The following is a 288,358-nucleotide window of genomic DNA, read 5'->3' as shown; positions in this document are numbered from 1 at the left end:
CACCACCCTCTGGAGAGCCCTGCGGTTGTTGGCGGTGCAGATGCCGTAGCAGGTGGTGATACAGTGCGACAGAATGCTCTCAATTGTGCATCTGTAAAAGTTTGTGAGGGTTTTAGGTGACAAGCCACATTTCTTCAGCCTGCTGAGGTTGAAGAGGCGGTGTCCTGGATGGCAGGTAGTGATGCGCCTTCTTCACCACACTGTGGTTGGACCATTTCAGTTTGTCCATGATGTGTATGCCGAGGAACTTAAAACTGTTCACCTTCTCCACTGCTGTCCCGTCGATGTGGATAGGGAGGTGCTCCCTCTGCAGTTTCTTGAAGTCCACGATCATCTCCTTTGTTTTGTTGATATTGAGTGAGAGGTTGTTTTCCTGACACCACACTCTGAGTGCCCTCACCTCCTTCCTATAGGCTGTATCGTTGTTGTTGGTGACCAAGCTGGTGTTGGTGATCAAGCTGGTGTTGGTGTTCAAGCTATTGTGTCATCTGAAAACTTGATGATTGAGTTGGAGGTGTGCATGGCCACACAGTCATGGGTGAACAGGGAGTACAGGAGGGGGCTGAGCACGCACCCTTGGGGGGCCCCAGTGTTGAGATTCAGCAAAGTGGAGATGTTGTTTCCTACCTTCACCACCTGGGGGCGGCCCGTTAGGATGTCCAGGACCCAATTGCACAGGGCGGGGTTGAAACCCAGGGCCTCAAGCTTAATGATGAGCTTGGAGGGTACTATGGTGTTGGTAAAGTAGTTTGCATTGCCCAGGCTAGTTTTGTTTAGTTTATGTGAGCCTGGAGCTGTTTTATTTATTTATTTAACTAGGCAAGTCAGTTAAGAACAAATTCTTATTTTCAATGACAGCCTAGGAACAGTGGGTTAACTGCCTTGTTCAGGGGCAGAAAGACAGATATGCACCTTCTCAGCTCTGGGATTTGAACTTGCAACCTTTTGGTTACTACTGTCGTGTCTTTGGCTATGCCGGATTAAGTGATATGACATGCTATTTTATAAAATAATTTACATGTAATTAATATCATCTGATTGAGCTAATCATGTAAATGTAATTAATTAGAGAGTCGGGCACCACAAAATAGTATTTATTGAGCTGTTATCTTCCGAATAAACTCTTAAAGACCGAGTAATATTTTACATCAATAGCAGTCAATATTAATCTTCATCTTAATTCAGTCTCATCTGAAAGTTGTAAATTCTTGGTTATCTGCACGAACCCTGGCTAACAAGTTGAACCAGCAATACAAAATTGGGTTTAATTATTTATTTACTAAATACCTAACTAATCACACAGAATTACACATACACATAATTAAATCATAACTTGATTACAAATTACGTCATAAAGGAAAACGTCCCTAGCGGGCGGAACAGATATGACAGCTTGTTACACAAAAGCAAAGGGTCTGGGTTTGAGTGAAAGAGCGTGAAGACTGAGGAACAAAGGGCGAAGCTGTGCTATCGTAAATACAGTATCTTATGCATTCTAAATTACCGCCCATTTGGAAAAGAAAAATCCAATAAATATTTACTCTGAGCTGCGCTTCGGTAGGTTGGTGGTAGATGGAAGGCCGTGTTGACCAACCGAGTCCTTCGTCCTTTGAAGAATGACTCTGCTGGTAAATTGAATACGTTGTAGTAACGTTGTTGTGTGGTAGACGGGATACTCTGTCTGTTCCTTCCTAACCCTCGTTTGCAGCGGCTGGTGCTAACTCAACGGCTAGGAGGTATCACTTCTGTAGTGAATAAGAGTTCAAAGTTCATACCATTCGCAACCAAAGCTCACGCTGATGTTGGCTTCGTTCTGTAGTTATTATCTGAACCATTCTGACATCGGCCAGTCGTCCTCACGTCCTCGGAACAGGAGGTTACATTGCCGTCAAGGGCTTATATAGGAAGGGAGAGGAGGGCGTGTTTGAAAAGTTTTATAGCCCATGTCCCTTTACAGGGGCGGGCCACTGATTAAGCAGAGCCCTATGAGTCTTATGAAAACCCAAATCTCACATTTTAGAAGCAAAAATCACATTTCATCCCATCATGAATAATTTCATATTCAAACATTTAAATTGAACAACAATTGCATGTGAATCCGATAACTCTGATGTGTAGACTTTCCACTGTAGAGTTTATGTCATCTTATCATTGATGAGAATGTCTCAGATGACAACCGAACTGACATCATATTCATTAAGTACCACCGCATTGGTCGGATTACCAGAATATAGTTAATTTCCCCCCACCTTCTGATGTTCCCAGAATCTCTATGTTAACCAAGTGTTTTGCAAATGTAACATCAGTAGGGTAGAGAGAGGAAAAAGGGGGAAAGAGGTATTTATGACTGTCATAAACCTACCCCCAGGCCAACGTCATGACACTAGCCCAACGCTCTAACCGCTAGGCTACCCTGCCACACCGCACTGTAGTTGTGTAAAGTCCCTTGAATTGCCCAGGCTAGTTTATTGTTCAGTTAATGTGAGCCTAGTGCTGTAGTGAAGCATTTTGGCAAAGTTGTATTTTCTTATTCCTGTAAGAGATTAAAGCTAAGAGCTACAGTATATTAATGTTTATCTGAAAGGTATTTGTGGTACATATTTTATGTGACCCTGTTTGTGAAACAGGTCAGGTTTTTTGAGTAAGGATTCAGTTCCACCATGGATGATGAGCCGCCCGAACCCAGGACATCCATAAGAAGGCAGGATGATCAGGCAGGCTCGAGGTCAGGGCAGGATGATCAGGCAGGCTCGAGGTCAGGGCAGGCAGGATGATCAGGCAGGCGGGAGAGTAGTCCAGAGAAAGGCAGGGGTCAGAACCGGGAAGACTAGAAAAGAGACTAGAAAAAGGAGTATGGGACAAAAACACGCTGGTTGACTTGACTAACATACAAGACAAAATGGTACAGAGAGACAGGAAACACAGGGATAAATACACTGGGGAAAATAAGCAACACCTGGAGGGGGTGGAGGCAATCACAAGGACAGGTAAAACAGATCAGGGCGTGACACTCACATCACATTTGAATCCATCTCATAGTGGTTTATAAGTCAGTATTTGTGAATCGGGTTGTGTTTTTCTGTGGATTCATATTTATTGTATTTCTATTGAACTTTGAAAATTGATATCTGAGAGACCCGAGGATTAAAATAGAGCTGGATGAACACTAGTAAACTATAGGGGAGATATATAGTCGATATCTAAGTCTATTGTACTGTTGATGTAATAGAGCTGGTTGAACCCTAGTAAACTATAGGGGAGATATATAGTCGATATCTAAGTCTATTGTACTGTTGATGTAATAGAGCTGGTTGAACCCTAGTAAACTATAGGGGAGATATATAGTCGATATCTAAGTCTATTGTACTGTTGATGTAATAGAGCTGGTTGAACCCTAGTAAACTATAGGGGAGATATATAGTCGATATCTAAGTCTATTGTACTGTTGATGTAATAGAGCTGGTTGAACCCTAGTAAACTATAGGGGAGATATATAGTCGATATCTAAGTCTATTGTACTGTTGATGTATTTCATTCATATTGAGCTCATTGTACAAATTTCACATGTATCAATATTTACTGAAAGTCATTCTTTTTTTGGTACAAATTTTTATTGAAATGATTCAGGTGTGTGGTTTTCATTTCTCCCTACTGCTCCAGTAGCGAACCTAACTGGTCCAATAGAGTTTAAGCTTAAACATACAGTAAGTAGCCCATAGTGTTAAGCAACTGTTACATACCCTTAGCTACTAACCCTAACCCTAAAACTAACCCTAGCTCCTCACCCTAACCCTAAAACTAACCCTAGCTCCTCACCCTAACCCTAAAACTAACCCTAGCTCCTCACCCTAACCCTAAAACTAACCCTAACTCCCTACCCCAACCCTAAAACTAACCCTAGCTCCTTACCCTCACCCTAACACTAAAACTAAACCTAGCTCCTCACCCTAAACCTAAAACTAACCCTAGCTCATCACCCTAACCCTAAAACTAACCCTAGCTCCTCACCCTAACCCTAAAACTAAGCCTAGCTCCTCACCCTAACCCTAAAACTAACCCTAGTTCCTCACCCTAACCCTAAAAATAACCCTAGCTCCTCACCCTAACCCTAAAACTAACCCTAGCTCCTCACCCTAACCCTAAAACTAACCCTAGCTCCTCACCCTAACCCTAAAACTATCCCTAGCTCCTCACCCTAACCCTAAAACTAACCCTAGTTCCTCACCCTAACACTAAAACTAACCCTAGCTCCTCACCCTAACCCTAAAACTAACCCTAGCTCCTCACCCTAACCCTAAAACTAACTCTAGCTCCTCACCCTAACCCTAAAACTAAGCCTAGCTCCTCACCCTAACCCTAAAACTATCCCTAGCTCCTCACCCTAACACTAAAACTAACCCTAGCTCCTCACCCTAACCCTAAAACTAACCCTAGCTCCTAGCCCTAACCTTAAAACTAACCCTAGCTCCTCACCCTAACCCTAAAACTAACACTAGCTCCTCACCCTAACCCTAAAACTATCCCTAGCTCCTCACCCTAACTCTAAAACTAACCCTAGCTCCTCACCCTAACCCTAAAACTAAGCCTAGCTCCTCACCCTAACCCTAAAACTATCCCTAGCTCCTCACCCTAACCCTAAAACTAACCCTAGCTCCTCACCCTAACCCTAAAACTAACCCTAGCTCCTCACCCTAACCCTAAAACTATCCCTAGCTCCTCACCCTAACGCTTAACGTAATTCTAACCTTAACACTAATTCTAACCATAATCCTAAACCCCATAGAAATAGCATTTGACCTCGTGAGAATGAACAAAATGTCCCCAGTTGGTCAAGTTTTTGTTAGTACACACACACACACACACACACACACACACACACACACACACACACACACACACACACACACACACACACACACACACACACACACACACACACACACACACACACACACACACACACACACACACACACACACACACACACACACACACACGCACACGCACACACACTTGAAATAACCCCAGAGTAAAACCAATAAAGGTGTATCTAAGTTGTGTTAACAGAGCCCCTAACCTGGGCTCTCCTTCAGACGTAGCCTTCAGCCTGGATGAGCTATGGTTCTGTGAGAGGAGCCCATCCACTGGCCCACAGCATTAATACACCACTATACACCACTATGTGTCTGTCCAGACTAGTAAAAAGAGCAGTGAAACTACCCAGTGACTGCTGGTTTATAATCAGTCAAACAGGGCCATGTCATTGTACGACGCTGCTGCACTATGCTGCAGACTACTGAGGGTCTGGGCTGGCCCTGAGACACTGGCTAAATCCCAAATGGCACCCTATTCACTATATAGTGCACTACTTTGACCAGGGCCCCTATAGGGGATAGGGTTCCATTTGGGACGCAACCACTAAGACATCCCTATAAGACATCCCTTTAAGAGGGCCCTATAAGACGGCCCTATAAGACGGGCCACTAAGACTGGCCTATAAGACGGCCCAATAAGACGGCCCTATAAGACGGCCCTATAAGACGGCCCTATAAGACGGCCCTATAAGACTGGCCTATAAGACAGCCCTATAAGACAGGCCTGTTTAGCAGTGACACTCCTGCTAAATCCACTCTTTTCAGTCTCATGACCCATGGCAAATCAACGTGACCCATTTACTGGGCTCTCTCTCAGCCCAGAATCCACCGATCCATCAACACAGATACAAGAGTACCAAATGACAGTGGGGAATTTAAACATTTCAGAGTCAGACCATGGAAAGAAGTGTTAATTTTTCCTTATAACTCGGCCATATGGGCTCTGGCACATTTCTGTGACAGTGGCTGGGGTCTGGTACAGCTGTGTTATAGTGTATATTAGAGCAGAACGATCCCATGACCCACAGGAGAATACACCTTGGGCCCTAAGTCCCCTGGCACACTGTAACTCCCCTGCTCTAGGTCTAAGAGTAGGCACATATTTAGGATCAGGTTACCTAATGTCTAACCATAACCATAACTGGGAAAACAGTAAACTGACCTTATATCAGTGCCTACAGGCAACTTTACCATATTCCGATTCTGCCAGTAGGCCCACCTGCAAGGAGAGGAGGCCAAAAGGTGAGAGAGTGATGGTTAGAGAGAGACGGAAAGAGAGAAGGGATAGGAAAGAGAGCGACAGAGGACAGGGGCCAGAGAGGCAGTAATTTACCATGGAAAAATCCCTTTCCATCTCCCAGGTTCATTCCCTGATGCAGCTCTTGTCATGGGGGGAGTTCCTCAGACTTTTTCATGTTATATCCAGGGGCAGCTTCACTGTTGGCAGATAAAATAGTGAGTGTGTGTTATCTACCTGGATGAAAGACTGCTCTCTGTCAATTAATAGACATCTAGGAGGGAAGGAGAGTAGGACAGGACAGTCTGTTGGCTCTGTGTGTGTTTGGGTGCAGGTCCACACATGGTGTTGAGCAAGACGGCTTGTTTGGATGAGGCTGATATCAAGAGGCCATGGAGAAGGAGTGTGTGTGTGTGTGTGTGTGTGTGTGTGTGTGTGTGTGTGTGTGTGTGTGTGTGTGTGTGTGTGTGTGTGTGTGTGTGTGTGTGTGTGTGTGTGTGTGTGTGTGTGTGTGTGCGTGCGTGCGTGCGTGCGGGGGGGCGTGCGTGTGTGTGTGTGTATACATGTTTATGTGTGTCTGTCTGTCTGTGCGTGTGTAAAAGGGGAGTTATGCAGGTGGCTTTCTCCTGTGTCCTGCCAAGAAAGCACAATACCCTGGGGTGGGGTAGAATAATGAGAGTGGGAGAGGTGAAAGAGTGGAGGAGAGGAGAGAAGTGGAGAGGCGAGGTGAGGAATGGAGAAGGAGAGGAGAGGCAAGGGGAGTTGGTGTTTATCGTAATCAATTTGAATTTGTTTTCTCTTTAGTCCCAGCAGCCCCTGTGTATCTTTAGAACTGTGGTGTAGTTAGCTTACTGAGGAAGGCCACATGACTTCATAAACATATGATATCTTCTGTAACCTACCTGTCACACTCATCCACTACAGTACATGCCCATTTCCCAAATGCACTTTCTGCAATGTAGCACTGAGCCTTTCTGATAACATCCCATGCCCACACAGCCATAACTCCAGACACTAACCAGACAACGTTCATCCTCTAACCACAACCAGTGAGCTCCTTGAACAGGAAGGATTACTGCTCATTCTAGGAACAGAGTTCTTCTAATGATTTCACAGTCACTATACGGAACAACAGCAATAGTCGAGGCGTAAACACAATCTCAACGACCGTGTTTGCTCTTATCTGATTGAAGAGGTATTGTGGATTGTATAAAAAGTTCCCTTGATTAGTCCATATTTTACCACTTTAATAATGTAATAATTCTGTCTTCCTTCTGCTCTGGCATCCATTTGACCTGCTGGTATGGCCGTGCAATCAGACGCTGGTTCCTTCTGCTCTGGCTTCCATTTGACCTGCTGGTATGGCCGTGCAATCAGACGCTGGTTCCTTCTGCTCTGGCTTCCATTTGACCTGCTGGTATGGCCGTGCAATCAGACGCTGGTTCCTTCTGCTCTGGCTTCCATTTGACCTGCTGGTATGGCCGTGCAATCAGACGCTGGTTCCTTCTGCTCTGGCTTCCATTTGACCTGCTGGTATGGCCGTGCAATCAGACGCTGGTTCCTTCTGCTCTGGCTTCCATTTGACCTGCTGGTATGGCCGTGCAATCAGACGCTGGTTGGCATCTTGTCAAAAGCCAAAATGTAACTCGATGAAAATACACAACTGTTACAAGCAAAACACATGGCTCCATAATTATCCAGTAGACTACCTGAACAACTCTGGCCTTGTCTTGTACACAAACATTTCCCCACCCCAAATACCAGTCGTGGCCCTTAACCTTAAACCAAACAAAAGAACTCAATGTAATTGAGTGTGTGCTAACCTACCAGTTACACAGCACATACTTGTATAATTACTGTGTGTTTTAAGGAGAATGCAGCCTCGGTGAAAGTCTATGGGAGGCTGGGGTTTAGGCTCTATGCATTCACCAACCTACAGAATGACAGAGGAGAAGAAGAGGGGGAAAACCCCACCTTTCCATGGAGAGCAAGCAGGCGAACGTCTGTGACAGCCCAAAATGTGGAACGCATTACGGAAGTGACAGAGTCGGGGAGAGAGATACAAACAAACACATAAATCTCCCAAAGACTGACACACAGACGATAGCATAGACAGACAGGCACCCTCTGCCACAGCTCTCTCTCTCCATCTGCTACCCTGTCTCTCCTTTTCTCTCTCTCTCCCTGTTACTCCATTTCATCCCTCGTGCCCCTATCTCTTTCTCCCCACATCCCTCATCTATCAGACCAGTCTCTCTTTTTTCTCCATGCCCAGACTGTTTAATAGATCCCAGTCCCTCCATCTCTCCCTCCAACTCTCTCTCGCCATCTTGTTTTTCAGGCGGAGGCCCACAGAGAGGCAGAGAAAGTATTTACCCCTGCCTCTCTCGCTTCTTCTCTGCCTCGGTCTCTCCCTCACTCTCGCTGTGTCTTGGCTGCAATATAAAGGTTAGTGAGAGCATGGTGTGGGTGTTGCGTCCCAGGGTGAATTATGGGTACTACAACCAGGGGACCCCAGAAAGAATGAAATGGGTGTACTGCTGGGAGAGGGATGAAAGAGAAGGAGAGAGGGAGAGAGAGATGGAAGGAGGGAGAGAGAGATGGAAGGAGGGAGAGAGAGAAGGAGAGAGGGATGAAAGAGAAGGAGAGAGGGAGAGAGAGATGGAAGGAGGGAGGGCAATTCAAGCTTCAGAATGTCAAGTGCTGATATGTTTGTTTTCCATCACTGCTGTTCTGGCCAATGACAAAGGAGAAAAAAACAAACAGAAGATTTGATATATTATATACATACACTCAACCCGTTCGAGAGCAATCATTTTACAGTGAAAATGTTTAACTTATTGGCAAACAACTGTGAAGATACAACAGCTACTTTGCGGGTGTGAATTCCTATCTCTTCCTACATGAACATTTCCAGTCAAAAAAACAAAATGGATCCAACTTCTGCATTATCTCAAAACTGTTAGTTCACCTTCATGCTGTGCAGTATATTCTGCAAGTGTGAATACCTGTCTTTATAAGGTGTTAGTGCTGTGTAAATGCAGAGTTAAATCCAGGAATGCTTTACTGTCTACTACTGGCTGTAATGTATAGGCTGGAGTACAGTAGACAGACAGTGTGAGTTAAAGTGTCCTAACTGCGCAGTACTCTATCAGACCCAGACAGGGAGATGGATGGAGGGATACAACCACTGCAGCTGGATGAAGGGGAAGGAGGGTGCTATAGAAGAGGGGGACAGGGAGAGGAGAGGACAGAGGGGAAGGAGGATGCTATAGAAGAGGGGGACAGGGAGAGGAGAGGACAGAGGGGAAGGAGGATGCTATAGAAGAAGGGGGACAATGAGAGGAGAGGACAGAGGGGAAGGAGGATGCTATAGAAGAGGGGGACAGGGAGAGGAGAGGACAGAGGGGAAGGAGGGTGCTATAGAAGAGGGAGACAGGGAGAGGAGAGGACAGAGGTGAAGGAGGATGCTATAGAAGAGGGGGACAGGGAGAGGAGAGGACAGAGGGGAAGGAGGGTGCTATAGAAGAGGGGGACAGGGAGAGGAGAGGACAGAGGGGAAGGAGGGAGTGTCAAGAGAGAGGGAGACAGGGAGAGGAGAGGACAGAGGGGAAGGAGGGAGGGAGTGTTAAGAGAGAGGGAGACAGGGAGAGAGGAAGACAGAAGGGAAGGAGGGAGTGTTAAAAGAGAGGGAGACAGGGAGAGGGGAAGACAGAGGGGAAGGAGGGAGTGTTAAAAGAGAGGGAGACCGGGAGAGGGGAAGACCCCCATCTGCCAAGCCCCACTCAGACACACACCAACCCAACCTAGGCTTGACCTGCAGCAGCGTCTTATGAATGGAAGGAAATTGTCTCCCAAATAAGCCCCATTTAAAAGCATGAGTAACAACAATAATAGAATCTAGCCAGCTTCTAAGCATAGGACAACAAAAGAGGGGACAAGGTATGAGTGCAAATAAAGGTGAGTAAAAACTGGACAAGAGAAAGAAAGAAAGGTTTATTTTTATTAGCCCTTAATAAATATCTGACACATTTCCTCAGGAAATATCGCAGATCACATGTAAAATAGTTTAAGACTGATGTCAACTGCTGCAACATATGAAATCTATTAGAGAGAAGCCACAGCAGACACAGGGAGAGAGGGAGCGAGAAAGCAAGAGCGAGAAAGTGAGAGAGAGATAGAAGGGAGAGAGAGAGCAATGTTGAAAGTCATGCAGTAAAAAAGAAATCTCACGGCCTTTCCAAATTCTTAGAGAGGTAAAAAAGTCAGCCAAGACACAAAATCTGAAAAAAGGAGAAGGAAAAAAGAACAGAAACACACACACACACACACACACACACGCATTACTGAGCTCCACATCCTGCTGGGGTCAAGGCCAACAGTGGAGCGAGTGCCCAGACACCGCTGCCAGCCTCAGGGATGGATGGAGAGAGAAAAGAAAGAGAGGGAGAGAGGGAGAGAAGGAGAAAGGGAGAGAGGGAGAGAGATGGAGGGAGGTAGGGGGCCATGTGCCCAGAGACTGCTACCAGCTGGACATTCATCTCTGAACTGAGCATAACCCCTGCTATCCACTAGCTGATTGGACAACCAGCGTTACCCATAATGCACTGTTGTACACCTTGGTGCTCCTACATGTACCAGGGATGATATGTAGCAGTACGAACATTAGAGGACAAAATCCCAATCAGAACCTTCATCTTGGTAAACTGCCACAAGGTTTACATTGCAGCAAGTGTAAAGTTGATAATAAACCTCCCAGAGTGACAAGTCTGAAAGCAAACGTATCCACTTAGTCACACGATCGCTAGATGTAATCAGCCTGATAAACGGCACACACACATCTGTGTGAACATTCACTGGTCAAAGACATATACTTAGCCTCATAAAGTCACACAGGCAAGCACAAAATCACATTAACACACACATACACACGTCGGCGCGCACGTACACACACACAGGCATTGAACACAGACACATTACACACACAGTATGACCCTGTGTGTTGAGTTACACACAAATACACACACACCCTGTGGTGGTTCCGTATTTTGGAGAGAGGAACCAGCACTGCCCGGGTGGTGCCAGTATGTCTCAGTGTGGCAGCTATGAAGCTCATAACCACCCTCACCCTCTCTCCCTGCCCAGACCCAGACCACAAGCCAATACCCACAAGCCAGAAAAGCCTGGACTGATACCCATCACACAGACTGCTGGCACACACACACACACACACACACACACACACACACACACACACACACACACACACACACACACACACACACACACACACACACACACACACACACACACACACACACACACACACACACTGACCACACATACCAAAGAAAGAGGTAGAGTTATGGAAAATGAGTATGGTTTCTGCTTTTCTCTCTCTTCTTTCCCCTTTTTAATCATCCACCCCTGAGAGGGCACTGAGAGTTCAGCTGGGTCACAGCAGGCTGCTGGGAGGTGCTGCTGCTTCACTACAGATATGAGACAACAGGCGTACACACTGACAGTTTGTATTTTGTTCAGTGACGGCACAACACGGCCTAGGGCTGGGAACTGGAGGTGATGCCTGGCCTAAACTGTCTTCTGTCACAGGGTGAAGTGTCGTATGCCTGTGTGTGTACACAGTGTACTAACTCAACACATAGGGTCATAATGTGTGTCTATGTTCAGGACCTGTGTGTGTGTGTGTGTGTGTGTGTGTGTGTGTGTGTGTGTGTGTGTGTGTGTGCGTGCGTGCGTGCGTGCGTGTGCGTGTGTGTGTGTGTGTGTGTGTGTGTGTGTGTGTGTGTGTGTGTGTGTAATGGCCCAGTGGAGTAGAAAGTGATGAGAAGCTGCCGTTTGAGCCCAAAGCAGGCCCTTATATGGAGCGCTGAAGCTGTTTTCTCTCCCTCACTGTCTCCCCAGCATTCGCTCCAAAACCGCTGCAAGGTCGGAAGGGAAGAGACCATCCTTCCAAGTCAATATATTTACATATTTGTAGCGATGCAGGATATTTTGCCAGGCTGTGACCAGTGAGGGGCTGTTGAGACTGGACATCTGTGTCCATGCCTCAGCTCCACTGTGCTATCTCACCTTTACCACCTACCAGACCACTGCTCTTCTCTTCTCACTCAGCCCTACAGAGGTGCTGAACAATTAGACGCACAAATAAGCAATGGTAACCTCACTTCTTCTGCTGATGTAGGATCTCTCTCTACTCATCACCACCATCATCATCATCACCATTCTCATTGTCATGATTACCATCATCATAATCATCATGAAAAACAAAAATGCAATTAATTCACTGACAGGATGCCTGTCACTGTACATGGACTGAAGGCCTACATCAAATTATTTAAAAAAAACATGCCATGAGTCCAGTGGAGGCTGCTGAGGCGAGGACGGCTCATAATAATGTCTGGAACGGAGTAGATGGAATAGCATCAAACCTAATGGAAACCACTTGTTTGATGCATTTGATACCATTCCAATATTCCGCTCCAGCCATTACCACGAGCCCATCCTCCCCAATTAACGTGGCACCAACCTCCTGTGCATAAATCTATGGAGCCGATTCAGACTTAGGAGAGCTCCATAAGTACAATTTCCTTAAGAGTGAGCAGCCCTTGTTGCAATGGTAACTGATGAGGTGGAATCCACCTTTGTACAGTCATTTTCTTAGCAGCTGTGGTTTCTGTCAACCACACTCTCCGTTGGCGTTCTGACAAGTGAAAATCAGAGTCATCACAAAGCAACATCCTTATTGGATCTAATGGCATTGTTTTATCTATAAGTACAGAGATGACATCGTTGACTTTCCCCCAGAATTCAACCACTCCCGGGCATGTCCACAGCACATGCTGAAAAGTAACAAGGTCCACTGTGGTGCAGAACACATATAATGGCAATGGACTGATACCCATGTGATGTCTTTCTTGAGGTGTTAGATAGGTTCTATGGAAAATGTTAAAATTAATTAACTGGTGATTGGGGTTTCTAGATGATCCAAATGTATTTTTGCACACTGTCTCCCAGGTTATTTGTCTGTCAGCAAGTGTAAAATATTTTTCCCATACAGTGGACAGAGTTAATGGTTTTTGTTCTGCTACAATTAATTTACTATACTGTAGATATAATTCCTTTTGAGGGGTGTCTGTCCGTTAGAAGTTTGACCAATGGGTGTACTGCTAGTTCTGCTCCCCAGGGGAACCCATAGGCTCGCATTGATAAGCAGAGTTGAAGGTAAAGACGAAATGTTGAACCTGGGACATTAAAACACTGTCGGATTTCCTGGAAACGGAGGAGTCCATTTAAATTGAAAATGTCTTTGCAAGTATAAATACCCTTCTTAGACCAAGAATCTTATATAAATGGTTTCTTCTTCTTTATTAAACCAAATTGGAGAGTATGAATTCCATTTAACATTGGATTGCACATGCTTCTCTGTAGCTCTGAACACTTTTACTGAGCGTGCTATAATGGGTCCAAACAATAAGGCACATCTTGTTAGGAGTCAATCCAGAAAATAATACATCTTGTAATCTAATTGGTTAAACTATTGTCTCTTCTATAACACGTCGTGGAACAGAAGCCTCTGGGTTCAACCAGGTCATTGGAATGATAGGTGATAAAATGTTCGATTTGGAACTGCAACTCCACCTGCTTTTGTTCTCAGTAGTGTTGCATGTTTAATCTATGGCCTGTTTCTCCCCCCAAATGAAGTTATTTACGACGAGTCAAGTTTGGACCAATAGTCTATAGGAGGAGGCAGTGGTAACATGGAACTCATCAAATGAATACGAGGGAGGACATTCACTTAAATAATTGAGATTCTAGCATGCAAATAAGTGGCCATAGCAGACCGTCTTTTATGTATTTGTTCTAAAGTAGTTCTTCCTGCAAGTAGTGTGAATAGAGGGGGTTATGGTAATCAAATCAAATCTCAAATTGTATTTGCCACATGTGCCGAATACAACAGGTACAGTGTAAGGTACCTTACAGTGAAATGACTTACAAGTCCTTAACAAACAATGCAGTTATAAGATTTTAAAAAATTGAAATCTAACAAATTATTAAGGAGCAACAACATAATAACAGTAGCGAGGCTATATACATGGGGTTCCGGGGGCACCGGTTAGTCGAGGTAATTGAGGTAATATGCACATGTAGGTAGACCTAAGTGACAATGCATGGATAATAAACAGAGAGTAGCAGCAGCGTAAAAATGGGGAATGGGGTGGGGACAACGCAAATAGTCCAGGTAGCCATTTGATTAACTGTTCAGGAGTCTTATGGGTTGGGGGTAGAAGCTGTTAAGAAGCCTTTTTGACCTAGACTTGGCGCTCCGGTAACGCTTGCCATGTGGTAGCAGAGAGAACAGTCTGTGACTAGGGTGGCTGGAGTCCTTGGCAATGTTTTGGGCCTTCCTCTAACACCACCTGGTACAGAGCTACTGGATGGCAGGAAGCTTAGTCACAGTGATGTACTGGGCCGCACTAACTATCCTATGTAGTGCATTGCGGTCGAAAGCTGAGCAGTTTCCATACCAGGCGGTGATGCAACCAGTCAGGATGCTCTCGATCGTGCAGCTGTAGAACTTTTTGAGGATCTGAGAACCCATGCCAAATCTTTTCAGTCTCCTGAGGAGGAATAGGCGTTGTCGTGCCCTGTCTTAGTGTGTTTGGACCATGATACTTTGTTGGTGATGTGGACACCAATGAAGGTCTCAACCTGCTCCACTACAGCCCCATCGATGAGAATGTGGGCGTGCTCGTTCCACCTTTTCCTGTAGTCCACAATCATCTCCTTTGTCTTGATCACATTGAGGGAGAGGTTGTTATCCTGGCACCACACTGCCAGGTCTCTGACCTCCTCCCTATAGGCTGGTTCTATCTTTGATAGTGATCAGGTCTAGCGCTCTTGTGTCGTTGGAAAACTTAATGATGGTGTTGGAGTCATGCTTGGCCATAAAGTCATGAATGAACAGTGAGTACTAGAGGGGACTGAGCACACACCCCTGAGGGGCCCCTGTGTTGAGGATCAGCGTGGCAGATGTGTTGTTACCTACCCTCACCACCTGGGAGCGGTCCGTCAGGAAGTCCAGGATCCATTTGCAGAGGGAGGTGTTTAGTCCCAGGGTCCTTAGCTTAGTGATGAGCTATGAGGGCACTATGGTGTTGAACGCTGAGCTGTAGTCAATGAATAGCATTCTCACATAGGTGTTCCTTTTGTCCAGGTGTGAAAGAGCAGTATTGAGTGCAATATAGATTGCGTTATCTGTGGATCTGTTGGGGCTGTATGCAAATTGGATGGGTCTAGGTTTTCTGGGATGATGGTGTTGATGTGAACCATGACCAGCCTTTCAAAGCACGTCATGGCTACAGACGAGATTGCTACGGCACGGTAGTAATTTAGGCAGGTTACCTTGGTGTTCTTGGGCACAGAGACTATGGTGGTCTGCTTGAAACATGTTGGTATTACAGACTCGGTCAGGGACAGATTGAAAATGTCAGTGACACATGCCAGGTGGTTAGCCCATGATCAGAGTACACCTCCCGGTAATCCATCTGGCCCTGAGGCCTTGTGAAAGTTGACCTGTTTTAAGGTCTTACTCACATTTTCTATAGAGAGCATGATCACACAGTCATCTGGAACAGCTGATGCTCTCATACATGCTTCAGTGTTGTTTGCCTCGAAGCTAGCATAGAAGTTATTTAGATCGTCTGGTAGGCTCGTGTCACTGGGCAGCTTGTGGCTGTGCTTCCCTTTGTAGTCTGTAATAGTTTTCAAGCCTTGCCACACCCGACGAGCGTCGGAGCCGGTGTAGTATGATTCAATCTTAGTCCTGTATTGACGCTTTGCCTGTTTGATGGCTCGTCGGAGGGCATAGCGGGATTTCTTATAAGCATCTGAGTTAGAGTCCCGCTCCTTGAAAGCTGCAGCTCTAGCCTTTAGCTCAGTGTGGATATTGCCTGTAATCCATGGCTTCTGGTTGGGGTATGTACAAATGGTCACTGTGGGGACGACGTCGTCAATGCACTTATTGATGAAGCCAGTGACTGATGTGGAGTACTCCTCAATGCCATTGGAAGAATCCCAGAACATATTCCAGTCTGTGCTAGCAAAACAGTCTTGCAGCTTAGCATCTGCGTCCTCTGACCACATGCTTATTGAGCGAGTCACTAGTACTTCCTGCTTTAGTTTTTGCTTGTAAGCAGGAATCAGGAGGATAGATTTATGGTCAGATTTGCCAAATGGAGGTTGAGGGAGAGCTTTGTACGCGTCTCTGTGTGTGGAGTAAAGGTGGTCTAGAGTTTTTTTTCCTCTGGATGCACATTTAACATGCTGGTAGAAATGAAGTAAACAGATTTAAGTTTCCCTGCATTAAAGTCTCCGGCCATTAGGAATGCCGCCTCTGGATGCGCCATTTCCTCTGTGCTTATGGCCCTATACAGCTCGTTGAGTGCCGTCTTAGCACCAGCATCGGTTTGTGGTGGTAAATAGACAGCTAGGAAAAATATAGATGGTAACTCTTGGTAAATAGTGTGGTCTACAGCTATCATGAGATACCCTACCTCAGGTGAGCAGAACTTGAGACTTCCTTAATATTATATTTTGTGATCCAGCTGTTATTTACAAATAGACACAAACCGCCACCCCTTGTCTTACCGGAGGCAGCTGTTCTATTTTGCAGATGGACCGAAACTCCCGACAGCTGTATGTTATCCATGTTGTCGTTCAGCCATGACTCTGTGAAACGTAAGATATTACAGTTTTTAATGTCCCGTTGGTAGGATAGTCTTGATCGGAGCTCATCCATTTTGTTATCCAATGATTGCACATTGGCTAATAGGACTGATGGTAGAGGGGGTTTACTCACTCGAATGCCTACGAATGCCTACAGTGCCTTGCGAAAGTATTCGGCCCCCTTGAACTTTGCGACCTTTTTCCACATTTCAGGCTTCAAACATAAAGATATAAAACTGTATTTTTTTGTGAAGAATCAACAACAAGTGGGACACAATCATGAAGTGGAACGACATTTATTGGATATTTCAAACTTTTTTAACAAATCAAAAACTGAAAAATTGGGCGTGCAAAATTATTCAGCCCCTTTACTTTCAGTGCAGCAAACTCTCTCCAGAAGTTCAGTGAGGATCTCTGAATGATCCAATGTTGACCTAAATGACTAATGATGATAAATACAATCCACCTGTGTGTAATCAAGTCTCCGTATAAATGCACCTGCACTGTGATAGTCTCAGAGGTCCGTTAAAAGCGCAGAGAGCATCATGAAGAACAAGGAACACACCAGGCAGGTCCGAGATACTGTTGTGAAGAAGTTTAAAGCCGGATTTGGATACAAAAAGATTTCCCAAGCTTTAAACATCCCAATGAGCACTGTGCAAGCGATAATATTGAAATGGAAGGAGTATCAGACCACTGCAAATCTACCAAGACCTGGCCGTCCTTCTAAACTTTCAGCTCATACAAGGAGAAGACTGATCAGAGATGCAGCCAAGAGGCCCATGATCACTCTGGATGAACTGCAGAGATCTACAGCTGAGGTGGGAGACTCTGTCCATAGGACAACAATCAGTCGTATATTGCACAAATCTGGCCTTTATGGAAGAGTGGCAAGAAGAAAGCCATTTCTTAAAGATATCCATAAAAAGTGTTGTTTAAAGTTTGCCACAAGCCACCTGGGAGACACACCAAACATGTGGAAGAAGGTGCTCTGGTCAGATGAAACCAAAATGAAACCAAACTTTTTGGCAACAATGCAAAACGTTATGTTTGGCGTAAAAGCAACACAGCTGAACACACCATCCCCACTGTCAAACATGGTGGTGGCAGCATCATGGTTTGGGCCTGCTTTTCTTCAGCAGGGACAGGGAAGATGGTTCAAATTGATGGGAAGATGGATGGAGCCAAATACAGGACCATTCTGGAAGAAAACCTGATGGAGTCTGCAAAAGACCTGAGACTGGGACGGAGATTTGTCGTCCAACAAGACAATGATCCAAAACATAAAGCAAAATCTACAATGGAATGGTTCAAAAATAAACATATCCAGGTGTTAGAATGGCCAAGTCAAAGTCCAGACCTGAATCCAATCGAGAACCTGTGGAAATAACTGAAAACTGCTGTTCACAAATGCTCTCCATCCAACTTCACTGAGCTCGAGCTGTTTTGCAAGGAGGAATGGGAAAAAATTTCAGTCTCTCGATGTGCAAAACTGATAGAGACATACCCCAAGCGACTTACAGCTGTAATCGCAGCAAAAGGTGGCGCTACAAAGTATTAACTTAAGGGGGCTGAATAATTTTGCATGCCCAATTTTTCAGTTTTTGATTTGTTAAAAAAGTTTGAAATATCCAACAAATGTCGTTCCACTTCCTGATTGTGTCCCACTTGTTGTTGATTCTTCACAAAAAAATACAGTTTTATATCTTTATGTTTGAAGCCTGAAATGTGGCAAAAGGTCGCAAAGTTCAAGGGGGGCGAATACTTTCGCAAGGCACTGTACGTAGGTGATTTGTTTCTTCACTGGGATCATGGGTGGTAGTTGCACGCTTCTCATAGCTGAGTTTTGAGGTAGTAGAGCTGATTTAAACCAGTTTATCTTCTAACCAGAGCATGAGCTGAATGCTGTAAAAATAGACATTATTGGATTTCTGAACATTTGCGACGTAGAGCAGTATGTCATCTGCATACAGAGAAATTGCTTGTTCAGTTTGTTTGAGTTTGATATGTGAGGAAGCCGAATTTTGCCATGTGCTTTGTGCCAGCGGTTCAAGAGAGAGAGCAAATAGCATAGGGGTGGCGGGATAAGCTTGTTTACATCCTCGTTGTATGATACATGGATTAGAATGGGTAGTGCCTGTAGATATAAAAGACGAAGGATTCACATCACGAATCATATGTATAAACCAACATTTTTAAGAAGGACAAGCGATAAATATTCCCAATCAAAGTGGTCAAAGGCTTTCTCTGCATCTACTGATAACACAGGACAAGGGAAATTCCGATTGGGAGCCTCAGCAACCACATCAAACAGGCGGCACATGTTAATGTTAAATATGTTGTTCTGCCCCTGAACAAAGCAGTTAACCCACTGTTCCTAGGCCGTCATTGAAAATAAGAATTTGTTCTTAACTGACTTGCCTAGTTAAATAAAGGTAAAAAAAAAGTGAATCAGGTGTGCTAGATTGGGGTTGGAGCAAAAACCTACAGGATGATAGCTCTCTTGGAACAGGGTTGGAGCAAAACCTACAGGATGATGGCTCTCTTGGAACAGGGTTGGAGCAAAAACCTACAGGATGATAGCTCTCTTGGAACAGGGTTGGAGCAAAACCTACAGGATGATAGCTCTCTTGGAACAGGGTTGGAGCAAAACCTACAGGATGATAGCTCTCTTGGAACAGGGTTGGAGCAAAAACCTACAGGATGATAGCTCTCTTGGAACAGGGTTGGAGCAAAAACCTACAGGATGATAGCTCTCTTGGAACAGGGTTGGAGACCCCTGCACAATAATATATGGAAAGAACGGTTTCAAATATTATCAATGAAAGAAAGTAAATACATGCATATTTTTTGCTTTTTCAGCATCAATTGTTAGATAAAAAAATATTGTTATCTTGTTTATTACTTAGGGTTAGGGAAGTATTTATGAATAATAAAACAAATTATTTGAAGAGCCTTTATACACAAAATAGATTGGTGAATCAAAAATACTGTGGTTTGATTCATCCTGAAAGTTGCCATATTCAATTGTTCAGTCCATGAAATATTGGAAGGTGAGAAAGTGTACAATAGGAGTTGAACAGTATTTCTTTCAATCTACTTCAATCTACAATCCTCACTAACCATGACTTTAATCATAGTTTCATGGCGCTTAAAGGTTGTGGAATTATGAGGAAGTTAAGTCAAGGTCAGAATTTTTTTAATCAATATTTAACTAGGCAAGTCAGTTAAGAACAAATTCTTATTTTCAATGACGGCCTAGGAACAGTAGGTTAACTGCTTTGTTCAAGGGCAGGATGACAGATTTTTACCTTGTCAGCTCGGGGATTCGATCTTGCAACCTTTCAGTTTCTAGTCCAGCGCTCTAACCACTAGGCTACCTGCATCCCAGAATAAGGTGTAGACACACCTCAGCCATCCCTTTATTTCTTTGATCTCCACCCCCAACAAATAGGGTGAATAGCATGTGATTTCCATGCTTAAGTTCAACGTCAGAATATTCGAACAGAGGAAAGTGCATAAAGAGGGAATTTCATTTAATTTACGCACACTTAACTCGGGTCGAAATTGGCCCCCATATAACCTTCTTAGTTTGTAATATTCAATGGAGATATAAAACATAATGGAGTGATGGAGTGACACAACATGTCATATTCTGCCATATCACCTAGTAGAACTTTGGAGCGGGCCCAAGCAGGTGCCCTGGGGAACCCCTCTCAGCCTCGCCTGGCCCCCCTCCCACGCTCCCCTCCTTCCTCACCCCCATAGCTCTCCCTAAGAACACAGCTCCATGTTGCTCTTGGCAGAACTCTGCAGGCTGTCCCTGCATGCCTGAAAACCAACGCTCTCCTCTCCCCCTGGCTCGGTCCTGCAGCCAACAGGCACACATTTCTCACATTTATGCTTTCTGTGAACAGACACACAGGCTCCCAGTCACTCAGTCAGTCCGTCAGTCAAAGGACAAGGTGGGACAGATACAATGGAAGTCGGAAGTTTACATACACTTAGGATGGAGTCATTAAAACTAGTTTTTCAACCACTCCACATATTTCTTGTTAGCAAACTGTAGTGTTGGCAAGTCAGTTAGGACATCTACATTGTGCATGACAGAAGTCCTTTTTCCAACAATTGTTAACAGACAGATTATTTCACTTATAATTCACTGTATCACAATTACAGTGGGTCAGAAGTTTACATACACTAGGTTGACTGGAAAATTATGTAATGGCTTTAGAAGCTTCTGAGGCTAATTGACATAATTTGAATCAATTGGAGGTGTACCTGTGGATGTATTTCAAGGCCTACCTTCAAACTCAGTGCCTCTTTGTTTGACATCATGGGAAAATCAAAAGAAACCAGCCGAGACTTCAGAAAAATCATTGTAGACCTTCACAAGTCTGGTTCATCCTTGGGAGCAATTTCCAAACGCCTGAAGGTACCACGTTCATCTGTACAAACAATAGTACGCAAGTATAAACACCATGGGACCACGCAGCCGTCAAACCGCTCAGGAAGGAGATGTGTTCTGTCTCCAGAGATGAACGTACTTTGGTGTGAAAAGTGCAAATCAATCCCATAACAACAGCAAAGGACCCTGTGAAGATCCTGGAAGAACCAGGTACAAAAGTATCTATATCCACAGTAAAACGAGTCCTATATCGACATAACCTGAAAGGCCGCTCAGCAAGGAAGAAGCCACTGCTCCAAAACCGGCATAAAAAAGCCATACTACTGTTTGCAAATGCACATGGGGACAAAGATCATACTTTTTGGAGAAATGTCCTCTGGTCTGATGAAACAAAAATAGAACTGTTTGGCCATAATGACCTTTGTTATGTTTGGAGGGAAATTTGGGAGGCTTGCAAGCCAAAGAACACCATCCCAACCGTAAAGAACGGGGGTGGCAGCATCATGTTGTGGGGCTGCTTTGCTGCAGGAGGGACTGGTGCACTTCACAAAATAGATGGCATCATGAGGTAGGAAAATTATGTGGATATATTGAAGCAACAGCTCCAGACATCAGTCAGGAAGTCGCAAATGGGTCTTCCAAATGGACAATGATCCCAAGCATACTTCCAAAGTTGTGGCAAAATGGCTTAAGGACAACAAAGTCAAGGTATTGGAGTGGCCATCACAAAGCCCTGACCTTAATCCTATAGAACATTTATGGGCAGAACTGAAAAAGCGTGTGCGAGCAAGGAGACCTACAAACCTGACTCTGTTACACCAGCTCTGTCAGGAGGAATGGGCCAAAATTAACCCAATTTATTGTGGGGAGCTTATTGTGGGAAGCTTGTGGAAGGCTACCCGAAACGTTGGACCCAAGTTAGCAATTTAAAGGCAATGCTACCAAATACTAATTGAGTGCATGTAAACTTCTGACCCACTGGGAAAGTGATGAAAGAAATAAAAGCTGAAATAAATCATTCTCTCTACTATTCTTCTGACATTTCAAATTCTTAAAATAAAGTGGTGATCCTACCTTACCTAAGACAGGGAATTTTTTACAATGATTAAATGTCAGGAATTGTGAAAAACTGAGTTTAAATGTATTTGGCTAAGGTGTATGTAAACTTCTGACTTGAACTGCTCACTTACAATACACTCACAACCTCTCTCTCTCTCTCTCTCTCTCTCCCTCCTCTGTCTAAAAATCTCTTTCTCTCTTTTATTCTGTCTCAGTCTCTATCCACACCCCTCTTTCTGTGTGAGAGTCAGCCAGCTGCGAGGGGTGCAGGTGTGTGTCACTGTGGCCTGATCAGGGGGAACTGGAGGCTAATCTGAGAGTGTCTGAACGAATGGAGAGGAAACTGGGTGTCTGGCAGGGAAACACTGTCTCACTGCACAGTGTCAGTTAGAGGGCAAAGAGATGATGCAGTCAACAGGGCAGACAAATACACAGTATCTTTCAGAAAGAAAGCTGTTTCAGTACAAGTGTAAGTTATGGACAATGAAAGTGGGCCGTCGTCACTCACTGACAGTGCAAGCATAGGGAATTGCCATTGAAGACAGGGAGAGAGTAGAACAGGTTGGTATGAGAGAGAAAGGGAGAGAGAAAAAGAGAAAGATTGAATGCACACATGTAAGCGTGTTGAGTGTTTATGAGACGAACTGGGTTCAATTCAACCAGCTGGACTTGAACCCATTTGCCTTCAACAACAGAGGATGGACGTGTAACCTCTATCCCACACACCGGGATATTTGGCAGGAGAAGGACCGTTTATATTTATTCTTTCATTAATTTTTTCTAAACGTTAATTTAAACTTTATTTCCTCTGTGAGTCCTGGGTCTGGGCATTTCAACATAAATGAAAGTTCTCAGAAAATAGAGGGAACAAGGGAGAAAAAAGAAACGAGGGAAAAAAAAGAAAAAACAGCCTGTCTCTTGGGTGCCCTTCTTGCCATCCCATTTCCTATGCATCTGGTCTGTGTTTGTGAGGAGAGCGAGAGGGGGAGAGGAGGGAGGGCCGTCTGGGGCCGATTAATAACCAGTGATTTATAGCAACTTTTATAGAATAATACAATAAAAATGTGTGAGCACGTGTGTGTGAGCTTGTGTGTGAGTATGTGTGTTTGCATGTATGTGAGCATGTGTGCTTGCATGTATGTGAGCATGTGTGCTTGTATGTGTGTGAGCATGTGTGTTTGAATGTGTGTGAGCATGTGTGTTTGTATGTGTGTGCATGTGCGTTTGTATGTGTGTGTGCTCACCCAAGCGAGAGTGCACACAATGCTTTCCTAATTCTGGGGAATCAAAAACAAATTATCCACGAAAAAAACAGGCATGCTCGGGGTAAATTGGGCACAGATGGAGGCAGGAAATAAAAGGAGAGAAACAGGAGAGTAGCAGAGGAGAGGAGAGGGGACCGTGAGGGAAGAGGGGTACTAGAGAGTGAGGAGGGCAGGGCAGGGTGAAGATGTGTTGGAGGGAGGGAAAGAGGGAGGGAGGGCAGAGAAGAGGGGGTGAGTGAGGGGACAGGGGAGCAGTGGGGAGAGGAGAGAAGGAAGAGAGGAGAGTGGGAGGAGAGACATCAGGGGAGTTCTCATGCCCTGTGCAGAGGAAATGGGCTGAAAAGGGGGGTGAGTGTGTGTGCGTACAGTATGTGTGTGTTTGTGTGCCTTTCTAAGGGTGACCGTGTCTGCATGTATGCGTGTGTCCGTGTGTGTAGGGTAGCATGGTGGGCCATGAGCTGAACAGGCCTTTTGGCAGAGTGCTGTCAGGGCCCCTGCCACAACACAGTTCCATAACACACACACACACACAGCTGCCCTGGCAATGCAGTTCTAGTGATGGGCCACTCTCACATCCATCTATCCATTCATCCATCAAAAGACGTGGCTTTTACAGTTAGCTCATTAGGGTTAATGTTGTAGCATCAGCTCTCCTCTCCCATCCACATGTGTGTTTTTAGTGTCTGTGTGTGTCATATTGTACTCTGATACTCCCCCAAACCCTCTGAGTTGAACTGCAGGCTGAACTCTGAACAGTAAGACTGAGGCAACGCTGAGGCACTATGGGCTACATGGGGTGCATTTACAAGCAATTATCACTGGGTGGTTCGAGCCCTGAATGCTGATTGGCTGACAGCCATGGTATATCAGACCGTATACCACGGGTATGACAAAATATTTATTTTTACTGCTCTAATTATGTTGGTAACCAGTTTATAATAGTAATAAGGTACCTTGCGGGTTTGTGCTATATTGCCAATATACCATGGCTAAGGGCTGTATCCAGGCACTTAGCGTTGTGCTGTGCTTAAGAACAGCCCTTAGCCGTGGTATATTGGCCATATACCACACCCCCCCGGGCCTTATTGCTTAATTAGACCACCCAGCAAACAGGGGACGTATTAAGGACATCTCTGGGACCATGACACAACTTCCTGACGTTCCGGTGACGTCCTAACGACTCATTTTTGTCTACAAGGCAGTGACCTTCCAGAAATACTGGCAGTGAGTGTGCATAATACTGTAGACCTGTACTATATGAACAAAAGTCATGACATCTCTGGCCAATGCAGGGCAGGGCAGGGCAGGGCAGGGCAGGGCCGGGCCGGGCGGGCGGACGGACGGACGGACGGACAGACAGACGCACACACAAACACTGTGAAACATTCATTATAACACTAGCACACACACATACATGCAAATGCCTATACCCCCGTAAAGAGCCATACAGTACAATCGACAGACAGACAGACAGACAGACAGACAGACAGACAGACAGACAGATCCCCTCTGACTGTGGGCTGACTAACACAGTGTCTCACACAGTATACTAGCAGATACACCCATTCCCTAGGTCCCAAGAGCACCCTCCCTCTCCCTCCATCCCTCCCTCTATCCCCCCTATCCCTAGGCACTGCCACCCACACACCAGTTCCCGTTGTTGTCCATGCCCCCTGTCCTGGCCTTCCCCGTGGCCTCCTAGGAGGGTAGTAGGGGTGATGAGAGGAGGAGTGGAGGTGGTGGTTAGTTATTGGCAGAGAAGACCCTTCCTTCACTGGAAACTCCATCAGTGGGTGAATCACTTTCAGCTGAACCCTCTACTGAACCAGAGTGAATGATAGCAGAGCTCTTCCTCTGTTTAGCTCGCATTCTCTCTCTCTCGCTCTTATTGTCTCTCATTCCCTCTCTTTCTTTCTCTCACACACGCACACACAAACACTGTGAAACATTCATTATAACACTAGCACACACACATACATGCAAATGCCTATACCCCCGTAAAGAGCCATACAGTACAATCCCCAATATTACACCCAGTTTCACAATGACAATATTTTCTTTTTCACTCTCTGTGACGCATAGAAAACTGACAAACAGTTGTGCTTGAAGTTCTCTTAGCTCTCTGTCACACACTGAGAGAGGGGCCCATGACCATCTTATGTTCCAACACACAGACCTCAGCTAGACATTCACACTGAATAGACCATCACACATAGTACAGGTACTGTCACTGAAAAGGCACCAACCTTCACATGGGCATACAGCAGTGGAGGAGGAGGACGGCTCATAATAATGGCTGGAACGGAGTAAATGGAAACACATGTGATGTATCTGATGCCATTCTATCTATTCCTCTCCAGCCATTACCACGAGCCCGTCCTCCCCAATTAAGGTGCCACCAACCTCCTGTGGCATACAGTATAATGATCATTCAACAAAAGCAGGTGTGTGTGCATGCACATGTGTGTGTAGTGTGTGAAACGGAACTCACATTTATTCTCAGGCTCAGGTGGCCCTAATGGTTGTGTGAGTTACACGGGGCGAGTACGTGACGATCTGCCCGTGTGTGTGTCTCAGAACCCTGAGTGTGGCTGCAGACGGCTGTGTACGTGTGACCACACCAAGGCGGATGTGCTGCCATGAAGAGAGACAGAGAGAAAGAACGAGAGAGAGAAACGGAGAGAGGCAGACGTCAGAGGCGCCAATGTGGCGCTCCCAGGGACATGGGTACACACACACACAGCAGGCCAACACAAAGCCACACACCCACAGGTTTCACTTCTGCCTGGTGTGGCAGCACACTCTCAAAACACTTTGCACTCGGGTTAAAGGTTCACTCACAGGTCAGGGCACACACACACACACACACACATACAAAATGATGCACAAATATACCCACTCAGGCTTAGAAAAACATAAACACATCTGATAACATGCAGTGCACAGTATACTGTACACACACAGTACACACACACACACAGTGTACGCACAGTACACACGCAGTATACATACAGTACACACATAGTATACATACAGTATACAAACCTGCTCTTATAGAATCAAACCAAACCTATATGCATATGTTACTTTAATAGTTATTACCATCAAGGTCGGGAACTGCTCTGGGATTAGTAAAACTCAGTTGAAGAGTGGCGAGAAGGCCTGTAGGGCACTGAGGGTGGCACACACAGCTCTGGGTAGCAGCAGAAGGAAGGTGTGACTGTGCCAGTGTCTACACGCTTGTCGCTCATTATGCAGTGGGAGAACCAAATCTGTCACATTCGGACAGAGTTGGGGGGAGTGCTAAGACTAACACACTCTCTGTGAGTTTAAAAAACACACATGAGAAAGAAGTGTTAATGGTGGTGATACAGCACATCCACAGAAGGGGAACTAGACCCTGGGAATTGTGCAGGGTTGTTAAGGAGGAGGGGCGAGGGGGGGCTGTGTGTGAGTTCAGTGCCTGATTACCATGAGTTAACAGTTTGAGGTGATTTTATTTCAGTCCACTTCCTTACTGTTTGAGGGTATTTTATTTCACTCTATTTCCTGATTGTTTGAGGTGATTTTATTTCACTCTATTTCCTGACTGTTTGAGGTGATTTTATTTCACTCCACTTCCTGACTGTTTGAGGTGATTTTATTTCACTCCACTTCCTGACTGTTTGAGGTGTGTTGAAATGCTGTGAGAACCTGTCTGCCTTGGTAACTATGAAACAAGTCAGGTGTATAGAAGAACACTGTCTGCCTTGGTAACTATGAAACAAGTCAGGTGTATAGAAGAACACTGTCTGCCTTGGTAACTATGAAACAAGTCAGGTGGATAGAAGAACACTGTCTGCCTTGGTAACTATGAAACAAGTCAGGTGTATAGAAGAACACTGTCTGCCTTGGTAACTATGAAACAAGTCAGGTGGATAGAAGAACACTGTCTGCCTTGGTAACTATGAAACAAGTCAGGTGGATAGAAGAACACTGTCTGCCTTGGTAACTATGAAACAAGTCAGGTGGAAAGAAGAACACTGTCTGCCTTGGTAACTATGAAACAAGTCAGGTGGATAGAAGAACACTGTATGTGTCATATGTTGCTATTTGTGTCTCTGGGAAAGGGTTTGTTTTCTCTGTGAATATGGCTGAATTTGTCTGTGTGTGTATATGTGTGTGTTTTTGTTTAACTATCTGTGTGGGTTCCAGAAGACCTCACAAGGATAGAGAAAACAAGGAACATTCAGACAAGTGGGGACATTTTGCCTGTCCCCACGAGGAAAAATGCTATTTTAGGCTTAGGGCAAGGGTTAAGGTTCATTTTAGGGAAAATAGGATTTTGAATGGGAATACATGTGTTGGTCCCCAAAAAGTCCTCACAAGTATAGAAACATATAGTTGTGTGTGTATAAAATTTGTAGGATGTATGTATTAAAACGGACCCTGTGTGTGTATGCTGTGACAGAGTGTGTGCAGTGTGTGTGTGTGCAGTACATGTGGCAGAGTCTGTGAGTGTGTGTGTCTGAGCGTTGGCCAGGGTGAGAGCAGTGGTGGTCGTGGAGGGGTGAGGGTGAGGGAGGCTATCCCTTTCTCATGGCCTCTTAGCCCCCTCTGGCCCCCGTTCCAGCTCTGCTATTGGTCAACACTCAGACACTGTCACTGAAACCAGCTGCACACTGCACACTGCATACTGCACACACTAATCCACTCTGGAGAGGGAGGGAGGAAGGGAGGGATGACAGAGAGACAAAAATAGTGTGCGAGATGAAATAAGGAAGGAAGGTGAGCTGCATGTCAATGTGTCAGTCAGTGTAGAGGTGGTTGGTGTATATGCCGTGTGTCTATGTCATAGAGTCACTGTGGCAGTCAGTGTGGCAGTCGGTGTGGCAGTCAGAGGAGCCTGAGAGCCGCTACCAGACCCTCTGTGTCTCAGACAAAGGAAGACTATGCCCTCTGCTGGTAAAAGAGAAAAACTACACCATCATCATTCTCAGCCTACCCCAAAGCACAGAGAGACTAAACTCACTGACTAAGCTCTAGGGATGGGTGTCTTATGTGACTCACATTAGTCATTAGAATCCACTTGTAAATGAAAATCACTAAGCCTTCAGCACATTAGAGGCAATAAATTGAAGCGTCTCTCAGGCAGTATGGGCACAGCCATTAGTCAACGCTAACACTTAACACAATCTTTAATATGCACAGTCATATCCCTAGACATTACCACAACACTGACTCAGACCAGAGAGGATTAAAACAATAGTTTACACAGTAGCCTCTCCTGAGCCACCATAAATCACCTACAGTATCAACACAAGATAAGAGGGTTTCCATATATTATACACATACTAGTAGGGTGTATAGAGAAGCACCCAGACAAAAGTATTATAAGAGTGTTATGCAGTGTTAGTACAAGGGGCCCAGGTTGTATATCCCTATAGTCACCTGTTAAATCCCAGGGCTGAAGTGTAAAACTAACTAAGACTCAATAATCCACGCCTTCTGGGAATGCTATAAAATCCTAAAGTTATGGGCAGATTTTCTAAAGTTTTCTGTCAGAAGTAGCCAATTGACAATCTTCATTTATTTTATTTTTATTGAACCTTTATTGAACTTTATTTCATCTCTTAGAAAAAAGCTATTGAAAGCAAGACTTAAAAATAATTGATGGAGGGAAAGTAACTAACAAAATTACAGTTAATGAAAATGTTTGCTTAATCCAGTATATACTAATGTATAGAATTTATTATGCAAGAGACAAAATTCACAACTTCTACAGCACAATGGCAGGGTCATGTCTTAAGTGTAAAATGAACAATGAACTCAAATATCCAGGCCTTCTGGGAATGCTATGAAGTCCAAAAGTTATGGGCGGAGATACCACGTTGGCTGTCAGAAGTATTACAATGTTAATTTACTTTGAATCCGTCTGTCTGCATATTTCAAGACATCTCATATGAAGGTGCAGTGAGAGACCCAATGATTTGGACGAATCACTTATCTTGAAAAAAAAGATATACTAAAAACTTGGAAATCAATCAATCCGTTCTTCGTTCTTCTTCGTTCTTCTTCATTCTTCTTTGACGCAATGAAAAATCTAATTGTTAATAGTTTACATTTTGAAATAGCATGGGCGACCAAGAAGTCATTGTTTGTGTGCGTTGTTAAGTTGTTGTTCGTATGTATGCACTTGTATATGTTGTAATATATATATATATATTTACATATACAGTATACAGTACCAGTCAAAAGTATGGACACACCTACTCATTTTTCTTTATTTTTACTATTTTCTACATTATACAATAATAGTGAAGACATCAAAACTATGAAATAACCCATATGGAGTCATGTAGTAACCACAAAAAGTGTTAACAAATCAAAATATATTTTATATTTGAGATTCTTCAAAGCATCCACCCTTAGCCTTGATGACAGCTTTGCACATTCTTGGCATTCAGCATCATGTTGTGGGGCTGCTTTGCTGCAGGAGGGACTGGTGCACTTCACAAAATAGATGGCATCATGAGGTAGGAAAATTATGTGGATATATTGAAGCAACATCTCAAGACATCAGTCAGGAAGTTAAAGCTTGGTCGCAAATGGGTCTTCCAAATGAACAATGATCAAGCATACTTCCAAAGTTGTGGCAAAATGGCTTAAGGTATTGGAGTGGCCATCACAAAGCCCTGACCTCAATCCTATAGAATATTTCTGGGCAGAACTGAAAAAGCGTGTGCGAGCAAGGAGGCCTACAAACCTGACTCTGTTACACCAGCTCTGTAGGAGGAATGGGCCAAAATTCACTCAACTTATTGTGGGAAGCTTGTGGAAGGCTACCCGAAACGTTTGACCCAAGTTAAACAATTTAAAGGCAATGCTACCAAATACTAATGGAGTGTATGTAAACTTCTGACCCACTGGAAATGTGATGAAAGAAATAAAAGTTGAAAGAAATCATTCTCTCTACTATTCTGACATTTCACATTCTTAAAATAAAGTGGTGATCCTACCTTACCTAAGACGGGGAATTTTTAATAGGATTAAATGTCAGGACTAAAATCGAATTATGACAAGTGTGCCATATTAAACATTGGATCGTTAAAAGACACAATGCTTACCTTGTAGTTTGCCAATCAAATGGGCGAATGGTGAAGTAGACATACTTGGTATTCATATCTCAAAAAATATAAATTAATTTACCACAACCAATTTCAATAGAAAGTTTGCAAAAAAAAAGGGAGATACTTTAAACAAAGTTTAATTTTCAATTAGTTGCAAATAAGAAAGCTGTAAAAACAAAAATATATATGTGTCCTCTGAAGATGGTGGAGGGTTAATAATTATTGTATTTTTTATTTTCATTGAAAGACAATGGGCAACAGAGAGGAACAAAATGGTGCAATTTGAGGACATGTGGCAGAGAGTAGTGCAGGAACTGGAGATAGAAGTGAGAACAAGTGGGTTTAGGCAGGTGTGATGTTGTCTTTTATATGTGTATGTCTTGTATTGTATATTCTATTAAATAATCTTACAAGGCAAAAAAATCCCAGGGCTGAGTTAAACACTGGCCCAAGACACACATCACACACACGCGGACGGATGGAGGCACGCATCACACGCACGCACACACATACACACTCACTCACACTCGTACCCACAACAACGCACACACATACACATACACATACACACTCACTCACACTCATACCCACAACAACGCACACACATACACATACACATACACACTCACTCACACTCACACTCATACCCACAACAACGCACACACATACACATACACACTCACTCACACCCACAACAACGCACACACATACACATACACACACACACACACAAACATGAGTAGAGGATTGGCATGAGGACTGGTCATTAGAACCCAGTGAGAAAACCCTGGAGGAAGAGAAATCACGCAAAACACGCAGGCAGGCATGCACACACACGCACACACACACACACCCCTATTGAGTATACTGAGAATAAATCAAGGACCCATCAATGTATTCCTCACACATTCTGAGAAGTGCAGTGGCCTTGCCTTTGTGCGAGCATGTGTGTGCGTGTGTTTTGCGAGTGCTGACGAGAGGTGGTAACCATGGCAATGGCTGTCGTCGAGCTGCTGCTGCTATCTCTTCTACCCATCTCTCTCTCACCATCTCTCTCTCACTCTCCCTCTCTCTCCCCCTCTGTCTCTATCTCTCCTCTGTTTCCAACTATCTCTCTCTCCACCCCCACCAGCTAGGGAGAGTGTGAGTCATGATGCTCATCAGCTTCCTGCGGACACCAACAACTCACACTGACCCCCCCACATCTCATCAAGTGTTGTTTGTGTGTGTGTGTGTGTGTGTGTTAAAAACATGTGGAACCATCTATGTGATAAACAATATTATAATAATCTGAATAACAAACAACACAGCTTTTATCCTAGCTGAAATTACACTGTATAGTTTGTGTTTTGATTATAATTAAACAACAATTATACTTTTTGAGTGGAAGGTGAAAATTGGCAGTGTGCTGACAGATGGTTTACTCAGAGCTGATAGCATGATTTTTAGGCAGTGAAAGCCATGTCCTCTTTCAGTTTGAGAGTCTGTTCACATAAGATTGACCAGACGTGGGGAACCTTCGCGATGCTCAGAGATAACCTAACCTCAAACATCTAATGAGTGTGTGAAATGACACCCGTTTCCCACGAAACTGTCTGACGCTGCCCTGTATAAGTGGTGGAACAAGTCTAAAAGTGCTCGTGTGTGTATTTCCAGCCACCCACACATCAACACACACACCAGACCAGGTTGTGGCTAGAGGTTAAGAGGTTCAAATAGACCACGAGAGCATCTCCCAGACATGAGACTGTCGGACTAATACAGCCACCACAACTCACCCTTACAGACAAACGTGATCACACACCCGTACACCTCCCATAGTATCCTATATGTCTCTCCCTATGCCTCCAAGTTCTCTCCTGTCTGTCTTTCAGTGTGTGTGTGTGTCTCTTTTTACAAGTGGAGGATCATCTCTCAGTGTGTCTCTGTTTACAGGTGGAGGATCATCTCTCAGTGTGTCTCTGTTTACAAGTGGAGGATCATCTCTCAGTGTGTCTCTGTTTACAGGTGGAGGATCATCTCTCAGTGTGTCTCTGTTTACAGGTGGAGGATCATCTCTCAGTGTGTCTCTGTTTACAAGTGGAGGATCATCTCTCAGTGTGTCTCTGTTTACAGGTGGAGGATCATCTCTCAGTGTGTCTCTGTTTACAGGTGAAGGATCATCTCTCAGTGTGTCTCTGTTTACAGGTGGAGGATCGTCTCTCAGTGTGTCTCTGTTTACAGGTGGAGGATCATCTCTCAGTGTGTCTCTGTTTACAGGTGGAGGATCATCTCTCAGTGTGTCTCTGTTTACAGGTGGAGGATCATCTCTCAGTGTGTCTCTGTTTACAGGTGGAGGATCATCTCTCAGTGTGTCTCTGTTTACAAGTGGAGGATCATCTCTCAGTGTGTCTCTGTTTACAGGTGGAGGATCATCTCTCAGTGTGTCTCTGTTTACAGGTGGAGGATCATCTCTCAGTGTGTCTCTGTTTACAAGTGGAGGATCATCTCTCAGTGTGTCTCTGTTTAAAGGTGAAGGATCATCTCTCAGTGTGTTTCTGTTTACAGGTGGAGGATCATCTCTCAGTGTGTCTCTGTTTACAGGTGGAGGATCATCTCTGAATGTGTTTCTGTTTACAAGTGGAGGATCATCTCTCAGTGTGTCTCTGTTTACAGGTGAAGGATCATCTCTCAGTGTGTCTCTGTTTACAAGTGGAGGATCATCTCTCAGTGTGTCTCTGTTTACAAGTGGAGGATCATCTCTCAGTGTGTCTCTGTTTACAGGTGGAGGATCATCTCTCAGTGTGTCTCTGTTTACAGGTGAAGGATCATCTCTCAGTGGGTCTCTGTTTACAGGTGAAGGATCATCTCTCAGTGTGTCTCTGTTTACAGGTGAAGGATCATCTCTCAGTGTGTCTCTGTTTACAGGTGAAGGATCATCTCTCAGTGTGTCTCTGTTTACAGGTGGAGGATCATCTCTCAGTGTGTCTCTGTTTACAGGTGGAGGATCATCTCTCAGTGTGTCTCTGTTTACAGTTGGAGGATCATCTCTCAGTGTGTCTCTGTTTACAGGTGGAGGATCATCTCTCAGTGTGTCTCTGTTTACAAGTGGAGGATCATCTCTCAGTGTGTCTCTGTTTACAGGTGGAGGATCATCTCTCAGTGTGTCTCTGTTTAAAGGTGAAGGATCATCTCTCAGTGTGTTTCTGTTTACAGGTGGAGGATCATCTCTCAGTGTGTCTCTGTTTACAGGTGGAGGATCATCTCTCAGTGTGTCTCTGTTTACAAGTGGAGGATCATCTCTCAGTGTGTCTCTGTTTACAGGTGGAGGATCATCTCTCAGTGTGTCTCTGTTTACAAGTGGAGGATCATCTCTCAGTGTGTCTCTGTTTACAGGTGAAGGATCATCTCTCAGTGTGTCTCTGTTTACAGGTGGAGGATCATCTCTCAGTGTGTCTCTGTTTACAAGTGGAGGATCATCTCTCAGTGTGTCTCTGTGTACAGGTGGAGGATCATCTCTCAGTGTGTCTCTGTTTACAGGTGGAGGATCATCTCTCAGTGTGTCTCTGTTTACAGGTGGAGGATCATCTCTCAGTGTGTCTCTGTTTACAGGTGGAGGATCATCTCTCAGTGTGTCTCTGTTTACAGGTGGAGGATCATCTCTCAGTGTGTCTCTGTTTACAGGTGGAGGATCATCTCTCAGTGTGTCTCTGTTTACAGGTGGAGGATCATCTCTGTGTGTTTCTGTTTACAGGTGGAGGATCATCTCTCAGTGTGTCTCTGTTTACAGGTGGAGGATCATCTCTCAGTGTGTCTCTGTTTACAGGTGGAGGATCATCTCTCAGTGTGTCTCTGTTTACAGGTGGAGGATCATCTCTGAATGTGTTTCTGTGTACAGGTGGAGGATCATCTCTCAGTGTGTCTCTGTTTACAGGTGGAGGATCATCTCTCAGTGTGTCTCTGTTTACAGGTGGAGGATCATCTCTGAATGTGTTTCTGTGTACAGGTGGAGGATCATCTCTCAGTGTGTCTCTGTTTACAGGTGGAGGATCATCTCTCAGTGTGTCTCTGTTTACAGGTGGAGGATCATCTCTCAGTGTGTCTCTGTTTACAGGTGGAGGATCATCTCTCAGTGTGTCTCTGTTTACAGGTGGAGGATCATCTCTGAATGTGTTTCTGTGTACAGGTGGAGGATCATCTCTCAGTGTGTCTCTGTTTACAGGTGGAGGATCATCTCTCAGTGTGTCTCTGTTTACAAGTGGAGGATCATCTCTCAGTGTGTCTCTGTTTACAGGTGGACGACTGTAAAGACCCAGCGGTGTGATCCAGGATCTTCCAGCATTAGATATGAGCAGCAGATAAAGGCAGTATGAAAGACTAGCTGCTCCAGCCAGCCAAACCTCATCCACACCTCAGCTACAGTACAGCTGGTTTGGTAACCACACATCCATCCCTCAGATCTAACTCCATACCATGGCAGCACACGAATGAAGAGTAGTGAAAAAAAATCAATATTCATTTGATGCCTGTTTGAAACTTGTATGATTAGACTGCTTTTCGTATGTATGGGTATTGGGTATTATGTGTTCTGAATAACTGCTCAGAGGTGTGTGTGTGTGTGTGTGTGTGTGTGTGTGTGTGTGTGTGTGTATGTGTGTGTGTGTGTGTGTGTGTGTGTGTGTGTGTGTGTGTGTGTGTGTGTGTGTGTGTGTTTGTGTGTGTGTATTTGTGGGGACAAGAAGTTCCCACAAGAATAGTAAACAAACCAAAATTGGACCAACTGGGGACATTTTGTTGGTCCCCACAAGGTCAAATGCTACTCCTAGGAGGTTTATGGTTAAGGTTAGAATCAGGTTTAGGGTTAGGAGCTAGGGTTAGTTTCTAGATTTAAAGTTAGGTTTTTGGGTTAAGGTTAGGGTTAAGGTTAAGGTTAGGGTTACGGTAAGAGGTTAGGGTAAGAGCACGGGTTAGGATTAAGGTTATGTTTAGGGGTTAGGGAACATAGGATTTTGAATGGGACTGAATGGTGTGTCCCCACAAGGTTAGTTGCACAAGACTGTGTGTGTGTGTGTGTGTGTGTGTGTGTGTGTGTGTGTGTGTGTGTGTGTGTGTGTGGGTGTGCACATGTGTGTGAAATGGTACCACGAAGTCTCAGCACACTCAGAGGAACAGCTAACCACAGAGAGTTAAAATAGATCACCCTGATAAGAGCACAACCAGTGGACCAGATAAGGATGCCAAAACACAGCTCCACTTCTCTCTGCTCTGATACAACAGAATGATAACAGACCACAAGCCTACTGCTGCTCAGCAGACGACTCCACATACAAGCCATATCCTCACTAAAGATACCTGCCAGCCACCATTATGTATACATCTGGCCCTTCTTTGGATACTGCGTTAACTAACCTCCAAACAAGCTTTAATGCCATACAACTCTCCTTCCGTGGCCTCCAACTGCTCTTAGACGCTAGTAAAACCAAATGCATGCTTTTCAACCGTTCGCTGCCCGCACCCGCCCGCCTGACTAGCATCACTACTCTGGACGGTTCTGACCTAGAATACGTGGACAACTACAAATACCTAGGTGTCTGGCTAGACTGTAAACTCTCCTTCCAGACTCATATCAAACATTTCCAATCCAAAATCAAATCTAGAATCGGCTTTCTATTTCGCATCAAAGCCTACTTCACTCACGTCGCCAAACTTACCCTAGTAAAACTGACTATCCTACCGATCCTCGACTGCGGCGATGTCATCTACAAAATAGCTTCCAATACTCTACTCAGCAAATTGGATGTAGTCTATCACAGTGCCATCCGTTTTGTTACCAAAGCGCCTTATACCACCCACCACTGCGACCTGTATGCTCTAGTCGGCTGGCCCTCGCTACATATTCGTCGCCAGACCCACTGGCTCCAGGTCATCTATAAGTCTATGCTAGGTAAAGCCCTGCCTTATCTCAGCTCACTGGTCACGATAACAACACCCACCAGTAGCACGCGCTCCAGCAGGTATAACTCACTGGTCATCCCCAAAGCCAACACCCCTTTGGCCGCCTTTCCTTCCAGTTCTCTGCTGCCAGTGACTGGAACGAATTGCAAAAATCGCTGAAGCTGGAGACTTACATTTCCCTCACTAACTTTAAACATCAGCTATCTGAGCAGCTAACCGATCGCTGCAGCTGTACATAGCCCATCTGTAAATAGCCCACCCAATCTACCTACTTCATTCCCATATTGTTTTTATTTACTTTGCTGCTCTTTTGCACACCAGTATCACTACTTACACACCATAATCTATCACTCCAGTGTTAATCTGCTAAATTGAAATTACAGTGCCTTGCGAAAGTATTCGGCCCCCTTGAACTTTGCGACCTTTTGCCACATTTCAGGCTTCAAACATAAAGATATAAAACTGTATTTTTTTTGTGAAGAATCAACAACAAGTGGGACACAATCATGAAGTGGAACGACATTTATTGGATATTTCAAACTTTTTTAACAAATCAAAAACTGAAAAATTGGGCGTGCAAAATTATTCAGCCCCCTTAAGTTAATATTTTGTAGCGCCACCTTTTGCTGCGATTACAGCTGTAAGTCGCTTGGGGTATGTCTCTATCAGTTTTGCACATCGAGAGACTGACATTTTTTCCCATTCCTCCTTGCAAAACAGCTCGAGCTCAGTGAGGTTGGATGGAGAGCATTTGTGAACAGCAGTTTTCAGTTCTTTCCACAGATTCTCGATTGGATTCAGGTCTGGACTTTGACTTGGCCATTTTAACACCTGGATATGTTTATTTTTGAACCATTCCATTGTAGATTTTGCTTTATGTTTTGGATCATTGTCTTGTTGGAAGACAAATCTCCGTCCCAGTCTCAGGTCTTTTGCAGACTCCATCAGGTTTTCTTCCAGAATGGTCCTGTATTTGGCTCCATCCATCTTCCCATCAATTTTAACCACCTTCCCTGTCCCTGCTGAAGAAAAGCAGGCCCAAACCATGATGCTGCCACCACCATGTTTGACAGTGGGGATGTTGTGTTGCTTTTACGCCAAACATAACGTCTTGGTAGATTTGCAGTTGTCTGATACTCCTTCCATTTCAATATTATCGCTTGCACAGTGCTCCTTGGGATGTTTAAAGCTTGGGAAATCTTTTTGTATCCAAATCCGGCTTTAAACTTCTTCACAACAGTATCTCGGACCTGCCTGGTGTGTTCCTTGTTCTTCATGATGCTCTCTGCGCTTTTAACGGACCTCTGAGACTATCACAGTGCAGGTGCATTTATACGGAGACTTGATTACACACAGGTGGATTGTATTTATCATCATTAGTCATTTAGGTCAACATTGGATCATTCAGAGATCCTCACTGATCTTCTGGAGAGAGTTTGCTGCACTGAAAGTAAAGGGGCTGAATAATTTTGCACGCCCAATTTTTCCGTTTTTGATTTGTTAAAAAAGTTTGAAATATCCAATAAATGTCGTTCCACTTCATGATTGTGTCCCACTTGTTGTTGATTCTTCACAAAAAAATACAGTTTTATATCTTTATGTTTGAAGCCTGAAATGTGGCAAAAGGTCGCAAAGTTCAAGGGGGCCGAATACTTTCGCAAGGCACTGTACTTTGCTACTATGGCCTATTTGTTGCCTTACCTCCTCACGCCATTTGCACACATTGTAAATATACTTTATTTTTTCTATTGTATTATTGACTGTACGCTTGTTTATTCCATGTGTAACTCTGTGTTGTTGTTTCTGTCGCACTGCTTTGCTTTATCTTGGCCAGGTCACAGTTGTAAATGAGAACTTGTTCTCAACTACCTTAAAATTTTAAATAAAGGTGAAATAAAAAATATAAATTTAAAAAACCTCTCTATAGGCCCAGCAGCACTAGCTTAGCTTCACATGGGAGTCAATGGCAGATCTATGTAGTACAGATTGAAGATGTCCATGTCAACAATGGTTGTTAGGCCAGCAGTAGTATTCGAGTCTGCACAGCAGGACCAACTGCGGTAGAAGAGGAGGAAATGGTATCATAGTCAGTCTAACAACAAGGCATTTGGGATTCATATAGCTTTATCATACAGATGTTGACACTTTGATTTGTCAATTAGGGGGTTTCGTTGGGATGTGATGAAACAACATAGAACATACAGATGTGGCTATGAAAACCCCCAGGATGAATAGATAACATCCTGATAACGAGATACACACACACACACACTGTGTAAGTCTGTGTGTGTGTGTGTGTGTGTGTGTGTGTGTGTGTGTGTGTGTGTGTGTGTGTGTGTGTGTGTGTGTGTGTGTGTGTGTGTGTGTGTGTGTGTGTGTGTGTGTGTGTGTGTGTGTGTGTGTGTGTGTGTGTACCATGAGAGTAGGGTCTACAGGTTGGGTGTGAATGTGTCACAGTAACACCAGGATATGTTGTACTGGATGACATGAGGGGATGTGCCTAACAGCTAGTCACACACATACAGTGCCTTCGGAAAGTATTCAGACCACTTGACTTTTTCCACATTTTGTTACGTTTCTGCCTTATTCTAAAATGGATGAAATAAAAACAATTCCTCAGCAAACTACACACAATACCCCATTATGAAAAGTGAAAACTGTTTTTTTGAAATGTTAGCAAATGTATTAAAAGCAATAAACAGAAATAACTTATTTACATACGTATTCAGACCCTTTGCTATGAGACTCGAAATTGAGCTCATGTGCATCCTGTTTCCAGTGATCATCCTTGATATATTTCTACAACTTGATTGGAGTCCACCTGTAGTAAATTCAAATGATTGGGCATTATTTGAAAATGCACACACCTGTCTATATAAGGTCCCACAGTTGACAGTGCATGTCAGAGCAAAATCCAAGCCATGAGGTCGAAGGAATTGTCCGTAGAGCTCGAGACAGGATTGTGTCGAGGCACAGATCTTGGGAAGGGTACCAAAAAATGTCTGCAGCATTGAAGGGCTCCATTATTCTTAAATGGAAGACGTTTGGAACCACCAAGACTCTTCCTAGAGCTGGCTGCCTGGCCAAACTGAGCTCTAGAGTTCCTCTGTGGAGATGGGAGAAACTTCCAGAAGAACAAGACAACCATCTCTGCAACACTCCACCAATCAGGCCTTTATGGTAGAGTGGCCAGATGGATGCCACTCCTCAGTAAAAGGCACATGACAACCTGTTTGTAGTTTGGCACCTAAAGACTCTCAGACCATGAGAAACAAGATTCTCTGGTCTAAGATTGAACTCTTTGGCCTGAATGCCAAGCGTCACGTCTGGAGAAAACCTGGCACCATCCCTACGGTGAAGCATGGTGGTGTCAGCATCATGCTGTGGGGTTGTTTTTCAGCGGCAGGGACTGGGAGACTAGTCAGGATCGAGGCAAAGATGAATGAACTAAAGTACAGAGAGATCCTTGATGAAAACCTGCTCCAGAGCGCTCAGGACCTCAGAATGGGGCAAAGGTTCACCTTCCAACAGGACAACGACCCTAAGCACACAGCCAAGACAACACAGGAGGGGCTTAGGGACAAGTCTCTGAATGTCCTTGAGCGGCCCTGCCAGAGCCCGGACTTGAACCAGATCGAACATCTCTGGAGAGACCTGAAAATAGCTGTGCAGCGACGCTCCACATCCAACCTGACAGAGCTTGAGAGAATCTGCAGAGAAGAATGGGAGGAACTCCCCAAATACAGGTGTGCCAAGCTTTTAGCATCATACCCAAGAAGACTCGATGCTGTAATCGCTGCCGAAGGTGTTTCAACAAAGTACTGAGTAAAGGGTCTGAATACTTATGTAAATGGGATATTTAAAAATTGTAATACATTTGCTAAAATGTCTAAAAACCTATTTTTTCTTTGTCATTATTGGGAATTGTGTGTACATTGATGAGGGAAAAAACTATTTAATACATTTTAGAATAAGGTTGTAACATAACAAAATGTGGAAAAAGTCCAATATACTTTCAGAAGGCACTGTACACACACACACACACACGGTCATGAGGCAATGCACATGTAGGCAGTCATGCACTTTCAATGTGTCTTAGATAATCTCACGCCCAGTAATCTAACACCTTATGTAACAGTATAGTTTCCGTCCCTCTCCTCGCCCCTACCTGGGCTCGAACCAGGGACCCTCTGCACACATCGACGACAGCCACCCTCGAAGCATCGTTACCCATCGCTCCACGAAACCCGCAGCCCTTGCAGAGCAAGGGGAACAACTATCTCAAGGTCTCAGAGTGAGTGACGTCACTGATTGAAACGCTATTAGTGCGCACCCCGCTAACTAGCTAGCCATTTTACATCAGTTACACTTACATTGTATGTAACAATTAACAAACAACATCCAAGCTGGTATTTTTCAACAATGACAAACCACACAAGAATCCTTTCAGAAATTCACAAGATCCCTTGACAAGCTATGATACAGTAGCATCAAGTAGCAGATTTGTCACGGTGTGCGCTACTGGTTGAAGGTAAGTCAGGTCAGGAGAGCAGAGATGGGTGATAATAGGCGCACTTTATTCATAACCAATGAAAATAGCAATATACGCCCAAAGTACACGAAATGGTACAAAATAACCAAGACAACACATGCCAAACACAGACCCGGTGCTAACCAGCCTAATACGGGCTACACGTAACAAATAAACAATTTCACACAAAGACATGAGGGAGAACAGAGAAAGAAATACATGATGTGGGATTGGGAATGAAAACCAGGTATGCAGGGAACAAGACAAAACAAATGGAAAAATGAAAAATGGAGCGGCGATGGCTAGAAAGCCGATGACGTCGACCGCCGAACGCCGCCTGAACAAGGAGAGGAGACAACTTCAGCGGAAGTTGTGACAAGATTAAATAGAAAATAACCACACTCATCTGCATATCAACACATCTCTCAGTGATACGACTTACACTGAACCACTCAAATGTCCAACACACAATGATAATTTAGACACACACACAGGGAAAAACCGGGCTAAGGTTTCTAGCCAGAGAAACATTGACTCCGATGACTCAGGTATAGAACATAAATATTTTATGACTGCAAGCCTTACAATCACAACTGTTTTCCATGTGGATTTCAGGGGGCAAAAAAACGCATTACTCATTTGTGTCATCTATATAATGTTCTAGTGGATGTATATAATGATAATGGAATTCACATAGACTATGATAAAGAAGGCAGAATAACATAGGTCTTCATCTCTGTCTAAAAATGGTCAAGGTTTCCCAAGCTCTTTTTTAAAACACAGAAAGAATGCCCCAAAAATGTGAAAAATATATGACATAGGTAAAGATATGACAACAATCTCCCATTCCCCCTATGGAACGCAACGGTAAACGGAGAGATACAACGTATGAACCAACGCTGGCTGCTGCTTTTAGATCCCATCATTTGGCTCCATTCATTCATATTTCTTCTTAAGGAGGCCCGTGACATTTATGGCAGGAAGAGGGCCTTCCAAGGGTTTGAGGGCATGGCAGCAGTGCTGGGGCTGAGGCTGGGGCCAGGACAGGGACTGGAACTGGGCCCCTGGGAATTGTTATGACGCGCTGAAGCCAGGAGCCTCTTTCCTGACACTCAGACACACACACACACACTCAGACAGCGATACACACACACATACAAACAGACACAAGCGCGAAGGAGCGCATAGATGCACGCACGCATGCACAAAATACACACACACAAACACACGCACCACCCACACCGTCTCCCTGCCAATCACAGTGGGTTTCCTCCAGACCATGAGGACCCGCCGTCATTCCAGACAAACAAAACAAGTCACAGCTAAACTATAGTGGGGTTAAACACATCCTCAACATACAACATGGCGTTTGGCAAACACTGTCACACTATACAATATCTCCCTCTGTGAATATATATATGCTAAATCCTAAAGCCTACTTTTAGCTTCCATTTGATAGAAAATGGGACATGTCATAGATGACTTACACTTGTGGTACAGTAGTGTTCCATAGACTATAATGACGCAGAGAACATCCAATCATCCCACCACTGATTTGGGTTCTCTTTTAATGACGGTTGGCTGTCGCTGCAACCAACCGCGTGACCCCCACAGAGAGTGCACTGACAGGGCAGAGGTCAGAGGTACTTCCACATTGACAATAGCACAGCAGAGCTAGCTAACCACACACCAGACAACCCCACTTCTGCTACCTCTTCCAGGACAAAAGGTCTCCTTCACAGTCACGCTCTCATACCTACTTTCACTTCTATCAATTTTACTCTGCACAACGTTTTTACATTAGCAGATGTAGACACTTTTTGTTTTAGTGTTCTCTTTGCAAAAATAAAGTATGACCTTTGGTTGACATTACTGCAGTCTTTAATGGAACCCATGTTGTCCACTGGTCTCATAATCAGTGACAATTGTTAACTGTACTACTTCATGACCAAGAACCAATCCACATCCTCACAAAATGTTATCTTTTAAAAAAGGGTATAGTAGTGAGTCATATCTTGGCTTTCCATCAGACAAACAGACTATGAATACAACCTTGGGGTTCAGAAGAGGCTGAGATCACTGATGGAAAACTGATGATGGAGCAAAATGACTAGCGTTTGATCCTCGTTATTAAACCTTTATCACAGGATACATTAATGCACTCACACCCAAATAAAATCACAGCACTTAACAAATGTGCTTTCATGAGAGAAAGCATCATTTTTTCTGTGTGTGTGTGTCAGGTGAAGTGAAACTGGTCACAGAGACGACTACACTGCACCACAAAAGCCAACAGCTAAAGGTCTTGACCCTTGGGTCAGCTGAGAAGCCTTGTGTGTGGGACTGAAACAGCAACAGCATGCGAGAAGAAAAAAGCCCCTGGCCTCTCCGCTGGTCGCTGGCTGCCTGTGTGGCTTCCCCCTCGGTCTCTGCTTCCTTTTCAGCAGGGGAAGTGTGATGGTGCCAGGGTGGAGTAGTTTATGAGCTGGTCTCAACCAAACTCACCACATTCCCAGCGACTGAAGGCATGAGGACGTGACTCTGGCCATGCTGCAAGAACAGCCAGACCACAGGTCACGCGCAGTCGCTCGCACACACACACGAACACACACACACCCAAACAAACCCACACAGCCATTTCCTTATAAATTTGGCACACTGGGTGTATATACATACATACATTAACTAATACCTTCAATTATTCTCTACATACCTCATATCAAACATGAACAATCCTTTATTTCAACATATTCAAAGCCAATGAGTGGAGCCATTAGATCACTCAACAACTACCTATCTCTTTGCCTCTCCCCACCAAACCCATTCCAACTGGTCTGGCTCAGTATCGGACACTGGCTCAGTAGAGGACACCGGCTCAGTATCGGACGCCGGCTCAATAGAGGACACCAACTCAGTAAGAGGACACCGGCTCAGTAGAGGACACCGGCTCAGTAGAGGACACCGGCTCAGTATCGGACACCGACTCAGTAAGAGGACACTGACTCAGTAAGAGGACACCGACTCAGTAAGAGGACACCGGTTCAATAGAGGACACCGACTCAGTAAGAGGACACCGACTCAGTAAGAGGACACCGGCTCAGTAGAGGACACCGGCTCAGTAGAGGACACCGGCTCAGTAGAGGACACCGGCTCAGTAGAGGACACTGGGTATGTATCCCAAATGACACACTATGACTTATGTAGTGCATTTCTTTCAACCAGAGCCCTATGGGTCTTGGGCAAAAGTAGTGCACTATAAATGTAATGGCCGATCATACATGGCTCACAGACAAGAGGTGCTTGTTTGAAAGCATAGTATTTGGAAGAAGGAGACACATTTTTTAAGAAAATTGCTTTTCCAATGTGACCACACTGATCATCAATGACTGTACATGATGCCAAAAGTAACTGGTGATTCAAATAATTTCATGGTTTCCTAATTTCAATACTAGAGAAAATAGCAGAGCTTGAGAGACACCATAAAGAGATGCACTCCTATAAAGGGTGTGTTGGCATATCCTTCCAGTGAGGTTGTGAGGTTGACCAGAGGGTGATTACACACCCAGGACTGGTGGTGTGGTGAGAGCTGTGCGGCAGCAGCCAACCAGCCGGCCAGCGGTGGTTTGGATCATAACACTAAATTATCTCCTATCACAGCCATATCTGATGTTCCCATAGCAATTATGCTATCTATCCACTATCTTAAAGAGAACTGTCACTAAAGGAATGTGCTACAAATATGGATTCCATTTCAACAAGTGGGCAAATACAGTACAATGATTCACAGACAAAATGGGGATGTTTTTAACCCCCACAGAACATTTAGGACCTGTTACATTTCATATTTGTCGCCAGTGTTAGAGCCAAATCATAAAACAGTGGTTAGTTGGTGTTGTGGGTGTTTGTTTTTAGTCCCTTGAGTGAAGATAGAACATTAGCTTTTGAAACTGTAGAGCCCACATTATCAGGAAAGGTGTTATGTTGTGTAGCAACCGCAGTCAGTCAATAGTGAAGTGTAAGGACAAATCCTGCCCTCCTCTCCATGTAGATCCAAGTTCCTGGCCTTAAGCTATCTAAGTCAAGCTAGAGATGACTCCTGGCTAGAGATGACTCCTGGCTAGAGATGACTCCTGGCTAGAGATGACTCCTGGTTGGAGATGACTCCTGGTTGGAGATGACTCCTGGTTGGAGATGACTCCTGGTTGGAGATGACTCCTGGCTAGAGATGACTCCTGGTTGGAGATGACTCCTGGTTGGAGATGACTCCTGGCTAGAGATGACTCCTGGCTAGAGATGACTCCTGGTTGGATGCTTCTAGAGGTGAGGAAGAAGAAATCATATTAATAATTAAAGCAAGCCAAGGTCAAGGAATCTTTTTGAATTAGTTTGCTTTGCAAGAATGTCAAAGTATATGTTCCTACAGTGTAAACATTTCCTTCAGGCCTAGACTGACATCTAATGGTGAAATCAGTAAACCCCTCTTCAAAAAGAGGAATATGAGCCAAGGCATACACAAAGTACTGTTAAAAATAGTAAACCTCTCTTCAAAAAGAGGAATATGAGCCAAGGCATACACAAAGTACTGTTAAAAATAGTAAACCTCTCTTCAAAAAGAGGAATATGAGCCAAGGCATACACAAAGTACTGTTAAAAATAGTAAACCCCTCTTCAAAAAGAGGAATATGAGCCAAGGCATACACAAAGTACTGTTAAAAATAGTAAACCCCTCTTCAAAAAGAGGAATATGAGCCAAGGCATACACAAAGTACTGTTAAAAATAGTAAACCTCTCTTCAAAAAGAGGAATATGAGCAAAGGCATACACAAAGTACTGTTAAAAATAGTAAACCCCTCTTCAAGAAGAGGAATATGAGCCAAGGCATACACAAAGTACTGTTAAAAATAGTAAACCCCTCTTCAAAAAGAGGAATATGAGCCAAGGCATACACAAAGTACTGTTAAAAATAGTAAACCCCTCTTCAAGAAGAGGAATATGAGCCAAGGCATACACAAAGTACTGTTAAAAATAGTAAACCCCTCTTCAAGAAGAGGAATATGAGCCAAGGCATACACAAAGTACTGTTAAAAATAGTAAACCTCTCTTCAAGAAGAGGAATATGAGCCAAGGCATACACAAAGTACTGTTAAAAATAGTAAACCTCTCTTCAAAAAGAGGAATATGAGCCAAGGCATACACAAAGTACTGTTAAAAATAGTAAACCTCTCTTCAAAAAGAGGAATATGAGCCAAGGCATACACAAAGTACTGTTAAAAATAGTAAACCTCTCTTCAAAAAGAGGAATATGAGCCAAGGCATACACAAAGTACTGTTAAAAATAGTAAACCCCTCTTCAAAAAGAGGAATATGAGCCAAGGCATACACAAAGTACTGTTAAAAATAGTAAACCCCTCTTCAAAAAGAGGAATATGAGCCAAGGCATACACAAAGTACTGTTAAAAATAGTAAACCCCTCTTCAAAAAGAGGAATATGAGCCAAGGCATACACAAAGTACTGTTAAAAATAGTAAACCCCTCTTCAAGAAGAGGAATATGAGCCAAGGCATACACAAAGTACTGTTAAAAATAGTAAACCTCTCTTCAAGAAGAGGAATATGAGCCAAGGCATACACAAAGTACTGTTAAAAATAGTAAACCCCTCTTCAAGAAGAGGAATATGAGCCAAGGCATACACAAAGTACTGTTAAAAATAGTAAACCTCTCTTCAAAAAGAGGAATATGAGCCAAGGCATACACAAAGTACTGTTAAAAATAGTAAACCTCTCTTCAAAAAGAGGAATATGAGCCAAGGCATACACAAAGTACTGTTAAAAATAGTAAACCTCTCTTCAAGAAGAGGAATATGAGCCAAGGCATACACAAAGTACTGTTAAAAATAGTAAACCTCTCTTCAAGAAGAGGAATATGAGCCAAGGCATACACAAAGTACTGTTAAAAATAGTAAACCCCTCTTCAAAAAGAGGAATATGAGCCAAGGCATACACAAAGTACTGTTAAAAATAGTAAACCTCTCTTCAAAAAGAGGAATATGAGCCAAGGCATACACAAAGTACTGTTAAAAATAGTAAACCCCTCTTCAAAAAGAGGAATATGAGCCAAGGCATACACAAAGTACTGTTAAAAATAGTAAACCTCTCTTCAAGAAGAGGAATATGAGCCAAGGCATACACAAAGTACTGTTAAAAATAGTAAACCTCTCTTCAAGAAGAGGAATATGAGCCAAGGCATACACAAAGTACTGTTAAAAATAGTAAACCCCTCTTCAAAAAGAGGAATATGAGCCAAGGCATACACAAAGTACTGTTAAAAATAGTAAACCTCTCTTCAAAAAGAGGAATATGAGCCAAGGCATACACAAAGTACTGTTAAAAATAGTAAACCCCTCTTCAAAAAGAGGAATATGAGCCAAGGCATACACAAAGTACTGTTAAAAATAGTAAACCTCTCTTCAAAAAGAGGAATATGAGCCAAGGCATACACAAAGTACTGTTAAAAATAGTAAACCCCTCTTCAAGAAGAGGAATATGAGCCAAGGCATACACAAAGTACTGTTAAAAATAGTAAACCTCTCTTCAAGAAGAGGAATATGAGCCAAGGCATACACAAAGTACTGTTAAAAATAGTAAACCTCTCTTCAAGAAGAGGAATATGAGCCAAGGCATACACAAAGTACTGTTAAAAATAGTAAACCTCTCTTCAAGAAGAGGAATATGAGCCAAGGCATACACAAAGTACTGTTAAAAATAGTAAACCTCTCTTCAAAAAGAGGAATATGAGCCAAGGCATACACAAAGTACTGTTAAAAATAGTAAACCCCTCTTCAAAAAGAGGAATATGAGCCAAGGCATACACAAAGTACTGTTAAAAATAGTAAACCCCTCTTCAAAAAGAGGAATATGAGCCAAGGCATACACAAAGTACTGTTAAAAATAGTAAACCTCTCTTCAAAAAGAGGAATATGAGCCAAGGCATACACAAAGTACTGTTAAAAATAGTAAACCCCTCTTCAAAAAGAGGAATATGAGCCAAGGCATACACAAAGTACTGTTAAAAATAGTAAACCCCTCTTCAAAAAGAGGAATATGAGCCAAGGCATACACAAAGTACTGTTAAAAATAGTAAACCCCTCTTCAAAAAGAGGAATATGAGCCAAGGCATACACAAAGTACTGTTAAAAATAGTAAACCCCTCTTCAAAAAGAGGAATATGAGCCAAGGCATACACAAAGTAATGTTAAAAATAGTAAACCTCTCTTCAAAAAGAGGAATATGAGCCAAGGCATACACAAAGTACTGTTAAAAATAGTAAACCCCTCTTCAAAAAGAGGAATATGAGCCAAGGCATACACAAAGTACTGTTAAAAATAGTAAACCTCTCTTCAAAAAGAGGAATATGAGCCAAGGCATACACAAAGTACTGTTAAAAATAGTAAACCCCTCTTCAAAAAGAGGAATATGAGCCAAGGCATACACAAAGTACTGTTAAAAATAGTAAACCTCTCTTCAAAAAGAGGAATATGAGCCAAGGCATACACAAAGTACTGTTAAAAATAGTAAACCTCTCTTCAAAAAGAGGAATATGAGCCAAGGCATACACAAAGTACTGTTAAAAATAGTAAACCCCTCTTCAAAAAGAGGAATATGAGCCAAGGCATACACAAAGTACTGTTAAAAATAGTAAACCCCTCTTCAAGAAGAGGAATATGAGCCAAGGCATACACAAAGTACTGTTAAAAATAGTAAACCCCTCTTCAAAAAGAGGAATATGAGCCAAGGCATACACAAAGTACTGTTAAAAATAGTAAACCCCTCTTCAAAAAGAGGAATATGAGCCAAGGCATACACAAAGTACTGTTAAAAATAGTAAACCTCTCTTCAAAAAGAGGAATATGAGCCAAGGCATACACAAAGTACTGTTAAAAATAGTAAACCCCTCTTCAAGAAGAGGAATATGAGCCAAGGCATACACAAAGTACTGTTAAAAATAGTAAACCTCTCTTCAAGAAGAGGAATATGAGCCAAGGCATACACAAAGTACTGTTAAAAATAGTAAACCCCTCTTCAAGAAGAGGAATATGAGCCAAGGCATACACAAAGTACTGTTAAAAATAGTAAACCTCTCTTCAAAAAGAGGAATATGAGCCAAGGCATACACAAAGTACTGTTAAAAATAGTAAACCTCTCTTCAAAAAGAGGAATATGAGCCAAGGCATACACAAAGTACTGTTAAAAATAGTAAACCCCTCTTCAAGAAGAGGAATATGAGCCAAGGCATACACAAAGTACTGTTAAAAATAGTAAACCTCTCTTCAAAAAGAGGAATATGAGCCAAGGCATACACAAAGTACTGTTAAAAATAGTAAACCTCTCTTCAAAAAGAGGAATATGAGCCAAGGCATACACAAAGTACTGTTAAAAATAGTAAACCCCTCTTCAAAAAGAGGAATATGAGCCAAGGCATACACAAAGTACTGTTAAAAATAGTAAACCCCTCTTCAAGAAGAGGAATATGAGCCAAGGCATACACAAAGTACTGTTAAAAATAGTAAACCTCTCTTCAAGAAGAGGAATATGAGCCAAGGCATACACAAAGTACTGTTAAAAATAGTAAACCTCTCTTCAAGAAGAGGAATATGAGCCAAGGCATACACAAAGTACTGTTAAAAATAGTAAACCTCTCTTCAAGAAGAGGAATATGAGCCAAGGCATACACAAAGTACTGTTAAAAATAGTAAACCTCTCTTCAAAAAGAGGAATATGAGCCAAGGCATACACAAAGTACTGTTAAAAATAGTAAACCTCTCTTCAAGAAGAGGAATATGAGCCAAGGCATACACAAAGTACTGTTAAAAATAGTAAACCCCTCTTCAAGAAGAGGAATATGAGCCAAGGCATACACAAAGTACTGTTAAAAATAGTAAACCCCTCTTCAAAAAGAGGAATATGAGCCAAGGCATACACAAAGTACTGTTAAAAATAGTAAACCCCTCTTCAAAAAGAGGAATATGAGCCAAGGCATACACAAAGTACTGTTAAAAATAGTAAACCCCTCTTCAAAAAGAGGAATATGAGCCAAGGCATACACAAAGTACTGTTAAAAATAGTAAACCCCTCTTCAAAAAGAGGAATATGAGCCAAGGCATACACAAAGTACTGTTAAAAATAGTAAACCCCTCTTCAAAAAGAGGAATATGAGCCAAGGCATACACAAAGTACTGTTAAAAATAGTAAACCTCTCTTCAAGAAGAGGAATATGAGCCAAGGCATACACAAAGTACTGTTAAAAATAGTAAACCTCTCTTCAAGAAGAGGAATATGAGCCAAGGCATACACAAAGTACTGTTAAAAATAGTAAACCCCTCTTCAAGAAGAGGAATATGAGCCAAGGCATACACAAAGTACTGTTAAAAATAGTAAACCTCTCTTCAAAAAGAGGAATATGAGCCAAGGCATACACAAAGTACTGTTAAAAATAGTAAACCCCTCTTCAAAAAGAGGAATATGAGCCAAGGCATACACAAAGTACTGTTAAAAATAGTAAACCTCTCTTCAAGAAGAGGAATATGAGCCAAGGCATACACAAAGTACTGTTAAAAATAGTAAACCTCTCTTCAAGAAGAGGAATATGAGCCAAGGCATACACAAAGTACTGTTAAAAATAGTAAACCTCTCTTCAAAAAGAGGAATATGAGCCAAGGCATACACAAAGTACTGTTAAAAATAGTAAACCTCTCTTCAAAAAGAGGAATATGAGCCAAGGCATACACAAAGTACTGTTAAAAATAGTAAACCTCTCTTCAAGAAGAGGAATATGAGCCAAGGCATACACAAAGTACTGTTAAAAATAGTAAACCTCTCTTCAAAAAGAGGAATATGAGCCAAGGCATACACAAAGTACTGTTAAAAATAGTAAACCTCTCTTCAAGAAGAGGAATATGAGCCAAGGCATACACAAAGTACTGTTAAAAATAGTAAACCTCTCTTCAAAAAGAGGAATATGAGCCAAGGCATACACAAAGTACTGTTAAAAATAGTAAACCCCTCTTCAAGAAGAGGAATATGAGCCAAGGCATACACAAAGTACTGTTAAAAATAGTAAACCCCTCTTCAAAAAGAGGAATATGAGCCAAGGCATACACAAAGTACTGTTAAAAATAGTAAACCTCTCTTCAAAAAGAGGAATATGAGCCAAGGCATACACAAAGTACTGTTAAAAATAGTAAACCTCTCTTCAAGAAGAGGAATATGAGCCAAGGCATACACAAAGTACTGTTAAAAATAGTAAACCTCTCTTCAAGAAGAGGAATATGAGCCAAGGCATACACAAAGTACTGTTAAAAATAGTAAACCCCTCTTCAAGAAGAGGAATATGAGCCAAGGCATACACAAAGTACTGTTAAAAATAGTAAACCTCTCTTCAAAAAGAGGAATATGAGCCAAGGCATACACAAAGTACTGTTAAAAATAGTAAACCCCTCTTCAAGAAGAGCAATATGAGCCAAGGCATACACAAAGTACTGTTAAAAATAGTAAACCCCTCTTCAAAAAGAGGAATATGAGCCAAGGCATACACAAAGTACTGTTAAAAATAGTAAACCCCTCTTCAAAAAGAGGAATATGAGCCAAGGCATACACAAAGTACTGTTAAAAATAGTAAACCCCTCTTCAAAAAGAGGAATATGAGCCAAGGCATACACAAAGTACTGTTAAAAATAGTAAACCCCTCTTCAAAAAGAGGAATATGAGCCAAGGCATACACAAAGTACTGTTAAAAATAGTAAACCTCTCTTCAAAAAGAGGAATATGAGCCAAGGCATACACAAAGTACTGTTAAAAATAGTAAACCTCTCTTCAAAAAGAGGAATATGAGCCAAGGCATACACAAAGTACTGTTAAAAATAGTAAACCCCTCTTCAAGAAGAGGAATATGAGCCAAGGCATACACAAAGTACTGTTAAAAATAGTAAACCTCTCTTCAAAAAGAGGAATATGAGCCAAGGCATACACAAAGTACTGTTAAAAATAGTAAACCCCTCTTCAAAAAGAGGAATATGAGCCAAGGCATACACAAAGTACTGTTAAAAATAGTAAACCCCTCTTCAAAAAGAGGAATATGAGCCAAGGCATACACAAAGTACTGTTAAAAATAGTAAACCCCTCTTCAAAAAGAGGAATATGAGCCAAGGCATACACAAAGTACTGTTAAAAATAGTAAACCTCTCTTCAAGAAGAGGAATATGAGCCAAGGCATACACAAAGTACTGTTAAAAATAGTAAACCTCTCTTCAAGAAGAGGAATATGAGCCAAGGCATACACAAAGTACTGTTAAAAATAGTAAACCTCTCTTCAAGAAGAGGAATATGAGCCAAGGCATACACAAAGTACTGTTAAAAATAGTAAACCTCTCTTCAAAAAGAGGAATATGAGCCAAGGCATACACAAAGTACTGTTAAAAATAGTAAACCCCTCTTCAAGAAGAGGAATATGAGCCAAGGCATACACAAAGTACTGTTAAAAATAGTAAAACCCTCTTCAAAAAGAGGAATATGAGCCAAGGCATACACAAAGTACTGTTAAAAATAGTAAACCTCTCTTCAAAAAGAGGAATATGAGCCAAGGCATACACAAAGTACTGTTAAAAATAGTAAACCTCTCTTCAAGAAGAGGAATATGAGCCAAGGCATACACAAAGTACTGTTAAAAATAGTAAACCTCTCTTCAAAAAGAGGAATATGAGCCAAGGCATACACAAAGTACTGTTAAAAATAGTAAACCCCTCTTCAAGAAGAGGAATATGAGCCAAGGCATACACAAAGTACTGTTAAAAATAGTAAACCCCTCTTCAAAAAGAGGAATATGAGCCAAGGCATACACAAAGTACTGTTAAAAATAGTAAACCTCTCTTCAAAAAGAGGAATATGAGCCAAGGCATACACAAAGTACTGTTAAAAATAGTAAACCCCTCTTCAAAAAGAGGAATATGAGCCAAGGCATACACAAAGTACTGTTAAAAATAGTAAACCCCTCTTCAAAAAGAGGAATATGAGCCAAGGCATACACAAAGTACTGTTAAAAATAGTAAACCCCTCTTCAAAAAGAGGAATATGAGCCAAGGCATACACAAAGTACTGTTAAAAATAGTAAACCCCTCTTCAAAAAGAGGAATATGAGCCAAGGCATACACAAAGTACTGTTAAAAATAGTAAACCTCTCTTCAAGAAGAGGAATATGAGCCAAGGCATACACAAAGTACTGTTAAAAATAGTAAACCTCTCTTCAAGAAGAGGAATATGAGCCAAGGCATACACAAAGTACTGTTAAAAATAGTAAACCCCTCTTCAAGAAGAGGAATATGAGCCAAGGCATACACAAAGTACTGTTAAAAATAGTAAACCTCTCTTCAAAAAGAGGAATATGAGCCAAGGCATACACAAAGTACTGTTAAAAATAGTAAACCCCTCTTCAAAAAGAGGAATATGAGCCAAGGCATACACAAAGTACTGTTAAAAATAGTAAACCTCTCTTCAAGAAGAGGAATATGAGCCAAGGCATACACAAAGTACTGTTAAAAATAGTAAACCTCTCTTCAAGAAGAGGAATATGAGCCAAGGCATACACAAAGTACTGTTAAAAATAGTAAACCCCTCTTCAAAAAGAGGAATATGAGCCAAGGCATACACAAAGTACTGTTAAAAATAGTAAACCTCTCTTCAAAAAGAGGAATATGAGCCAAGGCATACACAAAGTACTGTTAAAAATAGTAAACCTCTCTTCAAAAAGAGGAATATGAGCCAAGGCATACACAAAGTACTGTTAAAAATAGTAAACCTCTCTTCAAGAAGAGGAATATGAGCCAAGGCATACACAAAGTACTGTTAAAAATAGTAAACCTCTCTTCAAAAAGAGGAATATGAGCCAAGGCATACACAAAGTACTGTTAAAAATAGTAAACCTCTCTTCAAGAAGAGGAATATGAGCCAAGGCATACACAAAGTACTGTTAAAAATAGTAAACCTCTCTTCAAAAAGAGGAATATGAGCCAAGGCATACACAAAGTACTGTTAAAAATAGTAAACCCCTCTTCAAGAAGAGGAATATGAGCCAAGGCATACACAAAGTACTGTTAAAAATAGTAAACCCCTCTTCAAAAAGAGGAATATGAGCCAAGGCATACACAAAGTACTGTTAAAAATAGTAAACCTCTCTTCAAAAAGAGGAATATGAGCCAAGGCATACACAAAGTACTGTTAAAAATAGTAAACCTCTCTTCAAGAAGAGGAATATGAGCCAAGGCATACACAAAGTACTGTTAAAAATAGTAAACCTCTCTTCAAGAAGAGGAATATGAGCCAAGGCATACACAAAGTACTGTTAAAAATAGTAAACCCCTCTTCAAGAAGAGGAATATGAGCCAAGGCATACACAAAGTACTGTTAAAAATAGTAAACCTCTCTTCAAAAAGAGGAATATGAGCCAAGGCATACACAAAGTACTGTTAAAAATAGTAAACCCCTCTTCAAGAAGAGCAATATGAGCCAAGGCATACACAAAGTACTGTTAAAAATAGTAAACCCCTCTTCAAAAAGAGGAATATGAGCCAAGGCATACACAAAGTACTGTTAAAAATAGTAAACCCCTCTTCAAAAAGAGGAATATGAGCCAAGGCATACACAAAGTACTGTTAAAAATAGTAAACCCCTCTTCAAAAAGAGGAATATGAGCCAAGGCATACACAAAGTACTGTTAAAAATAGTAAACCCCTCTTCAAAAAGAGGAATATGAGCCAAGGCATACACAAAGTACTGTTAAAAATAGTAAACCTCTCTTCAAAAAGAGGAATATGAGCCAAGGCATACACAAAGTACTGTTAAAAATAGTAAACCTCTCTTCAAAAAGAGGAATATGAGCCAAGGCATACACAAAGTACTGTTAAAAATAGTAAACCCCTCTTCAAGAAGAGGAATATGAGCCAAGGCATACACAAAGTACTGTTAAAAATAGTAAACCTCTCTTCAAAAAGAGGAATATGAGCCAAGGCATACACAAAGTACTGTTAAAAATAGTAAACCCCTCTTCAAAAAGAGGAATATGAGCCAAGGCATACACAAAGTACTGTTAAAAATAGTAAACCCCTCTTCAAAAAGAGGAATATGAGCCAAGGCATACACAAAGTACTGTTAAAAATAGTAAACCCCTCTTCAAAAAGAGGAATATGAGCCAAGGCATACACAAAGTACTGTTAAAAATAGTAAACCTCTCTTCAAGAAGAGGAATATGAGCCAAGGCATACACAAAGTACTGTTAAAAATAGTAAACCTCTCTTCAAGAAGAGGAATATGAGCCAAGGCATACACAAAGTACTGTTAAAAATAGTAAACCTCTCTTCAAGAAGAGGAATATGAGCCAAAGCATACACAAAGTACTGTTAAAAATAGTAAACCTCTCTTCAAAAAGAGGAATATGAGCCAAGGCATACACAAAGTACTGTTAAAAATAGTAAACCCCTCTTCAAGAAGAGGAATATGAGCCAAGGCATACACAAAGTACTGTTAAAAATAGTAAACCCCTCTTCAAAAAGAGGAATATGAGCCAAGGCATACACAAAGTACTGTTAAAAATAGTAAACCTCTCTTCAAAAAGAGGAATATGAGCCAAGGCATACACAAAGTACTGTTAAAAATAGTAAACCTCTCTTCAAGAAGAGGAATATGAGCCAAGGCATACACAAAGTACTGTTAAAAATAGTAAACCTCTCTTCAAGAAGAGGAATATGAGCCAAGGCATACACAAAGTACTGTTAAAAATAGTAAACCCCTCTTCAAGAAGAGGAATATGAGCCAAGGCATACACAAAGTACTGTTAAAAATAGTAAACCTCTCTTCAAAAAGAGGAATATGAGCCAAGGCATACACAAAGTACTGTTAAAAATAGTAAACCCCTCTTCAAGAAGAGGAATATGAGCCAAGGCATACACAAAGTACTGTTAAAAATAGTAAACCCCTCTTCAAAAAGAGGAATATGAGCCAAGGCATACACAAAGTACTGTTAAAAATAGTAAACCCCTCTTCAAAAAGAGGAATATGAGCCAAGGCATACACAAAGTACTGTTAAAAATAGTAAACCCCTCTTCAAAAAGAGGAATATGAGCCAAGGCATACACAAAGTACTGTTAAAAATAGTAAACCCCTCTTCAAAAAGAGGAATATGAGCCAAGGCATACACAAAGTACTGTTAAAAATAGTAAACCTCTCTTCAAAAAGAGGAATATGAGCCAAGGCATACACAAAGTACTGTTAAAAATAGTAAACCTCTCTTCAAAAAGAGGAATATGAGCCAAGGCATACACAAAGTACTGTTAAAAATAGTAAACCCCTCTTCAAGAAGAGGAATATGAGCCAAGGCATACACAAAGTACTGTTAAAAATAGTAAACCTCTCTTCAAAAAGAGGAATATGAGCCAAGGCATACACAAAGTACTGTTAAAAATAGTAAACCCCTCTTCAAAAAGAGGAATATGAGCCAAGGCATACACAAAGTACTGTTAAAAATAGTAAACCCCTCTTCAAAAAGAGGAATATGAGCCAAGGCATACACAAAGTACTGTTAAAAATAGTAAACCCCTCTTCAAAAAGAGGAATATGAGCCAAGGCATACACAAAGTACTGTTAAAAATAGTAAACCTCTCTTCAAGAAGAGGAATATGAGCCAAGGCATACACAAAGTACTGTTAAAAATAGTAAACCCCTCTTCAAAAAGAGGAATATGAGCCAAGGCATACACAAAGTACTGTTAAAAATAGTAAACCCCTCTTCAAAAAGAGGAATATGAGCCAAGGCATACACAAAGTACTGTTAAAAATAGTAAACCCCTCTTCAAAAAGAGGAATATGAGCCAAGGCATACACAAAGTACTGTTAAAAATAGTAAACCTCTCTTCAAGAAGAGGAATATGAGCCAAGGCATACACAAAGTACTGTTAAAAATAGTAAACCTCTCTTCAAGAAGAGGAATATGAGCCAAGGCATACACAAAGTACTGTTAAAAATAGTAAACCTCTCTTCAAGAAGAGGAATATGAGCCAAAGCATACACAAAGTACTGTTAAAAATAGTAAACCTCTCTTCAAAAAGAGGAATATGAGCCAAGGCATACACAAAGTACTGTTAAAAATAGTAAACCCCTCTTCAAGAAGAGGAATATGAGCCAAGGCATACACAAAGTACTGTTAAAAATAGTAAACCCCTCTTCAAAAAGAGGAATATGAGCCAAGGCATACACAAAGTACTGTTAAAAATAGTAAACCTCTCTTCAAAAAGAGGAATATGAGCCAAGGCATACACAAAGTACTGTTAAAAATAGTAAACCTCTCTTCAAGAAGAGGAATATGAGCCAAGGCATACACAAAGTACTGTTAAGTACTGTCAAAGTACTGTTTTCTCATTTTGTCTTTCACTTTTTTGCCCCGCTGTAGCTGTGATGTTTTACATACATTTTTACATGTCTAATCGTAGAGTATCCACAGATTATGAGCTAAAAGATGAAAACCTTTCCTACCAGTATTATTATATTATTTATTGACTAACTATGGCTTTCCAAATCACCCAACACTGCTATTTTTAAGGTACATTTTAAGTGAATATTGTGATTTTTTAACCATTCCTTTTACCTGTGACCAGCAACAAGCTACGTTGGGGCAATACTAGAATAAATGATGTAGTAATTCTGTCTCTACAAAGCTGAGATTGTTGCATGCCCCATCAGATCAATCTGCAGTTAATAGTAATCATAAGAACCCATCTATCCCAAAGATCAGGCCATTTAGACACACATACAGTACATACAGCCAACAGTACATACAGCCAACAATTGTGCAAGTTCTCCCACTTAAAAAGATGAGAGAGGCCTGTAATTTTAATCATAGGTACACTTAAACTATGAGAGACAAAATGAGAAAAAGAAATCCAGAAAATCACATTGTAGGATTTTTAATGAGTTTATTTGCAAATTATGGTAGAAAATAAGTATTTGGTCAATAACAAAAGTTTATCTCAATACTTTGTTATATACCCTTTGTTGGCAATGACAGAGGTCAAACGTTTTCTGTAAGTCTTCACAAGGTTTTCACACACTGTTGCTGGTATTTTGGCCCATTCCTCCATGCATATCTCCTCTAGAGCAGTGATGTTTTGGGGCTGTTGCTGGGCAACATGGACTTTCAACTCCCTCCAAAGATTTTCTCTGGGGTTGAGATATGGAGACTGGCTAGGCCACTCCAGGACCTTGACATGCTTCATACAAAGCCACTCCTTCGTTGCCCGGGCGGTGTGTTTGGGATGCTAAAAGACTCAGCCACGTTTCATCTTCAATGCCCTTGCTGATGGAAGGAGGTTTTCACTCAAAATCTCACGATACATGGCCCCATTCATTCTTTCCTTTACACGGATCAGTCGTCCTGGTCCCTTTGCAGAAAAACAGCCCCAAAGCATGTTTTCACCCCCATGCTTCACAGTAGGTATGGTGTTCTTTGGATGCAACTCAGCATTCTTTGTCCTCCAAACACGACGAGTTGAGTTTTTACCAAAAAAGTTATATTTTGGTTTCATCTGACCATATGACATTCTCCCAATCTTCTTCGGGATCATCCAAATGCTCTCTAGCAAACTTCAGACGGGCCTGGACATGTACTGGCTTAAGCAGGGGGACACGTCTGGCACTGCAGGATTTGAGTCCCTGGCGGCATAGTGTGTTACTGATGGTAGGCTTTGTTACTTTGGTCCTAGCTCTCTGCAGGTCATTCTCTAGGTCTGTTCTTGTGATCATTTTGACCCACGGGGTGAGATCTTGCGTGAAGCCCCAGATCGACGGAGATTATCAGTGGTCTTGTATGTCTTCCATTTCCTAATAATTGCTCCCACAGTTGATTTCTTCAAACTAAGCTGCTTACCTATTGCAGATTCAGTCTTCCCAGCCTGGTGCAGGTCTACAATTTTGTTTCTGGTGTCCTTTGACAGCTCTTTGGTCTTGGCCATAGTGGAGTTTGGAGTGTGACTGTTTGAGGTTTGTGGACAGGTGTCTTTTGTACTGATAACAAGTTCAAACAGGTGCCATTAATACAGGTAACGAGTGGAGGACAGAGGAGCCTCGTAAAGAAGAAGTTACAGGTCTGTGAGAGCCAGAAATCTTACTTGTTTGTAGGTGACCAAATACTTATTTTCCACCATAATTTGCAAATAAATTCATTAAAAATCCTACAATGTGATTTTCTGGATTCTCATTTTGTCTGTCATAGTTGAAGTGTACCTATGATGAAAATTACAGGCCTCTCTCATCTTTTTAAGTGGGAGAACTTGCTCAATTGGTGGCTGACTAAATACTTTTTTGCCCCACTGTACATACCTACCTACATATCGACATGCATACATACCTACATACACACACACATACAGTACATACATACATACATACCTACCTACATACACACATACAGTACATACCTACATACAGTGCATACATACCTACATACACACATACAGTACACACACACATACATATATACCTACCTACATACTGACATGCACATATACCTACATACACACATACAGTACATACATAAATACCTACATACAGTACACACACACATACATACCTACCTACATATTGACATGCATACATACCTACATACATACCTAACTACATACACACGTACATACACACACATGTACAGTACAGTCATACATACATACATACATACATACATACATACATACATACATACACCTACCTACCTACCTACCTACCTACTTACCTACCTACCTACCTACCTACCTACATTCCTACCTACATATCGACATGCATACATACATACCTACATACACACCTACCTACCTACCTACCTACCTACCTACCTACCTACCTACCTACCTACCTACCTACCTACCTACCTACCTACCTACTTACCTACCTACCTACCTACCTACCTACCTACCTACCTACCTACCTACACACACACACACACATACATACATACCTACCTACATACATATCGAAATGCATACATACCTACATACATACTGGCATACCTACAAGGCAACATAACTACATACTTACATGCATACAGTACATACATACCTACCTACATATATACAGCAGGTAGAGGTGTTAAAGAGAGAGAGATCGCAAAGCTTTATAAAAACCAACACCTTTCTCTTTCTCTGTCAAGGTTAGCCAGGGAAGATAATACAATGATGTGTGAGCATGTGCTTGTGCATGTGGGGAAGGGAGAAGGGAGGGGGGTGACTCATCAAGATGAGTCATGTGCTGTGCTGGGTCACAGAGGTCCAGCTTATAGGAGAGGAGGAAGTGATGAGTGACAAAGGAACATTGGATGAGAATGGCCTGAATAGCTTACAAGGGCATAACATCTGGTGACCATATTATGCAGATCCAGGAGAAATTCATCAGGGATTCAGCAGTGAATCTAATTGAATTTCATAACTCTAAGGCTTGTAATATTTGTTTCTTACCAGCAGGTGCCCCCATACATATCATTTGGTATTTCTGAGAGGAACCCAAAATGATTTCACCTCAGGAACTGAAACTGGGGACCGTGACAAGTGAAAGCAAAATGTCTGAGGTCACTTACATTTTTATAGAAAAATAGTTTTATAGAAAAACAGTTTTATAGAAAAATGTGTTTATGTTCTGAGGCGCTGTGTTTGTGGACAGTGACATTTATGGGTCGATGGAAACAATTAAATACATTTTCATCGAAGCATTTCATAAACACACCACACTCCTGCCTTTCACTCAGAGCCTTCAATCCCTCCACTTTCTCTCCCTCCCATCTCTCTTTCCCCTGGAGAATAGGTGCAGATGAAAGGCTGACCTATTTCCTTGATGCCAGTGTTCTCATTTTTCATCTCCCTGATCTCTCCCTCTCTCCATCACACACTTCCTCCATCTCCCTCATCTCTCCCTCTCCACCCTCTCTCCATCACACACTTCCTCCATCTCCCTCATCTCTCCCTCTCCCCATCACACACTTCCTCCATCTCCCTCATCTCTCCCTCTCCACCCTCTCCCCATCACACACTTCCTCCATCTCCCTCATCTCTCCCTCTCCCCATCACACACTTCCTCCATCTCCCTCATCTCTCCCTCTCCACCCTCTCTCCATCACACACTTCCTCCATCTCCCTCATCTTTCCCTCTCCACCCTCTCTCCATCACACACTTCCTCCATCTCCCTCATCTCTCCCTCTCCACCCTCTCTCCATCACACACTTCCTCCATCTCCCTGATCTCTCCCTCTCCCTCTCCACATCACACACTTCCTCCATCTCCCTCATCTCTCCCTCTCCACATCACACACTTCCTCCATCTCCCTCATCTCTCCCCATCACACACTTCCTCCATCTCCCTCATCTCTCCCTCCATCACACACTTCCTCCATCTCCCTGATCTCTCCCTCTCCACCCTCTCTCCATCACACACTTCCTCCATCTCCCTCATCTCTCCCTCTCCACCCTCTCCCCATCAAACACTTCCTCCATCTTCCTCATCTCTCCCTCTCCCCATCACACACTTCCTCCATCTCCCTCATCTCTCCCTCTCCACCCTCTCCCCATCACACACTTCCTCCATCTCCCTCATTTCTCCCTCTCCACCCTCTCTCCATCACACCCTTCCTCCATCTCCCTCATCTCTCCCTCTCCACCCTCTCTCCATCACACACTCCCTCATCTCTCCCTCTCCACCCTCTCTCCATCACACACTCCCTCATCTCTCCTTCTCCACCCTCTCTCCATCACACACTCCCTCCATCTTAAGCCATACACTCAGTCTCCCATCTTCTTGACAGGAAACACATCTGAAATATCAGATATGCAGACAAGAGAAATTAGAAAATGTGATGAGACATTTTCTAATTATTGAAGATCAGAGAGCATCGCTACATGGTTTTAAAACTATTAGTTGCTAGGCAATAATTTGTCATCAGCTGAGTCAGACTTGGCGACTACTTTCTCCAAATTTAACTTTGTCTCGTCATGAGTCAGTGGTAGGAAGGAGTCTATGCCCTTAGCAAAGGTGTTTCTGTCTTACATGAATAACACTAATGACAAACACACCTACACAGTTTGTCATTGGCAACTGTCTATGTTGGCTATATGACTCAGTGACAGGAGTTAGCAACATGAAGGTACAGTACAGCAGCATTCTAATCTACCCCATGTGGGATACTGACGACTAGTGGGGCGATGATGACTAGCTACACTGACTATGGTGTTTCCTCTCAACTCTCCTCACCTGTGCCAAGGAATGGGCAGTCAGTCAGTCACGTCTTGTAGATCATGGCTCCCTGATTTCTGGTGCTCCCAAGTAGGACAGCGGTCTAAGGCACTACATCTCAGTGCTAGAGGCGTCACTACAGACCCTGGTTTGATTCCAGGCTGTATCACAACTGGCCGTGATTGGGAGTCCCATAGGATGACGTACAATTGGCACAGCGTCGTCCAGGTTACAGTTTGGCCGGGATAGGACATCATTGTAAATAAGAATTTGTTCTTAACTGACTTGCCTAGTTAAATAAAGGTTTTAAAAAATGTAAAATAAAGGTGATCCTGCCTTGTTTATTAATTATCACCCACAAACAGAACAGTGGTGTTGCAGAGGAGGGAAGAGGAGAAGAATGGAGAGGAGAGGGGAGCTATGGGGAGGAGAGAAGCTGAGGAGTGGAGAGGGTGGCAGAGAGGAGAGGGAAGCTGTGGGGAGGAGAGAAGCTGAGGAATGGAGAGGGTGGCAAAGAGGAGATGGAAGCTGTGGGGAGGAGAGAAGCTGAGGAGTGGAGAGGGTGGCAGAGTGGAGAGAGGAGCTATGGGGAGGAGGGAAGCTGAGGAGTGGAGAGGGTGGCAGAGAGGAGAGAGGAGCTATGGGAGGAGGGAAGCTGAGGAGTGGAGAGGGTGGCAGAGAGGAGAGAGGAGCTATGGGAGGAGGGAAGCTGAGGAGTGGAGAGGGTGGCAGAGAGGAGAGAGGGGCTATGGGGAGGAGGGAAGCTGAAGAGTGGAGAGGGTGGCAGAGAGGAGAGAGGAGCTATGGGGAGGAGAGAAGCTGAGGAGCGGAGAGGGTGGCAGAGAGGAGAGGGAAGCTGTGGGGAGGAGAGGGTGGCAGAGATGAGAGAGGAGCTATGGGGAGGAGGGAAGCTGAGGAGTAGAGAGGGTGGCAGAGAGGAGAGAGGAGCTATGAGGAAGAGAGAAGCTGAGGAGTAGAGAGGGTGGCAGAGAGGAGAGAGGAGCTATGGGAGGAGGGAAGCTGAGGAGTAGAGAGGGTGGCAGAGAGGAGAGAGGAGCTATGGGGAGGAGAGAAGCTGAGGAGTAGAGAGGGTGGCAGAGAGGAGAGAGGAGCTATGGGGAGGAGAGAAGCTGAGGAGTAGAGAGGGTGGCAAAGAGGAGAGAGGAGCTGAGGACTAGAGAGGGTGGCAGAGAGGAGAGAGGAGCTATGGGGAGGAGAGAAGCTGAGGAGTAGAGAGGGTGGCAGAGAGGAGAGGGAAGCGGTGGGGAAGAGAGAAGCTGAGGAGTAGAGAGGGTGGCAGAGAGGAGAAAGGAGCTATGAGGAGGAGAGAAGCTGAGGAGTAGAGAGGAGCTGAGGAGTAGAGAGGGTGGCAGAGAGGAGAAAGGAGCTATGAGGAGGAGAGAAGCTGAGGAGTAGAGAGGGTGGTAAAGAGGAGAGAGGAGCTGAGGACTAGAGAGGGTGGCAGAGAGGAGAAAGGAGCTATGAGGAGGAGAGAAGCTGAGGAGTAGAGAGGGTGGCAAAGAGGAGAGAGAAGCTATAAGGAGGAGAGAAGCTGAGGAGCGGAGAGGGTGGCAGAGAGGAGAGAGGAGCTATGGGGAGGAGAGAAGCTGAGGAGCGGAGAGGGTGGCAGAGAGGAGATGGAAGCTGTGGGGAAGAGAGAAGCTGAGGAGTAGAGAGGGTGGCAGAGAGGAGAAATGAGCTATGAGGAAGAGAGAAGCTGAGGAGTAGAGAGGGTGGCAGAGAGGAGAAATGAGCTATGAGGAGGAGAGAAGCTGAGGAGTAGAGAGGGTGGCAGAGAGGAGAGAGGAGCTATGGGGAGGAGAGAAGCTGAGGAGCGGAGAGGGTGGCAGAGAGGAGAGAGGAGCTATGGGGAGGAGAGAAGCTGAGGAGCGGAGAGGGTGGCAGAGAGGAGAGGGAAGCTGTGGGGAAGAGAGAAGCTGATGAGTAGAGAGGGTGGCAGAGAGGAGAGAGGAGCTATGAGGAGGAGAGAAGCTGAGGAGTAGAGAGGGTGGCAGAGAGGAGAGAGGAGCTATGAGGAGGAGAGAAGCTGAGGAGTAGAGAGGGTGGCAGAGAGGAGAGAGGAGCTATGAGGAGGAGAGAAGCTGAGGAGTAGAGAGGGTGGCAGAGAGGAGAGAGGAGCTATGGGGAGGAGAGAAGCTGAGGAGTAGAGAGGGTGGCAGAGAGGAGAGAGGAGCTATGGGGAGGAGAGAAGCTGAGGAGTAGAGAGGGTGGCAGAGAGGAGAGAGGAGCTATGGGGAGGAGAGAAGCTGAGGAGTAGAGAGGGTGGCAAAGAGGAGAGAGGAGCTGAGGACTAGAGAGGGTGGCAGAGAGGAGAGAGGAGCTATGGGGAGGAGAGAAGCTGAGGAGTAGAGAGGGTGGCAGAGAGGAGAGAGGAGCTATGAGGAGGAGAGAAGCTGAGGAGTAGAGAGGGTGGCAAAGAGGAGATGGAAGCTGTGGGGAGGAGAGAAGCTGAGGACTAGAGAGGGTGGCAGAGAGGAGAGAGGAGCTATGGGGAGGAGAGAAGCTGAGGAGTAGAGAGGGTGGCAGAGAGGAGAGAGGAGCTATGAGGAGGAGAGAAGCTGAGGAGTAGAGAGGGTGGCAGAGAGGAGAGAGGAGCTATGAGGAGGAGAGAAGCTGAGGAGTAGAGAGGGTGGCAGAGAGGAGAGAGGAGCTATGAGGAGGAGAGAAGCTGAGGAGTAGAGAGGGTGGCAGAGAGGAGAGAGGCGCTGAGGAGTAGAGAGGGTGGCAGAGAGGAGAGAGGAGCTATGAGGAGGAGAGAAGCTGATGAGTAGAGAGGGTGGCAGAGAGGAGAGAGGAGCTATGGGGAGGAGAGAAGCTGAGGAGTAGAGAGGGTGGCAGAGAGGAGAGAGGAGCTGAGGAGTAGAGAGGGTGGCAGAGAGGAGAGGGAAGCTGAGGAGTAGAGAGGGTGGCAGAGAGGAGAGAGAAGCTGAGGAGTAGAGAGGGTGGCAGAGAGGAGAGAGAAGCTGAGGAGTAGAGAGGGTGGCAGAGAGGAGAGAGAAGCTGAGGAGTAGAGAGGGTGGCAGAGAGGAGAGAGAAGCTGAGGAGTAGAGAGGGTGGCAGAGAGGAGAGAGAAGCTGAGGAGTAGAGAGGGTGGCAGAGAGGAGAGAGAAGCTGAGGAGTAGAGAGGGTGGCAGAGAGGAGAGAGAAGCTGAGGAGTAGAGAGGGTGGCAGAGAGGAGAGAGAAGCTGAGGAGTAGAGAGGGTGGCAGAGAGGAGAGGGAAGGAAAGGGAAAGGGAGGTTGGGGTAGGGAAGGAGAGGGGGTAGAAGAGAGGCACATAGGAGAGGGGAGGAGAGGATAAGGTGGAAGATGAGAGGAAATGAGAGGGGAGAGGGTAGGACAGGAGAGGAAAGGAATGGAGAGGTAGGCAGAGAGGAGTTGATGAGAGGGAGGAAGGCATAGAGGAGAGGGAGGCAGATGGGAGCTAAAGAGAGGGAGGCAGAGGAGCTGAAGAGAGGAGAAGGCGGCAAAGAAGAGCTGAGGAGAGGGAGACAGACAGACAGGAGCTGAGGAGAGGAGAGGGGGGCAGATAGGGGCTGAGGAGAAGGAGGAGACAGAGAGGAGAGGGAGGCAGAGAGGAGCTAAGTAGAGGAGGTTATAAATGAATAGTTTATATTTTCTCTCATTAGTATCGATAGTACCGTACAAACAACAACATATAGATGCACATAAACATCCACAACATCACCCCTACCCAGAACCACCTGCTCACACCCCCATCTCCATCTCCTGGCTGCGCACGACTCCAGCACTATCATTAAGTTTGCTGACGACACAACGTTGGTTAGCCTGATCACCGATGTCGATGAGACAGCCTATAAGGAGGAGATCAGTGACCTGGCAGTGTGGTGCCAGGATAATAACCTCTCCCTTAAAGTCAGCAAGGCAAAGGAGCTGATCGTGGACCACAGGAAACGGAGGGCCGATCATGCCCTCCATCCACATCAACGGGCTGTAGTGGAGCTACAAGTTCCTCGGTGTCCACATCATTGAGGAATGATCGTGGTCAACACACACCAACACAGTCGTGAAGAGAGCATGACAATGCCTCTTCCCCCTCAGGAGACTGAAAGGATTTGTCATGGGCCCTCAGATCCTCATAAAGTTCTACAGCTGCACTATTGAGAGCATCCTGACTGGCTGCATCCAAAAGCAAGGCGCTACAGAGGGTAGTGTATACGACCCAGTACATCACTGGGGACGAGCTCCCTGCCATCCAGGACCTCTATATCAGGCTGTGTCAGAGGAAGGTCCCAAAAAAGACTCCAGCCACCCAAGTCATAGTCTGTTCTTTCTGCTACTGCACGACAAGCGGAACCAGTGCACCAAGTCTGGAACCATCAGGAACCATCAAGAACCACCAAGCCATAAGACTGCTAAATAGTTCATCAAACCCAAAATATCTGCATTATTGGGAAGGGTTGTGCTGCTCTGCAGATAGAGGGAAACAATGGTCAATGTAATATACATATATATATTTTACTTTTACCCCCTTTTCTCCCCAATCGGTAGTTACAGTCTTGTCTCATTGCTGCAACTCCCGTACGGACTCTGGAGAGGCGAAGGTCGAGAGCCATGCATCCTCCGATACATAGCTTCTTCTCGGGAGGCCCCCAATGCAGGTAAAGCCTATAGCTCCAGAGATTAGATGTGTATGTGTGTGTGTGTGTCGGAGTGTGTCACCATGAGAGTAGGGGCTACAAGATGGGTGTGTGCAAGAGAGAGAGGTAGAGAGAGAAATAAAGTGAGAGAAAGAGAGACAGAGAGAGCGATAGAGAGACAGAGAGAGAGAGAGATGGGAGGAGGAGAAGCAATGCAGAATACTGATGTGTTCTGTTCTGTGAGAGTGAGGGGATGGGAGGTGGTGATGAGGGGAGGTGGGGATGAGGGGATGATGGGAGGTGGTGATGAGGGGAGGTGGGGATGGGAGGTGGTGATGAGGGGAGGTGGGGATGAGGGGAGGTGGGGATGAGGGGATGATGGGAGGTGGTGATGAGGGGAGGTGGGAATGAGGGGATGATGGGAGGAGGTGATGAGGGAAGGTGATGATGAGGGGAGGTGGGGATGAGGGGATGATGGGAGGTGGTGATGAGGGGAGGTGGGGATGGGAGGTGGTGACGAGGGGAGGTGGTGATGAGGGGAGGTGGGGATGGGTGGTGATGAGGGGAGGTGGTGATGAGGGGAGGTGGTGATGAGGGGAGGTGGGGATGATGGGAGGTGGGGATGGGAGGTGGTGATGAGGGGAGGTGGTCATGAGGGGAGGTTGGGATGAGGGGATGATGGGAGGTGGTGATGAGGGGAGGTGGTGATGAGGGGAGGTGGGGATGAGGGGAGGTGGGGAGGTGGTGATGAGGGGAGGTGGTGATGAGGGGAGGTGGGGATGAGGGGAGGTGGGGAGGTGGTGATGAGGGGATGATGGGAGGTGGTGATGAGGGGAGGTGGGGATGATGGGAGGTGGGGCAGCAGGAGCTCTGTTGGTGAATGCTGAGCCCTGTGGGGTCTCCCCCACTGCAGATGATGTGCATGTAACCTGCAGCAAGGAGGAATGAACAGAGCCATGCTGGGGGGAGAGAGAGAGAAAGAGAAGAAAAAGATTCACTAGTGATGCGGAAAGAAAATGACACAGGGATGGGGTGGGTGCTCAATACGTACAGAAAGAACCCCAGAACATCAAAGTGGCTTTACCAATTCAATTCAATTGACTTTATTGACATGACAAGTTCATTATTACTTACATTGTCAAAGTATACATATCGAAAATACGAATATATATTTATATACAGTGCCTTGCGAAAGTATTCGGCCCCCTTGAACTTTGCGACCTTTTGCCACATTTCAGGCTTCATACATAAAGATATAAAACTGTATTTTTTTGTGAAGAATCAACAACAAGTGGGACACAATCATGAAGTGGAACGACATTTGTTGGATATTTCAAACTTTTTTAACAAATCAAAAACTGAAAATTTGGGCGTGCAAAATTATTCAGCCCCCTTAAGTTAATACTTTGTAGCGCCACCTTTTGCTGCGATTACAGCTGTAAGTTGCTTGGGGTATGTCTCTATCAGTTTTGCACATCGAGAGACTGAAATTTTTTCCCATTCCTCCTTGCAAAACAGCTCAAGCTCAGTGAGGTTGGATGGAGAGCATTTGTGAACAGCAGTTTTCAGTTCTTTCCACAGATTCTCGATTGGATTCAGGTCTGGACTTTGACTTGGCCATTCTAACACCTGGATATGTTTATTTTTGAACCATACCATTGTAGATTTTGCTTTATGTTTTGGATCATTGTCTTGTTGGAAGACAAATCTCCGTCCCAGTCTCAGGTCTTTTGCAGACTCCATCAGGTTTTCTTCCAGAATGGTCCTGTATTTGGCTCCATCCATCTTCCCATCAATTTTAACCATCTTCCCTGTCCCTGCTGAAGAAAAGCAGGCCCAAACCATGATGCTGCCACCACCATGTTTGACAGTGGGGATGGTGTGTTCAGGGTGTTGCTTTTATGCCAAACATAACGTTTTGCATTGTTGCCAAAAAGTTCAATTTTGGTTTCATCTGACCAGAGCACCTTCTTCCACATGTTTGGTGTGTCTCCCAGGTGGCTTGTGGCAAACTTTAAACAACACTTTTTATGGATATCTTTAAGAAATGGCTTTCTTCTTGCCACTCTTCCATAAAGGCCAGATTTGTGCAATATACGACTGATTGTTGTCCTATGGACAGAGTCTCCCACCTCAGCTGTAGATCTCTGCAGTTCATCCAGAGTGATCATGGGCCTCTTGGCTGCATCTCTGATCAGTCTTCTCCTTGTATGAGCTGAAAGTTTAGAGGGACGGCCAGGTCTTGGTAGATTTGCAGTGGTCTGATACTCCTTCCATTTCAATATTATCGCTTGCACAGTGCTCCTTGGGATGTTTAAAGCTTGGGAAATCTTTTTGTATCCAAATCCGGCTTTAAACTTCTTCACAACAGTATCTCGGACCTGCCTGGTGTGTTCCTTGTTCTTCATGATGCTCTCTGCGCTTTTAACGGACCTCTGAGACTATCACAGTGCAGGTGCATTTATACGGAGACTGGATTACACACAGGTGGATTGTATTTATCATCATTAGTCATTTAGGTCAACATTTGATCATTCAGAGATCCTCACTGACCTTCTGGAGAGAGTTTGCTGCACTGAAAGTAAAGGGGCTGAATAATTTTGCACGCCCAATTTTTCAGTTTTTGATTTGTTAAAAAAGTTTGAAATATCCAATAAATGTCGTTCAACTTCATGATTGTGTCCCACTTGTTGTTGATTCTTCACAAAAAAATACAGTTTTATATCTTTATGTTTGAAGCCTGAAATGTGTCAAAAGGTCGCAAAGTTCAAGGGGGCCGAATACTTTCGCAAGGCACTGTATATAATATATATACATATTTATATATAAATAAATGGTGGGACCAACAGCAATAATAATAGTAGTAGTGGACATGGGATTACCATTAACAACAACTACAACAACAATATTAATGAGAACAACAATACATTAAAGCAATGGTAGTGGACCAGTGTCAACATGACTGAGAAGACACATGACATGGTATGAAAGACAAAACAAAACGGGAAATATTATCAACATTACTTTGCACTTTTCACTGGCTGTCCCTCAGGTTGTGGCAGGACACATATTTGGCTGCCAAAACTTTACATTTTGGCTTTTCACCCAATAAATATGATTTTTTTCTTAATCTTTTATAGTTTCAAAATCTTTGTATTGAATTATAATTTGGGGGGAGAAATATTCTCTTAGGTCTGAGTATTTGTCACAGTGTAATAGGAAATACAGCTCTGTCTCTACCTCTCCCCTGGTGCAGAGTGAGCACAGCCTGTCCTCTCTGGGCAGCCAGGTTTGTCTGTTTGTCTCTATAGCCAGACTGTGCTCACTGAGTCTGTACCTAGTCAATGTTTTCCTCAGTTTTCTATCAGTCACAGTGATCAGATAGTCTGCCACCATGTACTGTCTGTTTAGAGCCAAATAGCATTGAAGTTTACTTTTTAATTTTTTGTTGTGTCTTTCCAATAGGTGATATATTTTTATTTTTGTTTTGTGATGATTTGGTTGGGCCAGATTTTCTGAGTGCTGTCCTGATGCTCTAAGGGGTTGGTTTGGGTTAGTGAACTGAGCCTCAGAACCAGCTGGCTGGGGGACTCTTCTCTTTTTTCATCTCTTGGCATTGTAGAGCTGTGTGATGGAATGTTTTGGGGTCACTTGTTTTTAGGTGGTTGTAAAATTTGATGGCTCTTTTTTCTATTCGAATGAGGAGGGGGTATTGGCCCAATTCTGCTCTACATGCGTTATTTTGAGTTTTTCTTTGCACTTGCGAAAGAGTCTTGCAAAACTCTGCATGCAGTATTTCGATTGGATGTTTGTCCCATTTGGTCAATTCATTATTAGAGATTGGACACCATACTTCACTGCCATATAGAGCAATTGGTTCTATAACTGATTGAACATTTTTGAGCCAGATTCTAATTGGAATTTCGATGTTGATGTTCCTTTTAATGGCACAGAATGCTCTTCTTGCTTTGTCTCTCATGTGAAAGCTACCTGTGTTGCTGATATTTAGTCCTAGATATGTGTAGTTTTTGGTGTGTTCTAATAGAACTGTGTCCAAATAGAATTTATATTTGTCATCCTTATTTCCGGACCTTTTTTGAAATATCATTATATTTGGGTTTTTTAGGTTAACGGTCAGAGCCCAGGTCTGACAGAACCTGTGAAGACGATCTAGGTGCTGCTGTAACCCCTCTTTAGTGGGAGACTGCAGCACCAGGTCATTTGCGTACAGCAAACACTTAATTTCAGTGTTTTGTAGGGTGATACCAGGTGCTGCCGATTCTTCTATGTAGATGTTCTATGTTTTTGCCAATTCATTAATGTAGATGTTAAATAGTGTTGGACTTATTGGGCAGCCCTGTTTCACTCCACGTCCCTGAGAGAAGAAGTCTGTTTGCTTGTTGTTAATTCATTAATGTAGATGTTAAATAGTGTTGGACTTATTGGGCAGCCCTGTTTCACTCCCCGTCCCTGAGAGAAGTCTGTTTGCTTGTTGCCAATTTTAACCGCACATTTGTTTTTAGTGTACATTGATTTAGTAAAATCACATGTTTTCCCTCCAATACTACTTTCTATTACTTTATTAAAAAAAAGACCTTTGTGACAAATTTAATCAAATGCTTTCTTGAAATCTACAAAACACGAGTAGCCTTTGTTTTGGTTTACTTGTTTATCAATTAGAGTGTGTAGGGTGTAAATGTGGTCTGTTGTACAATAATGTTTTGGAAATCCAATCTGGCTTCTGCTCAGGACGTTGTGTTCGTCAAGGAAATTATATAGTCTGCTATTTATAATACTGCAGAGAATTTTCCCCAAGTTGCTGTTAACGCAAATTCCTCTGTAATTATTTGGGTCAAATTTGTCTCCATTTTTATAGATTGGCGTGATCAATCCCAGGTTCCAAATGTCGGGGGAAATACCTGCAGTGAGGATAATGTTGGAGAGTTTGAGTATAGCCAATTTGAATTTGTGGTCTGTATATTTGATAATTTCATTTAAAATACCATCAGCACCACAGGCCTTTTTGGGTTGGAGAGTGCATAGTTTTTCCAATAATTCTTCTTCTGTAATTCTTCTTCCTGTAATCCACAGGATTCTGATAGGCTTTGACAGCTGATTCAAGGCTTTGTCATTTTTCTTGTATATCTTTTTGTTCTGGGCTTTTTGTTATATTGCTGTAGAGGTTTGCAAAGTGATTTCTCCACATATCCCCATTTTGGATAGCCAGTTCCTCATGATGAGGTTTGTTTAATTTATTCCAATTCTCCCAAAAGTGGTTTGATTCTATGGATTCCACAATTCCATCCAGCTGATTTCTAATGTGCTGTTCCTTTTTTTGTTCTTAGGGTGTGTTTGTATTGCTTCAGTGTTACCCATATTGAAGGCGTATATAATTGTTGTCTGGTTCTCTGTGTTTTTGATTAGATATATTTCTCAATGACTTTCTTAGATTTTTGCAATCATTATCAAACCATTTTTCATTATCTGTTAGCCAAGGAGGCTAATTTATCAAATATAAAGTTTATGTTCCAAACAGTCAAATTTATACCTTCATTGCTGAAGGAGAATGTTAAGGCTAAAAAGTTGTCCAGGAGATATTGTATTTTTTGGCTAATAATTGCTTTTTGGAAGATGTCTGTACTGTTTGCACTCCATCTACGTATAGGCCTGTTTTGTACCATGTAATTTATTGGGCCGTGATGCTTCATGAAGGTTGGGTTCTGCTCTTCTCAGATACACTGTGATTTTACTATGGTCTGAGAGAGGTGTTAGTAGGCCCCTGCTTTTTCCAGTCTCTCTTCTCGTCCTCTTGGTTTTGACCCCTGCCTGTCCTGACCCTGGACCCGCCTGCCTGACCACTCTGCCTGTCCTGACCCTGTACCTGACTGCCTGACCACTCTGCCTGTCCTGACCCTGTACCCGCCTGCCTGTCCACTCTGCCTGTCCCTGACCCTGTACCCGCCTGCCTGACCATTCTGCCTGTCCTGACCCTGTACCCACCTGCCTGACCACTCTGCCTGTCCTGACCCTGTACCCGCCTGCCTGACCACTCTGCCTGTCCTGACCCTGTACCCGCCTGCCTGACCACTCTGCCTGTCCCTGACCCTGAGCCTGCCTGCCATCCTGTGGCCTCTACTCTGGATTATCGACCCCTGCCTGCCTTGACCTGTCGTTTGCCTGCCCCTGTGGTTACAATAAACATTGTTACTTCACACAGTCTGCACTTGGGTATTACCTTGATTCCTGATAGTGGAGGAGAGGTCCGGGGAAATTTCTAAGCCCACAGGAAGACGTCCCGGGGCAGGCAGAGCTGACGTCAGGCAATGAGTATGGCAGGACGGACTCCAGCCCCCGATGGCACCAGTAGCCCAGTCAATGGATGGATTGTGTCGCTGGAGCCAAGAGAATTCCAATACCACAGGAACCTGCGGAGACTCATCCAGTAGGAATTGGATCGTCTCGCTGTGGTTCCCCGACACTCGTAGGTTGACGGGGGTGGTCTGGTGGGTGACCCGGCCTATACAGCACCTGTCCAGCACTCTAAAATCCTTGGAAATGGAGAGGGGTTGAGTGGGGATGCCCAGCTCGGACGCTATTGTAACCTCCATGAGAATCACATCGGCCCCCAAGTCGATGAGCACCTGGAGAGACTTGGAATGGTCGCCCCACAGCAGGGTGGCATGGAGAGGGGGGTAGTAGGGGGAGAAGAACAATTATCTTTCAGACCCACCAGTGTACTCACTCCAACGAAGGAGCTAGGTCTCCTGAAGGGACAGGTAGACACAAAATCACCGGCAGTACCGCAATACAGACCACTCTGGGTCTCAAGTCTGCGTACTCGTTCGGCTGGAGACAGCCCAGCCCTGCCGAGCTGCATCGGCTCAGGAAGAGGTGAATCGGCAGTCTCTGGAGACTCTTGGAGGGACTCGGGTAAGCTCGGATCCTCTCTGAGACGTAGACGCCGGGGACTTCCGGAGTTCACCAGATGCCAGGTGGGATCCTTCAGTGAGCGATTGGGACCACAATCAGACCTCTTCTCCCTCCTACGTTCCCGTAGCCGTCCATCGATCCGGATGGTTAAAGCGATGAGTGAGTCGAGATCCTTCGGTAGTTCCCGGGCTGCCAGCTCATCCTTTATTTCCTCCGGTAATCCGTGCAGGGATGTGTCGAACAGCGCTTCCGGGTTCCAGGTACCCTCTGCTGCTTGCGTGCGGAACTCTACCGCATAGTCTGCCACACTGAGGGTGTCCTGCCAAAGCTGGAGTAACTTCTGGGTTCATAGTCTGCCACACTGAGGGTGTCCTGCCGAAGCTGGAGTAACTTCTGGGTTCATAGTCTGCCACACTGAGGGTGTCCTGCCAAAGCAGGAGTAACTTCTGGGTTCATAGTCTGCAACACTGAGGGTGTCCTGCCAAAGCAGGAGTAACTTCTGGGTTCATAGTCTGCCACATTGAGGGAGCCCTGCCGAAGCTGGAGTAACTTCTGGGTTCTAAGTCTGCCACACCGAGGGAGCCCTGCCAAAGCTGGAGTAACTTCTGGGTTCATAGTCTGCCACACCGAGGGAGCCCTGCCGAAGCTGGAGTAACTTCTGGGTTCATAGTCTGCCACACCGAGGGAGCCCTGCCGAAGCTGGAGTAACTTCTGGGTTCATAGTCTGCCACACTGAGGGAGCCCTGCCGAAGCTGGAGTAACTTCTGGGTTCAAAGTCTGCCACACTGAGGGTGTCCTGCCGAAGCAGGAGTAACTTCTGGGTTCATAGTCTGCCACACTGAGGGAGCCCTGCCGAAGCTGGAGTAACTTCTGGGTTCATAGTCTGCCACACTGAGGGTGTCCTGCCGAAGCAGGAGTAACTTCTGGGTTCATAGTCTGCCACACTGAGGGTGTCCTGCCGAAGCTGGAGTAACTTCTGGGTTCATAGTCTGCCACACTGAGGGTGTCCTGCCGAAGCTGGAGTAACTTCTGAGCAGCCTCCATCCCGGACACCGGGGCCTCACTTTTCTCACCTCCGCCATGAATACCTCCAGACTGAGGCAGACCGCGGATTGCTCTTCCCACACCGCCGTGGCCCAGGCGAGTGCCCTCCCGGACATCAGCGTAATAATGTACGCTATCTTTGAGAGGTTTAAGGGGAACAAAGAAGACTGTAGCTCGAAAACGAGGGAGCACTGGGAGAGAAAGGCCCGGCAGGTTCTGGAATCTCCAACGTAGCGATCCAGGAGAGGTAAGCGGGGCTGCTACCAGCCGGGTTACCGAGTGACTGGGAGGTTACCATAGTGGTAGGCTGCCTAGTAGGCAACCCGCGGAATTGCTCCCGCAATGCGTCCAAGGCTAGGTCGTGATGTTTGGCCACGGCCTGGAAACCTTCCATCAGACAGCGAAGAAACTCCTCATGCCTACCATTGGTGGCTCCTTGGGAGGAGATGGCGTTGCGTAGCTGGTCCAGTACGTCTTCAACAAACAAGACGAACTGGCACAGACAGACAGAAAACACAGGTATATGTACCCAGGGGAAGATGGGCGACACCTGGATGGGTGGAGACAAGCACAAGGACAGGTGAAACAGATCAGGGCGTGACAGTTCTGACTGAAACCGTCAGCAAGCACTTTGGTTAAGTGTAGAGCACATTGTTCTGGAATACAAAGCAGAATCATGGCTTCTATACATTTCTACAGCTTCCCAGAGGTGGCTCTAGATATTAGATGGCCTTATATGATCTCTGCAGGGCTGAAGAGAGAAGAGGAGAAGAGAGGGTGAACTTTACGTATCATTTCCTTAACCACTGACCAGTGCTTTCAAGCCCTTAACTTTACTTATCTAACATCCTTTGTCCCTTTTAGAAGACGTGTATTTTGTACCCCTCTCTATCCCCTGGGCTTTTACTCCCTCCCTGTGTTGCTTCCTACCTTCATTACTAATGAATCATCGTTCCCTTCCTCCATCCTCTCCCCTCAGACACTGCAGACTTTCTCACTAAAACTCATTACAGACACATCAGCAGCCAACCAGAGGAGGAAGAAAACACAAATTAGCCTAGATACGTAGAAAGAGTGGTAGAGAAAGTGATTGTTAGAGAGAGGAATAGACAAAAGGAGAGAGAGAGAGAGAGAGAGAGAGAGAGAGAAAGAGAGAGAGAGAGAGAGAGAGAGAGAATACCAATTGAAGAATACAATACAAACTTGGCAGTCTGGTTGACAGCATTATGAATAAATGAATAACAAGAACAATATATGTATCAACAATCACATGCACAAGTAATGACAAGATTCTTTACAAAACATAGTTTCCGCCAATATCTCAAATTCAAAATGCTGGAGTATAGAGCCAAATTTACAATTTAAGCATCACTTAAATTGTCCAAATACATATGTAGGGGAGGGTAGATAGTATGCAGATCTATTTGCATTGTAAATCTCTGTGTATTTGCTTTTTTTCCCGAGGGCTGGTCTGTCGGTAAATTGCATTTCTTAAACACATTTGCCAATGTTTGGCATACAGTACTTCAATGAATGAAGCCAGAATAAATATCTTAAAGTAAATATCTAATTTAATATTATGACTGAACTTGATTTGGTCAGTTGCAAATACAGCCTCAGTTAACCAATACAGCCTCTTCATAACAAGTAGGCTACCAGCATCACAAATGGGTAAGAGCCAGAGGGATTATCAAGGATCCCACATGGGGGATATCTCTTCTGAGTAATCCATTATTTCTCTGAGCTGTGATCTAGAGGAGAACAGGGCAGTGTCATAAATAGCACCCTATTCCCTACACAGTGCACTAATTTTGAACAGAGCCCTATGTCCGGATCAAAAATTGTGCGCTATATAGGAAATAGGGTGCCATTTGGGATGCATCAATGGTTTCTGAGAGCTGTGATGAGAATAGGATATGTTTTATCCCTCTAGCGGGTGTCTGGTGATTGGAGAGGATGGTGCTAGTTAGATTTACGGCTCAGGTTACAGACACTGTTCATTATCACATAGTCACCTTACTCATCAGGGGTACATGTAACATCTATGACGGTTGAATAGCCTGGATTAAAAAACATTCAATGGGAATCCAATGACGATTGGTTTATGTTAAAATGACCAGGAAAACAATGTTCATACTGTTTATTGTTAATTATTCATACAGACACTCCCACTTATTAATGTTATGCTTCAGTTGTTGCTACAATAACACAGCATTGATGCTTGTTGTTAGATATTTGGACTGTAAATTAAACATGATGACTTCCTAATATCACAGAATTTTGTGTCTAATTAATTACGGCTTGCTGACGAAACAACAACACTACCTCATAGCATAGGCGAAAGGCCACGGGAGATGGGGGGACATGTCAAGCAGAAATGGGATGTGCCTTTGGTTGTTCATCGATGTGTCATTCTGGTCATGTGCACCACAACCGATGTAGCGAGGTCGTTAGCTAAGCTAGCCACTTGTAGCTAGCCAGTAACTCTTCCAGTATGTGTTGACGTTATTTCACAGGATTTGTTTTTGGACGGAAGCTGTAGAGTTCAGTAAGAAATGGCACTTCATTAGCCAAATATCTAATTCATGCATTTTTTAAAAGCATTAACTTACCTGGTATGATGGTGTATTGATCAGTTATACAGTTTAAAGTAATTATTTTTGCGTTTTTGTCCAAAGTCGACCTTTAAAGTAACTGTCCAATGTTTCCAGATTTCTATTAAATATGACCTTTAATTATTGTATTTAAAAAAAATGGTAATTAAGTATGTTAAAAAGCAGCTTTTCTATGTTGGAATGGTGTGGGCGTAACCCAACAACAGAATGGTATGGGCGTAACCCAACAACAGAATGGTGTGGGCGTAACCCAACAACAGAATGGTGTGGGCGTAACCCAACAACAGAATGGTGTGGGCATAATCCAACAACAGAATGGTGTGGGCGTAACCCAACAACAGAATGGTGTGGGCGTAACCCAACAACAGAATGGTGTGGGCGTAACCCAACAACAGAATGGTGTGGGTGTAACCCAACAACAGAATGGTGTGGGCGTAATCCAACAACAGAATGGTGTGGGCGTAACCCAACAACAGAATGGTGTGGGCGTAACCCAACAACAGAATGGTGTGGGCGTAACCCAACAACAAAATGGTGTAGGCGTAACCCAACAACAGAATGGTGTAGGCGTAACCCAACAACAGAATGGTGTGGGTCAGTGACGATTTTAGCATGTACATCTTGGTGGGGCAAAAAAAATAATAAGTGGGATGCATGCCAGCAAAGCCACTACACAACACAACACTAAACAATACATGAATTGCACTATAACGGTGACAAACGGTTACCACAAACTGTTAGGGCCTCCATAATGCTGTCCCAACAGCAGTCCCAACATCTTACCACCGCTACACCTGGCTATCAGCGGAACCTTGTCAGGCAAGCCCCCCCCACAAAAATAAATAAATACATGATTTATTGATTTTGTGCAAGAAATGTGAGGCTAAAAACACGAGGGTCGCCACTGGTGTGGGTGTATACCGGTCAAAATAAACATTCATGTGAGTAGACCACTGATTGGCCAGCTCATCCTCCTTCCATTTACACTGTTTTTAAAATACCCCTCTAAATACCCCACACCTGAGGCATAATAAGTCATGTCAAACTATGTAGAATAGCAGGAAAAAAATAATTTAAATCTAAATATATATATATATATATATATATATATATATATATATTGGGAGGACACCCGACCCATTGTCTCCCCCAATATCTACACCACAATTTCGCCCTTGCCTCATGGTGTTCATCACTGCCTTTCAAAAAGTGCAAATGAAGGTCCTTACTACACCCCCTTCTCCCTTCATCCCTTTCTCCCTCCTCCCTTCATCCCTTTCTCCCTTCATCCCTTTCTCCCTCCTCTTCCCCTAACGGAACCCTAAAGCATCATCCCGTTGACTACATTTCCTCAGTGACGTAGGAGTCCACATACATAATCCATGTAGGTGATGCTTTTCGATGAATGAGTACCCCCTCCCATCCTCATCACTAGTACTATAGCTTGTCTATAAAAACCGAACGCTGGGAGAGCCCACTGAATTTCACGGGTAGGCTACCCATGATGTGAAGGGGCAATGTATGTGGATAAATCAGAGAAGCTGTTACCGATTATTATCTGATCTTCTGATATTCATAGTTATGATGCCATACCTATGCACTTACATTGCAAATGGTAAGCTACGATCATAAAGAGAAGCATCGTTTTCAGTAGAATGGGCTCGGTTTCTACACAAGATGGGTAAGTGGTTTATATTTTCCAGTGTTTATTGTTTGCATAATATTGTATATTTACTGTCACAGTTAAAAGTTTGTCAACCACGTGTTAAACAATAACAGAAAAATGTAAACAATTCCCGCGTGTTTAAATCAAGAAGACTGTAATTTACAAGCAAAAGTACTTTATCTCTTCATCCGAGCGTTGTCGTAAAACTACGGTAGATACAGAGAAAGTAAACGTTACTGCAGTGTGAGTCACTTTGGCACACATGTGCAGTGACAGTTGATAAAAAGAGGCGAATGTCCTGCGTGTTAACCAGCCAGTCAGCATCCCAGACCGAGCGCAGATAGCAAATCAAATACCAGTTGATGCGTTTCTGTTGTTTGAGTACCACCGAGTTAAGGCTTTCTGTTTGAAATCCTGACATCCATTCCAATATTCAGAGTAGGCTACCACTTCGGTCTGTTAAAAAGGTCAAGTAGGCTAAACAGGAGAATTAATATTTCTATCAAAATTGCTATTGATCAACAGGCCAATCATGGAAACCTGTAGCCAATACAGTAGATGTAAACTACTAGGCTATTTTACATATCAACACGATAGAATCACATCAGAATATCACTGAGTGCATCATCCTATGTCATTATACCCGTCTATCACTTCTTCATTTCTTCGCCAGCAATTTTATTTCGTGTTGAAATGGTATCGTGACGCGTTCTCGGGGTGAAGTCAATTCTGCGTCATTCCTGCGTACACGGAGACAACTTCCAATCAGAAGACTTTAAAGAGACAGCACACGGAGTACATAGGTTCATCAACAGGAGTGCGAGCTCAACTCCCTCTGCTCAGCTTGAGCAGAGCGAGGGAGATGAGGGAGGGGGTGAGAGGGAGCGCCAGCGCCTGGCGTGTCCTTTGAAATCTCCTCGAGGAGGTACTGTAACTCCTGTAGAACTGCACGGAATGACTTTGGGTTGAAAAACTATTCTCTCTGCTGATTATAGTATTCTCCTCGTTGCTGGATTCTATCCACACGGGGTACGAATGAAATTACATTGTAGGCTACTCAGAAGAACAAAGTCTCTGCTCCACTGAAAATGCGATTTGATCGTAGCTGTCCACGGTGCTGAAATTAGTTACCTAGCCTCTTGCTACTAAAACATTCATTGTCATTCAATGTCTTCCAGAGAAATAAACGAGTCTGCCCTGTAAGGAAAATAGGCTTCTCGGACTGAGGTAACCTACTAGAGTGAACCATTTGTACGTGGTGCTGAAAGACCGGTACTCACTTGCCACAGTGTCTTGAAACAAGAGGTGGTAAACCTTGTACCTGACTCCTGAATATTGATATAGGAAATATAGGCTAATAAGACAATAAGCAGGCTACTTAATTCTTGAAAAATAACAACTAGACTCAGACTCTTAGACAACAGACGCATGCTGGTGTCCTACTGTTCCCGTTCTTATTTGGCAATGTATCACTTCCGTCTGATCTTTGAGAGTCTTAGCTTTTGATTAGAAAATCGATATGGCCAGCGGTGACTGTCAATATGCCCAATTAGGAACAAATGTGCAAAGCTATCGAAAAGAAGGTGAGCATTAATGGAGGTACTTACAGTTGATAATTTATGGAGGCGTTTACGGTTCTTGTAACAAAAACTTGGCCATTTGATCTATGTCAGTGGGAGAATCTCAATTGTAGACTCCTCGTGTCCTCGCTCCTTCTCAAAACCCATTGGAGCAAAAAGGTCAGAGGGGCGGGATCTATGGCTTTCTCATACAATGGGTTTTGAAAAGGAGGTGAGGAGTATGCAATTGATATACTCCCAGTGCGACTGACATAACACATTCTCTAGGTCAGATGGAACAGGAGCTCTGGCCAGAAGCCCCAGACAGAACAGGAGCTCTGGCCAGAGGTGTCAGACAGAACAGGAGCTCTGGCCAGAGGCCCCAGACAGAACAGGAGCTCTGGCTAGAGGCATCAGACAGAACAGGAGCTCTGGCCAGAGTTGGGCAAGACAACTCCATCAGCACCACTAAAACTCTTGAAGCTGAATCACAGCCTATGGTCATAAGTGTCAAGGCCAGAGCCAGTGCACTTACACATCTCGGTTGTTGACTTGACGTCAGTATGACAGTGTTACTAAATAGAAAGCTTGCAGAACCCCACTAATCCCCCCTCTGTCCCACCATCCTTCAGCTGACTGAGTCACTCTAGTTAATCTGCATGGTAATCAATACTCAAAACACTCCGGGCCAAATGGTCCATGTCTGCATACCAAACGGCACCCTATATAGTGCACTACTTTTGACAGTAGATCACTACAGTACGTGAGAAATATGGTGCCACCTGGGACGCAGTCCATGTCTGTAATCATGGACTATAGATATGTCGATCCCTAGGCTACAGGGGCCCATCGGCCCCCGGTCACAGCTCTCTGTGATCTGATTGTGTGTGACTAATGACGTAGAATGGACCATTACCATCTCTATGAAGTATAAAACTGATATGCATTAACCTGTGTATTAATTCAGTTGCACAACAGAAGAATGTCAGCTGGTGCTTGTAATCTGATGCCTACAAGGTCAGTGTTATAACAAAATATTCCCCCACAGCATAGCTTTTTAAGAATGTCTTCAAGCGTATTTCTAAACTATCAAAAGTATAAACATGCATGTAATTGGTCATAATGTTGCATGCGTTTATGTTTTTGTTCCTATACATTGTGATATTTCAGATGTAGAAATGCAATGTGACTACCAATACAGTCAGTGCATCAATACCTTGGCTCTAGACTGCTTACTGCTTAAAACTCAGTAAAACTACAGTAACAGTCTACAGTCATGGCTACTGATGTCTGGCAAATCTCTACCCCGTCCACCCCACCCCCTCCCCGGCCCATTCAGATGTCTTCATGTGTATCCTTTGTGGATTGAGTGTCAAAGACAGAGAGCTAACATGTGTAGGAAGATACAGTGTGAAGGTTCTACTGCAAAGCCCTATTCTACAGTCTGTGGGGTCCCTCCACAAACCAACAAGCCAATCCTCATTCACCATGTGTTCCACAGCAAATCTCGTTCTCCCGCTGTTTCCATGGTGACCGTGGCATTAGATTGTTACTGTAGAAACAGCACCACTGGTAACAGTCTACAGCCATGGTCGCTAGGGGACAAACCTGCATCACATTGACAAGGGTGTGTAAGGAAGGCTGTGTGACGAGTTCCTCAGAGAAAGACTGGAGACGTCTAAACACCCGAAGTGACCTTTGACCTTATGGGTATATTCTTTGATATTACGATGTTGTGATGAGGGCACGTTACCAGCACTTTGGTGCAAGGACTGACTAGGGTAACAAGTCTGTTTAGAATATTGTGATTTGCTAAGGGAGCAACCAAGAAATGCAGAGATCTACATTTAGACAAATAGATGGCTCTGTTCAGGACAAGCCTGACATTTCAGCAGTTAGACAGTGCAGAAAGAGCCCAGCCCATTTGCAGTAGCATAATACAGGACATTGATCCCCCAGGACTGTGAAAGAGAACAACGTGATCTTGATGACTTGTGCATGATGATGATGGTGTTATCTGCATGCTGATGTTTTCTGCCTATTGAGATATTACCCTTAATCATTCAAGGATCCATCACAAATACATATTAAACACGTATCCTTGAGTGGGGATGATAGGTCCCATGAGCTGATATGAAGGAGATTCCTGTAGTTAGTGAGAATTTATCATCAGAGCACAGCCCTGGGTTGGGTACAGACCTATAGGCTAAAGATGAAAGACAGAGTGAAGCACAGGGAATGCACTGAACTCTAACATGTCATTTATTTTTTCACCAGCCCACATAAGCCCCGGTAGGAACAGACAGAGCAGTTCTGTAGAATACAGATCACTTCAAGATGATCTGGTTGTCCACCTTCTTTTTTTTTAAACCTAAAAGCAACACAGTTTAATATAAATAAACGTTATGTATGTATTCAATTATCATTTTCTAAAATGGTGAACATGCATTTTGTCTGTCTCTTTCTTTACTCCTGTTGACTTCTGTCTGCTTTGGATTAACGTCATATACAGGTAACTGGCAGAATAACGGAAACACTTGAGGAAATGAGTGATGCAAGGTATATGCCCCCATAGGATGGCAATGCCCTCATTCACAGGCATGAGTGGTCACTGAATGGTTTGAAGAGCATGAAAACGATGTAAACCATATGTCATGACTGTCTCAGTCACCAGATCTCAATCCAATTGAACACGTATGAGAGATTCTAGAACGGCACCTGAAACAGCGTTTTCCACCACCATCAACAAAACACAAAATTATGGAATTTCTCGTGGAAGAATCCCTCCAATAGAGTTCCAGACACTTGTAGAAACTATGCCAAAGTGCATTGAAGCTGTTCTGGTGGCTCGCGGTGACCCAACACCCTATTAAGACACTTTATGGTTGTGTTTCCTTTATTTTGGCAGTTACCTGTATATAAAGTGTCTCAGAGTAGGAGTGGTGATCTAGGATCAGGTACCCCCCTTATTCATTGTGATCTAAAAGGCTAAACTGATCTTAAATCAGCACTTCTACTCTGAGACGCTTGATACATAGGGCCCTTGATAGGATCCGCATTACGTACGCCCGTAGATGTGGGTTGAACGTCCTCCCAAGGCTGCTAGGCAGAGTGCATTCCTCATCAGTGAGAGTGGCCCTACTCCCTGGACTGTAAGAGGCTACATGCTGATGCTCCACTCTGACAGTACATACATTTTTACTGTTCAGAGAGGAGGGCTCAGACTGGTGCCGGAACAGACAGACAGGAACCAGGGGTTTGATGAGTACTAATTAGTTCTACACATACACTATATATGTACAAAAGTATGTGGACACCCCTTCAAATTTGTGGATTCGGCTATTTCAGTCACACCGGTTGCGTACAGGTGTATAAAATCGACGACACAGCCATGCAATCTCCATAGACAAACATCGGCAGTAGAATGGCCTTACTGAAGAGCTGTGACTTTCAACGTGGCATTGTCATAGGATGCCACCTTTCCAACAACTCAGTTCATCAAATGTCTGCCCTGCTGGAGCTGCCCCGGTCAACTGTAAGTGCTGTTATTGTGAAGTGGAAACATCTAGGAGCAACAACGGCTCAGCCGTGAAGTGGTAGGCCACACAAGCTCACAGAACGGGACCGCAGAGTGGTGAAGCGCACAGTGTGTGTAAAAATAGCCTGTCCTCGGTTGCAACACTCACTACCGAGTTCCAAACTGCCAAACTGCCTTGTTGGGACATCCATGAAATGGGTTTCCATGGCCGAGCAGCCGCACACAAGCCTAAGATCACCATGCACAATGCCAAGGGTCGGCTAGAGTGGTGTAAAGCTTGCCGCCATTGGACTCTGGAGAACGCTGCCTTCCCCAATGCATAGTGCCAACTGTAAGGTTTGGTGGAGGAGGAATAATGGTCTGGGGCTGTTTTTCATGGTCCAGGCCCCTTAGTTCCAATGAAGGGAAATCTTAATGCTATAGCATACAATGACATTCTAGACAATTCTGTGCTTCCAACTTTGTGGCAACAGTTTGTGGAAGGCCCTTTCCTGTTTCAGCATGACAACGCCCCATGCACAAAGCAAGGTCCATACAGAAATTGGAAGAACTTGACTGGCCTGCACAGAGCGCTGACCTCAACTCCATTGACCAACTTTGTGATAAATTGGAATGCCGACTGTGAGCCAGGCCTAATTGCCAAACATCAGTGCCCGACCTCACTAATGCTCTTGTGGCTGAATTGAAGCAAGTCCCTGCAGCAATGTTCCAACATCTTGTGGAAAGCCTTCCCAGAAGAGTGGAGGCTGTTATAGCAGCAAAGGGGGGACCAACTCCATATTAATGCTCAAGATTTTGGAATGAGATGTTCAACATGCAGTTGTCCACATACTTTTGGTCATGTAGTGTACCTTCAATAAGCTGTATAATACCTACCAATCATTACAACTTAGGACACTGTGGTTGTGTCCCAAATGTCCCTCAATGGGTCCTGCCCCAGGTCAGAAGTAGTGCACTATATAGGGAATATGGTGCCAATCGGAATGCAGCTGTAACAAAGTGAATGGCAGTAGCCTGAATGCCAGTAGTATCTTCTTTCCAGTCCTGAGACAGGCTGACCTTTCATCAGACTGAGGGGCACGGCAACCACATGGCACTAATACTAATGTCTACTAGGGATTCTGTGTGTGGACTCTTCAGACTTCGCATAGGGGTTGAGTGTGTGTGTGTGTGTGTGTGTGTGTGTGTGTGTGTAAAGGCTGGGAAAATGATTCTCCAATGATTATTACTATGGCACTGTAACAGTTAAGATTATGGCATGTCAGCAATTCAATAATGCCCTAAAGACACCGTTTGTCACTGAGGAGATTAAGTTTGAGGAAATGATTGAATTAAAGAGAAACTATGAAAGAAGAAGAACGCTGACAATGAAGCAGTCCTTTTCTACAGGTATTTAAAAGCACTAGTTACAGAGATAATCCATGGCAGCATTGTGCTGGGGTGGCATTTGGCAGGCTGATAAGAGACAGGCTGACCTCCCACACAGAATTACTCATTTCTTTACAACACTTAATCTTTCTCCATCAAAGCCTTTTATCCAACCTCCTAACAACCTTCCTTCGCATTCCTATCTATTCTGTCCATGCCCACACACATTCTGCCCACATCCACACAGACATGAGCTTTATCTCACATTAACACTTACAGATCCCGATGGAGCTGAAAACACTGAGTAATCATTAACAATTATGACAATAAACTTCCCTCTTAGTTAACTTCCAGCACAATCTGGCTGTATGCTGATGATACATGTGTACTAATTATTTGGAAGAAGTTAGGCCTAGATGGTCCTTTTACAATGTATTCTTCCTTGATGATCAGTGTCATATCTTACCACTGATCTCCAGTCTAATTCCATTCTTCCGTCCTCCCCTCAGGAATGCCCACATTCAGCTGTTTATTTTCCTGCCAATGTGCCAAAGGCCTCACCCAGCCCTCAGCCTCCCAACCCCTTCTCCCAGCTCGCTGTCCCCAGTCTGTGGTCTCTGGTTGTGTCTGCAATGGCACCCTAATCCCTGCACCACATAGGGAATCGGTTGTGATTTGGGACGCAGCCTGCGTTCTCAGTCTTTAGGTCTGCAGCCAGAGGGCCAGATGTGGCAGCAGGATACAGTAGATTGGTTCTGCCAAGACTTTGCCAGCCCTGCCACAGGGCCTCATAGAGATATAGAGATATCACCACACATACGAGGCTTCAAGCATTTTGGGCACAGTTATGTCATATAACATTGGGAAAATTAGACAATAAGGGATAGTATTACACATCATACAGTGGCAATCTATTTATTTAATCTATTATCTTACATTTAGACTGAGTATGCTTACAATCATATTATTTCCACAATAGATGAGATACAACATTGAAAATGCTGCCACAAATGCCATGTTAACATACCAATTCAGCACAAAGAGATGAGCTCCACAGCATACTACATAATCACTACCCCTAACCACAGTCTCACCCACATAATGAACAACCACATCTTCAAAATTCAACTGTCAAAAAAAAACAGATCCTCTTCTTTGTAGTGATATAATATTCAAAATGGAATATTCCAGAAGGTATGGAGGGAGAGAGAGACCTTGGGCCGACTGTTACCCTCTAGACAGAACAGGAGCCTGGCTCTTTTATACAGTCAACGGCCACGCCTGCTCTCCTCCAGCCCTGGCTGTCCCAGACACACGTGGACATGGTCTGGAGTCCACACACATAGCCTCCAAGTCACCTTGGGGGGGAAAAAGCACAAAAACAAAGTTGCACAATCCCCTCCTCCCTCCCTTTGCTGTTGTGCAACTTGGCATAAACATTTGACTTCAGATCTTCTGTAAAAACAGCTAAAGTGTGTCTGATGTTTGTAGATCTGTTCATATGTCTGTGTGAAAGAAAATAACTTTAACAACACCGGAAAGAGAAGGATGACAAAATGAAAGAGGTGGAGGAAGGATGACAAAATGAAAGAGGTGGAGGAAGGATGACAAAATGAAAGAGGTGGAGGAAGGATGACAAAATGAAAGAGGTGGAGGAAGGATGACAAAATGAAAGAGGTGGAGGAAGGATGACAAAATGAAAGAGGTGGAGGAAGGATGACAAAATGAAAGAGGTGGAGGAAGGATGACAAAATGAAAGAGGTGGAGGAAGGATGGCAAAAATGAAAAGCAGTCCCTGTAAAAGGATGTGTGACCTCTGAGTCTATATTCTGACCTCTGAGTGAATGTTCTGTACACAGGAGGGCAATAGGGACTGATGGGGTCATTGGAGATGAAGGGAGAGGAGAGGGAGGCTACTGTGACTCAGCTTCTCTGCTGTCATGAAAATAAATTAGTAGATAAATGCATCACGTAGAGTGTTGCCTCTTCCCCAACAGATGACACACACACACACACAGAGAAAAACAAACAAAAAAACAAACCCATACTAGTCTTAACGTAAGCAATCAGTTTGTGCAACACGTCTTTGGGTTTTTACTAAAGTTCTATATAAGATACATTATTAGCTGTATAGTAACATCTTAAAAGGTCACATTTTTTTATTGTTTTGGAGGATATCAATATTGCTGATGGCTTTATCACCATATAATGGTTTTGTGTGACAAACATAGGAACTGGGTTACAATAAACACCAGCTGACCGTACAACACAATGCACACTGATAGCAGTCAAACGTGATCCAGGACACCTGTTGACATTGGGAATGACTTAGTCCCGTGACACATGTGCATAGGAAGCTTATAAGCAGCCATAAGCTCTCTATAACCTCACCCTGGCCAATCCTGCCCTCGGGACAGGAAACGGGGAGCTGCTGGCAGAAGAAACATGATGGCAGAAACATTTGGAGAGAGACGGAGAGGGGGAGGGATGCCAAGGGAGATGGAGGAGAGTAGAGTCATATTCCCCCCACATCTGGAAACAATTACACACACTGAATACAAAAAGCACACAGGGTTCTTGGAAGGACACCCCCAAGCACACTCACCCACTACACTGCCATACAAAACACTCTGATAAATCAATCCCCCATGAACTCTGGTGATTTAGCAGCTCTTTCAGATGGAGCTATAACACACCGGCTATGCAGAGAGCTCCATCTAGTGGCCACTGTATCCCACTACAGCTCTGTTCCAATGAACAAGCGGTGCCCTACGTCTGATACAATACACTTCAGACCAAATGTGTTGATTTGTCACATAGCATGTTTTTCTGCATTTGGCCATATATGTGCATTGCTCCAGAGTCTCTGTGAAAGGCAAGTCTGAGAGCTGAGGTGGTGAAAATACTTGGGTTAGTTCAGTAACCAAGAAACACAAGCAAATAGTTTGAAACAGAGGAAGTACTACCTAGATATTGATTTAGAATGCTCACTTTTGCCTCCATTTGAAAACATTATTCCCTGCCTGTGCTTAATAAACACATCCCAGGGTTGTGGTAAGGTACAGTGCGATAGTGTTCATGTTTTCAAAGAGGTAGGTAGGGATTCTACGTGGGCAGGGTTCCACAAAATAAAATTGTGAACAGCTAAGAGACACTGGAAAGGGTATTCTGAGTTCAGCTTTGCTGATAGGATGTTAAACAGGTGTCCTGATTCTCTGTGGCCACCAAAGATCCCATGGCACTTATGGTAAGAGTAGGGGTGGTAACCCTGGTGTCCTGGCTAAATTCCCCATCTGGCCCTTATACCATCATGGTCAGCTAATCATCCCCAGCTTACAATTGGCTCTTTCATCCCCCTCCTCTCCCCTGTAACTATTCCCCAGGTTGTTGCTGTAAATGAGAATGTGTTCTCAGTCAACTTACCTGGTAAAATAAGGGTTAAATAAAAAAGAAATCCACAAAAGTTTCCTCCGCTTAATTCAATTAGCTATTTTCTCCGCAAATCCTACAAGCATTAGGGAGGATTATTTTGCTGTTGAATCAATCTCCTGCCAAATCCCCACCTCCCAATGTCAATGATAGAGAACACTGCTTCTCGTGGTTCGATTCCAACCAACCAACAAGACAACAACCAGCAAACAAACACCTTTATAACTCAATAGCTAATCTTGTCAGGGAAATTTTGAGGTGTCGAGTATGGCGTAATGTGATATTACATACATACAGTGACGTAGCAAGTTACCCAAGCATTTCGCTACACAAGCTAAATATGGGCATGTGACCAAAAACATTTGATTTGAATAGAACATCAAGGACCTGGGCATCTGGTGGGACCAGCAGTATCTAGCACCTTTGGCTTTGTTTTGTCAGATGTGGCGGTGACTGATCTGAGTAGAAGCTGCAGCACAGCAGGTCTTGTCAGAGGAGGGCCTTGTGACATCAGAGGGGTGCCGTACGTGTGACATCAAAGAGACTGTGGTAGATCACCTAGAGAGAGATGTACTCAGGGAACCAGCCTAGCTTAGGCCACATCACACACAGCTGTCAATCATCTCTAGTGAGTCAGTCTGAGAATGTTCCGTTGACAGACTCCGGTCATTAATAAATGAGTGGAGAGGTAGTTGTGACGGACTAGTACACAGCCCCAACCAGGACCCCCTGTCTGACATACTCTTCAAATTGCTCCTGCATGGTAGACATGTTAAATATAGCAGCACGTTCCATAATTTCTTCCTTTTTTAATTAAATCATGTTATTATATATTTTTTAATTGATAAACTTGGCAAATGCAATACATACATTCTGTCAATTCAGCATAGTTTAATGTTGATTATTAGTCAGAGATTTAAATATGAGTCATTGGAGTGACAAGAACCGTATGAAGAGGGTGGCGAAGTTAACACGAATGTCCGATTGAATTTGTAATCTCTTCATTGTTACAAAGTATTTATTGTACATAGAGTACCAGACAAAAGTCTGGAGACACCTACTCATTCAAGGGTTTTTCTTTATTTGTACTATTTTCTACATTGTAGAATAATAGTGAAGACATCAAAACTATTAAATAACACATACAGAATACTGTAGTAACCAAAAAAAGTGTTCAACAAATCTAAATATATTTCATGAGGATTCATGAGGAATGCTTTTCAAACAGCCTTGAAGGAGTTCCCACATATGCAGAGCAATTGTTGGCTGCTTATCCTTCACTCTGCAGTCCAACTCATCCCAAACCATCTCAATTTGGTTGAGGCAGGGTGATTGTGGAGGTCAGGTCATCTGATGCGGCACCATCACTCTCCTTTTTGGTCAAATAGCCCTTACACAGCCTGGAGGTGTGTTTTGGGTCATTGGGTCATTGTCCTGTTGAAAAACAAACGATAGTCCCACTAAGCGTAAACCAGATGGGATGGCGTATCACTGCTGAATGCTGTGGTAGCCATGCTGGTTAAGTGTGCCTTGAATTCTAAATAAATCACAGTGTCACCAGTGAAGCACCCCCACACCATCACACCTCCTCCTCCATACTTCATGGTGAGAACCACACATGCAGAGATCATCCGTTCTCCTACTCTGCGTCTCACGAAGACACAGCGGTTGGAACCAAAAATCTCAAATTTGGACTCATCAGACCAAAGGACAGATTTCCACCGGCCTAATGTCCATTGCTCGTGTTTCTTGGCCCAAACAAGTCTCTTCTTATTGGTGTCCTTTAGTAGCGGTTTCTTAACAGCAATTCAACCATGAAGGCCTGATTCACGCAGTCTCCTCTGAACAGTTGATGTTGAGATGTGTCTGTTACTTGAAATCTGTGAAGCATTTATTTGGGTTGCAATTTCTGAGGCTGGTAACTCGAATGAACTTATTCTCTGCAACAGAGGTAACTCTGGGTCTTTCTTTCCAGTGGTAGTCCACATGAGAGCCAGTTTCATCATAGCACTTGCAGTTTCATCATAGTGCTTGATGTTTATAGCGACTGCACTAGAAGAAACTGACCTTCATGCCTCAAAGTAATGATACTGCTGTTTCTCGTTGCTTATTTGAGCTGTTCTTGCCATAATATGGACTTGGTCTTTTACCAAATAGGGCTATCTTCTGTATACCACCACTACCTTGTCACAACACAACGGATCATCTGAAACATGTTAAGGAAAGAAAGAAATTCCACAAATTAACTTTTAACACAGCACAATTGAAATGCATTCCTGGTGACTATCTCATGACGCTGGTTGAGAGAATGCCAATAGTGTGCAAAGCTGTCACCAAGGCAAAGGGTGGCTACTTTAAATAATCTCAAATACAAAATATATTTAGATTTTTTTAACACTTTTTTGGTTACTACATGATATGTGTTATTTCATAGTTGATGTCTTCACTATTATTCTACAATGTAGAAAATAGTACTAAATGAAGAAAAACCCTGGAATGAGTAGGTGTGTCCAATCCTTTGACTGTTACTGTATAATATAATAGAAAGAAAACAAGCTTGAAATGGAGAGAAACAGCATGTCTCATCTTTTGACCATATGCATTATCTTCTTTAATATAGTCTGTGGGTTAGCAGTGTAAAGTGGTTGGCAGCTTCCTTCTGTTCCAGGGATAAGTGGCTTGTATTTAATCAAAGCCACCCACATCCCCTGGCATCTAACACAATCAACTCAGGGCCATCCTTCTGTATTCCTCTCTCTTTATTACCCCCACACACCAACTTATATCATTCTTCCCCCTCTCTCTTTCACAGAAAAATATACATGAATGCACACCCACTCACACACATTCCTGCACATATTCACCCTCTTCATACACAGACATACCGTGCCTCAGTTTCTCTGTGCTCAACACATACACACTTTACAAGGTAACAACCCTTAGATGCAGTATAGTCCATTCCGTCAGGACAACAACAGAATAGTATCTGAGGTGAAGTGTCTCTGGTTCTCTGTCTCCTGGGGGAGGTGAGGTGTTGAGCAGGGTTCAGAGTGAAAGCCCTCCTGTGGGTGGTAGATAGACTCACTCCCCTCTAGGCTGGCCTGGCTCCAACCGATCGCCATGATAAGAGCTGGTTGGCAGCCAGCACTGGTGGTAGTGTATGTGTCATTCTCCCTGACAGCCACAAGGAGCGCATTGGTTCTGTCCACACTGTTTAGACTGCTGTGAGGGAGCGGAGAGAGGGGCTGGCTGTGAGCCAGTCTTCTGTAGGGAAACAGTGGGAAAGAGTTAAGATTTGGGGCTGTGACAGTACCTACCCCTGATATTACTTACCCCTGATACGTTTAACATGTGTGGTCAGATGACAATAAAAAAAAAATTCATAGCAAGGAAATATGAATCCAAAGGGAATGCATACATTTCACTGTTCACATTTAAAAGTCATTGTACAGAATTTACAACATAGTGTCAGATTATGTAACAATGAATCAACACAAATCAAATAAAAAAAATAAAAATCATGAAATGTGCCCTGTTGTCAGTGTACCGCTGGGTGTCACCATGGTGATGTGCTTGCTCTCTGTCAGCTCTTCCATACAAGCCATGTGACTGACTCTCACACACACACACACACACACACACGAGAGGCTTCAAGCACTTTGGGCACACACGTGGTTTCATCTCCTGCCCCCTTCCCCATCCATGTCATTCAACATCTGCCCTACTCACCTGTATCTGTTTGCGGGCGGGCCGAGCTGGTTGGTTGTCAGGGTGGTTGGGCGCCCATGGCCCCAGGCTCTGATTGGAGTAGAAGTCCATGGGGTACACCTCCTGCCAGCCCACCTGCTGAAGAGCCACAGCTGCCTGGTAGAGGAGGGGAGGGAGAGCAGAGAGGACAGGAGACCGAGAGGTGAAACATAGATTACCTGCACACACAGACAACACAACCAAGACAGAGTGCTCCCAGCACTCCGTTTATTTGTCCTGTTGTTTTACTACAGCCCATCATACTGTACATAGCTCATAATCAGGGCCGGGGGCCAGTTCCATGTCAGTCCTTTTCCATTAAACTATGTCATTCCTGAGCTGCCTATAGTTGTAATCAAGGTTTTATTTCAATTCATGATTTGAATTTCTATTCAGTTCCACAAACGACTGGAATTGGTATGGCTTTCCCTGACATTGGTATGTCATTGAGGTAGGGAGTTGTCTGATGGAAAAGGCAGAAGTGTTAGTGTTGGTTGAGTAGAAACAGTGAAGGAGAGAAGTATTGTATGGAGCACAGCAGTATGCAGAAAACGATGGCACAACGTCTGACTTCACACACATGTGAAACAGGTGTCAAAATATTGAGTTTGGATGACAAGCGTGGATGTCACTTTATTTCTACCTACCTAACTGTGTCTACTTTCCAAATGGCACCCTATTCCCTTTATAGTGCACTATATAAGGAATAATCTTTATAGTGCACTATATAGGGAATATCCTTTATAGTGCACTATATAGGGAATAGCCTTTATAGTGCAATATATACAGATGATGTTTTGGGGCTGTTGCTGGGAAACACGGACTTTCAACTCCCGCCAAAGATTTTCTATGGGGTTGAGATCTGGAGACTGGCTAGGCCCCTCCAGGACCTTGAAATGCTTCTTACGAAGCCACTCCTTCGTTGCCCGGGCGGTGTGTTTGGGATCATTGTCATGCTGAAAGACCCAGCCACATTTAATCTTCAATGCCCTTGCTGATGGAAGGAGGTTTTCACTCAAAATCTCACGATACATGGCCTCATTCATTCTTTCCTTTACACGGATCAGTCGTCCTGGTCCCTTTGCAGAAAAACAGCCCCAAAGCCTGATGTTTCCACTCCCATGCTTCACAGTAGGTATGGTGTTCTTTGGATGCAACTCAGCATTCTTTGTCCTCCAAACACGACGAGTTGAGTTTTTACCAAAAAGTTATATTTTGGTTTCATCTGACCATATGACATCCTCCCAATCTTCTTCTGGATCATCCAAATGCTCTCTAGCAAACTTCAGATGGGCCTGGACATGTACTGGCTTAAGCAGGGGGACACGTCTGGCACTACAGGATTTGAGTCCCTGGCGGCGTAGTGTGTTACTGATGGTAGGCTTTGTTACTTTGGTCCCAGCTCTCTGCAAATCATTCACTAGGTCCCCCCGTGTGGTTCTGGGATTTTTGCTCACCGTTCTTGTGATCATTTTGACCCCACGGGGTGAGATCTTGCGTGGAGCCCCAGATCGAGGGAGATTATCAGTGGTCTTGTATGTCTTCCATTTCCTAATAATTGCTCCCACAGTTGATTTCTTCAAACCAAGCTGCTTACCTATTGCAGATTCAGTCTTCCCAGCCTGGTGCAGGCCTACAATTTTGTTTCTGGTGTCCTTTGACAGCTCTTTGGTCTTGGCCATAGTGGAGTTTGGTGTGTGACTGTTTGAGGTTGTGGACAGGTGTCTTTTATACAGGTAACGAGTGGAGGACAGAGGAGCCTCTTAAAGAAGAAGTTACAGGTCTGTGAGAGCCAGAAATCTTGCTTGTTTGTAGGTGACCAAATACTTATTTTCAAGTAATGTTGGAGAGGAACTAACATACAGTGCTTTACCATGTGCGAGACTGATTTATAGCCAATGATTCATACTGGCTATGTTCAGAGTTATTGAACATTAAGATATAGCGATATAAAGAGAATGCATTTATAATACAGAGGATTTCCAATTATCACTATTCAAAAGACACAGGTCGGGGAGTTTTAAATTTGATAAATTCCATAAACAACTCTTGTATTGTACATGTTCTGCCTAAAATGTAAATAATTCCCCTTTGCTATCATGTTAAGCCATGTCCATACTAGAGCCAGGATAATACCAGTATCGCGATACTTGTTAATATCGTGGCAAGGAAACAAAACACAAAGCAGATTTAACTTCTTTAGGAAAACAGCCCAAATGCTGGAAACAAACATCATTATGTTGTCATCCAGAGTCACATGTGTTTATTCTTACCAAGCTATAGCACACAATATTCTACATACAGCAAGGACCAAAGTGTTTGGTCTGCTTCGTGTTTTCATTTTTGCCATGGAAAAAATACAGGCATCATCACAGCAATACAGGCATCATCATCACAGCCCTGGCCAATAATGTAATTGATTTTATCAATCACAAATTGTTCTCCCGCCCTCCCTCCCTCCCTCCCTCCCTCCCTCCCTCCTCTCTGTGTAAACTAGCTGCTCCTGCTAATCCCTCTGCTGACAGGAGGCAAGTGTGTCTTATTGACTATAAATATAACATGAGACGCTCTGAAAATAACCACTGCTCCCTCTCCTCCCATCTCTCTCTTCCTCATCTCCGAATGCCACAGAGGAAAGCGGAGCACACAGACACAGATACAGTCGATTAGCAGGGATGACAAGAGGTGAATTAACTTATCAAACATACACACCACTGCAGACGGCGCAAATCACTTATATGTATTGATACTATTTGAAAAAGGTCTGTCAGGGAAGCCAAGGCACATTTTACTAGAAACCTTCTGAACACAAATTGACATCAGGGAGGGATCTTATTAGTGGGTGAATCACAGTCACAAACCATCTACAGCATTAGTCAATATCATAGTAGCAGCGTAGGATTGGACATGTAAACAGGCATGATCACAGATATGGAATGTACTGACATTGGACCACAGCTTAAAATATGACCATGATGATCATCCTGCTAATTATCATACCAGGTGCACATTTCCTGTTTAGAAACTAACCAAATATCTATATAAACTGTACATTTTAAGCATATGACTCATTTCTCATTTCATATGACTCATTATTCGAAACAATAATGACTGATAGTGCTTACATTAACACATCTTCATGTCTCTAAAACGCAGACCACATCATATTCACACCCCTGTGCTTGTTATCACTGTGCAACCAATGCCTGTCTTAAGGGATGTACTACCTCAGCAGGAGCACACAAACAATCATTTGCTTATCAGATCCATCTCTTTCTAGTTAAAAAAACAAGCTGCAGCGGTGATGCAGTGTGATGAGGCCACCATCGGGGGGAGCTGGTCTGCTGTGCTGTGGTGTTAGTGTACACTATAGTCAGTCAGTGAGAGAGAGAGAGAGAGAGAGCTCATCCCTTGGCAGTAGTACTGTAGATTACTTTATCACTGACCTCAACCCAGAGTCCCTCAGAGTGTTCACAGTCAGCCCACTAACACCCCTATCAGATCACAGCAAAATCACAGTCTACCTAAAGAGTGTCATGACTGTCCATGAGAATCTAAATAGGTCAGATCAGGTTTGCAATGAATAACTTCAATCAGACCCCCTCTCACCCGCAGAGGAAGAACTAGTGGGGATTAACAACTCACGGCCTGTTGTAAATCAAGGGGAGAATATTCAGGTCTCCCTCTCCAAATTCACCAAAGGAATGTGCTTGGTCTCAACAGACCTTTTTCCCCCTGAAACTCTAACACGTTCAAAAGCAACTACTGGAATAATATTTCTAACATAGAATGTGGGGAATGGTCCGAGGCGATCTATAGAAGACTAATATCATTTTGTCCGTTATTTTGTGACGTCCTTAAAAATGTTAAAAAGGAAGTACTGTAACTTGAAAAGTATACCCAGAACATACACAAAGTTTCCATACTCTGCGTTGTGCATGTAATATGAAAAATGCTGAAAGTGTTTTGTTAAGAGACGGATGTGATTGGAGAAGCTATAAGAGATCATGTTTTTCTTATAACTGTACACAGTAAGTAGCCACTGCTAGAGTGAGGTCAGAGAGCGTGTCAGCCTGTCGGAACCGCCCCTTTTCTACACACTGTAGAAATGATGAGTTAAGAAAAAACACAGACCAGAAAAGCGTGAAGCTGCAGGTGAACATTTAAAGTGATTTGAACTTTGAATCTCAACACGAGTTAGAGACGATAAACTCACCCGACTTACAATCACTGGTACGGCTGATTAGCCGTCCTAAGTAAAGTATCTTCCAAAGTGAATTTAAGTAGGACAAACCTACTACTCTGCTCAAACCATCGTATTACGCTACTCTCATCCACCCACCGGGAACCATCGACACGGCTGGCTAGCCCACCTTCAAAGAAGCATCTACAAGATGAATGGAAGGAGAATCAACTCTGTAGTTCTGTTCAGGACTACACAACAAGCCCCCAGATACCGGACAACAACAGACAAGGACAACAGCAGAATACTTGCCGTAACCATTTCGGACAATCAGAGCCTTACAAGGCTGCCCTGTTCACCGAGAGATCCAGCAAACACAGGCATTTCACGTTAATACATTCCTGATTACTTACTCAAAGAGGATGGTGGTTCGTGTGCAAAGTATATGATTAGTGTAGAGAAGAGTAGTTTCTAAATGTACCAATGTTTGGTGTCTCTCTCTCCATCTCTTCTTTAACAAGCATCAATGTTGTTGTCATTCCGCTAGTCATCTGTTTCCAGCGTATTACGCTTCCAGTCAATAACAGATGCAAAGTGTGAAAGCATCCAAACCAAAGGAACTGCACAATATTAAGAAATGCTATTGATGGAAGTAGTGTAGAAACCTACCGAAAAACATTTAGGCAACAACAAATTCAATCCCTTTGAGACAACTTCCTGGACAAAACATTTCACTGTAATAGTGAAGGTGTAAACTTGGCAGTAGAAAGCCTAAACAGTATATTTGACCTTTCAGCTTTCCTGTCAAATCTAAAAATGTCAAGCAGACAACCTAAGAAGAATAATAACAATGACAAACGGTTTGATGAAGAATGCAAAAATGTAAGAAAGAAATTGAGAAACCTATCCAACCAAAAACATAGAGACCCGGAAAAGCTGAGTCTACGCCTTCACTCTGGTGAATCACTAAAACAATACAGAAATACACCACGGAAAAAGAAGGAACAGCACGTCAGAAACCAGCTCAATGCAATTGAAGAATCCATAGAATCTAACCACTTCTGGGAAAATGGGGACACACTAAACAAACAACAACACGAAGAGTTATCTATCCAAAACGGAGATGTGTGGATAAACCCCTTCTCCAATCTTTGTGGATATATAACAAATAACAAACAGCCAGCACAGCAACACAATTAGACCCAACCAAACCATGAGAATTTTTTTTTTAAATGACTTGGCACATTGGAAAGAATCAACAAAAAAACAGAGCAAACTAGAATGCTATTTGGCCCCAAACAGAGAGTTCACAGTGGCAGAATACCTGACCACCGTGACTGACCCCAAACAGAGAGTTCAGTGGCAGAATACCTGACCACCGTGACTGACCCCAAACAGAGAGTTCACAGTGGCAGAATACCTGACCACCGTGACTGACCCCAAACAGAGAGTACACAGTGGCAGAATACCTGACCACCGTGACTGATCCAAAATTAAGGAAAGCTTTGACTATGTACAGACTCAGTGAGCATCAAATGTATTTATATAGCCCTTCTTACATCAGCTGATATCTCAAAGTGCTGTACAGAAACCCAGCCTAAAACCCCATACAGCAAGCAATGCAGGTGTAGAAGCACGGCTCTCAAGAGAAGACAGGCTATGTGCACACTGCCCACAAAATGAGGTGGAAACTGAGCTGCACTTCCTAACCTCCTGCCAAATGTATGACCATATTAGAGACCCATATGTCCCTCAGATTACACAGACCCATAAAGAATTTGAAAACAAAACCAATTTTGATAAACTCCCATATCTACTGGGTGAAATACCACAGTGTACAATCACAGCAGCAAGATGTGTGACCTGTTGCCACAAGAAAAGGGCAACCAGAACAAACACCATTGTAAAGCCAACCCATATTTATTTTCCCCTTTGTACTTCAAATATTTGCACATCATTACAACACTGTATATAGACATAATATGACTTTTGAAATGTCTTTATTCTTTTGGAACTTGTGAGTGTAATATTTACTGTTCACTTTTTATTGTTTATTTCACTTTTGTTTATCCATTTCACTTGCTTTGGAAATGTAAAGATATGTTTCCCAAGCCAATAAAGCCCCTTGAATTGAGAGAGAGTGCGAGAGAGAGAGTGCGAGAGAGAGAGCACACGAGAGAGAGAGTAAGAGAGAGAGTGTGAGAGAGAGAACATGCGAGAGAGTACACAAGAGAGAGAGAGAGCACACAAGAGAGAGAGTACGAGAGAGAGTGTGAGAGAGAGAACATGCGAGAGAGCACGAGAGAGAGAGTGCGAGAGAGAGAGTGCGAGAGAGAGAGAGTGCGAGAGAGAGCACGCGAGAGAGAGCACGCGAGAGAGAGTGCGAGAGAGAGCACGCGAGAGAGCACGCGAGAGAGAGCACGCGAGAGAGAGAGCGCGAGAGAGAGCACGCAAGAGAGAGCACACGAGAGAGAGAATGCGAGAGAGAATGCGAGAGAGAGAGAGTGCGAGAGAGAGAGCACGCAAGAGAGAGCACGCGAGATAGAGAAAAGAGAGAGAACATAGGGGCTCCTACTGCATAGCTGTCTCCATGCCTGCCTCTCTCCCCAGCCATATCCAGCCAGCCTGCCTCTCTCCCCAGCCCCATCTAGTCAGCCTGCCTCTCTCCCCAGCCCCATCCAGCCAGCCTGCCTCTCTCCCCAGCCCCATCTAGTCAGCCTGCCTCTCTCCCCAGCCCCATCTAGTCAGCCTGCCTCTCTCCCCAGCCCCATCTAGTCAGCCTGCCTCCCTCCCCAGCCCCATCTAGTCAGCCTGCCTCTCTCCCCAGCCCCATCTAGTCAGCCTGCCTCTCTCCCCAGCCATATCCAGCCAGCCTGCCTCTCTCCCCAGCCATATCCAGCCAGCCTGCCTCTCTCCCCAGCCATATCCAGCCAGCCTGCCTCTCTCCCCAGCCCCATAGTCAGCCTGCCTCTCTCCCTAGCCCCAGCCCCAGCCAGCCTGCCTGCCTCTCTCCCTAGCCCCAGCCAGCCTGCCTGCCTCTCTCCCTAACCCCAGCCCCAGCCAGCCTGCCTGCCTCTCTCCCTAGCCCCAGCCCGCCTGCCTGCCTCTCTCCCTAGCCCCAGCTAGCCTGCCTGCCTGCCTCTCTACCTAGCCCCAGCCCCAGCCAGCCTGCCTGCCTCTCTCCCTAGCCCCAGCTAGCCTGCCTGCCTGCCTCTATCCCCAGCCAGCCTGCCTGCCTCTCTCCCTAGCCCCAGCCAGCCTGTCTGCCTCTCTCCCTAGCCCCATCCAGCCAACCTCTCTCCCTATCCCCAGCCAGCCTGCCTGCCTCTCTCCCTATCCCCAGCCCCAGCCAGCCTGCCTCTCTCCCTATCCCCATCCAGCCAGCCTACCAGCCTCTTTCCCAAGCCCTGTCCTCAGCCCCATCAACCCTACCTGCCTGCTCTGAGACAAGCAGCACTGATGAGCCCCTGCAATGTTAACACCAGACATCAGAACATGAGGTTATTTTCCCACATTTATCACAGGGTGCGAGTTCCTACACAACGCCGCCTTCTCCGAGGGAGAAAAGTCATTTGAAGTGTGTGTATGTGTGTGTGTATGCGTGCACGCTCTTGTCCTCTTTTGATAGTGAATGACAGCAGCAGACAGTGTGGATCGTGGCGAGCTGTTGTAAGACACCTGTTTACCTCATAGGGAGACAGCAGGGGTTTGGAGAAGGCTGTGCCCCAATCAATGGAGAGACGCGGGCAAGCGATCTGGACCCACCTGCAAGGAGAGAGAGAGAACAGAGAGAGAGAACAGAGAGAGAGAACAGAGAGAGAGAGAGAGAGAGAGAGAGAGAGAGAGAGAGAGAGAGAGAGAGATTGCATTAAAGAGGCAGTGCACATCTCAGATAGCAGGGTGGGTAGGTCCATGATGTGAATCTGTGCTGCTGCATTGGGCTGCAGGCAGCTCTGCCTCCACCTGATCTCCTGCATATGTTAGAGGATCTGTCCTGATTCACTCTGAACACAAAACGCACTCTGCATTCATTCATCATACCAGGGAGAGAAAGGAAGGATGCTGAGGAGACAGGGAGAGGAGGGGAGAGGGGGAACACAAACAGGGAAACAGGGAGAGGTGGGTAGGTGTGATAGGAGGAGAAATGGAGGGAAGAGGGAGTTAGGTGAGCTTGAATAAAAAAGCTGCACTAGCCCAGTCTCCACGGAGCTAGCCTACATAGCAAGACAGACAGAGGGGAGGGGGGCTGGGAGTTTGCTAGAGGGAGAGAGACAAAGAAAGATGGAGAGAGGGAGGGGTGATGGAAAAGAAAGGTGAGCGAGAGAGAGGGATTGGCAGTGAGACGTGTTTATCTTAGTGATTGTGTGAGTGAAGGATGTAAACAGCTGGGGGGAGAATGGAGGGAGGAGAGGCAGAGCGGGGTTAAAGAGGTTAGCTTTCACAAATCAATGCTATCCACAGCTCCATCTCCACGGTGACAGCCCCTCCCTGTACCGTCTATCTCCAAACACAGACAGCCACCAGGAATACACCAGACACATTTATGGATTCAGCTGTATTCACATGGACACGGTGAGGAATGAGAGTGCACACATCTTGCTAGATTTCAATACAAATATATGGATTCAGAATCTGTGCACAGGTGTACAGAAAGGTGGGGAGGGAGAAAGATGCTAGCTCTAAAACACTGCATCGTACAACATCTTCAGGGATACTTTCACAAGTTAAACGTCAACTGCTGCAGAAGTGTAAAAACGTAATGAATGCGTATTCACCAGTCTAATTTGGAAGGCAGATAAGTGAGACGTTTCCCCAGCCAATAGTTTTGAAAGTAGTGCTCACAAGCCAAAAGTGGTCCCCGAGAATTGTGCACCATGCCATTGTCCCCCCCTCCCCCCTCTGCCTGTCCACTGAGCCATTGTCCCCCCCTCCCCCCTCTGCCTGTCCACTGAGCCATTGTCCCCCCCTCCCCCCTCTGCCTGTCCACTGAGCCATTGGGCCCACCCTCCCCCCTCTGCCTGTCCACTGAGCCATTGGGCCCACCCTCCCCCCTCTGCCTATCCACTGAGCCATTGGGCCCACCCTCCCCCCTCTGCCTATCCACTGAGCCATTGGGCCCACCCTCCCCCTCTGCCTGTCCACTGAGCCATTGGGCCCACCCTCCCCCTCTGCCTGTCCACTGAGCCATTGGTGGCTCACAACTTAAAGAAAACAGTCACTATCAAATTAGGAATTTCATGGATAATTAATGTAAGACAGTAATTCTGATCATAGATTATGCATGTATGAACTACACATTGACACATCCAGCCCAAAGCGGGAGGTTTAAAACATACTTTCTTCGTAGCCAAAGTACCGGAGCATGTCTTTAAGGAAAGCAATGAGTGGATGGGAGTGGAGGAGAGAGAAGTGAAGGACAGAAGAGGAGGGGAGGAGGATTTGACCATCTCTACTTCCCTCTTTAGAAGCAGTTTCTTAACAGATTGGCCTGGGAGCATGTGTTGTGCCACACTGGCTAGGAACCCAGCACGCCACACAATTAAATTTACAGCCAATATCTGAGCTAAGATCTTCCTAACTCACCGCAGAACCCTCACCACAGGGCATAGACTGAGAGATAGAGAAAGAGAGAGAGTGAGGGAGAGGGAGATGGAAGAGAAAAGACAGAGAGAGAGGGGTTGCTACAGGAAGAGGTAAAGATAACTCCAGTCACAGTCTACTACAGCAACTGCCTCTGAATGTGTCCCCATTTCCCCTGTCCATTTCCTAGCAGCCCTCTGGGTGTAGGGAAACAGGAAGTTCTAGTCATGCCCTGTGAAGAAGACCATCAGTAAGTGAATAGAATCCTGATGACTCTGTGAATGGGGGACCCTGCAGTGAGCTGGGGTAGAGGGAGGACAGCCTGATAAGCAGACTTAATTGAATGAGAGGGAAGGGTACCACACTCAGCTTGCATCCTAAATGGCACCTTTTCCCTGTATAGAAGCACTACCTTTGACCAGAGCCCTAGAGACCCTGGTGAAAAGTAGCGCACTAAATAGGGAATAGGGTAGCATTTGGGAGGCAGGAGGGTTGGGGTGACCACAGAACCTAAAGGGTTCCCCAGTGTTCCCAGTGTGAACTAAGGCCCTGTCCCTGTCCTGCTACATTAGCTTCTCTGGTACATTAGCCCCCCAGTAACAGCTAGGATACATCCCAAATGACACCCTATTCCCTCTACAGCAAACGTCTCTGGTCAAAAGAAGTGCACAATATAGGGTATAGGGTGCCATTTGGGATGCAACCTTAGGCAGACCTCCCTCCACCTGCAAGGCTGCTGCCCTTCAGTTATCCCAGCAGCCTGGACCAAGACAGGCAATAACAAGTAACCTCTTCTCTCCATATCTCAGGAAAATGGTCACTTTAATAAAATAAAAAAGATTAAAACAGGAAAGTTGATTGGAATGTGGGTGAAGAGGAAATGCAAATGATTTGCGGTAAAATGGCATAACACATTGCAGAGTATTTGCGAACCAGTTGAGATAAGTGTGTGTGGGTCTGTCAGATATCTGCACAATGGTTCAAATCAGGCTGGAATCTAATTACACACTTTAAAGTGTTTGCTAATGGTTTCTCTGTATGTCGGAGTGTGTGTGGTGTGTCACTAATGGGAGAGAAAGGCTGGGGGGTGGGTCCTCTCCGCTGCACTGTGTGGGCTAGTACACCTTCCCTCTCTCCCTCCCTTCTCTTTCTGCACTCCTCTCCACAGCCAGACTGCACTGCCTTTCATTCTGTGCCCACAGGTAAACACTGTCCCCAATGTGGGTTCAGAACACAAACAAAACTTTCTTTCAAAGGATGCATCTTGAAGTGTCTGGCTTTAAGACTTTTTGTGATTTCTATTTGTCTACCGTAGGGTGTTTGTGTTTTTGTCAAACCCAGGAATCAATGGAGGTAGATACTCTCCGCCAAAACTAATTCCAAATACTGCTAGGCTAAATAGAGGAAAGTTCAGAAAATCACAACCAACACTGAGTTAGACCAGTGGTTCTGTCTAGGCTAGTCATCTCCTGCTGTGGGCCAATCTCACTCATCTTCCTGACCATTCCGGATTGCCTACCTAAAAAAGTAAATCTCATTCACATAATTAACAACCCCTTAGTCTCTCTTAGCCCTTTCATACACAGATAAAGATCCCACTAATGTATCATGCTTCTTTTAACCTGCTTTTTGGTACATCTGAAAGGGGCAGGGGGGAATACCTAGTCATGATTCCTGCATTTTCACAGACCCTATTACCAAAATACAGGTATCGGGTCTGTGTAAACGATTCTCTGCAAGTAAATTAATTTACACTTCCATTGTTTAACACCTCCTTAATTTGCAATGCAAACAGCCCCCATGGTTTAGCAAGATGCCCATCCCAATTTGCCAGTTGTATAAAAGGGGTAGGTTGTATAAAAGGGGTAGGTTGTATAAAAGGGGTAGGTTGTATAAAAGGGGTAGGATGTATAAAAGGGGTAGGTTGTATAAAAGGGGTAGGATGTATAAAAGGGGTAGGATGTATAAAAGGGGTAGGATGTATAAAAGGGGTAGGTTGTATAAAAGGGGTAGGTTGTATAAAAGGGGTAGGATGTATAAAAGGGGTAGGTTGTATAAAAGGGGTAGGATGTATAAAAGGGGTAGGTTGTATAAAAGGGGTAGGTTGTATAAAAGGGGTATGTTGTATAAAGGGGGTAGGTTGTATAAAAGGGGTAGGTTGTATAAAAGGGGTATGTTGTATAAAAGGGGTAGGTTGTATAAAAGGGGTAGGTTGTATAAAAGGGGTAGGTTGTATAAAAGGGGTAGGTTGTATAAAAGGGGTAGGTTGTATAAAAGGGGTAGGTTGTATAAAAGGGGTAGGTTGTATAAAAGGGGTAGGTTGTATAAAAGGGGTAGGTTGTATAAAAGGGGTAGGTTGTATAAAAGGGGTAGGTTGTATAAAAGGGGTAGGATGTATAAAAGGGGTATGTTGTATAAAAGGGGTAGGTTGTATAAAAGGGGTAGGTTGTATAAAAGGGGTAGGATGTATAAAAGGGGTAGGTTGTATAAAAGGGGTAGGATGTATAAAAGGGGTAGGTTGTATAAAAGGGGTATACTTGCAAGAAAGTGGTAAATAATATACCACATCTTCTGTCTGAAATATATATTTGTGATCAGGCCTCTACTCTAACACCTCTGCAGAGCCACCTCAGGACCATTCTCATTATCTGGGGTCCTGCTGAGAGCCGTGTATCACTGAGATAGCCCTGTAATGTCAGCCATCACGCCATTCCTGTCACGTCTTCCCTGTAACATAAAACTTTTAATGTCATTCCTGTAACGTCCTCCCTGTGACCCCAGTCTACCCTTTGGCGTCATAGGGCTGAAACAAAAGGGATGATGACTGCGTACAACCCTGTGATATCATTAACTTTGTGTCTGTCAGACCCATGACGCCAGTCAGCCCTGTCACTATCTACTGACTGAGCGACCCTTGTCTGGCAGCTCTCCGCATAACATTTGAAAAGCAGTTATTTTGCATCCCACTCTGAGCTCTTAATTTACGGCCTCTGAGCTGTCTAAATAGGTGCCTGTGAATCGCCTGTGAATATTTTGTCCAGTTTGAGTCGTGCCAGGCTTATGAATTCCCTGTTTTGCGTAACTGCCTTAGAGTGGTGAGATCACAGCACCAAAGAAAACAAGAGCAGCAAACACCTCCTTTTATCACGCTCTCCCCTGTTTCAACACAACCTCCTCAACTACCTCTGTGTCCCCCGATCTCTCTCCCTCCTTCCATCTCTCCTTCTGTCCCTCCTTCACACACTCCTCCCTCACACATCGCACTACTCATTACTCCACAGTGAGAGGCCAATCTGCTGAGAGTGTGGACTGTGGAGAATGTGTGCATTTGTGTGTCTCAGAGAGCCCTTCTGCACATCAGTGTCTCACTGCCTCCTCCTTGCCCTCTTCTTTCTGCCAGCCAGACAGACAGTCATAGAAATCAAAGCGACTTGAGCTTGAAGCACGAGCGGTTTCACTTTACAAACTTTTGGAGTTTTCTTTTCAAGATATAATGACTGTGCCTCGCTGGATAACAGTGTCGGATGACAGAGCATTTCAGATGGCGTCTCTCTGTGTATATCAGGGATATGTACCAAAGACAAGAGGACAAGTCTCAAAACATTCTCACCGCCTTTCACCGCGCGCGTGTGTGTGTGTGTGTGTGTGTGTGTGTGTGTGTGTGTGTGTGTGTGTGTGTGTGTGTGCTGTAGACTCACGCATCCACTTCTGCCATCAGGTCCAGCTTGCTGGGGAAAATCTCAGACAGCAGCACTCGAGTGAAGGACTTGCCAAGAGACTCAAGCTTGGATTCCAGGTGCTATGATGGAAAGACAGAGAGAAACAGAGAGAGAGAGAAATATAAAGAGTGAGGGAGTGATGAGAGTAGGACGACGGAGAGAGGGAGAGTATGGTCACACTAGCTTCGAGCCCACACGAAGAACACGTGTGTGTTTGTGCAGGCCTTAGACTCACAAGAGACCTGTCTGTGTTGCCTGCCTATACAGCTACACACACACACACACTGCCACTCGTTCTGCTGTTCCACTAGAGGGTCCTTCAAAAGTCCTTCAGAGCTCCCCAGTCTAGTGTTTCTTAGTTAGTTAACCAGCTAATAATAATAATAATAATAATATGGCTAATTAACACAGCTAGCTCTCAATGATGGAGCCCAGCGATACTGGAGAAAACAACACAATAACATCACTAGATAAAACACATCACCACCCAATAACATCAACATTAAACACATCACCACCCAATAACATCAACATATTAAACACCCCACCACCCAATAACATCACTAGATAAAACACATCACCACCCAATAACATCACTAGATAAAACACATGACCACCCAATAACATCACTAGATAAAGCACATGACCACCCAATAACATCACTAGATAAAACACATCACCACCCAATAACATCACTAGATAAAACACATGACCACCCAATAACATCACTAGATAAAACACATGACCACCCAATAACATCAACATATTAAACACATCACCACCCAATAACATCACTAGATAAAACACATCACCACCCAATAACATCACTAGATAAAACACATCACCACCCAATAACATCAACATATTAAACACATGACCACCCAATAACATCACTAGATAAAACACATCACCACCCAATAACATCACTAGATAAAACACATCACCACCCAATAACATCAACATATTAAACACATGACCACCCAATAACATCACTAGATAAAACACATCAAGACCCAATAACATCACTAGATAAAACACATCACCACCCAATAACATCAACATATTAAACACATCACCACCCAATAACATCACTAGATAAAACACATCACCACCCAATAACATCACTAGATAAAACACATGACCACCCAATAACATCACTAGATAAAACACATCACCACCCAATAACATCAACATATTAAACACATCACCACCCAATAACATCAACATATTAAACACATGACCACCCAATAACATCAACATATTAAACACATCACCACCCAATAACATCACTAGATAAAACACATCACCACCCAATAACATCACTAGATAAAACACATGACCACCCAATAACATCACTAGATAAAACACATGACCACCCAATAACATCACTAGATAAAACACATCACCACCCAATAACATCACTAGATAAAACACATCACCACCCAATAACATCACTAGATAAAACACATCACCACCCAATAACATCACTAGATAAAACACATCACCACCCAATAACATCACTAGATAAAACACATCACCACCCAATAACATCACTAGATAAAACACATCACCACCCAATAACATCACTAGATAAAACACATCGCCACCCAATAACATCACTAGATAAAACACATGACCACCCAATAACATCAACATATTAAACACATCACCACCCAATAACATCAACATATTAAACACATCACCACCCAATAACATCAACATATTAAACACATCACCACCCAATAACATCAACATATTAAACACCCCACCACCCAATAACATCACTAGATAAAACACATCGCCACCCAATAACATCACTAGATAAAACACATGACCACCCAATAACATCAACATATTAAACACATCACCACCCAATAACATCAACATATTAAACACATCACCACCCAATAACATCAACATATTAAACACATCACCACCCAATAACATCAACATATTAAACACATCACCACCCAATAACATCAACATATTAAACACCCCACCACCCAATAACATCACTAGATAAAACACATGACCACCCAATAACATCACTAGATAAAACACATCACCACCCAATAACATCACTAGATAAAACACATCACCACCCAATAACATCACTAGATAAAACACATGACCACCCAATAACATCAACATATTAAACACATCACCACCCAATAACATCAACATATTAAACACATCACCACCCAATAACATCAACATATTAAACACATCACCACCCAATAACATCAACATATTAAACACATCACCACCCAATAACATCAACATATTAAACACCCCACCACCCAATAACATCACTAGATAAAACACATGACCACCCAATAACATCAACATATTAAACACATGACCACCCAATAACATCACTAGATAAAACACATCACCACCCAATAACATCAACATATTAAACACCCCACCACCCAATAACATCACTAGATAAAACACATGACCACCCAATAACATCACTAGATAAAACACATCACCACCCAATAACATCAACATATTAAACACATGACCACCCAATAACATCACTAGATAAAACACATCACCACCCAATAACATCACTAGATAAAACACATCACCACCCAATAACATCACTAGATAAAACACATCACCACCCAATAACATCAACATATTAAACACATGACCACCCAATAACATCACTAGATAAAACACATCACCACCCAATAACATCACTAGATAAAACACATCACCACCCAATAACATCACTAGATAAAACACATCACCACCCAATAACATCACTAGATAAAACACATGACCACCCAATAACATCACTAGATAAAACACATCACCACCCAATAACATCACTAGATAAAACACATCACCACCCAATAACATCACTAGATAAAACACATCACCACCCAATAACATCACTAGATAAAACACATCGCCACCCAATAACATCACTAGATAAAAGTGTTGAGCCAGTTCAGGGACCGGGCTTCCTTCTGTGTTGGTGAATGTCTTTGAAGAGGGCCCACTGGACCAAGTGTTAAGACCGTGTTCAGAACGTCAACTTCCAAAAGATTCCCTAACGGTTAGCAAAGAGAGATAAACCTCTGCAGGCAGCCACACTGAGATTCTCTGTTCTCTAGTGGGTTATTTCTCACTCTTTACTATGACAGCCTGGGTTGTTTTCTGAGATTATACAGTCCTGTCCAGACAAAGACATATCACACAACTCAACCACTTAATGTAAACACTGGCCCAATGAGGGGTAGAACTAGTGACACTACTGTAAGAAAGTAGAAATACATTCTATTGGAATCCCTTCATCTCTCTGTCTGACTACTTACTGTATGTGGATAAAATTCAAAGTTTTCATACAGGTTTGAAAAGTGGGGGGGAAATGACAAGAGAAACCTGGGTTTGGTTTTAAAATATCATCTGACAGCAAGAGGAGAGGAGAGATGACAGAAAACACTATGCTACTCTCAGTCTCTCTCGGTCTCTTCCTCCCAGCATACCAATTAGAGAAAAGAATGAGGCGAGGACGTGGAGGAAGAATCCCAAACAAAGTCAAACACAACGCATGAGAGGAAAACAAAAAGCGGACAGATCAAACAGAGGAGAGAACAAAGGGAAGAGTGCTGAGACGGGGGGCAGGCTTGAGAGCAGACTAGGGATCCAACAACCCCCCCATGTAGGACCGATCGATGAAGACCCCCAGGCACACACATACACACACCAGCCAAATGCCAACTGATGGAGGTAGCGGTGCGTGTATGGAGGGGTGTGGTTCGGCTTTACATTCTATAGTCTTCACAGGTGCATTTAGCTGCTTGTCTGAGTAACAGAGAAGTTGTGCCCCACAAAACGTATTACACATCATTGTATATGTGAAGGTCTCAGAGTGTGAGGGAGGGGTAGAATCAGGATAAGTGTGAAATCTCTGAGATGCAGGCTCATACCTCCATGACCTTAGGGTTGCCCTGCCGGCCCAGCGTGCCCAGGATCAGGCCCCATCTCTGGGCAGAGCGAGCTTTGTCGATGGCCTGGAGCCGGATGGACCGCATGGCTTCATGGTCATAGTACTCCCTGGAGAATATCTTACTGTACGGGTCGTACCTAAAAACAAACAAACAAACAAACAAACAAACAAACAAAAACACACACACACACACACACACACACACACACACACACACACACACACACACACACACACACACACACACACACACACACACACACACACACACACACACACACACACACACACACACACCATGCATATTAGTGTGTATTGTTCACAACAGGTTACCTCGAGGATAGACAGGCAAGAAGAGAAAATCCAATCATGAAAATCCATCAAGTATTAAGGCAGTTATCTGAGAGAAAATAGTGGCATTTTAGAGAATCTAATCTTTCTCTCTCTACCAGGAGAGCTCAGCTCAGCACATCTTGAGATTATCATCTTGTTTATTAGAAAGCCTGAGAGGAGGGCAGTAGTGCATACGTTCATAACACAAACACAATTTCACTTCACAAACAAGATCTCATATAAATACTGTTTCACGCCAATACAGCTGAGTGGAAATGACACCATAAAGACAACCTCCAACAAGGTGAACCATGTCACATTAATCCTGTGTATTACTGACAATAATGACATTCTGCAATCTATGTCAGACTCATCCACAGCGGTACACTGTATATTTATATACAGTGCCGTGAAAAAGTATACTGATTATCTTTATTTTTGATATTGCAAGTTTTTCAACCAAAACCTAATATTAGATCAAGGGAACCTGAGTTTACAAATAACAAAAAATGGAATACTTGCTTCATTTATTTAATGAACAAAGTTATGCAGCACCCAATTCTCCTGTGTGAAAAAGTAATTGCCCCTTATACTCAATAACTGGTTGTGCCACCTTTAGCTGCAATGACTGCAACCAAATGCTTCCTTTATTTGTTGATCAGTCTCTCACAACGCTGTGGAGGAATTTTGGCCCACTTCTGCAGGCAGAACTGCTTTAACTCAGCGACATTTGTGGGTTTTCAAGCATGAACTGCTCGTTTCATATCCTGCCACAACACATCAATTGGGATCAGGTCTGGACTTTGACTAGGCCATTCCAAAACTTCAAATGTGTTGCTTTCTAACCATTTTCATGTGGACTTGATTGTGTGTTTTGGATCATTGTCTTGCTGCATGACCCAGCTGCGCTGCAGCTTCAGCTCACAGATGGATGACCTGACATTCTCCTGTAGAATTCTCTGATACAGAGCAGAATTCATGGTTCCTTCTATTAAGGCAAGTCGCCCAGGTCCTGAGGCAGCAAAGCATCCCCAAACCATCACACTACCACCACCATGCTTGACCGTTGGTATGAGGTTCTTACTGTGGAATGCAGTGTTTGGTTTTCGCCAGGTATGATGGGACCCATCTCGTCCAAAAAGTTGACTCAAGCTTGACAAAAAGCACCTGGAAGCACCTGGATGACACCTGGATGACACCTGGATGACTCTTGGAAGAATGTTCACTGGACAGATGAGTCAAAAGTATACATTTTATGAAATAAATTAAATAAGTATGTAATGGTTGTGTTATTTGTTCACTCAGGTTCCCTTTATCTAATGTTAGGTTTGGTTGGAGATCTGATAACATTCCATATCAAAAATAAGCAAAAGTCGAGAAAATTAGAAAGGGGGCAAATATTTTTTTCACAGTACTGTACATTGTACACACAGTGCATGATTAGCTCTTTACACTTGTACCAGTATATGGGTTGAAAATAGCGCCTAAATTGGACCGCAGTGGCTGTACAGTAACATGCAGTACATTACGTCAGAGCTCAAGGTCTCCCGCTTCACAGCACACTATTGGTTTTGACTGACAGTGGTTCTGAACACCGCGCACGACAAGAAGTTGCCCCCATCCCTCCAGTTAATTGGGCAACTTCTGCAAATGTTTGGTTGTCTGAGTGAGTTCGGAAATAAAGCAACACTTCACGGCACAATGCCTCTCCCCATGTGACCTACTTGTATGTATGTACTGACATGTATGTGGAACTGATAGATGCACACACACACACTACATGTTAATGTTTTTAAATGTATGTGAATTGTAAAGTATTTTATCTGTAATGTCTTTTTTGTTATGTGTCAGAGCCCAGTAAGGCTAGCTGTCGCCATAGGCGTCGGCTAGTTGGGATCCTAAGAAATCAAATGTATGATCTGCTTCTCTGAATTGCCTTGTGAAAGCCTAACACTGTAAGATCGTACTTTGTAACTTTGCTAACCAAATTGGCAATATAACACGCTTTCAAATCATACCCACCTGAACAGATTGCGATTTCTAATGGACCATTTTGGAATGCGTAAACAACAACAGTAATTATGTAAAGGCAGGGGTGCAGGGCTGTGTTCCAAACAAAACTTACAGTCGGATTCCTCTAGTTCCTCAACATAGCACCTTATAGTTGACTCTTCTTTGAGTCATAAAAGTGCATTAAAATTATTTAGGAACTGTGCACACTTTGCAAAGGTGTGTGATAACTTGGAGATAACAGTTAGACCTCTCACTCAAACCCTTGTCATTGTTTTGTCTTATGTTGCACCTACCCCAAATTTTCCAGGAATCTTCTTATCATGTTGCTGAATGTATACAGAGTATTTTCTGATTTCGTTATCTTCAAATGCAGCCAAAAGTACAGTAAATGTAAAATGCACATAAAATCAACAGTGTAATGTTTGGATTTGGTCTTGTGCTAATAATTTCCCCATGATCTCCAAACTGTTCCCTTTTGATGGTTATGTATAGGATTTCCATATTTCTTCTCTAAGACACATTTCAATTGAGCCCTATCCATATAGGCTGATTCCCACGAGTGTAAAGGGTAAAGGGTTAAAGTTATTTACCTGTAGGCAGGTATCTCTGGATTTGCAATCATGATCGATTCCAGATGGAACCTGCCATCTCCCAGGTAGCTATAAATACAAACACATCAACACACAGAGACACAGGATGAGAGAGATACAAACACAGTAAGACAGATACACTCCCTGCTGGCAAGCATACCTGCTGTGGAACAACAATACAAATCCGTCCCATCTCTCCCTCACCTCTCTCCCTGCCCATTCCTCCTCTCTCACTCTCACCCTTCTCTTTCACACACTCTCTCGCACTCTCTCTCTCCCCCTCCTGGTGGAAAAAAGTAGTCTCAGCAGACCTATGCCTGGGGTTTAGGGGTTCAAGGTGTGACCAGAGGCTTCTGATGTATAGGAACACCATCACACAGCACCCCGGTGATGGCCCCATGTTGTTTATCCACTACCAGGCTTTCTCAGTTAACCCAGGGGGTGTTATTAGTTGGACCGCCTAGACCCGTGATGGGGCAGGGTTCAACGGGAGCACACGCAAGCACGACACACACACACCATCATTATCATCCCATGGGGTGTGCTGGGAGGAGGCCTGCTATTGGCTGAGTGAGGGGTCTAGGCCTCTCTGTTACCGTGGCAAGTCCGCAGAGGCCCAGGGGGAGACAGAGACAATTAGAGGAGCTAATTAGCCAGCGTTTAGGAAAGTGTGTGTGGAACAGGCTGTGGGTGAGCTTCCACAGGGACACCCAGGAGCCACAACTAACCTCCACACAGGCAGGCAGGCCTGCATGCATACACACACACAAAATAACACACACCCACTAGTGGTGCAGGGATTGACTCATAACTGCAGTCTCTGGGGTTATATCTGGGTTTAGGGTCATGAAATATTGTATGGATGAAGGGCAGGTGGCTGGCGGGTTGAATAAAAAGAAAACAATGCATCAAAAATGCATAATTATTGTGCAATTCATGTCTACAGGCTACACTGAGGTTCATCTTCCATGATTTTTATCTGCTGTTAGTGTGTAAGGCTACGTTAGTGTGTAAGGCTACGTTAGTGTGTACGGCTACGTTAGTGTGTAAGGCTACGTTAGTGTGTAAGCCTACGTTAGTGTGTAAGCCTACGTTAGTGTGTAAGCCTACGTTAGTGTGTAAGCCTACGTTAGTGTGTAAGGCTACGTTAGTGTGTAAGCCTACGTTAGTGTGTAAGCCTACGTTAGTGTGTAAGCCTACGTTAGTGTGAACGGCTACGTTAGTGTGTACGGCTACGTTAGTGTGTACGGCTACGTTAGTGTGTACGGCTACGTTAGTGTGTAAGGCTACGTTAGTGTGTAAGGCTACGTTAGTGTTTAAGGCTACGTTAGTGTTTAAGGCTACGTTAGTGTGTAAGGCTACGTTAGTGTTTAAGGCTACGTTAGTGTTTAAGGCTACGTTAGTGTGCAAGGCTACGTTAGTGTGCAAGGCTACGTTAGTGTGCAAGGCTACGTTACTGTTTAAGGCTACGTTAGTGTGTAAGGCTACGTTAGTGTGTAAGCCTACGTTAGTGTGTACGGCTACGTTAGTGTGTACGGCTACGTTAGTGTGTAAGGCTACGTTAGTGTGTAAGGCTACGTTAGTGTGTAAGGCTACGTTAGTGTGTAAGCCTACGTTAGTGTGTAAGCCTACGTTAGTGTGTACGGCTACGTTAGTGTGTACGGCTACGTTAGTGTGTAAGGCTACGTTAGTGTGTAAGGCTACGTTAGTGTGTAAGGCTACGTTAGTGTTTAAGGCTACGTTAGTGTGCAAGGCTACGTTAGTGTTTAAGGCTACGTTAGTGTTTAAGGCTACGTTAGTGTTTAAGGCTACGTTAGTGTTTAAGGCTACGTTAGTGTGTAAGGCTACGTTAGTGTGTACGGCTACGTTAGTGTGTAAGGCTACGTTAGTGTTTAAGGCTACGTTAGTGTTTAAGGCTACGTTAGTGTTTAAGGCTACGTTAGTGTTTAAGGCTACGTTAGTGTTTAAGGCTACGTTAGTGTTTAAGGCTACGTTAGTGTGTAAGGCTACGTTAGTGTGTAAGGCTACGTTAGTGTTTAAGGCTACGCATTAGGGCTTAATCCTACATGCACCAAATACATAACCAATTACAAAATGCTTTTGGAAACTTGGGCAGAAATAGTTAACGTCGATCCATTGAGGCAAAAAGGACAATGTCAGAGTTCATTTCAATAAGAGAAAAGCTATAAAATGGAGAATTGAAAATAAAGAGAAGGGTGGGCCAAAACAGTAGTCTAATGTTTGGGAAAGATGTTCTGTGTGCTGATTGTGAGGCGCCATAAATTTGGACGCAAGACCGGCACGTCAAGGGAGCTACACAGCTCACAGTAGTCTAATGTTTGGGAAAGATGTTCTGTGTGCTGATTGTGAGGCGCCATAAATTTGGACGCAAGACCGGCACGTCAAGGGAGCTACACAGCTCAGTTGGTTAAATTGAATAGTAACTGAAAACTGGACACTGACTGTAGATCTATAACTTTGATGGGGGCAGGGCCTAAGAAAAACCTGAAATCATCATGAGGGGCTGCAGTGGTTTGTGAATCTGTGTACCCACATCCATATCTATACCACATCCACACCCACATCCATATTTATACCCACATCAATACCCACATCCATATCTATACCCACATCTATACCCAGAGCCATATCCATACCCACATATATACCCACATCCATATCTATACCCACATATATACCCACATCCATATCTATACCCACATATATACCCACATCCATATCTATACCCACATCCATATCTATACCCACATCTATACCCACAGCCATATCCATACCCACATATATACCCACATCCATATCTATACCCACATATATACCCACATCCATATCTATACCCACATCTATATCTATACCCACATATATACCCACATCCAAATCTATACTCACATCAATATCCATATCTATTACCACATCCATATCCATACCCACATCCAAATCTATACCCACATCCATATCCATACCCACATATATACCCACATCCATATCTATACCCACATCCATATCTATACCCACATCTATACCCATACCACATCTACAGTGCCTTGCGAAAGTATTCGGCCCCCTTGAACTTTGCGACCTTTTGCCACATTTCAGGCTTCAAACATAAAGATATAAAACTGTATTTTTTTGTGAAGAATCAACAACAAGTGGGACACAATCATGAAGTGGAACGACATTTATTGGATATTTCAAACTTTTTTAACAAATCAAAAACTGAAAAATTGGCCGTGCAAAATTATTCAGCCCCTTTACTTTCAGTGCAGCAAACTCTCTCCAGAAGTTCAGTGAGGATCTCTGAATGATCCAATGTTGACCTAAATGACTAATGATGATAAATACAATCCATCTGTGTGTAATCAAGTCTCCGTATAAATGCACCTGCACTGTGATAGTCTCAGAGGTCCGTTAAAAGCGCAGAGAGCATCATGAAGAACAAGGAACACACCAGGCAGGTCCGAGATACTGTTGTGAAGAAGTTTAAAGCCGGATTTGGATACAAAAAGATTTCCCAAGCTTTAAACATCCCAAGGAGCACTGTGCAAGCGACAATATTGAAATGGAAGGAGTATCAGACCACTGCAAATCTACCAAGACCTGGCCGTCCCTCTAAACTTTCAGCTCATACAAGGAGAAGACTGATCAGAGATGCAGCCAAGAGGCCCATGATCACTCTGGATGAACTGCAGAGATCTACAGCTGAGGTGGGAGACTCTGTCCATAGGACAACAATCAGCCATATATTGCACATATCTGGCCTTTATGGAAGAGTGGCAAGAAGAAAGCCATTTCTTAAAGATATCCATAAAAAGTGTTGTTTAAAGTTTGCCACAAGCCACCTGGGAGACACACCAAACATGTGGAAGAAGGTGCTCTGGTCAGATGAAACCAAAATTGAACTTTTTGGCAACAATGCAAAACGTTATGTTTGGCGTAAAAGCAACACAGCTGAACACACCATCCCCACTGTCAAACATGGTGGTGGCAGCATCATGGTTTGGGCCTGCTTTTCTTCAGCAGGGACAAGGAAGATGGTTAAAATTGATGGGAAGATGGATGGAGCCAAATACAGGATCATTCTGGAAGAAAACCTGATGGAGTCTGCAAAAGACCTGAGACTGGGACGGAGATTTGTCGTCCAACAAGACAATGATCCAAAACATAAAGCAAAATCTACAATGGAATGGTTCAAAAATAAACATATCCAGGTGTTAGAATGACCAAGTCAAAGTCCAGACCTGAATCCAATCGAGAATCTGTGGAAAGAACTGAAAACTGCTGTTCACAAATGCTCTCCATCCAACCTCACTGAGCTCGAGCTGTTTTGCAAGGAGGAATGGGAAAAAATGTCAGTCTCTCGATGTGCAAAACTGATAGAGACATACCCCAAGCGACTTACAGCTGTAATCGCAGCAAAAGGTGGCGCTACAAAGTATTAACTTAAGGGGGCTGAATAATTTTGCACGCCCAATTTTTCAGTTTTTGATTTGTTAAAAAAGTTTGAAATATCCAATAAATGTCGTTCCACTTCATGATTTTATATCAGTTTTATATCTTTATGTTTGAAGCCTGAAATGTGGCAAAAGGTCGCAAAGTTCAAGGGGGCCGAATACTTTCGCAAGGCACTGTATATCTATACCCACATCCATATCTATACCTACATCCATATCTATACCCACATGCATATCTATACCCACATGCATATCTATACCCACATCTATATCTATACCCATAACTATACCCACATCCATACCCACATCCATATCTATACCCACATCCATATCCCTATACATACCCGCATCCATATCTATACCCACATCCATACACACATCAACATCTATACCCACATCCATATCTATACCCACATCTATACCCATACCACATCTATATCTATACCCACATCCATATCTATACCCACATCTATATCTATACCCACATGCATATCTATACCCACATCTATATCTACACCCAAAACTCTACCCACATCTATACCCACATCCATATCCATACCCACATATATACCCACATCCATATCTATACCCATACCCACATCCATATCTACACCCACATCCATACACACATCTATACCCACATCCACATCCACATCCATATCTATACCCACATCCACATCTATATCCACATCCATATCTATACCCACATTCATATCTATACCCCACATCCATATCTATACCCCACATCCATATCTATACCCACACCCACATGCATATCCATACCCACATCCATATCCATATCTATAGCCACATCCATATCTATACCCACACCCACATGCATATCCATACCCACATCCATATCCATATCTATAGCCACATCCATATCTATAGCCACATCCATATCTATAGCCACATCCATATCTATACCCACATCCATATCTATACCCACATCCATATCTATACCCACATCCATATCCATACCCACATCCATACCCACATCCATATCTATACCCACATCCATATCTATACCCACATCCATATCTATAGCCACATCCATATCTATACCCACATCCATATCTATACCCACATCCATATCTATACCCCACATCCATATCTATACCCACACCCACATGCATATCCATACCCACATCCATATCCATATCTATAGCCACATCCATATCTATAGCCACATCCATATCTATACCCACATCCATATCTATACCCACATCCATATCCATACCCACATCCATACCCACATCCATATCTATACCCACATCCATATCTATACCCACATCCATATCTATACCCACACCCACATCCATACCCACATCCATACCCACATCCATATCTATACCCACATCCATATCCATACCCACATCCATCCATACCCACATCCATATCTATACCCATACCCACATATGCAGTCAGAGCCGGTTCTAGCCATTTGGGGGCCCCCTCGACAGCGGAAAGAGTTAATTCACTTCAATTCTATACATTTTGTCATGTGGCATATTTTTTTGTTGTTGGAGTTTTACAGCAAATTTCCCGCAATTCTACACATTTTGCCATAGAGTGGAGAGAAATCTTTGCAGAAATGTTCCACATGCATATCTATACCCACATCTATATCTACACCCATAACTCTACCCACATCTATACCCACATCCATATCCATACCCACATATATACCCACATCCATATCTATACCCATACCCATACCCACATCCATATCTATACCCACATCCACATCCATACCCACATCGATATCTATACCCACATCTATACCACCCACATCCATACACACATCTATACCCACATCCACATCTATACCCACATCCAAACCCATTTCTATACCCACATCCACATCTATATCCACATCCATACCCATATCTATACCTATACCCACATCCATAACTATACCCACATCCATATCCATACCCCACATCCATATCTATACCCACACCCACATGCATATCCATACCCACATCCATATCTATAGCCACATCCATATCTATACCCACATCCATATCTATACCCACATCCATATCTATACCCACATCCATATCCACATGCATATCTATACCCACATCCATATCTATACCCACATCCATATCCATACCCACATCTATACCCACATCCATATCTATACCCACATCCATATCCATACCCACATCCATATCTATACCCACATCCATATCCATACCCCACATCCATATCTATACCCACACCCACATCCATACCCACATCCATACCCATATCCATATCTATACCCACACCCACATCCATACCCATATCCATACCCACATCCATATCTATACCCACATCCATATCCATACCCACATCCAGCCATACCCACATCCATATCTATACCCACATCCATATATATACCCACACCCACATCCATACCCACATCCATATCTATACCCACACCCATACCCACATCCATCCATACCCACATCCATACCCACATCCATATCTATACCCACACCCACATCCATACCCACATCCATACCCACATCCATATCTATACCCACACCCACATCTATACCCACATCCATATCTATACCCACACACATATCCATACCCACATCCATACCCACATCTATACCCACATCCATATCTATACCCACACCCACATCCATACCCACATCTATACCCACATCCATATCTATACCCACACCCACATCCATACCCACATCCATATCTATACCCACATCCATACCCACATCCATACCCATACCCACATATGCAGTCAGAGCCGGTTCTAGCCATTTGGGGGCCCCCTCGACAGCGGAGAGAGTTAATTCACTTCAATTCTATACATTTTGTCATGTGGCATATTTTTTTGTTGTTGGAGTTTTACAGAAAATTTCCCGCAATTCTACACATTTTGCCATAGAGTGGAGAGAAATCTTTGCAGTTTTTAATGAGAGTGACTAAAAATCATTAGGGGCCCACTAAAGGTCAGTAATTTCACCACGATTACTAAGTTTAGATAGCTGGCCGCTAGAATAACTTACCAATCAATAATGTTCAGCTGGCATGGGCTAATTGAGTGACTGACAGTGACTAACAACAGACAAACTGCTAAAATGTTAACCAAATTTAAAAATGGCACCTTGTGTATTATACTTTTCTAACCTCCAACTGAACAAATAATTTGACACGCAGGGGGGGGGGGGGCATTTGCCCATCCCTGGTCTATAACCTCTCACATAGCCTAATATAATATTAACTCCTGAAGAATTAAGCAGATATTGCAGGAAAATGATACACCAAATGTAATGTGACTCAGAAACAGCATCTTGAGAGAATGAATTTAAGGTTAGGGACCATCTGTAGAGGTACTATCTTTATCAGCATCATAACAGCTGATTGTATTTCAACCACAAAAGTACGCATGCAAACCAACCTGAAATCTTGTCAGAAACATGTTGGGTCATTTTCACAGGATTTAATTCCCTTCAAACCGGGCAAACTGATGTAATTTAGAAATGTTGGCATTACTGCATTTTCTCTCCAGTCCCTAAACGTTTGGCTGCACGAGAGAAGCAGAGATGAAAGAGAAAATTTGACAGATGTCAACTAGCATTCATTCTATCGATGTAAGACATTTTCTGGTGAGCAAGGGTTTATTTAGTCTTCTAGGCCAAGAGAAGCAGCATGTATCTAATTACAGACTAACAAATAGCCTACCAAAATGTCCACAATTATAAACAGAAACATAGATTAGGCTTAAAAAGACATAGGCCTGAAATGTTAGGTTAATCACATTTAGTTGGGTGGTTGCAGATGTTTTATTAGCAATTGCGGATGGACATGGGTGAACAAACAGCTGACCCACACGTCACAAACAAGCACAGACACAGTCACTGAGACTAGATTGTGTCCGTGGGGGATGTGTGCGTGTGTATCCGTGGGGGATGTGTGTGTGTGTGTGTGTGTGTGCATGCGTCGGTGTCTGTGTGTATATAGCAGGGTAAAAAGAGGGGTAATTTGGAGCCGAGGAGCAAATAAAAAACGAATGATGACTATTGTGCCGAGGGCCGGGCGCTTTGCTTTGCAATAATATCCAACGTGTCCCTATAATCACACTGGCTACAATGAGCCTCCTGCTTTTTAACATCACACCCTGTATGTGTTTCTCTGCTTTAAGAGGATAGCGCTCATGAGGGCCTTTGTTATCCTATCATTCATATTGCATTGTCCTTTGTAGAAGAGCTGAGTGCTGCTGTGCTATAATGGTGAACACTGTGCTGTATGTCCTGCATTATGCATCAGCACACTCTGATTCTGCTCTTAATGTCTGCAGACATTAGCAGCAGGGTCTGAGAGAGGAGAGCTAGGAGTAAGGATTAGAACTGGGATCCTCTGATACTACTGATATTCATATAACTGCTCTGTTCTAAAGCATTTTAACATACTTCTCTTAATTACTGGAATCATATACAGTTGAAGTCGGAAGTTTACATACACCTTAGCCAAATACATTTAAACTCAGTTTTCACAATTCCTGACATTTAATCCTAGTAAAAAATTCCCTGTCTTAGGTCAGTTAGGATCACCACTTTATTTTAAGAATGTGAAATGTCAGAATAAGAGTAGAGAGAATTATTTATTTCAGCTTTTATTTCTTTCATCACATACCCAGTGGGTCAGAAGTTTACATACACTCATTAAGTATTCGGTAGTGTTAGGTTCTTATTTTTCAGAGTAAGTAACTCACGGACACTAGAGAAGCTTTAACCAAGTTTAATTCTTCCCAAAGGTTCTGTACAGCTGTAATCAGACAGCAAAACATTTCTCACATCACAGTTATATGCCACTTAAGACACTCCTCCTTCTCTCCAAACCTTATGTTTTATGGTTCTACAGGAAAAGAGGAACATGATACAAAACCCTTATTACTCCATACAGGGGATCTGACCTCACCTCCTGACCTCAACCCCTTCTTCACCTAATCCAAAGATGTCCATCTGTCTCCCCTATATCAACACGTTGCTCTCCTCGCGTCCACCCAACACATTCCAAAGCCATCTTGTCTTTCTACAGAGAACCATTAACTTCTGACATAAAACCAAGTCTCTTTCACTTCTCATATTCTATGCTTCTTCTCTATCATTATTTAATATCTCAATGTTCAAAATGTCGAATCCAACAGTAGCATTGCCTTTAAATTGTTTAACTTGGGTCAAACGTTTTGGGTAGCCTTCCACAAGCTTCCCACAATAAGCTGGGTGAATTTTGGCCCATTCCTCCTGACAGAGCTGGTGTAACCGAGTCAGGTTTGTATGCCTCCTTGCTCGCACACACTTTTTCAGTTCTGCCCACACATTTTCTATAGGATTGAGGTCAGGGCTTTGTGATGGCCACTCCAATACCTTGACTTTGTTGTCCTTAAGCCATTTTGCTTCAACTTTGGAAGTATGCTTGGGGCCATTGTCCATTTGGAAGTCCCATTTGTGACCAAGTTTTAACTTCCTGACTGATATCTTGAGATGTTGCTTCAATATATCCACATAATTTCTCTCCCTCATGATGCCATCTATTTTGTGAAGTGCACCAGTCCCTCCTGCAGCAAAGCACCCACACAACATGATGCTGCCACCCCCTTGGTTCACGGTTGGGATGGTGTTCTTCGGCTTGCCAGCCTCACCCTTTTCCCTCCAAACATAACGATGGTCATTATGGCCAAACAGTTCTATTTTTGTTTCATCAGACCACAAGACATTTCTCCAAAAAGTACAATCTTTGTCTCCAAGTGCAGTTGCAAACCGTAGTCTGGCTTTTTTTATGGCGGTTTTGGAGCAGTGGCTTCTTCCTTGCTGAGTGGCCTTTCAAAATTTCAAAATCTACATAATAGATATCTCAGCAATAAGTCCCTCCGATTCACTTTTATAAATAATGGTTGAGCACAATAAGAGCATTTAGGTGACTTATGAGAGACAGTATGGAGGCTGAGAGATATTTCAAACTATTCATAAATGACAAATCTACCGGTATATGCAAATTAAAATGAAAGAAGTGAAATGTAATGGACCATGATTCTTCAACAGCCCTGATTTCTATCCATTATTACTAACTATTATATTTGTCGACGCCTCCTGCTGGTTTACCGTTTCCAGTGTTTGTACTGTTCTGTACACAGGTATGAGCTGGTTGTAACCTGCCCCTCAGAGCCACTGACAAGAGGAGAGAAAGAGATGGAGAGGGAGGGGGAGGGAGAGAGAGAAAGGGGCAGTGAGAAGGGGAGAGATGGAGAGAGGGCGAGCCAGAGAGAGAGAGGGCGAGCCAGAGCGAGAGCGGGCGAGCCAGAGCGAGAGCGGGCGAGCCAGAGCGAGAGAGAGGGCGAGCCAGAGAGAGAGAGGTCGAGCCAGAGAGAGAGAGGGCGAGCCAGAGAGAGAGAAGGTGAGTCAGAGAGAGAGAGAGAGAGAGTCAGAGAGAGAGAGAGAGAGAGAGAGAGAGGGCGAGCCAAAGAGAGGGCGAGCCAGAGAGAGAGAGGGCGAGCCAGAGAGAGAGAGGGCGAGCCAGAGAGAGAGAGGGCGAGCCAGAGAGAGAGAGGGCGAGCCAAAGAGAGAGAAGGCGAGCCAGAGAGAGAGAGGGCGAGCCAAAGAGAGAGAGGGCGAGCCAAAGAGAGAGAGAGGGCGAGCCAAAGAGAGAGAGGGCGAGCCAGAGAGAGAGAGAGGGCGAGCCAGAGAGAGAGAGAGAGAGAGAGAGAGAGGGCGAGCCAGAGAGAGGGCGAGCCAGAGAGAGAGAGAGAGAGAGAGAGAGGGCGAGCCAAAGAGAGAGAGAGGGCGAGCCAGAGAGAGAGAGGGTGAGCCAGAGAGAGAGAGAGGTGGAGCCAGAGAGAGAGAGAGGGCGAGCCAGAGAGAGAGAGGGTGAGCCAGAGAGAGAGAGGGTGCACCAGAGAGAGACACTCAGGGAGCTAATTATCAGGCAAGGTAATCAATTATTTCTCCCATCTCACCCCCATCCGCCCCTACACACACATCAAAGACACTCCACTTTAGATTAGTGGACGAAGTACAAACACCCCCCTGACACAGACACACGGCTTTCCTCTCCTGTGGGACCAGGCTGTTTTCCTGTACTGGCTGTCTCTCCTCTTTTTATCTGGCCACTCTAATCCCATACACTGGGAAGGGTGTGTGGGGATCATAAGTACAGCATGGGTATTATTAGGAACCTACTAGATCTTGAAATACATACGACTGTGTGTCTATGTCAATACACAGGGGACGTTTTCTGTGTGTACTCACTGTAAGTACATGCAGAGCCGCACTCCTCGTTGTCGCCTGAGCCTGTTAGCGTGTATGAGCAGGTCGTATGCAGGATTAGGGAGTAATGGATTACAAAAAAAAATGTAACTAATCTGTTACGTAACCAGCACATATATTGTAATCAGATTACAGATACTTTTGAAAAACTAGAAGATTACTTCTAGGATTACTTTTAAATTCCGAAAGGACGTTTGCGAGAAAAAACATATTTGACGCCTTTCTGTTACCTCAATGACATTCAAATCAGCATTTTAAATTGGTCAAGTTTAAATTGGTCTGCCTGACTTTGACCACAAGTCCGAGACCACTATGATGACACATCAAATATGTTTGATGGATCGCGGGAGAATAGAAGGAATAGTATTTTGTAGGCTTACAGTCCAAGCAATGTCTTCCAATGGTGCGACTGTTGTCTTCATCCAAAGATTATCCAACTTGAACAAATGCCTGGAGGTAAGGATGACAGCAGTGGTGCAGTCTACGGGCGATACGGGACATTCACTAATTATTGATACGCTATCTACATAGCGCATTGATAAGAATCACACTGCTTAAAAATGGTATCATTTTAGTGAATGATATCATAAGTAGGACTGGTGGAGTTGTGTCACACGTGCAGCGAACACAGACATATGGAAATGTCTGCTCTACCCAAAATTACAACCAATTAATTGCAGCATTACCACAAAAATGGAAGAGGCAAGTAGAAGGGGAAAAAGTAAGGAACTTGTATGTCGGCCCTGTATTAAAGAACATAAATGGTTAAAGAAAAGTGTGATAAATAAAATCATATATCAATTTCATTTAAGGACCAAAAAACTGACAACTGTGCCATTTAAATTTCAAAATAGTTGGGAAGAGATTTTCGATGTACCCATTCCATGGCACATGGTTTATGAATTGATACGCAAAACGGATTGAAAACTTCACATTTTTCAATATAAATTACTATACAAGATTCTTGCAACTAATAGAATGTTATATATATGGGGGATACAATATTCCCAGCTCTGCAGAATCTGCTGTGAGGAGGCAGAGTCAATAGATCATTTATTTTGGTATTGTCCATATGTAGCTCGTTTTTGGTCACAGGTCCAGGAATGGCTGAAGAATTGCAACATTTGCGTAGAACTAACACCACAGACAGCAATACTGGGTGATTTGAAAAGCCACAGTCAATCAATCAATAATATAATAATTATTTTAGCAAAAATGTTTATTTTTAATTTACAATCTGTAGCAGCTATGAGAATAGGAAGGTTCAATTATTTTGTGAAGCATCACAGCACAGTTGAAAAATATATGGCAAGTAGAAATCTGAAATGGCTGATGTTGAGAGACAGATGGGAGGGGTTGAATGGAGCTGAAGGGTGGGACTAATAACAAGATAAACAATGTAAAACATACGGGATCTGTAAAATGTATATAGGTTCGGAACTTCTGTGAAATAGCACAGTTACAAATAGAAATCAAACTGGATGGACATCAGAAATAGAGGAAGGACTAAGAACAAACAAGATAACTATTGTAAAGTAGACTGTGTCTGTAAAATGTGTATAAGATGTATACATTGAAGGTAAAAGCCGAAGTGTTTATTAGTTTACTCCAGTTGGGGGATCGGTGGTAGGGTTTGCGGGGAATAATAATAAAGGTATATTCTTTTTAAAAGTATGTATGTCTATATAGGTATGTGTATGTATATACTGTATGTGTATATATGTATGTGTGTATGGATATATTTACCCCAAAAATATGGGGGATTGGAAATGATACAGACAGTTACATTGGAAGCAACATTCTTTCCATAATATAAAGCTGATCCTCTCCCTAGAAAAATAAATAATAATCACACTGCTGCTCTCTTAGCTATTACAGATTGTGGTTGTTGTGGATGGCTGTTCACATGTATAATGTGTATTTAACCCAATAAAGGTTGAATTTAAGAAGTTTAAATTGCCCATAAATCGTTGGTTTTGCGATCAGTGGACAGCCAGTGAAAAGTGTGCTCTTGCAACAGCTGCATATAGTGGGGTTCCCAGCCAATAGAATAAATGATTGATGGAGTTTCTCTCTTCTAAACTTCTATGTGGTATTGTACTCCATACTGTCAAAGACGAGTTATATCCACGAGTGGGGCTTGTATGGCTCAATCTAATTCAAATGTTGATATACTTAAACAGCTGCAAATTATCGAGATATCAAAGTGTCACCAACAAAAACATACGGTGCATTCGGAAAGGATTCAGACTCCTTGACTTTTTTCACATTTTGTCAAATTACAGCATTATTCTAAAAGGACTTACTTTTTCTCCCCTCATCAATCTACACACAACACCCCATAAGGACAAAGCCAAAACAGGTTTTTAGAAACTGTGCATCGACACAATCCTGTCTCGGAGCTCTACGGACAATTCCTTCGACCTCATGGCTTGGTTTTTGCTCTGACATGCACTTTCAACTGTGGGAACTTATATAGACAGGTGTGTACCTTTCCAAATGATGTCAAATCAATTTAATTGACCACAGGTGGACTCCAATCAAGTTGTAGAAACATCTCAAGGATGATCAATGAAAACAGGATGCACCAGAGCTACATTTTAAGTCTCATAGCAAAGGGTCTGAATACTTATGTAAATGTGATATTTAAGTGTTTATTCTAGAAATTTGCTAAAATGTATAAAAACCTGTTTTTTCTTTGTCATTATGGGGTGTTGTGTGTAGATTGGGGAGGATTTTGTTGTATTTAATCCATTTTAGAATAAGGCTGGAATGTACCAAAATCTGGATAAAGTCAAGGAGTCTGAATACTTTCCAATGGCACTGTATATTGCAAGTCCACACACAGTAGAAATGCAATGGATTTAACACAGAATACTCCTATTCCCAGAGTGCATTTCACTTCCCAGGGTGCAATGCTGCACCCATGGCTGCTGGCTGGCTAGTGGCTACTGCTAGTAGCAAGCCTAGACAAATGCAAAGTAGTCAAAAAATATTGCTGTCAAGATATAAGTGCATTTCGAAAGAGACTTTTGGGTTATGTAATCAAATTATAATGCTCACATGGATGTCATGCTGAATATATGTTCATGCCATTGTCCCTCAAAATAATTCAAATTTAGTATAATAACGACTACGTTACAATGCAAAAATGTTGTTTTTGTATGTCCTTTTGGAACTAAACCTCCCTTGCACTGCTTTGTAACACCTTTTGCTTAGTTGTTTCAGTGGTCTGGCCCTCATCTACTCTGTAATCAAAGATGACTTTCTAATTGTAATTTGTTACATTTACTTGTTAAGGTACACACACACCTGTATATAAGGTCCCACAGTTGAAAGTGCATGTCAGAGCAAAAACCAAGCCATGAGGTCGAAGGAATTGTCATTAGAAGTCTGAGACAGGATTGTGTGTAGGCACAGATCTGGGGAAGGGTACCAAAACATTTCTGCAACACTGAAGGTTCCCAAGAACACAGAGGCCTCCATCGTTCTTAAATGGAAGAAGTTTGGAACCACCAAGACTCTTCCTAGAGCTGGCCGCCCGTCCAAACTGAGCAATCGGGGGAGAAGGGCCGTGGTCAGGGAGGTGACTGAGCACCGATGGTCAATCTGACAGAGCTCTAGAGTTCCTCTGTGGAGATGGGAGAACCTTCCAGAAGGACAACCATCTCTGCAGAACTCCACCAATCATGGTAGAGTGGCCAGACGGAAGCCACTCCTCAGTAAAAGGCACATGACAGCCCGCTTGGAGTGTGCTAAAAGGCACCTAAAGGACTCTCAGACCATGAGAAACAAGATTCTTTGGTCTGATGAAACCAAGATTGAACTCTTTGGCCTGAATGCCAAGCGTCACGTCTGGAGGAAACCTGGCACCATCCCTACGGTGAAGCATGGTGGTGGCAGCATCATGCTGTGTGGATGTTTTTCAGAGGCAGGGACTGGGAGACTAGTCAGGATCGAGGGAAAGATGAACAGAGCAAAGTATAGAGAGATCCTTGATGAAAACCTGCTCCAGAACGCTCAGGCCCTCAGACTGGGGCGAAGGTTCACCTTCCAACAGGACAACAAACCTAAGCATACAGCCAAGACAACGCAGGAATGGCTTCAGGACATGTCTCTGAATGTTCTTGAGTGGCCCAGCCAGAGCCCGAACTTGAAACCAATCAAACATCTCTGGAGAGACCTGAAAATAGCTGTGCAGCAACGCTCCCCATCCAACCTGACAGAGCTTGAGAGGCTCTGCAGAGAAGAATGGAAGAAACTCCCCAAATAAAGGTGTGCCAAGCTGGTAGCGTCATACCGAAGAAGATTCGAGGCTGTAATCGCTGTCAAAGGTGCTTCAACAAAGTACTGAGGAAAGGGTCTGAATACTTATGTAGATGTATTATTTCAGTTTTTTTTTATTTGTAATAAATTAGCAAACATTTCTACATTCTTGCTTTGTCATTATTGGCTATTGCCTGTAGATTAATGAGGGGAAGAAAAAAAAAGATCAATTTTAGAATAAAGCTGTAACATAACAAAATGTGAAAAAGGTCAAGGGGTCTGAATACTTTCTGAAGGCATTGTAGAGGCCTTAAAAACACCTTTAAGTTAACTTCTATGTCGTTTTGGAACTAAAACTATTTATTTAATACATTACATTATTTAGCTGTAATGAATAATGAATCATACGTCTAATGAATGTCATTTGATCCAATTTTATGTCCAAAGACGAGCAAATTATCCCTGATATGTATCAAATTACATTTTAAAACAGTTTACATGTAATTGTACAATTATATAGTCTCCGATGTGGTTTTGCATAATGAACAATGAAGGTATTCGTCTGTTACTTAATCTGGTGTAGTATTTTCGAAAGAAATGTATCATAGAATAGAATATATTTCTATTTGTTATTTTATTTGTTCAACATATTGTTTCATGTTTAAATAAATAAAGCCCAGTGTTTATTCCGTGACTTCAGCTTTCTTTTCTTTGCAGTGGTATTGTTTTGGTATCTAGTATTGTTTTGGTATTAAGTACCGTTTCGGTATCATGATACTAAACCTGGTATTGAAGTAAAACATCTGGTATTGTGGCAACACTAGCAGGTAGATGACAGAGTCGGGGAGCGAGGTTGGGGAAGGTATGTTTAACAATGTCAGGGGAAGTGTTGGGTAGGAAAGTACTATATGACAGAAACTGTCTGACTAGGATGGGTTTACAATGATAAAGGCTGAGTCACTCACACGATGGCGTTGACTTTTCGGTCGAGGCGGGGGGAGGTGCACCCCAGGATCTCTCCAGGGGACAGGGGACGACACTGGGGAACCACCACCTCATACTCTGGCCTCAGAGCTGCACTCACCGCCTGGGGGGAGGGGAAGAGACAAACAATCATTGATAGATATAAAATAACATCTACTTTTTCTCTTTTCACACAAAGTAAGACGCTGAAAGCGAGTGCCAACAATTTAGGCAAGAAAGAAGCAGCAGAGAGTAATATGCTCTTTTCAGTTGGAGGTAAACAGGGAACATAGACGCTGACCTGATGACTCCCTACTCCATTTTGGATGACCTACACACACCGTGAGCTGTGAGTGAGTGAGCAAGAGGCACACACACACACACACTCACAGCAACTGCCCAAACAAAAAACTAAATATGACACACACACACCCAAACCGCCCCAACACACAACAAAAACATGACACACACATCAGCATGTCAGAATGTATCAATAACACTGGTTACATTAGCATGGTCCTAGTGTTGGTCACTGGCAGAGAGGAGAGCAGCAGAGAGGAGACGGAAGAGGTAGCTAGCTCTACTGTGGATCTATAACTGCTTATATAAAGGCCTGAGATGAGCTGCAGATACATGATCTGAGATTTCACAAGTTCACTCCTTCTTTCAAGTCCAAAATAACTGCAGCTGGGTTTTCAAACCCACACTTGAACTGAACTTCAAGAGGCAGGCAGGAGGTTGGCTCACACAGGAGCAGAGCTCTTCTATGTATGCAGCATGTAGGCTAGGCTTAAACTGTACATGTACACATAGGGTTAGATGCACATACAGTCCCCCACACACCAAAGATGCACGTACACACACACACACACACACACACACACATACCTGCAGTGCAGCCACAAACTGGATAGTGCTGACGAGTGCCAGAGAGTGTCCAGGGGGGAAGTTGAACTTGACCGTGTCCAGAAAGTGTGCGTTGTCCATCTGGATATCAACAAACACGTACAGCATCTTAATGCCTACTGTGGAGTCTATGGGGACTGGAGGGAGACAAAGACGGGGTTAGGATGAATCATTTAATACACTACAAGACCAAAAGTATGTGCTCGTTGAACATCTCATTCTAAAATCATGGGTATTAAGATGGAGTTGGTCCCCCTTGTGCTGCTATAACAGCCTCCCCTCTTCTGGGAAGGATTTCCACTAGATGTTGGAACATTTCTTTTGGGACTTGCTTCCATTCAGCCACAAGAGCATTAGTTGGCGATTAGGCCTGGCTTGCATTCGGCGTTCTAATTCATCCCAAAGAACAAGTTCTTCCACAACGATCTTTACAAACCATTTCTGTATGGACCTCGCTTTGTGCACAGGGGCATTGTCATGCTGAAACAAGAAAAGGGCCTTTCCCAAACTGTAGCCTCAAAGTTTGGGTTAAGATTTCCCTTCACTGGAACAAAGTGCCAAAGGACCATTATTCCTCCTCCACCAAACGTTACAGTTGGCACTATGCATTAGGGCAGATAGCGTTCTCCTTGCATCCGCCAAACCCAGATTTGTCCGTCAGACCGCCAGATGGTGAATCGTGAGTCATCACTCCAGAGAACGCATTTCCACTGCTCCAGAGTCCAATGAAGGCGAGCTTTACACAACTCCAGCCGACGCTCGGCATTGTGATCTTAGGCTTGTGAGCAGCTGCTTGGCAATGAAAACTAATTTCATGAAGCTCCAGACGAACTGTTGTGCTGACGTTGCTTCCAGAGGCAGTTTTTAACTCTGTAGTGAGTGTTGCAACAGAGGACAGATTCTTTTTTCTTCAGCGGTCCTGTTCTGTGAGCTTGTTTGGCCTACCACTTTGCGGCGGAGCCGTTGTTGCTCCTAGACGTTTCCACTATATGGCAGGGTCTACAGACAATGACGGATTACAAAAGGAAAACCAGTCACGTCGCAGACACAGACGTCTTGATCCCAGACAAGCTGAACACCTTCATCGCCCACTTTGAGGATAACACAGTGCCACCGACGCGGCCCGCTCCCAAGGACTGTGGGCTCTCATTCCACGTGGTCAACATGAGCAAAAACATTTCAGCATGTTAACCCTCGCAAGGCTGCCGGCCCAGACGGCATCCCTAGCCGCGTCCTCAGAGCATGCACAGTCCAGCTGGCAAGAAATGTTTGAGGACATATACAATCTCTCCCTATCCCAGTCTGCTGTCCCCACTTGTTCAAGATGTCCACCATTGTTCCTAAACCCAAAAAAGCAAAGGTAACTGAACTAAATGACTATCGCCCCATAGTGTTACTTCTGTCATCATGAAGTGCTTTGAGAGACTAGTCACGGATCATATCACCTCCACCCTACCTGACACCCTAGACCCAGTCCAATTTCCTTACCACCCCAATAGGTCCACAGACGATGCAATCACCATAACACTGCACACTGCCCTATCCCATCTGGACAAAAATAATACCTATGTAAGAATGCTGTTCATTGACTACAGCTCAGCATTCAACACCATATTACCCTCCAAGCTCATCATCAAGCTGGAGGCCCTGGGTCTCAACCCCTCCCTGTGCAACTGGGTCCTGGACTTCCTGACGGGCCACCCCCAGGTGGAAACAACATCTCCAAACCGCTGATCCTCAACACTGGGGCCCCACAAGGGTGCGTGCTCAGCCCCCTCCTGTACTCCCTGTTTACCCATGACTGCATGACCACGCACGCCTCCAACTCAATCATTGAGTTTGCAGACGACACAACAGTAGTAGGCCTGATTACCAACAATGACAAGACAGCCTACAGGGAGGAGGTGAGGGCTCTGGCGGAGTGGTGCCAGGAAAAGGACCAGTTCGTAGCTGGATTCTTCACCGATCTTTTCTACTTTCTCCGGAACATGACATTTGTTCGTACCTCAAGTTCTGTGAGGTGGAAGGATTTCCTTTGTTCTCCATGAAAATCTACTCTCTCTATACTGTGTGGCCATGTGGCAGGGTCTTCTCATGAATTTACGACCTCTCTGACCACAGCAACCTAGTTGAAGGAGGCAAAGGGGGAGGCAGGGAGAGGGGGATGGGGCTCGCTATACCCAAAGAGGATAGCGTCATGACAGCTGTATCACCACCTTACTGCACCTCCCGCAACCGAAGGGCTCTCCAGAGGGTAGTACGGTCTGCCCAACGCATCACCGGGGGCACCCGATGTCACAGGAAGGCCAAAAAGATCATCCAGAAGGCGAGGTCAGTACAGGTGCATCAAAGCTGGGCCCGAGAGACTAAAAAACAGCTTCCATCTTAAGGCCATCAGACTGTTAAATAGCCATCACTAGCCAGCTGCCACCCGACTACTCAACCCTGCACCTTAGAGGCTGCTGCCCTATATACATAGACACACTGGCCACTTTAATAATGGAACACTAGTCACTTAAATAATGTTAACATACTGCTTTACTCATCTCATATGTACATACTGTATTCTATTCTACTGTATTTAGTCAATGACCCTCCGATATTGATAGCCGAATATACACTAATTTGAAGGGGTGTCCACATACACTATATATACAAAAGTATGTTATGGCAGTTTTATACCACAGACATGGAGTACTCCTCAGAAGCCTAGCATTAAACTACAGTCACACACCCACTTTTAGAATAGAGCTGAAACCCTTTCCACGTGATTGAGCCGGCACACACACACGATGTTGGGCACTGATGCAAATACCTCAATTATTTAGGAAAGGAGAGGGACACATGCAATTACTATTAATATTATTAATTTCACAGGCCATTTACGATGCGCCCGCCTGGGCTTAGGAAAGCCAGAGACTTAGGGACAGGGGGGAGCGGGTGGGAGGGAGTGGGGGAGCGGGATGGAGGGAGTGGGGGAGCGGGATGGAGGGAGTGGGAGAGCGGGGTGGAAGGATTGGGGGAGAGGGAGGGAGTGGGAGAGAGAGGGAGGGAGTGGGAGAGAGAGGGAGGGAGTGGGAGAGAGTGCTGAGGGAAATGGGGTATAAGGGCAGGGATAAAGAGAGAAGCATTATCTTTGGTTTTGATCATGGTAATTACAGTTCCTCTTGTTTTACATGCAATTTACACAAAGGACATTTATGCTGTGATTAAGCAAATGGGCCATTTTCATGTCAATGTTTAAACACTTGTAATGCAGCTCATTTCATGCCACAGACATATGAATAAGAGATGGAGAGATAAAGCGGAGAAGGCGTGACAGGGAGAGGAAGAGAGAGAGAGAGGGATGGTAGATATTCATCTGGACAGAGGGATGGTAGATATTCATCTGGACAGAGGGATGGTAGATATTCATCTGGACAGAGGGATGGGGATAGATATTCATCTGGACAGAGGGATGGGGATAGATATTCATCTGGACAGAGGGATGGTAGATATTCATCTGGACAGAGGGATGGTAGATATTCATCTGGACAGAGGGATGGTAGATATTCATCTGGACAGAGGGATGGTAGATATTCATCTGGACAGAGGGATGGTGGATATTCATCTGGACAGAGGAATGGTAGATATTCATCTGGACAGAGGGATGGTAGATATTCATCTGGACAGAGGGATGGTAGATATTCATCTGGACAGAGGGATGGTAGATATTCATCTGGACAGAGGGATGGTAGATATTCATCTGGACAGGGATGGTAGATATTCATCTGGACAGAGGGATGGGGATAGATATTCATCTGGACAGAGGGATGGTAGATATTCATCTGGACAGAGGGATGGTAGATATTCATCTGGACAGAGGGATGGGGATAGATATTCATCTGGACAGAGGGATGGTAGATATTCATCTGGACAGAGGGATGGTAGATATTCATCTGGACAGAGGGATGGTAGATATTAATCTGGGCAGAGGGATAGGGATATATATTCATCTGGACAGAGGGATGGGGATAGATATTCATCTGGACAGAGGGATGGTAGATATTCATCTGGACAGAGGGATGGGGATAGATATTCATCTGGACAGAGGGATGGTAGATATTCATCTGGACAGAGGGATGGTAGATATTCATCTGGACAGAGGGATGATAGATATTCATCTGGACAGAGGGATGGTAGATATTCATCTGGACAGAGGGATGGGGATAGATATTCATCTGGACAGAGGGATGGGGATAGATATTCATCTGGACAGAGGGATGGTAGATATTCATCTGGACTGAGGGATGGTAGATATTCATCTGGACAGAGGGATGATAGATATTCATCTGGACAGAGGGATAGGGATAGATATTCATCTGGACAGAGGGATGGTAGATATTCATCTGGACAGAGGGATGGGGATAGATATTCATCTGGACAGAGGGATGGTAGATATTCATCTGGACAGAGGGATGATAGATATTCATCTGGACAGAGGGATGGGGATAGATATTCATCTGGACAGAGGGATGGTAGATATTCATCTGGACAGAGGGATGGGGATAGATATTCATCTGGACAGAGGGATGGGGATAGATATTCATCTGGACAGAGGGATGGTAGATATTCATCTGGACAGAGGGATGGGGATAGATATTCATCTGGACAGAGGGATGGTAGATATTCATCTGGACAGAGGGATGGTAGATATTCATCTGGACAGAGGGATGGGGATAGATATTAATCTGGACAGAGGGATGGTAGATATTCATCTGGACAGAGGGATGGGGATAGATATTCATCTGGACAGAGGGATGGTAGATATTCATCTGGACAGAGGGATGATAGATATTCATCTGGACAGAGGGATGATAGATATTCATCTGGACAGACGGATGGTAGATATTAATCTGGACAGAGGGATGCTAGATATTCATCTGGACAGAGGGATGGTAGATATAATAATATCTACCATCCCTCTGTCCAGATGAATGGAAGGAGACTAACACTATCTGGATAGTCCCAAGTAGATTGTTTCTGATTTGATAGATAGAAGCAGAAACAAAGAGGAGAGAATGGCTAGCTATTGATGATGGGGGAAAACATTGATACAGTTACATTATGTTGGACAATACTATAGCGACATTTTGACTCCGAGTACCGATTTGTATAATAAAAATAAAAAATGATAATAATAATAATTGCTATGTTGCATGCTCTCTCTCATATGCTCTCTCTCATATGCTCTCTCTCATATGCTCCCTCTCATATGCTCCCTCTCATATGCTCTCTCTCATATGCTCCCTCTCATATGCTCCCTCTCATATGCTCCCTCACATATGCCCTCTCTCATATGCTCCCTCTCATATGCTCCCTCTCATATGCTCTCTCTCATATGCTCTCTCTCATATGCTCTCTCTCATATGCTCCATCTCATATGCTCCCTCTCATATGCTCTCTCTCATATGCTCTCTCTCATATGCTCCCTCTCATATGCTCCCTCTCATATGCTCCCTCTCATATGCTCCCTCTCATATGCTCCCTCTCATATGCTCCCTCACATATGCCCTCTCTCATATGCTCTCTCTCATATGCTCTCTCTCATATGCTCCCTCTCATATGCTCCCTCTCATATGCTCTCTCTCATATGCTCCCTCTCATATGCTCCCTCTCATATGCTCCCTCTCATATGCTCTCTCTCATATGCTCCCTCTCATATGCTCCCTCTCATATGCTCCCTCTCATATGCTCCCTCTCATATGCTCCCTCTCATATGCTCTCTCTCATATGCTCCCTCTCATATGCTCCCTCTCATATGCTCTCTCGCATATGCTCTCTGCAGCAGACATACACTGAGTGTACAAAACATTAGGAACAGCCTTCTAATATTGAGTTGCACCCCCCCTTTGCCCTCAGAACAGCCTCAATTCATCGGGGCATGGACTCCACAAGGTGTCAAGCGTTCCATAGGGATGCTGGCCCGTGCTGACTCCAAAGCTTCCCATAGTTGTGTCAAGTTGGCAGGATGCCTTTTGGGTGGTGGACCATTCAAATCCAATCAAATCTTATTTTGTCACATGTGCCCAATACAACAGACCTTACAGTGAAATGCTTACTTACAAGCCCTTAACCAACAACGCAGTAAAAAAAAAAAAAAAAAAGACAAAAAATAAGAATAAGAAATAAAAGTAACAAATAATTAAAGAGCAGCAGTAAAATAACAATAGCGAGGCTATATACAAGGAGTACCGGTACAGAGTCAATGTGTGGTGGCAAAGGTTAGTCGAGGTAATATGTACATGTAGGTAGTTATTCAAGTGACTGTGCATAGATAATAACAGAGATGCACACAGGAAAATGTTGAGTGTGGGAAAATCCAACAGCTTTGCCACAAACTGGTGCGCCTGGCACCTACTACCATACTTCATTCAAGGCACTTACATTTTATGTCTTGCCCATTCACCCTCTAAATGGCACACATACAGAATCCACGTCTCAATTGTCTCAAGGCTTAAAAATCCTTCTTTAACCTGTCTCCTCCCCTTCATCTACACTGATTATACTGGATTTAACAAGGGACATCAGTAATGGATCACACGTTTCACCTGGTCAGTCTATGTCATGGAAAGAGCAGGTGTTCTTAATATTTTGTATACTCAGTATATAGTGAGCAATATGTTTGGAAAATCAAATCGTAGTAACATTGAATCGCAATACATAGAATCATGAGAATCACAATACATGTCGTATTGGCACCTAAGTATCGTGATAATACTGTATCCCGAGGTCCCTGGCAATTCCCAGTCTTGTTAGCTATAGAAGTGGGCAGGAAGAAAACATATTGCCATTCAATTTTGGGTGGGATAGGGAGAGGTAATGAACTGTATATATTAAAAAAAGAGAACGAGGGGAAAGGGAAGGAGAGGATTTGGAAGGCACTAGGCGTGATGAATGGATAGGAGTATCAGGAATGAAGGACAGAGAATGAGAGGATTTGGAAGGCACTAGGCGTGATGAATGGATAGGAGTATCAGGAATGAAGGACAGAGAAGGAGAGGATTTGGAAGGCACTAGGAGTGATGAATGGATAGGAGTATCAGGAATGAAGGACAGAGAAGGAGAGGATTTGGAAGGCACTAGGAGTGATGAATGGATAGGAGTATCAGGAATGAAGGACAGAGAAGGAGAGGATTTGGAAGGCACTAGGAGTGATGAATGGATAGGAGTATCAGGAATGAAGGACAGAGAAGGAGAGGATTTGGAAGGCACTAGGCGTGATGAATGGATAGGAGTATCAGGAATGAAGGACAGAGAAGGAGAGGATTTGGAAGGCACTAGGAGTGATGAATGGATAGGAGTATCAGGAATGAAGGACAGAGAAGGAGAGGATTTGGAAGGCACTAGGAGTGATGAATGGATAGGAGTATCAGGAATGAAGGACAGAGAAGGAGAGGATTTGGAAGGCACTAGGCGTGATGAATGGATAGGAGTATCAGGAATGAAGGACAGAGAAGGAGAGGATTTGGAAGGCACTAGGCGTGATGAATGGATAGGAGTATCAGGAATGAAGGACAGAGAAGGAGAGGATTTGGAAGGCACTAGGCGTGATGAATGGATAGGAGTATCAGGAATGAAGGACAGAGAAGGAGAGGATTTGGAAGGCACTAGGCGTGATGAATGGATAGGAGTATCAGGAATGAAGGACAGAGAAGGAGAGGATTTGGAAGGCACTAGGCGTGATGAATGGATAGGAGTATCAGGAATGAAGGACAGAGAAGGAGAGGATTTGGAAGGCACTAGGCGTGATGAATGGATAGGAGTATCAGGAATGAAGGACAGAGAAGGAGAGGATTTGGAAGGCACTAGGCGTGATGAATGGATAGGAGTATCAGGAATGAAGGACAGAGAAGGAGAGGATTTGGAAGGCACTAGGCGTGATGAATGGATAGGAGTATCAGGAATGAAGGACAGAGAAGGAGAGGATTTGGAAGGCACTAGGCGTGATGAATGGATAGGAGTATCAGGAATGAAGGACAGAGAAGGAGAGGATTTGGAAGGCACTAGGCGTGATGAATGGATAGGAGTATCAGGAATGAAGGACAGAGAAGGAGAGGATTTGGAAGGCACTAGGCGTGATGAATGGATAGGAGTATCAGGAATGAAGGACAGAGAAGGAGAGGATTTGGAAGGCACTAGGCGTGATGAATGGATAGGAGTATCAGGAATGAAGGACAGAGAAGGAGAGGATTTGGAAGGCACTAGGCGTGATGAATGGATAGGAGTATCAGGAATGAAGGACAGAGAAGGAGAGGATTTGGAAGGCACTAGGCGTGATGAATGGATAGGAGTATCAGGAATGAAGGACAGAGAATGAGAGGATTTGGAAGGCACTAGGAGTGATGAATGGATAGGAGTATCAGGAATGAAGGACAGAGAAGGAGAGGATTTGGAAGGCACTAGGAGTGATGAATGGATAGGAGTATCAGGAATGAAGGACAGAGAAGGAGAGGATTTGGAAGGCACTAGGAGTGATGAATGGATAGGAGTATCAGGAATGAAGGACAGAGAAGGAGAGGATTTGGAAGGCATTAGGCGTGATGAATGGATAGGAGTATCAGGAATGAAGGACAGAGAAGGAGAGGATTTGGAAGGCACTAGGAGTGATGAATGGATAGGAGTATCAGGAATGAAGGACAGAGAAGGAGAGGATTTGGAAGGCACTAGGAGTGATGAATGGATAGGAGTATCAGGAATGAAGGACAGAGAAGGAGAGGATTTGGAAGGCACTAGGAGTGATGAATGGATAGGAGTATCAGGAATGAAGGACAGAGAAGGAGAGGATTTGGAAGGCACTAGGAGTGATGAATGGATAGGAGTATCAGGAATGAAGGACAGAGAAGGAGAGCGATGGATAGTAAGAAACAGGCCTAGGTGGGAGACAGAGAGAAGTTAAAAATACCAGGCGGTTGGAATGGGGAACGTTGTGGGACTGGGGACAGACACGGAGTAAAGACTCCACTTCTTTAGCTAGGCATGAAGACAGATGGCAGGCAGGAAGACAGGCAAGCAGGCAGGGAGACGGCAGACAGGCATGAAGACTGGCAGGCAGGGAGACAGCAGGCAGGCAGGCAGGGAGATGGCAGGCAGGCATGAAGAACGGCAGGCAGGCAGGCAAGGAGACGGCAGGCAGGCATGAAGACCGGCAGGCAGGCAGGCAGGGAGACGGCAGGCAGGCAGGCAGGGAGACGGCAGGCAGGCAGGGAGACGGCAGGCAGGCAGGGAGACCGGCAGGCAGGCATGAAGACCGGCAGGCAGGCAGGGAGACGGCAGGCAGGCAGGGAGACGGCAGGCAGGCAGGGAGACGGCAGGCAGGCAGGGAGACGGCAGGCAGGCAGGGAGACGGCAGGCAAGCATGAAGACCGGCAGGCAGGCAGTGAGACGGCAGGCAGGCAGGGAGGTAGACAGACAGACAGGCAGGCAGGGAGACAGAGAGCAGAGCAGAGAACAGAGCAGAGAGCAGAGAGTGCAGAGCAGAAAGTGCAGAGAGTGCAGAGCAGAGAGTGCAGAGAGTGCAGAGCAGAGAGTGCAGAGCAGGCAGGCAGACAGACAGACAGACAGAGACATACAGCTGCTGCTTGTTTACAGGTGCTCCAAAAAACAAATGGCACAGCATAGTGGGATCGATCCATTCTCTGATCACATTAGTACGGCTGTCTGAGAGCACTGCAGTCACTGCAATTAAAAGCACTGCCGATGAGACAGCCCCAAGTTTCTCACTTTTTCATTTCCTCCATCTATATCACTCACTCATTCAATCACTCCCTTACTCCTTTTCTCACTCAATCACTCCCTCACTCATTCAATCACTCCCTCACTCATTCATTCATTCACTTCCTCACTCCTTTTCTCACTCATTCAATCACTCCCTCACTCATTCAATCACTCCCTCACTCCTTTTCTCACTCATTCAATCACTCCCTCACTCATTCAACCACTCCCTCACTCATTCAACCACTCCCTCACTTATTTTCTCACTCATTCAATCACTCCCTCACTCATTCAACCACTCCCTCACTCCTTTTCTCACTCATTCAATCACTCCCTCACTCATTCAATCACTCCCTCACTCATTCAACCACTCCCTCACTCATTCAACCACTCCCTCACTTATTTTCTCACTCATTCAATCACTCCCTCACTCATTCAATCACTCCCTCACTCATTCAACCACTCCCTCACTCATTCAACCACTCCCTCACTCATTCAACCACTCCCTCACTCATTCAATCACTCCCTCCCTCATTCAATCACTCCCTCACTTATTTTCTCACTCATTCAATCCCTTCCTCACTCATTCAACCACTCCCTCACTCATTCAACCACTCCCTCACTCATTCAACCACTCCCTCACTCATTCAACCACTCCCTCACTTATTTTCTCACTCATACAAACACTCAGTTAACATGAGAACATGCCACATACATATGCAAGCCCACACGTAGGCACGAAAACTCGCAAACTCACGCAAACACGCGCACACACAATCACTCACACAGTCACACACACAGCAACAGCAGGTGGGACAGAGGAAAACCTCAAAGTCAGAGAATGAACAATGACAGGCAGCGATAGGAAAAAAATAGAACAAATGATGGAGAGGGAGAGATGGAGTGAAGAGGGAGAGACAGTCAGGGAGGGCAGTGTCTTTAATCTCCTGCAGGTGTCTGACACAGTTGTGTTGCTGATGAAGCCTCAACACTTCCACTACATGTGATGCTGTCAGTCAACCACAGCTATAGAGACCTCCTCCACTCCTCACAGAGCAGAGAGAACGCAGAGACCGTCTGCCAAGGTTGGGTCAATTCCATTTCAATTCCGCCAGTTCAGGGAGGACCGCAAAATACTCACTGATAATGATTGGCCGTTTACATCCTTGGAATTAGAATTTATACCATCGTGTTTCAAGTTCAGGTTAATTTGTTCCATTCACATGACAGAGGACATGTGAATGATGTGTGATTAATACATACAGTGCCTTCAGAAAGTATTCATACACCGTGACTTATTCCACATTATGTTACAGCCTGTGTTCTCACCCATTTACATACAATACCCCATAATGACAAAGTGAAAACATGTTTTTTGAAATGTTTGCAAATATATTGAAAATGAAATGCAGAAGATTTACATAAGTATTCACACCCCTGAGTCAATACATGTTAGAATCACCTTTTGCAGCTATTACAGATGCAATTGTTTCTGGGAAAGTCTCTAAGTGCTTTGTACACCTGGATTGTACAATATTTGCACATTAATCTTTTGAAAATTCTTCAAGCTCTGTCAAGTTGTTGTTAATTAAAGAGCAGCAGTAAAATAACAATAGCGAGGCTATATACAAGGAGTACCGGTACAGAGTCAATGTGTGGTGGCAAAGGTTAGTCGAGGTAATATGTACATGTAGGTAGTTATTCAAGTGACTGTGCATAGATAATAACAGAGATGCACACAGGAAAATGTTGAGTGTGGGAAAATCCAACAGCTTTGCCACAAACTGGTGCGCCTGGCACCTACTACCATACTTCATTCAAGGCACTTACATTTTATGTCTTGCCCATTCACCCTCTAAATGGCACACATACAGAATCCACGTCTCAATTGTCTCAAGGCTTAAAAATCCTTCTTTAACCTGTCTCCTCCCCTTCATCTACACTGATTATACTGGATTTAACAAGGGACATCAGTAATGGATCACACGTTTCACCTGGTCAGTCTATGTCATGGAAAGAGCAGGTGTTCTTAATATTTTGTATACTCAGTATATAGTGAGCAATATGTTTGGAAAATCAAATCGTAGTAACATTGAATCGCAATACATAGAATCATGAGAATCACAATACATGTCGTATTGGCACCTAAGTATCGTGATAATACTGTATCCCGAGGTCCCTGGCAATTCCCAGTCTTGTTAGCTATAGAAGTGGGCAGGAAGAAAACATATTGCCATTCAATTTTGGGTGGGATAGGGAGAGGTAATGAACTGTATATATTAAAAAAAGAGAACGAGGGGAAAGGGAAGGAGAGGATTTGGAAGGCACTAGGCGTGATGAATGGATAGGAGTATCAGGAATGAAGGACAGAGAATGAGAGGATTTGGAAGGCACTAGGCGTGATGAATGGATAGGAGTATCAGGAATGAAGGACAGAGAAGGAGAGGATTTGGAAGGCACTAGGAGTGATGAATGGATAGGAGTATCAGGAATGAAGGACAGAGAAGGAGAGGATTTGGAAGGCACTAGGAGTGATGAATGGATAGGAGTATCAGGAATGAAGGACAGAGAAGGAGAGGATTTGGAAGGCACTAGGAGTGATGAATGGATAGGAGTATCAGGAATGAAGGACAGAGAAGGAGAGGATTTGGAAGGCACTAGGCGTGATGAATGGATAGGAGTATCAGGAATGAAGGACAGAGAAGGAGAGGATTTGGAAGGCACTAGGAGTGATGAATGGATAGGAGTATCAGGAATGAAGGACAGAGAAGGAGAGGATTTGGAAGGCACTAGGAGTGATGAATGGATAGGAGTATCAGGAATGAAGGACAGAGAAGGAGAGGATTTGGAAGGCACTAGGCGTGATGAATGGATAGGAGTATCAGAAATGAAGGACAGAGAAGGAGAGGATTTGGAAGGCACTAGGCGTGATGAATGGATAGGAGTATCAGGAATGAAGGACAGAGAAGGAGAGGATTTGGAAGGCACTAGGCGTGATGAATGGATAGGAGTATCAGGAATGAAGGACAGAGAAGGAGAGGATTTGGAAGGCACTAGGCGTGATGAATGGATAGGAGTATCAGGAATGAAGGACAGAGAAGGAGAGGATTTGGAAGGCACTAGGCGTGATGAATGGATAGGAGTATCAGGAATGAAGGACAGAGAAGGAGAGGATTTGGAAGGCACTAGGCGTGATGAATGGATAGGAGTATCAGGAATGAAGGACAGAGAAGGAGAGGATTTGGAAGGCACTAGGCGTGATGAATGGATAGGAGTATCAGGAATGAAGGACAGAGAAGGAGAGGATTTGGAAGGCACTAGGCGTGATGAATGGATAGGAGTATCAGGAATGAAGGACAGAGAAGGAGAGGATTTGGAAGGCACTAGGCGTGATGAATGGATAGGAGTATCAGGAATGAAGGACAGAGAAGGAGAGGATTTGGAAGGCACTAGGCGTGATGAATGGATAGGAGTATCAGGAATGAAGGACAGAGAAGGAGAGGATTTGGAAGGCACTAGGCGTGATGAATGGATAGGAGTATCAGGAATGAAGGACAGAGAAGGAGAGGATTTGGAAGGCACTAGGCGTGATGAATGGATAGGAGTATCAGGAATGAAGGACAGAGAAGGAGAGGATTTGGAAGGCACTAGGCGTGATGAATGGATAGGAGTATCAGGAATGAAGGACAGAGAAGGAGAGGATTTGGAAGGCACTAGGCGTGATGAATGGATAGGAGTATCAGGAATGAAGGACAGAGAAGGAGAGGATTTGGAAGGCACTAGGCGTGATGAATGGATAGGAGTATCAGGAATGAAGGACAGAGAATGAGAGGATTTGGAAGGCACTAGGAGTGATGAATGGATAGGAGTATCAGGAATGAAGGACAGAGAAGGAGAGGATTTGGAAGGCACTAGGAGTGATGAATGGATAGGAGTATCAGGAATGAAGGACAGAGAAGGAGAGGATTTGGAAGGCACTAGGAGTGATGAATGGATAGGAGTATCAGGAATGAAGGACAGAGAAGGAGAGGATTTGGAAGGCATTAGGCGTGATGAATGGATAGGAGTATCAGGAATGAAGGACAGAGAAGGAGAGGATTTGGAAGGCACTAGGAGTGATGAATGGATAGGAGTATCAGGAATGAAGGACAGAGAAGGAGAGGATTTGGAAGGCACTAGGAGTGATGAATGGATAGGAGTATCAGGAATGAAGGACAGAGAAGGAGAGGATTTGGAAGGCACTAGGAGTGATGAATGGATAGGAGTATCAGGAATGAAGGACAGAGAAGGAGAGGATTTGGAAGGCACTAGGAGTGATGAATGGATAGGAGTATCAGGAATGAAGGACAGAGAAGGAGAGCGATGGATAGTAAGAAACAGGCCTAGGTGGGAGACAGAGAGAAGTTAAAAATACCAGGCGGTTGGAATGGGGAACGTTGTGGGACTGGGGACAGACACGGAGTAAAGACTCCACTTCTTTAGCTAGGCATGAAGACAGATGGCAGGCAGGAAGACAGGCAAGCAGGCAGGGAGACGGCAGACAGGCATGAAGACTGGCAGGCAGGGAGACAGCAGGCAGGCAGGCAGGGAGATGGCAGGCAGGCATGAAGAACGGCAGGCAGGCAGGCAAGGAGACGGCAGGCAGGCATGAAGACCGGCAGGCAGGCAGGCAGGGAGACGGCAGGCAGGCAGGCAGGGAGACGGCAGGCAGGCAGGGAGACGGCAGGCAGGCAGGGAGACCGGCAGGCAGGCATGAAGACCGGCAGGCAGGCAGGGAGACGGCAGGCAGGCAGGGAGACGGCAGGCAGGCAGGGAGACGGCAGGCAGGCAGGGAGACGGCAGGCAGGCAGGGAGACGGCAGGCAAGCATGAAGACCGGCAGGCAGGCAGTGAGACGGCAGGCAGGCAGGGAGGTAGACAGACAGACAGGCAGGCAGGGAGACAGAGAGCAGAGCAGAGAACAGAGCAGAGAGCAGAGAGTGCAGAGCAGAAAGTGCAGAGAGTGCAGAGCAGAGAGTGCAGAGAGTGCAGAGCAGAGAGTGCAGAGCAGGCAGGCAGACAGACAGACAGACAGAGACATACAGCTGCTGCTTGTTTACAGGTGCTCCAAAAAACAAATGGCACAGCATAGTGGGATCGATCCATTCTCTGATCACATTAGTACGGCTGTCTGAGAGCACTGCAGTCACTGCAATTAAAAGCACTGCCGATGAGACAGCCCCAAGTTTCTCACTTTTTCATTTCCTCCATCTATATCACTCACTCATTCAATCACTCCCTTACTCCTTTTCTCACTCAATCACTCCCTCACTCATTCAATCACTCCCTCACTCATTCATTCATTCACTTCCTCACTCCTTTTCTCACTCATTCAATCACTCCCTCACTCATTCAATCACTCCCTCACTCCTTTTCTCACTCATTCAATCACTCCCTCACTCATTCAACCACTCCCTCACTCATTCAACCACTCCCTCACTTATTTTCTCACTCATTCAATCACTCCCTCACTCATTCAACCACTCCCTCACTCCTTTTCTCACTCATTCAATCACTCCCTCACTCATTCAATCACTCCCTCACTCATTCAACCACTCCCTCACTCATTCAACCACTCCCTCACTTATTTTCTCACTCATTCAATCACTCCCTCACTCATTCAATCACTCCCTCACTCATTCAACCACTCCCTCACTCATTCAACCACTCCCTCACTCATTCAACCACTCCCTCACTCATTCAATCACTCCCTCCCTCATTCAATCACTCCCTCACTTATTTTCTCACTCATTCAATCCCTTCCTCACTCATTCAACCACTCCCTCACTCATTCAACCACTCCCTCACTCATTCAACCACTCCCTCACTCATTCAACCACTCCCTCACTTATTTTCTCACTCATACAAACACTCAGTTAACATGAGAACATGCCACATACATATGCAAGCCCACACGTAGGCACGAAAACTCGCAAACTCACGCAAACACGCGCACACACAATCACTCACACAGTCACACACACAGCAACAGCAGGTGGGACAGAGGAAAACCTCAAAGTCAGAGAATGAACAATGACAGGCAGCGATAGGAAAAAAATAGAACAAATGATGGAGAGGGAGAGATGGAGTGAAGAGGGAGAGACAGTCAGGGAGGGCAGTGTCTTTAATCTCCTGCAGGTGTCTGACACAGTTGTGTTGCTGATGAAGCCTCAACACTTCCACTACATGTGATGCTGTCAGTCAACCACAGCTATAGAGACCTCCTCCACTCCTCACAGAGCAGAGAGAACGCAGAGACCGTCTGCCAAGGTTGGGTCAATTCCATTTCAATTCCGCCAGTTCAGGGAGGACCGCAAAATACTCACTGATAATGATTGGCCGTTTACATCCTTGGAATTAGAATTTATACCATCGTGTTTCAAGTTCAGGTTAATTTGTTCCATTCACATGACAGAGGACATGTGAATGATGTGTGATTAATACATACAGTGCCTTCAGAAAGTATTCATACACCGTGACTTATTCCACATTATGTTACAGCCTGTGTTCTCACCCATTTACATACAATACCCCATAATGACAAAGTGAAAACATGTTTTTTGAAATGTTTGCAAATATATTGAAAATGAAATGCAGAAGATTTACATAAGTATTCACACCCCTGAGTCAATACATGTTAGAATCACCTTTTGCAGCTATTACAGATGCAATTGTTTCTGGGAAAGTCTCTAAGTGCTTTGTACACCTGGATTGTACAATATTTGCACATTAATCTTTTGAAAATTCTTCAAGCTCTGTCAAGTTGGTTGTTGATCATTGTTAGACAGCCATTTAAGTCTTGCAAAAGATTTTAAAGTCAATTTACAACAAATTTGGAAAGAATTCAGACCCTTGAATTTTTTTCTGCTTTATCATGTTACAGCCTTATTCTAAAACTGATTATTTAAAAAAATCCTCATCAATCTACACACAATACCCCATGATGACAAAGAGAAACCATATTTTAGAAGGAAAAAAAAGAAAATATCACAAATATCACTGCCACCACCATGCTTCACCGGTGCCAGGTTTCAGCCAGGCGTGATGCTTGGCTTTCAGGCCAAAGAGTTCAATCTTGGTTTCAGCAGACCATAGAATCTTGTTTCTCATGGTCTGAGAGTCCTTTACGTGCCTTTTGGCAAACTCCAAGCGGGCTGTCATGTGCCTTTTACTATGGAGTGGCTTCCGTCTGGCCACTCTACCATAAATGCCTGATTGGTAGAGTTCTGCAGAGATGGATGTCCTTCTGGAAGGTTCTCCCATCTCCACAGGGTAACTCTGGAGCTCTGTCAGAGTGACCATCGGGTTCTTGGTCATCTCCCCGACCAAGGCCCTTCTCCCCGGATTGCTCAGTTTGGCCAGGCGGTCAGCTCTAGGAAGAGTCTTGGTGGTTCCAAACTTCTTCCATTTAAGAACGAAGGAGGCCACTTTGTTCTTGGGGACCTTCAATGCTGGAGAAATTTTTTGGTACCCTTCCCCAAATCTGTGTATCGACACAATCCTGTTTTGGAGCTCAATGGACAATTCCTTCGACCTCATGGTTTGGTTTCTGCTCTGACAAGCACTGTCAACTGAGGGACCTTATATAGACAGGTGTGTGCCTTTCCAAATCATGTCCAAGCAATTGAATTTACCACACGTGGACTCTAATCAAGTTGTAGAAACATCAAGGATGATCAATGGAAAGAGGATGCACCTGAGCTCAATTTCAAGTCTCATAGCAAAGGATCTGAATACTTTACCATTCAAAAGTTTGGGTCACTTAGAAATGTCCTTGTTTTTGAAAGAAAAGTTAATTTTTTGTCCACTAAAAATAACATTAAATTGATCAGAACAGGCCAGCATCCCGGAGTTGCCTCTTCACTGCTGACTTTGAGACTGGTGTTTTGCGGGTACTATTTAATGAAGCTGCCAGTTGAGAACTTGTTTCTCAAACCCTAGTTTCCCAAACTAGACACTCTAATGTACTTGTCCTCTTGCTCAGTTGTGCACCGGTGCCTCCCACTCCTCTTTCTATTCTGGTTAGAGTCCCAAACAAAACGCTTTGCATTCAGGACATAAAGTTATTTTCTTTACTACATTTTTTGTAGTATTACTTTAGTGCCTTGTTGCAAAAAGGATTAACTACAATGCTGTTGATCCAGCTTCAGTTCTCTCGTATTACAGAGCCATTAAATTCTGCAGCTGTTTTAAAGTCACCATTGGCCTCATGGTGAAATCTCTGAGCAGTTTCCTTCCTCTCCGGCAACTGAGTTAGGAAGGACGCCTGTATCTTTGCAGTGACTGGGTGTATTGATACATCCTCCAAAGTGTAATTAATAACTTCACCATGCTCAAAAGGATATTCAATGTCTGCTTTTAACATTTTTTTTTACTAATAGGTGCCCTTCTTTGCGAGGCATTGGAAAACCTCCATGGTCTTTGTGGCTGAATCTGTGTTTGAAATTCACTGCTCGACTGAGGGACCTTATAGTCAATTCTATGTGTGGGTATAGAGATGATGTAGTCGTTAAAAAAATCATGTTAAACACTCTTATTGCACAGAGTGAGGTTTTGCAACTTAATATGTGACTTGTTAGGCAATTTTTACCCCTGAACTTATTTAGGCATGCCATAACAAAAGGGTTGAATACTTATTGATTGAAAACATTTCAGCGTTTTATTTTTAATGAACTAATACAAATGTCTAAAAACATAATTCCACTTTGACATTATGGGGTATTGTGTGTGTGACAAAATCTCAATTTAATACATTTGGAATTCAGGTTGTAAAACAACAAAATGTGGAATAAGTCAAGGGGTATGAATACTTTCTGAAGGCACTGTACATCTTTCTAATGACTTGATATGATATTGACCCCAGTCCTGATGGCCACTAGACTAACTTTACAGAGGATTCAACTGTTGTAATACAGTATTTGGACTACAGCGATGGGGAAAAAAGGTATACAGTTACATACAGGGATATTATTTTTGACGATTTATAATATTGTATTGGCAATATCGCCATATTATTTTTGCGCTAGTTGGTTGTGCCTGCACCAAAACTCCAATAATTTTCCTTCACAGCTTGTTCTCCATCTTTTTAAATTAGGGAGCCAATTTGTTTTCAGCAATCTTATTTCCATGACTGATCAAAACTAGTTTTCTCATGGCTCTCTCTTGTCCCTCTGTAGCAGACATATGGAGTGAAATACACTGCTCAAAAAAATAAAGGGAACACTAAAATAACACATCCTAGATCTGAATGAATGAAATATTCTTATTAAATACTTTTTTCTTTACATAGTTGAATGTGCTGACAACAAAATCACACAAAAATTATCAATGGAAATCAAATTTATCAACCCATGGAGGTCTGGATTTGGAGTCACACTCAAAATTAAAGTGGAAAACCACACTACAGGCTGATCCAACTTTGATGTAATGTCCTTAAAACAAGTCAAAATGAGGCTCAGTAGTGTGTGTGGCCTCCACGTGCCTGTATGACCTCCCTACAACACCTGGGCATGCTCCTGATGAGGTGGCGGATGGTCTCCTGAGGGATCTCCTCCCAGACCTGGACTAAAGCATCCGTAAACTACTGGACAGTCTGTGGTGCAACGTGGCGTTGGCGGATGGAGCGAGACATGATGTCCCAGTTGTGCTCAATTGGATTCAGGTCTGGGGAACGGGCGGGCCAGTCCATAGCATCAATGCCTTCCTCTTGCAGGAACTGCCGACACACTCCAGCCACATGAGGTCTAGCATTGTCTTGCATTAGGAGGAACCCAGGGCCAACCGCACCAGCATATGGTCTCACAAGGGGTCTGAGGATCTCATCTCGGTACCTAATGGCAGTCAGGCTACCTCTGGCGAGCACATGGAGGGCTGTGCGGCCCCCCAAAGAAATGCCACCCCACACCATGACTGACCCACCGCCAAACCGGTCATGCTGGAGGATGTTGCAGGCAGCAGAACGTTCTCCACGGCATCTCCAGACTCTGTCACGTCTGTCACATGTGCTCAGTGTGAACCTGTTTAATCTGTGAAGAGCACAGGGCGCCAGTGGCGAATTTGCCAATCTTGGTGTTCTCTGGCAAATGCCAAACATCCTGCACGGTGTTGGGCTGTAAGCACAACCCCCACCTGTGGACGTCGGGCCCTCATACCACCCTCATGGAGTCTGTTTCTGACCGTTTGAGCAGACACATGCACATTTGTGGCCTGCTGGAGGTCATTTTGCAGGGCTCTGGCAGTGCTCCTCCTGCTCCTCCTTGCACAAAGGCGGAGGTAGCGGTCCTGCTGCTGGGTTGTTGCCCTCCTACGGCCTCCTCCACGTCTCCTGATGTACTGGCCTGTCTCCTGATAGCGCCTCCATGCTCTGGACACTACGCTGTCAGACACAGCAAACCTTCTTGCCACAGCTCGCATTGATGTTCCATCCTGGATGAGCTGCACTACCTGAGACACTTGTGTGGGTTGTAGACTACGTCCCATGCTACCACTAGAGTGAAAGCACCGCCAGCATTCAAAAGTGACCAAAACATCAGACAGGAAGCATAGGAACTGAGAAGTGGTCTGTGGTCACCACCTGCAGAACCACTCCTTTATTGGGGGTGTCTTGCTAATTGCCTATAATTTCCACCTGTTGTCTATTCCATTTGCACAACCGCATGTGAAATTTATTGTCAATCAGTGTTGCTTCCTAAGTGGACAGTTTGATTTCACAGAAGTGTGATTGACTTGGAGTTACATTGTGTTGTTTAAGTGTTCCCTTTATTTTTTTGAGCAGTGTATGTTTGGAACATCGAATCGCAATAAAATCACAGAATCGAATCACAATACATATTGTATTGACACCTACAGTTGAAGTCAGAAGTTTACATAGACTTAGGTTGGAGTCATTAAAACACATTTTTCAACCACTCCACAAATTTCTTGTTAACAAACTATAGTTTCGGCAAGTCGGATAGGACATCTACTTTGTGCATGACAAGTCAATTTTCCAACAATTGTTTACAGACAGATTATTTCACTTATAATTCACTGTATCACAATTCCAGTGGGTCAGAAGTTTACATACACTTAGTTGACTGTGCCTTTAAACGGCTTGGAATATTTCAGAAAATGATGTCATGGCTTCTGATAGGATATTTGACATAATTTGAGTCAATTGGAGGTGTACCTGTGGATGTATTTCAAGGCCTACCTTTAAACTCAGTGCCTCTTTGCTTGACATCATGGGAAAATCAAAAGAAATCAGCCAAGACCTCAGAAAAAACATTGTAGACCTTCACAAGTCTGGTTCATCCTTGGGAGCAATTTCCAAACGCCTGAAGGTACCATGTTCATCTGTACAAACAATAGTACGCAAGTATAAACACCATGGGACCACGCAGCCGTCATACCTCTCAGGAAGGAGATGCGTTCTGTCTCCAGAGATGAACGTACTTTGGTGTGAAAAGTGCAAATCAATCCCAGAACAACAGCAAAGGACCTTGTGAAGATGCTGGAGGAAACAGGTACAAAAGTATCTATATCCACAGTAAAACGAGTCCGACATAACCTGAAAGGCCACTCAGCAAGGAAGAAACCACTGCTCCAAAACTGCCATCAAAAAGCCAGACCACGGTTTGGAACTGCACATGGGGACAAAGATTGTACTTTTGGGGGAAATGTCCTCTGGTCTGATGAAACAAAAATAGAACTGTTTGGTCATAATGACCATTGTTATGTTTGGAGGAAAAAGGGGGATGCTTGCAAGCCGAAGAATACCATCCCAACCGTGAAGCACAGGGGTGGCAGCATCATGTTGTGAGAGTGCTTTGCTGCAGGAAGGACTGGTGCACTTCACAAAATAGATGGCATCATGAGGTAGGAAAAATAGGTAGATATATTGAAGCAACATCTCAAGACATCAGTCAGGAAGTTAAAACTTGGTCGCAAATGGGTCTTCCAAATGGACAATGACCCCAAGCATGCTTCCAAAGTTGTGGCAAAATGGCTTAAGGACAACAAAGTCAAAGTATTGGAGTGGCCATCACAAAGCCCTGACCTCAATCCTATAGAATATTTGTGGGCAGAACTGAAAAAGTGTGTGCGAGCAAGGAGACCTACAAACCTGATTCAGTTACACCAGCTCTATCAGAAGGAATGGGCCAAAATTCACCCAACTTATTGTGGGAAGCTTGTGGAAGACTACCAGAAACGTTTAAAGGCAATGCTACCAAATACTAATTGAGTGTATGTAAACTTTTGACCCACTGGGAATGTGATGAAAGAAATAAAAGCTGAAATAAATAATTCTCTCCACTATTATTCTGACATTTCACATTCTTAAATTAAAGTGGTGATCCTAACTGACCTAAAACAGGGAATCTTTACTGGGATTATATGTCAGGAATTGTGAAAAACTGAGTTTAAATGTATTTGGCTAAGGTGTATGTAAACGTCCGACTTCAACTGTATATCAGTATCATGATAATATCGTATCGTGAGGTCCCTGGCAATCCCCAGCCCTATTTGACTAGTGGAAATTCATCCAGTAATTTTGTAGCTATGCTGAATGTAGAAGAGACGTCTAATTTCAGCATTATAACCAGTATGACTGGCTAGTGCTGCCTTTTATCCATCATGTTCTTTTTTATACCAGTGCAGAACACAGAGAGTGTGTGTTGTGTGTCTCTTGGTTGGTCAGAGAATGTGTATCGCTTGCTTGTTGGTTTGTTAGAGTGGTCGGCTGATGTATTGGATTAATATTCTCATGGTCAGATGTGGTATTTGGGAGAGGTGAGCCTTGTTCAGATCGTTCTGCCAGGGAGATATCACAAATATTGATTTAGCATTCCCTGCTATATTGTGCTGCAGACAGGCAGAGAGCAGCGCAGAGAATGAAGGGTCCTTAAGATCTGCACAGGCTTTTCAAAGGACAGCCCTAATGCATGTTCTCCATTGATCGTCTGAGTAAATGTGCTGCTGTCCAGCCTCTAAAGGTCTGACAGGCCTTACAAAGCTGCAGCTAAGCACACACACTGAGCTATTGAGTACTACCCATTGCCAGGCACTTGTAGTACAAAACCTACAGTCTGTATGTGCTGCGGGTATTGATCTCGCTGCTTTATACCCTGGCTGGAGGCCATGGGGTCTGTCTATCATTCTTATGCCTCGAGTATGTGTGTGATGTGTGTGTGTGTGTGTGTGTGTATAGTTGTGTGTGACTGTGTGTGTGGTTATGTGTGGCTGTTTGTGTGTGTGTGTCAGGGTTTCTACTCCGGTGCTCAGAATGACAGAAATCACATTTCGATTATGGTAATTAACAGAACATACAACTCATGTAATAAAGTAGCAAATAAAACTTCATTTTCAGCCTCCCGAATGGCGTAGCGGTCTAAGGCACTGCACCGCAGTGCTGCGTCACTATAGATCCTGGCCGTGACCGGGAGACCCATGAGGCGGCGCACAATTGGCCCAGCGTCGACCGGGTTAGAGGAGTTGTCCTTGTCCCGTCGCGCTCTAGTGACTCCCATGGCGGGCCGGGCACAAGCACGCTGACACAGTCGCCAGGTGTATGGTGTTTCCGTCGACACATTGGTTGTTTCAGAGGACACGCAGCTCTCAACCTTCACCTCTCCCAAGTCCGTACGGGAGTTTCAGCAATGGGACAAGACCTTAACTACCAATTGGATATCATGAAATTGGGGAACACTCCATGAGGGTGGTATGAGGGCCCGACGTCCAGCTTTTCTGTACACAGCATTGTACGAGATCTTCAGTTTTTTGGTAATTTCTTGCATGGAATAGCCTTAATTTCTCAGAACAAGAATAGACTGACGAGTTTCAGAAGAAAGATCTTTGTTTCTGGCCATTTTGAGCCACAAATGCTGATGCTCCAGATACTCAACTAGTCTAAAGAAGGCCAGTTTTATTGCTTCTTTAAAAATCAGCACAACCGTTTTCAGCTGTGCTAACATAATTGCAAAAGGGTTTTGTAATGATCAATTAGCCTTTTAAAATTATAAACTTGGATTAGCTAACACAACGTGACATTGGAACACAGGAGTGATGCTTGCTGATAATGGGCCTCTGTACGCCTATGTATATATTCCATTTAAAAAACAATCTGCCGTTTCCAGCATCAAAAGTCATTTACAACATCAGGGGGCACTATTTTCATGTCCGGATGAAAAGTGTTACCAAAGTAAACTGCCTGCTACTCAGGCCCAGAAGCTAGGATATGCATATTATTAGTAGATCTGGATAGAAAACACTCTGAAGTTTCTAAAACTGTTCGAATGATATCTGTGAGTATAACAACTTATTTGGGCAAACTATCCAGGAATTATTTTTTTTTGAGGTAAATCTCTTTTCAATGGGTTTTCAATGGGAATCTAGAATTCTAAGGTACTTGCTTGCAGTTCCTATCGCTTCCACTGGATGTCAACAGTCTCTAGAAATTGGTTGATGTTTTTCCTTTGAGAAATGAACAAGTAGCCTTGTTCAGAACAAGGGTAGAGTGAAATGTACTGTTGTGGTTGAGGCGCGTGACCTGAAAGCTCGCTACACTTTGTTTTCCTCCGGTATTGAACACAGTTTATCCCATCTTAATTTTGATCTATTATTTACGTTTAAAAATACCTAGTTGGATTAGGAAAGTTGTTTGGATCAAGTTTACAGGTAACTAATTAGATAATGTGTAGTCATGTTGCGCGAGTTGGAACCGGTGTATTTTCTGAATCATACGTGTCAAATAAATGGACATTTTGGATATATAACGACAGAATTTATCGAACAAAATAACCATTTGTGATGTTTAATGGACATAATGGAGTGCATACAGAAGATCTTCAAAGGTAAGGCATGAATTATATGTTATTTCTGACTTTTGTGTTGTGCCTGGCGGGCTGAATTATGATTTTCATGTGTATGTTTGCTGGGGTGCTGTCCTCAGATAATAGCATGGTTTGCTTTCGTCGTAAAGCCTTTTTGAAATCTGACACGGTGGCTGGATTAACAACAAGTTCATCTTTAAACCGGTGTATAACACTTGTATGATTTATTTATTATTATTCTGAGTATTTCTGTTTTTGAATTTGGCACGCTGCTATTTCATTGGGTGTTGTCAAATCAATCCTGTTAACAGGATTGGCACGCGAAGGGATCACTAAGAGGTTAACAATGTCTACACTGTATTTCTGATCAATTTGACGTTATTTAAAAAAATTGACAAACATTTTCTAAGGGAACCCAAACTTTTGAATGGTGCCAAAAGCCAGCTAACAAAAACCCTGATGTGTGTGTGTATTTACATTTGCGCATGTTTTAGGAATGTGATTCGATTACTAATGATTACTTGCGTCATGTCTGAGTTGTGTATGTGAGTCTTTTTGTGCGTGTGTGACACTGTATGTGTGTGTGTGTGTGTGTGTGTGTGTGACTCACTGAGGCAGCTGTGGCCGTAGTGCACCATGAAGTCTGCCCCCAGGGCGCGGGCCGTGAAGTCGTCCACGCAGCAGGCTCCGTACGTCACATCACCCATCACAATGGTGTCTGCCTCTGTGAACCTGGGACACACACACACACACACACACATATGACCAAAACCACTCCTCTGACCGCACATGAACACAAATAGAACTATCCCCCTGTCATTGGACAAACACGCACACGCACACACAATCTCCAATCCGCTCAGTCTATTAGCCCCACTGATCTCCCCTCTTACCATGGCGATCGATACCCAACCTGGCTCCAGCACAGTGGCATCTTGATAGGGTCAGCAGGATCAATCCCCAGTCTCACCATGTTACCATGTACTGGCTGTCTCTGACTGGGACAAGTCAGTAAGTAGATCAATCCCCAGTCTCAGCATGTTACCATGTACTGGCTGTCTCTGACTGGGACAAGTCAAGTAGAGGGACTAAGAGTAACATGTCACTCAGATAATGGTTTTCCATCCCTTTATGATTGACATGCCAAACATCAACAAGGCCTATAGAGCAGTCAGGTTGGTGGTCCATGAACAGGAGTCAATCATCATTGATCAACAGAGCTATAGTCAGTCAGTCTGCATCAACAGATTAGATATATTAGAGGGTCATGATAAATAGAGACTAGTTGATAATCTGATTAGTGGGGGGTAGGGGTAAGTAAGGACACTATTTTGTTTTATAGGACATGGATTTATAGATAGCACATCTGGATGGAAACTGCAGAGGCAGGGTCAATTACAGATGATCTGTCCATCTGTGGCCTTAGTATTTTATGCTACCAACTGCCCTATCCACATTACATACACCTAACACGGAAGGCCTTTTCTATTGAAAAATACACAAAGCCATACCAGTTTTTTGTTTTATTTTGCTCTAATAAATTAAAGCAACAAAATAATTAATTCTGCATCTCATCATCCCTTCCGGGGGATTAAAACACTGACCAATAAATGAGTGAATGCTGAAAGCTGAGAAAGAGAAGTGTGTGAGTAGATAAAGAACAGACTGGGGAAAGAGAGGTGTGAATGGATAAAGGACAGAGAGGAAAGAGAGGTGTGAATGGATAAAAGACAGAACAGGAAAGAGAGGTGTGAATGGATAAAGGACAGAGGAAAGAGAGGTGTGAATGGAAAAAGGACAGAGAGAGGAAAGAGGTGTGAATGGATAAAGGACAGAGAGAGGAAAGAGAGGTGTGAATGGATAAAGGACAGAGAGGAAAGATAGGTGTGAATGGATAAAGGACAGAACAGGAAAGAGAGGTGTGAATGGATAAAGAACAGAACAGGAAAGAGAGGTGTGAATGGATAAAGGACAGAGAGAGGAAAGAGAGGTGTGAATGGATAAAGGACAGAGAGAGGAAAGAGAGGTGTGAATGGATAAAGGAGAGAGGAAAGAGAGGTGTGAATGGATAAAGGACAGAGAGTAAAGAGAGGTGTGAATGGATAAAGGACAGAGAGAGTAAAGAGAGCTGTGAATGGATAAAGGACAGAGAGGAAAGAGAGGTGTGAATGGATAAAGGACAGAGAGGAAAGAGAGGTGTGAATGGATAAAGGACAGAGAGGAAAGAGAGGTGTGATCGGATAAAAGACAGAGAGGGGAAAGAGAGGTGTGAATGGATAAAGGACAGAGAGGAAAGAGAGGTGTGAATGGATAAAGGACAGAACAGGAAAGAGAGGTGTGAATGGATAAAGGACAGAGAGAGGAAAGAGAGGTGTGAATGGATAAAGAACAGAGAGGAAAGAGAGGTGTGAATGGATAAAGAACAGAGAGGAAAGAGAGGTGTGAATGGATAAAGGACAGAGAGAGGAAAGAGAGGTGTGAATGGATAAAGGACAGAGAGGAAAGAGAGGTGTGAATGGATAAAGGACAGAGAGGAAAGAGAGGTGTGAATGGATAAAGGACAGAGAGAGGAAAGAGGTGTGAATGGATAAAGGACAGAGAGAGGAAAGAGAGGTGTGAATGGATAAAGGACAGAGAGGAAAGAGAGGTGTGAATGGATAAAGAACAGAGAGGAAAGAGAGGTGTGAATGGATAAAGGACAGAGAGGAAAGAGAGGTGTGAATGGATAAAGGACAGAGAGGAAAGAGGTGTGAATGAATAAAGGACAGAGAGAGGAAAGAGAGGTGGGAATGGATAAAGGACAGAGAGGAAAGAGAGGTGTGAATGGATAAAGGACAGAGAGAGGAAAGAGAGGTGTGAATGGATAAAGGACAGAGAGGAAAGAGGTGTGAATGGATAAAGGACAGAACAGGAAAGAGAGGTGTGAATGGATAAAGGACAGAACAGGAAAGAGAGGTGTGAAAGGATAAAGGACAGAACAGGAAAGAGAGGTGTGAATGGATAAAGAACAGAACAGGAAAGAGAGGTGTGAATGGATAAAGGACAGAGAGAGGAAAGAGAGGTGTGAATGGATAAAGGACAGAGAGGAAAGAGAGGTGTGAATGGATAAAGGACAGAGAGGAAAGAGAGGTGTGAATGGATAAAGGACAGAGAGAGGAAAGAGAGGTGTGAATGGATAAAGAAGAGAGGAAAGAGGTGTGAATGGATAAAGGACAGAGAGGAAAGAGAGGTGACAATGGATAAAGGACAGAGAGTAAAGAGAGGTGTGAATGGATAAAGGACAGAGAGAGTAAAGAGAGGTGTGAATGGATAAAGGACAGAGAGGAAAGAGAGGTGTGAATGGATAAAGGACAGAGAGGAAAGAGAGGTGTGAATGGATAAAGGACAGAGAGGAAAGAGAGGTGTGAATGGATAAAGGTCAGAGAGAGGAAAGAGAGGTGTGAATGGATAAAGGACAGAGATGAAAGAGAGGTGTGAATGGATAAAGAAAAGAGAGGAAAGAGAGGTGTGAATGGATAAAGGACAGAGAGAGGAAAGAGAGGTGTGAATGGATAAAGGAGAGAGAGGAAAGAGAGGTGTGAATGGATAAAGGACAGAGAGAGGAAAGAGAGGTGTGAATGGATAAAGGACAGAGAGAGGAAAGAGAGGTGTGAATGGATAAAGGACAGAGAGAGGAAAGAGAGGTGTGAATGGATAAAGGACAGAGAGGAAAGAGAGATGTGAATGGATAAAGGACAGAGAGAGGAAAGAGAGGTGTGAATGGATAAAGGACAGAGAGAGGAAAGAGAGGTGTGAATGGATAAAGGAGAGAGGAAAGAGAGGTGTGAATGGATAAAGGACAGAGAGGAAAGAGAGGTGTGAATGGATAAAGGACAGAGAGAGGAAAGAGAGGTGTGAATGGATAAAGAAGAGAGGAAAGAGAGGTGTGAATGGATAAAGGACAGAGAGGAAAGAGAGGTGACAATGGATAAAGGACAGAGAGTAAAGAGAGGTGTGAATGGATAAAGGACAGAGAGAGTAAAGAGAGGTGTGAATGGATAAAGGACAGAGAGGAAAGAGAGGTGTGAATGGATAAAGGACAGAGAGGAAAGAGGTGTGAATGGATAAAGGACAGAGAGGAAAGAGAGGTGTGAATGGATAAAGGTCAGAGAGAGGAAAGAGAGGTGTGAATGGATAAAGGACAGAGAGGAAAGAGAGGTGTGAATGGATAAAGAACAGAGAGGAAAGAGAGGTGTGAATGGATAAAGGACAGAGAGGAAAGAGAGGTGTGAATGGATAAAGGACAGAGAGGAAAGAGGTGTGAATGGATAAAGGACAGAGAGGAAAGAGAGGTGTGAATGGATAAAGGTCAGAGAGAGGAAAGAGAGGTGTGAATGGATAAAGGACAGAGAGGAAAGAGAGGTGTGAATGGATAAAGAACAGAGAGGAAAGAGAGGTGTGAATGGATAAAGGACAGAGAGAGGAAAGATAGGTGTGAATGGATAAAGGAGAGAGGAAAGAGAGGTGTGAATGGATAAAGGACAGAGAGAGGAAAGAGAGGTGTGAATGGATAAAGGACAGAGAGAGGAAAGAGAGGTGTGAATGGATAAAGGACAGAGAGAGGAAAGAGAGGTGTGAATGGATAAAGGACAGAGAGAGGAAAGAGAGGTGTGAATGGATAAAGGACAGAGAGGAAAGAGAGGTGTGAATGGATAAAGGACAGAGAGAGGAAAGAGAGGTGTGAATGGATAAAGGACAGAGAGGAAAGAGAGGTGTGAATGGATAAAGGACAGAGAGGAAAGAGAGGTGTGAATGGATAAAGGACAGAGAGAGGAAAGAGAGGTGTGAATGGATAAAGTACAGAGGAAAGAGAGGTGTGAATGGATAAAGGACAGAGAGGAAAGAGATGTGTGAATGGATAAAGGACAGAGAGGAAAGAGAGGTGTGAATGGATAAAGGACAGAACAGGAAAGGGAGGTGTGAATGGATAAAGGACAGAACAAGAAAGAGAGGTGTGAATGGATAAAGGACAGAGAGGAAAGAGAGGTGTGAATGGATAAAGGACAGAGAGAGGAAAGTGAGGTGTGAATGGATAAAGTACAGAGGAAAGAGAGGTGTGAATGGATAAAGGACAGAGAGGAAAGAGAGGTGTGAATGGATAAAGGATAGAGAGGAAAGAGAGGTGTGAATGGATAAAGGAGAGAGGAAAGAGGTGTGAATGGATAAAGGACAGAACAGGAAAGAGAGGTGTGAATGGATAAAGGACAGAGAGAGGAAAGAGAGGTGTGAATGGATAAAGGACAGAAAAGGAAAGAGAGGTGTGAATGGATAAAGGACAGAACAGGAAAGAGAGGTGTGAATGGATAAAGGACAGAGAGAGGAAAGAGAGGTGTGAATGGATAAAGGACAGAGAGAGGAAAGAGAGGTGTGAATGGATAAAGGACAGAACAGGAAAGAGAGGTGTGAATGGATAAAGGACAGAGAGGAAAGAGAGGTGTGAATGGATAAAGGAGAGAGAGAGGAAAGAGAGGTGTGAATGGATAAAGGACAGAACAGGAAAGAGAGGTGTGAATGGATAAAGGACAGAGAGGAAAGAGAGGTGTGAATGGATAAAGGACAGAACAGGAAAGAGAGGTGTGAATGGATAAAGGACAGAACAGGAAAGAGAGGTGTGAATGGATAAAGGACAGAGAGGAAAGAGAGGTGTGAATGGATAAAGGACAGAGAGAGGAAAGAGAGGTGTGAATGGATAAAGTACAGAGGAAAGAGAGGTGTGAATGGATAAAGGACAGAGAGGAAAGAGAGGTGTGAATGGATAAAGGACAGAGAGGAAAGAGAGGTGTGAATGGATAAAGGATAGAGAGGAAAGAGAGGTGTGAATGGATAAAGGACAGAGAGGAAAGAGAGGTGTGAATGGATAAAGGACAGAGAGAGGAAAGAGAGGTGTGAATGGATAAAGGACAGAGAGGAAAGAGAGGTGTGAATGGATAAAGGAAAGAGAGGTGTGAATGGATAAAGGACAGAGAGGAAAGAGAGGTGTGAATGGATAAAGGACAGAGAGAGGAAAGAGAGGTGTGAATGGATAAAGGACAGAGAGGAAAGAGAGGTGTGAATGGATAAAGGACAGAGAGGAAAGAGAGGTGTGAATGGATAAAGGACAGAGAGGAAAGAGAGGTGTGAATGGATAAAGGACAGAGAGAGGAAAGAGAGGTGTGAATGGATAAAGGACAGAGAGGAAAGAGAGGTGTGAATGGATAAAGGACAGAGAGGAAAGAGAGGTGTGAATGGATAAAGGATAGAGAGGAAAGAGAGGTGTGAATGGATAAAGGAGAGAGAGAGGAAAGAGAGGTGTGAATGGATAAAGGACAGAACAGGAAAGAGAGGTGTGAATGGATAAAGGACAGAGAGGAAAGAGAGGTGTGAATGGATAAAGGACAGAACAGGAAAGAGAGGTGTGAATGGATAAAGGACAGAACAGGAAAGAGAGGTGTGAATGGATAAAGGACAGAGAGGAAAGAGAGGTGTGAATGGATAAAGGACAGAGAGAGGAAAGAGAGGTGTGAATGGATAAAGTACAGAGGAAAGAGAGGTGTGAATGGATAAAGGACAGAGAGGAAAGAGAGGTGTGAATGGATAAAGGACAGAGAGGAAAGAGAGGTGTGAATGGATAAAGGATAGAGAGGAAAGAGAGGTGTGAATGGATAAAGGACAGAGAGGAAAGAGAGGTGTGAATGGATAAAGGACAGAGAGAGGAAAGAGAGGTGTGAATGGATAAAGGACAGAGAGGAAAGAGAGGTGTGAATGGATAAAGGACAGAGAGGAAAGAGAGGTGTGAATGGATAAAGGACAGAGAGGAAAGAGAGGTGTGAATGGATAAAGGACAGAGAGAGGAAAGAGAGGTGTGAATGGATAAAGGACAGAGAGGAAAGAGAGGTGTGAATGGATAAAGGACAGAGAGGAAAGAGAGGTGTGAATGGATAAAGGACAGAGAGGAAAGAGAGGTGTGAATGGATAAAGGACAGAGAGAGGAAAGAGAGGTGTGAATGGATAAAGGACAGAGAGGAAAGAGAGGTGTGAATGGATAAAGGACAGAGAGGAAAGAGAGGTGTGAATGGATAAAGGATAGAGAGGAAAGAGAGGTGTGAATGGATAAAGGAGAGAGGAAAGAGGTGTGAATGGATAAAGGACAGAACAGGAAAGAGAGGTGTGAATGGATAAAGGACAGAGAGGAAAGAGAGGTGTGAATGGATAAAGGACAGAACAGGACAGAGAGGTGTGAATGGATAAAGGACAGAACAGGAAAGAGAGGTGTGAATGGATAAAGGACAGAGAGGAAAGACAGGTGTGAATGGATAAAGGACAGAGAGAGGAAAGAGAGGTGTGAATGGATAAAGTACAGAGGAAAGAGAGGTGTGAATGGATAAAGGACAGAGAGGAAAGAGAGGTGTGAATGGATAAAGGACAGAGAGGAAAGAGAGGTGTGAATGGATAAAGGATAGAGAGGAAAGAGAGGTGTGAATGGACAAAGGACAGAGAGGAAAGAGAGGTGTGAATGGATAAAGGACAGAGAGGGGAAAGAGAGGTGTGAATGGATAAAGGACAGAGAGGAAAGAGAGGTGTGAATGGATAAAGGACAGAGAGGAAAGAGAGGTGTGAATGGATAAAGGACAGAGAGGAAAGAGAGGTGTGAATGGATAAAGGACAGAGAGAGGAAAGAGAGGTGTGAATGGATAAAGTACAGAGGAAAGAGAGGTGTGAATGGATAAAGGACAGAGAGGAAAGAGAGGTGTGAATGGATAAAGGACAGAGAGGAAAGAGAGGTGTGAATGGATAAAGGATAGAGAGGAAAGAGAGGTGTGAATGGATAAAGGAGAGAGGAAAGAGGTGTGAATGGATAAAGGACAGAACAGGAAAGAGAGGTGTGAATGGATAAAGGACAGAACAGGAAAGAGAGGTGTGAATGGATAAAGGACAGAGAGGAAAGAGAGGTGTGAATGGATAAAGGACAGAGAGAGGAAAGAGAGGTGTGAATGGATAAAGGACAGAACAGGAAAGAGAGGTGTGAATGGATAAAGGACAGAGAGGAAAGAGAGGTGTGAATGGATAAAGGAGAGAGAGAGGAAAGAGAGGTGTGAATGGATAAAGGACAGAACAGGAAAGAGAGGTGTGAATGGATAAAGGACAGAGAGGAAAGAGAGGTGTGAATGGATAAAGGACAGAACAGGAAAGAGAGGTGTGAATGGATAAAGGACAGAACAGGAAAGAGAGGTGTGAATGGATAAAGGACAGAACAGGAAAGAGAGGTGTGAATGGATAAAGGACAGAGAGGAAAGAGAGGTGTGAATGGATAAAGGACAGAGAGAGGAAAGAGAGATGTGAATGGATAAAGGACAGAACAGGAAAGAGAGGTGTGAATGGATAAAGGACAGAGAGAGGAAAGAGAGGTGTGAATGGATAAAGGACAGAGAGAGGAAAGAGAGGTGTGAATGGATAAAGGACAGAGAGGAAAGAGAGGTGACAATGGATAAAGGACAGAGAGTAAAGAGAGGTGTGAATGGATAAAGGACAGAGAGAGTAAAGAGGTGTGAATGGATAAAGGACAGAGAGTAAAGAGAGGTGTGAATGGATAAAGGATAGAGAGGAAAGAGAGGTGTGAATGGATAAAGGAGAGAGGAAAGAGGTGTGAATGGATAAAGGACAGAACAGGAAAGAGAGGTGTGAATGGATAAAGGACAGAGAGGAAAGAGAGGTGTGAATGGATAAAGGACAGAACAGGACAGAGAGGTGTGAATGGATAAAGGACAGAACAGGAAAGAGAGGTGTGAATGGATAAAGGACAGAGAGGAAAGACAGGTGTGAATGGATAAAGGACAGAGAGAGGAAAGAGAGGTGTGAATGGATAAAGTACAGAGGAAAGAGAGGTGTGAATGGATAAAGGACAGAGAGGAAAGAGAGGTGTGAATGGATAAAGGACAGAGAGGAAAGAGAGGTGTGAATGGATAAAGGATAGAGAGGAAAGAGAGGTGTGAATGGACAAAGGACAGAGAGGAAAGAGAGGTGTGAATGGATAAAGGACAGAGAGAGGAAAGAGAGGTGTGAATGGATAAAGGACAGAGAGGAAAGAGAGGTGTGAATGGATAAAGGACAGAGAGGAAAGAGAGGTGTGAATGGATAAAGGACAGAGAGGAAAGAGAGGTGTGAATGGATAAAGGACAGAGAGAGGAAGGAGAGGTGTGAATGGATAAAGTACAGAGGAAAGAGAGGTGTGAATGGATAAAGGACAGAGAGGAAAGAGAGGTGTGAATGGATAAAGGACAGAGAGGAAAGAGAGGTGTGAATGGATAAAGGATAGAGAGGAAAGAGAGGTGTGAATGGATAAAGGAGAGAGGAAAGAGGTGTGAATGGATAAAGGACAGAACAGGAAAGAGAGGTGTGAATGGATAAAGGACAGAGAGGAAAGAGAGGTGTGAATGGATAAAGGACAGAGAGAGGAAAGAGAGGTGTGAATGGATAAAGGACAGAACAGGAAAGAGAGGTGTGAATGGATAAAGGACAGAGAGGAAAGAGAGGTGTGAATGGATAAAGGAGAGAGAGAGGAAAGAGAGGTGTGAATGGATAAAGGACAGAACAGGAAAGAGAGGTGTGAATGGATAAAGGACAGAGAGGAAAGAGAGGTGTGAATGGATAAAGGACAGAACAGGAAAGAGAGGTGTGAATGGATAAAGGACAGAACAGGAAAGAGAGGTGTGAATGGATAAAGGACAGAACAGGAAAGAGAGGTGTGAATGGATAAAGGACAGAGAGGAAAGAGAGGTGTGAATGGATAAAGGACAGAGAGAGGAAAGAGAGATGTGAATGGATAAAGGACAGAACAGGAAAGAGAGGTGTGAATGGATAAAGGACAGAGAGAGGAAAGAGAGGTGTGAATGGATAAAGGACAGAGAGAGGAAAGAGAGGTGTGAATGGATAAAGGACAGAGAGGAAAGAGAGGTGACAATGGATAAAGGACAGAGAGTAAAGAGAGGTGTGAATGGATAAAGGACAGAGAGAGTAAAGAGGTGTGAATGGATAAAGGACAGAGAGTAAAGAGAGGTGTGAATGGATAAAGGACAGAGAGAGTAAAGAGAGGTGTGAATGGATAAAGGACAGAGAGGAAAGAGAGGTGTGAATGGATAAAGGACAGAGAGAGGAAAGAGAGGTGTGAATGGATAAAGAACAGAGAGGAAAGAGAGGTGTGAATGGATAAAGGACAGAGAGGAAAGAGAGGTGTGAATGGATAAAGGTCAGAGAGAGTTAAGAGAGGTGTGAATGGATAAAGGACAGAGAGGAAAGAGAGGTGTGAATGGATAAAGGACAGAGAGGAAAGAGAGGTGTGAATGGATAAAGGACAGAGAGGAAAGAGAGATGTGAATGGATAAAGGACAGAGAGAGGAAAGAGAGGTGTGAATGGATAAAGGAGAGAGCAAAGAGAGGTGTGAATGGATAAAGGATAGAGAGGAAAGAGAGGTGTGAATGGATAAAGGAGAGAGGAAAGAGGTGTGAATGGATAAAGGACAGAACAGGAAAGAGAGGTGTGAATGGATAAAGGACAGAGAGGAAAGAGAGGTGTGAATGGATAAAGGACAGAGAGAGGAAAGAGAGGTGTGAATGGATAAAGGACAGAACAGGAAAGAGAGGTGTGAATGGATAAAGGACAGAGAGGAAAGAGAGGTGTGAATGGATAAAGGAGAGAGAGAGGAAAGAGAGGTGTGAATGGATAAAGGACAGAACAGGAAAGAGAGGTGTGAATGGATAAAGGACAGAGAGGAAAGAGAGGTGTGAATGGATAAAGGACAGAACAGGAAAGAGAGGTGTGAATGGATAAAGGACAGAACAGGAAAGAGAGGTGTGAATGGATAAAGGACAGAACAGGAAAGAGAGGTGTGAATGGATAAAGGACAGAGAGGAAAGAGAGGTGTGAATGGATAAAGGACAGAGAGAGGAAAGAGAGATGTGAATGGATAAAGGACAGAACAGGAAAGAGAGGTGTGAATGGATAAAGGACAGAGAGAGGAAAGAGAGGTGTGAATGGATAAAGGACAGAGAGAGGAAAGAGAGGTGTGAATGGATAAAGGACAGAGAGGAAAGAGAGGTGACAATGGATAAAGGACAGAGAGTAAAGAGAGGTGTGAATGGATAAAGGACAGAGAGAGTAAAGAGGTGTGAATGGATAAAGGACAGAGAGTAAAGAGAGGTGTGAATGGATAAAGGACAGAGAGAGTAAAGAGAGGTGTGAATGGATAAAGGACAGAGAGGAAAGAGAGGTGTGAATGGATAAAGGACAGAGAGAGGAAAGAGAGGTGTGAATGGATAAAGAACAGAGAGGAAAGAGAGGTGTGAATGGATAAAGGACAGAGAGGAAAGAGAGGTGTGAATGGATAAAGGTCAGAGAGAGTTAAGAGAGGTGTGAATGGATAAAGGACAGAGAGGAAAGAGAGGTGTGAATGGATAAAGGACAGAGAGGAAAGAGAGGTGTGAATGGATAAAGGACAGAGAGGAAAGAGAGATGTGAATGGATAAAGGACAGAGAGAGGAAAGAGAGGTGTGAATGGATAAAGGAGAGAGCAAAGAGAGGTGTGAATGGATAAAGGACAGAGAGGAAAGAGAGATGTGAATGGATAAAGGAAAGAGAGAGGAAAGAGAGGTTTGAATGGATAAAGGACAGAGAGGAAAGAGAGGTGTGAATGGATAAAGAACAGGAAAGAGAGGTGTTAATGGATAAAGGACAGAGAGGAAAGAGAGGTGTGAATGGATAAAGGACAGAGAGAGGAAAGCGAGGTGTGAATGGATAAAGGACAGAGAGAGGAAAGAGAGGTGTGAATGGATAAAGGAGAGAGCAAAGAGAGGTGTGAATGGATAAAGGACAGAGAGGAAAGAGAGGTGACAATGGATAAAGGACAGAGAGTAAAGAGAGGTGTGAATGGATAAAGGACAGAGAGAGTAAAGAGGTGTGAATGGATAAAGGACAGAGAGTAAAGAGAGGTGTGAATGGATAAAGGACAGAGAGAGTAAAGAGAGGTGTGAATGGATAAAGGACAGAGAGGAAAGAGAGGTGTGAATGGATAAAGGACAGAGAGAGGAAAGAGAGGTGTGAATGGATAAAGAACAGAGAGGAAAGAGAGGTGTGAATGGATAAAGGACAGAGAGGAAAGAGAGGTGTGAATGGATAAAGGTCAGAGAGAGTTAAGAGAGGTGTGAATGGATAAAGGACAGAGAGGAAAGAGAGGTGTGAATGGATAAAGGACAGAGAGGAAAGAGAGGTGTGAATGGATAAAGGACAGAGAGGAAAGAGAGATGTGAATGGATAAAGGACAGAGAGAGGAAAGAGAGGTGTGAATGGATAAAGGAGAGAGCAAAGAGAGGTGTGAATGGATAAAGGACAGAGAGGAAAGAGAGATGTGAATGGATAAAGGAAAGAGAGAGGAAAGAGAGGTTTGAATGGATAAAGGACAGAGAGGAAAGAGAGGTGTGAATGGATAAAGAACAGGAAAGAGAGGTGTTAATGGATAAAGGACAGAGAGGAAAGAGAGGTGTGAATGGATAAAGGACAGAGAGAGGAAAGCGAGGTGTGAATGGATAAAGGACAGAGAGAGGAAAGAGAGGTGTGAATGGATAAAGGAGAGAGCAAAGAGAGGTGTGAATGGATAAAGGACAGAGAGGAAAGAGAGATGTGAATGGATAAAGGACAGAGAGAGGAAAGAGAGGTGTGAATGGATAAAGGAGAGAGGAAAGAGAGGTGTGAATGGATAAAGGACAGAGAGAGGAAAGAGAGGTGTGAATGGATAAAGGACAGAGAGGAAAGAGAGGTGTGAATGGATAAAGGACAGAGAGGAAAGAGAGGTGTGAATGGATAAAGGACAGAGAGAGGAAAGAGGTGTGAATGGATAAAGAACAGAGAGGAAAGAGAGGTGTGAATGGATAAAGGACAGAGAGGAAAGAGAGGTGTGAATGGATAAAGGTCAGAGAGAGGAAAGATTGGTGTGAATGGATAAAGGAGAGAGGAAAGAGGTGTGAATGGATAAAGAACAGAGAGGAAAGAGAGGTGTGAATGGATAAAGGAGAGAGGAAAGAGGTGTGAATGGATAAAGGACAGAACAGGAAAGAGAGGTGTGAATGGATAAAGGACAGAGAGAGGAAAGAGGTGTGAATGGATAAAGGACAGAACAGGAAAGAGAGGTGTGAATGGATAAAGGACAGAGAGGAAAGAGAGGTGTGAATGGATAAAGGACAGAGAGGAAAGAGAGGTGTGAATGGATAAAGGACAGAGAGAGGAAAGAGAGGTGTGAATGGATAAAGGACAGAGAGGAAAGAGAGGTGTGAATGGATAAAGGACAGAGAGGAAAGAGAGGTGTGAATGGATAAAGGACAGAGAGGAAAGAGAGGTGTGAATGGATAAAGGATAGAGAGGAAAGAGAGGTGTGAATGGATAAAGGAGAGAGGAAAGAGGTGTGAATGGATAAAGGACAGAACAGGAAAGAGAGGTGTGAATGGATAAAGGACAGAGAGGAAAGAGAGGTGTGAATGGATAAAGGACAGAACAGGACAGAGAGGTGTGATTGGATAAAGGACAGAACAGGAAAGAGAGGTGTGAATGGATAAAGGACAGAGAGGAAAGACAGGTGTGAATGGATAAAGGACAGAGAGAGGAAAGAGAGGTGTGAATGGATAAAGTACAGAGGAAAGAGAGGTGTGAATGGATAAAGGACAGAGAGGAAAGAGAGGTGTGAATGGATAAAGGACAGAGAGGAAAGAGAGGTGTGAATGGATAAAGGATAGAGAGGAAAGAGAGGTGTGAATGGACAAAGGACAGAGAGGAAAGAGAGGTGTGAATGGATAAAGGACAGAGAGGGGAAAGAGAGGTGTGAATGGATAAAGGACAGAGAGGAAAGAGAGGTGTGAATGGATAAAGGACAGAGAGGAAAGAGAGGTGTGAATGGATAAAGGATAGAGAGGAAAGAGAGGTGTGAATGGATAAAGGAGAGAGGAAAGAGGTGTGAATGGATAAAGGACAGAACAGGAAAGAGAGGTGTGAATGGATAAAGGACAGAGAGGAAAGAGAGGTGTGAATGGATAAAGGACAGAGAGAGGAAAGAGAGGTGTGAATGGATAAAGGACAGAACAGGAAAGAGAGGTGTGAATGGATAAAGGACAGAGAGGAAAGAGAGGTGTGAATGGATAAAGGAGAGAGAGAGGAAAGAGAGGTGTGAATGGATAAAGGACAGAACAGGAAAGAGAGGTGTGAATGGATAAAGGACAGAGAGGAAAGAGAGGTGTGAATGGATAAAGGACAGAACAGGAAAGAGAGGTGTGAATGGATAAAGGACAGAACAGGAAAGAGAGGTGTGAATGGATAAAGGACAGAACAGGAAAGAGAGGTGTGAATGGATAAAGGACAGAGAGGAAAGAGAGGTGTGAATGGATAAAGGACAGAGAGAGGAAAGAGAGGTGTGAATGGATAAAGGACAGAGAGGAAAGAGAGGTGTGAATGGATAAAGGACAGAGAGGAAAGAGAGGTGTGAATGGATAAAGGACAGAGAGAGGAAAGAGAGGTGTGAATGGATAAAGAAGAGAGGAAAGAGGTGTGAATGGATAAAGGACAGAGAGGAAAGAGAGGTGACAATGGATAAAGGACAGAGAGTAAAGAGAGGTGTGAATGGATAAAGGACAGAGAGAGTAAAGAGAGGTGTGAATGGATAAAGGACAGAGAGGAAAGAGAGGTGTGAATGGATAAAGGACAGAGAGGAAAGAGAGGTGTGAATGGATAAAGGACAGAGAGGAAAGAGAGGTGTGAATGGATAAAGGTCAGAGAGAGGAAAGAGAGGTGTGAATGGATAAAGGACAGAGATGAAAGAGAGGTGTGAATGGATAAAGAAAAGAGAGGAAAGAGAGGTGTGAATGGATAAAGGACAGAGAGGAAAGAGAGATGTGAATGGATAAAGGACAGAGAGAGGAAAGAGAGGTGTGAATGGATAAAGGACAGAGAGAGGAAAGAGAGGTGTGAATGGATAAAGGAGAGAGGAAAGAGAGGTGTGAATGGATAAAGGACAGAGAGGAAAGAGAGGTGTGAATGGATAAAGGACAGAGAGAGGAAAGAGAGGTGTGAATGGATAAAGAAGAGAGGAAAGAGAGGTGTGAATGGATAAAGGACAGAGAGGAAAGAGAGGTGACAATGGATAAAGGACAGAGAGTAAAGAGAGGTGTGAATGGATAAAGGACAGAGAGAGTAAAGAGAGGTGTGAATGGATAAAGGACAGAGAGGAAAGAGAGGTGTGAATGGATAAAGGACAGAGAGGAAAGAGGTGTGAATGGATAAAGGACAGAGAGGAAAGAGAGGTGTGAATGGATAAAGGTCAGAGAGAGGAAAGAGAGGTGTGAATGGATAAAGGACAGAGAGGAAAGAGAGGTGTGAATGGATAAAGAACAGAGAGGAAAGAGAGGTGTGAATGGATAAAGGACAGAGAGGAAAGAGAGGTGTGAATGGATAAAGGACAGAGAGGAAAGAGGTGTGAATGGATAAAGGACAGAGAGGAAAGAGAGGTGTGAATGGATAAAGGTCAGAGAGAGGAAAGAGAGGTGTGAATGGATAAAGGACAGAGAGGAAAGAGAGGTGTGAATGGATAAAGAACAGAGAGGAAAGAGAGGTGTGAATGGATAAAGGACAGAGAGAGGAAAGATAGGTGTGAATGGATAAAGGAGAGAGGAAAGAGAGGTGTGAATGGATAAAGGACAGAGAGAGGAAAGAGAGGTGTGAATGGATAAAGGACAGAGAGAGGAAAGAGAGGTGTGAATGGATAAAGGACAGAGAGAGGAAAGAGAGGTGTGAATGGATAAAGGACAGAGAGAGGAAAGAGAGGTGTGAATGGATAAAGGACAGAGAGGAAAGAGAGGTGTGAATGGATAAAGGACAGAGAGAGGAAAGAGAGGTGTGAATGGATAAAGGACAGAGAGGAAAGAGAGGTGTGAATGGATAAAGGACAGAGAGGAAAGAGAGGTGTGAATGGATAAAGGACAGAGAGAGGAAAGAGAGGTGTGAATGGATAAAGTACAGAGGAAAGAGAGGTGTGAATGGATAAAGGACAGAGAGGAAAGAGATGTGTGAATGGATAAAGGACAGAGAGGAAAGAGAGGTGTGAATGGATAAAGGACAGAACAGGAAAGGGAGGTGTGAATGGATAAAGGACAGAACAAGAAAGAGAGGTGTGAATGGATAAAGGACAGAGAGGAAAGAGAGGTGTGAATGGATAAAGGACAGAGAGAGGAAAGTGAGGTGTGAATGGATAAAGTACAGAGGAAAGAGAGGTGTGAATGGATAAAGGACAGAGAGGAAAGAGAGGTGTGAATGGATAAAGGATAGAGAGGAAAGAGAGGTGTGAATGGATAAAGGAGAGAGGAAAGAGGTGTGAATGGATAAAGGACAGAACAGGAAAGAGAGGTGTGAATGGATAAAGGACAGAGAGAGGAAAGAGAGGTGTGAATGGATAAAGGACAGAAAAGGAAAGAGAGGTGTGAATGGATAAAGGACAGAACAGGAAAGAGAGGTGTGAATGGATAAAGGACAGAGAGAGGAAAGAGAGGTGTGAATGGATAAAGGACAGAGAGAGGAAAGAGAGGTGTGAATGGATAAAGGACAGAACAGGAAAGAGAGGTGTGAATGGATAAAGGACAGAGAGGAAAGAGAGGTGTGAATGGATAAAGGAGAGAGAGAGGAAAGAGAGGTGTGAATGGATAAAGGACAGAACAGGAAAGAGAGGTGTGAATGGATAAAGGACAGAGAGGAAAGAGAGGTGTGAATGGATAAAGGACAGAACAGGAAAGAGAGGTGTGAATGGATAAAGGACAGAACAGGAAAGAGAGGTGTGAATGGATAAAGGACAGAGAGGAAAGAGAGGTGTGAATGGATAAAGGACAGAGAGAGGAAAGAGAGGTGTGAATGGATAAAGTACAGAGGAAAGAGAGGTGTGAATGGATAAAGGACAGAGAGGAAAGAGAGGTGTGAATGGATAAAGGACAGAGAGGAAAGAGAGGTGTGAATGGATAAAGGATAGAGAGGAAAGAGAGGTGTGAATGGATAAAGGACAGAGAGGAAAGAGAGGTGTGAATGGATAAAGGACAGAGAGAGGAAAGAGAGGTGTGAATGGATAAAGGACAGAGAGGAAAGAGAGGTGTGAATGGATAAAGGACAGAGAGGAAAGAGAGGTGTGAATGGATAAAGGACAGAGAGGAAAGAGAGGTGTGAATGGATAAAGGACAGAGAGAGGAAAGAGAGGTGTGAATGGATAAAGGACAGAGAGGAAAGAGAGGTGTGAATGGATAAAGGACAGAGAGGAAAGAGAGGTGTGAATGGATAAAGGACAGAGAGGAAAGAGAGGTGTGAATGGATAAAGGACAGAGAGAGGAAAGAGAGGTGTGAATGGATAAAGGACAGAGAGGAAAGAGAGGTGTGAATGGATAAAGGACAGAGAGGAAAGAGAGGTGTGAATGGATAAAGGATAGAGAGGAAAGAGAGGTGTGAATGGATAAAGGAGAGAGGAAAGAGGTGTGAATGGATAAAGGACAGAACAGGAAAGAGAGGTGTGAATGGATAAAGGACAGAGAGGAAAGAGAGGTGTGAATGGATAAAGGACAGAACAGGACAGAGAGGTGTGAATGGATAAAGGACCGAACAGGAAAGAGAGGTGTGAATGGATAAAGGACAGAGAGGAAAGACAGGTGTGAATGGATAAAGGACAGAGAGAGGAAAGAGAGGTGTGAATGGATAAAGTACAGAGGAAAGAGAGGTGTGAATGGATAAAGGACAGAGAGGAAAGAGAGGTGTGAATGGATAAAGGACAGAGAGGAAAGAGAGGTGTGAATGGATAAAGGATAGAGAGGAAAGAGAGGTGTGAATGGACAAAGGACAGAGAGGAAAGAGAGGTGTGAATGGATAAAGGACAGAGAGGGGAAAGAGAGGTGTGAATGGATAAAGGACAGAGAGGAAAGAGAGGTGTGAATGGATAAAGGACAGAGAGGAAAGAGGTGTGAATGGATAAAGGACAGAGAGGAAAGAGAGGTGTGAATGGATAAAGGACAGAGAGAGGAAAGAGAGGTGTGAATGGATAAAGTACAGAGGAAAGAGAGGTGTGAATGGATAAAGGACAGAGAGGAAAGAGAGGTGTGAATGGATAAAGGACAGAGAGGAAAGAGAGGTGTGAATGGATAAAGGATAGAGAGGAAAGAGAGGTGTGAATGGATAAAGGAGAGAGGAAAGAGGTGTGAATGGATAAAGGACAGAACAGGAAAGAGAGGTGTGAATGGATAAAGGACAGAGAGGAAAGAGAGGTGTGAATGGATAAAGGACAGAGAGAGGAAAGAGAGGTGTGAATGGATAAAGGACAGAACAGGAAAGAGAGGTGTGAATGGATAAAGGACAGAGAGGAAAGAGAGGTGTGAATGGATAAAGGAGAGAGAGAGGAAAGAGAGGTGTGAATGGATAAAGGACAGAACAGGAAAGAGAGGTGTGAATGGATAAAGGACAGAGAGGAAAGAGAGGTGTGAATGGATAAAGGACAGAACAGGAAAGAGAGGTGTGAATGGATAAAGGACAGAACAGGAAAGAGAGGTGTGAATGGATAAAGGACAGAACAGGAAAGAGAGGTGTGAATGGATAAAGGACAGAGAGGAAAGAGAGGTGTGAATGGATAAAGGACAGAGAGAGGAAAGAGAGATGTGAATGGATAAAGGACAGAACAGGAAAGAGAGGTGTGAATGGATAAAGGACAGAGAGAGGAAAGAGAGGTGTGAATGGATAAAGGACAGAGAGAGGAAAGAGAGGTGTGAATGGATAAAGGACAGAGAGGAAAGAGAGGTGACAATGGATAAAGGACAGAGAGTAAAGAGAGGTGTGAATGGATAAAGGACAGAGAGAGTAAAGAGGTGTGAATGGATAAAGGACAGAGAGTAAAGAGAGGTGTGAATGGATAAAGGATAGAGAGGAAAGAGAGGTGTGAATGGATAAAGGAGAGAGGAAAGAGGTGTGAATGGATAAAGGACAGAACAGGAAAGAGAGGTGTGAATGGATAAAGGACAGAGAGGAAAGAGAGGTGTGAATGGATAAAGGACAGAACAGGACAGAGAGGTGTGAATGGATAAAGGACAGAACAGGAAAGAGAGGTGTGAATGGATAAAGGACAGAGAGGAAAGACAGGTGTGAATGGATAAAGGACAGAGAGAGGAAAGAGAGGTGTGAATGGATAAAGTACAGAGGAAAGAGAGGTGTGAATGGATAAAGGACAGAGAGGAAAGAGAGGTGTGAATGGATAAAGGACAGAGAGGAAAGAGAGGTGTGAATGGATAAAGGATAGAGAGGAAAGAGAGGTGTGAATGGACAAAGGACAGAGAGGAAAGAGAGGTGTGAATGGATAAAGGACAGAGAGAGGAAAGAGAGGTGTGAATGGATAAAGGACAGAGAGGAAAGAGAGGTGTGAATGGATAAAGGACAGAGAGGAAAGAGAGGTGTGAATGGATAAAGGACAGAGAGGAAAGAGAGGTGTGAATGGATAAAGGACAGAGAGAGGAAGGAGAGGTGTGAATGGATAAAGTACAGAGGAAAGAGAGGTGTGAATGGATAAAGGACAGAGAGGAAAGAGAGGTGTGAATGGATAAAGGACAGAGAGGAAAGAGAGGTGTGAATGGATAAAGGATAGAGAGGAAAGAGAGGTGTGAATGGATAAAGGAGAGAGGAAAGAGGTGTGAATGGATAAAGGACAGAACAGGAAAGAGAGGTGTGAATGGATAAAGGACAGAGAGGAAAGAGAGGTGTGAATGGATAAAGGACAGAGAGAGGAAAGAGAGGTGTGAATGGATAAAGGACAGAACAGGAAAGAGAGGTGTGAATGGATAAAGGACAGAGAGGAAAGAGAGGTGTGAATGGATAAAGGAGAGAGAGAGGAAAGAGAGGTGTGAATGGATAAAGGACAGAACAGGAAAGAGAGGTGTGAATGGATAAAGGACAGAGAGGAAAGAGAGGTGTGAATGGATAAAGGACAGAACAGGAAAGAGAGGTGTGAATGGATAAAGGACAGAACAGGAAAGAGAGGTGTGAATGGATAAAGGACAGAACAGGAAAGAGAGGTGTGAATGGATAAAGGACAGAGAGGAAAGAGAGGTGTGAATGGATAAAGGACAGAGAGAGGAAAGAGAGATGTGAATGGATAAAGGACAGAACAGGAAAGAGAGGTGTGAATGGATAAAGGACAGAGAGAGGAAAGAGAGGTGTGAATGGATAAAGGACAGAGAGAGGAAAGAGAGGTGTGAATGGATAAAGGACAGAGAGGAAAGAGAGGTGACAATGGATAAAGGACAGAGAGTAAAGAGAGGTGTGAATGGATAAAGGACAGAGAGAGTAAAGAGGTGTGAATGGATAAAGGACAGAGAGTAAAGAGAGGTGTGAATGGATAAAGGACAGAGAGAGTAAAGAGAGGTGTGAATGGATAAAGGACAGAGAGGAAAGAGAGGTGTGAATGGATAAAGGACAGAGAGAGGAAAGAGAGGTGTGAATGGATAAAGAACAGAGAGGAAAGAGAGGTGTGAATGGATAAAGGACAGAGAGGAAAGAGAGGTGTGAATGGATAAAGGTCAGAGAGAGTTAAGAGAGGTGTGAATGGATAAAGGACAGAGAGGAAAGAGAGGTGTGAATGGATAAAGGACAGAGAGGAAAGAGAGGTGTGAATGGATAAAGGACAGAGAGGAAAGAGAGATGTGAATGGATAAAGGACAGAGAGAGGAAAGAGAGGTGTGAATGGATAAAGGAGAGAGCAAAGAGAGGTGTGAATGGATAAAGGACAGAGAGGAAAGAGAGATGTGAATGGATAAAGGACAGAGAGAGGAAAGAGAGGTTTGAATGGATAAAGGACAGAGAGGAAAGAGAGGTGTGAATGGATAAAGAACAGGAAAGAGAGGTGTTAATGGATAAAGGACAGAGAGGAAAGAGAGGTGTGAATGGATAAAGGACAGAGAGAGGAAAGAGAGGTGTGAATGGATAAAGGACAGAGAGAGGAAAGAGAGGTGTGAATGGATAAAGGAGAGAGCAAAGAGAGGTGTGAATGGATAAAGGACAGAGAGGAAAGAGAGATGTGAATGGATAAAGGACAGAGAGAGGAAAGAGAGGTGTGAATGGATAAAGGAGAGAGGAAAGAGAGGTGTGAATGGATAAAGGACAGAGAGAGGAAAGAGAGGTGTGAATGGATAAAGGAGAGAGCAAAGAGAGGTGTGAATGGATAAAGGACAGAGAGGAAAGAGAGATGTGAATGGATAAAGGACAGAGAGAGGAAAGAGAGGTTTGAATGGATAAAGGACAGAGAGGAAAGAGAGGTGTGAATGGATAAAGAACAGGAAAGAGAGGTGTTAATGGATAAAGGACAGAGAGGAAAGAGAGGTGTGAATGGATAAAGGACAGAGAGAGGAAAGAGAGGTGTGAATGGATAAAGGACAGAGAGAGGAAAGAGAGGTGTGAATGGATAAAGGAGAGAGCAAAGAGAGGTGTGAATGGATAAAGGACAGAGAGGAAAGAGAGATGTGAATGGATAAAGGACAGAGAGAGGAAAGAGAGGTGTGAATGGATAAAGGAGAGAGGAAAGAGAGGTGTGAATGGATAAAGGACAGAGAGAGGAAAGAGAGGTGTGAATGGATAAAGGACAGAGAGGAAAGAGAGGTGTGAATGGATAAAGGACAGAGAGGAAAGAGAGGTGTGAATGGATAAAGGACAGAGAGAGGAAAGAGGTGTGAATGGATAAAGAACAGAGAGGAAAGAGAGGTGTGAATGGATAAAGGACAGAGAGGAAAGAGAGGTGTGAATGGATAAAGGTCAGAGAGAGGAAAGATTGGTGTGAATGGATAAAGGAGAGAGGAAAGAGGTGTGAATGGATAAAGAACAGAGAGGAAAGAGAGGTGTGAATGGATAAAGGAGAGAGGAAAGAGGTGTGAATGGATAAAGGACAGAACAGGAAAGAGAGGTGTGAATGGATAAAGGACAGAGAGAGGAAAGAGGTGTGAATGGATAAAGGACAGAACAGGAAAGAGAGGTGTGAATGGATAAAGGACAGAGAGGAAAGAGAGGTGTGAATGGATAAAGGACAGAGAGGAAAGAGAGGTGTGAATGGATAAAGGACAGAGAGGAAAGAGAGGTGTGAATGGATAAAGGACAGAGAGAGGAAAGAGAGGTGTGAATGGATAAAGGACAGAGAGGAAAGAGAGGTGTGAATGGATAAAGGACAGAGAGGAAAGAGAGGTGTGAATGGATAAAGGACAGAGAGGAAAGAGAGATGTGAATGGATAAAGGACAGAGAGAGGAAAGAGAGGTGTGAATGGATAAAGGAGAGAGCAAAGAGAGGTGTGAATGGATAAAGGACAGAGAGGAAAGAGAGATGTGAATGGATAAAGGACAGAGAGAGGAAAGAGAGGTTTGAATGGATAAAGGACAGAGAGGAAAGAGAGGTGTGAATGGATAAAGAACAGGAAAGAGAGGTGTTAATGGATAAAGGACAGAGAGGAAAGAGAGGTGTGAATGGATAAAGGACAGAGAGAGGAAAGAGAGGTGTGAATGGATAAAGGACAGAGAGAGGAAAGAGAGGTGTGAATGGATAAAGGAGAGAGCAAAGAGAGGTGTGAATGGATAAAGGACAGAGAGGAAAGAGAGATGTGAATGGATAAAGGACAGAGAGAGGAAAGAGAGGTGTGAATGGATAAAGGAGAGAGGAAAGAGAGGTGTGAATGGATAAAGGACAGAGAGAGGAAAGAGAGGTGTGAATGGATAAAGGACAGAGAGGTGTGAATGGATAAAGGACAGAGAGGAAAGAGAGGTGTGAATGGATAAAGGACAGAGAGAGGAAAGAGGTGTGAATGGATAAAGAACAGAGAGGAAAGAGAGGTGTGAATGGATAAAGGACAGAGAGGAAAGAGAGGTGTGAATGGATAAAGGTCAGAGAGAGGAAAGATTGGTGTGAATGGATAAAGGAGAGAGGAAAGAGGTGTGAATGGATAAAGAACAGAGAGGAAAGAGAGGTGTGAATGGATAAAGGAGAGAGGAAAGAGGTGTGAATGGATAAAGGACAGAACAGGAAAGAGAGGTGTGAATGGATAAAGGACAGAGAGAGGAAAGAGGTGTGAATGGATAAAGGACAGAACAGGAAAGAGAGGTGTGAATGGATAAAGGACAGAGAGGAAAGAGAGGTGTGAATGGATAAAGGACAGAGAGGAAAGAGAGGTGTGAATGGATAAAGGACAGAGAGGAAAGAGAGGTGTGAATGGATAAAGGACAGAGAGAGGAAAGAGAGGTGTGAATGGATAAAGGACAGAGAGGAAAGAGAGGTGTGAATGGATAAAGGACAGAGAGGAAAGAGAGGTGTGAATGGATAAAGGATAGAGAGGAAAGAGAGGTGTGAATGGATAAAGGAGAGAGGAAAGAGGTGTGAATGGATAAAGGACAGAACAGGAAAGAGAGGTGTGAATGGATAAAGGACAGAGAGGAAAGAGAGGTGTGAATGGATAAAGGACAGAACAGGACAGAGAGGTGTGATTGGATAAAGGACAGAACAGGAAAGAGAGGTGTGAATGGATAAAGGACAGAGAGGAAAGACAGGTGTGAATGGATAAAGGACAGAGAGAGGAAAGAGAGGTGTGAATGGATAAAGTACAGAGGAAAGAGAGGTGTGAATGGATAAAGGACAGAGAGGAAAGAGAGGTGTGAATGGATAAAGGACAGAGAGGAAAGAGAGGTGTGAATGGATAAAGGATAGAGAGGAAAGAGAGGTGTGAATGGACAAAGGACAGAGAGGAAAGAGAGGTGTGAATGGATAAAGGACAGAGAGGGGAAAGAGAGGTGTGAATGGATAAAGGACAGAGAGGAAAGAGAGGTGTGAATGGATAAAGGACAGAGAGGAAAGAGAGGTGTGAATGGATAAAGGACAGAGAGGAAAGAGAGGTGTGAATGGATAAAGGACAGAGAGAGGAAAGAGAGGTGTGAATGGATAAAGTACAGAGGAAAGAGAGGTGTGAATGGATAAAGGACAGAGAGGAAAGAGAGGTGTGAATGGATAAAGGACAGAGAGGAAAGAGAGGTGTGAATGGATAAAGGATAGAGAGGAAAGAGAGGTGTGAATGGATAAAGGAGAGAGGAAAGAGGTGTGAATGGATAAAGGACAGAACAGGAAAGAGAGGTGTGAATGGATAAAGGACAGAGAGGAAAGAGAGGTGTGAATGGATAAAGGACAGAGAGAGGAAAGAGAGGTGTGAATGGATAAAGGACAGAACAGGAAAGAGAGGTGTGAATGGATAAAGGACAGAGAGGAAAGAGAGGTGTGAATGGATAAAGGAGAGAGAGAGGAAAGAGAGGTGTGAATGGATAAAGGACAGAACAGGAAAGAGAGGTGTGAATGGATAAAGGACAGAGAGGAAAGAGAGGTGTGAATGGATAAAGGACAGAACAGGAAAGAGAGGTGTGAATGGATAAAGGACAGAACAGGAAAGAGAGGTGTGAATGGATAAAGGACAGAACAGGAAAGAGAGGTGTGAATGGATAAAGGACAGAGAGGAAAGAGAGGTGTGAATGGATAAAGGACAGAGAGAGGAAAGAGAGATGTGAATGGATAAAGGACAGAACAGGAAAGAGAGGTGTGAATGGATAAAGGACAGAGAGAGGAAAGAGAGGTGTGAATGGATAAAGGACAGAGAGAGGAAAGAGAGGTGTGAATGGATAAAGGACAGAGAGGAAAGAGAGGTGACAATGGATAAAGGACAGAGAGTAAAGAGAGGTGTGAATGGATAAAGGACAGAGAGAGTAAAGAGAGGTGTGAATGGATAAAGGACAGAGAGGAAAGAGAGGTGTGAATGGATAAAGGACAGAGAGAGGAAAGAGAGGTGTGAATGGATAAAGAACAGAGAGGAAAGAGAGGTGTGAATGGATAAAGGACAGAGAGGAAAGAGAGGTGTGAATGGATAAAGGTCAGAGAGAGTTAAGAGAGGTGTGAATGGATAAAGGACAGAGAGGAAAGAGAGGTGTGAATGGATAAAGGACAGAGAGGAAAGAGAGGTGTGAATGGATAAAGGACAGAGAGGAAAGAGAGGTGTGAATGGATAAAGGTCAGAGAGAGGAAAGAGAGGTTTGAATGGATAAAGGACAGAGGAAAGAGAGGTGTGAATGGATAAAGGACAGAACAGGAAAGAGAGGTGTTAATGGATAAAGGACAGAGAGGAAAGAGAGGTGTGAATGGATAAAGGACAGAGAGAGGAAAGAGAGGTGTGAATGGATAAAGGAGAGAGCAAAGAGAGGTGTGAATGGATAAAGGACAGAGAGGAAAGAGAGATGTGAATGGATAAAGGACAGAGAGAGGAAAGAGAGGTTTGAATGGATAAAGGACAGAGAGGAAAGAGAGGTGTGAATGGATAAAGAACAGGAAAGAGAGGTGTTAATGGATAAAGGACAGAGAGGAAAGAGAGGTGTGAATGGATAAAGGACAGAGAGAGGAAAGAGAGGTGTGAATGGATAAAGGACAGAGAGAGGAAAGAGAGGTGTGAATGGATAAAGGAGAGAGCAAAGAGAGGTGTGAATGGATAAAGGACAGAGAGGAAAGAGAGATGTGAATGGATAAAGGACAGAGAGAGGAAAGAGAGGTGTGAATGGATAAAGGAGAGAGGAAAGAGAGGTGTGAATGGATAAAGGACAGAGAGAGGAAAGAGAGGTGTGAATGGATAAAGGACAGAGAGGAAAGAGAGGTGTGAATGGATAAAGGACAGAGAGGAAAGAGAGGTGTGAATGGATAAAGGACAGAGAGAGGAAAGAGGTGTGAATGGATAAAGAACAGGGAGGAAAGAGAGGTGTGAATGGATAAAGGACAGAGAGGAAAGAGAGGTGTGAATGGATAAAGGTCAGAGAGAGGAAAGATTGGTGTGAATGGATAAAGGAGAGAGGAAAGAGGTGTGAATGGATAAAGAACAGAGAGGAAAGAGAGGTGTGAATGGATAAAGGAGAGAGGAAAGAGGTGTGAATGGATAAAGGACAGAACAGGAAAGAGAGGTGTGAATGGATAAAGGACAGAGAGAGGAAAGAGGTGTGAATGGATAAAGGACAGAACAGGAAAGAGAGGTGTGAATGGATAAAGGACAGAACAGGAAAGAGAGGTGTGAATGGATAAAGGACAGAGAGGAAAGAGAGGTGTGAATGGATAAAGGACAGAACAGGAAAGAGAGGTGTGAATGGATAAAGGACAGAGAGGAAAGAGAGGTGTGAATGGATAAAGGACAGAACAGGAAAGGGAGGTGTGAATGGATAAAGGACAGAACAGGAAAGAGAGGTGTGAATGGATAAAGGACAGAACAGGAAAGAGAGGTGTGAATGGATAAAGGACAGAGAGGAAAGAGAGGTGTGAATGGATAAAGGACAGAGAGAGGAAAGAGGTGTGAATGGATAAAGAACAGAGAGGAAAGAGAGGTGTGAATGGATAAAGGACAGAGAGGAAAGAGAGGTGTGAATGGATAAAGGTCAGAGAGAGGAAAGATTGGTGTGAATGGATAAAGGAGAGAGGAAAGAGGTGTGAATGGATAAAGAACAGAGAGGAAAGAGAGGTGTGAATGGATAAAGGAGAGAGGAAAGAGGTGTGAATGGATAAAGGACAGAACAGGAAAGAGAGGTGTGAATGGATAAAGGACAGAGAGAGGAAAGAGGTGTGAATGGATAAAGGACAGAACAGGAAAGAGAGGTGTGAATGGATAAAGGACAGAGAGAGGAAAGAGAGGTGTGAATGGACAAAGGACAGAACAGGAAAGAGAGGTGTGAATGGATAAAGGACAGAGAGGAAAGAGAGGTGTGAATGGATAAAGGAGAGAGAGGAAAGACAGGTGTGAATGGATAAAGGACAGAGAGGAAAGAGAGGTGTGAATGGATAAAGGACAGAACAGGAAAGAGAGGTGTGAATGGATAAAGGACAGAACAGGAAAGAGAGGTGTGAATGGATAAAGGACAGAACAGGAAAGAGAGGTGTGAATGGATAAAGGTCAGAGAGGAAAGAGAGGTGTGAATGGATAAAGGACAGAGAGAGGAAAGAGAGGTGTGAATGGATAAAGTACAGAGGAAAGAGAGGTGTGAATGGATAAAGGACAGAGAGGAAAGAGAGGTGTGAATGGATAAAGGAGAGAGGAAAGAGGTGTGAATGGATAAAGAACAGAGAGGAAAGAGAGGTGTGAATGGATAAAGGAGAGAGGAAAGAGGTGTGAATGGATAAAGGACAGAACAGGAAAGAGAGGTGTGAATGGATAAAGGACAGAGAGAGGAAAGAGGTGTGAATGGATAAAGGACAGAACAGGAAAGAGAGGTGTGAATGGATAAAGGACAGAGAGAGGAAAGAGAGGTGTGAATGGACAAAGGACAGAACAGGAAAGAGAGGTGTGAATGGATAAAGGACAGAGAGGAAAGAGAGGTGTGAATGGATAAAGGAGAGAGAGGAAAGAGAGGTGTGAATGGATAAAGGACAGAGAGGAAAGAGAGGTGTGAATGGATAAAGGACAGAGAGGAAAGAGAGGTGTGAATGGATAAAGGACAGAACAGGAAAGAGAGGTGTGAATGGATAAAGGACAGAACAGGAAAGAGAGGTGTGAATGGATAAAGGACAGAGAGGAAAGAGAGGTGTGAATGGATAAAGGACAGAGAGAGGAAAGAGAGGTGTGAATGGATAAAGTACAGAGGAAAGAGAGGTGTGAATGGATAAAGGACAGAGAGGAAAGAGAGGTGTGAATGGATAAAGGACAGAACAGGAAAGGGAGGTGTGAATGGATAAAGGACAGAACAGGAAAGAGAGGTGTGAATGGATAAAGGACAGAACAGGAAAGAGAGGTGTGAATGGATAAAGGACAGAACAGGAAAGAGAGGTGTGAATGGATAAAGGACAGAGAGGAAAGAGAGGTGTGAATGGATAAAGGAGAGAGAGAGGAAAGAGAGGTGTGAATGGATAAAGGACAGAACAGGAAAGAGAGGTGTGAATGGATAAAGGACAGAGAGGAAAGAGAGGTGTGAATGGATAAAGGACAGAGAGGAAAGAGAGGTGTGAATGGATAAAGGACAGAACAGGAAAGAGAGGTGTGAATGGATAAAGGACAGAACAGGAAAGAGAGGTGTGAATGGATAAAGGACAGAACAGGAAAGAGAGGTGTGAATGGATAAAGGACAGAACAGGAAAGAGAGGTGTGAATGGATAAAGGACAGAGAGGAAAGAGAGGTGTGAATGGATAAAGGACAGAGAGAGGAAAGAGAGGTGTGAATGGATAAAGAAGAGAGGAAAGAGAGGTGTGAATGGATAAAGGACAGAGAGGAAAGAGAGGTGACAATGGATAAAGGACAGAGAGTAAATAGAGGTGTGAATGGATAAAGGACAGAGAGAGTAAAGAGAGGTGTGAATGGATAAAGGACAGAGAGTAAAGAGAGGTGTGAATGGATAAAGGACAGAGAGAGTAAAGAGAGGTGTGAATGGATAAAAGACAGAGAGGAAAGAGAGGTGTGAATGGATAAAGGACAGAGAGGAAAGAGAGGTGTGAATGGTAAAGGACAGAGAGGAAAGAGAGGTGTGAATGGATAAAGGACAGAACAGGAAAGAGAGGTGTGAATGGATAAAGGACAGAACAGGAAAGAGAGGTGTGAATGGATAAAGGACAGAACAGGAAAGAGAGGTGTGAATGGATAAAGGACAGAGAGGAAAGAGAGGTGTGAATGGATAAAGGACAGAGAGGAAAGAGAGGTGTGAATGGATAAAGGACAGAACAGGAAAGAGAGGTGTGAATGGATAAAGGACAGAACAGGAAAGAGAGGTGTTAATGGATAAAGGACAGAACAGGAAAGAGAGGTGTGAATGGATAAAGGACAGAACAGGAAAGAGAGGTGTGAATGGATAAAGGACAGAGAGGAAAGAGAGGTGTGAATGGATAAAGGACAGAGAGGAAAGAGAGGTGTGAATGGATAAAGGACAGAACAGGAAAGAGAGGTGTGAATGGATAAAGGACAGAACAGGAAAGAGAGATGTGAATGGATAAAGGACAGAACAGGAAAGAGAGATGTGAATGGATAAAGGACAGAGAGGAAAGAGAGGTGTGAATGGATAAAGGACAGAGAGAGGAAAGAGAGGTGTGAATGGATAAAGAAGAGAGGAAAGAGAGGTGTGAATGGATAAAGGACAGAGAGGAAAGAGAGGTGACAATGGATAAAGGACAGAGAGTAAAGAGAGGTGTGAATGGATAAAGGACAGAGAGAGTAAAGAGAGGTGTGAATGGATAAAGGACAGAGAGTAAAGAGAGGTGTGAATGGATAAAGGACAGAGAGAGTAAAGAGAGGTGTGAATGGATAAAGGACAGAGAGGAAAGAGAGGTGTGAATGGATAAAGGACAGAGAGAGGAAAGAGAGGTGTGAATGGATAAAGAACAGAGAGGAAAGAGAGGTGTGAATGGATAAAGGACAGAGAGGAAAGAGAGGTGTGAATGGATAAAGGTCAGAGAGAGTAAAGAGAGGTGTGAATGGATAAAGGACAGAGAGTAAAGAGAGGTGTGAATGGATAAAGGACAGAGAGGAAAGAGAGGTGTGAATGGATAAAGGACAGAGAGGAAAGAGAGGTGTGAATGGATAAAGGACAGAGAGGAAAGAGAGGTGTGAATGGATAAAGGAGAGAGCAAAGAGAGGTGTGAATGGATAAAGGACAGAGAGGAAAGAGAGGTGTGAATGGATAAAGGACAGAGAGGAAAGAGAGGTGTGAATGGATAAAGGACAGAGAGAGGAAAGAGAGGTGTGAATGGATAAAGGACAGAGAGAGGAAAGAGAGGTGTGAATGGATAAAGGAGAGAGCAAAGAGAGGTGTGAATGGATAAAGGACAGAACAGGAAAGAGAGGTGTTAATGGATAAAGGACAGAGAGGAAAGAGAGGTGTGAATGGATAAAGGACAGAGAGAGGAAAGAGAGGTGTGAATGGATAAAGGACAGAGAGAGGAAAGAGAGGTGTGAATGGATAAAGGAGAGAGCAAAGAGAGGTGTGAATGGATAAAGGACAGAGAGGAAAGAGAGATGTGAATGGATAAAGGACAGAGAGAGGAAAGAGAGGTTTGAATGGATAAAGGACAGAGAGGAAAGAGAGGTGTGAATGGATAAAGAACAGGAAAGAGAGGTGTTAATGGATAAAGGACAGAGAGGAAAGAGAGGTGTGAATGGATAAAGGACAGAGAGAGGAAAGAGAGGTGTGAATGGATAAAGGACAGAGAGAGGAAAGAGAGGTGTGAATGGATAAAGGAGAGAGCAAAGAGAGGTGTGAATGGATAAAGGACAGAGAGGAAAGAGAGATGTGAATGGATAAAGGACAGAGAGAGGAAAGAGAGGTGTGAATGGATAAAGGAGAGAGGAAAGAGAGGTGTGAATGGATAAAGGAAAGAGAGGTGTGAATGGATAAAGGACAGAGAGGAAAGAGAGGTGTGAATGGATAAAGGACAGAGAGGAAAGAGAGGTGTGAATGGATAAAGGACAGAGAGAGGAAAGAGAGGTGTGAATGGATAAAGAACAGAGAGGAAAGAGAGGTGTGAATGGATAAAGGTCAGAGAGAGGAAAGATTGGTGTGAATGGATAAAGGAGAGAGGAAAGCGGTGTGAATGGATAAAGAACAGAGAGGAAAGAGAGGTGTGAATGGATAAAGGAGAGAGGAAAGAGGTGTGAATGGATAAAGGACAGAACAGGAAAGAGAGGTGTGAATGGATAAAGGACAGAGAGAGGAAAGAGGTGTGAATGGATAAAGGACAGAACAGGAAAGAGAGGTGTGAATGGATAAAGGACAGAGAGAGGAAAGAGAGGTGTGAATGGACAAAGGACAGAACAGGAAAGAGAGGTGTGAATGGATAAAGGACAGAGAGGAAAGAGAGGTGTGAATGGATAAAGGAGAGAGAGGAAAGAGAGGTGTGAATGGATAAAGGACAGAGAGGAAAGAGAGGTGTGAATGGATAAAGGACAGAACAGGAAAGAGAGGTGTGAATGGATAAAGGACAGAACAGGAAAGAGAGGTGTGAATGGATAAAGGACAGAACAGGAAAGAGAGGTGTGAATGGATAAAGGGCAGAGAGGAAAGAGAGGTGTGAATGGATAAAGGACAGAGAGAGGAAAGAGAGGTGTGAATGGATAAAGGACAGAGGAAAGAGAGGTGTGAATGGATAAAGGACAGAGAGGAAAGAGAGGTGTGAATGGATAAAGGACAGAACAGGAAAGGGAGGTGTGAATGGATAAAGGACAGAACAGGAAAGAGAGGTGTGAATGGATAAAGGACAGAACAGGAAAGAGAGGTGTGAATGGATAAAGGACAGAACAGGAAAGAGAGGTGTGAATGGATAAAGGACAGAGAGGAAAGAGAGGTGTGAATGGATAAAGGAGAGAGAGAGGAAAGAGAGGTGTGAATGGATAAAGGACAGAACAGGAAAGAGAGGTGTGAATGGATAAAGGACAGAGAGGAAAGAGAGGTGTGAATGGTAAAGGACAGAGAGGAAAGAGAGGTGTGAATGGATAAAGGACAGAACAGGAAAGAGAGGTGTGAATGGATAAAGGACAGAACAGGAAAGAGAGGTGTGAATGGATAAAGGACAGAACAGGAAAGAGAGGTGTGAATGGATAAAGGACAGAGAGGAAAGAGAGGTGTGAATGGATAAAGGACAGAGAGAGGAAAGAGAGGTGTGAATGGATAAAGAAGAGAGGAAAGAGAGGTGTGAATGGATAAAGGACAGAGAGTAAAGAGAGGTGACAATGGATAAAGGACAGAGAGTAAAGAGAGGTGTGAATGGATAAAGGACAAAGAGAGTAAAGAGAGGTGTGAATGGATAAAGGACAGAACAGGAAAGAGAGGTGTGAATGGATAAAGGTCAGAGAGTAAAGAGAGGTGTGAATGGATAAAGGACAGAGAGGAAAGAGAGGTGTGAATGGATAAAGGACAGAGAGGAAAGAGAGGTGTGAATGGATAAAGGACAGAGAGGAAAGAGAGGTGTGAATGGATAAAGGTCAGAGAGAGGAAAGAGAGGTTTGAATGGATAAAGGACAGAGAGGAAAGAGAGGTGTGAATGGATAAAGGACAGAGAGAGGAAAGAGAGGTGTGAATGGATAAAGGACAGAGAGGAAAGAGAGATGTGAATGGATAAAGGACAGAGAGAGGAAAGAGAGGTGTGAATGGATAAAGGACAGAGAGGAAAGAGAGGTGTGAATGGATAAAGGACAGAGAGGAAAGAGAGGTGTGAATGGATAAAGGACAGAGAGAGGAAAGAGAGGTGTGAATGGATAAAGGACAGAACAGGAAAGAGAGGTGTGAATGGATAAAGGACAGAGAGAGGAAAGAGAGGTGTGAATGGATAAAGGACAGAGAGAGGAAAGAGAGGTGTGAATGGATAAAGGACAGAACAGGAAAGAGAGGTGTGAATGGATAAAGGACAGAGAGGAAAGAGAGGTGTGAATGGATAAAGGAGAGAGAGAGGAAAGAGAGGTGTGAATGGATAAAGGACAGAACAGGAAAGAGAGGTGTGAATGGATAACGGACAGAGAGGAAAGAGAGGTGTGAATGGATAAAGGACAGAACAGGAAAGAGAGGTGTGAATGGATAAAGGACAGAACAGGAAAGAGAGGTGTGAATGGATAAAGGACAGAACAGGAAAGAGAGGTGTGAATGGATAAAGGACAGAGAGGAAAGAGAGGTGTGAATGGATAAAGGAGAGAGAGAGGAAAGAGAGGTGTGAATGGATAAAGGACAGAACAGGAAAGAGAGGCGTGAATGGATAAAGGACAGAGAGGAAAGAGAGGTGTGAATGGATAAAGGACAGAACAGGAAAGAGAGGTGTGAATGGATAAAGGACAGAACAGGAAAGAAAGGTGTGAATGGATAAAGGACAGAACAGGAAAGAGAGTTGTGAATGGATAAAGGACAGAACAGGAAAGAGAGGTGTGAATGGATAAAGGACAGAACATGAAAGAAAGGTGTGAATGGATAAAGGACAGAACAGGAAAGAGAGGTGTGAATGGATAAAGGACAGAGAGGAAAGAGAGGTGTGAATGGATAAAGGACAGAGAGGAAAGAGAGGTGTGAATGGATAAAGGACAGAACAGGAAAGAGAGGTGTGAATGGATAAAGGACAGAACAGGAAAGAGAGGTGTGAATGGATAAAGAAGAGAGGAAAGAGAGGTGTGAATGGATAAAGAAGAGAGGAAAGAGAGGTGTGAATGGATAAAGAAGAGAGGAAAGAGAGGTGTGAATGGATAAAGAAGAGAGGAAAGAGAGGTGTGAATGGATAAAGGACAGAGAGGAAAGAGAGGTGACAATGGATAAAGGACAGAGAGTAAATAGAGGTGTGAATGGATAAAGGACAGAGAGAGTAAAGAGAGGTGTGAATGGATAAAGGACAGAGAGTAAAGAGAGGTGTGAATGGATAAAGGACAGAGAGAGTAAAGAGAGGTGTGAATGGATAAAGGACAGAGAGGAAAGAGAGGTGTGAATGGATAAAGGACAGAGAGGAAAGAGAGGTGTGAATGGTAAAGGACAGAGAGGAAAGAGAGGTGTGAATGGATAAAGGACAGAACAGGAAAGAGAGGTGTGAATGGATAAAGGACAGAACAGGAAAGAGAGGTGTGAATGGATAAAGGACAGAGAGGAAAGAGAGGTGTGAATGGATAAAGGACAGAGAGGAAAGAGAGGTGTGAATGGATAAAGGACAGAACAGGAAAGAGAGGTGTGAATGGATAAAGGACAGAACAGGAAAGAGAGATGTGAATGGATAAAGGACAGAACAGGAAAGAGAGGTGTGAATGGATAAAGGACAGAGAGGAAAGAGAGGTGTGAATGGATAAAGGACAGAGAGAGGAAAGAGAGGTGTGAATGGATAAAGAAGAGAGGAAAGAGAGGTGTGAATGGATAAAGGACAGAGAGGAAAGAGAGGTGACAATGGATAAAGGACAGAGAGTAAAGAGAGGTGTGAATGGATAAAGGACAGAGAGAGTAAAGAGAGGTGTGAATGGATAAAGGACAGAGAGTAAAGAGAGGTGTGAATGGATAAAGGACAGAGAGAGTAAAGAGAGGTGTGAATGGATAAAGGACAGAGAGGAAAGAGAGGTGTGAATGGATAAAGGTCAGAGAGAGTAAAGAGAGGTGTGAATGGATAAAGGACAGAGAGGAAAGAGAGGTGTGAATGGATAAAGGACAGAGAGGAAAGAGAGGTGTGAATGGATAAAGGACAGAGAGGAAAGAGAGGTGTGAATGGATAAAGGAGAGAGCAAAGAGAGGTGTGAATGGATAAAGGACAGAGAGGAAAGAGAGGTGTGAATGGATAAAGGACAGAGAGAGGAAAGAGAGGTGTGAATGGATAAAGGACAGAGAGAGGAAAGAGAGGTGTGAATGGATAAAGGAGAGAGCAAAGAGAGGTGTGAATGGATAAAGGACAGAACAGGAAAGAGAGGTGTTAATGGATAAAGGACAGAGAGGAAAGAGAGGTGTGAATGGATAAAGGACAGAGAGAGGAAAGAGAGGTGTGAATGGATAAAGGACAGAGAGAGGAAAGAGAGGTGTGAATGGATAAAGGAGAGAGAGAGGAAAGAGAGGTGTGAATGGATAAAGGACAGAACAGGAAAGAGGTGTGAATGGATAAAGGACAGAGAGGAAAGAGAGGTGTGAATGGTAAAGGACAGAGAGGAAAGAGAGGTGTGAATGGATAAAGGACAGAGAGAGGAAAGAGAGGTGTGAATGGATAAAGAACAGAGAGGAAAGAGAGGTGTGAATGGATAAAGGACAGAGAGGAAAGAGAGGTGTGAATGGATAAAGGTCAGAGAGAGGAAAGATTGGTGTGAATGGATAAAGGAGAGAGGAAAGAGGTGTGAATGGATAAAGAACAGAGAGGAAAGAGAGGTGTGAATGGATAAAGGAGAGAGGAAAGAGGTGTGAATGGATAAAGGACAGAACAGGAAAGAGAGGTGTGAATGGATAAAGGACAGAGAGAGGAAAGAGGTGTGAATGGATAAAGGACAGAACAGGAAAGAGAGGTGTGAATGGATAAAGGACAGAGAGAGGAAAGAGAGGTGTGAATGGATAAAGGACAGAACAGGAAAGAGAGGTGTGAATGGATAAAGGACAGAGAGGAAAGAGAGGTGTGAATGGATAAAGGAGAGAGAGAGGAAAGAGAGGTGTGAATGGATAAAGGACAGAACAGGAAAGAGAGGTGTGAATGGATAAAGGACAGAGAGGAAAGAGAGGTGTGAATGGATAAAGGACAGAGAGGAAAGAGAGGTGTGAATGGATAAAGGACAGAGAGGAAAGAGAGGTGTGAATGGATAAAGGACAGAACAGGAAAGAGAGGTGTGAATGGATATGGATAAAGGACAGAACAGGAAAGAGAGGTGTGAATGGATAAAGGACAGAGAGGAAAGAGAGGTGTGAATGGATAAAGGACAGAGAGGAAAGAGAGGTGTGAATGGATAAAGGACAGAGAGGAAAGAGAGGTGTGAATGGATAAAGGACAGAGAGAGGAAAGAGAGGTGTGAATGGATAAAGAACAGAGAGGAAAGAGAGGTGTGAATGGATAAAGGACAGAGAGGAAAGAGAGGTGTGAATGGATAAAGGTCAGAGAGAGGAAAGATTGGTGTGAATGGATAAAGGAGAGAGGAAAGAGGTGTGAATGGATAAAGAACAGAGAGGAAAGAGAGGTGTGAATGGATAAAGGAGAGAGGAAAGAGGTGTGAATGGATAAAGGACAGAACAGGAAAGAGAGGTGTGAATGGATAAAGGACAGAGAGAGGAAAGAGGTGTGAATGGATAAAGGACAGAACAGGAAAGAGAGGTGTGAATGGATAAAGGACAGAGAGAGGAAAGAGAGGTGTGAATGGATAAAGGACAGAACAGGAAAGAGAGGTGTGAATGGATAAAGGACAGAGAGGAAAGAGAGGTGTGAATGGATAAAGGAGAGAGAGAGGAAAGAGAGGTGTGAATGGATAAAGGACAGAACAGGAAAGAGAGGTGTGAATGGATAAAGGACAGAGAGGAAAGAGAGGTGTGAATGGATAAAGGACAGAGAGGAAAGAGAGGTGTAAATGGATAAAGGACAGAGAGGAAAGAGAGGTGTGAATGGATAAAGGACAGAACAGGAAAGAGAGGTGTGAATGGATATGGATAAAGGACAGAACAGGAAAGAGAGGTGTGAATGGATAAAGGACAGAGAGGAAAGAGAGGTGTGAATGGATAAAGGACAGAGAGGAAAGAGAGGTGTGAATGGATAAAGGACAGAGAGGAAAGAGAGGTGTGAATGGATAAAGGACAGAGAGAGGAAAGAGAGGTGTGAATGGATAAAGTACAGAGGAAAGAGAGGTGTGAATGGATAAAGGACAGAGAGGAAAGAGAGGTGTGAATGGATAAAGGACAGAACAGGAAAGAGAGGTGTGAATGGATAAAGGACAGAACAGGAAAGAGAGGTGTGAATGGATAAAGGACAGAACAGGAAAGAGAGGTGTGAATGGATAAAGGACAGAACAGGAAAGAGAGGTGTGAATGGATAAAGGACAGAGAGGAAAGAGAGGTGTGAATGGATAAAGGACAGAGAGAGGAAAGAGAGGTGTGAATGGATAAAGTACAGAGGAAAGAGAGGTGTGAATGGATAAAGGACAGAGAGGAAAGAGAGGTGTGAATGGATAAAGGATAGAGAGGAAAGAGAGGTGTGAATGGATAAAGGAGAGAGGAAAGAGGTGTGAATGGATAAAGGACAGAACAGGACAGAGAGGTGTGAATGGATAAAGGACAGAGAGGAAAGAGAGGTGTGAATGGATAAAGGACAGAGAGGAAAGAGAGGTATGAATGGATAAAGGACAGAACAGGAAAGAGAGGTGTGAATGGATAAAGGACAGAGAGAGGAAAGAGAGGTGTGAATGGATAAAGGACAGAACAGGAAAGAGAGGTGTGAATGGATAAAGGACAGAGAGAGGAAAGAGAGGTGTGAATGGATAAAGGACAGAGAGAGGAAAGAGAGGTGTGAATGGATAAAGGACAGAACAGGAAAGAGAGGTGTGAATGGATAAAGGACAGAGAGGAAAGAGAGGTGTGAATGGATAAAGGAGAGAGAGAGGAAAGAGAGGTGTGAATGGATAAAGGACAGAACAGGAAAGAGAGGTGTGAATGGATAACGGACAGAGAGGAAAGAGAGGTGTGAATGGATAAAGGACAGAACAGGAAAGAGAGGTGTGAATGGATAAAGGACAGAACAGGAAAGAGAGGTGTGAATGGATAAAGGACAGAACAGGAAAGAGAGGTGTGAATGGATAAAGGACAGAGAGGAAAGAGAGGTGTGAATGGATAAAGGAGAGAGAGAGGAAAGAGAGGTGTGAATGGATAAAGGACAGAACAGGAAAGAGAGGCGTGAATGGATAAAGGACAGAGAGGAAAGAGAGGTGTGAATGGATAAAGGACAGAACAGGAAAGAGAGGTGTGAATGGATAAAGGACAGAACAGGAAAAAAAGGTGTGAATGGATAAAGGACAGAACAGGAAAGAGAGGTGTGAATGGATAAAGGACAGAGAGGAAAGAGAGGTGTGAATGGATAAAGGACAGAGAGAGGAAAGAGAGGTGTGAATGGATAAAGTACAGAGGAAAGAGAGGTGTGAATGGATAAAGGACAGAGAGGAAAGAGATGTGTGAATGGATAAAGGACAGAGAGGAAAGAGAGGTGTGAATGGATAAAGGACAGAACAGGAAAGGGAGGTGTGAATGGATAAAGGACAGAACAAGAAAGAGAGGTGTGAATGGATAAAGGACAGAGAGGAAAGAGAGGTGTGAATGGATAAAGGACAGAGAGAGGAAAGTGAGGTGTGAATGGATAAAGTACAGAGGAAAGAGAGGTGTGAATGGATAAAGGACAGAGAGGAAAGAGAGGTGTGAATGGATAAAGGATAGAGAGGAAAGAGAGGTGTGAATGGATAAAGGAGAGAGGAAAGAGGTGTGAATGGATAAAGGACAGAACAGGACAGAGAGGTGTGAATGGATAAAGGACAGAGAGGAAAGAGAGGTGTGAATGGATAAAGGACATAGAGGAAAGAGAGGTATGAATGGATAAAGGACAGAACAGGAAAGAGAGGTGTGAATGGATAAAGGACAGAGAGAGGAAAGAGAGGTGTGAATGGATAAAGGACAGAACAGGAAAGAGAGGTGTGAATGGATAAAGGACAGAGAGAGGAAAGAGAGGTGTGAATGGATAAAGGACAGAGAGAGGAAAGAGAGGTGTGAATGGATAAAGGACAGAACAGGAAAGAGAGGTGTGAATGGATAAAGGACAGAGAGGAAAGAGAGGTGTGAATGGATAAAGGAGAGAGAGAGGAAAGAGAGGTGTGAATGGATAAAGGACAGAACAGGAAAGAGAGGTGTGAATGGATAACGGACAGAGAGGAAAGAGAGGTGTGAATGGATAAAGGACAGAACAGGAAAGAGAGGTGTGAATGGATAAAGGACAGAACAGGAAAGAGAGGTGTGAATGGATAAAGGACAGAACAGGAAAGAGAGGTGTGAATGGATAAAGGACAGAGAGGAAAGAGAGGTGTGAATGGATAAAGGAGAGAGAGAGGAAAGAGAGGTGTGAATGGATAAAGGACAGAACAGGAAAGAGAGGCGTGAATGGATAAAGGACAGAGAGGAAAGAGAGGTGTGAATGGATAAAGGACAGAACAGGAAAGAGAGGTGTGAATGGATAAAGGACAGAACAGGAAAAAAAGGTGTGAATGGATAAAGGACAGAACAGGAAAGAGAGGTGTGAATGGATAAAGGACAGAGAGGAAAGAGAGGTGTGAATGGATAAAGGACAGAGAGAGGAAAGAGAGGTGTGAATGGATAAAGTACAGAGGAAAGAGAGGTGTGAATGGATAAAGGACAGAGAGGAAAGAGATGTGTGAATGGATAAAGGACAGAGAGGAAAGAGAGGTGTGAATGGATAAAGGACAGAACAGGAAAGGGAGGTGTGAATGGATAAAGGACAGAACAAGAAAGAGAGGTGTGAATGGATAAAGGACAGAGAGGAAAGAGAGGTGTGAATGGATAAAGGACAGAGAGAGGAAAGTGAGGTGTGAATGGATAAAGTACAGAGGAAAGAGAGGTGTGAATGGATAAAGGACAGAGAGGAAAGAGAGGTGTGAATGGATAAAGGATAGAGAGGAAAGAGAGGTGTGAATGGATAAAGGAGAGAGGAAAGAGGTGTGAATGGATAAAGGACAGAACAGGAAAGAGAGGTGTGAATGGATAAAGGACAGAGAGAGGAAAGAGAGGTGTGAATGGATAAAGGACAGAACAGGAAAGAGAGGTGTGAATGGATAAAGGACAGAACAGGAAAGAGAGGTGTGAATGGATAAAGGACAGAGAGAGGAAAGAGAGGTGTGAATGGATAAAGGACAGAACAGGAAAGAGAGGTGTGAATGGATAAAGGACAGAGAGGAAAGAGAGGTGTGAATGGATAAAGGAGAGAGAGAGGAAAGAGAGGTGTGAATGGATAAAGGACAGAACAGGAAAGAGAGGTGTGAATGGATAAAGGACAGAGAGGAAAGAGAGGTGTGAATGGATAAAGGACAGAACAGGAAAGAGAGGTGTGAATGGATAAAGGACAGAACAGGAAAGAGAGGTGTGAATGGATAAAGGACAGAGAGGAAAGAGAGGTGTGAATGGATAAAGGACAGAGAGAGGAAAGAGAGGTGTGAATGGATAAAGGACAGAGAGAGGAAAGAGAGGTGTGAATGGATAAAGTACAGAGGAAAGAGAGGTGTGAATGGATAAAGGACAGAGAGGAAAGAGAGGTGTGAATGGATAAAGGACAGAGAGGAAAGAGAGGTGTGAATGGATAAAGGATAGAGAGGAAAGAGAGGTGTGAATGGATAAAGGACAGAGAGGAAAGAGAGGTGTGAATGGATAAAGGACAGAGAGAGGAAAGAGAGGTGTGAATGGATAAAGGACAGAGAGGAAAGAGAGGTGTGAATGGATAAAGGACAGAGAGGAAAGAGAGGTGTGAATGGATAAAGGACAGAGAGGAAAGAGAGGTGTGAATGGATAAAGGACAGAGAGGAAAGAGAGGTGTGAATGGATAAAGGACAGAGAGATGAAAGAGAGGTGTGAATGGATAAAGTACAGAGGAAAGAGAGGTGTGAATGGATAAAGGACAGAGAGGAAAGAGAGGTGTGAATGGATAAAGGACAGAGAATGGATGTGAATGGATAAAGTACAGAGGAAAGAGAGGTGTGAATGGATAAAGGACAGAGAGGAAAGAGAGGTGTGAATGGATAAAGGATAGAGAAAAGAGGTGTGAATGGATAAAGGACAGAACAGGAAAGAGAGGTGTGAATGGATAAAGGACAGAGAGAGGAAAGAGAGGTGTGAATGGATAAAGGACAGAACAGGAAAGAGAGGTGTGAATGGATAAAGGACAGAACAGGAAAGAGAGGTGTGAATGGATAAAGGACAGAGAGAGGAAAGAGAGGTGTGAATGGATAAAGGAGAGAGGAAAGAGGTGTGAATGGATAAAGGACAGAACAGGAAAGAGAGGTGTGAATGGATAAAGGACAGAGAGAGGAAAGAGGTGTGAATGGATAAAGGACAGAACAGGAAAGAGAGGTGTGAATGGATAAAGGACAGAGAGAGGAAAGAGAGGTGTGAATGGACAAAGGACAGAACAGGAAAGAGAGGTGTGAATGGATAAAGGACAGAGAGGAAAGAGAGGTGTGAATGGATAAAGGAGAGAGAGGAAAGAGAGGTGTGAATGGATAAAGGACAGAGAGGAAAGAGAGGTGTGAATGGATAAAGGACAGAACAGGAAAGAGAGGTGTGAATGGATAAAGGACAGAACAGGAAAGAGAGGTGTGAATGGATAAAGGACAGAACAGGAAAGAGAGGTGTGAATGGATAAAGGACAGAGAGGAAAGAGAGGTGTGAATGGATAAAGGACAGAGAGAGGAAAGAGAGGTGTGAATGGATAAAGGACAGAGGAAAGAGAGGTGTGAATGGATAAAGGACAGAGAGGAAAGAGAGGTGTGAATGGATAAAGGACAGAACAGGAAAGGGAGGTGTGAATGGATAAAGGACAGAACAGGAAAGAGAGGTGTGAATGGATAAAGGACAGAACAGGAAAGAGAGGTGTGAATGGATAAAGGACAGAACAGGAAAGAGAGGTGTGAATGGATAAAGGACAGAGAGGAAAGAGAGGTGTGAATGGATAAAGGAGAGAGAGAGGAAAGAGAGGTGTGAATGGATAAAGGACAGAACAGGAAAGAGGTGTGAATGGATAAAGGACAGAGAGGAAAGAGAGGTGTGAATGGTAAAGGACAGAGAGGAAAGAGAGGTGTGAATGGATAAAGGACAGAACAGGAAAGAGAGGTGTGAATGGATAAAGGACAGAACAGGAAAGAGAGGTGTGAATGGATAAAGGACAGAACAGGAAAGAGAGGTGTGAATGGATAAAGGACAGAGAGGAAAGAGAGGTGTGAATGGATAAAGGACAGAGAGAGGAAAGAGAGGTGTGAATGGATAAAGAAGAGAGGAAAGAGAGGTGTGAATGGATAAAGGACAGAGAGTAAAGAGGTGTGAATGGATAAAGGACAAAGAGAGTAAAGAGAGGTGTGAATGGATAAAGGACAGAACAGGAAAGAGAGGTGTGAATGGATAAAGGTCAGAGAGAGTAAAGAGAGGTGTGAATGGATAAAGGACAGAGAGGAAAGAGAGGTGTGAATGGATAAAGGACAGAGAGGAAAGAGAGGTGTGAATGGATAAAGGACAGAGAGGAAAGAGAGGTGTGAATGGATAAAGGTCAGAGAGAGGAAAGAGGTTTGAATGGATAAAGGACAGAGAGGAAAGAGAGGTGTGAATGGATAAAGGACAGAGAGAGGAAAGAGAGGTGTGAATGGATAAAGGACAGAGAGGAAAGAGAGATGTGAATGGATAAAGGACAGAGAGAGGAAAGAGAGGTGTGAATGGATAAAGGACAGAGAGGAAAGAGAGGTGTGAATGGATAAAGGACAGAGAGGAAAGAGAGGTGTGAATGGATAAAGGACAGAGAGAGGAAAGAGAGGTGTGAATGGATAAAGAACAGAGAGGAAAGAGAGGTGTGAATGGATAAAGGACAGAGAGGAAAGAGAGGTGTGAATGGATAAAGGTCAGAGAGAGGAAAGATTGGTGTGAATGGATAAAGGAGAGAGGAAAGAGGTGTGAATGGATAAAGAACAGAGAGGAAAGAGAGGTGTGAATGGATAAAGGAGAGAGGAAAGAGGTGTGAATGGATAAAGGACAGAACAGGAAAGAGAGGTGTGAATGGATAAAGGACAGAGAGAGGAAAGAGGTGTGAATGGATAAAGGACAGAACAGGAAAGAGAGGTGTGAATGGATAAAGGACAGAGAGGAAAGAGAGGTGTGAATGGATAAAGGACAGAACAGGAAAGAGAGGTGTGAATGGATAAAGGACAGAGAGGAAAGAGAGGTGTGAATGGATAAAGGAGAGAGAGAGGAAAGAGAGGTGTGAATGGATAAAGAACAGAACAGGAAAGAGAGGTGTGAATGGATAAAGGACAGAGAGGAAAGAGAGGTGTGAATGGATAAAGGACAGAGAGGAAAGAGAGGTGTGAATGGATAAAGGACAGAGAGGAAAGAGAGGTGTGAATGGATAAAGGACAGAACAGGAAAGAGAGGTGTGAATGGATAAAGGACAGAACAGGAAAGAGAGGTGTGAATGGATATGGATAAAGGACAGAACAGGAAAGAGAGGTGTGAATGGATAAAGGACAGAGAGGAAAGAGAGGTGTGAATGGATAAAGGACAGAGAGGAAAGAGAGGTGTGAATGGATAAAGGACAGAGAGAGGAAAGAGAGGTGTGAATGGATAAAGAGGAAAGAGAGGTGTGAATGGATAAAGGACAGAGAGGAAAGAGAGGTGTGAATGGATAAAGGACAGAACAGGAAAGAGAGGTGTGAATGGATAAAGGACAGAACAGGAAAGAGAGGTGTGAATGGATAAAGGACAGAACAGGAAAGAGAGGTGTGAATGGATAAAGGACAGAGAGGAAAGAGAGGTGTGAATGGATAAAGGACAGAGAGAGGAAAGAGAGGTGTGAATGGATAAAGTACAGAGGAAAGAGAGGTGTGAATGGATAAAGGACAGAGAGGAAAGAGAGGTGTGAATGGATAAAGGATAGAGAGGAAAGAGAGGTGTGAATGGATAAAGGAGAGAGGAAAGAGGTGTGAATGGATAAAGGACAGAACAGGACAGAGAGGTGTGAATGGATAAAGGACAGAGAGGAAAGAGAGGTGTGAATGGATAAAGGACAGAGAGGAAAGAGAGGTATGAATGGATAAAGGACAGAACAGGAAAGAGAGGTGTGAATGGATAAAGGACAGAGAGAGGAAAGAGAGGTGTGAATGGATAAAGGACAGAACAGGAAAGAGAGGTGTGAATGGATAAAGGACAGAGAGAGGAAAGAGAGGTGTGAATGGATAAAGGACAGAGAGAGGAAAGAGAGGTGTGAATGGATAAAGGACAGAACAGGAAAGAGAGGTGTGAATGGATAAAGGACAGAGAGGAAAGAGAGGTGTGAATGGATAAAGGAGAGAGAGAGGAAAGAGAGGTGTGAATGGATAAAGGACAGAACAGGAAAGAGAGGTGTGAATGGATAACGGACAGAGAGGAAAGAGAGGTGTGAATGGATAAAGGACAGAACAGGAAAGAGAGGTGTGAATGGATAAAGGACAGAACAGGAAAGAGAGGTGTGAATGGATAAAGGACAGAACAGGAAAGAGAGGTGTGAATGGATAAAGGACAGAGAGGAAAGAGAGGTGTGAATGGATAAAGGAGAGAGAGAGGAAAGAGAGGTGTGAATGGATAAAGGACAGAACAGGAAAGAGAGGCGTGAATGGATAAAGGACAGAGAGGAAAGAGAGGTGTGAATGGATAAAGGACAGAACAGGAAAGAGAGGTGTGAATGGATAAAGGACAGAACAGGAAAGAAAGGTGTGAATGGATAAAGGACAGAACAGGAAAGAGAGGTGTGAATGGATAAAGGACAGAGAGGAAAGAGAGGTGTGAATGGATAAAGGACAGAGAGAGGAAAGAGAGGTGTGAATGGATAAAGTACAGAGGAAAGAGAGGTGTGAATGGATAAAGGACAGAGAGGAAAGAGATGTGTGAATGGATAAAGGACAGAGAGGAAAGAGAGGTGTGAATGGATAAAGGACAGAACAGGAAAGGGAGGTGTGAATGGATAAAGGACAGAACAAGAAAGAGAGGTGTGAATGGATGAAGGACAGAGAGGAAAGAGAGGTGTGAATGGATAAAGGACAGAGAGAGGAAAGTGAGGTGTGAATGGATAAAGTACAGAGGAAAGAGAGGTGTGAATGGATAAAGGACAGAGAGGAAAGAGAGGTGTGAATGGATAAAGGATAGAGAGGAAAGAGAGGTGTGAATGGATAAAGGAGAGAGGAAAGAGGTGTGAATGGATAAAGGACAGAACAGGAAAGAGAGGTGTGAATGGATAAAGGACAGAGAGAGGAAAGAGAGGTGTGAATGGATAAAGGACAGAACAGGAAAGAGAGGTGTGAATGGATAAAGGACAGAACAGGAAAGAGAGGTGTGAATGGATAAAGGACAGAGAGAGGAAAGAGAGGTGTGAATGGATAAAGGACAGAACAGGAAAGAGAGGTGTGAATGGATAAAGGACAGAGAGGAAAGAGAGGTGTGAATGGATAAAGGAGAGAGAGAGGAAAGAGAGGTGTGAATGGATAAAGGACAGAACAGGAAAGAGAGGTGTGAATGGATAAAGGACAGAGAGGAAAGAGAGGTGTGAATGGATAAAGGACAGAACAGGAAAGAGAGGTGTGAATGGATAAAGGACAGAACAGGAAAGAGAGGTGTGAATGGATAAAGGACAGAGAGGAAAGAGAGGTGTGAATGGATAAAGGACAGAGAGAGGAAAGAGAGGTGTGAATGGATAAAGGACAGAGAGAGGAAAGAGAGGTGTGAATGGATAAAGTACAGAGGAAAGAGAGGTGTGAATGGATAAAGGACAGAGAGGAAAGAGAGGTGTGAATGGATAAAGGACAGAGAGGAAAGAGAGGTGTGAATGGATAAAGGATAGAGAGGAAAGAGAGGTGTGAATGGATAAAGGACAGAGAGGAAAGAGAGGTGTGAATGGATAAAGGACAGAGAGAGGAAAGAGAGGTGTGAATGGATAAAGGACAGAGAGGAAAGAGAGGTGTGAATGGATAAAGAACAGAGAGGAAAGAGAGGTGTGAATGGATAAAGGACAGAGAGGAAAGAGAGGTGTGAATGGATAAAGGACAGAGAGGAAAGAGAGGTGTGAATGGATAAAGGACAGAGAGATGAAAGAGAGGTGTGAATGGATAAAGTACAGAGGAAAGAGAGGTGTGAATGGATAAAGGACAGAGAGGAAAGAGAGGTGTGAATGGATAAAGGACAGAGAATGGATGTGAATGGATAAAGTACAGAGGAAAGAGAGGTGTGAATGGATAAAGGACAGAGAGGAAAGAGAGGTGTGAATGGATAAAGGATAGAGAAAAGAGGTGTGAATGGATAAAGGACAGAACAGGAAAGAGAGGTGTGAATGGATAAAGGACAGAGAGAGGAAAGAGAGGTGTGAATGGATAAAGGACAGAACAGGAAAGAGAGGTGTGAATGGATAAAGGACAGAACAGGAAAGAGAGGTGTGAATGGATAAAGGACAGAGAGAGGAAAGAGAGGTGTGAATGGATAAAGGACAGAACAGGAAAGAGAGGTGTGAATGGATAAAGGACAGAGAGGAAAGAGAGGTGTGAATGGATAAAGGACAGAGAGAGGAAAGAGAGGTGTGAATGGATAAAGTACAGAGGAAAGAGAGGTGTGAATGGATAAAGGACAGAGAGGAAAGAGAGGTGTGAATGGATAAAGGATAGAGAGGAAAGAGAGGTGTGAATGGATAAAGGAGAGAGGAAAGAGGTGTGAATGGATAAAGGACAGAACAGGACAGAGAGGTGTGAATGGATAAAGGACAGAGAGGAAAGAGAGGTGTGAATGGATAAAGGACAGAGAGGAAAGAGAGGTATGAATGGATAAAGGACAGAACAGGAAAGAGAGGTGTGAATGGATAAAGGACAGAGAGAGGAAAGAGAGGTGTGAATGGATAAAGGACAGAACAGGAAAGAGAGGTGTGAATGGATAAAGGACAGAGAGAGGAAAGAGAGGTGTGAATGGATAAAGGACAGAGAGAGGAAAGAGAGGTGTGAATGGATAAAGGACAGAACAGGAAAGAGAGGTGTGAATGGATAAAGGACAGAGAGGAAAGAGAGGTGTGAATGGATAAAGGAGAGAGAGAGGAAAGAGAGGTGTGAATGGATAAAGGACAGAACAGGAAAGAGAGGTGTGAATGGATAACGGACAGAGAGGAAAGAGAGGTGTGAATGGATAAAGGACAGAACAGGAAAGAGAGGTGTGAATGGATAAAGGACAGAACAGGAAAGAGAGGTGTGAATGGATAAAGGACAGAACAGGAAAGAGAGGTGTGAATGGATAAAGGACAGAGAGGAAAGAGAGGTGTGAATGGATAAAGGAGAGAGAGAGGAAAGAGAGGTGTGAATGGATAAAGGACAGAACAGGAAAGAGAGGCGTGAATGGATAAAGGACAGAGAGGAAAGAGAGGTGTGAATGGATAAAGGACAGAACAGGAAAGAGAGGTGTGAATGGATAAAGGACAGAACAGGAAAGAAAGGTGTGAATGGATAAAGGACAGAACAGGAAAGAGAGGTGTGAATGGATAAAGGACAGAGAGGAAAGAGAGGTGTGAATGGATAAAGTACAGAGGAAAGAGAGGTGTGAATGGATAAAGGACAGAGAGGAAAGAGATGTGTGAATGGATAAAGGACAGAGAGGAAAGAGAGGTGTGAATGGATAAAGGACAGAACAGGAAAGGGAGGTGTGAATGGATAAAGGACAGAACAAGAAAGAGAGGTGTGAATGGATAAAGAACAGAGAGGAAAGAGAGGTGTGAATGGATAAAGGACAGAGAGAGGAAAGTGAGGTGTGAATGGATAAAGTACAGAGGAAAGAGAGGTGTGAATGGATAAAGGACAGAGAGGAAAGAGAGGTGTGAATGGATAAAGGATAGAGAGGAAAGAGAGGTGTGAATGGATAAAGGATAGAGAGGAAAGAGAGGTGTGAATGGATAAAGGAGAGAGGAAAGAGGTGTGAATGGATAAAGGACAGAACAGGAAAGAGAGGTGTGAATGGATAAAGGACAGAGAGAGGAAAGAGAGGTGTGAATGGATAAAGGACAGAACAGGAAAGAGAGGTGTGAATGGATAAAGCACAGAACAGGAAATAGAGGTGTGAATGGATAAAGGACAGAGAGGAAAGAGAGGTGTGAATGGATAAAGGAGAGAGAGAGGAAAGAGAGGTGTGAATGGATAAAGGACAGAACAGGAAAGAGAGGTGTGAATGGATAAAGGACAGAGAGGAAAGAGAGGTGTGAATGGATAAAGGACAGAGAGGAAAGAGAGGTGTGAATGGATAAAGGACAGAGAGGAAAGAGAGGTGTGAATGGATAAAGGACAGAACAGGAAAGAGAGGTGTGAATGGATAAAGGACAGAACAGGAAAGAGAGGTGTGAATGGATATGGATAAAGGACAGAACAGGAAAGAGAGGTGTGAATGGATAAAGGACAGAGAGGAAAGAGAGGTGTGAATGGATAAAGGACAGAGAGGAAAGAGGTGTGAATGGATAAAGGACAGAGAGAGGAAAGAGAGGTGTGAATGGATAAAGTACAGAGGAAAGAGAGGTGTGAATGGATAAAGGACAGAGAGGAAAGAGAGGTGTGAATGGATAAAGGACAGAACAGGAAAGAGAGGTGTGAATGGATAAAGGACAGAACAGGAAAGAGAGGTGTGAATGGATAAAGGACAGAACAGGAAAGAGAGGTGTGAATGGATAAAGGACAGAGAGGAAAGAGAGGTGTGAATGGATAAAGGACAGAGAGAGGAAAGAGAGGTGTGAATGGATAAAGTACAGAGGAAAGAGAGGTGTGAATGGATAAAGGACAGAGAGGAAAGAGAGGTGTGAATGGATAAAGGATAGAGAGGAAAGAGAGGTGTGAATGGATAAAGGAGAGAGGAAAGAGGTGTGAATGGATAAAGGACAGAACAGGACAGAGAGGTGTGAATGGATAAAGGACAGAGAGGAAAGAGAGGTGTGAATGGATAAAGGACAGAGAGGAAAGAGAGGTATGAATGGATAAAGGACAGAACAGGAAAGAGAGGTGTGAATGGATAAAGGACAGAGAGAGGAAAGAGAGGTGTGAATGGATAAAGGACAGAACAGGAAAGAGAGGTGTGAATGGATAAAGGACAGAGAGAGGAAAGAGAGGTGTGAATGGATAAAGGACAGAGAGAGGAAAGAGAGGTGTGAATGGATAAAGGACAGAACAGGAAAGAGAGGTGTGAATGGATAAAGGACAGAGAGGAAAGAGAGGTGTGAATGGATAAAGGAGAGAGAGAGGAAAGAGAGGTGTGAATGGATAAAGGACAGAACAGGAAAGAGAGGTGTGAATGGATAACGGACAGAGAGGAAAGAGAGGTGTGAATGGATAAAGGACAGAACAGGAAAGAGAGGTGTGAATGGATAAAGGACAGAACAGGAAAGAGAGGTGTGAATGGATAAAGGACAGAACAGGAAAGAGAGGTGTGAATGGATAAAGGACAGAGAGGAAAGAGAGGTGTGAATGGATAAAGGAGAGAGAGAGGAAAGAGAGGTGTGAATGGATAAAGGACAGAACAGGAAAGAGAGGCGTGAATGGATAAAGGACAGAGAGGAAAGAGAGGTGTGAATGGATAAAGGACAGAACAGGAAAGAGAGGTGTGAATGGATAAAGGACAGAACAGGAAAGAAAGGTGTGAATGGATAAAGGACAGAACAGGAAAGAGAGGTGTGAATGGATAAAGGACAGAGAGGAAAGAGAGGTGTGAATGGATAAAGGACAGAGAGAGGAAAGAGAGGTGTGAATGGATAAAGTACAGAGGAAAGAGAGGTGTGAATGGATAAAGGACAGAGAGGAAAGAGATGTGTGAATGGATAAAGGACAGAGAGGAAAGAGAGGTGTGAATGGATAAAGGACAGAACAGGAAAGGGAGGTGTGAATGGATAAAGGACAGAACAAGAAAGAGAGGTGTGAATGGATAAAGGACAGAGAGGAAAGAGAGGTGTGAATGGATAAAGGACAGAGAGAGGAAAGTGAGGTGTGAATGGATAAAGTACAGAGGAAAGAGAGGTGTGAATGGATAAAGGACAGAGAGGAAAGAGAGGTGTGAATGGATAAAGGATAGAGAGGAAAGAGAGGTGTGAATGGATAAAGGAGAGAGGAAAGAGGTGTGAATGGATAAAGGACAGAACAGGAAAGAGAGGTGTGAATGGATAAAGGACAGAACAGGAAAGAGAGGTGTGAATGGATAAAGGACAGAGAGAGGAAAGAGAGGTGTGAATGGATAAAGGACAGAACAGGAAAGAGAGGTGTGAATGGATAAAGGACAGAGAGGAAAGAGAGGTGTGAATGGATAAAGGAGAGAGAGAAGAAAGAGAGGTGTGAATGGATAAAGGACAGAACAGGAAAGAGAGGTGTGAATGGATAAAGGACAGAGAGGAAAGAGAGGTGTGAATGGATAAAGGACAGAACAGGAAAGAGAGGTGTGAATGGATAAAGGACAGAACAGGAAAGAGAGGTGTGAATGGATAAAGGACAGAGAGGAAAGAGAGGTGTGAATGGATAAAGGACAGAGAGAGGAAAGAGAGGTGTGAATGGATAAAGGACAGAGAGAGGAAAGAGAGGTGTGAATGGATAAAGTACAGAGGAAAGAGAGGTGTGAATGGATAAAGGACAGAGAGGAAAGAGAGGTGTGAATGGATAAAGGACAGAGAGGAAAGAGAGGTGTGAATGGATAAAGGATAGAGAGGAAAGAGAGGTGTGAATGGATAAAGGACAGAGAGGAAAGAGAGGTGTGAATGGATAAAGGACAGAGAGAGGAAAGAGAGGTGTGAATGGATAAAGGACAGAGAGGAAAGAGAGGTGTGAATGGATAAAGGACAGAGAGGAAAGAGAGGTGTGAATGGATAAAGGACAGAGAGGAAAGAGAGGTGTGAATGGATAAAGGACAGAGAGGAAAGAGAGGTGTGAATGGATAAAGGACAGAGAGATGAAAGAGAGGTGTGAATGGATAAAGTACAGAGGAAAGAGAGGTGTGAATGGATAAAGGACAGAGAGGAAAGAGAGGTGTGAATGGATAAAGGACAGAGAATGGATGTGAATGGATAAAGTACAGAGGAAAGAGAGGTGTGAATGGATAAAGGACAGAGAGGAAAGAGAGGTGTGAATGGATAAAGGATAGAGAAAAGAGGTGTGAATGGATAAAGGACAGAACAGGAAAGAGAGGTGTGAATGGATAAAGGACAGAGAGAGGAAAGAGAGGTGTGAATGGATAAAGGACAGAACAGGAAAGAGAGGTGTGAATGGATAAAGGACAGAACAGGAAAGAGAGGTGTGAATGGATAAAGGACAGAGAGAGGAAAGAGAGGTGTGAATGGATAAAGGACAGAACAGGAAAGAGAGGTGTGAATGGATAAAGGACAGAGAGGAAAGAGAGGTGTGAATGGATAAAGGACAGAGAGAGGAAAGAGAGGTGTGAATGGATAAAGTACAGAGGAAAGAGAGGTGTGAATGGATAAAGGACAGAGAGGAAAGAGAGGTGTGAATGGATAAAGGATAGAGAGGAAAGAGAGGTGTGAATGGATAAAGGAGAGAGGAAAGAGGTGTGAATGGATAAAGGACAGAACAGGACAGAGAGGTGTGAATGGATAAAGGACAGAGAGGAAAGAGAGGTGTGAATGGATAAAGGACAGAGAGGAAAGAGAGGTATGAATGGATAAAGGACAGAACAGGAAAGAGAGGTGTGAATGGATAAAGGACAGAGAGAGGAAAGAGAGGTGTGAATGGATAAAGGACAGAACAGGAAAGAGAGGTGTGAATGGATAAAGGACAGAGAGAGGAAAGAGAGGTGTGAATGGATAAAGGACAGAGAGAGGAAAGAGAGGTGTGAATGGATAAAGGACAGAACAGGAAAGAGAGGTGTGAATGGATAAAGGACAGAGAGGAAAGAGAGGTGTGAATGGATAAAGGAGAGAGAGAGGAAAGAGAGGTGTGAATGGATAAAGGACAGAACAGGAAAGAGAGGTGTGAATGGATAACGGACAGAGAGGAAAGAGAGGTGTGAATGGATAAAGGACAGAACAGGAAAGAGAGGTGTGAATGGATAAAGGACAGAACAGGAAAGAGAGGTGTGAATGGATAAAGGACAGAACAGGAAAGAGAGGTGTGAATGGATAAAGGACAGAGAGGAAAGAGAGGTGTGAATGGATAAAGGAGAGAGAGAGGAAAGAGAGGTGTGAATGGATAAAGGACAGAACAGGAAAGAGAGGCGTGAATGGATAAAGGACAGAGAGGAAAGAGAGGTGTGAATGGATAAAGGACAGAACAGGAAAGAGAGGTGTGAATGGATAAAGGACAGAACAGGAAAGAAAGGTGTGAATGGATAAAGGACAGAACAGGAAAGAGAGGTGTGAATGGATAAAGGACAGAGAGGAAAGAGAGGTGTGAATGGATAAAGGACAGAGAGAGGAAAGAGAGGTGTGAATGGATAAAGTACAGAGGAAAGAGAGGTGTGAATGGATAAAGGACAGAGAGGAAAGAGATGTGTGAATGGATAAAGGACAGAGAGGAAAGAGAGGTGTGAATGGATAAAGGACAGAACAGGAAAGGGAGGTGTGAATGGATAAAGGACAGAACAAGAAAGAGAGGTGTGAATGGATAAAGAACAGAGAGGAAAGAGAGGTGTGAATGGATAAAGGACAGAGAGAGGAAAGTGAGGTGTGAATGGATAAAGTACAGAGGAAAGAGAGGTGTGAATGGATAAAGGACAGAGAGGAAAGAGAGGTGTGAATGGATAAAGGACAGAGAGAGGAAAGAGAGGTGTGAATGGATAAAGGACAGAGAGAGGAAAGAGAGGTGTGAATGGATAAAGTACAGAGGAAAGAGAGGTGTGAATGGATAAAGGACAGAGAGGAAAGAGAGGTGTGAATGGATAAAGGACAGAGAGGAAAGAGAGGTGTGAATGGATAAAGGATAGAGAGGAAAGAGAGGTGTGAATGGATAAAGGACAGAGAGGAAAGAGAGGTGTGAATGGATAAAGGACAGAGAGAGGAAAGAGAGGTGTGAATGGATAAAGGACAGAGAGGAAAGAGAGGTGTGAATGGATAAAGGACAGAGAGGAAAGAGAGGTGTGAATGGATAAAGGACAGAGAGGAAAGAGAGGTGTGAATGGATAAAGGACAGAGAGATGAAAGAGAGGTGTGAATGGATAAAGTACAGAGGAAAGAGAGGTGTGAATGGATAAAGGACAGAGAGGAAAGAGAGGTGTGAATGGATAAAGGACAGAGAATGGATGTGAATGGATAAAGTACAGAGGAAAGAGAGGTGTGAATGGATAAAGGACAGAGAGGAAAGAGAGGTGTGAATGGATAAAGGATAGAGAAAAGAGGTGTGAATGGATAAAGGACAGAACAGGAAAGAGAGGTGTGAATGGATAAAGGACAGAGAGAGGAAAGAGAGGTGTGAATGGATAAAGGACAGAACAGGAAAGAGAGGTGTGAATGGATAAAGGACAGAACAGGAAAGAGAGGTGTGAATGGATAAAGGACAGAGAGAGGAAAGAGAGGTGTGAATGGATAAAGGACAGAACAGGAAAGAGAGGTGTGAATGGATAAAGGACAGAGAGGAAAGAGAGGTGTGAATGGATAAAGGACAGAGAGAGGAAAGAGAGGTGTGAATGGATAAAGTACAGAGGAAAGAGAGGTGTGAATGGATAAAGGACAGAGAGGAAAGAGAGGTGTGAATGGATAAAGGATAGAGAGGAAAGAGAGGTGTGAATGGATAAAGGAGAGAGGAAAGAGGTGTGAATGGATAAAGGACAGAACAGGACAGAGAGGTGTGAATGGATAAAGGACAGAGAGGAAAGAGAGGTGTGAATGGATAAAGGACAGAGAGGAAAGAGAGGTATGAATGGATAAAGGACAGAACAGGAAAGAGAGGTGTGAATGGATAAAGGACAGAGAGAGGAAAGAGAGGTGTGAATGGATAAAGGACAGAACAGGAAAGAGAGGTGTGAATGGATAAAGGACAGAGAGAGGAAAGAGAGGTGTGAATGGATAAAGGACAGAGAGAGGAAAGAGAGGTGTGAATGGATAAAGGACAGAACAGGAAAGAGAGGTGTGAATGGATAAAGGACAGAGAGGAAAGAGAGGTGTGAATGGATAAAGGAGAGAGAGAGGAAAGAGAGGTGTGAATGGATAAAGGACAGAACAGGAAAGAGAGGTGTGAATGGATAACGGACAGAGAGGAAAGAGAGGTGTGAATGGATAAAGGACAGAACAGGAAAGAGAGGTGTGAATGGATAAAGGACAGAACAGGAAAGAGAGGTGTGAATGGATAAAGGACAGAACAGGAAAGAGAGGTGTGAATGGATAAAGGACAGAGAGGAAAGAGAGGTGTGAATGGATAAAGGAGAGAGAGAGGAAAGAGAGGTGTGAATGGATAAAGGACAGAACAGGAAAGAGAGGCGTGAATGGATAAAGGACAGAGAGGAAAGAGAGGTGTGAATGGATAAAGGACAGAACAGGAAAGAGAGGTGTGAATGGATAAAGGACAGAACAGGAAAGAAAGGTGTGAATGGATAAAGGACAGAACAGGAAAGAGAGGTGTGAATGGATAAAGGACAGAGAGGAAAGAGAGGTGTGAATGGATAAAGGACAGAGAGAGGAAAGAGAGGTGTGAATGGATAAAGTACAGAGGAAAGAGAGGTGTGAATGGATAAAGGACAGAGAGGAAAGAGATGTGTGAATGGATAAAGGACAGAGAGGAAAGAGAGGTGTGAATGGATAAAGGACAGAACAGGAAAGGGAGGTGTGAATGGATAAAGGACAGAACAAGAAAGAGAGGTGTGAATGGATAAAGAACAGAGAGGAAAGAGAGGTGTGAATGGATAAAGGACAGAGAGAGGAAAGTGAGGTGTGAATGGATAAAGTACAGAGGAAAGAGAGGTGTGAATGGATAAAGGACAGAGAGGAAAGAGAGGTGTGAATGGATAAAGGATAGAGAGGAAAGAGAGGTGTGAATGGATAAAGGATAGAGAGGAAAGAGAGGTGTGAATGGATAAAGGAGAGAGGAAAGAGGTGTGAATGGATAAAGGACAGAACAGGAAAGAGAGGTGTGAATGGATAAAGGACAGAGAGAGGAAAGAGAGGTGTGAATGGATAAAGGACAGAACAGGAAAGAGAGGTGTGAATGGATAAAGCACAGAACAGGAAAGAGAGGTGTGAATGGATAAAGGACAGAGAGAGGAAAGAGAGGTGTGAATGGATAAAGGACAGAACAGGAAAGAGAGGTGTGAATGGATAAAGGACAGAGAGGAAAGAGAGGTGTGAATGGATAAAGGAGAGAGAGAGGAAAGAGAGGTGTGAATGGATAAAGTACAGAGGAAAGAGAGGTGTGAATGGATAAAGGACAGAGAGGAAAGAGAGGTATGAATGGATAAAGGACAGAACAGGAAAGAGAGGTGTGAATGGATAAAGGACAGAGAGAGGAAAGAGAGGTGTGAATGGATAAAGGACAGAACAGGAAAGAGAGGTGTGAATGGATAAAGGACAGAGAGAGGAAAGAGAGGTGTGAATGGATAAAGGACAGAGAGAGGAAAGAGAGGTGTGAATGGATAAAGGACAGAACAGGAAAGAGAGGTGTGAATGGATAAAGGACAGAGAGGAAAGAGAGGTGTGAATGGATAAAGGAGAGAGAGAGGAAAGAGAGGTGTGAATGGATAAAGGACAGAACAGGAAAGAGAGGTGTGAATGGATAACGGACAGAGAGGAAAGAGAGGTGTGAATGGATAAAGGACAGAACAGGAAAGAGAGGTGTGAATGGATAAAGGACAGAACAGGAAAGAGAGGTGTGAATGGATAAAGGACAGAACAGGAAAGAGAGGTGTGAATGGATAAAGGACAGAGAGGAAAGAGAGGTGTGAATGGATAAAGGAGAGAGAGAGGAAAGAGAGGTGTGAATGGATAAAGGACAGAACAGGAAAGAGAGGCGTGAATGGATAAAGGACAGAGAGGAAAGAGAGGTGTGAATGGATAAAGGACAGAACAGGAAAGAGAGGTGTGAATGGATAAAGGACAGAACAGGAAAGAAAGGTGTGAATGGATAAAGGACAGAACAGGAAAGAGAGGTGTGAATGGATAAAGGACAGAGAGGAAAGAGAGGTGTGAATGGATAAAGGACAGAGAGAGAAAAGAGAGGTGTGAATGGATAAAGTACAGAGGAAAGAGAGGTGTGAATGGATAAAGGACAGAGAGGAAAGAGATGTGTGAATGGATAAAGGACAGAGAGGAAAGAGAGGTGTGAATGGATAAAGGACAGAACAGGAAAGGGAGGTGTGAATGGATAAAGGACAGAACAAGAAAGAGAGGTGTGAATGGATAAAGAACAGAGAGGAAAGAGAGGTGTGAATGGATAAAGGACAGAGAGAGGAAAGTGAGGTGTGAATGGATAAAGTACAGAGGAAAGAGAGGTGTGAATGGATAAAGGACAGAGAGGAAAGAGAGGTGTGAATGGATAAAGGATAGAGAGGAAAGAGAGGTGTGAATGGATAAAGGATAGAGAGGAAAGAGAGGTGTGAATGGATAAAGGAGAGAGGAAAGAGGTGTGAATGGATAAAGGACAGAACAGGAAAGAGAGGTGTGAATGGATAAAGGACAGAGAGAGGAAAGAGAGGTGTGAATGGATAAAGGACAGAACAGGAAAGAGAGGTGTGAATGGATAAAGCACAGAACAGGAAAGAGAGGTGTGAATGGATAAAGGACAGAGAGAGGAAAGAGAGGTGTGAATGGATAAAGGACAGAACAGGAAAGAGAGGTGTGAATGGATAAAGGACAGAGAGGAAAGAGAGGTGTGAATGGATAAAGGAGAGAGAGAGGAAAGAGAGGTGTGAATGGATAAAGTACAGAGGAAAGAGAGGTGTGAATGGATAAAGGACAGAGAGGAAAGAGATGTGTGAATGGATAAAGGACAGAGAGGAAAGAGAGGTGTGAATGGATAAAGGACAGAACAGGAAAGGGAGGTGTGAATGGATAAAGGACAGAACAAGAAAGAGAGGTGTGAATGGATAAAGAACAGAGAGGAAAGAGAGGTGTGAATGGATAAAGGACAGAGAGAGGAAAGTGAGGTGTGAATGGATAAAGTACAGAGGAAAGAGAGGTGTGAATGGATAAAGGACAGAGAGGAAAGAGAGGTGTGAATGGATAAAGGACAGAGAGAGGAAAGAGAGGTGTGAATGGATAAAGGACAGAGAGAGGAAAGAGAGGTGTGAATGGATAAAGTACAGAGGAAAGAGAGGTGTGAATGGATAAAGGACAGAGAGGAAAGAGAGGTGTGAATGGATAAAGGACAGAGAGAGGAAAGAGAGGTGTGAATGGATAAAGGACAGAGAGAGGAAAGAGAGGTGTGAATGGATAAAGGACAGAACAGGAAAGAGAGGTGTGAATGGATAAAGGACAGAGAGGAAAGAGAGGTGTGAATGGATAAAGGAGAGAGAGAGGAAAGAGAGGTGTGAATGGATAAAGGACAGAACAGGAAAGAGAGGTGTGAATGGATAACGGACAGAGAGGAAAGAGAGGTGTGAATGGATAAAGGACAGAACAGGAAAGAGAGGTGTGAATGGATAAAGGACAGAACAGGAAAGAGAGGTGTGAATGGATAAAGGACAGAACAGGAAAGAGAGGTGTGAATGGATAAAGGACAGAGAGGAAAGAGAGGTGTGAATGGATAAAGGAGAGAGAGAGGAAAGAGAGGTGTGAATGGATAAAGGACAGAACAGGAAAGAGAGGCGTGAATGGATAAAGGACAGAGAGGAAAGAGAGGTGTGAATGGATAAAGGACAGAACAGGAAAGAGAGGTGTGAATGGATAAAGGACAGAACAGGAAAGAAAGGTGTGAATGGATAAAGGACAGAACAGGAAAGAGAGGTGTGAATGGATAAAGGACAGAGAGGAAAGAGAGGTGTGAATGGATAAAGGACAGAGAGAGAAAAGAGAGGTGTGAATGGATAAAGTACAGAGGAAAGAGAGGTGTGAATGGATAAAGGACAGAGAGGAAAGAGATGTGTGAATGGATAAAGGACAGAGAGGAAAGAGAGGTGTGAATGGATAAAGGACAGAACAGGAAAGGGAGGTGTGAATGGATAAAGGACAGAACAAGAAAGAGAGGTGTGAATGGATAAAGAACAGAGAGGAAAGAGAGGTGTGAATGGATAAAGGACAGAGAGAGGAAAGTGAGGTGTGAATGGATAAAGTACAGAGGAAAGAGAGGTGTGAATGGATAAAGGACAGAGAGGAAAGAGAGGTGTGAATGGATAAAGGATAGAGAGGAAAGAGAGGTGTGAATGGATAAAGGATAGAGAGGAAAGAGAGGTGTGAATGGATAAAGGAGAGAGGAAAGAGGTGTGAATGGATAAAGGACAGAACAGGAAAGAGAGGTGTGAATGGATAAAGGACAGAGAGAGGAAAGAGAGGTGTGAATGGATAAAGGACAGAACAGGAAAGAGAGGTGTGAATGGATAAAGCACAGAACAGGAAAGAGAGGTGTGAATGGATAAAGGACAGAGAGAGGAAAGAGAGGTGTGAATGGATAAAGGACAGAACAGGAAAGAGAGGTGTGAATGGATAAAGGACAGAGAGGAAAGAGAGGTGTGAATGGATAAAGGAGAGAGAGAGGAAAGAGAGGTGTGAATGGATAAAGTACAGAGGAAAGAGAGGTGTGAATGGATAAAGGACAGAGAGGAAAGAGATGTGTGAATGGATAAAGGACAGAGAGGAAAGAGAGGTGTGAATGGATAAAGGACAGAACAGGAAAGGGAGGTGTGAATGGATAAAGGACAGAACAAGAAAGAGAGGTGTGAATGGATAAAGAACAGAGAGGAAAGAGAGGTGTGAATGGATAAAGGACAGAGAGAGGAAAGTGAGGTGTGAATGGATAAAGTACAGAGGAAAGAGAGGTGTGAATGGATAAAGGACAGAGAGGAAAGAGAGGTGTGAATGGATAAAGGACAGAGAGAGGAAAGAGAGGTGTGAATGGATAAAGGACAGAGAGAGGAAAGAGAGGTGTGAATGGATAAAGTACAGAGGAAAGAGAGGTGTGAATGGATAAAGGACAGAGAGGAAAGAGAGGTGTGAATGGATAAAGGACAGAGAGGAAAGAGAGGTGTGAATGGATAAAGGATAGAGAGGAAAGAGAGGTGTGAATGGATAAAGGACAGAGAGGAAAGAGAGGTGTGAATGGATAAAGGACAGAGAGAGGAAAGAGAGGTGTGAATGGATAAAGGACAGAGAGGAAAGAGAGGTGTGAATGGATAAAGGACAGAGAGGAAAGAGAGGTGTGAATGGATAAAGGACAGAGAGGAAAGAGAGGTGTGAATGGATAAAGGACAGAGAGATGAAAGAGAGGTGTGAATGGATAAAGTACAGAGGAAAGAGAGGTGTGAATGGATAAAGGACAGAGAGGAAAGAGAGGTGTGAATGGATAAAGGACAGAGAATGGATGTGAATGGATAAAGTACAGAGGAAAGAGAGGTGTGAATGGATAAAGGACAGAGAGGAAAGAGAGGTGTGAATGGATAAAGGATAGAGAAAAGAGGTGTGAATGGATAAAGGACAGAACAGGAAAGAGAGGTGTGAATGGATAAAGGACAGAGAGAGGAAAGAGAGGTGTGAATGGATAAAGGACAGAACAGGAAAGAGAGGTGTGAATGGATAAAGGACAGAACAGGAAAGAGAGGTGTGAATGGATAAAGGACAGAGAGAGGAAAGAGAGGTGTGAATGGATAAAGGACAGAACAGGAAAGAGAGGTGTGAATGGATAAAGGACAGAGAGGAAAGAGAGGTGTGAATGGATAAAGGACAGAGAGAGGAAAGAGAGGTGTGAATGGATAAAGTACAGAGGAAAGAGAGGTGTGAATGGATAAAGGACAGAGAGGAAAGAGAGGTGTGAATGGATAAAGGATAGAGAGGAAAGAGAGGTGTGAATGGATAAAGGAGAGAGGAAAGAGGTGTGAATGGATAAAGGACAGAACAGGACAGAGAGGTGTGAATGGATAAAGGACAGAGAGGAAAGAGAGGTGTGAATGGATAAAGGACAGAGAGGAAAGAGAGGTATGAATGGATAAAGGACAGAACAGGAAAGAGAGGTGTGAATGGATAAAGGACAGAGAGAGGAAAGAGAGGTGTGAATGGATAAAGGACAGAACAGGAAAGAGAGGTGTGAATGGATAAAGGACAGAGAGAGGAAAGAGAGGTGTGAATGGATAAAGGACAGAGAGAGGAAAGAGAGGTGTGAATGGATAAAGGACAGAACAGGAAAGAGAGGTGTGAATGGATAAAGGACAGAGAGGAAAGAGAGGTGTGAATGGATAAAGGAGAGAGAGAGGAAAGAGAGGTGTGAATGGATAAAGGACAGAACAGGAAAGAGAGGTGTGAATGGATAACGGACAGAGAGGAAAGAGAGGTGTGAATGGATAAAGGACAGAACAGGAAAGAGAGGTGTGAATGGATAAAGGACAGAACAGGAAAGAGAGGTGTGAATGGATAAAGGACAGAACAGGAAAGAGAGGTGTGAATGGATAAAGGACAGAGAGGAAAGAGAGGTGTGAATGGATAAAGGAGAGAGAGAGGAAAGAGAGGTGTGAATGGATAAAGGACAGAACAGGAAAGAGAGGCGTGAATGGATAAAGGACAGAGAGGAAAGAGAGGTGTGAATGGATAAAGGACAGAACAGGAAAGAGAGGTGTGAATGGATAAAGGACAGAACAGGAAAGAAAGGTGTGAATGGATAAAGGACAGAACAGGAAAGAGAGGTGTGAATGGATAAAGGACAGAGAGGAAAGAGAGGTGTGAATGGATAAAGGACAGAGAGAGGAAAGAGAGGTGTGAATGGATAAAGTACAGAGGAAAGAGAGGTGTGAATGGATAAAGGACAGAGAGGAAAGAGATGTGTGAATGGATAAAGGACAGAGAGGAAAGAGAGGTGTGAATGGATAAAGGACAGAACAGGAAAGGGAGGTGTGAATGGATAAAGGACAGAACAAGAAAGAGAGGTGTGAATGGATAAAGAACAGAGAGGAAAGAGAGGTGTGAATGGATAAAGGACAGAGAGAGGAAAGTGAGGTGTGAATGGATAAAGTACAGAGGAAAGAGAGGTGTGAATGGATAAAGGACAGAGAGGAAAGAGAGGTGTGAATGGATAAAGGATAGAGAGGAAAGAGAGGTGTGAATGGATAAAGGATAGAGAGGAAAGAGAGGTGTGAATGGATAAAGGAGAGAGGAAAGAGGTGTGAATGGATAAAGGACAGAACAGGAAAGAGAGGTGTGAATGGATAAAGGACAGAGAGAGGAAAGAGAGGTGTGAATGGATAAAGGACAGAACAGGAAAGAGAGGTGTGAATGGATAAAGCACAGAACAGGAAAGAGAGGTGTGAATGGATAAAGGACAGAGAGAGGAAAGAGAGGTGTGAATGGATAAAGGACAGAACAGGAAAGAGAGGTGTGAATGGATAAAGGACAGAGAGGAAAGAGAGGTGTGAATGGATAAAGGAGAGAGAGAGGAAAGAGAGGTGTGAATGGATAAAGGACAGAACAGGAAAGAGAGGTGTGAATGGATAAAGGACAGAGAGGAAAGAGAGGTGTGAATGGATAAAGGACAGAACAGGAAAGAGAGGTGTGAATGGATAAAGGACAGAACAAGAAAGAGAGGTGTGAATGGATAAAGAACAGAGAGGAAAGAGAGGTGTGAATGGATAAAGGACAGAGAGAGGAAAGTGAGGTGTGAATGGATAAAGTACAGAGGAAAGAGAGGTGTGAATGGATAAAGGACAGAGAGGAAAGAGAGGTGTGAATGGATAAAGGATAGAGAGGAAAGAGAGGTGTGAATGGATAAAGGACAGAGAGAGGAAAGAGAGGTGTGAATGGATAAAGGACAGAACAGGAAAGAGAGGTGTGAATGGATAAAGCACAGAACAGGAAAGAGAGGTGTGAATGGATAAAGGACAGAGAGAGGAAAGAGAGGTGTGAATGGATAAAGGACAGAACAGGAAAGAGAGGTGTGAATGGATAAAGGACAGAGAGGAAAGAGAGGTGTGAATGGATAAAGGAGAGAGAGAGGAAAGAGAGGTGTGAATGGATAAAGGACAGAACAGGAAAGAGAGGTGTGAATGGATAAAGGACAGAGAGGAAAGAGAGGTGTGAATGGATAAAGGACAGAACAGGAAAGAGAGGTGTGAATGGATAAAGGACAGAACAGGAAAGAGAGGTGTGAATGGATAAAGGACAGAGAGGAAAGAGAGGTGTGAATGGATAAAGGACAGAGAGAGGAAAGAGAGGTGTGAATGGATAAAGGACAGAGAGAGGAAAGAGAGGTGTGAATGGATAAAGTACAGAGGAAAGAGAGGTGTGAATGGATAAAGGACAGAGAGGAAAGAGAGGTGTGAATGGATAAAGGACAGAGAGGAAAGAGAGGTGTGAATGGATAAAGAATAGAGAGGAAAGAGAGGTGTGAATGGATAAAGGACAGAGAGGAAAGAGAGGTGTGAATGGATAAAGGACAGAGAGAGGAAAGAGAGGTGTGAATGGATAAAGGACAGAGAGGAAAGAGAGGTGTGAATGGATAAAGGACAGAGAGGAAAGAGAGGTGTGAATGGATAAAGGACAGAGAGGAAAGAGAGGTGTGAATGGATAAAGGACAGAGAGGAAAGAGAGGTGTGAATGGATAAAGGACAGAGAGATGAAAGAGAGGTGTGAATGGATAAAGTACAGAGGAAAGAGAGGTGTGAATGGATAAAGGACAGAGAGGAAAGAGAGGTGTGAATGGATAAAGGACAGAGAGGAAAGAGAGGTGTGAATGGATAAAGGATAGAGAGGAAAGAGAGGTGTGAATGGATAAAGGAGAGAGGAAAGAGGTGTGAATGGATAAAGGACAGAACAGGAAAGAGAGGTGTGAATGGATAAAGGACAGAGAGGAAAGAGAGGTGTGAATGGATAAAGGACAGAGAGGAAAGAGAGGTGTGAATGGATAAAGGACAGAACAGGAAAGAGAGGTGTGAATGGATAAAGGACAGAGAGAGGAAAGAGAGGTGTATATGGATAAAGGACAGAACAGGAATGAGAGGTGAATGGATAAAGGACAGAGAGAGGAAAGAGAGGTGTGAATGGATAAAGGACAGAGAGAGGAAAGAGAGGTGTGAATGGATGAAGGACAGAACAGGAAAGAGAGGTGTGAATGGATAAAGGACAGAGAGGAAAGAGAGGTGTGAATGGATAAAGGAGAGAGAGAGGAAAGAGAGGTGTGAATGGATAAAGGACAGAACAGGAAAGAGAGGTGTGAATGGATAAAGGACAGAGAGGAAAGAGAGGTGTGAATGGATAAAGGACAGAACAGGAAAGAGAGGTGTGAATGGATAAAGGACAGAACAGGAAAGAGAGGTGTGAATGGATAAAGGACAGAACAGGAAAGAGAGGTGTGAATGGATAAAGGACAGAGAGGAAAGAGAGGTGTGAATGGATAAAGGACAGAGAGAGGAAAGAGAGGTGTGAATGGATAAAGTACAGAGGAAAGAGAGGTGTGAATGGATAAAGGACAGAGAGGAAAGAGAGGTGTGAATGGATAAAGGACAGAGAGGAAAGAGAGGTGTGAATGGATAAAGGATAGAGAGGAAAGAGAGGTGTGAATGGATAAAGGACAGAGAGGAAAGAGAGGTGTGAATGGATAAAGAACAGAGAGAGGAAAGAGAGGTGTGAATGGATAAAGAACAGAGAGAGGAAAGAGAGGTGTGAATGGATAAAGGACAGAGAGAGGAAAGAGAGATGTGAATGGATAAAGGACAGAACAGGAAAGAGAGGTGTGAATGGATAAAGGACAGAACAGGAAAGAGAGGTGTGAATGGATAAAGGATAGAGAGGAAAGAGAGGTGTGAATGGATAAAGGAGAGAGGAAAGAGGTGTGAATGGATAAAGGACAGAACAGGAAAGAGAGGTGTGAATGGATAAAGGACAGAGAGAGGAAAGAGAGGTGTGAATGGATAAAGGACAGAACAGGAAAGAGAGGTGTGAATGGATAAAGCACAGAACAGGAAAGAGAGGTGTGAATGGATAAAGGACAGAGAGAGGAAAGAGAGGTGTGAATGGATAAAGGACAGAACAGGAAAGAGAGGTGTGAATGGATAAAGGACAGAGAGGAAAGAGAGGTGTGAATGGATAAAGGAGAGAGAGAGGAAAGAGAGGTGTGAATGGATAAAGGACAGAACAGGAAAGAGAGGTGTGAATGGATAAAGGACAGAGAGGAAAGAGAGGTGTGAATGGATAAAGGACAGAACAGGAAAGAGAGGTGTGAATGGATAAAGGACAGAACAGGAAAGAGAGGTGTGAATGGATAAAGGACAGAGAGGAATGAGAGGTGTGAATGGATAAAGGACAGAGAGAGGAAAGAGAGGTGTGAATGGAAAAAGGACAGAGAGAGGAAAGAGAGGTGTGAATGGATAAAGTACAGAGGAAAGAGAGGTGTGAATGGATAAAGGACAGAGAGGAAAGAGAGGTGTGAATGGATAAAGGACAGAGAGGAAAGAGAGGTGTGAATGGATAAAGAATAGAGAGGAAAGAGAGGTGTGAATGGATAAAGGACAGAGAGGAAAGAGAGGTGTGAATGGATAAAGGACAGAGAGAGGAAAGAGAGGTGTGAATGGATAAAGGACAGAGAGGAAAGAGAGGTGTGAATGGATAAAGGACAGAGAGGAAAGAGAGGTGTGAATGGATAAAGGACAGAGAGGAAAGAGAGGTGTGAATGGATAAAGGACAGAGAGGAAAGAGAGGTGTGAATGGATAAAGGACAGAGAGATGAAAGAGAGGTGTGAATGGATAAAGTACAGAGGAAAGAGAGGTGTGAATGGATAAAGGACAGAGAGGAAAGAGAGGTGTGAATGGATAAAGGACAGAGAGGAAAGAGAGGTGTGAATGGATAAAGGATAGAGAGGAAAGAGAGGTGTGAATGGATAAAGGAGAGAGGAAAGAGGTGTGAATGGATAAAGGACAGAACAGGAAAGAGAGGTGTGAATGGATAAAGGACAGAGAGGAAAGAGAGGTGTGAATGGATAAAGGACAGAACAGGAAAGAGAGGTGTGAATGGATAAAGGACAGAACAGGAAAGAGAGGTGTGAATGGATAAAGGACAGAGAGGAAAGAGAGGTGTGAATGGATAAAGGACAGAGAGAGGAAAGAGAGGTGTGAATGGATAAAGGACAGAGAGAGGAAAGAGAGGTGTGAATGGATAAAGTACAGAGGAAAGAGAGGTGTGAATGGATAAAGGACAGAGAGGAAAGAGAGGTGTGAATGGATAAAGGACAGAGAGGAAAGAGAGGTGTGAATGGATAAAGAATAGAGAGGAAAGAGAGGTGTGAATGGATAAAGGACAGAGAGGAAAGAGAGGTGTGAATGGATAAAGGACAGAGAGAGGAAAGAGAGGTGTGAATGGATAAAGGACAGAGAGGAAAGAGAGGTGTGAATGGATAAAGGACAGAGAGGAAAGAGAGGTGTGAATGGATAAAGGACAGAGAGGAAAGAGAGGTGTGAATGGATAAAGGACAGAGAGGAAAGAGAGGTGTGAATGGATAAAGGACAGAGAGATGAAAGAGAGGTGTGAATGGATAAAGTACAGAGGAAAGAGAGGTGTGAATGGATAAAGGACAGAGAGGAAAGAGAGGTGTGAATGGATAAAGGACAGAGAGGAAAGAGAGGTGTGAATGGATAAAGGATAGAGAGGAAAGAGAGGTGTGAATGGATAAAGGAGAGAGGAAAGAGGTGTGAATGGATAAAGGACAGAACAGGAAAGAGAGGTGTGAATGGATAAAGGACAGAGAGGAAAGAGAGGTGTGAATGGATAAAGGACAGAGAGGAAAGAGAGGTGTGAATGGATAAAGGACAGAACAGGAAAGAGAGGTGTGAATGGATAAAGGACAGAGAGAGGAAAGAGAGGTGTATATGGATAAAGGACAGAACAGGAATGAGAGGTGAATGGATAAAGGACAGAGAGAGGAAAGAGAGGTGTGAATGGATAAAGGACAGAGAGAGGAAAGAGAGGTGTGAATGGATAAAGGACAGAACAGGAAAGAGAGGTGTGAATGGATAAAGGACAGAGAGGAAAGAGAGGTGTGAATGGATAAAGGAGAGAGAGAGGAAAGAGAGGTGTGAATGGATAAAGGACAGAACAGGAAAGAGAGGTGTGAATGGATAAAGGACAGAGAGGAAAGAGAGGTGTGAATGGATAAAGGACAGAACAGGAAAGAGAGGTGTGAATGGATAAAGGACAGAACAGGAAAGAGAGGTGTGAATGGATAAAGGACAGAACAGGAAAGAGAGGTGTGAATGGATAAAGGACAGAGAGGAAAGAGAGGTGTGAATGGATAAAGGACAGAGAGAGGAAAGAGAGGTGTGAATGGATAAAGTACAGAGGAAAGAGAGGTGTGAATGGATAAAGGACAGAGAGGAAAGAGAGGTGTGAATGGATAAAGGACAGAGAGGAAAGAGAGGTGTGAATGGATAAAGGATAGAGAGGAAAGAGAGGTGTGAATGGATAAAGGACAGAGAGGAAAGAGAGGTGTGAATGGATAAAGAACAGAGAGAGGAAAGAGAGGTGTGAATGGATAAAGAACAGAGAGAGGAAAGAGAGGTGTGAATGGATAAAGGACAGAGAGAGGAAAGAGAGATGTGAATGGATAAAGGACAGAACAGGAAAGAGAGGTGTGAATGGATAAAGGACAGAACAGGAAAGAGAGGTGTGAATGGATAAAGGATAGAGAGGAAAGAGAGGTGTGAATGGATAAAGGAGAGAGGAAAGAGGTGTGAATGGATAAAGGACAGAACAGGAAAGAGAGGTGTGAATGGATAAAGGACAGAGAGAGGAAAGAGAGGTGTGAATGGATAAAGGACAGAACAGGAAAGAGAGGTGTGAATGGATAAAGCACAGAACAGGAAAGAGAGGTGTGAATGGATAAAGGACAGAGAGAGGAAAGAGAGGTGTGAATGGATAAAGGACAGAACAGGAAAGAGAGGTGTGAATGGATAAAGGACAGAGAGGAAAGAGAGGTGTGAATGGATAAAGGAGAGAGAGAGGAAAGAGAGGTGTGAATGGATAAAGGACAGAACAGGAAAGAGAGGTGTGAATGGATAAAGGACAGAGAGGAAAGAGAGGTGTGAATGGATAAAGGACAGAACAGGAAAGAGAGGTGTGAATGGATAAAGGACAGAACAGGAAAGAGAGGTGTGAATGGATAAAGGACAGAGAGGAATGAGAGGTGTGAATGGATAAAGGACAGAGAGAGGAAAGAGAGGTGTGAATGGAAAAAGGACAGAGAGAGGAAAGAGAGGTGTGAATGGATAAAGTACAGAGGAAAGAGAGGTGTGAATGGATAAAGGACAGAGAGGAAAGAGAGGTGTGAATGGATAAAGGACAGAGAGGAAAGAGAGGTGTGAATGGATAAAGAATAGAGAGGAAAGAGAGGTGTGAATGGATAAAGGACAGAGAGGAAAGAGAGGTGTGAATGGATAAAGGACAGAGAGAGGAAAGAGAGGTGTGAATGGATAAAGGACAGAGAGGAAAGAGAGGTGTGAATGGATAAAGGACAGAGAGGAAAGAGAGGTGTGAATGGATAAAGGACAGAGAGGAAAGAGAGGTGTGAATGGATAAAGGACAGAGAGGAAAGAGAGGTGTGAATGGATAAAGGACAGAGAGATGAAAGAGAGGTGTGAATGGATAAAGTACAGAGGAAAGAGAGGTGTGAATGGATAAAGGACAGAGAGGAAAGAGAGGTGTGAATGGATAAAGAACAGAGAGGAAAGAGAGGTGTGAATGGATAAAGGATAGAGAGGAAAGAGAGGTGTGAATGGATAAAGGAGAGAGGAAAGAGGTGTGAATGGATAAAGGACAGAACAGGAAAGAGAGGTGTGAATGGATAAAGGACAGAGAGGAAAGAGAGGTGTGAATGGATAAAGGACAGAGAGGAAAGAGAGGTGTGAATGGATAAAGGACAGAACAGGAAAGAGAGGTGTGAATGGATAAAGGACAGAGAGAGGAAAGAGAGGTGTATATGGATAAAGGACAGAACAGGAAAGAGAGGTGAATGGATAAAGGACAGAGAGAGGAAAGAGAGGTGTGAATGGATAAAGGACAGAGAGAGGAAAGAGAGGTGTGAATGGATAAAGGACAGAACAGGAAAGAGAGGTGTGAATGGATAAAGGACAGAGAGGAAAGAGAGGTGTGAATGGATAAAGGAGAGAGAGAGGAAAGAGAGGTGTGAATGGATAAAGGACAGAACAGGAAAGAGAGGTGTGAATAGATAAAGGACAGAGAGGAAAGAGAGGTGTGAATGGATAAAGGACAGAACAGGAAAGAGAGGTGTGAATGGATAAAGGACAGAACAGGAAAGAGAGGTGTGAATGGATAAAGGACAGAACAGGAAAGAGAGGTGTGAATGGATAAAGGACAGAGAGGAAAGAGAGGTGTGAATGGATAAAGGACAGAGAGAGGAAAGAGAGGTGTGAATGGATAAAGTACAGAGGAAAGAGAGGTGTGAATGGATAAAGGACAGAGAGGAAAGAGAGGTGTGAATGGATAAAGGACAGAGAGGAAAGAGAGGTGTGAATGGATAAAGGATAGAGAGGAAAGAGAGGTGTGAATGGATAAAGGACAGAGAGGAAAGAGAGGTGTGAATGGATAAAGGACAGAACAGGAAAGAGAGGTGTGAATGGATAAAGGACAGAACAGGAAAGAGAGGTGTGAATGGATAAAGGATAGAGAGGAAAGAGAGGTGTGAATGGATAAAGGAGAGAGGAAAGAGGTGTGAATGGATAAAGGAAAGAACAGGAAAGAGAGGTGTGAATGGATAAAGGACAGAGAGAGGAAAGAGAGGTGTGAATGGATAAAGGACAGAACAGGAAAGAGAGGTGTGAATGGATAAAGCACAGAACAGGAAAGAGAGGTGTGAATGGATAAAGGACAGAGAGAGGAAAGAGAGGTGTGAATGGATAAAGGACAGAACAGGAAAGAGAGGTGTGAATGGATAAAGGACAGAGAGGAAAGAGAGGTGTGAATGGATAAAGGAGAGAGAGAGGAAAGAGAGGTGTGAATGGATAAAGGACAGAACAGGAAAGAGAGGTGTGAATGGATAAAGGACAGAGAGGAAAGAGAGGTGTGAATGGATAAAGGACAGAACAGGAAAGAGAGGTGTGAATGGATAAAGGACAGAACAGGAAAGAGAGGTGTGAATGGATAAAGGACAGAGAGGAAAGAGAGGTGTGAATGGATAAAGGACAGAGAGAGGAAAGAGAGGTGTGAATGGATAAAGGACAGAGAGAGGAAAGAGAGGTGTGAATGGATAAAGTACAGAGGAAAGAGAGGTGTGAATGGATAAAGGACAGAGAGGAAAGAGAGGTGTGAATGGATAAAGGACAGAGAGGAAAGAGAGGTGTGAATGGATAAAGAATAGAGAGGAAAGAGAGGTGTGAATGGATAAAGGACAGAGAGGAAAGAGAGGTGTGAATGGATAAAGGACAGAGAGAGGAAAGAGAGGTGTGAATGGATAAAGGACAGAGAGGAAAGAGAGGTGTGAATGGATAAAGGACAGAGAGGAAAGAGAGGTGTGAATGGATAAAGGACAGAGAGGAAAGAGAGGTGTGAATGGATAAAGGACAGAGAGGAAAGAGAGGTGTGAATGGATAAAGGACAGAGAGATGAAAGAGAGGTGTGAATGGATAAAGTACAGAGGAAAGAGAGGTGTGAATGGATAAAGGACAGAGAGGAAAGAGAGGTGTGAATGGATAAAGGACAGAGAGGAAAGAGAGGTGTGAATGGATAAAGGATAGAGAGGAAAGAGAGGTGTGAATGGATAAAGGAGAGAGGAAAGAGGTGTGAATGGATAAAGGACAGAACAGGAAAGAGAGGTGTGAATGGATAAAGGACAGAGAGGAAAGAGAGGTGTGAATGGATAAAGGACAGAGAGGAAAGAGAGGTGTGAATGGATAAAGGACAGAGAGAGGAAAGAGAGGTGTATATGGATAAAGGACAGAACAGGAAAGAGAGGTGTATATGGATAAAGGACAGAACAGGAAAGAGAGGTGAATGGATAAAGGACAGAGAGAGGAAAGAGAGGTGTGAATGGATAAAGGACAGAGAGAGGAAAGAGAGGTGTGAATGGATAAAGGACAGAACAGGAAAGAGAGGTGTGAATGGATAAAGGACAGAGAGGAAAGAGAGGTGTGAATGGATAAAGGACAGAACAGGAAAGAGAGGTGTGAATGGATAAAGGACAGAACAGGAAAGAGAGGTGTGAATGGATAAAGGACAGAGAGAGGAAAGAGAGGTGTGAATGGATAAAGGACAGAGAGAGGAAAGAGAGGTGTGAATGGATAAAGGACAGAGAGAGGAAAGAGAGGTGTGAATGGATAAAGTACAGAGGAAAGAGAGGTGTGAATGGATAAAGTACAGAGAGGAAAGAGAGGTGTGAATGGATAAAGGACAGAGAGGAAAGAGAGGTGTGAATGGATAAAGGACAGAGAGGAAAGAGAGGTGTGAATGGATAAAGGACAGAGAGGAAAGAGAGGTGTGAATGGATAAAGGACAGAGAGGAAAGAGAGGTGTGAATGGATAAAGGACAGAGAGGAAAGAGAGGTGTGAATGGATAAAGGACAGAGAGGAAAGAGAGGTGTGAATGGATAAAGGACAGAGAGGAAAGAGAGGTGTGAATGGATAAAGGACAGAGAGGAAAGAGAGGTGTGAATGGATAAAGGACAGAGAGATGAAAGAGAGGTGTGAATGGATAAAGGACAGAGAGATGAAAGAGAGGTGTGAATGGATAAAGGACAGAGGAAAGAGAGGTGTGAATGGATAAAGGACAGAGAGGAAAGAGAGGTGTGAATGGATAAAGGATAGAGAGGAAAGAGAGGTGTGAATGGATAAAGGATAGAGAGGAAAGAGAGGTGTGAATGGATAAAGGAGAGAGGAAAGAGGTGTGAATGGATAAAGGACAGAACAGGAAAGAGAGGTGTGAATGGATAAAGGACAGAGAGGAAAGAGAGGTGTGAATGGATAAAGGACAGAGAGGAAAGAGAGGTGTGAATGGATAAAGGACAGAACAGGAAAGAGAGGTGTGAATGGATAAAGGACAGAGAGAGGAAAGAGAGGTGTATATGGATAAAGGACAGAACAGGAAAGAGAGGTGAATGGATAAAGGACAGAGAGAGGAAAGAGAGGTGTGAATGGATAAAGGACAGAGAGAGGAAAGAGAGGTGTGAATGGATAAAGGACAGAACAGGAAAGAGAGGTGTGAATGGATAAAGGACAGAGAGGAAAGAGAGGTGTGAATGGATAAAGGAGAGAGAGAGGAAAGAGAGGTGTGAATGGATAAAGGACAGAACAGGAAAGAGAGGTGTGAATGGATAAAGGACAGAGAGGAAAGAGAGGTGTGAATGGATAAAGGACAGAACAGGAAAGAGAGGTGTGAATGGATAAAGGACAGAACAGGAAAGAGAGGTGTGAATGGATAAAGGACAGAACAGGAAAGAGAGGTGTGAATGGATAAAGGACAGAGAGGAAAGAGAGGTGTGAATGGATAAAGGACAGAGAGAGGAAAGAGAGGTGTGAATGGATAAAGTACAGAGGAAAGAGAGGTGTGAATGGATAAAGGACAGAGAGGAAAGAGAGGTGTGAATGGATAAAGGACAGAGAGGAAAGAGAGGTGTGAATGGATAAAGGATAGAGAGGAAAGAGAGGTGTGAATGGATAAAGGACAGAGAGGAAAGAGAGGTGTGAATGGATAAAGAACAGAGAGAGGAAAGAGAGGTGTGAATGGATAAAGGACAGAGAGAGGAAAGAGAGATGTGAATGGATAAAGGACAGAGAGGAAAGAGAGGTGTGAATGGATAAAGGACAGAACAGGAAAGAGAGGTGTGAATGGATAAAGGACAGAACAGGAAAGAGAGGTGTGAATGGATAAAGGACAGAGAGAGGAAAGAGAGGTGTGAATGGATAAAGGACAGAACAGGAAAGAGAGGTGTGAATGGATAAAGGACAGAGAGGAAAGAGAGGTGTGAATGGATAAAGGACAGAGAGGAAAGAGAGGTGTGAATGGATAAAGGACAGAGAGAGGAAAGAGAGGTGTGAATGGATAAAGGACAGAGAGAGGAAAGAGAGGTGTGAATGGATAAAGGACAGAGAGAGGAAAGAGAGGTGTGAATGGATAAAGGACAGAACAGGAAAGAGAGGTGTGAATGGATAAAGGACAGAGAGAGGAAAGAGAGGTGTGAATGGATAAAGGACAGAACAGGAAAGAGAGGTGTGAATGGATAAAGGACAGAGAGAGGAAAGAGAGGTGTGAATGGATAAATGACAGAGAGAAGAAAGAGAGGTGTGAATGGATAAAGGACAGAACAGGAAAGAGAGGTGTGAATGGATAAAGGACAGAGAGGAAAGAGAGGTGTGAATGGATAAAGGAGAGAGAGAGGAAAGAGAGGTGTGAATGGATAAAGGACAGAACAGGAAAGAGAGGTGTGAATGGATAAAGGACAGAGAGGAAAGAGAGGTGGGAATGGATAAAGGACAGAACAGGAAAGAGAGGTGTGAATGGATAAAGGACAGAACAGGGAAGAGAGGTGTGAATGGATAAAGGACAGAACAGGAAAGAGAGGTGTGAATGGATAAAGGACAGAACAGGAAAGAGAGGTGTGAATGGATAAAGGACAGAGAGGAAAGAGAGGTGTGAATGGATAAAGGACAGAACAGGAAAGAGAGGTGTGAATGGATAAAGGACAGAACAGGAAAGAAAGGTGTGAATGGATAAAGGACAGAACAGGAAAGAGAGGTGTGAATGGATAAAGGACAGAGAGGAAAGAGAGGTGTGAATGGATAAAGGACAGAGAGAGGAAAGAGAGGTGTGAATGGATAAAGTACAGAGGAAAGAGAGGTGTGAATGGATAAAGGACAGAGAGGAAAGAGATGTGTGAATGGATAAAGGACAGAGAGGAAAGAGAGGTGTGAATGGATAAAGGACAGAACAGGAAAGGGAGGTGTGAATGGATAAAGGACAGAACAAGAAAGAGAGGTGTGAATGGATAAAGGACAGAGAGGAAAGAGAGGTGTGAATGGATAAAGGACAGAGAGAGGAAAGTGAGGTGTGAATGGATAAAGTACAGAGGAAAGAGAGGTGTGAATGGATAAAGGACAGAGAGGAAAGAGAGGTGTGAATGGATAAAGGATAGAGAGGAAAGAGAGGTGTGAATGGATAAAGGAGAGAGGAAAGAGGTGTGAATGGATAAAGGACAGAACAGGAAAGAGAGGTGTGAATGGATAAAGGACAGAGAGAGGAAAGAGAGGTGTGAATGGATAAAGGACAGAACAGGAAAGAGAGGTGTGAATGGATAAAGGACAGAGAGGAAAGAGAGGTGTGAATGGATAAAGGACAGAACAGGAAAGAGAGGTGTGAATGGATAAAGAACAGAACAGGAAAGAGAGGTGTGAATGGACAAAGGACAGAACAGGAAAGAGAGGTGTGAATGGATAAAGAACAGAGTGGGGAAAGAGAGGTGTGAATGGATAAAGGACAGAGAGGAAAGAGAGGTGTGAATGGATAAAGGACAGAGAGGAAAGAGGTGTGAATGGATAAAGGACAGAGAGGAAAGAGAGGTGTGAATGGATAAAGAACAGAGTGGGGAAAGAGAGCAATGGAGATGAGGATATAGAGGTGTGGGGGGGGGGGGGGTGTTAGAGGGGAGTGAGATGTTTTTGTAGCTGCTGTGGTTTAGTGGCTGTGTTTTGACATATTCAGGCTAGCCAGGAAAGGTAGAATTAATAGTGAGAATAAAGGGGAAAACAGGAGACTGAAACATACAGTGTAGCCTACCCACCAACCCAGTCTGACTAACAACAGCTGGCTGTCTACTGCTGCCCAGTCAATGAACCCTTAGATACTGTGCACTGGCTACAGAGGCCACTTCCTCTCTCGCTCTCCCTTTTTAATTCCTCTTCCACTGGATTTCATTGTACCTTAAACCTTTAGTTCGATAAGAGGTAGTTCAAAAGTTCAGACTCTCCTTTCTCGCCTCTGTTTTCATCTCTCCATCTGTTTACATCTCTCCATCTGTTTACACCGCTCTCCTCTAACCCCTCTCACTCCATCTATTTACACCTCTCTCCTCTAACCCCTCTCTCTCCATCTGTTTACACCTCTCTCCTCTACCCCCCCCTCTCCTCTAACCCCTCTCTTCATCTGTTTACACCTCTCTCTTAATCTGTTTACACCTCTCTCCTCTAACCCCTCTCTCTCCATCTGTTTAGACCTCTCTCCTCTAACCCCTCTCTCCATCTGTTTACACCTCTCTCCTCTAACCCCTCTCTCTCCATCTGTTTACATCTCTCCATCTGTTTACACCTCTCTCTCCATCTGTTTACACCTCTCTCTCCATCTGTTTACACCTCTCTCTCCATCTGTTTATACCTCTCTCCTCTAACCCCTCTCTCTCTCCATCTGTTTACACCTCTCTCTCCACCTGTTTACACCTCTCTCTCCATCTGTTTACACCTCTCTCCTCTAACCCCTCTCTCTCTCCATCTGTTTACACCTCTCTCTCCATCTGTTTACACCTCTCTCTCCATCTGTTTACACCTCTCTCCATCTGTTTACACCTCTCTCCTCTAACCTCGCTCTCTCCATCTGTTTACACCTCTCTCCTCTACCCCCCCTCTCTCCTCTAACCCCTCTCTCTCCATCTGTTTATACCTCTCTCTCCATCTGTTTACACCTCTCTCCTCTAACCCCTCTCTCTCCATCTGTTTACACCTCTCTCCTCTAACCCCTCTCTTCATCTGTTTACACCTCTCTCCTCTAACCCCGCTCTCTCCATCTGTTTACACCTCTCTCTCCATCTGTTTACACCTCTCTCCTCTAACCCCTCTCTCTCCATCTGTTTACACCTCTCTCCTCTAACCCCTCTCTCTCCATCTGTTTACACCTCTCTCCTCTAACCCCTCACTCTCCATCTGTTTACACCTCTCTCCTCTAACCCCTCTCTCTCCATCTGTTTACACATCTCTCTCCATCTGTTTACACCTCTCTCTCCATCTGTTTACACCTCTCTCCTCTAACCCCTCTCTCTCTCCATCTGTTTACACCTCTCTCCACTAACCCCTCTCTATCCATCTGTTTACACCTCTCTCTCCATCTGTTTACACCTCTCTCTAACCCCTCTCTCTCTTTGTTTTTATCGCTATCGATGCTCAACTACCTTCACCCTCCAGAGGGGCATAGACTCTCTTTATATTTGTTCTCTTCTCCATTCCCCTCTCTCTCTTCCTCTAATGGCTGCTCTGGTGTGAAGGACACTACAGTCCACCTGAGCCTAGTAAAACACAGCCACATGGATGAAGGGAACTCATCCGGTAAATCAATATTGGCTTTCTAAGATATGATTCGCTTATCTTTTCTTTCGTCAAGGTCTTGATTTCAGTGTGTGTTGTGCATGTTGTGTGTGTGTGACAGAGAGAGAGGGAGGGAGAGCTGTGCAATAGAGGGATCATGATAATGGGAGACTAAGAACTAGCCTAAATCCCACAGTTTGGTGTGTGTGTGTTTGTGAGAGAGAGATAGTAGCTCTCTGAGTCTGAACAATAGGCTTCCTTAAATCTCATTGCCCCTGTTGTTTTAAAGCATACTAATGACATTGTTAGAGCTGCTTAAATGTATGTCTCCCAGGTAAAACATATATATGGCTATCCCACAATGTTGAAGAGAGATGCCCTGCAGTCTACCCACCACAGCAGCAGTCTACCCACCGCAGCAACAGTCTACCCACCGCAGCAACAGTCTACCCACCGCAGCAGCAGTCGACCCACCGCAGCAGCAGTCGACCCACCGCAGCAGCAGTCGACCCACCGCAGCAGCAGTCGACCCACCGCAGCAGCAGTCTACCCACCGCAGCAGCAGTCGACCCACCGCAGCAACAGTCGACCCACCGCAGCAACAGTCGACCCACCGCAGCAGCAGTCGACCCACCGCAGCAGCAGTCGACCCACCGCAGCAGCAGTCGACCCACCGCAGCAACAGTCGACCCACCGCAGCAGCAGTCGACCCACCGCAGCAGCAGTCGACCCACCGCAGCAGCAGTCGACCCACCGCAGCAGCAGTCGACCCACCGCAGCAGCAGTCGACCCACCGCAGCAGCAGTCGACCCACCGCAGCAGCAGTCGACCCACCGCAGCAGCAGTCGACCCACCGCAGCAGCAGTCGACCCACCACAGCAGCAGTCGACCCACCACAGCAGCAGTCGACCCACCACAGCAGCAGTCGACCCACCACAACAGCAGTCGACCCACCACAGCAGCAGTCTACCCACCACAGCAGCAGTCTACCCACCACAGCAGCAGTCTACCCACCACAGCAACAGTCTACCCACCACAGCAACAGTCTACCCACCACAGCAACAGTCTACCCACCACAGCAGCAGTCTACCCACCACAGCAGCATACTGCAATATCTACAATGCAAACAACCGCACTGCAGAATATTACTGTATCTAATCAAGCATCCACCTGCAAGAAATAACATTATCATGCCATCTTATTGGTGCTACACATCTCATTATTTCCAGTGTGTGACTGAAATACCTGGGTAATAGATGCAGTGAATCTGATTACAGAGCTGAGGCCCCAATGAGAGAAGTGATGCTACCTGGGAACAGGAGAGTAATTACAGAGCTGATGCCCAATGAGAGATGTGATGCTACCTGGGAACAGGAGAGTAATTACAGAGCTGAGGCCCCAATGAGAGAAGTGATGCTACCTGGGAACAGGAGAGTAATTACAGAGCTGAGGCCCCAATGAGAGAAGTGATGCTACCTGGGAACAGGAGAGTAATTACAGAGCTGAGGCCCAAATGAGAGAAGTGATGCTACCTGGGAACAGGATAGTAATTACAGAGCTGAGGCCCCAATGAGAGAAGTGATGCTACCTGGGAACAGGAGAGTAATTACAGAGCTGAGGCCCAATGAGAGATGTGATGCTACCTGGGATCAGGAGAGTAATTACAGAGCTGAGGCCCAATGAGAGATGTGATGCTACCTGGGATCAGGAGAGTAATTACAGAGCTGAGGCCCAATGAGAGATGTGATGCTACCTGGGAACAGGAGAGTAATTACAGAGCAAAGATGAGTGCAATCCCCCTGTCCCACCGGAGAAGGGCTGAACTAGGGAGAGAAAGACAGAACGAGAGAGGGGGCTATAGAAGGAGAGAGGGAAAAGAAGATCAAGATATGGGGGAGAGAGAGAGAAAGAGAAACATTGAGGGAGAGATGAGAAAAGGGATAGATAGAGAGGATGGCTACCAGTGTTTACAGCAACCCAACCCTCAAGCCCCATCTCACATTGGACTTCTCTCCCTCTCCTCTCCATTTCCTGGCTGGAGTTACCATCTCTGGCTCTTGAGCTGAAACATCTGAAGTGAAATGTCATTCAGATGTCATTTAGATGACGAGAAGCCTGTGAACTTCTTAACCGGCCTTGTTAATTAGGGGCCCTCTTTAGAAGACAGTTAGTACAGAGCTCATAGCTAGGTGATTGGAGAGTTGTGGTTATGTACTACAGAGAAAGATGCATGAACAGACACTCACTGTACAGCTTGACTAAGGGGTTATTTACATGGCGGATCGATGCAGTTCTCTCCCATTGTCAAGGGGATCACAAGGTTAGATCCATCCACGTCTCGATGTCCTCTGGAGATCAGATCCTTGCCTGACTGTGACAGGAATTTCATCAGAGCCCAGCATGGGCGAAAGAGGGGCCTGTCGCTTTCGTCTCTCTCTCTCTCCGGTTTGGGAATGCGGCAGGCAGTCAGACAGACAAGATTGACAAACTTCCCCATCACCACACAAACCCATTCCTTGTCAACCAAAGACACTTCTTCCTTGATGACAGTTAATTGTTTGTGCTTCAACTAACATGCTGCTTTAATTAGTTTGATTAGGTGCTGACAGGCGTTTGGGTTGTCACACGCCTTCATTAAGAAGACTCCTGTGGTGTTGCTCTAGAGATGGAGTACGTCTCCCTTCATTAAGACTCCTGTGGTGTTGCTCTAGAGATGGAGAACGTCTCCCTTCATTAAGAAGACTCCTGTGGTGTTGCTCTAGAGATGGAGTACGTCTCCCTTCATTAAGACTCCTGTGGTGTTGCTCTAGAGATGGAGTACGTCTCCCTTCATTAAGAAGACTCCTGTGGTGTTGCTCTAGAGATGGAGTACGTCTCCCTTCATTAAGACTCCTGTGGTGTTGCTCTAGAGATGGAGTACGTCTCCCTTCATTAAGACTCCTGTGGTGTTGCTCTAGAGATGGAGTACGTCTCCCTTCTTTAAGAAGACTCCTGTGGTGTTGCTCTAGAGATGGAGTACGTCTCCCTTCATTAAGAAGACTCCTGTGGTGTTGCTCTAGAGATGGAGTACGTCTCCCTTCATTAAGAAGACTCCTGTGGTGTTGCTCTAGAGATGGAGAAAGTCTCCCTTCATTAAGACTCCTGTGGTGTTGCTCTAGAGATGGAGTACGTCTCCCTTCATTAAGACTCCTGTGGTGTTGCTCTAGAGATGGAGTACGTCTCCCTTCATTAAGACTCCTGTGGTGTTGCTCTAGAGATGGAGAACGTCTCCCTTCATTAAGACTCCTGTGGTGTTGCTCTAGAGATGGAGTACGTCTCCCTTCATTAAGACTCCTGTGGTGTTGCTCTAGAGATGGAGTACGTCTCCCTTCACTAAGAAGACTCCTGTGGTGTTGCTCTAGAGATGGAGTACGTCTCCCTTCATTAAGAAAACTCCTGTGGTGTTGCTCTAGAGATGGAGTACGTCTCCCTTCATTAAGAAGACTCCTGTGGCGTTGCTCTAGAGATGGAGAACGTCTCCCTTCATTAAGAAGACTCCTGTGGTGTTGCTCTAGAGATGGAGTACGTCTCCCTTCATTAAGACTCCTGTGGTGTTGCTCTAGAGATGGAGTACGTCTCCCTTCATTAAGACTCCTGTGGTGTTGCTCTAGAGATGGAGTACGTCTCCCTTCATTAAGACTCCTGTGGTGTTGCTCTAGAGATGGAGTACGTCTCCCTTCATTAAGACTCCTGTGGTGTTGCTCTAGAGATGGAGTACGTCTCCCTTCATTAAGACTCCTGTGGTGTTGCTCTAGAGATGGAGAACGTCTCCCTTCATTAAGAAGACTCCTGTGGTGTTGCTCTAGAGATGGAGAACGTCTCCCTTCATTAAGAAGACTCCTGTGGTGTTGCTCTAGAGATGGAGAACGTCTCCCTTCATTAAGACTCCTGTGGTGTTGCTCTAGAGATGGAGTACGTCTCCCTTCATTAAGAAGACTCCTGTGGCGTTGCTCTAGAGATGGAGAACGTCTCCCTTCATTAAGACTCCTGTGGCGTTGCTCTAGAGATGGAGTACGTCTCCCTTCATTAAGACTCCTGTGGTGTTGCTCTAGAGATGGAGAAAGTCTCCCTTCATTAAGACTCCTGTGGTGTTGCTCTAGAGATGGAGTACGTCTCCCTTCATTAAGACTCCTGTGGTGTTGCTCTAGAGATGGAGTACGTCTCCCTTCACTAAGACTCCTGTGGTGTTGCTCTAGAGATGGAGTACGTCTCCCTTCATTAAGACTCCTGTGGTGTTGCTCTAGAGATGGAGTACGTCTCCCTTCATTAAGACTCCTGTGGTGTTGCTCTAGAGATGGAGTACGTCTCCCTTCATTAAGACTCCTGTGGTGTTGCTCTAGAGATGGAGTACGTCTCCCTTCATTAAGACTCCTGTGGTGTTGCTCTAGAGATGGAGTACGTCTCCCTTCATTAAGACTCCTGTGGTGTTGCTCTAGAGATGGAGTACGTCTCCCTTCATTAAGACTCCTGTGGTGTTGCTCTAGAGATGGAGAAAGTCTCCCTTCATTAAGACTCCTGTGGTGTTGCTCTAGAGATGGAGTACGTCTCCCTTCATTAAGACTCCTGTGGTGTTGCTCTAGAGATGGAGTACGTCTCCCTTCATTAAGACTCCTGTGGTGTTGCTCTAGAGATGGAGAACGTCTCCCTTCATTAAGACTCCTGTGGTGTTGCTCTAGAGATGGAGTACGTCTCCCTTCATTAAGACTCCTGTGGTGTTGCTCTAGAGATGGAGTACGTCTCCCTTCATTAAGACTCCTGTGGCGTCGCTCTAGAGATGGAGTACGTCTCCCTTCACTAAGAAGACTCCTGTGGTGTTGCTCTAGAGATGGAGTACGTCTCCCTTCATTAAGAAGACTCCTGTGGTGTTGCTCTAGAGATGGAGTACGTCTCCCTTCACTAAGACTCCTGTGGTGTTACTCTAGAGATGGAGTACGTCTCCATTCATTAAGAAGACTCCTGTGGCGTTGCTCTAGAGATGGAGAACGTCTCCCTTCATTAAGAAGACTCCTGTGGTGTTGCTCTAGAGATGGAGTACGTCTCCCTTCATTAAGACTCCTGTGGTGTTGCTCTAGAGATGGAGAACGTCTCCCTTCATTAAGACTCCTGTGGCGTTGCTCTAGAGATGGAGTATGTCTCCCTTCATTAAGACTCCTGTGGTGTTGCTCTAGAGATGGAGAAAGTCTCCCTTCATTAAGACTCCTGTGGTGTTGCTCTAGAGATGGAGTACGTCTCCCTTCATTAAGACTCCTGTGGTGTTGCTCTAGAGATGGAGTACGTCTCCCTTCATTAAGACTCCTGTGGTGTTGCTCTAGAGATGGAGTACGTCTCCCTTCATTAAGACTCCTGTGGTGTTGCTCTAGAGATGGAGTACGTCTCCCTTCATTAAGACTCCTGTGGTGTTGCTCTAGAGATGGAGTACGTCTCCCTTCATTAAGACTCCTGTGGTGTTGCTCTAGAGATGGAGTACGTCTCCCTTCATTAAGACTCCTGTGGTGTTGCTCTAGAGATGGAGTACGTCTCCCTTCATTAAGACTCCTGTGGTGTTGCTCTAGAGATGGAGTACGTCTCCCTTCATTAAGAAGACTCCTGTGGCGTTGCTCTAGAGATGGAGAACGTCTCCCTTCATTAAGAAGACTCCTGTGGTGTTGCTCTAGAGATGAAGTACGTCTCCCTTCATTAAGACTCCTGTGGTGTTGCTCTAGAGATGGAGAACGTCTCCCTTCATTAAGACTCCTGTGGCGTTGCTCTAGAGATGGAGTACGTCTCCCTTCATTAAGACTCCTGTGGTGTTGCTCTAGAGATGGAGAAAGTCTCCCTTCATTAAGACTCCTGTGGTGTTGCTCTAGAGATGGAGTACGTCTCCCTTCATTAAGACTCCTGTGGTGTTGCTCTAGAGATGGAGTACGTCTCCCTTCATTAAGACTCCTGTGGTGTTGCTCTAGAGATGGAGTACGTCTCCCTTCATTAAGACTCCTGTGGTGTTGCTCTAGAGATGGAGTACGTCTCCCTTCATTAAGACTCCTGTGGTGTTGCTCTAGAGATGGAGTACGTCTCCCTTCATTAAGACTCCTGTGGTGTTGCTCTAGAGATGGAGTACGTCTCCCTTCATTAAGACTCCTGTGGTGTTGCTCTAGAGATGGAGTACGTCTCCCTTCATTAAGACTCCTGTGGTGTTGCTCTAGAGATGGAGTACGTCTCCCTTCATTAAGACTCCTGTGGTGTTGCTCTAGAGATGGAGAACGTCTCCTTTCATTAAGAAGACTCCTGTGGTGTTGCTCTAGAGATGGAGAACGTCTCCTTTCATTAAGAAGACTCCTGTGGTGTTGCTCTAGAGATGGAGAACGTCTCCCTTCATTAAGAAGACTCCTGTGGTGTTGCTCTAGAGATGGAGAACGTCTCCCTTCATTAAGACTCCTGTGGTGTTGCTCTAGAGATGGAGTACGTCTCCCTTCATTAAGACTCCTGTGGTGTTGCTCTAGAGATGGAGAACGTCTCCCTTCATTAAGACTCCTGTGGTGTTGCTCTAGAGATGGAGTACGTCTCCCTTCATTAAGACTCCTGTGGTGTTGCTCTAGAGATGGAGTACGTCTCCCTTCATTAAGACTCCTGTGGTGTTGCTCTAGAGATGGAGTACGTCTCCCTTCACTAAGACTCCTGTGGTGTTGCTCTAGAGATGGAGTACGTCTCCCTTCACTAAGAAGACTCCTGTGGTGTTGCTCTAGAGATGGAGTACGTCTCCCTTCATTAAGACTCCTGTGGTGTTGCTCTAGAGATGGAGAACGTCTCCCTTCATTAAGACTCCTGTGGTGTTGCTCTAGAGATGGAGTACGTCTCCCTTCATTAAGACTCCTGTGGTGTTGCTCTAGAGATGGAGTACGTCTCCCTTCATTAAGACTCCTGTGGTGTTGCTCTAGAGATGGAGTACGTCTCCCTTCATTAAGACTCCTGTGGTGTTGCTCTAGTTGCTCTAGAGATGGAGTACGTCTCCCTTCATTAAGAAGACTCCTGTGGTGTTGCTCTAGAGATGGAGTACGTCTCCCTTCATTAAGAAGACTCCTGTGGTGTTGCTCTAGAGATGGAGTACGTCTCCCTTCATTAAGACTCCTGTGGTGTTGCTCTAGAGATGGAGAACGTCTCCCTTCATTAAGACTCCTGTGGTGTTGCTCTAGAGATGGAGTACGTCTCCCTTCATTAAGACTCCTGTGGTGTTGCTCTAGAGATGGAGTACGTCTCCCTTCACTAAGAAGACTCCTGTGGTATTGCTCTAGAGATGGAGTACGTCTCCCTTCATTAAGACTCCTGTGGTGTTGCTCTAGAGATGGAGAACGTCTCCCTTCATTGGAGAACGTCTCCCTTCATTAAGACTCCTGTGGTGTTGCTCTAGAGATGGAGTACGTCTCCCTTCATTAAGACTCCTGTGGTGTTGCTCTAGAGATGGAGTACGTCTCCCTTCATTAAGACTCCTGTGGTGTTGCTCTAGAGATGGAGTACGTCTCCCTTCATTAAGACTCCTGTGGTGTTGCTCTAGAGATGGAGTACGTCTCCCTTCATTAAGACTCCTGTGGTGTTGCTCTAGAGATGGAGTGCGTCTCCCTTCACTAAGACTCCTGTGGTGTTGCTCTAGAGATGGAGTGCGTCTCCCTTCACTAAGACTCCTGTGGTGTTGCTCTAGAGATGGAGTACGTCTCCCTTCATTAAGACTCCTGTGGTGTTGCTCTAGAGATGGAGAACGTCTCCCTTCATTAAGACTCCTGTGGTGTTGCTCTAGAGATGGAGTACGTCTCCCTTCACTAAGACTCCTGTGGTGTTGCTCTAGAGATGGAGTACGTCTCCCTTCACTAAGACTCCTGTGGTGTTGCTCTAGAGATGGAGAACGTCTCCCTTCATTAAGACTCCTGTGGTGTTGCTCTAGAGATGGAGTACGTCTCCCTTCATTAAGACTCCTGTGGTGTTGCTCTAGAGATGGAGTACGTCTCCCTTCATTAAGAAGACTCCTGTGGTGTTGCTCTAGAGATGGAGTACGTCTCCCTTCATTAAGACTCCTGTGGTGTTGCTCTAGAGATGGAGTACGTCTCCCTTCACTAAGACTCCTGTGGTGTTACTCTAGAGATGGAGTACGTCTCCCTTCATTAAGAAGACTCCTGTGGTGTTGCTCTAGAGATGGAGAACGTCTCCCTTCATTAAGAAGACTCCTGTGGTGTTGCTCTAGAGATGGAGTACGTCTCCCTTCATTAAGACTCCTGTGGTGTTGCTCTAGAGATGGAGTATGTCTCCCTTCATTAAGACTCCTGTGGTGTTGCTCTAGAGATGGAGTACGTCTCCCTTCATTAAGACTCCTGTGGTGTTGCTCTAGAGATGGAGTACGTCTCCCTTCACTAAGACTCCTGTGGTGTTGCTCTAGAGATGGAGTACGTCTCCCTTCACTAAGAAGACTCCTGTGGTGTTGCTCTAGAGATGGAGTACGTCTCCCTTCATTAAGACTCCTGTGGTGTTGCTCTAGAGATGGAGAACGTCTCCCTTCATTAAGACTCCTGTGGTGTTGCTCTAGAGATGGAGTACGTCTCCCTTCATTAAGACTCCTGTGGTGTTGCTCTAGAGATGGAGTACGTCTCCCTTCATTAAGACTCCTGTGGTGTTGCTCTAGAGATGGAGTACGTCTCCCTTCATTAAGACTCCTGTGGTGTTGCTCTAGTTGCTCTAGAGATGGAGTACGTCTCCCTTCATTAAGAAGACTCCTGTGGTGTTGCTCTAGAGTTGGAGTACGTCTCCCTTCATTAAGAAGACTCCTGTGGTGTTGCTCTAGAGATGGAGTACTTCTCCCTTCATTAAGACTCCTGTGGTGTTGCTCTAGAGATGGAGTACGTCTCCCTTCATTAAGACTCCTGTGGTGTTGCTCTAGAGATGGAGTACGTCTCCCTTCATTAAGAAGACTCCTGTGGTGTTGCTCTAGAGATGGAGTACGTCTCCCTTCATTAAGACTCCTGTGGTGTTGCTCTAGAGATGGAGAACGTCTCCCTTCATTAAGACTCCTGTGGTGTTGCTCTAGAGATGGAGTACGTCTCCCTTCATTAAGACTCCTGTGGTGTTGCTCTAGAGATGGAGTACGTCTCCCTTCACTAAGAAGACTCCTGTGGTATTGCTCTAGAGATGGAGTACGTCTCCCTTCATTAAGACTCCTGTGGTGTTGCTCTAGAGATGGAGAACGTCTCCCTTCATTAAGACTCCTGTGGTGTTGCTCTAGAGATGGAGTACGTCTCCCTTCATTAAGACTCCTGTGGTGTTGCTCTAGAGATGGAGTACGTCTCCCTTCATTAAGACTCCTGTGGTGTTGCTCTAGAGATGGAGTACGTCTCCCTTCATTAAGACTCCTGTGGTGTTGCTCTAGAGATGGAGTACGTCTCCCTTCATTAAGACTCCTGTGGTGTTGCTCTAGAGATGGAGTGCGTCTCCCTTCACTAAGACTCCTGTGGTGTTGCTCTAGAGATGGAGTGCGTCTCCCTTCACTAAGACTCCTGTGGTGTTGCTCTAGAGATGGAGTACGTCTCCCTTCATTAAGACTCCTGTGGTGTTGCTCTAGAGATGGAGTACGTCTCCCTTCATTAAGACTCCTGTGGTGTTGCTCTAGAGATGGAGTACGTCTCCCTTCACTAAGACTCCTGTGGTGTTGCTCTAGAGATGGAGAACGTCTCCCTTCATTAAGACTCCTGTGGTGTTGCTCTAGAGATGGAGTACGTCTCCCTTCATTAAGACTCCTGTGGTGTTGCTTTAGAGATGGAGTACGTCTCCCTTCATTAAGAAGACTCCTGTGGTGTTGCTCTAGAGATGGAGTACGTCTCCCTTCATTAAGACTCCTGTGGTGTTGCTCTAGAGATGGAGTACGTCTCCCTTCATTAAGAAGACTCCTGTGGTGTTGCTCTAGAGATGGAGAACGTCTCCCTTCATTAAGAAGACTCCTGTGGTGTTGCTCTAGAGATGGAGTACGTCTCCCTTCATTAAGACTCCTGTGGTGTTGCTCTAGAGATGGAGAACGTCTCCCTTCATTAAGACTCCTGTGGTGTTGCTCTAGAGATGGAGTACGTCTCCCTTCATTAAGACTCCTGTGGTGTTGCTCTAGAGATGGAGTACGTCTCCCTTCACTAAGACTCCTGTGGTGTTGCTCTAGAGATGGAGTACGTCTCCCTTCTTTAAGAAGACTCCTGTGGTGTTGCTCTAGAGATGGAGAACGTCTCCCTTCATTAAGAAGACTCCTGTGGTGTTGCTCTAGAGATGGAGTACGTCTCCCTTCATTAAGAAGACTCCTGTGGTGTTGCTCTAGAGATGGAGTACGTCTCCCTTCATTAAGACTCCTGTGGTGTTGCTCTAGAGATGGAGTACGTCTCCCTTCATTAAGAAGACTCCTGTGGTGTTGCTCTAGAGATGGAGTACGTCTCCCTTCATTAAGAAGACTCCTGTGGTGTTGCTCTATTTAGTAAGTCTTCTTTCAAGACATTCAATCATGACGTTTCAGACACAATTCTGACTGTTTACTACGGAGATTCATCATTACAACAACCTAACAAGACAGACACTACAAACAGATGTGTGTGTGTGTGTCTGTGTGTGTGTGTCTGTGTGTGTCAAGAAAACTGGCAACATTCTATCAATACGTCTAACTGTTGTTGATTTTTGCGAGGGGAATGGACCAACAAAGTTGTACACAGACCACAGTAAGCTGACTTAACAAGTGGTGCAGTCATATGAAACAAAACATTCCCCAACAAATGAGACATTGACACAAGTAGACACGGCAGATAGAACAGACACAGCAGACACAGCAGACAGAACAGACACGGCAGACAGAACAGACACGGCAGACAGAACAGACACGACAGACAGAACAGACACGGCAGACAGAACAGACACGGCAGACACAGCAGACACGGCAGACACAGCAGACACGGCAGACAGAACAGACACGGCAGACAGAACAGTCACAACGGACACGGCAGACAGAACAGACACGGCAGACAGAACGGACACAGCAGACAGAACGGACACAGCAGACACGACAGACAGAGACACGGCAGACAGAACGGACACAGCAGACAGAACGGACACAGCAGACACGACAGACACAGCAGACACGACAGACAGAAGAGACACGGCAGACAGAACGGACACGGCAGACAGAACGGACACGGCAGACAGAACAGACACGGCAGACAGAACGGACACAGCAGACAGAACGGACACAGCAGACACGACAGACAGAGACACGGCAGACAGAACGGACACAGCAGACAGAACGGACACAGCAGACACGACAGACACAGCAGACACGACAGACAGAAGAGACACGGCAGACAGAACGGACACGGCAGACAGAACAGACACGGCAGACAGAACAGACACAGCAGACAGAACAGACACAGCAGACAGAACAGACACAGCAGACACAGCAGAAAGAACAGACACAGCAGACAGAACGGACACAGCAGACAAAACAGACACAGCAGACAGAACAGAGACAGCAGACACAGCAGAAAGAACAGACACAGCAGACAGAACAGACACGGCAGACAGAACAGACACGGCAGACAGAACGGACACAGCAGACAGAACGGACACGGCAGACAGAACAGACACGGCAGACAGAACAGACACGGCAGACAGAACAGACACGGCAGACAGAACAGACACGGCAGACAGAACAGACACGGCAGACAGAACAGACACGGCAGACAGAACAGACACGGCAGACAGAACAGACACGGCAGACAGAACAGACACGGCAGACAGAACAGACACGGCAGACAGAACAGACACGGCAGACAGAACAGACACGGCAGACAGAACAGACACGGCAGACAGAACAGACACGGCAGACAGAACGGACACAGCAGACAGAACGGACACAGCAGACAGAACGGACACGGCAGACAGAACAGACACGGCAGACAGAACAGACACGGCAGACAGAACAGACACGGCAGACAGAACAGACACGGCAGACAGAACAGACACGGCAGACAGAACAGACACGGCAGACACGGCAGACAGAACAGACACGGCAGACAGAACAGACACAGCAGACAGAACAGACACGGCAGACAGAACAGACACGGCAGACAGAACAGACACGGCAGACAGAACAGACACAGCAGACAGAACAGACACGGCAGACAGAACAGACACGGCAGACAGAACGGACACAGCAGACACAGCAGACAGAACATAGACAGCAGACAGAACATAGACAGCAGACAGAACAGACACGGCAGACAGAACAGACACGGCAGACAGAACAGACACGGCAGACAGAACAGACACGGCAGACAGAACAGACACGGCAGACAGAACAGACACGGCAGACAGAACAGACACGGCAGACAGAACAGACACGGCAGACAGAACAGACACAGCAGACAGAACAGACACAGCAGACAGAACAGACACGGCAGACAGAACAGACACGGCAGACAGAACGGACACGGCAGACAGAACGGACACGGCAGACAGAACGGACACGGCAGACAGAACATTCACGGCAGACAGAACAGACACAGCAGACAGAACAGACACAGCAGACAGAACATAGACAGCAGACAGAACATAGACAGCAGACAGAACATAGACAGCAGACAGAACAGACACAGCAGACAGAACAGACACAGCAGACAGAACAGACACAGCAGACAGAACATAGACAGCAGACAGAACAGACACGGCAGACAGAACAGACACAGCAGACACGGCAGAAAGAACAGACACGGCAGACAGAACAGACACGGCAGACAGAACGGACATAGCAGACAGAATAGACACAGCAGACACGGCAGACAGAACAGACACAGCAGACAGAACATAGACAGAACAGACACAGCAGACAGAACAGACACAGCAGAAAGAACAGACACAGCAGACAGAACGGACACAGCAGACACAGCAGACAGATAAGACACGGCAGACAGAACAGACACAGCAGACACGGCAGACACGGCAGACAGAACAGACACGGCAGACAGAACAGACACGGCAGAGACAGCAGACAGAACAGACACTGCAGACAGCAGACACAGCAGACAGAACATAGACAGCAGACAGAATAGACACAGCAGACACGGCTGACAGAACAGACACAGCAGACACAGCAGACAGAACAGACACGGCAGACAGAACAGACACGGCAGACAGAACGGACACGGCAGACAGAACGGACACGGCAGACAGAACGGACACGGCAGACAGAACGGACACGGCAGACAGAACAGACACGGCAGACAGAACAGACACAGCAGACAGAACAGACACAGCAGACAGAACAGAAACGGCAGACAGAACAGACACGGCAGACAGAACGGACACGGCAGACAGAACGGACACAGCAGACAGAACGGACACAGCAGACAGAACGGACACAGCAGACAGAACGGACACAGCAGACAGAACGGACACAGCAGACAGAATGGACACAGCAGACAGAACAGACACGGCAGACAAAACAGACACGGCAGACAGAAAAGACACGGCAGACAGAAAAGACACGGCAGACAGAACAGACAGAACAGACACAGCAGACAGAACGGACACAGCAGACAGAACGGACGCAGCAGACAGAACGGACGCAGCAGACAGAACGGACGCAGCAGGCAGAACGGACGCAGCAGACAGAACGGACGCAGCAGACAGAACAGACACAGCAGACAGAACAGACAGAACAGACACAGCAGACAGAACAGACACAGCAGACAGAACAGACACAGCAGACACGGCAGACAGAACAGACACAGCAGACAGAACAGACACAGCAGACACAGTAGACAGAATAGACACAGCAGACAGAATAGACACAGCAGACACGGCAGACAGAACAGACACGGCAGACAGAACGGACACGGCAGACAGAACGGACACGGCAGACAGAACGGACACGGCAGACAGATAAGACACGGCAGGCAGATAAGACACGGCAGGCAGATAAGACACGGCAGGCAGATAAGACACGGCAGGCAGATAAGACACGGCAGACAGAACAGACACGGCAGACAGAACAGACACGGCAGACAGAACAGACACGGCAGACAAAACGGACACGGCAGACAGAACAGACACGGCAGACAGAACAGACACGGCAGACAGAACAGACACGGCAGACAGATAAGACACGGCAGACAGATAAGACACGGCAGACAGATAAGACACGGCAGACAGAACAGACACGGCAGACAGAACAGACACGGCAGACAGAACAGACACGGCAGACAGAACAGACACGGCAGACACAGCAGACAGAACAGACACTGCAGACAGCAGACACGGCAGACAGAACATAGACAGCAGACAGAACAGACACGGCAGACAGAACAGACACAGCAGACAGAACATAGACAGCAGACAGAAAAGACACGGCAGACAGAACGGACACGGCAGACAGAACAGACACGGCAGACAGAACAGACACGGCAGACAGAACAGACACGGCAGACAGAACAGACACGGCAGACAGAACAGACACGGCAGACAGAACAGACACGGCAGACAGAACAGACACGGCAGACAGAACAGACACGGCAGACAGAACAGACACGGCAGACAGAACAGACACGGCAGACAGACCAGACACAGCAGACAGAACAGACACAGCAGACAGAATAGACACAGCAGACACAGCAGACAGAACGGACACAGCAGACAGAACAGACACAGCAGACACAGCAGACAGATAAGACACGGCAGACACAGCAGACAGAATAGACACAGCAGACACAGCAGACAGAACAGACACAGCAGACAGAACAGACACAGCAGACACAGCAGACAGAACAGACACAGCAGACACGGCAGACAGAACAGACACGGCAGACAGAACAGACACGGCAGACAGAACAGACACGGCAGACAGAACAGACACGGCAGACAGAACAGACACGGCAGACAGAACAGACACGGCAGACAGAACAGACACGGCAGACAGAACAGACACGTCATGCTGTGAGATCCCTACGCTTGTCTTTAATATGGGCCCATTGCTGTCGCTGTGATTTATGAACAGCAAAAACATTTTAATCTCCCAGCTGTGTACCACGGTGCACCCCTCAGAGAAGCCTGCCCGGGGACTGGGACTGTACGTGTGTGGGTGGAAGTGTGTGTACACGTCTGGGTGGAAGGAAGAGATGGAAAAGGAGAGAGAGGGAGAAACAGAGGGATGAGGGAAGGAGGAGGACCTGGGCTGCTGAGCTTACTGAGAGGAGAGAAGATTCAGCAACAATTGGAGGACAATGGAATTCAATAAAAAAAATTGTATTTATTGCTAAAAGTAGAACCAACGCATTTCAGCTTTTGGCCTTCATCAGGGTTTTACTTACGGAGAGGGCCATTCCATTCCTAAATGTCTCAAACCCTGAACAATATTCATCAGGTGGAATAAGGTCTGGCTTTACTGGGATAAATGCAATGGTATCACTTCCATGAAACTGACCCAGTTCAACCCCTTGGAGCTGGTTGGGGGCCATGTTGGACAATGGCCACCATGATCTGTCTCCCAGTCCATTAGTGAGCCTTAGCAATATGTGGAACTAGTGTTACAGACAGATAAGCAAGGTGTTATAACAGTGGAGACAGGACAGTGGTCTCAGGGGACAGACAGACAGACAGATAAGCAGGGTGTTATAACAGTGGAGACAGGACAGTGGTCTCAGGGGACAGACAGACAGACAGATAAGCAGGGTGTTATAACAGTGGAGACAGGACAGTGGTCTCAGGGGAGAGACAGACAGATAAGCAGGGTTATAACAGTGGAGACAGGACAGTGGTCTCAGGGTAGAGACAGACAGATAAGCAGGGTGTTATAACAGTGGAGACAGGACAGTGGTCTCAGGGGACAGACAGACAGACAGATAAGCAGGGTGTTATAACAGTGGAGACAGGACAGTGGTCTCAGGGTAGAGACAGACAGACAGACAGACAGACAGACAGACAGACAGACAGACAGACAGACAGACAGACAGATAAGCAGGGTGTTATAACAGTGGAGACAGGACAGTGGTCTCAGGGTAGAGACAGACAGATAAGCAGGGTGTTATAACAGTGGAGACAGGACAGTGGTCTCAGGGTAGAGACAGATAAGCAGGGTGTTATAACAGTGGAGACAGGACAGTGGTCTCAGGGTAGAGACAGATAAGCAGGGTGTTATAACAGTGGAGACAGGACAGTGGTCTCAGGGTAGAGACAGACAGATAAGCAGGGTGTTATAACAGTGGAGACAGGACAGTGGTCTCAGGGGACAGACAGACAGATAAGCAGGGTGTTATAACAGTGGAGATAGGACAGTGGTCTCAGGGGACAGACAGACAGATAAGCAGGGTGTTATAACAGTGGAGACAGGACAGTGGTCTCAGGGTAGAGACAGACAGATAAGCAGGGTGTTATAACAGTGGAGACAGGACAGTGGTCTCAGGGGACAGACAGACAGACAGATAAGCAGGGTGTTATAACAGTGGAGACAGGACAGTGGTCTCAGGGGAGAGACAGACAGATAAGCAGGGTGTTATAACAGTGGAGACAGGACAGTGGTCTCAGGGTAGAGACAGACAGATAAGCAGGGTGTTATAACATTGGAGACAGGACAGTGGTCTCAGGGTAGAGACAGACAGACAGACAGATAAGCAGGGTGTTATAACAGTGGAGACAGGACAGTGGTCTCAGGGTAGAGACAGACAGATAAGCAGGGTGTTATAACAGTGGAGACAGGACAGTGGTCTCAGGGGACAGACAGACAGACAGACAGATAAGCAGGGTGTTATAACAATGGAGACAGGACAGTGGTCTCAGGGGACAGACAGACTGATAAGCAGGGTGTTATAACAGTGGAGACAGGACAGTGGTCTCAGGGGATAGACAGACAGATAGATAAGCAGGGTGTTATAACAGTGGAGACAGGACAGTGGTCTCAGGGGAGAGACAGACAGATAAGCAGGGTGTTATAACAGTGGAGACAGGACAGTGGTCTCAGGGGAGAGACAGACAGATAAGCAGGGTGTTATAACAGTGGAGACAGGACAGTGGTCTCAGGGGACAGACAGACAGACAGATAAGCAGGGTGTTATAACAGTGGAGACAGGACAGTGGTGTCAGGGGAGAGACAGACTGATAAGCAGGGTGTTATAACAGTGGAGACAGGACAGTGGTCTCAGGGGAGAGACAGACTGATAAGCAGGGTGTTATAACAGTGGAGACAGGACAGTGGTCTCAGGGGACAGACAGACAGACAGATAAGCAGGGTGTTATAACAGTGGAGACAGGACAGTGGTCTCAGGGTAGAGACAGACAGACAGACAGATAAGCAGGGTGTTATAACAGTGGAGACAGGACAGTGGTCTCAGGGAGAGACAGACAGATAAGCAGGGTGTTATAACAGTGGAGACAGGACAGTGGTCTCAGGGGACAGACAGACTGATAAGCAGGGTGTTATAACAGTGGAGACAGGACAGTGGTCTCAGGGGAGAGACAGACTGATAAGCAGGGTGTTATAACAGTGGAGACAGGACAGTGGTCTCAGGGAGAGACAGACAGATAAGCAGGGTGTTATAACAGTGGAGACAGGACAGTGGTCTCAGGGGACAGACAGACAGACAGACAGACAGACAGATAAGCAGGGTGTTATAACAGTGGAGACAGGACAGTGGTCTCAGGGGAGAGACAGAAAGATAAGCAGGGTGTTATAACAGTGGAGACAGGACAGTGGTCTCAGGGTAGAGACAGACAGATAAGCAGGGTGTTATAACAGTGGAGACAGGACAGTGGTCTCAGGGTAGAGACAGACAGACAGACAGATAAGCAGGGTGTTATAACATTGGAGACAGGACAGTGGTCTCAGGGTAGAGACAGACAGACAGACAGATAAGCAGGGTGTTATAACAGTGGAGACAGGACAGTGGTCTCAGGGGAGAGAGACTCATAAGCAGGGTGTTATAACAGTGGAGACAGGACAGTGGTCTCAGGGGAGAGACAGACAGATAAGCAGGGTGTTATAACAGTGGAGACAGGACAGTGGTCTCAGGGGACAGACAGACAGATAAGCAGGGTGTTATAACAGTGGAGACAGGACAGTGGTCTCAGGGGAGAGACAGACAGATAAGCAGGGTGTTATAACAGTGGAGACAGGACAGTGGTCTCAGGGTAGAGACAGACAGATAAGCAGGGTGTTATAACAGTGGAGACAGGACAGTGGTCTCAGGGGAGAGACAGACAGATAAGCAGGGTTATAACAGTGGAGACAGGACAGTGGTCTCAGGGGAGAGACAGACAGATAAGCAGGGTTATAACAGTGGAGACAGGACAGTGGTCTCAGGGTAGAGACAGACAGATAAGCAGGGTGTTATAACAGTGGAGACAGGACAGTGGTCTCAGGGGACAGACAGACAGATAAGCAGGGTGTTATAACAGTGGAGACAGGACAGTGGTCTCAGGGGAGAGACAGACAGATAAGCAGGGTGTTATAACAGTGGAGACAGGACAGTGGTCTCAGGGGAGAGACAGACAGATAAGCAGGGTGTTATAACAGTGGAGACAGGACAGTGGTCTCAGGGGAGAGACAGACAGATAAGCAGGGTTATAACAGTGGAGACAGGACAGTGGTCTCAGGGTAGAGACAGACAGATAAGCAGGGTGTTATAACAGTGGAGACAGGACAGTGGTCTCAGGGGAGAGACAGACAGATAAGCAGGGTTATAACAGTGGAGACAGGACAGTGGTCTCAGGGGAGAGACAGACAGATAAGCAGGGTTATAACAGTGGAGACAGGACAGTGGTCTCAGGGTAGAGACAGACAGATAAGCAGGGTTATAACAGTGGAGATAGGACAGTGGTCTCAGGGGAGAGACAGACAGATAAGCAGGGTGTTATAACAGTGGAGATAGGACAGTGGTCTCAGGGGAGAGACAGACAGATAAGCAGGGTGTTATAACAGTGGAGACAGGACAGTGGTCTCAGGGGAGAGACAGACAGATAAGCAGGGTGTTATAACAGTGGAGACAGGACAGTGGTCTCAGGGTAGAGACAGACAGATAAGCAGGGTTATAACAGTGGAGATAGGACAGTGGTCTCAGGGGAGAGACAGACAGATAAGCAGGGTGTTATAACAGTGGAGATAGGACAGTGGTCTCAGGGGAGAGACAGACAGATAAGCAGGGTTATAACAGTGGAGACAGGACAGTGGTCTCAGGGTAGAGACAGACAGATAAGCAGGGTGTTATAACAGTGGAGACAGGACAGTGGTCTCAGGGGAGAGACAGACAGATAAGCAGGGTGTTATAACAGTGGAGACAGGACAGTGGTCTCAGGGGAGAGACAGACAGATAAGCAGGGTGTTATAACAGTGGAGACAGGACAGTGGTCTCAGGGTAGAGACAGACAGATAAGCAGGGTGTTATAAGTGGAGTGGAGACAGGACAGTGGTCTCAGGGGAGAGACAGACAGATAAGCAGGGTTATAACAGTGGAGACAGGACAGTGGTCTCAGGGGAGAGACAGACTGATAAGCAGGGTGTTATAACAGTGGAGACAGGACAGTGGTCTCAGGGGAGAGACAGACAGATAAGCAGGGTGTTATAACAGTGGAGACAGGACAGTGGTCTCAGGGGACAGACAGACAGATAAGCAGGGTGTTATAACAGTGGAGACAGGACAGTGGTCTCAGGGGAGAGACAGACAGATAAGCAGGGTGTTATAACAGTGGAGACAGGACAGTGGTCTCAGGGGAGAGACAGACAGATAAGCAGGGTGTTATAACAGTGGAGACAGGACAGTGGTCTCAGGGGAGAGACAGACAGATAAGCAGGGTTATAACAGTGGAGACAGGACAGTGGTCTCAGGGTAGAGACAGACAGATAAGCAGGGTGTTATAACAGTGGAGACAGGACAGTGGTCTCAGGGTAGAGACAGACAGATAAGCAGGGTTATAACAGTGGAGATAGGACAGTGGTCTCAGGGGAGAGACAGACAGATAAGCAGGGTGTTATAACAGTGGAGATAGGACAGTGGTCTCAGGGGAGAGAAAGACAGATAAGCAGGGTGTTATAACAGTGGAGACAGGACAGTGGTCTCAGGGGAGAGACAGACAGATAAGCAGGGTGTTATAACAGTGGAGACAGGACAGTGGTCTCAGGGTAGAGACAGACAGATAAGCAGGGTTATAACAGTGGAGATAGGACAGTGGTCTCAGGGGAGAGACAGACAGATAAGCAGGGTGTTATAACAGTGGAGATAGGACAGTGGTCTCAGGGGAGAGACAGACAGATAAGCAGGGTGTTATAACAGTGGAGACAGGACAGTGGTCTCAGGGTAGAGACAGACAGATAAGCAGGGTGTTATAAGTGGAGTGGAGACAGGACAGTGGTCTCAGGGGAGAGACAGACAGATAAGCAGGGTTATAACAGTGGAGACAGGACAGTGGTCTCAGGGGAGAGACAGACTGATAAGCAGGGTGTTATAACAGTGGAGACAGGACAGTGGTCTCAGGGGAGAGACAGACAGATAAGCAGGGTGTTATAACAGTGGAGACAGGACAGTGGTCTCAGGGGACAGACAGACAGATAAGCAGGGTGTTATAACAGTGGAGACAGGACAGTGGTCTCAGGGGAGAGACAGACAGATAAGCAGGGTGTTATAACAGTGGAGACAGGACAGTGGTCTCAGGGGAGAGACAGACAGATAAGCAGGGTGTTATAACAGTGGAGACAGGACAGTGGTCTCAGGGGAGAGACAGACAGATAAGCAGGGTTATAACAGTGGAGACAGGACAGTGGTCTCAGGGTAGAGACAGACAGATAAGCAGGGTGTTATAACAGTGGAGACAGGACAGTGGTCTCAGGGGAGAGACAGACAGATAAGCAGGGTTATAACAGTGGAGACAGGACAGTGGTCTCAGGGGAGAGACAGACAGATAAGCAGGGTTATAACAGTGGAGACAGGACAGTGGTCCCAGGGTAGAGACAGACAGATAAGCAGGGTGTTATAACAGTGGAGATAGGACAGTGGTCTCAGGGGAGAGACAGACAGATAAGCAGGGTTATAACAGTGGAGACAGGACAGTGGTCTCAGGGTAGAGACAGACAGATAAGCAGGGTGTTATAACAGTGGAGACAGGACAGTGGTCTCAGGGGAGAGACAGACAGATAAGCAGGGTGTTATAACAGTGGAGACAGGACAGTGGTCTCAGGGTAGAGACAGACAGACAGACAGATAAGCAGGGTGTTATAACAGTGGAGACAGGACAGTGGTCTCAGGGGAGAGACAGACAGATAAGCAGGGTGTTATAACAGTGGAGACAGGACAGTGGTCTCAGGGGAGAGACAGACTGATAAGCAGGGTGTTATAACAGTGGAGACAGGACAGTGGTCTCAGGGTAGAGACAGACAGATAAGCAGGGTGTTATAACAGTGGAGACAGGACAGTGGTCTCAGGGTAGAGACAGACAGATAAGCAGGGTTATAACAGTGGAGATAGGACAGTGGTCTCAGGGGAGAGACAGACAGATAAGCAGGGTGTTATAACAGTGGAGATAGGACAGTGGTCTCAGGGGAGAGACAGACAGATAAGCAGGGTGTTATAACAGTGGAGACAGGACAGTGGTCTCAGGGGAGAGACAGACAGATAAGCAGGGTGTTATAACAGTGGAGACAGGACAGTGGTCTCAGGGTAGAGACAGACAGATAAGCAGGGTTATAACAGTGGAGATAGGACAGTGGTCTCAGGGGAGAGACAGACAGATAAGCAGGGTGTTATAACAGTGGAGATAGGACAGTGGTCTCAGGGGAGAGACAGACAGATAAGCAGGGTGTTATAACAGTGGAGACAGGACAGTGGTCTCAGGGTAGAGACAGACAGATAAGCAGGGTGTTATAAGTGGAGTGGAGACAGGACAGTGGTCTCAGGGGAGAGACAGACAGATAAGCAGGGTTATAACAGTGGAGACAGGACAGTGGTCTCAGGGGAGAGACAGACTGATAAGCAGGGTGTTATAACAGTGGAGACAGGACAGTGGTCTCAGGGGAGAGACAGACAGATAAGCAGGGTGTTATAACAGTGGAGACAGGACAGTGGTCTCAGGGGACAGACAGACAGATAAGCAGGGTGTTATAACAGTGGAGACAGGACAGTGGTCTCAGGGGAGAGACAGACAGATAAGCAGGGTGTTATAACAGTGGAGACAGGACAGTGGTCTCAGGGGAGAGACAGACATATAAGCAGGGTGTTATAACAGTGGAGACAGGACAGTGGTCTCAGGGGAGAGACAGACAGATAAGCAGGGTTATAACAGTGGAGACAGGACAGTGGTCTCAGGGTAGAGACAGACAGATAAGCAGGGTGTTATAACAGTGGAGACAGGACAGTGGTCTCAGGGGAGAGACAGACAGATAAGCAGGGTTATAACAGTGGAGACAGGACAGTGGTCTCAGGGGAGAGACAGACAGATAAGCAGGGTTATAACAGTGGAGACAGGACAGTGGTCCCAGGGTAGAGACAGACAGATAAGCAGGGTTATAACAGTGGAGATAGGACAGTGGTCTCAGGGGAGAGACAGACAGATAAGCAGGGTGTTATAACAGTGGAGATAGGACAGTGGTCTCAGGGGAGAGACAGACAGATAAGCAGGGTGTTATAACAGTGGAGACAGGACAGTGGTCTCAGGGGAGAGACAGACAGATAAGCAGGGTGTTATAACAGTGGAGACAGGACAGTGGTCTCAGGGTAGAGACAGACAGATAAGCAGGGTTATAACAGTGGAGATAGGACAGTGGTCTCAGGGTAGAGACAGACAGATAAGCAGGGTGTTATAACAGTGGAGACAGGACAGTGGTCTCACGGGAGAGACAGACAGATAAGCAGGGTGTTATAACAGTGGAGACAGGACAGTGGTCTCAGGGGAGAGACAGACAGATAAGCAGGGTGTTATAACAGTGGAGACAGGACAGTGGTCTCAGGGTAGAGACAGACAGATAAGCAGGGTGTTATAAGTGGAGTGGAGACAGGACAGTGGTCTCAGGGGAGAGACAGACTGATAAGCAGGGTGTTATAACAGTGGAGACAGGACAGTGGTCTCAGGGTAGAGACAGACAGACAGACAGATAAGCAGGGTGTTATAACAGTGGAGACAGGACAGTGGTCTCAGGGGAGAGACAGACTGATAAGCAGGGTGTTATAACAGTGGAGACAGGACAGTGGTCTCAGGGTAGAGACAGACAGACAGACAGATAAGCAGGGTTATAACAGTGGAGACAGGACAGTGGTCTCAGGGGACAGACAGACAGATAAGCAGGGTTATAACAGTGGAGACAGGACAGTGGTCTCAGGGGACAGACAGACAGATAAGCAGGGTGTTATAACAGTGGAGACAGGACAGTGGTCTCAGGGGACAGACAGACTGATAAGCAGGGTGTTATAACAGTGGAGACAGGACAGTGGTCTCAGGGGACAGACAGACTGATAAGCAGGGTGTTATAACAGTGGAGACAGGACAGTGGTCTCAGGGGACAGACAGACAGATAAGCAGGGTGTTATAACAGTGGAGACAGGACAGTGGTCTCAGGGGACAGACAGACAGATAAGCAGGGTTATAACAGTGGAGACAGGACAGTGGTCTCAGGGGACAGGCAGACAGATAGATAAGCAGGGTGTTATAACAGTGGAGTGGAGACAGGACAGTGGTCTCAGGGTAGAGACAGACAGATAAGCAGGGTGTTATAACAGTGGAGACAGGACAGTGGTCTTAGGGGAGAGACAGACAGATAAGCAGGGTGTTATAACAGTGGAGACAGGACAGTGGTCTCAGGGTAGAGACAGACAGATAAGCAGGGTGTTATAACAGTGGAGACAGGACAGTGGTCTTAGGGGAGGTGTATTATCGTGTTTGTGTTTTAGCCACTGACACACTCTTGGCAACTTCACTGAGGAAGTGTGACAGCAGCATCTGTCCAGACAACACAGGCATATACAATAGAAATACACACAATGATGGTGTACATCACTCAGCCTCTCCTCGTACACACACACACACACACACACACACACAATGATGGTGTACATCACTCAGCCTTTCCTCGTACACACACACACACAAACACACACAATGATGGTGTACATCACTCAGCCTCTCCTCATACACAGACACACACACACACACACACAATGATGGTGTACATCACTCAGCCTCTCCTCATACACAGACACACACACACACAATGATGGTGTACATCACTCAGCCTCTCCTCATACAGACACACACACACACACACACAATGATGGTGTACATCACTCAGCCTCTCCTCATACACAGACACACACACACACACACACACAATGATGGTGTACATCACTCAGCCTCTCCTCATACACAGACACACACACACACACACACACAATGATGGTGTACATCACTCAGCCTCTCCTCATACACAGACACACACACACAATTATGTACATCACTCAGCCTCTCCTCGTACACACACACTGATGATGTACATCACTCAGCCTCTCCTCATACACACACACACACACACATACAAATGATGGTGTACATCACTCAGCCTCTCCTCATACACACACACACGATTATGTACATCACTCAGCCTCTCCTCGTACACACAAACACACACACAGCCTCTCCTCGTACACACACACAAATTATGATGTACATCACTCAGCCTCTCCTCGTACACACACACACACACACACACACACGATGTACATCACTCAGCCTTTCCTCATACACACACAACGATGATGTACATCACTCAGCCTCTCCTCGTACACACAATCAGGTTACGGGTGTGACATATTTATATCCTGCACCTGGTGATGGCTCATCTTTCATTTCATTACATTTCAGACAAGAGCTCCAATTCGTCCTGCGTCTGTGAGCAGGGATGGAGGGAGGATATTGGAGGAGAGGAAGAGGCACTTCCCTGGGTAATAGCAGGGCAACTCAGCGGAGAGGAAGCCTCATTATTTTCTCTTTAGAAGAATCAAGTTAGAGAGAAAGGAAAGGAAAAATATGGAGGGAGAGAAAACGGAGAAAAATGAAAGTCTGACTAAGTTAGTGTCAGAGAGGGAGATGATAGATGAGAGAGAGAGATGATAGATAGAGGGATGACAGAGAGAGAGGAGATGATAGAGGGGGAGATGATAGAGAGAGAGAGAGAGAGAGAGGGAGATGATAGAAAGAGATGGGGAGATGATAGAGAGAGGGGAAGATGATAGAGAGAGGGGAAGATGATCGAGAAAGGGGGAGATGATAGAGAGAGAGGGGGAGATGATCGAGAAAGGGGGAGATGATAGAGAGAGAGGGGGAGATGATAGAGAAAGGGGGGGAGATGATAGAGAAAGGGGGAGATGATAGAGAGAGGGGGAGATGATAGAGAGAGGGGAAGATGATAGAGAGAGGGGAAGATGATAGAGAGAGGGGAAGATGATAGAGAGAGGGGAAGATGATAGAGAGAGGGGAAGATGATAGAGAAAGGGGGAGATGATAGAGAGAGGGGAAGATGATAGAGAAAGAGGGGGAGATGATAGAGAAAGAGGGGGAGATGATAGAGAAAGGGGAGATGATAGAGAGAGGGGAAGATGATAGAGAGAGGGGGAGATGATACAGAAAGGGGGAGATGATAGAGAGAGGGGAAGATGATAGAGAAAAGGGGGAGATGATAGATGAGAGAGAGAGATGACAGATAGAGGGATGACAGAGAGAGAGGAGATGATAGATGGGGAGATGATAGAGAGAGATGATAGAGAGAGAGGGAGATGATAGAGAGAGATGATAGAGAGAGGGGGAGATGATAGAGAGAGGGGGAGATGATAGAGAAAGTGTGGTTAAAATTGGCAAAAAAACACACACATTTCTTCACACAGGGTCGTGGGGTGAGACAGGGATGCAGCTTAAGCCCCACCCTCTTCAACATATATATCAACGAATTGGCGCGGGCACTAGAAAAGTCTGCAGCACCCGGCCTCACCCTACTAGAATCCGAAGTCAAATGTCTGCTGTTTGCTGATGATCTGGTGCTTCTGTCACCAACCAAGGAGGGCCTACAGCAGCACCTAGATCTTATGCACAGATTCTGTCAGACCTGGGCCCTGACAGTAAATCTCAGTAAGACCAAAATAATGGTGTTCCAAAAAAGGTCCAGTCACCAAGACCACAGATACAAATTCCATCTAGATACTGTTGCCCTAGAGCACACAAAAAACTATACATACCTTGGCCTAAACATCAGCGCCACAGGTAACTTCCACAAAGCTGTGGACGATCTGAGAGACAAGGCAAGAAGGGCATTCTATGCCATCAAAAGGAACATAAATTTCAACATACCAATTAGGATTTGGCTAAAAATACTTGAATCAGTCATAGAGCCCATTGCCCTTTATGGTTGTGAGGTCTGGGGTCCGCTCACCAACCAAGACTTCACAAAATGGGACAAACACCAAATTGAGACTCTGCACGCAGAATTCTGCAAAAATATCCTCGTGTACAACGTAGGACACCAAATAATGCATGCAGAGCAGAATTAGGCCGATACCCACTAATTATCAAAATCCAGAAAAGAGCCGTTAAATTCTATAACCACCTAAAAGGAAGCGATTCCCAAACCTTCCATAACAAAGCCATCACCTTCAGAGAGATGAACCTGGAGAAGAGTCCCCTAAGCAAGCTGGTCCTGGGGCTCTGTTCACAAACACAAACACTCCCTACAGAGCCCCAGGACAACAGCACAATTGGACCCAACCAAATCATGAGAAAACAAAAAGATAATTACTTGACACATTGGAAAGAATTAACAAAAAAACAGAGCAAACTAGAATGCTATTTGGCCCTACACAGAGAGTACACAGCGGCAGAATACCTGACCACTGTGACTGACCCAAAATTAAGGAAAGCTTTGACAATGTACAGACTCAGTGAGCATAGCCTTGTTATTGAGAAAGGCCGCCGTAGGCAGACATGGCTCTCAAGAGAAGACAGGCTATGTGCTCACTGCCCACAAAATGAGGTGGAAACTGAGCTGCACTTCCTAACCTCCTGCCCAATGTATGACCATATTAGAGAGACATATTTCCCTCCGATTACACAGATCCACAAAGAATTCGAAAACAAATCCAATTTTGAAAAACTCCCATATCTACTGGGTGAAATTCCAGTGTGCCATCACAGCAGCAAGATTTGTGACCTGTTGCAACGAGAAAAGGGCAAACAGTGAAGAACAAACACCATCGTAAATACAACCCATATCTATGCTTGTTTATTTTATCTTGTGTCCTTTACCATTTGTACATTGTTAAAAAACACTGTATATATATATATATATATATATATATATATATATATATATATATAATATGACATTTGTAATGTCTTTATTGTTTTGAAACATCTGTATGTGTGATGTTTACTGTTAATTTTTATTGTTAATTTCACTTTATATATTCACTTTATATATTATCTACCTCACTTGCTTTGGCAATGTTAACACATGTTTCCCATGCCAATAAAGCCCTTGAATTGAATTGAATTGAAAGGGGGAGATGATAGAGAAAGGGGGAGATGATAGAGAAAGATGATAGAGAGATGATAGAGAGAGGGGGAGATGATAGAGAAAGGGGGAGATGATAGAGAGAGATGATAGAGGGGGAGATGATCGAGAAAGGGGGAGATGATAGAGAGAGATGATAGAGATAGAGGGGGAGATGATAGAGAGAGGGGGAGATGATAGAGAGAGGGGGAGATGATAGAGAGAGGGGGAGATGATAGAGAGAGGGGGAGATGATAGAGGGAGATGATAGAGAGAGGGGGAGATGATAGAGAGAGAGGGAGATGATAGAGAGAGAGATGAGAGAACGATGATAGAGAGAGAGAGGAGGGAGATTATAGAGAGGGGGAGATGATAGAGAGAAAGGGGAAGATGATAGAGAGAGGGGAAGATGATAGAGAGCGAAAGAGATGATAGAGAGAGAGATGATAGAGAGAGAGATGAGAGAGAGAACGATGATAGAGAGAGATGATGAGAGAGAGAGATGGTAGAGAGAGAGAGAGGGGGAGATGGTAGAGAGAGAGAGAGGGGGAGATGATAGAGAGAGAGAGGGAGGGAGATGATAGAGAGAGAGAGGGAGATGATAGAGAGAGAGAGGGAGATGATAGAGAGAGGAGGGAGATGATAGAGAGAGAGAGAGAGAGAACGATAGAGAAAGAGGGAGATGATAGAGAGAGGGGGAGATTATAGAGGGAGATGATAGAGAGAGGAGGGAGATGATAGAGAGAGGGGGGAGATGATAGAGAGAGGGGGGAGATGATAGAGAGAGATGATAGAGAGAGATGATAGAGAGAGAGGGAGATGATAGCGAGAGGGAGATGATAATAGAGAGAGAGATGAGAGAGAACGATGATAGAGAGAGATGATAGAGGGAGATGAGAGAGAGAGGGAGATGATAGAGAGAAGGGAGATGATAGAGAGGGAGATGACAGAGAGAGAAGGGAGATGATAGAGAGAGAGAAGGGAGATGATAGAGAGGGAGATGACAGAGAGAGAGGGAGATGATAGAGAGAGAGGGAGATGATAGATAGATGAGGGATAGATAGATGAGGGAGAGAAAGAGAAAGTTGATAGAGGGAGATGATAGCGATTGCGAGAGATAATAGAGAGAGATGATAGAGAGAGATGAGAGAGAGAACGATGAGAGAAAGATTGATGATAGAGAGAGATGATAGAGAGAGAGGGAGATGATAGAGAGAGGGAGATGATAGATGATAGTGGGAGATGATAGAGAGAGATGATAGAGAAAGGGGGAGATGATAGAGGGAAATGACAGAGAGAGGAGAGAGGTGATAGAGAGAGATGATAGAGAGATGATAGAGGGAGATGATAGAGAGAGATGGAGATGATAGAGAGGGAAGGAGGTGATAGAGAGAGAGATGATAGAGAAAGGGGGAGATGGTAGAGAGAGAGAGAGGGGGAGATGATAGAGAGAGAGGGAGATGATAGAGAGGGGGGGAGATGATAGAGAGAGGAGGGAGATGATAGAGAGAGATGATAGAGAGAGATGATAGAGAGAGGAGGGAGATGATAGAGAGGAGGGAGATGATAGAGAGAGATGATAGAGAGAGGAGGGAGATGATAGAGAGGAGGGAGATGATAGAGAGAGAGGGAGATGATGAGAGAGAGAGAGGGGGAGATGATAGAGAGAGAGAGGGAGGGAGATGATAGAGAGAGAGGGAGATGATAGAGAGAGGGAGATGATATAGAGAGAGGGGGATGATAGATGATAGAGGGAGATGATAGATGATAGAGGGAGATGATAGAGAGAGGGGGGAGATGATAGAGAGAGATGATAGAGAGAGATGATAGAGAGACATGATAGAGAGAGATGATAGAGAGAGAGGGAGATGATAGAGAGAGAGGGAGATGATAGAGAGAGAGGGAGATGATAGAGAGAGAGGGAGATGATAGAGAGAGAGGGAGATGAGAGAGAGAGGGAGATGATAGAGAGAGAGGGAGATGATAGAGAGAGGGAGATGATAGAGAGAGAGGGAGATGATAGAGAGAGAGGGAGATGATAGAGAGAGAGGGAGATGATAGAGAGAGAGGGAGATGATAGAGAGAGAGGGAGATGATAGAGAGAGAGGGAGATGATAGAGAGAGAGGGAGATGATATAGAGAGAGGGAGATGATAGAGAGAGAGGGAGATTAGAGAGAGAGATGATAGCGAGAGCGAGAGATAATAGCGTTAGCAAGAGATAGAGAGAGATGAGATAGAACGATGATAGAGAGGGAGATGATAGAGAGAGAGGGAGATGATAGAGAGAGAGGGAGGTGATAGAGAGAGAGGGAGATGATAGAGAGAGAGGGAGATGATAGAGAGAGAGGGAGATGATAGAGAGAGAGGGAGATGATAGAGAGAGAGGGAGATGATAGAGAGAGAGGGAGATGATAGAGAGAGAGGGAGATGATAGAGGGAGATGATAGATGATAGATGATAGAGGGAGATGATTGAGAGAGAGAGGGAGGTGATAGAGAGAGAGAACGATGATAGAGAGAGATGAGAGAGAGAGAGAGGGGGAGATGGTAGAGAGAGAGAGAGGGGGAGATGGTAGAGAGAGAGAGGGAGGGAGATGATAGAGAGAGAGAGGGAGATGATAGAGAGAGGAGGGAGATGATAAAGAGAGAGGGGGATGATAAAGAGAGAGGGGGATGATAGATGATAGAGGGAGATGATAGATGATAGAGGGAGATGATAGATGATAGAGGGAGATGATAGATGATAGAGGGAGATGAGAGAGAGAGAGAACGATAGAGAAAGAGGGAGATGATAGAGAGAGGGGGAGATTATAGAGGGAAATGATAGAGAGGGGAGGGAGATGATAGAGAGAGGAGGGAGATGCTATAGAGAGGAGGGAGATGATAGAGAGAGATGAGAGATGATAGAGAGAGATGAGAGATGATAGAGAGAGAGATGAGAGATGATAGAGAGAGAGGGAGATGATAGAGAGAGAGGGAGATGATAGAGAGAGAGGGAGATGATAGAGAGAGAGGGAGATGATAGAGAGAGAGGGAGAAGAGAGAGAGAGAGGGAGAAGAGAGAGAGGGAGATGATAGCGAGAGCGAGAGATAATAGAGAGAGAGAGATGAGAGAGAATGATGATAGAGAGAGAGATGATAGAGAGAGATGATAGAGGGAGATGATAGAGAGAGAGGGAGATGATAGAAGGGATATGATAGAGAGAGAGGGAGAGATGATAGAGAGAGATGAGAGAAAGAGAGAGATGAGAGAGAGAACGATGATAGAGAGAGGGAGATGATAGAGAGAGAGGGAGATGATAGAGAGAGCGAGAGATAATAGAGAGAGAGAGAGATGAGAGATAGAACGATGATAGAGAGAGATGATAGCGAGAGAGAGAACGATGATAGAGAGAGATGATCGAGAAAGGGGAGATGATAGAGGGAAATGACAGAGAGGGGAGGGAGATGATAGAGAGAGGAGAGAGATGATAGATAGATGAGAGGGAGAGAAAGAGAAAGTTGATAGAGGGAGATGATAGCGAGTGCGAGAGATGATAGAGAGAGAGAGAGAGCGAGAGATGAGAGAGAGAGATGAGAGAGAGAACGATGATAGAGAGAGATGATAGAGAAAGGGGGAGATGATAGAGGGAAATGACAGAGAGAGGAGGGAGATGATAGAGAGAGATGATAGAGAGAGATGATAGAGAGAGATGATAGAGAGAGAGAGGGAGATGATAGAGAGAGGGAGATGATAGCGAGAGCGAGAGATAGAGAGAGAGATGAGAGAGAACGATGATAGAGAGGGAGATGATAGAGAGAGAGGGAGATGATAGAGAGAAGGGAGATGATAGAGAGAGGAGGGAGATGATAGAGAGAGAGATGACAGAGAGGGAGATGATAGAGAGAGAGGGAGATGATAGAGAGAGAGGGAGATGATAGAGAGAGAACGATGATAGAGAGAGAACGATGATAGAGAGAGAACGATGATAGAGAAAGGGGGAGATGACAGAGGGAAATGACAGAGAGAGGAGGGAGATGATAGAGAGAGGAGAGAGATGATAGAGAGAGATGATAGAGAGATGATAGAGAGAGAGAGGGAGATGATAGAGAGGGAGATGATAGAGAGAGGGATGAGAGAGAACAATGAGAGAAAGGGGGAGATGACAGAGGGAAATGACAGAGAGAGGAGGGAGATGATAGAGAGAGGAGAGAGATGATAGAGAGAGAGAGAGAGATGACAGAGAGGGAGATGATAGAGAGAGAGGGAGATGATAGAGAGAGAGGGAGATGATAGAGAGAGAGGGAGATGATAGAGAGGGAGATGACAGAGAGGGAGATGATAGAGAGAGAGGGAGATGATAGAGAGAGAGGGAGATGATAGATAGATGAGAGGGAGAGAAAGAGAAAGTTGATAGAGGGAGATGATAGCGAGTGCGAGAGATGATAGAGAGAGAGAGAGAGCGAGAGATGAGAGAGAGAGATGAGAGAGAGAACGATGATAGAGAGAGATGATAGAGAAAGGGGGAGATGATAGAGGGAAATGACAGAGAGAGGAGGGAGATGATAGAGAGAGATGATAGAGAGAGATGATAGAGAGAGATGATAGAGAGAGAGAGGGAGATGATAGAGAGAGAGAGGGAGATGATAGCGAGAGCGAGAGATGATAGAGAGATGATAGAGAGAGGGGGAGATTATAGAGGGAAATGATAGAGAGGGGAGGGAGATGATAGAGAGAGGAGGGAGATGATAGAGAGAGGGGGAGATGATAGAGAGAGGGGGGAAATGATAGAGAGAGGGGAGATGATAGAGAGAGAGGGAGATGATAGAGAGAGAGGGAGATGATAGAGAGAGGGAGATGATAGAGAGAGAGGGAGATGATAGAGAGAGTGGGAGATGATAGAGAGAGGGAGATGATAGAGAGAGGGAGATGATAGAGAGAGGGAGATGATAGAGAGAGAGGGAGATGATAGAGAGAGAGGGAGATGATAGAGAGAGAGGGAGATGATAGAGAGAGAGGGAGATGATAGAGAGAGAGGGAGATGATAGAGAGAGTGGGAGATGATAGAGAGAGTGGGAGATGATAGAGAGAGGAGGGAGATGATAGCGAGAGCGAGAGATAATAGAGAGAGAGAGATGAGAGAGAACGATGATAGAGAGAGAGATGATAGAGAGAGAGATGATAGAGAGAGATGAGAGATGATAGAGAGAGATGAGAGATGATAGAGAGAGAGGGAGATGATAGAGAGAGAGGGAGATGATAGAGAGAGAGGGAGATGATAGAGAGAGAGGGAGATGATAGAGAGAGAGGGAGAAGAGGGAGATGATAGCGAGAGCGAGAGATAATAGAGAGCGAGAGATGAGAGAACGATGATAGAGAGAGAGATGATAGAGAGAGATGATAGAGGGAGATGATAGAGAGAGAGGGAGATGATAGAGAGAAGGGATATGATAGAGAGAGAGGGAGAGATGATAGAGAGATGAGAGAAAGAGAGAGATGAGAGGGAGAGAAAGAGAAAGTTGATAGAGGGAGATGATAGCGAGTGCGAGAGATGATAGAGAGAGAGAGAGCGAGAGATGAGAGAGAGAGATGAGAGAGAGAACGATGATAGAGAGAGATGATAGAGAAAGGGGGAGATGATAGAGGGAAATGACAGAGAGAGGAGGGAGATGATAGAGAGAGATGATAGAGAGAGATGATAGAGAGAGATGATAGAGAGAGAGAGGGAGATGATAGAGAGAGGGAGATGATAGCGAGAGCGAGAGATGATAGAGAGATGATAGAGAGAGGGGGAGATTATAGAGGGAAATGATAGAGAGGGGAGGGAGATGATAGAGAGAGGAGGGAGATGATAGAGAGAGGGGGGAGATGATCGAGAGAGGGGGGAGATGATAGAGAGAGGGGGGAGATGATAGAGAGAGAGGGAGATGATAGAGAGAGAGGGAGATGATAGAGAGAGAGGGAGATGATAGAGAGAGAGGGAGATGATAGAGAGAGAGGGAGATGATAGAGAGAGAGGGAGATGATAGAGAGAGTGGGAGATGATAGAGAGAGTGGGAGATGATAGAGAGAGGAGGGAGATGATAGCGAGAGCGAGAGATAATAGAGAGAGAGAGATGAGAGAGAACGATGATAGAGAGAGAGATGATAGAGAGAGATGATAGAGGGAGATGATAGAGAGAGAGGGAGATGATAGAGAGAGAGGGAGAAGAGAGAGAGGGAGATGATAGCGAGAGCGAGAGATAATAGAGAGCGAGAGATGAGAGAACGATGATAGAGAGAGAGATGATAGAGAGAGATGATAGAGGGAGATGATAGAGAGAGAGGGAGATGATAGAGAGAAGGGATATGATAGAGAGAGAGGGAGAGATGATAGAGAGAGATGAGAGAAAGAGAGAGATGAGAGAGAGAACGATGATAGAGAGAGGGAGATGATAGAGAGAGAGGGAGATGATAGAGAGAGCGAGAGATAATAGAGAGAGAGAGATGAGAGATAGAACGATGATAGAGAGAGATGATAGAGAGAGAGAGAACGATGATAGAGAGAGATGATCGAGAAAGGGGAGATGATAGAGGGAAATGACAGAGAGGGGAGGGAGATGATAGAGAGAGGAGAGAGATGATAGATAGATGAGAGGGAGAGAAAGAGAAAGTTGATAGAGGGAGATGATAGCGAGTGCGAGAGATGATAGAGAGAGAGAGAGAGCGAGAGATGAGAGAGAGAGATGAGAGAGAGAACGATGATAGAGAGAGATGATAGAGAGAGAGAGGGAGATGATAGAGAGGGAGATGATAGAGAGAGGGAGATGATAGCGAGAGCGAGAGATAGAGAGAGAGATGAGAGAGAACGATGATAGAGAGGGAGATGATAGAGAGAGAGGGAGATGATAGAGAGAAGGGAGATGATAGAGAGAGGAGGGAGATGATAGAGAGAGAGATGATAGAGAGAGAGAAGGGAGATGATAGAGAGAGAGGGAGATGATAGAGAGAGAGGGAGATGATAGAGAGAGAGAACGATGATAGAGAGAGAACGATGATAGAGAGAGAACGATGATAGAGAAAGGGGGAGATGACAGAGGGAAATGACAGAGAGAGGAGGGAGATGATAGAGAGAGGAGAGAGATGATAGAGAGAGATGATAGAGAGAGGGATGAGAGAGAACAATGATAGAGAGGGAGATGATAGAGAGAGAGGGAGATGATAGAGAGAGAGATGACAGAGAGGGAGATGATAGAGAGAGAGGGAGATGATAGAGAGAGAGGGAGATGATAGAGAGAGAGGGAGATGATAGAGATGATAGAGAGAGAGGGAGATGATAGAGAGGGAGTTGATAGAGAGAGAGGGAGATGATAGATGATAGAGGGAGATGATAGCGAGAGCGAGAGATAATAGAGAGAGAGAGATGATAGAGAGAACGATGATAGAGAGAGATGATAGAGAAAGGGGGAGATGCTAGAGGGAAATGACAGAGAGGGGAGGGAGATGATAGAGAGAGATGATAGAGAGAGGAGGGAGATGATAGAGAGAGATGATAGAGAGAGAGGAGGGAGATGATAGAGAGAGAGGAGGGAGAGGAGGGAGATGATAGAGAGAGGGAGATGATAGATGATAGAGAGAGAGAGATGATAGAGAGAACGATGATAGAGAGAGATGATAGAGAGATCATAGAGAGAGAACGATGATAGAGAGAGATGATAGAGAAAGGGGGAGATGATAGAGAGAGATGATAGAGAGGAGGCAGATGATAGAGAGAGATGATAGAGAGAGGAGGGAGATGATAGAGAGAGAGGAAGGATATGATAGAGAGAGAGGAGGGAGATGATAGAGAGAGAGGAGGGAGATGATAGAGAGAGAGGAGGGATATGATAGAGAGAGAGGAGGGAGATGATAGAGAGAGGGAGATGATAGAGAGAGAGGGAGATGATAGATAGATGAGAGGGAGAGAAAGAGAAAGTTGATAGAGGGAGATGATAGCGATTGCGAGAGATGATAGAGAGATGATAGAGAGAGGGGGAGATTATAGAGGGAAATGATAGAGAGGGGAGGGAGATGATAGAGAGAGGAGGGAGATGATAGAGAGAGGGGGGAGATGATAGAGAGAGGGGGGAGATGATAGAGAGAGAGGGAGATGATAGAGAGAGAGGGAGATGACAGAGAGAGAGGGAGATGATAGAGAGAGTGGGAGATGATAGAGAGAGAGAGATGAGAGAGAACGATGATAGAGAGAGAGATGATAGAGAGAGATGATAGAGAGAGATGAGAGATGATAGAGAGAGATGAGAGATGATAGAGAGAGATGAGAGATGATAGAGAGAGAGGGAGATGATAGAGAGAGAGGGAGAAGAGAGAGAGAGAGGGAGAAGAGAGAGAGGGAGATGATAGCGAGAGCGAGAGATAATAGAGAGAGAGAGATGAGAGAACGATGATAGAGAGAGAGATGATAGAGAGAGATGAGATGATAGAGGGAGATGATAGAGAGAGAGGGAGATGATAGAGATAAGGGAGATGATAGAGAGAGAGGGAGATGATAGAGAGAGATGATAGAGAGAGATGAGAGATGATAGAGAGAGAGGGAGATGATAGAGAGAGAGGGAGATGATAGAGAGAGATGGAGATGATAGAGAGAGATGGAGATGATAGAGAGGGAAGGGAGGTGATAGAGAGGGAGATGACAGAGAGGGAGATGACAGAGAGGGAGATGATAGAGAGAGAGATGAGAGAGAGAACGATGATCGAGAGAGATGATGAGAGAGAGAGAGAGATGGTAGAGAGAGAGGGGGGGAGATGATAGAGAGAGAGAGAGAGAGAGAGAGAGATGATAGAGAGGAGGGAGATGATAGAGAGAGGAGGGAGATGATAGAGAGAGATGATAGAGAGAGAGGAGGGAGATGATAGAGAGAGAGGAGGGAGATGATAGAGAGAGAGGAGGGAGATGATAGAGAGAGGGAGATGATAGAGAGAGAGGGAGATGATAGAGAGAGAGGGAGATGATAGAGAGAGAGGGAGATGATAGAGAGAGAGGGAGATGATAGAGAGAGAGGGAGATGATAGAGAGAGAGGGAGATGATAGAGAGAGAGGGAGATGATAGAGAGAGAGGGAGATGATAGATAGATGAGAGGGAGAGAAAGAGAAAGTTGATAGAGGGAGATGATAGCGATTGCGAGAGATGATAGAGAGATGATAGAGAGAGAGAGAGAGATGAGAGAGAGAACGATGAGAGAGAGAACGATGAGAGAGAGAGATGATAGAGAGAGGGAGATGATAGAGAGAGAGGGAGATGATAGATGATGAGAGAGAGAGGGAGATGATAGATGATAGAGGGAGATGATAGCAAGAGTGAGAGATAATAGAGAGAGAGAGAGATGAGAGAGAGAACGATGATAGAGAGATGATAGATAGAGAGAACGATGATAGAGAGAGAGGATAGAGAGAGCGAGGAGAACAATATAAGAGCAATGGAAGAAGTGAGTTGAAACCAAGAAGGAGGTTGTGTGATGGAAGGGGGTGTAAATAAGGAGGTGGAGAGAGAAGTGGCAGTAAGAGAGGAGAAGAGGGAGGTGGAGACAGAGCGAAGAGAGAGAGAAGTGGCAGTAAGAGAGGAGAAGAGGGAGGTGGAGACAGAGCGAAGAGAGAGAGAAGTGTCAGTAAGAGAGGAGAAGAGGGAGGTGGAGACAGAGCGAAGAGAGAGAGAAGTGGCAGTAAGAGAGGAGAAGAGGGAGGTGGAGACAGAGCGAAGAGAGAGAGAAGTGGCAGTAAGAGAGGAGAAGAGGGAGGTGGAGACAGAGCGAAGAGAGAGAAGTGGCAGTAAGAGAGGAGAAGAGGGAGGTGGAGACAGAGCGAAGAGAGAGAGAAGTGGCAGTAAGAGAGGAGAAGAGGGAGGTGGAGACAGAGCGAAGAGAGAGAGAAGGCTGCTGCTGGCTGAGTGCATAAGGCAGATGAGCTGTTTGCTCTGGGGTTTGTAATATTAACAAATCTGATACCAGTAATCTGCTTTACAGAACACAGAAATACACTGACAAAATAGTCCCCTGAAAACAGAAATCTGGCAGGGGCTTGTGTTGGATGGTTACATGTTCCTCTACTTCCTCTCCCGCCTTTCTCTCTCCGAGCCTTTTGCTCAACAAAGCTTTCTTCCATTTAGCGTTGTCGTACAAACACTATGACTCCCGCGTTTTACACCAGGAAAATTGGAAGACAAAACGCGGGTGAAAATGACAGACTAATTGTAGTAATTGACAGTGAATGAGTACAGTAGGTGTAGTGGTAACGTAGTAACAAGGGCGTGCAGCAGGCGGGCGGGGAGGGAGGATAGGATGAAGCTTAGACAGATGTTTTCAGTAATACCATTAGATAATCCTTTAAATCCACCAAAAACAAGATCATTACTGCTGGGTCTATTTCTGGGAACGCATCTCATCTATTTGTTCTGGCAGGTTCTCAAACAGCCTGGGCCCGGGTCATTATGTAAAAGACTACAGCTTCATCAACATACAGACCCTCTAAACTGCACAGCACCGCATTCTGAAAGGCGCTTGAATCCAATTTAAAAAACAAAACAAAAACTAAATGATATGGGAATCCAATATTGTTGAACAGAGCTGGGAGAACCCTTGTATGCCTTAATCTCATCTATAGAGAGCTTTAAAATAACGCAGACAATATATCTTATCATGTGGGTTATCAGATCGCAGAACGACACAAAGGGAGGAACCAGGGGACAACACAGTGGGACCTGGGATGGATGAGGGGACATTAAAGGCTTTTTAGCTATGTTGCAGAGGGGAATATAGGGCTGATGGAATCTGATCTGAGGTCAGTCACTAGACTTTAACCACTTTGATAGGATAAATCACACACGTGCATACACACACACTCAGTATGGTACTGCAATTCAAATCCCCATGCCCAAAAGGACTATGTACAAGTGTGAGACAAGATGATTACAAAGAGCTATCGCTGTAGTAATTGATAGTAATATTCTGTCTCTTCCTCTTCCTGTAACCTTCCTCTCATCTGTCACTCTGTTCCTTCCAGTCATATGACAATCTCTGTCCTGTTCATTTCAACAACAACTTGTTTTGGCTCCTCTCCTCCTCCTCTATTCCCTCCCCCTCTCAACATGTGTCATTCTCTCAGCTCTCAATCCTTGGCATGGTCCACCACCAAGCTGCTTTCTAGATCTACTGACATTCTACTCTACCCTCCCCTGTTAAGCATTACACTATTTTTCTCCCTCCTCCTATAAGGTCATCCCTTCACCTTTGCTCCCCACTTCTCCTTCACACTCTCTCCTTCAGAGGGAGCACAGGGCAGATGTGTAGCTAACCTTCCTTTTCAAAGCAGGAAGCCATGCTACAAATGGTTCACTAGCTCCTACAATAGCCTCTCCACTTTACATGTGGACACTCCTGAATCTGTTCTGTTCACATTCAGTTCAGATATACACTGAGTGAACAAATCATACCGTGTTCAAAGGCACTTAAATCTTTTATCTTAATTCACTCTCTGAATGGCACACATACACAATCTATGTCTCAACTTTCTCAAGACGTAAAACTGCTTTAACCTGTCTCCTCCCCTTCATCTACACTGATTGAAGTGGATTTAATTGTATTTATTTATTTAACTAGCCAAGTCAGTTAAGATCAAATTCTTATTTCAATGACGGACGGCCTAGGAACAGTGGGCTAACTGCCTTGTTCAGGGGCAGAACGACAGATGTTTACCTTGTCAACTCGGGGATTCAATCTAGCAACCTTTCGGTTACTGGCCCAATGCTCTAACCACTAGGCAACCTGACATCAATAAGAGATCATAGTTTTCACCTGGATTTACCTGGTCAGTCTATGTCATGGAAAGACTAGGTGTTCCTAATGTTCTGTAAACTCTGTGTACAGCATTAACGATCAGAGAAATTAGGCCTAGTTCAGAGATATTAGGCCTAGTTCAGAGATATTAGACCTAGTTCAGAGATATTAGACCTAGTTCAGAGATATTAGACCTAGTTCAGAGATATTAGACCTAGTTCGGAGATATTAGACCTAGTTCGGAGATATTAGACCTAGTTCGGAGATATTAGACCTAGTTCGGAGATATTAGACCTAGTTCGGAGATATTAGACCTAGTTCGGAGATATTAGACCTAGTTCGGAGATATTAGACCTAGTTCGGAGATATTAGACCTAGTTCAGAGATATTAGACCTAGTTCAGAGATATTAGACCTAGTTCAGAGATATTAGACCTAGTTCAGAGATATTAGGCCTAGTTCAGAGATATTAGGCCTAGTTCAGAGATATTAGGCCTAGTTCAGAGATATTAGGCCTAGTTCAGAGATATTAGGCATAGTTCAGAGATATTAGGCATAGTTCAGAGATATTAGGCCTAGTTCAGAGATATTAACATTCTGTTGCAGTGCGTCCATTTTCAACCAATGGTTTCTGAACATGTAAATGCATTGCACTCTGGTTTTCTATTATTTAAAAACAGAATTAGCCCATTTCCATTTCGCTCACATTGAAATGGCTGTCAACTGCCTGCATTCACTCCAAAATAACATCATAAAAGCCCAGAGCTCATTTTTAAATGTGCATGAGAATATGTCCACACATATTCATGTTTCCCTTTGAAATTACAGGTAATATTATGCATCGCTCTCTGTGTTCAATTATATCTGCATGTGGTGGGGCTGGAATGTACGGCTGGTCCTAAATGAAAGTGACTATGCCTGGTCTGAGTTAGTGATAGAGCAGTGAAATAGGAGAGAGTGGGTAGTGGGATGAAACCTTCCCGAGCAGAGCACTGACCACTCCATATCTCTCACACACACAACGCTGGCCAGACAGACGGACGGACGGAAGGACGGGGAACTTTATTTCATTACGTAAATAACCAAGATCAAGTGAAAACCACTCCCTGTGTCTCCCACAGTAATTACATACTGTAGTGTTCAGTGCATCTCGACTTTCTGTCTTCAGCTGCTCACTTGCTCATATTTCATTTAGGCGCCGCCCCTAAATGAAACCCTATTCCTTTTATAGGGCACTACATATGACCAAGTTCCATAGGGCCCTGGACAAAAGTAGTGCACTATAGGGTATAGCTTACCATTTGGGATGCACCCAGGCAGTGTGAAGGAGAGAAAGGGCAGACCGCCAGCCTTTCGGTCTCTCTATAAAGCCCATCAACTTGTCCCCCTGGACATACAGACAGCCGGGAGGGACGACGGCAAAGTCTATATGATGCTTTATCTTTGGAGTGCATCGACTGTATCTTCCAGACAGGTCAAGCAATTTCCCAGGTGTCTTCAAAGGCATTATATGAGAGCCAGTACATCACCAGCAGCCATCCTCCAGGCAGAGTGGTGATTTAGGTTGGCCAATATAACAGAGTGATCTATAGGTCGTGGTTCTCCAGGGTTGTGATGACTGGGATATGGGACAAAGAGGCACACAGGTGTGGGAGGATCTCTTTCCACCTCGTAATGTCAAGCACTCAAGAGACTTCTCACTAAACCTGAAATAGCACTGGTAAACTATCTGGTCGTTGGGAGGGGAGTGGGTCGGACATACTGCAGCTGTCTGGTCCACTGTAGCTGTCTGGTCCACTGCATCCGTCTGGTCCACTGCATCCGTCTGGTCCACTGCATCCGTCTGGTCCACTGCATCCGTCTGGTCCACTGCATCCGTCTGGTCCACTGCATCCGTCTGGTCCACTGCATCCGTCTGGCCCACTGCATCCGTCTGGCCCACTGCATCCGTCTGGCCCACTGCATCCGTCTGGCCCACTGCATCCGTCTGGCCCACTGCATCCGTCTGGCCCACTGCATCCGTCTGGCCCACTGCAGCCGTCTGGCCCACTGTAGCCGTCTGGCCCACTGCATCCGTCTGGCCCACTGTAGCCGCCTGGTCCACTGCATCCGTCTGGTCCACTGCATCCGTCTGGTCCACTGTAGCTGTCTGGTCCACTGCATCCATCTGGCCCACTGTGGCCGTCTGGCCCACTGTGGCCGTCTGGTCCTCTGTAGCCGTCTGGCCCACTGTAGCCGTCTGGCCCACTGTAGCCGTCTGGTCCACTGTAGCCGTCTGGTCCACTGCAGCCGTCTGGTCCACTGCAGCCGTCTGGTCCACTGTAGCCGTCTGGCCCACTGTAGCCGTCTGGCCCACTGTAGCCGTCTGGCCCAGGTGTGTCTGGATGTTTGTGTCTTACTGCCTCCTCTTAGAGTCCTGAGACAGATGTGGTTGGAATTTAGGAGGATAGTGAGGGGGCTGCCAAGCAGGAGAGCTCATTAGTCAGAGAGATGCCCTGTGTGTGTGTGTGTGTGTGTGTGTGTGTGTGTGTGCGTGTGCAAAATGGGGGCCCTGCTGCTCTCTACACCCAGTGTGAGCTTCTTATGTAATTGGTGGGGACAGAAGGCCGGGACACACTGTCACACCCGGGCTCCCGCTACCTACTGCTCAGCTGTGCTGTGGGAGGAATGGAGAGGCTGGGGTGCGAGTGGTGAGGCAAGGACAAGGAGGCTCCTGCCAGTCTTCCTCTATGGAGGCAGGGCTGACATTTACCATGGAAGGCTGTGGGCCGAGGTCGCTTCTGCTGCTCACACACGTTACTGCAGACTGAAATGAATGAAAGTATGTGAAATGAATCCGCCTCTGGCTGATGATGTCCCAGGATGCGGTCCAGAGGGATGATGGAGAGTGACCAGAAAGGTCTGAGACAGCAGGGGCTCTCTGTGTTTGTGTGTGTGTGTGTGTGAGAGAGAGAAATAAGGCTCTGATCTCCCATTTCATTCACTCTGCTGCCATGGACACAGTGGCAGGTCAATCACTGCCTGTGTTTCATCTGACATGACATTCAACTGATGAGGCTGTTGATCTAAGAGGCGTGCTGACATGAAAATAGGCAGAATATCTAACCACTACATTTATTACAAATCATTCTCCTGGGTCGGCACCGTGACAAATCTATGTTTGAAAAGCCGAAATATACAAATGACCTCCTCTGTGATTCATACTGTGAACACAGTTATGTGTGTGAGTGTATGAGTCATTGAATAGGGCCTTCTGTTACATAATGCTCTCATGTCATGTACCTTCACCCCCAAGTACAAGATCCTAGTTATGCCACAAGTCAATATCTCTCTGTGTGGAGGAGAGGCCCATCTCTTCCTTGCCAGAGAGCCGATGACAGAGGACGTTAAATGTTACTGCCACCCCCCCCCCCCCCCCCCCCCCCCCCCCCATCCCTGTATTTCCCTGCCTTCCTCTGCTCCCTCCCTACTTCGCTCTCCTTCCCAGTCTCCAGGATTAGGTCATGGATGACTGGGATGGCGACAACACAAGCCCTGGCTCTCCACTCCCAGAACAGCACAGTAAATATTAAAGGGAAGTTCATCAGAGTATCATTCAAGGCTGCGGTGAAGATAGCTGGTGTGGCATCAAAGGCAATGAAACATATGGCGGGATGACAACACACACCATCACACGCCTGTCCAAGTTTGGGATTCATTCTGTTGTTCTGATCAATTTTACCTCAGCTGTGTTCATATCTGTCTGTTTACTTGTTGTGAAAGTTGAGTTATGTCTTAAGTCTCTTTGAATGGCTTTATCAGTTATCAAGAGACCTGCTGCACCAAATGGCACCCTAGTCCCTACATAGTGTCCTATGGGCCCTGGTCAAAGTAGTGCACTATTTAGGGCCCTGGTCAAAAGTAGTGCACTATTTAGGGCCCTGGTCAAAAGTAGTGCACTATTTAGGGCCCTGGTCAAAAGTAGTACACTATTTAGGGCCCTGGTCAAAAGTAGTACACTATTTAGGGCCCTGGTCAAAAGTAGTACACTATTTAGGGCCCTGGTCAAAAGTAGTACACTATTTAGGGCCCTGGTCAAAAGTAGTACACTATTTAGGGCCCTGGTCAAAAGTAGTACACTATTTAGGGCCCTGGTCAAAAGTAGTAGACTATTTAGGGACCTGGTCAAAATTAGTGCACTATTTAGGGCCCTGGTCAAAAGTAGTACACTATTTAGGGCCCTGGTCAAAAGTAGTACACTATTTAGGGTCCTGGTCAAAAGTAGTACACTATTTAGGGCCCGGGTCAAAAGTAGTGCACTATTTAGGGCCCGGGTCAAAAGTAGTACACTATTTAGGGCCCTGGTCAAAAGTAGTACACTATTTAGGGCCCTGGTCAAAAGTAGTACACTATTTAGGGCCCTGGTCAAAAGTAGTACACTATTTAGGGCCCTGGTCAAAAGTAGTACACTATTTAGGGCCCTGGTCAAAAGTAGTACACTATTTAGGGCCCTGGTCAAAAGTAGCGCACTATTTAGGGAATATGGTGCCATTTGGGATGCATCCCGTGTGTAGCTGTATTACAGGCAAGCAGAGGATACAGTGTGAAGTCAGAGCGTGCCTCTTCAACTGGAGCCATTACAGCAGACCTTTACAAGGTTTACTAAGTTCTTTGTGGGCCTATCAAAGCCTCTTTAAAGAACAGAAGCAGGCCTGCTTGTGGGAGACATTCTAAATGATCAGTGGAAGCGTGGTGCAGTCTCTCTACTTCTCTGTGGGAGAGAGTATGCTTACAGATGCCTGTGTGGAACAGATAGCCACATATTCTAAGTAGGAGCTAATTCTCTATTGGTAGGCCTGAGTGTGGCTATACAGACATACTGTATTGTTGAAAATGAGAGCAGCTTATACAGGCCTAGTATTGTCTTTGTTTCAGTGTGAGTCCATGTAAGTACATTGCTTCTTTTATGAGCACCTCTGTCCCCTTGTGTAGGTGTTCTCTCTGGCTGTATGTGAGCACTGAGCACTGTGCTGAGTCTATGTACTGGAGGAGCCAGTCTCTGCCTATTGCGCACACGTGTGTCTGTGTCTTTGTCCTTGTGTGTGTGTGTGTGTGCACCTGTGTGTGTGTGCACCTGTGTGTGTGTGCACCTGTGTGTGTGTGCACCTGTGTGCGTGCGTTCCCCCCCACAGTTGATGTGTATTAACTGACTGCATGGGCTAGAATTCAGAGCAGCTTGCTCTCATTAGGGCTTATAGCTGTCCATCCCACCCAAGCTCCTTACCCACAGCTTAGCCCCTTCATCCCCGCACTGACATGGACCTCAGCCCAGGCCACTCCCCAGTCCCCACACCACACACGGACTGCCTGGCGATCACAGTGGGTGAGATGGAGCCAGGCTCTTACTAGTCACTAAACATCTACATCTGACAGAACCCTCTGCTGACCCCACAGAACGAGAAGGGTGAGTAGAGGTCAGATACAGCATGGTGACCAGGGACACCAACTGTCCAACAATCCCTCTGTAGCTAGATCCCCTATTCAGGGGACAAGCCCATTCTCTAGATGTACTCTGCCTTCATGTAACACTTAGCCTGATCATTGGAACACAGTGAAATACTGTGACCTGGGAGTCAAATGAGGCTGCTGATTTATTTATACAGAAAGAAGAGAAGAACCAAACAACAACAACTGGTGACAGAGGAAACTGCTCCCTCGTCTGTAGGATCTGGATGGGGTGAGACATGCAGGAGAGAAGGGGGAGGAAGAGGTGTGAGGGAGGTGAGGAAGACAATTATCTGCCGTTAATTGCGCTCATTAGCTGAAATGGGCTGAGATGGTCGAAGGTGATGGGGTGTCATTCATTTAGAGGACTCTGGGATGGACACAGTGTATAAGGGGTTGGTTTAAGCCCAGATACGAGAGAGAGGCAGTTGTTCTACTGATAGCAGAGCTGCTGATAAGACATGGCCCCTATCGCCACCACTCTCTCTCTGCCTCGCTCACTCAATCCCCATTCGCCTGGTAGCCAGAGAGGAGGGGAGACGGCCGTACAGGGAGTGAAGGAGAGATTAGACAGAATGAGAAAGGCGTGGCGATAGTGGGGCGATGGAGAGGGATTAAAAGGAAAGGGGGTACTGGGTAGAGGAGGAGGAGAGCAGAATGTTGCAGGAAGAGAGGGACAGGGAGAAAGTCAAAGCTTTCAGCCCTGTTCCTGTTTCTCAACAGTGGTATGACAGGCATGGCTTCATATGAGGACACCAAGAACAACGTTTCCAGTCTGAAATCTAATATGTGCTCTGACTGAAAACCATGCGGAAGCTTCCCTTCCCTAGCTCGCTATCCTTCACTTCTATCAACTAACCTCATTAGTATTGAACATACTGTTCACCTAGGAAAGGAATCCACTTTGGATGTGGAGTGATGCAGCAATCTTCTTAGAGAACCCTTACAGTCGTCCCAGCAGAGAGAGAGAGAGGCAGAGAGGGGTGGAATGAGAAGATGAAGGAAACAACACACAGAGCTCCTCTTTCAACAATTTAAATACACGTTTTAGGTCTACATTAAAGTGGATTACTGCTTTTGTTATGAACAATTTATCAATGTTGCACAAACGATGTAGGCCAAAGCTCTGCGTATACAAGACAAATGATAAAAACCACTGATGCCGAGGAACTCCAAACTGTGGGAAGGTTTGTGCTCCAGCATCAGTTTGTGTGAGTGTGTCTGTGTGATGGAGTGTTTGTGTGCAATAGGGGCCTATGCAGACTGTAGCAAGATGTAATTAACAAGAATAATGGCTGTGCTCTCCTCCAACCGTGAATGAGTGAAGTGTTGATAGCCGCTCGGTCCGCGGAGGAAATCGTGTCTAATTTTCTGCTGAGGCACAGATATGAGCTGGCTGCGGCGGGTAAGGGAATGATGATAACACTGGCTGGCTTAATGACTAGAGAGTGGCCATGCCGGCTCAAGTTCACACTTCACAGATCAACTTCAACTTCAGCAAGGATGACAACTGCTCACCCACTCACCCACCCACCTAAAACCACCAAAACTTCCACACAACAAAGTCAAGGGGGTCTGTTTCAGGGAGAAGCATCAATGTTTTTAGCTAACAACAAATGGATAAAATTATCAGTTTTATTTTTTAATTGTGCATGAGTGATACTTGCACTTGCCACTTATTAAACACACCAGTGAGTGGTGCGAGTGTGAGCTGTACCTACCTCTCGATGATGTCAGCGATGACACAGGCAAACATCTGCAGGCCCTCCGGTAGCTGCAGGGCCACTGTGAACAGAGAGACAGACAGACAGTCAGCGGTAAGGTTAAGTGGACAACCTAGCTACACACACAGCTGCAGTTGGAGTGACAACCACGTTATTTAATACATCCTCGACAGCATATACACGTATCTCGCTGCTTATGTTACCCCTGCAGAGTGCTTCACTGAGACAGAAGGTAGCTGACATTTCAAGGTAATTTTCTCCCATCCATTGCATTACTGTTGTCGTATCTTACTGAGTGATGCACTACAGGAAATGGAAGTGTATCAGCACTGCCTTCACACTTCCCTTCTTCTCCTAGCAATCCATTAGTCACCTTTTCTCCACCTGTCTCTCTCAATGACAGCCAATAGCTTCATGAGTCACAGTCACACACACACAAATATCCCTCTCACCATGCAGACCGCTATGCATGTGGAAACTTGGTGCTTCTTCTCATGTGGCATTAAGAGAGCATGGAGAAATGAATCAAATCGCTGTGAAATGGGAATCAAGCAATCACACAAAGGAAGGATTGGTCCTGCTGCTGATGTGAAGGGCTGAGGGCAGCGCGTGTTTCCGGTAGGAACTTCTCTGAGTGTGACACCAGCTATGACGAATCAATGGGAAATGCTTTCATCAGGAGGTTGACTCACTGCCAGAGTTGAGACGCAAAATATCACACCTCTGAATGATGCCAACAACTTTACAGAGACAAAATGCTCAAACAAAAGGCATGCTCTCTCAAAATGAAGTCTCACCCAATTTCCTTTTATTGTTGAGAATGTGCATGATTTAGGTTCATCTTGAATGTAAACATTAAATAAACATAATGACGTCTCAGACGTAACACAAATATTGCTGATGTAGAGATCTAGATTATAGGATATGAAGAAACAGCTACTCTCAGTCACATCAAGTCCTTGCCTCATCCTTGCGCAAATTGCTTATCCAGAGCTGTTGTCTTGGTAACAGACTGATGTCCTCATGTTGGCGTGGTTACATATTGTGCTATGCATACTTATGTAAAGTCCTTAGCATGAATTAACATTTAGCCTTTCTTTACTGAAATGCGAATCACAGTGTGATATTTCATACTTGTATACAAGTCCACTGTGCTTCACAAATCCCCTTTGATTCGATGTCATTTGCAGTAATTGAAGGAAAACTTTCAATGTATTCCTGCATCAAAGGTAACCCACTCTCCATTCACAGCGCATACTAAGATCAGTGGGCTGGATCTAGCAGACTCATGGAGCTCAGCACAGTGTCTGGAGGGACTGTCTGGAGGGTGTGATTAAATTCACTTTAGATAAAGCAGGAAGAGAGTGTTGACAATGTTTCCCTGTCAGACAGACCCTGTCACACATAACCTTGATAAACCATGTGACTACAGCGAATGGACACTTAGACTGCAGTGTTGATAAATATTTCATTAGGCCCATGTTCACATACTGCAGTGGGTTCCTACAGCAAAGAGAAACAACAAAAACAGGACTGTAGGCAACACTGAACACTAAAAGATAGCCTAGGAAAAATAAAAAGCACACTGAGCGAAGGAAAGGATGTGCCTGAAGTGTGATGGAGGGAGGAGAGGAGTGTGTCTTTCTCATGAAAGGTTAAGGGGTCACTGTGCACCATGTAGCCAGACAGAGACAGGTCATTACCTGAGTTTAACCAAGAAAGGTTTCTAAGTCTCACCACAGCCCTGCCTGACAGAAACCCCCCCCACTCACACGTACCAACCCGGCGCATATGATAGTCTGTGTTTGGTTTGAGTGTGAGCCTGTCAGCCAGTCAGCCAGTGCACGGTCTGCTGTCATGTGTCATAAGGAGAAACATCTTGCACGTGCAGAGAGAAATAAAATGACTCTGTACATTTAGCTGGAGAGACACTCTGCACTTGTGGCTTTTACTGCCTGGCAGAAAGGGGTGTTTCTGTCTGGGAGGTGTCCACAGAGAGTTGGTACAGCAACGACTTTTAGTTAGTGAACGGAGAAAAAGGTCAGCTAAGGATCTAAAAAACCCAGCTCTCTTCCAAGTCCCCAATCCTCTCTAGCCAGGCCCCAGCACTGAGATTTGTACTGTTTCAGATTTGACTTGTGTCTAGAATAGTATTAGCGTTCTATAACAGTGTGGACTGGCCGGTGCATCTGTTTGTTCACATTCTGTACTTCTTCAGCATAGTCGTTAGGGTTACACTATACTGTGGGGCACACCATCTGCACTTAGAGCTGTGCTGCTGCAGAAAACACTTCCACCTCTGTCTGCAGTTAGTGTCTGGCTGCTCTAATGAAGCTTCTCCCAGACTCTTCACTTTCTTAAACATTCCCAAAAAACATCTGTAGAATTCAGAGGCGTTAAACGAGAAGACCAGAGGGAAATCATGAGTCTCTGCGAGTGCTACTGCTAACCTTTTGATTATTTGCGATGCTGTTGTGTCTCTTCTGAGAGAAACAGTTCTCAGTGTTTGTTTCACAGCCCCGAGGGAAACATTTTCATGGTTCCTCCAGACAAACAAGGTTGTTTGGTCTCTCTGTTCAGTTTGCCCTGCCTCTGTTTCATGCCTTCCACTTTCACAGGTACAATTCAGTGTGCAAGGATGAACAACTGTCGTGAGAAAGAGACGATTGCAGGCACGGAAATGTAGCGCACAGGAAACACCTAGATGAAAAACAAGGACAACAGAGAGGAATTGAGGTATGATAAAGAATGCGATCAGTTAAACTCTGGCTGTATTATTTAACAATAACGAATGTAATATAATTATTTGGTTGCTGTTAATATTTATCCTATTTCATTGGAAAAGTGTTTTTTGCATATCACAACTCCCCCTGAGACAACCTGAGAGTGGGGTCACAGCTAGGGTCAGCCATTATCAACGGCAACCCTGGATCAATTAGGGTTAAGTGCCTTGCTCAAGAGCACATCGACATATTTTTCACCTTGTTGGCTCAGGGATTCTAGCTAACAACCTTTCGGTTACTGGCCCAAATCTCTAACCAATAGGCTACCTGATGTCCAACATGATGTTGCTCCTACAAAATGTCCTACAGTGCATTTGGAAAGTAATCAGATCCCTTGACTTTCCCCACATTTTGTTACGTTACAGCATCCCCACAGCATGATGCTGCCACCACCATGCTCCACCACAGGGATGGTGCCAGGTTTCATCCAGACATGATGCTTGGCATTCAGGAAAAATAGTTCAATATTGGTTTCATCAGACCAGACAATCTTGTTTCTCATGGTCAGAGCCCTTTAGGTGCCTTTTGGCAAACCAACTGCATTTTACTGAGGAGTGGATTCCTTCTGGCCACTCTACCATAAAGGCCTGATTGGTAGAGTGCTGCAGAGATGGTTGTCCTTCAGGAAGGTTCTCTGAGCCTACACAGAGGAACTCTGTCAGAGTGACCATCGGGTTATTGTTCATCTTCCTGACCAAGGGCCTTCTCCTCTGATTGTTCAGTTTGGCCAGGCAGTCAACTCTAGGAACAGCCTTGGTGGATCCAAACTTCTTCCATTTAATAATGATGGAGGCCAATTTGTTCTTGGGAACCTTCAATGCTGCAGAAATGTTTTGGTACCCTTCCCCAGATTTGTGCCTCAACACAATCCTATCTCGGAGCTCTATGGACAATTCTTCGACCTCATGGCTTGGTTTTTGCACTGACATGCACTGTCAACTGCACTATATAGACAGGTGTGTTCCTTTCCAAATCATGTCCAATCCATTGAATTTACCAAGTAGAAACATCTCAAGGATGATCAATGGAAACAGGTTACACCGGAGCTCAATTTCGAGTCTCATAGCAAAGGGTCTGAATTCTGTTCATTTTCAGACCATGAAAATAGTCTGAATGTCAAATGTCAAATCTGAAATATCTGACGTTTCTTAGGAGCTATGGTAACTTTCCAGAACCAAATGTATGCTAACTTAGCTGTTGCATCGGTTCACACTCAACAATTGAGGCTGGGCAGTAAAAACAATGGTGTTTGCTTGCTTAATTTCATTCCATTCCAACAGGAAGTGAAAAGACCAAAACAAAGAGGCCAATTCAACTGAGAATGAACGAGAGAGGCTGAGTGAAAGGGGTTCAAAGCCCAGGCAGAAACAGATGGACTCAGAGGGAGATGGAGGGAGAGAGAGAGGGGTAGAGTGCAACAGAGTCGATAAGGTGATCTTTGGCCCTGCAAACCCAGAGAGAGAGAAAGCTCTCTAATGAAACCAACACAGAACAGACAGAGGCTGATTCCTAAATGCCACCTATCCCCAATAGTGCCTATAGGGCTCTGATCAGAAGTAGTGCACTGTATAGGGAATAGGGGGCCATTGGGGAGGCAGTTCGAGAGACAGGCAGACTGAGTCACACCAAAGCTCATCTCACCCCGACCATTGGGACCAGTCATAGACCACCCTATTCTCCCTGCACACCAAACACCTGTTACTTAGCTAGACTGTAAACCCTTTACAGTATGCAACACTTGTTGTTGGCTGTCATTTCCATCAACAGGGGATCAGCGTTTTGGCATGGCTCTTTCAGTAACACCCGGGTGGATATTTGACTTCAGATTGTTGGCAGAGTTGGGTGGATTACTCCCACGTGTCTTTAATTAAGTGAACATGTTTCACACCATACATATTGAATGTTGCTATTTTCTTCATCGCTCCCCCTATCCCCCTTCCTCTCCATTCTAGCACTCCAGGTGTGATTGTCAGATGGGAGTGCCATCACTGTGACCTGTATGTGTGAGTGCATTGTGCAGTGGGAATGCAGGTACTCAAAGAGTGACAGTCAAAAGCTGCGGAGGTGAAAGTGGGGTCCCTCACCCCTCATCACAACCCAATAACACCTCATCAACATCACAACCCAATAACACCTCATCAACATCACAACCCAATAACACCTCATCAACATCACAACACAAACACCTCATCAACATCACATCCTAATAACACCTCATCAACATCACAACCCAATAACACCTCGTCAACATCACAACCCAAAAACACCTCAACCCTCATCACAATGACAACCCAATAACCCCTCACCCCTCATTACAATCACAACCCCAAAAACACCCCACCCCACCCCTCATCACCATCCCAACCCAATAACATCACAACCCAATAACACCTCATCAACATCACCATCACAACCCAATAACCCCTCACCAACATAACAACCCAATAACACCTCACCCCTCATCACAATCACAATCCAATAACACCTCATCAACATCACAACACAAAAACACCTCACCCCTCATCACCATCACAACCCAATAAAACCTCATCCCTCATCAACATCACAACCCAATAAAACCTCATCAACATCACAACCCAATAAAACCTCATCCCTCATCAACATCACAACCCAATAAAACCTCATCAACATCACAACACAAAAACACCTCACCCCTCATCACCATCACAACCCAATACCACCTCACCCCTCATCACCATCACAACCCAATAAAACCTCATCCCTCATCACCATCACAACCCAATACCACCTCATCCCTCATCACCATCACAACCCAATAACACCTCACCCCTCATCACCATCACAACCCAATACCACCTCACCCCTCATCACCATCACAACCCAATAAAACCTCATCCCTCATCAACATCACAACCCCTCACCCTCACCACCACCACAACCCAATAAAACCTCATCCCTCATCAACATCACAACCCAATAACACCTCACCCCTCATCACCATCACAACCCAATAAAACCTCATCCCTCATCAACATACAACCCAATACCACCTCACCCCTCATCACCATCACAACCCGATAAAACCTCATCCCTCATCAACATCACAACCCAATAACACCTCACCCCTCATCACCATCACAACCCAATAAAACCTCATCCCTCATCAACATACAACCCAATACCACCTCACCCCTCATCACCATCACAACCCAATAAAACCTCATCCCTCATCAACATCACAACCCAATAACACCTCACCCCTCATCACCATCACAACCCAATAAAACCTCATCCCTCATCAACATCACAACCCAATAACACCTCACCCCTCACCACCATCACAACCCAATAAAACCTCATCCCTCATCAACATACAACCCAATACCACCTCACCCCTCATCACCATCACAACCCAATAAAACCTCATCCCTCATCAACATCACAACCCAATAACACCTCACCCCTCATCACCATCACAACCCAATAAAACCTCATCCCTCATCAACATCACAACCCAATAACACCTCATCAACATCACAACTAGAGGTTGACCGATTCATCGGAATGGCCGATTTCAGGTTTTCATAACACTTCGGAAATCTGTATTTTTGGGCGCCGATTTTGCCATTAAAAAAAAATCTAAATACATTTTAAAAATCGGCAATATTAACCAGGTGAAATTGTGTCACTTCTCTTGCGTTCATTGCACGCAGAGTCGGGTATATGCAACAGTTTGGGCCGCCTGGCTCTTTGCGAACTAATTTGCCAGAATTTTACGTAATTATGACATACATTGAAGGTTGTGCAATGTAACAGGAATATTTAGACTCTACTTCAAATAAGGTCTGTGTTTAGTACAGGCTTAAACCACCTCTGTTCATGTCTTCCATAGAGAATGCCTTGATCTACTTCAAATAAGGTCTGTGTTTCAGACTTAAACCACCTCTGTTCATGTCTTCCATAGAGAATGTCTTGATCTACTTCAAATAAGGTCTGTGTTTCGTATCGGTATCAGCGTTGAAAAATGATAATCGGTCGACCTCTATTCACAACCCAATAACACTTCACCAACATCACAACCCCTCATCACCATCACAACCCACTAACACATCACCCCTCATCACTATCACAACTCAGTAACACCTCGCCAACATCACAACCCAATAACCCCTCACCTCACCCCAACCCAATAACACTCCCCCCCCCCCTCATCACCCTCACAACCCAATAACACCTCACCCCTCATCAACACCTCACCCCCATCACAACCCAGTAACACCTAATTAGATGTCGACCGATTATGATTTTTCAATGCCGATACCGATTATTGGAGGACCAAAAAAGCCGATACCGATTAAATCGGCCGATTTAAAAACAAATGTATTTGTAATAATGACAATTACAACAATACTGAATGAACACTTATTTTAACTTAATATAATACATAAATAAAATCAATTTAGCCTCAAGTAAATAATGAAACATGTTCAATTTGGTTTAAATAATGCAAAAACAAAGTGTTCGAGAAGAAAGTAAATGTAAGAAAGCTAACGTTTAAGTTCCTCAGAACATGAGAACATATGAAAGCTGGTGGTTCCTTTTAACATGAGACTTCAATATTCCCAGGTAAGAAGTTTTAGGTTGTAGTTATTATAGGAATTATAGGACTATTTCCCTCTATACCATTTGTATTTCATTAACCTTTGACTATTGGATGTTCTTATAGGCACTTTAGTATTGCCAGTGTAACAGTATAGCTTCCGTCCCTCTCCTCGCTCCTCCCTGGGCTCGAACAAGCAGCCACCATCGAAGCTGCGTTACCCATGCAGAGCAAGGGGAACAACTACTAGAAGGCTCAGAGCGAGTGACGTTTGAAACTCTATTAGCGCGCGCTAACTAGCTAGCCATTTCACTTCGGTTACACCAGCCTCATCTCGGGAGTTGATAAACAGCCCAATGCTTGATGCCCAACGAAGAGCTGCTGGCAAAACACACGAAAGTGCTGTTTGAATGAATGTTTACGCGCCTGCTTCTGCCTACCACCGCTCAGTCAGATACTTAGATACTTGTATGCTCAGTCAGATTATATGCAACGCAGGACACGCTAGATAATATCTAGTAATATCATCAACCATGTGTAGTTAACTAGTGATTATGATTGATGGTTTTTTACAAGATAAGTTTAATGCTAGCTAGCAATTTACCTTGGCTTACTGCATTCGCGTAACAGTCTCCTTGTGGAGTGCAACGAGAGTGAGGCAGGTCGTTGTTGCGTTGGACTAGTTAACTGTAAGGTTGCAAGATTGGATCCCCCGAGCTGACAAGGTGAAAATCTGTCGTTCTGCCCCTGAACAAGGCAGTTAACCCTCCGTTCCTAGGCCGTCATTGAAAATAAGAATGTGTTCTTAACTGACTTGCCTAGTTAAATAAAGGTATAAACAATTTAAAATAAATAATAATATATATTTTTTTAAATACATTTGAAAAATATTGGCAAATCGGCATCCAAAAATACTGATTTCCGATTGTTATGAAAACTTGAAATAGACCCTAATTAATCAGCCATTCCGATTAATCGGTCGACCTCTACACCTAACCCCTCATCACCATCACAACCCAATAACACCCATCATCAACATCACAACCCCTCACCCTCACCACCACCACCACCACCCAATAACACCTCACCCCTCATTACCATCACAACCCAATAACACCTCACAACCCAATAAACCCTCACCACCCTCACCACCCTCACAACCCAATAACACCTCACCCCTCATCACCATCACAACGCAATAACACCTCACGGCTCATCAACATCACAACTCAATAACACCTCACCCCTCATCACCATCACAACGCAATAACACCTCACGGCTCATCAACATCACAACTCAATAACACCTCACCCCTCATCACCATCACAACCCAATAAGCCCTCACCCCATCACAACTCAATAACACCTCACCATCACAACCCAATAACACCTCACCTCTCACCACCATCACAACTCAATAACAACTCACCCCTCATCACAATCCAATAACCCCTCATCAACATCACAACCCAATACCACCTCATCAACATCACAACCCAATACCACCTCATCAACATCACAACCCAATACCACCTCATCAACATCACAACCCAATACCACCTCATCATCATCACAACCCCTCATCACCATCACAACCCAATAACACCTCACCCCTCACCACCATCACAACTCAATAACAACTCACCCCTCATCACAATCCAATAACCCCTCATCAACATCACAACCCAATACCACCTCATCAACATCACATCCCAATAACCCCTCATCAACATCATCACAACCCCTCATCACCATCACAACCCAATAACACCTCACCCCTCATCACCATCACAACTCAATAACAACTCACCCCTCATCACAATCCAATAACCCCTCATCAACATCATCACAACCCCTCATCAACATCACAACCCAATAACCCCTCATCAATATCATCACAACCCCTCATCAACATCACAACCCAATAACCCCTCATCAACATCACAACCCAATAACCCCTCATCAATATCATCACAACCCCTCATCACCATCACAACCCAATAACCCCTCTCATCACAACACAACCCAATAACCCCTCTCATCACAATCACAACCCAATAACCCCTCTCATCACCATCACAACCCAATAACCCCTCTCATCACCATCACATCCTAGCCTAATAGAGTATAGTATCCTAGCCTAATAGAGTATAGTATCCTAGCCTAATAGAGTATAGTATCCTAGCCTAATAGAGTATAGTATCCTAGCCTAATAGAGTATAGTATCCTAGCCTAATAGAGTATAGTATCCTAGCCTAATAGAGTATAGTATCCTAGCCTAATAGAGTATAGTATCCTAGCCTAATAGAGTATAGTATCCTAGCCTAATAGAGTATAGTATCCTAGCCTAATAGAGTATATTAACCTAGCCTTATAGATAGTAGAAATGTAATGAATAGGTCTATTCTGTGCTTACCTCTCTTAGACATGGCCTGTCTCACCCGCCAGACTGTCTTGTGGATCTCAAAGTTGTAATTTGCAGGCAGAGCGTGGATAGCCTCCTGTAACTCTGGGTCTTGCAGGATTTCATCAGGAATTTGATTGGCCACCCGCCGTGGTCCTCGTACTAGGGTAAGAATCAAATAATTGTACTGTGGGAGATAGTTGACAAACACAGACAAGACAGGAGGCTTCAGATCAAATACGGTGTAGGGGCATAGTCTGTTATGATTATTGGTAATATTTTACATTAAGTTGCTCTTATATACGAGTTGTTACATATTGTTTTAGTAATTGCTTTGAAGTTGCACAATCCCTATTCCTCTTGTATATGCCTAATTACAAAACCACTCACCTCCATATGCTATTATAATCCAGTCACTATGACAACAAGTTAATACAATGTTGTTGTAGTTTATATTTTATTATAGCATAACTAAGAGCAACCTAATGTTAAGCAGGGTTCCCCAACTAGTGGCCCGAGGGCCGAATTTATTTGTTTAAACTTATTTTTGGGGTGTTTATTTGTAGGTCATAAAAGACTGTAAAAACACCAGCAAATCAGCCGCAAGTGATTTTTATTTTGGAAATCTGTTCCAAAGTAGTAGCGATATACATTATGTTATTGTATACAAATGTAAGCAAGGTTTTAAATTATTATGTTTTAGTCAAATAATATATATGTTTGGCTTCTTATGATCAATTTGCAGTCTACACATAATTTGTAATTATGATTCAGCCCTTGACCATCTGAGAAAATCGGCCTGCGGCTGAATCTAGTTGATGATCCCTGCCCCTCAAGAATTATTGGTTATTTATTTAGGTTTAATACAGTGACCTTGTCTGTCAAGTGTGGTCCCGCCAGACTACCTGGCAGGTCTCCTCTTTGTCTAATTGCGCATGGGCGAAAGTGTCTGATGATTAACTGGCTAAACGTTAGTTCCTGGACCTTAAAGATATTTAAAAACGTGTTCTATTATGTTTCATATAATTCGGAAGTTATCTAGCTAATCACTCTTTTAAACCATTTGAGTCAGCTTTCCTTATTATTAGCATTAGCTAGTCGCTAGTTGTATCTGCGTCATAATTCCTTATTCATGGTGGCAATGTATAATGTTTTTGTTAAAAGCATGTCCCATACACCACGTACTCGGTTATGTATTGTGTGATAGCGTTAATATAAGAGATTCATACTTACCGGTTCGTTTTTTTGCTGGAACGACTTGCGTTTCGACAGTGGGCGCCGCCATGTTTTCAGGGGAGCCAGAAAGGTGCCAGTAATCAATTGCAGAGTGCCATCGTTACAGGCGGAACAATCGATGTGAGATAATCAGCAGTGCATCGCTGTCCGTGTTTTTTAAAATTGTACCTTTATTTAACTAGGCAAGTCAGTTAAGTTCAAATTCTTATTTTCAATGACGGCATAGGAACAGTGTCTAAACTGCCTTGTTCAGGGGCAGAACGACAGATGTTTACCTTGTCAG

At 44.4% G+C, this 288,358-nt stretch overlaps 1 protein-coding gene across 3 annotated transcripts; it reads right to left on the bottom strand.

Moving 5' to 3' along the window:
- Positions 1 to 91,977: 91,977 nt before the first annotated feature.
- LOC139386404 (2-(3-amino-3-carboxypropyl)histidine synthase subunit 1-like) lies at positions 91,978 to 288,141 on the bottom strand. 3 transcript variants are annotated; one of them, XM_071131978.1, is made up of 12 exons: positions 288,073 to 288,141; positions 286,852 to 287,026; positions 277,067 to 277,130; positions 156,458 to 156,579; positions 131,229 to 131,383; positions 130,343 to 130,464; positions 113,366 to 113,434; positions 110,410 to 110,566; positions 106,445 to 106,545; positions 100,853 to 100,931; positions 92,966 to 93,100; positions 91,978 to 92,497 (listed from the first exon to the last, which is right to left on the bottom strand). In XM_071131978.1, the coding sequence occupies exons 2-12, from the start codon at positions 286,862 to 286,864 to the stop codon at positions 92,402 to 92,404; spliced, it is 1,113 nt and encodes a 370-aa protein (XP_070988079.1). In that variant the 5' UTR covers positions 286,865 to 287,026; positions 288,073 to 288,141; the 3' UTR covers positions 91,978 to 92,401. The 3 variants fall into 3 exon arrangements, with proteins under 3 accessions (XP_070988079.1, XP_070988077.1, XP_070988078.1); XM_071131976.1 differs by having other exon boundaries at positions 91,978 to 92,500; positions 286,852 to 287,001; XM_071131977.1 differs by having other exon boundaries at positions 286,852 to 287,001.
- Between the last annotated feature and the right edge of the window lie 217 nt (positions 288,142 to 288,358).

The sequence above is a fragment of the Oncorhynchus clarkii genome, chromosome 27 (assembly GCF_045791955.1).
Source record: "Oncorhynchus clarkii lewisi isolate Uvic-CL-2024 chromosome 27, UVic_Ocla_1.0, whole genome shotgun sequence".
Classification (NCBI taxonomy): domain Eukaryota; kingdom Metazoa; phylum Chordata; class Actinopteri; order Salmoniformes; family Salmonidae; genus Oncorhynchus; species Oncorhynchus clarkii.
This window is presented reverse-complemented; position numbering and strand designations above follow the sequence as displayed.

Bases quoted from the DNA above. Each gene is read 5' to 3' on its own strand.
- LOC139386404 (XM_071131976.1), bottom strand. From the start codon at position 288,124: ATGGCGGCGCCCACTGTCGAAACGCAAGTCGTTCCAGCAAAAAAACGA. The intron at 106,546-110,409 runs GTATGAGCCTGC...TTTCCATCATAG, and splicing joins GCAACCCTAAGGTCATGGAG to CACCTGGAATCCAAGCTTGA. The intron at 93,101-100,852 runs GTAAACAGGTGT...CTCCTCTACCAG, and splicing joins CCCTGCTGTCTCCCTATGAG to GCAGCTGTGGCTCTTCAGCA.